General features: G+C 42.4%; 3 protein-coding genes across 10 annotated transcripts; 1 reads left to right on the forward strand and 2 right to left on the reverse strand.

Moving 5' to 3' along the window:
- Window positions 1–21,752: 21,752 nt before the first annotated feature.
- ankrd46b (ankyrin repeat domain 46b) lies at window positions 21,753–27,672 on the reverse strand. Its single transcript, XM_010905891.4, has 6 exons — window positions 27,552–27,672; window positions 26,976–27,061; window positions 26,232–26,488; window positions 25,346–25,504; window positions 24,543–24,654; window positions 21,753–24,166 (listed from the first exon to the last, which is right to left on the reverse strand). Exons 2-6 carry the CDS (start codon window positions 27,027–27,029, stop codon window positions 24,062–24,064), a joined length of 687 nt encoding a protein of 228 aa, XP_010904193.1. The 5' UTR covers window positions 27,030–27,061; window positions 27,552–27,672; the 3' UTR covers window positions 21,753–24,061.
- An 8,500-nt stretch (window positions 27,673–36,172) lies between these two features.
- On the reverse strand, window positions 36,173–184,240 carry col4a6 (collagen, type IV, alpha 6). Of its 7 annotated transcripts, XM_020044243.2 has the most exons (46): window positions 184,174–184,240; window positions 183,897–184,028; window positions 183,660–183,705; window positions 117,450–117,524; window positions 87,433–87,612; window positions 87,228–87,347; window positions 86,418–86,474; window positions 86,076–86,111; window positions 82,737–82,799; window positions 82,401–82,436; window positions 82,001–82,042; window positions 78,994–79,086; window positions 78,273–78,365; window positions 76,934–76,987; window positions 76,755–76,817; window positions 70,228–70,272; window positions 70,085–70,138; window positions 69,618–69,687; window positions 69,411–69,521; window positions 69,108–69,266; window positions 67,812–67,904; window positions 65,821–65,978; window positions 64,960–65,142; window positions 59,948–60,134; window positions 58,331–58,372; window positions 57,386–57,457; window positions 57,174–57,281; window positions 54,617–54,835; window positions 52,034–52,195; window positions 51,045–51,053; window positions 48,712–48,882; window positions 48,444–48,587; window positions 47,894–48,016; window positions 47,407–47,588; window positions 47,251–47,314; window positions 46,426–46,608; window positions 44,542–44,649; window positions 44,243–44,434; window positions 43,513–43,629; window positions 43,213–43,374; window positions 42,580–42,678; window positions 42,260–42,409; window positions 42,063–42,179; window positions 40,772–40,963; window positions 40,402–40,688; window positions 36,173–39,805 (listed from the first exon to the last, which is right to left on the reverse strand). In XM_020044243.2, the coding sequence occupies exons 2-46, from the start codon at window positions 183,905–183,907 to the stop codon at window positions 39,548–39,550; spliced, it is 5,190 nt and encodes a 1,729-aa protein (XP_019899802.2). In that variant the 5' UTR covers window positions 183,908–184,028; window positions 184,174–184,240; the 3' UTR covers window positions 36,173–39,547. The 7 variants fall into 7 exon arrangements, with proteins under 7 accessions (XP_019899802.2, XP_019899806.2, XP_019899805.2 ...); XM_020044247.2 differs by lacking the exon at window positions 78,994–79,086; XM_020044246.2 differs by lacking the exon at window positions 78,273–78,365.
- Window positions 184,241–185,045: 805 nt separating this feature from the next.
- Window positions 185,046–274,387, forward strand: col4a5 (collagen, type IV, alpha 5 (Alport syndrome)). 2 transcript variants are annotated; one of them, XM_020044242.3, is made up of 50 exons: window positions 185,046–185,311; window positions 220,076–220,135; window positions 220,721–220,810; window positions 220,937–220,981; window positions 221,201–221,245; window positions 222,295–222,357; window positions 225,422–225,475; window positions 228,922–228,948; window positions 229,046–229,126; window positions 230,405–230,467; window positions 230,738–230,773; window positions 230,937–230,978; window positions 231,279–231,371; window positions 233,261–233,314; window positions 233,812–233,913; window positions 234,132–234,185; window positions 234,919–234,960; window positions 236,784–236,880; window positions 237,388–237,672; window positions 244,369–244,458; window positions 244,656–244,726; window positions 245,033–245,224; window positions 247,057–247,225; window positions 249,283–249,375; window positions 250,756–250,860; window positions 253,159–253,256; window positions 253,466–253,616; window positions 256,317–256,430; window positions 257,386–257,553; window positions 257,849–257,938; window positions 258,110–258,256; window positions 258,586–258,684; window positions 262,222–262,311; window positions 262,650–262,789; window positions 263,103–263,229; window positions 264,280–264,459; window positions 264,642–264,692; window positions 264,800–264,985; window positions 267,862–267,870; window positions 269,111–269,119; window positions 269,562–269,695; window positions 269,853–269,925; window positions 270,056–270,127; window positions 270,242–270,370; window positions 270,531–270,629; window positions 270,958–271,170; window positions 271,913–272,090; window positions 272,178–272,292; window positions 272,405–272,577; window positions 272,783–274,387. In XM_020044242.3, exons 1-50 carry the CDS (start codon window positions 185,231–185,233, stop codon window positions 272,862–272,864), a joined length of 5,061 nt encoding a protein of 1,686 aa, XP_019899801.2. In that variant the 5' UTR covers window positions 185,046–185,230; the 3' UTR covers window positions 272,865–274,387. The 2 variants fall into 2 exon arrangements, with proteins under 2 accessions (XP_019899801.2, XP_012988004.2); XM_013132550.4 differs by lacking the exons at window positions 267,862–267,870; window positions 269,111–269,119.
- The last annotated feature ends 9,593 nt before the right edge of the window (window positions 274,388–283,980 follow it).

A 283,980-nucleotide genomic window follows, 5' to 3' on the forward strand; every position in this document is an offset into this window, starting at 1 on the left:
GGTGTTTATCCGAATATTACTTTAAAAACTAAAAAATGAATCATCTTTGCCCGTGGAACCATTCTGGAACCAACGCAACAGGTTATGTGCTTCAAGTCAAGATCTCTGCTCTCTCTGTTCTTCAATTTTTAGAAGCACACACACTTTGGGGAAATTATATTAACAAAACATAGCCTACTCATGTTATTTGGTGTTTATCCGAATATTATTTTAAAAACTAAAAAATGAATCATCTTTGCCCGTGGAACCATTCTGGAACCAACGCAACAGGTTATGTGCTTTGCTGAATGCCCACTGGACACTAGCGCTTCAACTACGAATGCCACAGTCACCTCCCACTACCACGGTTTATGCAATAGTGGCATCGGAATGCAAAATCAATTTCTTCATCTTGAACAATGAGTATTCACACACAGAGGGAAATTTGAGATCAAGCTAAAACGCAGGGAAGTTGGCTTCTTTTCAACGACAACCGACGGGTTCAGTTGTACTGCAGCAACGTGTTATACATATGAAAATGTTAGTCATTTGAAAATGGTGAAAACTGTGTGTACACAAATACATGAAAATAAAATTGGACAATCTATTGTTTGAACTCTTGTCTAATGTTTGATTTTTTGAAGCACACACACTTGGGGGAAATTGTATTAACAAAACATAGCGTACTCATGTTATTTGGTGTTTATCCGAATATTACTTTAAAAACTAAAAAATGAATCATCTTTGCCCGTGGAACCCTTCTGGAACCAACGCAACAAGTTATGTGCTTCAAGTCAAGATCTCTGCTCTCTCTCTGTTCTTCAATATTTAGAAGCACACACACTTTGGGGAAATTATATTAACAAAACATAGCCTACTCATGTTATTTGGTGTTTATCCGAATATTACTTTAAAACTAAAAAATGAATCATCTTTGCCCGTGGAACCCTTCTGGAACCAACGCAACAGGTTATGTGCTTCAAGTCAAGATCTCTGCTCTCTCTGTTCTTCAATCTCTGCTTGCCAGTCATGTCGCCTATAATCTACTTTGCGGGTTCCGTCTGCGTTTGTCACGCTGGTTCCAGCACACAGGTACGCCCCAAAAGTTTAACTGGAGCGTCCGAAACACTGGATAGGAGAGCACTTCACTCCGGATCGCATGAATCTTTCGGCCACTGTTCAACAAGCGACCAACTTTTGTTTTAATAATCTACGTCTAACTGCCGGAGCACAAAAAACAAAGGCCAAGTGGATTTATCGTTTCATTTTTTAAGTCATCTTTGGATATACACCAAAAAACGAGTGCATGTTTAAAAACATTATTTTCCCTATGTGTTACTTGGAATCAAACAATAGACAAGAGGCGAAACTACAGATTGTCCAATATTATTTGAAGTTATTTGTATGTACACAGCTTTCACTATACAGGGAAATGACATTCACTCAATATGTAAAATACACATATGGCTATATTGAAAACTTCAGCTCTCAGTTGGTCAGACCGATGTTAAGACGATTCGCTGACCGCTATCCTAGTTCTGAAATGATCACTCACTTGCAAATTCATACAACTGCCTCTCAGTGGCTCAGACTACGTATTACAATGTCTCTCACCAACCCGAAGTATAGAAAGCAGAAGTTTAAAATGAAACTACCGTTTAACTTTTCACGTTCTTTCGAAAACATCTTTAATGTCATGCTTTGAAACAATTATTTGAGGATTGGTATGAAGGACGCAGGTCAAAGAATTGTTAATGTTCAGTAAAACGGTAGTTCTATAAACATTCATAAATGTCTAAACTTCGGCTTGCTAAACATCGGGTTGGTGAGAGAGAGAAGAGAACGCCCCCTATGTTAAATCTTCGGCTTTCTAAACTTCGGGTTGGTGAGGGAGAGAAGGAAACGCCCCCTATGCTATCGAAACCTATAAAAGGCCGTGACCGGAGTGTTTATTCCAGAGCTAGGACAGCGGAGAGCGAATTGTTCACATCTCGTCGACATACTGGACTTCAAGAACACCATTCCCTAGCGCAAGTTGAAGCCCCCTGGAGAAGTCTGTAAACACGACAATTTATCGCGCACAGCAGACATCAAGAGGGAGGTTTTGATCCCAGCGCAAAAACCTGCATGATGAACAGGATTCTTATCATTGCGCTATTCCTTGGTCTATGTTTCTGCATTGCTGAATGCCCACTGGATAATAACGCTTCAACTACGAATGCCACAGTCACCTCCCACTACCCCGGTTTATGCAATAGTGGCATCGGAATGCAAACTCAATTTCTTCATCTTGAACAAGGAGTCTTCACACACAGAGGGAAATTTGAGATCAAGCTAAAACGCAGGTAAGTTGGCTTCTTTTCAACGACAACCGACGGGTTCAGTTGTACTGCAGCAATGTGTTATACATATGAAAATGTTAGTCATTTGAAAATGGTGAAAACTGTCCATCCATCCATCTTCTTCTGCTTCATCCAGGCCCGGGTCGCGGGGGCAGCAGTCTAAGCAGAGATGCCCAGACTTCCCTCTCCCCAGACACTTCCTCCAGCTATTCCGGGGGGACACCGAGGCGTTCCCAGGCCAGCCGGGAGACATAGTCCCTCCAGCGTGTCCTAGGTCTTCCCCCGGGGTCTCCTCCTGGTGGGACGGGACCGGAACACCTTCCCAGGATGGCGTTCCGGAGGCATCCGAAACAGTTGCCCAAGCCACTTCAGCTGACCCCTCTCGATGTGGAGGAGCAGCTGCTCTACTCTGAGCTCCTCCCGGGTGACCGAGCTTCTCACCCTATCTCTAAGGGATCGCCCTGCCACCCTGCGGTGAAAGCTCATTTCGGCCGCCTGTATCCGGGATCTTGTCCTTTCGGTCATGACCCAAAGCTCATGACCATAGGTGAGAGTAGGAACGTAGATTGACCGGTAAATCGAGAGCTTCGCCTTGCGGCTCAGCTCTTTCTTCACCACGACAGACCGATACATCGACCACATTACTGCAGAAGCTGCACCGATCCGTCTGTCAATCTCCCGTTCCATCCTTCCCTCACTCGTGAACAAGACCCCTAGATACTTGAACTCCTCCACTTGAGGCAGGCACTCTCCACCGACCTGAAGTGGGCAAGCCACCCTTTTCCGACTGAGGACCATGGCCTCGGATTTGGAGGGACTGATTCTCATCCCCACCGCTTCACACTCGGCTGCAAACGGTCCCAGCGCATGCTGAAGGTCCTGGTTTGAAGGGGCCAACACGACAACATCATCCGCAAAGAGCAAAGACGAAATCGTGTGGTCCCCAAACCTAAAAAATTATGAACAGAACCGCCGACAAAGGGCAGCCCTGCCGGAGTCCAACATGCACTGGGAACAAGTCTGACTTACTGCCGGCAATGCGGACCAAGCTCCTGCTTCGGTCGTACAGGGACCTGACAGCCCTTAGCAAAGGACCCGGGTGAAAACTGTGTGTACACAAATACATGAAAATAAAATTGGACAATCTATTGTTTGAACTCTTGTCAAATGTTTGATTTTTAGAAGCACACACACTTGGGGGAAATTATATTAACAAAACATAGCCTACTCATGTTATTTGGTGTTTATCCGAATATTACTTTAAAAACTAAAAAATGAATCATCTTTGCCCGTGGAACCCTTCTGGAACCAACGCAACAGGTTATGTGCTTCAAGTCAAGATCTCTGCTCTCTCTGTTCTTCAATTTTTAGAAGCACACACACTTTGGGGAAATTATATTAACAAAACATAGCCTACTCATGTTATTTGGTGTTTATCCGAATATTACTTTAAAAACTAAAAAATGATTCATCTTTGCCCGTGGAACCATTCTGGAACCAACGCAACAGGTTATGTGCTTCAAGTCAAGATCTCTGCTCTCTCTGTTCTTCAATTTTTAGAAGCACACACACTTTGGGGAAATTATATTAACAAAACATAGCCTACTCATGTTATTTGGTGTTTATCCGAATATTATTTCAAAAACTAAAAAATGAATCATCTTTGCCCGTGGAACCATTCTGGAACCAACGCAACAGGTTATGTGCTTCAAGTCAAGATCTCTGCTCTCTCTGTTCTTCAATTTTTAGAAGCACACACACTTTGGGGAAATTATATTAACAAAACGTAGCCTACTCATGTTATTTGGTGTTTATCCGAATATTACTTTAAAAACTAAAAAATGAATCATCTTTGCCCGTGGAACCATTCTGGAACCAACGCAACAGGTTATGTGCTTCAAGTCAAGATCTCTGCTCTCTCTGCTCTTCAATTTTTAGAAGCACACACACTTTGGGGAAATTATATTAACAAAACATAGCCTACTCATGTTATTTGGTGTTTATCCGAATATTACTTTAAAAACTAAAAAATGAATCATCTTTGCCCGTGGAACCATTCTGGAACCAACGCAACAGGTTATGTGCTTCAAGTCAAGATCTCTGCTCTCTCTGTTCTTCAATTTTTAGAAGCACACACACTTTGGGGAAATTATATTAACAAAACAGTAGCCTACTCATGTTATTTGGTGTTTATCCGAATATTACTTTAAAAACTAAAAAATGAATCATCTTTGCCCGTGGAACCATTCTGGAACCAACGCAACAGGTTATGTGCTTCAAGTCAAGATCTCTGCTCTCTCTGTTCTTCAATTTTTAGAAGCACACACACTTTGGGGAAATTATATTAACAAAACATAGCCTACTCATGTTATTTGGTGTTTATCCGAATATTACTTTAAAAACTAAAAAATGAATCATCTTTGCCCGTGGAACCATTCTGGAACCAACGCAACAGGTTATGTGCTTCAAGTCAAGATCTCTGCTCTCTCTGCTCTTCAATTTTTAGAAGCACACACACTTTGGGGAAATTATATTAACAAAACATAGCGTACTCATGTTATTTGGTGTTTATCCGAATATTACTTTAAAAACTAAAAAATTAATCATCTTTGCCCGTGGAACCATTCTGGAACCAACGCAACAGGTTATGTGCTTCAAGTCAAGATCTCTGCTCTCTCTGTTCTTCAATTTTTAGAAGCACACACACTTTGGGGAAATTATATTAACAAAACGTAGCCTACTCATGTTATTTGGTGTTTATCCGAATATTACTTTAAAAACTAAAAAATGAATCATCTTTGCCCGTGGAACCATTCTGGAACCAACGCAACAGGTTATGTGCTTCAAGTCAAGATCTCTGCTCTCTCTGCTCTTCAATTTTTAGAAGCACACACACTTTGGGGAAATTATATTAACAAAACATAGCCTACTCATGTTATTTGGTGTTTATCCGAATATTACTTTAAAAACTAAAAAATGAATCATCTTTGCCCGTGGAACCATTCTGGAACCAACGCAACAGGTTATGTGCTTCAAGTCAAGATCTCTGCTCTCTCTGTTCTTCAATTTTTAGAAGCACACACACTTTGGGGAAATTATATTAACAAAACATAGCCTACTCATGTTATTTGGTGTTTATCCGAATATTATTTTAAAAACTAAAAAATGAATCATCTTTGCCCGTGGAACCATTCTGGAACCAACGCAACAGGTTATGTGCTTCAAGTCAAGATCTCTGCTCTCTCTGTTCTTCAATTTTTAGAAGCACACACACTTTGGGGAAATTATATTAACAAAACAGTAGCCTACTCATGTTATTTGGTGTTTATCCGAATATTACTTTAAAAACTAAAAAATGAATCATCTTTGCCCGTGGAACCATTCTGGAACCAACGCAACAGGTTATGTGCTTCAAGTCAAGATCTCTGCTCTCTCTGCTCTTCAATTTTTAGAAGCACACACACTTTGGGGAAATTATATTAACAAAACATAGCCTACTCATGTTATTTGGTGTTTATCCGAATATTATTTTAAAAACTAAAAAATGAATCATCTTTGCCCGTGGAACCATTCTGGAACCAACGCAACAGGTTATGTGCTTTGCTGAATGCCCACTGGACACTAGGGCTTCAACTACGAATGCCACAGTCACCTCCCACTACCACGGTTTATGCAATAGTGGCATCGGAATGCAAAATCAATTTCTTCATCTTGAACAATGAGTATTCACACACAGAGGGAAATTTGAGATCAAGCTAAAACGCAGGGAAGTTGGCTTCTTTTCAACGACAACCGACGGGTTCAGTTGTACTGCAGCAACGTGTTATACATATGAAAATGTTAGTCATTTGAAAATGGTGAAAACTGTGTGTACACAAATACATGAAAATAAAATTGGACAATCTATTGTTTGAACTCTTGTCTAATGTTTGATTTTTTGAAGCACACACACTTGGGGGAAATTGTATTAACAAAACATAGCGTACTCATGTTATTTGGTGTTTATCCGAATATTACTTTAAAAACTAAAAAATGAATCATCTTTGCCCGTGGAACCCTTCTGGAACCAACGCAACAAGTTATGTGCTTCAAGTCAAGATCTCTGCTCTCTCTGTTCTTCAATATTTAGAAGCACACACACTTTGGGGAAATTATATTAACAAAACATAGCCTACTCATGTTATTTGGTGTTTATCCGAATATTACTTTAAAAACTAAAAAATGAATCATCTTTGCCCGTGGAACCCTTCTGGAACCAACGCAACAGGTTATGTGCTTCAAGTCAAGATCTCTGCTCTCTCTGTTCTTCAATCTCTGCTTGCCAGTCATGTCGCCTATAATCTACTTTGCGGGTTCCGTCTGCGTTTGTCACGCTGGTTCCAGCACACAGGTACGCCCCAAAAGTTTAACTGGAGCGTCCGAAACACTGGATAGGAGAGCACTTCACTCCGGATCGCATGAATCTTTCGGCCACTGTTCAACAAGCGACCAACTTTTGTTTTAATAATCTACGTCTAACTGCCGGAGCACAAAAAACAAAGGCCAAGTGGATTTATCGTTTCATTTTTTAAGTCATCTTTGGATATACACCAAAAAACGAGTGCATGTTTAAAAACATTATTTTCCCTATGTGTTACTTGGAATCAAACAATAGACAAGAGGCGAAACTACAGATTGTCCAATATTATTTGAAGTTATTTGTATGTACACAGCTTTCACTATACAGGGAAATGACATTCACTCAATATGTAAAATACACATATGGCTATATTGAAAACTTCAGCTCTCAGTTGGTCAGACCGATGTTAAGACGATTCGCTGACCGCTATCCTAGTTCTGAAATGATCACTCACTTGCAAATTCATACAACTGCCTCTCAGTGGCTCAGACTACGTATTACAATGTCTCTCACCAACCCGAAGTATAGAAAGCAGAAGTTTAAAATGAAACTACCGTTTAACTTTTCACGTTCTTTCGAAAACATCTTTAATGTCATGCTTTGAAACAATTATTTGAGGATTGGTATGAAGGACGCAGGTCAAAGAATTGTTAATGTTCAGTAAAACGGTAGTTCTATAAACATTCATAAATGTCTAAACTTCGGCTTGCTAAACATCGGGTTGGTGAGAGAGAGAAGAGAACGCCCCCTATGTTAAATCTTCGGCTTTCTAAACTTCGGGTTGGTGAGGGAGAGAAGGAAACGCCCCCTATGCTATCGAAACCTATAAAAGGCCGTGACCGGAGTGTTTATTCCAGAGCTAGGACAGCGGAGAGCGAATTGTTCACATCTCGTCGACATACTGGACTTCAAGAACACCATTCCCTAGCGCAAGTTGAAGCCCCCTGGAGAAGTCTGTAAACACGACAATTTATCGCGCACAGCAGACATCAAGAGGGAGGTTTTGATCCCAGCGCAAAAACCTGCATGATGAACAGGATTCTTATCATTGCGCTATTCCTTGGTCTATGTTTCTGCATTGCTGAATGCCCACTGGATAATAACGCTTCAACTACGAATGCCACAGTCACCTCCCACTACCCCGGTTTATGCAATAGTGGCATCGGAATGCAAACTCAATTTCTTCATCTTGAACAAGGAGTCTTCACACACAGAGGGAAATTTGAGATCAAGCTAAAACGCAGGTAAGTTGGCTTCTTTTCAACGACAACCGACGGGTTCAGTTGTACTGCAGCAATGTGTTATACATATGAAAATGTTAGTCATTTGAAAATGGTGAAAACTGTCCATCCATCCATCTTCTTCTGCTTCATCCAGGCCCGGGTCGCGGGGGCAGCAGTCTAAGCAGAGATGCCCAGACTTCCCTCTCCCCAGACACTTCCTCCAGCTATTCCGGGGGGACACCGAGGCGTTCCCAGGCCAGCCGGGAGACATAGTCCCTCCAGCGTGTCCTAGGTCTTCCCCCGGGGTCTCCTCCTGGTGGGACGGGACCGGAACACCTTCCCAGGATGGCGTTCCGGAGGCATCCGAAACAGTTGCCCAAGCCACTTCAGCTGACCCCTCTCGATGTGGAGGAGCAGCTGCTCTACTCTGAGCTCCTCCCGGGTGACCGAGCTTCTCACCCTATCTCTAAGGGATCGCCCTGCCACCCTGCGGTGAAAGCTCATTTCGGCCGCCTGTATCCGGGATCTTGTCCTTTCGGTCATGACCCAAAGCTCATGACCATAGGTGAGAGTAGGAACGTAGATTGACCGGTAAATCGAGAGCTTCGCCTTGCGGCTCAGCTCTTTCTTCACCACGACAGACCGATACATCGACCACATTACTGCAGAAGCTGCACCGATCCGTCTGTCAATCTCCCGTTCCATCCTTCCCTCACTCGTGAACAAGACCCCTAGATACTTGAACTCCTCCACTTGAGGCAGGCACTCTCCACCGACCTGAAGTGGGCAAGCCACCCTTTTCCGACTGAGGACCATGGCCTCGGATTTGGAGGGACTGATTCTCATCCCCACCGCTTCACACTCGGCTGCAAACGGTCCCAGCGCATGCTGAAGGTCCTGGTTTGAAGGGGCCAACACGACAACATCATCCGCAAAGAGCAAAGACGAAATCGTGTGGTCCCCAAACCTAAAAAATTATGAACAGAACCGCCGACAAAGGGCAGCCCTGCCGGAGTCCAACATGCACTGGGAACAAGTCTGACTTACTGCCGGCAATGCGGACCAAGCTCCTGCTTCGGTCGTACAGGGACCTGACAGCCCTTAGCAAAGGACCCGGGTGAAAACTGTGTGTACACAAATACATGAAAATAAAATTGGACAATCTATTGTTTGAACTCTTGTCAAATGTTTGATTTTTAGAAGCACACACACTTGGGGGAAATTATATTAACAAAACATAGCCTACTCATGTTATTTGGTGTTTATCCGAATATTACTTTAAAAACTAAAAAATTATTCATCTTTGCCCGTGGAACCATTCTGGAACCAACGCAACAGGTTATGTGCTTCAAGTCAAGATCTCTGCTCTCTATGTTCTTCAATTTTTAGAAGCACACACACTTTGGGGAAATTATATTAACAAAACATAGCCTACTCATGTTATTTGGTGTTTATCCGAATATTATTTTAAAAACTAAAAAATGAATCATCTTTGCCCGTGGAACCATTCTGGAACCAACGCAACAGGTTATGTGCTTCAAGTCAAGATCTCTGCTCTCTCTGTTCTTCAATTTTTAGAAGCACACACACTTTGGGGAAATTATATTAACAAAACATAGCCTACTCATGTTATTTGGTGTTTATCCGAATATTACTTTAAAAACTAAAAAATGAATTCATCTTTGCCCGTGGAACCATTCTGGAACCAACGCAACAGGTTATGTGCTTCAAGTCAAGATCTCTGCTCTCTCTGCTTCTTCAATTTTTAGAAGCACACACACTTTGGGGAAATTATATTAACAAAACATAGCCTACTCATGTTATTTGGTGTTTATCCGAATATTATTTTAAAAACTAAAAAATGAATCATCTTTGCCCGTGGAACCATTCTGGAACCAACGCAACAGGTTATGTGCTTTGCTGAATGCCCACTGGACACTAGGGCTTCAACTACGAATGCCACAGTCACCTCCCACTACCACGGTTTATGCAATAGTGGCATCGGAATGCAAAATCAATTTCTTCATCTTGAACAATGAGTATTCACACACAGAGGGAAATTTGAGATCAAGCTAAAACGCAGGGAAGTTGGCTTCTTTTCAACGACAACCGACGGGTTCAGTTGTACTGCAGCAACGTGTTATACATATGAAAATGTTAGTCATTTGAAAATGGTGAAAACTGTGTGTACACAAATACATGAAAATAAAATTGGACAATCTATTGTTTGAACTCTTGTCTAATGTTTGATTTTTTTGAAGCACACACACTTGGGGGAAATTGTATTAACAAAACATAGCCTACTCATGTTATTTGGTGTTTATCCGAATATTACTTTAAAAACTAAAAAATGAATCATCTTTGCCCGTGGAACCCTTCTGGAACCAACGCAACAGGTTATCTGCTTCAAGTCAAGATCTCTGCTCTCTCTGTTCTTCAATCTCTGCTTGCCAGTCATGTCGCCTATAATCTACTTTGCGGGTTCCGTCTGCGTTTGTCACGCTGGTTCCAGCACACAGGTACGCCCCAAAAGTTTAACTGGAGCGTCCGAAACACTGGATAGGAGAGCACTTCACTCCGGATCGCATGAATCTTTCGGCCACTGTTCAACAAGCGACCAACTTTTGTTTTAATAATCTACGTCTAACTGCCGGAGCACAAAAAACAAAGGCCAAGTGGATATATCGTTTCATTTTTTAAGTCATCTTTGGATATACACCAAAAAACGAGTGCATGTTTAAAAACATTATTTTCCCTATGTGTTACTTGGAATCAAGCTATAGACAAGAGGCGAAACTACAGATTGTCCAATATTATTTGAAGTTATTTGTATGTACACAGCTTTCACTATACAGGGAAATGACATTCACTCAATATGTAAAATACACATATGGCTATATTGAAAACTTCAGCTCTCAGTTGGTCAGACCGATGTTAAGACGATTCGCTGACCGCTATCCTAGTTCTGAAATGATCACTCACTTGCAAATTCATACAACTGCCTCTCAGTGGCTCAGACTACGTATTACAATGTCTCTCACCAACCCGAAGTATAGAAAGCAGAAGTTTAAAATGAAACTACCGTTTAACTTTTCACGTTCTTTCGAAAACATCTTTAATGTCATGCTTTGAAACAATTATTTGAGGATTGGTATGAAGGACGCAGGTCAAAGAATTGTTAATGTTCAGTAAAACGGTAGTTCTATAAACATTCATAAATGTCTAAACTTCGGCTTGCTAAACATCGGGTTGGTGAGAGAGAGAAGAGAACGCCCCCTATGTTAAATCTTCGGCTTTCTAAACTTCGGGTTGGTGAGGGAGAGAAGGAAACGCCCCCTATGCTATCGAAACCTATAAAAGGCCGTGACCGGAGTGTTAATTCCAGAGCTAGGACAGCGGAGAGCGAATTGTTCACATCTCGTCGACATACTGGACTTCAAGAACACCATTCCCTAGCGCAAGTTGAAGCCCCCTGGAGAAGTCTGTAAACACGACAATTTATCGCGCACAGCAGACATCAAGAGGGAGGTTTTGATCCCAGCGCAAAAACCTGCATGATGAACAGGATTCTTATCATTGCGCTATTCCTTGGTCTATGTTTCTGCATTGCTGAATGCCCACTGGATAATAACGCTTCAACTACGAATGCCACAGTCACCTCCCACTACCCCGGTTTATGCAATAGTGGCATCGGAATGCAAACTCAATTTCTTCATCTTGAACAAGGAGTCTTCACACACAGAGGGAAATTTGAGATCAAGCTAAAACGCAGGTAAGTTGGCTTCTTTTCAACGACAACCGACGGGTTCAGTTGTACTGCAGCAATGTGTTATACATATGAAAATGTTAGTCATTTGAAAATGGTGAAAACTGTCCATCCATCCATCTTCTTCTGCTTCATCCAGGCCCGGGTCGCGGGGGCAGCAGTCTAAGCAGAGATGCCCAGACTTCCCTCTCCCCAGACACTTCCTCCAGCTATTCCGGGGGGACACCGAGGCGTTCCCAGGCCAGCCGGGAGACATAGTCCCTCCAGCGTGTCCTAGGTCTTCCCCCGGGGTCTCCTCCTGGTGGGACGGGACCGGAACACCTTCCCAGGATGGCGTTCCGGAGGCATCCGAAACAGTTGCCCAAGCCACTTCAGCTGACCCCTCTCGATGTGGAGGAGCAGCTGCTCTACTCTGAGCTCCTCCCGGGTGACCGAGCTTCTCACCCTATCTCTAAGGGATCGCCCTGCCACCCTGCGGTGAAAGCTCATTTCGGCCGCCTGTATCCGGGATCTTGTCCTTTCGGTCATGACCCAAAGCTCATGACCATAGGTGAGAGTAGGAACGTAGATTGACCGGTAAATCGAGAGCTTCGCCTTGCGGCTCAGCTCTTTCTTCACCACGACAGACCGATACATCGACCACATTACTGCAGAAGCTGCACCGATCCGTCTGTCAATCTCCCGTTCCATCCTTCCCTCACTCGTGAACAAGACCCCTAGATACTTGAACTCCTCCACTTGAGGCAGGCACTCTCCACCGACCTGAAGTGGGCAAGCCACCCTTTTCCGACTGAGGACCATGGCCTCGGATTTGGAGGGACTGATTCTCATCCCCACCGCTTCACACTCGGCTGCAAACGGTCCCAGCGCATGCTGAAGGTCCTGGTTTGAAGGGGCCAACACGACAACATCATCCGCAAAGAGCAAAGACGAAATCGTGTGGTCCCCAAACCTAAAAAATTATGAACAGAACCGCCGACAAAGGGCAGCCCTGCCGGAGTCCAACATGCACTGGGAACAAGTCTGACTTACTGCCGGCAATGCGGACCAAGCTCCTGCTTCGGTCGTACAGGGACCTGACAGCCCTTAGCAAAGGACCCGGGTGAAAACTGTGTGTACACAAATACATGAAAATAAAATTGGACAATCTATTGTTTGAACTCTTGTCAAATGTTTGATTTTTAGAAGCACACACACTTGGGGGAAATTATATTAACAAAACATAGCCTACTCATGTTATTTGGTGTTTATCCGAATATTACTTTAAAAACTAAAAAATGATTCATCTTTGCCCGTGGAACCATTCTGGAACCAACGCAACAGGTTATGTGCTTCAAGTCAAGATCTCTGCTCTCTCTGTTCTTCAATTTTTAGAAGCACACACACTTTGGGGAAATTATATTAACAAAACATAGCCTACTCATGTTATTTGGTGTTTATCCGAATATTATTTTAAAAACTAAAAAATGAATCATCTTTGCCCGTGGAACCATTCTGGAACCAACGCAACAGGTTATGTGCTTCAAGTCAAGATCTCTGCTCTCTCTGTTCTTCAATTTTAGAAGCACACACACTTTGGGGAAATTATATTAACAAAACATAGCCTACTCATGTTATTTGGTGTTTATCCGAATATTATTTTAAAAACTAAAAAATGAATCATCTTTGCCCGTGGAACCATTCTGGAACCAACGCAACAGGTTATGTGCTTCAAGTCAAGATCTCTGCTCTCTCTGTTCTTCAATTTTTAGAAGCACACACACTTTGGGGAAATTATATTAACAAAACGTAGCCTACTCATGTTATTTGGTGTTTATCCGAATATTACTTTAAAAACTAAAAAATGAATCATCTTTGCCCGTGGAACCATTCTGGAACCAACGCAACAGGTTATGTGCTTCAAGTCAAGATCTCTGCTCTCTCTGCTCTTCAATTTTTAGAAGCACACACACTTTGGGGAAATTATATTAACAAAACATAGCGTACTCATGTTATTTGGTGTTTATCCGAATATTACTTTAAAAACTAAAAAATGAATCATCTTTGCCCGTGGAACCCTTCTGGAACCAACGCAACAAGTTATGTGCTTCAAGTCAAGATCTCTGCTCTCTCTGTTCTTCAATTTTTAGAAGCACACACACTTTGGGGAAATTATATTAACAAAACATAGCCTACTCATGTTATTTGGTGTTTATCCGAATATTACTTTAAAAACTAAAAAATGATTCATCTTTGCCCGTGGAACCATTCTGGAACCAACGCAACAGGTTATGTGCTTCAAGTCAAGATCTCTGCTCTCTCTGTTCTTCAATTTTTAGAAGCACACACACTTTGGGGAAATTATATTAACAAAACATAGCCTACTCATGTTATTTGGTGTTTATCCGAATATTATTTTAAAAACTAAAAAATGAATCATCTTTGCCCGTGGAACCATTCTGGAACCAACGCAACAGGTTATGTGCTTCAAGTCAAGATCTCTGCTCTCTCTGTTCTTCAATTTTTAGAAGCACACACACTTTGGGGAAATTATATTAACAAAACGTAGCCTACTCATGTTATTTGGTGTTTATCCGAATATTACTTTAAAAACTAAAAAATGAATCATCTTTGCCCGTGGAACCATTCTGGAACCAACGCAACAGGTTATGTGCTTCAAGTCAAGATCTCTGCTCTCTCTGTTCTTCAATTTTTAGAAGCACACACACTTTGGGGAAATTATATTAACAAAACGTAGCCTACTCATGTTATTTGGTGTTTATCCGAATATTACTTTAAAAACTAAAAAATGAATCATCTTTGCCCGTGGAACCATTCTGGAACCAACGCAACAGGTTATGTGCTTCAAGTCAAGATCTCTGCTCTCTCTGCTCTTCAATTTTTAGAAGCACACACACTTTGGGGAAATTATATTAACAAAACATAGCCTACTCATGTTATTTGGTGTTTATCCGAATATTATTTTAAAAACTAAAAAATGAATCATCTTTGCCCGTGGAACCATTCTGGAACCAACGCAACAGGTTATGTGCTTCAAGTCAAGATCTCTGCTCTCTCTGTTCTTCAATTTTTAGAAGCACACACACTTTGGGGAAATTATATTAACAAAACGTAGCCTACTCATGTTATTTGGTGTTTATCCGAATATTACTTTAAAAACTAAAAAATGAATCATCTTTGCCCGTGGAACCATTCTGGAACCAACGCAACAGGTTATGTGCTTCAAGTCAAGATCTCTGCTCTCTCTGTTCTTCAATTTTTAGAAGCACACACACTTTGGGGAAATTATATTAACAAAACGTAGCCTACTCATGTTATTTGGTGTTTATCCGAATATTACTTTAAAAACTAAAAAATGAATCATCTTTGCCCGTGGAACCATTCTGGAACCAACACAACAGGTTATGTGCTTCAAGTCAAGATCTCTGCTCTCTCTGCTCTTCAATTTTTAGAAGCACACACACTTTGGGGAAATTATATTAACAAAACATAGCCTACTCATGTTATTTGGTGTTTATCCGAATATTATTTTAAAAACTAAAAAATGAATCATCTTTGCCCGTGGAACCATTCTGGAACCAACGCAACAGGTTATGTGCTTTGCTGAATGCCCACTGGACACTAGCGCTTCAACTACGAATGCCACAGTCACCTCCCACTACCACGGTTTATGCAATAGTGGCATCGGAATGCAAAATCAATTTCTTCATCTTGAACAATGAGTATTCACACACAGAGGGAAATTTGAGATCAAGCTAAAACGCAGGGAAGTTGGCTTCTTTTCAACGACAACCGACGGGTTCAGTTGTACTGCAGCAACGTGTTATACATATGAAAATGTTAGTCATTTGAAAATGGTGAAAACTGTGTGTACACAAATACATGAAAATAAAATTCGACAATCTATTGTTTGAACTCTTGTCTAATGTTTGATTTTTTGAAGCACACACACTTGGGGGAAATTGTATTAACAAAACATAGCCTACTCATGTTATTTGGTGTTTATCCGAATATTACTTTAAAAACTAAAAAATGAATCATCTTTGCCCGTGGAACCCTTCTGGAACCAACGCAACAGGTTATCTGCTTCAAGTCAAGATCTCTGCTCTCTCTGTTCTTCAATCTCTGCTTGCCAGTCATGTCGCCTATAATCTACTTTGCGGGTTCCGTCTGCGTTTGTCACGCTGGTTCCAGCACACAGGTACGCCCCAAAAGTGTAACTGGAGCGTCCGAAACACTGGATATGAGAGCACTTCACTCCGGATCGCATGAATCTTTCGGCCACTGTTCAACAAGCGACCAACTTTTGTTTTAATAATCTACGTCTAACTGCCGGAGCACAAAAAACAAAGGCCAAGTGGATTTATCGTTTCATTTTTTAAGTCATCTTTGGATATACACCAAAAAACGAGTGCATGTTTAAAAACATTATTTTCCCTATGTGTTACTTGGAATCAAGCTATAGACAAGAGGCGAAACTACAGATTGTCCAATATTATTTGAAGTTATTTGTATGTACACAGCTTTCACTATACAGGGAAATGACATTCACTCAATATGTAAAATACACATATGGCTATATTGAAAACTTCAGCTCTCAGTTGGTCAGACCGATGTTAAGACGATTCGCTGACCGCTATCCTAGTTCTGAAATGATCACTCACTTGCAAATTCATACAACTGCCTCTCAGTGGCTCAGACTACGTATTACAATGTCTCTCACCAACCCGAAGTATAGAAAGCAGAAGTTTAAAATGAAACTACCGTTTAACTTTTCACGTTCTTTCGAAAACATCTTTAATGTCATGCTTTGAAACAATTATTTGAGGATTGGTATGAAGGACGCAGGTCAAAGAATTGTTAATGTTCAGTAAAACGGTAGTTCTATAAACATTCATAAATGTCTAAACTTCGGCTTGCTAAACATCGGGTTGGTGAGAGAGAGAAGAGAACGCCCCCTATGTTAAATCTTCGGCTTTCTAAACTTCGGGTTGGTGAGGGAGAGAAGGAAACGCCCCCTATGCTATCGAAACCTATAAAAGGCCGTGACCGGAGTGTTTATTCCAGAGCTAGGACAGCGGAGAGCGAATTGTTCACATCTCGTCGACATACTGGACTTCAAGAACACCATTCCCTAGCGCAAGTTGAAGCCCCCTGGAGAAGTCTGTAAACACGACAATTTATCGCGCACAGCAGACATCAAGAGGGAGGTTTTGATCCCAGCGCAAAAACCTGCATGATGAACAGGATTCTTATCATTGCGCTATTCCTTGGTCTATGTTTCTGCATTGCTGAATGCCCACTGGATAATAACGCTTCAACTACGAATGCCACAGTCACCTCCCACTACCCCGGTTTATGCAATAGTGGCATCGGAATGCAAACTCAATTTCTTCATCTTGAACAAGGAGTCTTCACACACAGAGGGAAATTTGAGATCAAGCTAAAACGCAGGTAAGTTGGCTTCTTTTCAACGACAACCGACGGGTTCAGTTGTACTGCAGCAATGTGTTATACATATGAAAATGTTAGTCATTTGAAAATGGTGAAAACTGTCCATCCATCCATCTTCTTCTGCTTCATCCAGGCCCGGGTCGCGGGGGCAGCAGTCTAAGCAGAGATGCCCAGACTTCCCTCTCCCCAGACACTTCCTCCAGCTATTCCGGGGGGACACCGAGGCGTTCCCAGGCCAGCCGGGAGACATAGTCCCTCCAGCGTGTCCTAGGTCTTCCCCCGGGGTCTCCTCCTGGTGGGACGGGACCGGAACACCTTCCCAGGATGGCGTTCCGGAGGCATCCGAAACAGTTGCCCAAGCCACTTCAGCTGACCCCTCTCGATGTGGAGGAGCAGCTGCTCTACTCTGAGCTCCTCCCGGGTGACCGAGCTTCTCACCCTATCTCTAAGGGATCGCCCTGCCACCCTGCGGTGAAAGCTCATTTCGGCCGCCTGTATCCGGGATCTTGTCCTTTCGGTCATGACCCAAAGCTCATGACCATAGGTGAGAGTAGGAACGTAGATTGACCGGTAAATCGAGAGCTTCGCCTTGCGGCTCAGCTCTTTCTTCACCACGACAGACCGATACATCGACCACATTACTGCAGAAGCTGCACCGATCCGTCTGTCAATCTCCCGTTCCATCCTTCCCTCACTCGTGAACAAGACCCCTAGATACTTGAACTCCTCCACTTGAGGCAGGCACTCTCCACCGACCTGAAGTGGGCAAGCCACCCTTTTCCGACTGAGGACCATGGCCTCGGATTTGGAGGGACTGATTCTCATCCCCACCGCTTCACACTCGGCTGCAAACGGTCCCAGCGCATGCTGAAGGTCCTGGTTTGAAGGGGCCAACACGACAACATCATCCGCAAAGAGCAAAGACGAAATCGTGTGGTCCCCAAACCTAAAAAATTATGAACAGAACCGCCGACAAAGGGCAGCCCTGCCGGAGTCCAACATGCACTGGGAACAAGTCTGACTTACTGCCGGCAATGCGGACCAAGCTCCTGCTTCGGTCATACAGGGACCTGACAGCCCTTAGCAAAGGACCCGGGTGAAAACTGTGTGTACACAAATACATGAAAATAAAATTGGACAATCTATTGTTTGAACTCTTTTCTAATGTTTGATTTTTTAGAAACACACACATTGGGGATATTATATTAACAAAACTTAGCCTACTCTTGTGTGGCATTTCAAGATGCTGATTAGACAGCATGATTATTGCACAGGTGTGCCTTAGGCTGGCCACAATAAAAGGCCACTCTATAATGTGCAGTTTCACTGTTTTGGGGGGGTCCGGCGGGGATCCAAAAACCAGTCAGTATCTGGTGTGACCACCATTTGCCTCACATAATTCAACACTTCTCCTTCGTATAGAGTTGATCAGGTTGTTGATTGTGGCCTGTGGAATGTTGGTCCACTCCTACTCAATGGCTGTGTGAAGTTGCTTAATATTGGCAGGACCTGGCATACGCTGTCGTATGCGGTTGTGAGGCCAGTTGGATGTACTGCCAAATTCTCTGAAACGCCTTTGGAGACGGCTTAAGGTAGAGAAATTAACATTCAATTCATGGGCAACAGCTCTGGTGGACATTCCTGCAGTCAGCATGCCAATTGCGCACTCCCTCAAAATTCACAACATCTGTGGAATTATGCTGTGTGATGGAACGGCACATTTAAGAGTGGCCTTTCATTGTGGCCAGCCTAAGGCATACATGTGCAATAATTATGCTGTCTAATCAGCATCTTGATATGCCACATCTGTGAGGTAGATGGATTATCTCGGCAAAGGAGAAATGCTCACTAGAACAGATTTAGACAGATTTGTGAACAATATTTGAGAAAAATAGGCCTTTTGTGTAAATAGACCAAGTCTTAAATCTTTGAGTTCAGCTCATGATAAACAGGGGCCAAAACAAAAGTTTGCGTTAATTATGTTTGGTGTACTTTTAGATTACATTCATATTAAGAGTCATTGGAAAACAAATAGAAATAGCCTATAACCAACTGAACACCTTTTGCGGGATGAATCAATGTCAGAGTTTACATAGTTGGCCAAAAACTTAATTTGCATTTTACCTTAAGGGTTGTGTAGGCTACAGTGCCTTTGGAAATGGGTTTCTAAACCATTGTTCTTTACTTCAATATGATTGGGCTACATCTCTACATTAGCTAAATGTCTGTCAGATAATCAGTCATTCTAATTAATCCAATAAACCTCAATCTTCCAGAATCTGACTTTTTATCTGAACATAACCCAAAATCTAATGATGCTTAAGCCTGATCTGTTATTTGTTTTTCATTCATGTTTTTAATTGCTTCAAAATATTGTCTAAAAATAAATAGTAATTACTCGAAAAGGGTATTGACGTTGTATATAAAAATGCAGATATCCATAGCTTTTCGTGCATAAACAAAATCTGCAGTAGTCTGATATGCAGTAGCTCCACAACCAACATTGTTAAAATGTTGCAGAAACCCCTGGCACACGAATGCACGTTTGCAATACACCCGCATAGAAATAAGATTTACCTGCACAAACGTAACCTGCTATTATTATGGCCACCAGTGATGGATTCTCAAAATGCAAATGAACGAAATTACTGTGATTATAAACCTGCACACTTAGCTTAAAGTAAATGACATCAGCAGCCAACGATAACCAGTGAACATAATTTTCAGAGACGCAAAGCATTCAGAATCACATGGCCTACCTCTATGGAGGGAGTAGATGTGGCTGTGTCAAATGCAAATAATCATCCTGTATAGCCCAATTGCACAAATGCGCAACAGAGACACAACAACAAGCCAGTGACTCTGCTCCCTAAAGGCATTGGAGGGAGGGCATCCCAGTGGCGACGAGAGCCCACCTGGCAAGACAGCAAGGGTGGACAGTATCAAGCCTACTGGTCACCTTCACGCCCCCGGGCCAGGCTACACCTAATTATAAACCGTGCTGTCGAGATTAGTTTTTAGTAGACACTTGAAAGTTTGCCCTGAATTTGCATTTCTAATCTTAATTGGCAGATCATTCCACAGTAGTGGAGCTCTATGAGAAAAGTCCCTGCCTCCGGCTGTTTGTTTAGAAATTCTAGGAACAATTAAAAGACATGCATCTTGCGATTGTAGGTTATGTGTAGGTATGTATGGCTGGATCATTTCAGCAAGGTAAGTAGGAGCAAATCCATGTATTGATTTATAGGTTAAGAGTAAAACCTTAAAATCAGCCCTAACCCTAACACGCAGCCAGTGTAAGGACGTTAGGACAGGAGTAATGTGTTACATTTTTTTTGTTCTAGTTAGGATTCTAGCAGCCGTGTGCAGCACTAATTGAAGTTTATTTATTGATTTGTCAGGGTAACCGGAAAGAAGAGCATTGCAGTAATCTAGTCTAGACGTAACGAAAGCATGGATAAATGTTTCAGCATCAGTTTTTGATAGAAAGTTTCAGATTTTTGCAATGTTTCGAAGATGATAATAAGCAACACTTGAGACATATTTTATATGTTCTTCAAAGGAGAGGTCAGGGTCAAGGGTAACGCCAAGGTTTCTTACAGTTTTTTGGGATATGACCATGCAGCCGTCGAGGTTCACAGTGAGATCTGCCAACAACGCTCTTTGTTTCTTGGGTCCTAAAACGAGCATTTCTGTTTTTGAGTTTAAGAGCAAGAAGTTCTCTGTCATCCACTTCCTAATATCTGAAATGCATGCTTCCAAAGTAGCTAATTTTGGGGCTTCTCCATGCTTCATTGAAATATATAACTGTGTGTCATCAGCATAACAGTGAAATTTTACATTGTGATTTCGGATTAAATTGCCCAGAAGCAGCATATATATAGTGAGAACAATAATGGGCCCAGAACCGAGCCTTGAGGAACACCAAAGCATACCTTTGACTTGTCAGAGGATATGCCATCCACACTAAGCTAGAACATGTCCACATAGCCCAATATGGGTTTCCAGTCTCTCTAAGAGAAGGGAGTGTTCAATAGTGTCAAAAGTAGCACTAAGATCAAGAAGCAACAAGACGGACAGGGAACCTTTGTCTGAGGCCATTAGAAGGTCATTTGTTACCTTCACGAGTGCAGTCTCAGTACTATGATGGGATCTGAAACCGGACTGGAGCATTTCATAAATGTTATTTGTCTTCAGGAAGGAATTCAGTTGTTGGGAAACACATTTTCTAAGATTTTTGAGAGGAACAGGAAGTTCGATATTGGCCTATAATTGTTTAATATGTCGTTTAATATTTTTTTTATAATACTTTTTTGTGTGTATTTATCAAAGTGCAGTGTTTCACTGTGTCCAAAATAAAGTTCAAAGAATGCATGAATGCAGATAAGGGTGCTGTTGTTACCTGAGATTACAATAACAGCCTGCCACTATTTCAAAGAAATGACTTCTTTGATTGGTACAAATGAACCACCAAATATGGCACATAAATGGTTGTGTTTGTAAGACATTAACATTTCATTTTGCATCAGTAGTCATAATAAGCATCCATGTATCTATTCTAAACCAAATCTGAACAACTTTGTAGATCATAGTTTTATACATGATTTATTTTCAACATCAAATGATGGATACATACTTCAAATGTTATTCTACAAGATAACAAAAAACAACTGAACAAAATGTTGAACTAGAATTTACAATGTGACAGAGCACAACAAAGCAAACATTTGTAATACATCTTCATAAAACTGTAGGCTATCTTAAAGCAACATTACCTTTTTCAGTGGACTTTGAATGCTGCCAACTAACTGAACTTGAAGGGAATTTCTGATAAAATGCAGCACTCATTTAATTTCTCTTTCAAAGGCACACAATCAAGGTGCTAATCTACAGTTAATATTGTACTTGACATGGTGATGGAAGGGGCACATCTCGAGTCCCTTTGATATCAATAACATTCACATGTAACTCAGTACTGGTCCAGAAGGGAATTCCAGAAAGATGGCTTAACAAATTCAGGGTTCCCTGAAGACATCCTACTCCTCTTAACCAGATGAGTGAGCCAGAGTTTTTGGTTGCAGAACAGCTGGTTCTTGTTCATCAGATTGGTTGATCTGACAAATAGCATTTTCACACAATATGGAAAAAGGTTGTCATGATGATTACAGAAACTTAATGGACATCATAGAGTTTAAAAAATGGAGCCTAAACGTAGTAGTTTGGAACAAGAAATTATAAAATTATATACAGTGTTCATGTACATGTTCTTTCCAAGATGATGTTCTTATATTTCGTTTGAACCTAAATTGGCTAATCAATGAGCCTAGCAGTGAAACTGTAAGCTAAAACAATTTAAGTTAAAGACCCATACATGTGTAAGCACAAATTCCCTCTGACATAATTTCTGCCAGAATTTAAATCAGGCTTTTGCAACAGCAGCGGAAGAATCTCAAAGCAATACACAAGTTGGTATGGTCACAGAGAAACCGCGCTGGTTGACGCTGGGCATGTAAGGGTTGATAAGTTGGCCAGATAAATGACTGTGGATTATTATAATTTTTTTATGAATTCAATGTCGAATAAAAAGGTCCCTTTGTAATGAAGGCAGCAGAATGCAGGCTTCCATGTAAATGGGATTTTCTGCCAAGGGACAGGTGACAGCGATATAACAGAATCTGATTGGTGTATAAGCTCCAGGTTTTATTCAGCATTTGTTGCAATGAGCCAAAATCTCAGAGTATATTGAAGTTGCGGTTTGACAGAGCTTGCAAAAACAACAAATACAGCTTTCTGGAATACCCCACAGATCTCTTGTCCTCTATATCCAACTCCACTGGTGTCACTGACAAACCACAGCACTCAGGCTAATTTTCCACACATTTTCTATTGTATCCCTAATTACTGAGGAGATCCTCAACTTTTAACTTGGGTTAAAATTGTATCATGTTTATCCCTGTAGTGTAAATCATCCAACAATGGAAATTATTTTAAACAATATTAGCAAAAGATGACGATAAAATAATAGGAAAAACACACCAAAAAATTGCTCTTAATGAAACATAAAAATATATTGCGACGACATAATGAAAAAGGTCCGCAAAGCAAACATTTCTCCTCACGTATAGTAGAATACTGTTTAACATAGTTGAATCTAAGTAAGTTTGACATGCAAACTTAATAAATGTTTTCCCATTTTTGAGGGTTATACTAAAAATAGGAAGATATCGCCAACACACCACTGTACGATACTTGTTTAGTCCTAGGGAACAGAACACAGAGGAAGTTATGCATTCTCATTCATGAATGGCCCCGGTTAGAAAAATGTTAACAACTAACATTCTAAATTGTACATAAGTGAAAGTCGTACAAGATGTAGAAAATGCCGACATCTGGGGAAAGGTGACTTTAATATCTACTTACTCCTTAAGTGTACACGTCTTCACTATTAGTGGGGGCTTGGCCCAGAGAGTATCCTACACAAAGTCATCCCCTTGAAAATCACTCAAGTGAACAAGTGCATCCTTCAAGGAAAGATTACAGGGACGGGGCTGAGCTACAAAAACGTCTTCACAGTTAAGAAAGACATGAAGCCCTGGCTAATCACGTCAAATATAGCTCATGAGAAGACACGTGACTCCATTGCAGAAAGACTGACAATTTGATTTTAAAGGTACGAGATATGGGGGAGTGGGAATTTCTCCTGGAATTTATATTAATTAATACTCTATTTATATTCAACTAAGTTATAAAATATAATTAAACAAATCCTCCCACTCCTTTCGATGTAACCAGTGATTTCCTGCATGTAGCCCAAGTTCACCAAACCCTCAGTTCTAATCTATCCCCTCCTGTCTCCACCTGTCCCCCAGTACCTCCACCCTCTCTCCCATCAACCCCCTTAGTGTACTAGCTCCAACTGGCTGGTAGAGAAGGGCAGCACTCCACTGACGTAGTAAGCAATTCCCAGGGAGAGGAGAGCGATGACCACCAGAAGGAGCAGAACCTGTGAACGTTTGAAATGAGTCCGTTATGGGGGATTCTGAGGAATTAACACACCGCATACGGTCATTTGGGGACACCTACTGGCCAAGTCTGTTAACTGAAAGTTTGTTTTTTTTCTTTTACGATGTTACTTCCTGACTCTGGCAAGGAGATGCTTTTCAGTACAGGAGATCTGCAGACTCCTAGGAGTCTAACTCCATAGTTCTAACCTCCACCTTGGGACCCCAGATGTTACACCACTTTGTTGAAACCCTCAAAAAAGCCTGAACTAATTAATTCAAAAACAGTCCTGTCAGTTTAACAAAGCAGTTATTTTCTGGTTACTTCAACTACTTCCGCCTCAAACCATCTGTGAAGATTTAATAAGTGTTACATACCCTCCAGAAGCCAAGATCTTCCACAAACTCCTGCCAGGTGGTCCTGAAGCTGGAGAGAACCCCCTCGCTGTTCTGGAGGTTGGGGTTGAGGAGAGAGTGGCTCTCCATTGCACTGACAGAAAAGAAAATAATAAACCCAGTGTTGGCTTATAGAGTCACTGACTGTGATTAAACATACATCCCCAATCTAGTAATGGATTCATTCCAACCATTGGACCAGCTCAAAAAAAATCTCATGTGATTGGTCAGGAGAGCAATTAGTAGATAAAGTAGAAATACATTTCAGAATTGGGCTGCCTCTGTAAAATGCCATATTGAGTGACCAGTTAAAATTGTCAAGTGTGGATGATTTTATCCAATAAATTGATAGGTAGTTTTGTATCATGCTGAGAAAGTGAGTAGTTGAAGAGAGACTGAAGCAAAATAAATAACAGTAAAACAACTCTTAAAAACAGGCCAGAAACGGAAGGTCCGAGGGCAGGAATAGAATTATAAAAAATGACCTGCAAACTGTCCACAACTAAGCGCAAAAAGAGATTAAGAAAAACATACTAAGTGATATTTGACATAATCTCACGGAAACTAAAATAAATATTTTGTCTCTCCTTCCAGCAGCGTCTAACCCCGACCAGGGCGACCCTACACTCAGAGGTAAAGCATTTAGCACGCTATTGAGATTAAAGTAGGGGAGATAATGAATATGAAAACTCATTCAAATTGTATATCCAATACTTTCTGTGTCTGTGAATATTTGTCCTTGTGGAGCTTTGCCTTAACCCCCCCCCTCCAGATCTCCTCCTCACCTCTCACTCTCCGCCATCTGCATGGTCTCCAGTTTGGAGTGGGCACCCCTGTTGAACCCTTTGACCTCTTGCTCCTCGAGCCCCTCCAGCAGCCGGATGGCGTCCTTGTTGACCCCGCGCCTCTTGGCCAGCACCAGAGGGGTCGACCCGTTGTGGTTACTGGGAGGCGAAATGGCAATGTGTGTCATCTAGCAGCTGCACCTACTCAGTGTAACTTTAAGCAGGGCTTACATCTTCAAGCACTTTCATACTGCCGGGGTCATTGAGCCCGTACCTCCAGTGATACAAACACCCTGCCAACCTGGGTCATTGAGCCCGTACCTCCAGTGATACAAACACACTGCCAACCGGAGTCATTGAGCCTGTACCTCCAGTGATACAAACACCCTGCCAACCGGGGTCATTGAGCCCGTACCTCCAGCGATATAAACACCCTGCCAACCTGGGTCATTGAGCCCGTACCTCCAGCGATACAAACACCCTGCCAACCGGGGTCATTGAGCCCGTACCTCCAGTGATACAAACACCCTGCCAACCGGGGTCATTGAGCCCGTACCTCCAGTGATACAAACACCCTGCCAACCGGGGTCATTGAGCCCGTACCTCCAGTGATACAAACACCCTGCCAACCGGGGTCATTGAGCCCGTACCTCCAGCGATACAGGCACCAACCGAGCCACCTTTGCTAGTTTATTGTTAGATTTGTGTCATAGACGCAAATCTAACAAAGCACCTGTTTGTCGTGTGTGGGCTCAAGGAGGTTCTGAGCTGTCCTAACCCTGGGTTATTCCCCTTCACTAATAACCAGACATTAATCATTAGCCACCGTTAGCCTCCAAGCCCAAACCTTTAGTCCAACTCTTCCCGACCCCAGCCCCTCTCTCACCAGATGTCGATCTTGAGCCCGTTGGACACTAGGAACTGGATGGTATCCACGTGTCCGCAGAGATGCAGGGCCGTGTTACCCTGGTAGTCAGTGGCCAACAGGTCCGCCCCAAATTTATGGAGGAATCGGCAGATGTCCACGTTCCCCCTGGCGGCTGCTAGGTGCAGGCCGGTGCGCCCCCTGTTGTCCCGAATGTTGGGGTCACAGCCCGTCTCCAGGAGGCGCTTGGCAAAAGGCAGGTCCCCGTCGATGCAGGCCTGCAGTTAGGGATTTGACTTTATTGAAGACAGTGAGAACACTGTCTTGTTTAAAATAACAACCGGGGATACTTTCGACACGTTGATTCACGGCGTGTCTGTATCGACTAACAGAATCTAGGGAATCAATTAAGCGACGCCAGCGACAATCAACTTCAATCAATTCTGAACATTGGGTGTATGTATGTCACATTGTAGGGAAAATGTTTTTGCTAAACGATTTAAAACAACAGTTCCTTCTTTCACAACAGCAGGCAGCTGCGTCATTCACTGTTTTGTCCCTTTCAACTCATACTGAATGCACTGTGGCCCAATCCCAAATTGGGCCCCTAGATATGACAGGATTTGAAAGATGCATTACAACTTTCCCTTCAGTAGTGAGCAAGTACAGCAATTAATACATTCCTTATGCCTCTCAGCACAACCCACCTATAGGGTCTAGGGGCAGAATTAGGATTGGGCCCACTTGAGTTAGACTAATCCCTACCTGCAGGAGGGGCACTGAGGTCTGCGACGAGTCGTTGATGAAGACATAGGACATGTCCGAGTGGGTGTCAGAAAATTCCAGCGTACCTGAAGAGGGACGATAGGGAGGGAAGGACAGAGGGTGTGAAAAGGAAAATCAAGGAGGGCATGACAACTGTAAACAGAAGAATTGTACACGCACTGCGTGTACAAGATTTGCTTGCCAACGACACTGTACAGACGCCCATGGCAAGAGAAAAGAAAACATCAGCAACTGTAACAAGTTATGTTACCTCACGTTAACAAGCTGCTTGTTCTGTTCATAACTACACTAGTTATGTAAAATCGCTATAACATAGTGAATACTGTGGTTAACGTTACTGACAATCGCATCGAATATACAGTACCCATCTGACGTTATCTCTCGACGCATTAACGACGCAAGACAATATAGCAAACAGATGCTAGCAAAAATTAACGCTAACATCAAGACATTCGTAATACGGGACAACGAGCATTTTGCCAAAGAAATCCTACATATAAAAACGTCAGACAGCATGTTATACCATTTTCGTTAAAGCTTATTTTTGTCATTTACCTGTTTATGTGACACAACTCAAACGAGAAAAAGAAAATCCGCTGTTCTGCAAAGCAGTATTGTTTACGATTCTAAACCAGTTGTGAATTTACGACAGCTTAGCGCAAATAGCTTTACGGCAGACACAGTCCTGCTCTATCTCGCTCTTTCCACCTCTCTCTCTCTCCCTCTCTCTTTCCATCTCTCTCTCTCTCTCCCCCCCATATGTTTCCAAAAATTCTTCATATGACAAGACATTCCCTTTTTCATCAATGATTTGAAATATCTGATTAATGCCTCTTGGGTGCGATTTTGGGATAAAAATAGACTTATTTCTAATATTTATATGATTTATTATTATATTTTCAATCACAATTATATGACAGTCATGTAAAGATAGTTAAATATCCAAATGTGAAATACTAACAAACCAGAGGGCCCTAGAAATGCTTAAATAAAAAGTTGAAAAATGTTGATAACATTCATCTTTCCAAATTTTTTCCAAAACTCGAATAAATAAAAAAGAAGAAAAAGGGCATCTCTGCTGAACCCCTCTGTTTCTGCAGAATCATGTAATAAAAATGTGTGTTCTATTGTTTCGAAAGCTTTATAAAAATCCCCAAAAAGAATGAGACCGTCATGTTCAATTCAATCTACATTGTCCAAAAGATCTAAAATAAGTCTGATATTATTGCTAATATGGCGTCCTTTCATGAAAACTGTCTGCGTTTCATCAATACTTTGATGTATCCCTAACTTTACCCTTGCTGTGTAAACAGAAGCAATAATTTTGTAGTCTGTAGTTAAGAGTTATTGGGTGCCATTTGTCTATTATCAATGGGTCCTTGTCAGGTTTAGGGATTAAAGTAATAATACCCTGTTTCATTGTGGTGATCACTTCTCTGTTGTCAATAAATTAATTAAACATTAAAAACAAGGGTTCTTGTATAATATCCCAAAAGTGTTGGTAAAATGCCCCAGGCAATTCATCTGTGCAAAGAGATTGACCTTTCTTCATAGATAAAATCTTTGATCTCATTGAGTCAGAGGGGCATCACATTTTGATTTTAAATAATAAATAATAGATGGTACAGTGGATATAAAAAGTCTACCCTGTACACCCCTGTTAAAATGCCAGGTTTTTGTGATGTTTTGTGAAATTCTGACATGATTTATCTTTGTTTCATTCTTTTACATCAAAAGAACCTGGCATTTTAACAGGTGTGTGTAGACTTTTTATATCCGCTGTATATCAGACAGCATTTTATTTAGGAAACTATCACAATTTGTTTTGTTAAATTTCAAGTCATTTACATTTTCATAAAAGCAGAAACAAAGGATGCTATTTCTGTTGGATTTTTGCAAAGAGAATCATTTATATGCAGGGCTGCTAAATATTTCATTTTATAATTCCCTTTCTCAAGAGCAAAGAAATAACTCACCTTTCTCAACCCATTTAGCTCGGGATCTGACAAAGGCGCCTTTTGCCAATTCTAAAGGCATTTGATCTAGTTCTGTTCGAATATGAGTAATTTCTAATACCTCTTCAGGAGAAAAGGTTTCTTCTTCATTAAGTGGTCAAGTCTGTTACTTAGATCAGCTTCCTTCCGAAGTCTAGATTCCTTCAACTCTTTACTTCGTTCGATGGCCAAATCTTTTACCATGAATTTAAAGAATTCCCATTTTCCTTAATACCCATTATCAAGAGTTTCAAACATTGCTTTAGCAACACTTTTAATACTATTATTTAAAGCATTATAATTTAGGAGCATGTTGTTGAACTTCGAGTATCCTTTAACACCAGAAAGAACACAAGTACACTCCAGTGATCTATTTGTTGTCAGACAAGAGTACATAATGATGTGGAACATCTTTGACATATTGTAGGGCTTCATTAGAAATTAAGAATACATCTATTCTAGATTTCAAAATTTGTCTCTTTTTGAACCATTTGAAGTATATCTTAATGGGATTAGAGGAAACACCACGTGTCAGTTAGAAAAGATCTGTGCAGAGAAAGGATATGAAATTATTGTTGTACCTTTGGGCATTTTGGGGTTGTCAAGCGGGAAAACGATCAATACAATCATCTGGGCATATATTGAAATCACCACATGTAATAGCATAAGATCCCTGATATTTAGATTGAAGGTTCTGCACTTCAGTGGAGATAAGATCAAATAAATCCTTACTCAACACAATAGAATTGTGCCCCTATAAATTACAAATGATAAAAGCACAGTTGCCTAATTTAACAGCCATTATAATCCACCTGCCATCAGTAGCTGAGGTATGCTCCAAGATATCCCCTATAAGTTTGTGAAATAAAATATAGCAACATGCAGTGTAGTTTGTTCCATGGCAAAAGAAAAAAAACGTTATTTCCACACTGAGATTTCCAGATTTTTTTTATCACAATCGCATGAATGAGTCTCTTGCAGTAGAATAAAACCTGCAACACTACTACGATTGCAATGAAGGAAAATCGCTTTTCTTTTTAGTTATGTCTCAAATACTGCTTACATTCAGAGAGCTAATATTCAATGTGTGAAATATATAAAAAACATAAAACCTATAGGCTATGCTATACTGGACAGTTTCCGGTTCGTTTCGCATTTTCCCGATACATTTTTGTCATAAGTGATTTTAGAATCGCTTCAAATAAGGTCTGTGTTTCGTGTAGACTTACGCAACCTCGCTGTTCTGATAACCGTTCAGATCGTCAGAACAAGGTGACAAATGTCCAAATGTTTGCTTAAATTACCCCTACAAATGTGTCCTCATTTTATGCTGGTCATTGCCATTACCGAGCTAGCAGTGCAGTAACAAATGTTTTGTTTTACTTATAGAAATATTACTAATAGTTAGCTTAATTTGTCAACGTTACCGTCAGACCACATGTAATTTTCATGGATGAGCATTAAAAGAAGACAAGTACAAGTGTGGACATTAACAGAAGTGCAGCAATATTGAAGATTAGAAGTTTATCCTGTAAAGGTGAATGTAGCTAACAAGATATAAGAAAAAAAAACACAGAAATGGTATATTATCAATAAAAATATTATTATCCAGGAGACTACCTTAGACACCATTATAATTTCTAATGCTGTCAATATTTACATTCTGAATATCATTTTCTGTTTACACATCTAGCTTGTATTGTATGACAGATCATGTTAGAGGTTTGGGATAATGTGTTATATTGCCAAGCTCATAAATCTGCCCATGCTGCTGCACTGACTATTTTTGAGCTGCTCAACATCAAATGTACATGTGTCAAAAGAACTGCCTTAGATGAACCTTGACTTCACCACACAACATCAAATGTACGTGTCAAAAGAATTGCCTTAGATGAACACATTGTGAACATGATTTTATTAGATTGTATTTTTCCCCCAATGCTGTTTGTATAGTAGGCCCTCATGCCAAGTTGAATCAAAAACTATTTTGAAATCAACATTTAATGATTGTTTGTTTGTCAGGTGTAAAAGGTGTTTACATTGTTTTTCTTGAGGTATTTAGGTAAGAAGTTAATTTGACTTTTGATCAGTATATTGTTTTCACCGAGGACATTTTGCTGATTATAATAAAACAGATTTTTCATAGTTATTGGGGTCACATTTGTCTCCAATTTTGTGCAAATCGTAGCAGGGCCTACTTTTCAAATCTTACCACAGGCCATCATGTAATTACTAGCATTTGGAAAACTGCCATTACTATCTTAAAAAGTAAACAGACTCATCTAAATAGGCCAATTTTTAAGCTGTGTTAAACATGTTGGAATCCCAATTATCCGTTGAATTCAAGTAGGTCTTGAATGTCAATTTAATTTTATCTAAAGTTTCAATCTAAAATGGCACTGTAACTTTGCTTGTAGGAGGCAGGACACAGGCACAGGGAGAATGGAGGACTTTAATAAAAACAACTAAGATGTAACAGAACTAAAACAAGACATGAAAGGAACAACTTTAAAAAAGCAACAGGATCCAAACAATGACTGACAAGGTACACCAGGGAAGGTGGAACTTAAATAGGGACTAGGAACACAGTTGAAGGCAATAAAGACAGCTGTCTGTGCTCCAAGTTAGGGGGAGTGGCCTTTGCCTGCCTTGCAAGGACATGACCTGCACTACACCTGAACCACTACGTTGTAAGGAAACAGCACTGTGGCTCTATCCATTGGTTAAAGTTGTTAGGAAACAGCACTGTGTCTCTATCCATTTGGTAAAGTTGTTAGGAAACAGCACTGTGTCTCTATCCATTGGTTAAAGTTGTTAGGAAACAGCACTGTGTCTCTATCCATTGGTTAAAGTTGTAAGGAAACAGCACTGTGTCTCTATCCATTGGTTAAAGTTGTTAGGAAACAGCACTGTGTCTCTATCCATTGGTTAAAGTTGTAAGGAAACAGCACTGTGTCTCTATCCATTGGTTAAAGTTGTTAGGAAACAGCACTGTGTCTCTATCCATTGGTTAAAGTTGTTAGGAAACAGCACTGTGTCTCTATCCATTGGTTAAAGTTATTAGGAAACAGCACTGTGTCTCTATCCATTGGTTAAAGTTATTAGGAAACAGCACTGTGTCTTTATCCATTTGGTTAAGTTGTTAGGAAACAGCACTGTGTCTCTATCCATTGGTTAAAGTTGTTAGGAAACAGCACTGTGTCTCTATCCATTGGTTAAAGTTGTTAGGAAACATCACTGTGTCTCTATCCATTTGGTAAAGTTGTTAGGAAACAGCACTGTGTCTCTATCCATTGGTTAAAGTTGTTAGGAAACAGCACTGTGTCTCTATCCATTGGTTAAAGTTGTTAGGAAACAGCACTGTGTCTCTATCCATTTGGTAAAGTTGTTAGGAAACAGCACTGTGTCTCTATCCATTGGTTAAAGTTGTTAGGAAACAGCACTGTGTCTCTATCCATTGGTTAAAGTTGTTAGGAAACAGCACTGTGTCTCTATCCATTTGGTAAAGTTGTTAGGAAACAGCACTGTGTCTCTATCCATTTGGTAAAGTTGTTAGGAAACAGCACTGTGTCTCTATCCATTTGGTAAAGTTGTTAGGAAACAGCACTGTGTCTCTATCCATTTGGTAAAGTTGTTAAGAAACAGCACTGTGTCTCTATCCATTGGTTAAAGTTGTTAGGAAACAGCACTGTGTCTCTATCCATTGGTTAAAGTTGTAAGGAAACAGCACTGTGTCTCTATCCATTGGTTAAAGTTGTTAGGAAACAGCACTGTGTCTCTATCCATTGGTTAAAGTTATTAGGAAACAGCACTGTGTCTCTATCCATTGGTTAAAGTTGTTAGGAAACAGCACTGTGTCTCTATCCATTGGTTAAAGTTGTTAGGAAACAGCACTGTGTCTCTATCCATTGGTTAAAGTTGTTAGGAAACATCACTGTGTCTCTATCCATTTGGTAAAGTTGTTAGGAAACAGCACTGTGTCTCTATCCATTGGTTAAAGTTGTTAGGAAACAGCACTGTGTCTCTATCCATTTGGTAAAGTTGTTAGGAAACAGCACTGTGTCTCTATCCATTTGGTAAAGTTATTAGGAAACAGCACTGTGTCTTTATCCATTTGGTTAAGTTATTAGGAAACAGCACTGTGTCTTTATCCATTTGGTAAAGTTGTTAGGAAACAGCACTGTGTCTCTATCCATTGGTTAAAGTTGTTAGGAAACAGCACTGTGTCTCTATCCATTTGGTAAAGTTGTTAGGAAACAGCACTGTGTCTCTATCCATTGGTTAAAGTTGTTAGGAAACAGCACTGTGTCTCTATCCATTTGGTAAAGTTGTTAGGAAACAGCACTGTGTCTCTATCCATTGGTTAAAGTTGTTAGGAAACAGCACTGTGTCTCTATCCATTGGTTAAAGTTGTTAGGAAACAGCACTGTGTCTCTATCCATTTGGTAAAGTTGTTAGGAAACAGCACTGTGTCTCTATCCATTGGTTAAAGTTGTTAGGAAACAGCACTGTGTCTCTATCCATTTGGTAAAGTTGTTAGGAAACAGCACTGTGTCTCTATCCATTTGGTAAAGTTGTTAGGAAACAGCACTGTGTCTCTATCCATTGGTTAAAGTTGTTAGGAAACAGCACTGTGTCTCTATCCATTGGTTAAAGTTGTTAGGAAACAGCACTGTGTCTCTATCCATTGGTTAAAGTTGTTAGGAAACAGCACTGTGTCTCTATCCATTGGTTAAAGTTGTTAGGAAACAGCACTGTGTCTCTATCCATTTGGTAAAGTTGTTAGGAAACAGCACTGTGGCTCTATCCATTTGGTAAAGTTATTAGGAAACAGCACTGTGTCTTTATCCATTTGGTTAAGTTGTTAGGAAACAGCACTGTGTCTCTATCCATTTGGTAAAGTTGTTAGGAAACAGCACTGTGTCTCTATCCATTGGTTAAAGTTGTTAGGAAACAGCACTGTGTCTCTATCCATTTGGTAAAGTTATTGGGAAACAGCACTGTGTCTCTATCCATTGGTTAAAGTTGTTAGGAAACAGCACTGTGTCTCTATCCATTGGTTAAAGTTGTTAGGAAACAGCACTGTGTCTCTATCCATTGGTTAAAGTTGTTAGGAAACAGCACTGTGTCTCTATCCATTGGTTAAAGTTGTAAGGAAACAGCACTGTGTCTCTATCCATTGGTTAAAGTTGTTAGGAAACAGCACTGTGTCTCTATCCATTGGTTAAAGTTGTTAGGAAACAGCACTGTGTCTCTATCCATTTGGTAAAGTTATTGGGAAACAGCACTGTGTCTCTATCCATTGGTTAAAGTTGTTAGGAAACAGCACTGTGTCTCTATCCATTGGTTAAAGTTGTTAGGAAACAGCACTGTGTCTCTATCCATTGGTTAAAGTTGTTAGGAAACAGCACTGTGTCTCTATCCATTGGTTAAAGTTGTAAGGAAACAGCACTGTGTCTCTATCCATTGGTTAAAGTTGTTAGGAAACAGCACTGTGTCTCTATCAATTGGTTAAAGTTGTTAGGAAACAGCACTGTGTCTCTATCCATTGGTTAAAGTTATTAGGAAACAGCACTGTGTCTTTATCCATTTGGTTAAGTTGTTAGGAAACAGCACTGTGTCTCTATCCATTGGTTAAAGTTGTTAGGAAACAGCACTGTGTCTCTATCCATTGGTTAAAGTTGTTAGGAAACAGCACTGTGTCTCTATCCATTGGTTAAAGTTGTTAGGAAACAGCACTGTGTCTCTATCAATTGGTTAAAGTTGTTAGGAAACAGCACTGTGGCTCTATCCATTTGGTAAAGTTATTAGGAAACAGCACTGTGTCTTTATCCATTTGGTAAAGTTGTAAGGAAATAGCACTGTGTCTCTATCCATTTGGTAAAGTTATTAGGAAACATCACTATGTCTCTATCCATTGGTTAAAGTTGTTAGGAAACAGCACTGTGGCTCTATCCATTGGTTAAAGTTGTTAGGAAACAGCACTGTGTCTCTATCCATTGGTTAAAGTTATTAGGAAACAGCACTGTGTCTCTATCCATTGGTTAAAGTTGTTAGGAAACAGCACTGTGTCTCTATCCATTTGGTAAAGTTGTTAGGAAACAGCACTGTGTCTCTATCCATTTGGTAAAGTTGTTAGGAAACAGCACTGTGTCTCTATCCATTTGGTAAAGTTGTTAGGAAACAGCACTGTGTCTCTATCCATTTGGTAAAGTTATTAGGAAACAGCACTGTGTCTCAATCCATTTGGTAAAGTTGTTAGGAAACAGCACTTCGTCTCAATCCATTTGTTAAAGTTGTTAGGAAACAGCACTGTGTCTCTATCAATTGGTTGCAGGCTTTTGACCTGTTGACCTGTTGAACACAAGATCATTTTGCAGTGATTTACAAAAATAGGTTTATCAAAACAGGCTGTCTCATGGTTCAACAGCTACCTGACAGATAGAATGTGTCCAGCCCGATGACAAAACAGCAGATATGTTAACTATCCAGAAGGGCAAGCCACAGGGCTCTGTTCTTGGTCCTCTGCTGTTCACCATCTATATCAACGATGTTGGTCAAAATGTATCAAATGCTTGTTTTAATTTTCATGTTGATGACAGTTCTAGTTGTGCAGCTCACTGCTTTTGATATTGGGCAGGCTTAGCTCTCTAAACCAAATTTACTTTTAAACCCTGACAAGATAATGGGACATTTTCATTTACAAGGCCATAATTAGGCAGCTTCTATTTAACTCATGCTAACATAGTCCAGCAGAGTTATTATCAATATATGTTGTGATCGTAGGTAACATTTGTGTTGCTACTTTATAGCCAGGTGCCTTTTGAGAAATCGATTTGTAATCTCAACAAGGCTCAACCTGGTTAAATACAAGTTAAATGAATAAAATTCTGCTTTGGCTGAATAAAAACAGCTTTGGCTTTCCACTGAAAAAAGACAACCAAATAACTGGGTTAGCAATTCATTGTTGAACGTATACTTTAATATCTTCTTCAAAAACACACAGCAATTTCTGGGTAACTAGGTTAGAAGTGTTGCACTCTTAAAATGTGGTAAATAAACTACATCAAACAACATAGAATTAATTTGGACCCTTTACATTTTTAACACAGTAGATTTGTATATCTTATTTGTAATTTAGTTGAATTTATCTCATATAATCTTCTTAATCCAATCTCAATCTGAGTTTTAATACTTTATTTCAGCGTTAACACAAAAATACACATTTCAGACCAATTCCGTCCATCCTCTTTGAGGAAAATGTAGCACAACTGCATAATCATTGTAAGCACTTACACTTAAGTTGCTGTTATATGTGTAAAATGTGTCAAAACAACAAAAATACAAAATGTCTTTATCCTTTCGTGTCTGTGAAAATAAACATAGAAATGTATTTCAACATAACACGTTTCCTAACCTTGTTATTTTTGTACTATCATTGAATATACAGATCAGCCTCCCCACATTATTTTTGTAAATAACCTCTGAACTAGGGTTTACATAGAGTGAAGTAAAAATAATATACAATCTAGATTAAAGACAAAACAACACAAATTGTGGGGAAAATGAGAAAAATGTACTCAGGGCTACCAAAGAGAGATGGTCCTGTGTTGCACATAGTGGTCATAGTGGTTACAAGTCACCCAGGACCTTAACCTTCAGTCCAACAACAATGGACGCATTCCGGGGGCACCTATATTGCAGGCTTCACAGGCAATGGTTGTGTGCCACTGCAATGGACCGTGTAGTCAGGCAACATATTCATTGATGCAGTACCGGCTCTATCCTTTTGGGGCCACCCCAAAGTAAAATTTCATTTGGGGCCACCCCTCCCCTATCGTTCAGGGGCTCCCTAGCAGTCGGAGGCCCCCTTGCGGTCAGGGGCCTTAAGCGAGCCCTTCTGTCGCTTATGCCTGGAGCCGGCCCTGACTTCACGGTACGGTGTGGTTAGATGACACGGTAATCGCCTATCTAACTAATTGATGTGGCAGGCGTCTGTTTGGTAGATGCTCTGGAGTGTGTTCATTGGTTTTACAGGACCTGAGGAAAGCCAATACAACAGTAACATCAGAAGGCCTTAAAATTTGCACTGATAAAATGTACAGTAAGCTACAAATATAACAGCAAATATTATACAAGAAGTTTGGTGTATGTTTGATGTTGTCATAGGCCGTTATTGTGGAGTTGTATTTTCTTTTAAATAAATCCCTATTTTGGTCACTAAACATAGAGGTGAGTATGTAGCGGGAGTGTGAGGGAAACAGGCGTTATATTACAGTAGACAGATATGTGGAACCTTTGACGTGAGGGTTCTAAATAACTACAAAACCACTTTAAAGTAACTGCCTGATGAAGTCTCACTTTTAAAAGTTCCTTTTCTTTTCATTCGTATCCAAATAATGTTGAGGAATTGTCCTTTATTACTATTTGTGGACAAAGCTAAAAATGTAGCAAAAAAATTAAGGAAATTGAAATGTCGGCTCAAACTTTACCCATTAGAAAAGTGTGAGATCTTTACCTGCATAGACACACAGTATTTTTTTCATTAGGCTCTAAGCTCCAACTAATTGAATTTTAAATTAATTTTTTTTATTAAAGATTAAAGATCGTTACAGATTCTCAGCTTTTATTTCAGAGTATGTGTACATGATTTAACCATTTAGAAAATGACAACCCGTTTTTTCCCATTATCACCCTATTTCATGGAGTACTATTTCAGGATTACGGGAGTTGTCACTAGTAACTATTTCATGGAGTACTATTTCAGCATTACGGGAGTTGTCACTAGTAACTATTTCATGGAGTACTATTTCAGGATTACAGGAGTTGTCACTAGTAACTATTTCAGGATTACGTGAGTTGTCACTAGTAAACTAGCTATGAAAATGATAACTTTAAAGTTAGCTGCATACAGCTAGTTGATGTGGGGTTAAAGTGGCACAGTGGATTATTTATTGTCTATGTTGATACTAAGGAAATTGCAGCAACAACAAGCGATTCATAACACTTACTCTATTACTGTATATCGTTTTGTTTTGTCTTGACTGAGGAATCATTTTCTTTCACAGGTGCAAGAGCTGCTTTAAACTGAAGTAAAAGGATACTTGCATAACCTGTCGGCTTGTCCCAATACTTGTTTTAGCCTGTTTGAATTAGTTTTGGTTAGAAAACAGAAATGATCAAATATGAAGCCAGGGGTCCCTGGCCCTGAAAAGAGAAGGAAAGCATTTTATGCAACTGTCCTGTTGGAAGGAAAATATAGGACTAAAATACAGGACTAAAATTACCTGAATAATAGTTGACTGAAAGTACACTAAAACTAAGAAGGCTCAAAATGACAAAAATATGACTGAAAGTAAAAAAGTAAAATGCATCTATGATTTAATCTAAAATAGCTGCCGAAACTAACAATGTCATCATGAGAACCAGATATTGTAATATGGAAATATAACCAAAACCTTAGACATACTAAAAACAACAGTTTGGAGAATTATTACTAAACAAAAGTGCTTCATTTGGACATTATATGAATCTGCCATGAAATGCCCCATGTATAAAATGTGTTATCATTTCTAAATGGCGAAACCAACACATACTCACATATGCAAGAAAAGCTGAAAACTATATTTTATCCTAATAGAAACTGTTAAACATATCAAGAATAGTAACTGTTAAAAGTAAAACGAAAAAATGCTTCACTGTCCCAATACTTACTGAGAGCAAGTATTGGGACAGTTATAGAAATGATCGAAATTCACATCAGTGCAATACATTCTCATACAGAGATGAACTCATAGGTCTATCGATCAAAAACATGCCTTGTTGTAAAACATGCCTTGTTGTAAAAACACGCCTTGTTGTAAAAACACGCCTTGTTGGGGGGATGTTACCGGCACTATCTGTGCAATTCACACTAATATTTTAGTGCTGAATTCACCTTTTTCCAAACTGTTGTGAAGTTGTGTCCCAGGGTAGGATAGCACCATAAAAGAACCTATCAGGTTCCAGATAAGCGGATATCTTAAAACACTGAGCATAGAAAGCGATTAGGGACCTCGGAACTTCACGCCAGTCTTGGCAACAGTGAGCGTAGGGGGTCAAAGCTGATGAGTGCATGAGGTCCAAATGGGTGATTTTGGGGAGTTGCACTCTCCTCGGTAGCCGTGACACATAACCATAGTAACAAGAGAAAAGACACTAAAATTAAGACAAAGAAAAGAAATACAGGATAGCACCACTTATCAGCAATATTCTAGTGAACGGGAAATCAAATCCAAGAGCCCCTCCCCCATCTCTCACTCTACATCTCTGTCTCGCAACAATATGAGGGGCCTCCCAAACTCACAGAATCGGCCCCCTCCAGGATCCCCCAACACCCCTAGTGAGACCTTGTCGAGGCAGGGAGGGGTCGGTCTGACCAGTCGGTCGGTCGAAGTCTTTGTTTTGTATTATTTCATTTCCTCCGTCTGTCTTATTTTCTTTCCTACGTTTTTTTACAGTCCCTCTGTTTTTCATGTACTCTTGCGTTTCCCGCCGTCGACTCAACTCCTCCCTCGGCTACAAGATCTTGCTGCATACTTGGCAGCGGCTGACCCGGCTGCGCTGGTTGACCCCCTTCAGCGTGTCCATGGGCGGGGGGTCAAACTCCCGGTTGGGTTCCACCGTGGTCAGCCAGAAGCTGTACTTGTTGGCAAAGTAGTGACACGTTCCCTTAGCCCCGTTACACTCGATGAAGGGCGTGGCACGGAAATCCTCCAGGCAGGACCCAGGCGAGACCAAGGACTGTCCGCCACCCTCAGCCCCGGCTGCGGTGTGCTGAACGCGGGGAAGGAGAGAGGAAGACCTGGGTGTTAGCTTCCTCATAGTGGTTAAGACAAGGGGTTCTGGAACTTTGTTCGCTTTGTGAATTGATATTGTTTTAGGTTGTGAGAAGAAGTAAAACAATTATTAATATTTAACATACGTTAGAGTATGGCCTCTTGTTACCAATGTTTGATGGCCTGTATTATTGAAATATTTGTGACAAGAAAATATCCTTTTTGCCCATTTAAACCTAAATTCCTGCAATTCTATAGATAACATAACAGACTATTATAGGGGTTGTATTTAAGCATATTCCATGAATTTCAATATGGTTAACATTGTGTTACGCATAAACAAAACAGACGTATTGCGAAGAGAAATACCTTTACATTGCTGTAAAAAAATTGTAGGGATTCAATCTGCAGCCAATGCAATAAAGTATATAGTATCGATTGAATGTGATGTCTGCAAATGTGGGAATAATGTATTTGACAGGCACATTTTGACTCTTACTTCCCTAATTAAAATGAGAGCCTTCTCCCCCTCCCCCTCCCCCTTCTCTCCTCTCTCCCCTCCCCCCTCCCCTTTCCCTCCTCTCTCCCTCTCACCATGAGGAAGGAGTAACCAATCCAGAGAGAGCGCCAGCCAGCTGGGCAGGTGGGGATGCTGAGGTCCTGGGAGTGGACAGCCACGGCCTGCGAGTAGGCCTCGCACACGGAGCACCTGCTGATGTACTGGCTGATGGCCTCCTCGCCCACCGGCATCATGGGAATGGGCGCCGTGGTGGACAGCCAATAGGACTTGTCGTTGCGGCTGGCGTAGTAGCAGATCTCGTTGGGCGTACAGTACAGGAAGGGGACAGTGTTGAAGCGGGGAAGACAGGAGCCTGCCAAGCCTTGAGGGAGTGTGGGGGTAGGGGGAGGTTAGGTTTCTGTAACATTGGCTTTACATAGCTTTGCATGTGTTTGTGAGACTCACCGAGGTCCTGGTTGTGAGCCTTCTCCTGCCCCTCTACGTAAAGCAGACTGTATCCGTCCCAGAGCCTGGTCATCCCCTGCGGGCACATGGGCACCTGGCTGCTCTGACTGTGCTTCACCAGGGTGTAGCCGATACTCCTGCTGCGGGGCGCAGAACCGGGGAGGCCCTGTGGCCCGGCTTTACCAGACCGACCTGGAGAGGTGAGGCAGAAGGAGGAAGAGGAGGAGATGTGTGATCAGATGGTGTCACACACAGATACTGCAAATAAACATACAAATACAGTCACGTGAAAAAGTCAGTATATCCCACGGAATCTTTGGACATATCTTTGGACATCTGCGCAGAACTCCAAACAAATTAATAAAGGTAACCCAATATAACAAATCATGCAAAACATTACACTTTAAAACCATTTATGCAAAAAAAGAAATCAACCAAAATCCAATTTCATGGTGCAAAAATTGTAAGTACAACCCTTGTCCTAGTGCAAGATCTATCAGCATTTTGACAGATGTCCTCACATTATTCTCAAGAATTCTCTGGTACAAATTAAACTAATAGTTGACTCAACGACAGCAAGTTGGCCTTAAGGCAGCAAACCAGCCCCAAACCATAATCCCACCGCCTGCCTGCTTTGCAATTGCTATGAAGTTCTTCTGTTCAAAGGCAGTGTTTTCTTTTCACCAAACACAGGCCATTGTGGGCAAACAACTCCACCACTGACTCATCCACACAGAGCACACTTCCAGTAGTTTTAGGTGTTGTTTGGCAAACATGAGTCATACCTGGATATTATTTTTTGAGAGCAGAGGCTTCTTCCTGCCTGAGCTCCCATGGAGGCCAAGTTTGTGCAGTCTATTTCAGTGACTCATGCACTTTGGTATTGATTGTGGCAAGAGAGACTTGATGTTACTCTGGAGTTCATAAAAACTTCCATGAGCATCTTAGAGACTTTTGGTCAGTTCTTTGGCTGAATTTGATGGATGTAGATTGGCATTGGTTGGGAATTTTCTCCATTTGTAGATGACCTGTTGGACAGTTGAATGATGTACTTCGAATTGCTTTGTAACCTCTTCTAGGCTTATGGGCATCGATAATCTTCCTTCTGAGGCCCTTGGATAAGTCTTTTGATCTTGGCTTACCACACACCCTATGGATAAGACCAGACCAAGTTTCTAATCTTTACGGAAAGGCTGGACCTTCCCAAGTTACTCTGTAATCATTTGCACCTGTTTTGTTGCATCTGATTCTGCACTGTAGCTGTGTCTTACATATTCTCTTACACACAAACCTTGTGATCCAGTAGGTCCGGGGAACCCGGGAGCACCAGGATCTCCATACGGCCCATCCAGACCGGATTCTCCATTCCTTCCCAGCTTCCCAACGGGGCCAGGACGTCCTTTAGGACCTAGGAAAGAGAATGAGGATCTGGTGTTACTTTGGCTTTGAGCTCCTAACAGGGATGTGTGGACCTGTTCATCTACTCACCAACTCTGCCAGTTCGGCCAGGACTACCTGGTCCTCCTATGGACCCTGAAAGTCCGTTGGACCCAGGCTCACCCTCGTCGCCAGTGCCCAAGTTCTCAGGACCTGGGAAGGGGTAGAGTGAACCAGGGAGTCCCTTCCTCCCAGGAAAACCTAGAGTGGGAGAGAGGAGGGTAGAGAGGAGGAGAAGATGTTTATAAAAGAGATGGGGTCGTGGGGGATGGGGCAACTGAAGAGAAATATTTTACAGCGTAAGTGATCAAACTGACTGAGACAAGAGTAGTGTTATCGAGTTCGGTGTGTGTTGAGAGCCCAGGTCTCACCTTTTGAGCCCTTGGGTCCTTTTCCTCCATAGTATCCCTTGTCTCCAGGGAAGCCCTTCTGTCCCGGGGATCCACTGTACCCAGGGGTACCTTTCTCACCTGGGCCACACAACAACAAAAAATATAGACAACATCATCAACAACAATAAAGACATCTTCATGAACAACAAACAGAAACAAAAACATTGACAATGACATCAACAAAGCCCATTGGGCATATGCTGTAGAGAATAAGCATGAAGGTCTCAGATTGATCCCCAGTATCACGGTTGATATGCAAATGAGCATTTCACTTAAAAATGAATCTCCTTTAACTCTATTTTTGAAGTGTATATGTACAAGGTCATGGATATCCAGAAAGTAATGGTAATCTATAATCTCATGGTGAAGTACAAGGTAATGGTCATCTGTATAAAGTCTTGGTAATCCTAAAAGTCATGGTAATGTATGAAGTTATGGTAATCTAAAATCTATAATGTTTTGGTAATCTGTAAAGTCATGGTAATCAATAAAGTCATGGTAATCCATAAAGTCATTCTAATCTTTCATCATAACTGTATCTTGCTGTCAATCCAGACTTTATTGTTGTTGAAATCACATTCACATGTCAACCAACAAACGTTCTCCATATACCTTGAAATCCAGGGCTGCCATCCCGCCCAGGGCTACCGGAAACTCCGGGATCTCCGCGATTACCAGGGGTTCCAGGGAAGCCAGACAGGCCGGAGTCACCTCTGTCTCCTTGGATTGTACCGGGCCCCGGTGGGCCTGCTGGGCCAGGAGGACCACGGTAACCTGGAGGAAACCACCACAGACAATTAGTACACAAGAAAACTAGAGACCGTATCGACAGTTACAATGTTGGATATATCGACGGTGGGAGAAGACGAGAGATGTCTTATGAAGTTCTAAATGGGTGGGGGGGTGAATTACCAGATTCTCCATCCAGCCCAGGCAGTCCAGGGTTTCCCAGAGCCCCAGGGATGTTCGAACTGGTTGTCTCCCCACGAGGACCAGGCGGACCGGGGAAGCCTGTTGTACCAGGAATCCCTGACAGCCACACCACCGGACAAGATTTAGGGTCAGCATCCTCACACTCAACAATAGATAACACGGTTGTGCTTGGTTGATTTTCCAACACATGCTGCAGCCATAGATAACGTGAAAGAAAAGACAGTGAAGCCTGTGTATAGCTGCAGTATAGAGTGGAGGAGCAGAACTATGGCTCCCCTTCTATCACAAACACATCTGCACCAGAGTTATAGCTCCATTAAACATTAGAACCCATCTTAATCTATGGTGCAGTTTAAACACATCGTTCTGAATGGTGTAAATGGATGAGACGAGATGATCAGAAGTGGTAACTATGAGAGGTTATTGTGTGAGTGAGTAGGAATAAACTTTTGGGTTACTCATTTCTATGTAATTTCTAAAAATTAGACATAGCAATTCCTGAGTGCAGGCAACTTCATTCAGAATAGGATTTGGGACTTTCATGATGAATTGTTGTTAAAGGCAAGTGATGATTCAGGAAAATGTGACAAAATGTAAAAAAATGTTTTGTGGACTATAAGCATGAAGAGTAAAATCAAGCCACAGGTAAACATTTAGAATATGTAAATCACTCTGCAGCAACTCTGTTGAACCAACTCTGTTTTTTTACCTGACTCTCCTTTAGTTCCCTTTACTCCGTTGTATCCAGGTACCCCTGGGATGAAAGAGCCTCTCTCTCCCTTTAGACCATCTGCTCCAGGGGCGCCAGTGCGACCCCCCTCACTGTAACCTGGGTTTCCTGGTAGACCCTTGGGCCCGGCCAGTCCATTGAGCCCATTAAGACCAGGAAATCCCGGCACACCTTGAGAAAGTTCACATTAATTGACTTAGTAGTCGTAGTCAGTGTCAGACAATTATATTTAGTGTATACAACTGTAAAGTTTGATGGCTCATTGTGTTTCTGACAACCTTTAACTCCAGGTAACCCAGTGGAGCCCGGACGGCCTGTTGATCCTTCTCGACCCCTTTCTCCTGGGTATCCATTCAGACCCTTAGGCCCAGTGAAACCAGGGGTGCCTGATGGTGGGAGTGGGACATCAAAAACACACCATTGCAAATAACAGAAAATAATCAGTCTAATGATGATACATAATAAGGAGGGTAACACTTTATAGTCCAAAAGTGTTAGATTATCTTATTACTGCCTGGCCCCAAAATAAGTCACAGTTTGGATTTAAATAAGCAAATACTTAAGAGCCTATGACTGAATAATTACTGCAGTGATTAATATGTTTCACTTGGCAACGATTCGTTCATCCCTAACTGATAAAGTTAGTAGCTTCTCATTTCTTAAACATGTTGGAAGATGTGTCCCGTGGTCGTGGAAAAGATGTAATTTTGTTTCAGAAGGGTGAAATAATTGACCTGCTTCAAGAAAAGCAAATAACTAAGAAGATTGCTGAAATGACTGGAATTGGGTTAAGAACTGTAAAAATGCATTATTAAAACCTGGAGGGATAGTGGTGAACCATCAAACTTTGCAGAATAAATTTAGTCTGAAAAAAATCTTGAATTACCATGATTGGAGATCACCTAAATGCTTGGTGAAGTCGAATAGTAAAGAAATCGACAGTAGAACTCATAGCCATGTTTAATAGAGAAAGAAAAAGCATTTCCACATGGACAGTGTGACGAGAAGTCACAGGATTGACAATAAACAATTGTGTGGCCACAATAAATTTTTTTTGTGGTGAGGCTAACTGAAAAAAAAGGCTTGCTAGGGAGCATAAAGATTTGACTCTGGAGCAATGGAAAAAGGTAATGTGGTCTGATGAGTCCAGATTTACCCTATTCCAGAGTGATGGGCGCGTCAGGTTAAGAAGGGAAGTGCATAAAGTAATATACCCATCATGCATAGTGCCCACTGTACAAGCCTCTGGAGGCAGTGTTTTGATCTGGGGTTGCTTCAAACAGTTCGTTCTAGGCTCAGCAACGTTATGTGGCAATACAATTCAGTCCCTGAATGACCAGGTTATCCCATCAATGTATTTTTTCTTCCTTGATGGCACCAGGATGACAATGCCAGCATTCATTGGGCTCAAATTATACAAAAGTTGTTCAGGGCGCATGTGGAATAACTTTCACACATGAATTGGCCACCACAGAGTCCTGAACTTCGCCACATTGAAAGTCTTTGGGATGTGCTGGAGAAGACTTTACGGAGTGGTTCAACTCTCCCATCGTTCAATACAACATCTTGGCCAAAAATGTATGCAACTCTGGATGGAAATAAATGTTGTGACATTGCATAAGGTTGTTGAAACAATGCCACGACGAATATGCGCTGTAATCAAAGCTAAAGGCGGACCAACAAAATATTTATTGTGCAACAATTTTTTGGCCTGGCAGTTTGCTATTAGTAGCAATTTAACCATCAATTTAATAACAATAAAGCTTAACCAAACCTTAAACCTTATACTAAACCTAACCATAAACATATAAAACAGTTACTTATCAACAGATGGTTTGTTGAAAGTTTGTTGATGGTATTACTGTCTATAGGACATCTCCAGATGAAAATTGGAAAATTCAAAATAAAGTGTTACCTACTGTGTATAGTGAAATTATCAACAAACTATCTGTCGATATGTAACAGGTTGCTAAGGTTAGGTTTAGGTTCAGAATAAGAGTTAGGGTAAGGGTCCAGGTTAGTGTATTTTACTAAAATACTGTAAATAGTTTGTAAAGCATCTACAGAGAGCATTTTGGGGCTCTCAAAATAAAATGTTACCCATGATAAATCAGTGTGGCCTTTAGGTCATCTCTTCCTGTGATATCATCGCCCCCACTCACCTGTGAGTCCGGGTCTTCCTGGATCTCCCTGTTCTCCCTTCTTTCCACTGAATCCACGGCTGCCTTGTTGCCCACTGTCGCCAGGATCACCTTTAACACCTGAGACACCTGGGTAACCGTGGCTTCCGGTCTCACCTTTATTTCCGGGACGCCCGGAAAAGCCAGTGGATTCACCTCTCACTCCTGACAACCATACAAGGTGCAGGTAAGAAATGAACCAATACTACAAAAAAAACTTACACTTACCACATTCTCACTCAGTTTTTGTGCAAGTAATGTAGTCCTGAAAACAATAAAACACAGGTATAACGGAAGGAGAAAGTGTCCTCGATAGATGTTTGTTTGACATGTTTTATGAAATTATGAGTGAAACTGCAGTGAAAATTCCTTTGTACACCAATTGAAACACAGAGTCAGAGTCTTTTGTCTTCGCCCTACAAAGCAGGAAAGCATGAGGTTTATTAAAGCTACAGAGGAGGTACAGACTAATACGTTATGAAGAATTTACAGGGTGTTAAGAGTGGACAGGGATGATCTTGAAGCTCCTTTCATTTCTGCTTGCTTGATGGAAACACACAACTAGTGTGAAAGTGTGCGTCGTTTCTTTAAGCTGATTTCAGGGTACTTGAAAATGTATCATCAATTGGATGGAAACCTAGGTACCAAGATGGAACCACTACAGGCAAGAACTTAACCAATACAAAACATTTACGCTGAAAAGGTAACAAGTATAATGACAGAACCTGGCAGTTAAAAGCGAATAGAGATTGGAGACCAACATATGTGTGAGGGGAGGTACATGACAAACAGAAAACAGCAACCCACCTTTAACTCCTGGCTGACCAGGGACTCCGAAGTTGCCAGGGAAACCAGGTTCGCCATCGTCACCCTACAAAATGTCAAATTCATTTAGAACAACAACTATCAATTCCTGACGACTGCCTGGATTGTTGCTATTAAATGTTGTGTATGGTGGTGTACCCTAGGTCCAGGCATTCCTGGGAAGCCGATGATACCGGGAGATCCGCTAGGCCCTGGTGAGCCTGGCCCGGCTGGGCGTCCCGTGATACCGGGACTTCCTGGCACTCCTTTAGCCCTGTCAGAATAACCAGGAAGCCCAGGCAATCCCTGACGGCCAGGCTGCCCCGGGAAACCCTTTTCACCTGGGGGAAGGGAGGCACAAACATTTCTGTTGGATGATGATGTCCAACTGTTCCAAAAGATTGCTGCCGAGGACACGTTTGCCCAAAAGTCATTGCCGGAGGAGCTTGACAATAAACAGATTCATAGGGATCTGTAGCTAGTTTACATTGGTTGAGTTATGAGGGATTATAATCCTGTCAACCTTTGTTAACATCAACCTAGTTGGTAGAACAAGTTTGGCACAAAATGGCAGATATAGGACCTTGTTTGGCAACAAGTTTGGCAAAAATTGGTTGTCAGTTTTGATTAGTAGTCTACCACCTACCTCTAGGTCCAGGGAAACCAGCAAGACTGTTCGGACCATTGTCACCCTTCTGTCCATTCACCAGGTTCAGAGGACTGGGGGGCGGGGAACGTTCCCCAGGGCGACCAGGGTAACCTCTGTCACCTTGAACACACCTCATAAAGTTAAACGTTTCCTCTATGCATTAGGGTTTGAATCACCCAGCTTATCAATCATTAATAATATGCCTAACCCAACCCCCCCCCCCATCCAGGTGAAAAGGCAGCTAGGCTGAATCCCTATAAACTGGAAGCTTCTGGTTCCTTCAATCAATCAATCAATCAATCAAATGTATTTATAAAGCCCTTTTTACAACAGCAGATGTCACAAAGTGCTTTACAGAGACACCCGGCCTTAAACCCCAAGGAGAAAACAACAGTAGTGTTGAATTTCTTCTGCTGCCACTTACTGTGCAAACGTACCTGTTATCACATCAAAATCAAATGATCTACCACTACTTCCCAATATTCCAGAGATAATTTTTATTAACAAAACCAACATTCTATTGGTTCTGTCATTCCCAGTCCCGTACCTTTAAGTCCTGTCACTCCAAGTTCTCCAGGTCGGCCATCTCTTCCTGAGAATCCCGGAGCCCCTTTTACTCCTTGACTACCAGGCCTTCCAGGGTTACCTGGCATTCCTGGGAAACCCACCAATCCGGGCGAACCACTTTCACCTGTGAAAGGAAAAAGAAAATACTGAAATTGGTCATGTAGAAACAGATTTGCTTGTAATTCAAGGTTGTACCTGCTTTAGCTAGAAAGTTAGCAACAGAGGTGTGTATGTTACCCCCACCCTACCTTTTCTTCCTGGTCCCCCAGGGAAACCTTCCCTTCCCCCAGGACCGGGTGGTCCTGGAACACCCCTAAGTCCTGGAGGGCCATTGGCTCCTGGTATCCCTGGTTTTCCCTTGAACCCAGCAAGGCCTGGAAAGCCTGGGTCGCCTCGGAATCCCTTTGTGCCAGGGTAGCCTATTTGGTGCAGGAGAGGACTGAGTCAAGCCAAACTCTTTCCTCTGGTAATCAATGGAAAACATTCATAATAAAATGGGGATGAATAATGCTGAGGAATTTTATATAACTACAACACACTGGAACATTATATAGATTGTGCGCATGGCTTATTACAGTTATAAACATAACTTACCTTTTCTTGTACCCTTAAAAACCCAACTCACATGGTGGTCCAAAAGAAGTACTTATATCACAATTACAACGAAGTGGATTTTGATGATTTAGAATGAAACAAAAGGAAGGTAGGTGAACTGGTTTATTTGTTTCATGTCCTGGTTAAGGCTGTAATTGCACTTAAATTTGGGTCTTAGTTTGGGATTTGGTCAATTAAATTGTATAAAAGGAAGAAGTATCATAGCTAACATTTTTACTGCTTCTATATCTTATAAGGGAGAAACCAATGTTTATGTTAAAAAACCTTTACACTCAAGTACAATTCCAGTGTAAAATTAGCGCACCTACATGATAAATATGAATTTAGAAAGCCTTCTCTACTTAGTGTCTATACTAGAAGTTTAAATATGAATTTAGAAAGCCTTCTCTACTTGCTGTCTATACTAGAAGTTTAAATATGAATTTAGAAAGCCTTCTATACTTACTGTCTATACTAGAAGTTTAGGTTAAAGCAAGTGCGTTGCATGGTTATATTGGGTGTATGGGTTCACACAAAGCTCAATTATGTTACAGAAACATGCACGCACACACGCGCACACACATGCACACAAACCTGCTGTTAGCAAACAGAGCTGAGCGATAAATTGACATTTAGGTTACTTTTAGATGATTAAATAATGGTTCAATTCGTTGTATTCCATTTACATTAAATGTCTGGCTACTAGTGGCTGGCTGATGGATTGACTGAGCAGGGATGCGCTAATGAATGTCAGACTTAAATAACAGAGTAATCTAATAAAACTAAGAACTACAAAGCTAAGAAACATTTAAGTAATATTTCAAGTGATGTGAACAAGTTATGGTGATAAGGACATCATTATTTTGTATTGTTGCAGAATTCACACTTAGTGTCCTGAACATTAAAGGTGACACAGTTGTTCAGGGAGGAGAGGATTACAGAGATAGAAGAGAGGGCCTGATCAGCATTATATGGGATTTCTTTGAAAATTGATTTTAAATGTTTGGCTCGGATGCATCTTAATCTTAAAAGGTATATATCAAAACAGTCATCAAAAAACACTTTCATACATTTTAACCGAAACATATAATCTAAACGGCGCTAATCGCTCATCACTACCAGCTAGTTTAGTGAGGGTTTCACAATTCCAGTAACTTTCCCAAATTTACCAGGTTTTACATATATCTTGGTTGGGTCCCAGGAATCAGATTAGATCAAGCAGGAAATACTCCAACCAATATTCCTGGAATACCTGAGAACTTTGGCTTAGTTACGGAAAATGTATGTCTCTAGGTTTAGTATAAGTCCAACACATAGATTGCATCTAAAATATTAGTTCTACTTGAAACAACACAATAGATAGAAGCATTGCACCCTGCCTCCCGCTGCTGGTTTGCCTTGGAAGCTAATCAGGGTCTTAATGGGAGAACAGATGCTGCAGGGAATGGTGTTGGAGGGGCAGTAAGGGGCATTGGCCGGCATAGGTTGACATCCTTTGAATGGAATGTCACATGGTTTTCCTGACTCTCTGTGGTAATTAAAGATCCCATGGAACTAATCATAACAGTGTCCTGGCTAAATGTCCAATCCGGTTCTTATGTCATCATGGCCACCAAATGATCCCAAGCTTCCAATGAGTTCATTCCCTCTCTTCACACTGCAGTATTTTTTTCAAATGCAATAACATCTTAATACATGTAATCAATAATTATGTAAGTCATTCTGGATAAGAGTGTCCACTAATGACTAAAACCCTAAAAATGAGAATGAAATGTTAAAATGTTAAGGTCTTTCTCTATTGTTTTGTCTGAACTTAAATGCTCTGAGTTCAGAACAGGCAATAGTGATAGAAGCCGTTTGCTCTAAAATGGGGAATTCCATGTCCCAAGGAGCCTTGAGTGGTGGCGAGCTGGCCGAAAGGGGCAAGAGGGGTTAGAGCAACTGGTCTAAGAGGGAGTGAGGGATGGAGGGATGAAAGGAAGCTCACCTTGACAGCCTAGGGATACCCACAACACCCAGAAGAAAGGGATGGAGGCATGATAGGATGGATGGAGATGATGGTGATGTGTCGGGAGAGAGTAAGAAGGAGTAGAAAAAGGAAATGGTAGAAGAGATGGATGAGGAGGTGGAAGAGAGAACAAGAGGTGAGGAGAGAGGCTTTGGTGAAATCACAAACAGCCTATCGGTGTATTTACAGCGGCAATAAAAACAGGGAGCATTCACAATCAACACAGTTGAGGACGTAAAAATCTCGATGTGTTCTCTCAAGACCTTTTCACACTGCATTGTTCTTAGCCCTGGGCTATCTTAGCCCCAGGCTAAAACTGGCCTTGGGCTAGCCTAGCCTGTGTTCACACAAGAGTATAAAATGTTAGATTTAACCAATAGGCTAAGGATTCACACTTGTATTCCTAAGCCCTATGCTAACAGACAAAAACTACAAAAAGACAGAAATCCGTAGATGTGCATATATGAACATGGGGTGGAGACTTACACTAGTTCGACATTTTGTCTTTTGACATATTTTCCTAGATTTACTTGGTAGCTTCTTCGCTCAGATAAAGCTGGTATATTCAAACAAGGACCGAAAGAGAGCTACGCTGTAGATATTGGTAATGGCGATTGGACAATAAACAATCAATTATTTTGTTCTTCACCCCATTTCGCACTGGTTTTTTTGTGACTGTGTTTCTAGGGCCAGAACCTGAAAAGCCTGCCCTGGAGCAGGGTCAGTTAAAATGTGCAAGTGTAAATACTAGCTTAGCCCTGGGCTAAGAGGTTGAGGAGGCTCTTAGCCCTGGGCTAATGTTGCAGTGTGAACACAATTTCTGTGGGCTAAGACTTAACTTAAAACACCATCAACTCTGTGATATATGTGATCTGGAATCAATGGATTAAATAGATTCAGGACAGCAATCCAGAACATTCAAGAAATACCATAAAACACTATGACAATCCCAGTGCTCCCACTTTTACCTAGAGGTCCAGATGGTCCTCTGCTTCCAGCTGGTCCAGGAGGACCGGGTAATCCACCCCCTATGTTGTCTCCAGGAAATCCAGGAGGACCTGATATTCCAGCGTAACCATCTGTGCCACGCTCGCCCTTGGCTCCGGGAATTCCGAAGCGGCCATCAATACCTTGAAGAATGCAGGACATATGGTAAGACATTTGAACAGTACTGAGCAACAGCACGATGCAGAAGTACAGAGCAACACAACGAAGCAACAGAACAAACTATCTTTACGGAACATCAGTATGGAACATCAGTATGGAACATCAGTATGGAACATCAGTATGGACCACCATAGAAACAATGTATAGCTCTTATAAAGGAAGTCCATTAAAGGCTTCATTAAACCTTTGGAATCAGAATCAGACAGAGTTTTATTGTCAAGTAAGTTTCACAACAAACTAGGAATTTGTTCTGGTCTGTTGGTGCAGCAAAAATGTACATAAAAAATAAAAACAAATAAGAATAGTGGACTGAGCTTAAAAACAATAGACTGAGCATTAATAAATTAATAAATAAAAATATGAAAGGCGCAAGAATTGTCCAGTTGAGGGTTGTGTGTGTATGTGGGGAGAGGTCATAGATGTGTCTAGTTGAGGGATGTGGGCTATAGTCAGTTTGGCTCTGGGGGCATGTTCATGAGGCCTACTGCTGTGGTGAGAGATTTTGGTTCTGATAGACCTCAACGCTGCAGCCTGCCCTTGTCCTTGGCAGTGGACGGTGATGGAGGAGGTCAGGATGGATTCTATGATGGCAGTGTAGAAGTGATTAAGTTTTTCAGCTGCCGCAGGAAGTACATCCTCTGCTGAGCTTTCTTTATAAGGGAGGTGATGTTCAGCTCCTACTTGGGTCCAAGGGCGATGGTGGTGCCTAGAAAGCGAAAGGACTCCACAGAGTTGACTGGGGAGCAACCCAGGGCGATGGGGGGACAGGTGCTTCCCCAGCCTCACATGCTGCCTCCTGTTGGACAAAAAGGCTGTGATCCACTTGTGGACTCGGGCACTCCCAGCTGGGATAGCTTGTCCTGGAGCAAAGCGGGAATTATTGTGTTGAATGCGTAACTGAAGTCCACAAACAGGATTCTGGCATAGGTTCCAGGAGAGTCCCGATGCTGGAGGATGAAATGAAGAGCCATGTTGACCGCAGACCTGTTGGGTCTGTAGGCAAACTGCAGTGGATCTAGTAAAGGGTCTGTGATGGTCTTGAGGTGGGACAGCAAAAGGTGTTCAAATGACTTCATAACCACAGAGGTCAGGACGATGGGTCTGTAGTCATTAAGTCCTCTAATCCTTGGCTTCTTGGGGACTGGGATTATGAGGCACCTCAAAACAGGCTGGGATGCAGCATGTCTCCAGTGAGGTGTTGAAGATGTCCGTAAACACAGCAGAAAGCTGATCTGCACAGTGCTTTAGGGTGAATGTGCTTTCTGGTGGTTCTGTCTCTTGAACAGACTGTTAATGCCCCCCTCCAGAACTGAAAGTAAAATTTTAGTGGCAGGGGTGGGTATGACTGGGATGGGTGAATATGAATGGGCCCCAATGGTGGGGGGTTGGTTTTGATGGCTGGACACACAGGGACAAGGTATCTGCAGTAGAATTCATTCAGGTCGTTGGCAAGTGGCAGGTCATTAATGCAATGGGAGGATTTAGGCTTGTAGTTGGTAATCTGTTGGAGGCCTCTCCAAACAGAAGCAGAGTCATTGGTCAAGAACTGTTGTTTTAATTTCTCTCCATGCAGGCACTTGTCTTCTTTCACTGCCTTACCAAAACTGTATTTAGCCTCTCTGAACCTGTCTCTCTCCCCACTACCGAACACCTCCTCCTTTTCCAAACGCAGCTGTCTGAGTTCGGCAGTGAACCAGGGTTTGTCATTGCTGTAGCTCATCCTGGTCCATGTTGGTACGCAGCTGTCCCTACAGAAGCTGATGTATTTGTAATTTTTTTTAATTTGATTTATTACGATCCCCATTAGCTGATGCAACAAATGCATCTGCTACTCTTCCTGGGGTCCACACATAACACGAATACAAATGACGTCTCAGCATCAGTGTTCTCATCCAGACCATTAGTGAACAAAACATTTCCCAATCTGTGCATTCCAGACACTCATTGTAGGTAGTTTAAAGCTGGGATCCTTGAAGGAGAATAACGTCGAACATCTGTAGTCTGTCGAACTTGAGCTAGTGCGAGAGCGGCGCCACCTATTTATTTTGCTCTCCCCCACTAATGTGATTTGAAATAACGACGGTCTACTTATTGTTCTGTCACAGCAAAAACATGAAATTGGGGAGCTATGATTGTGGTACACGCCATGTACATTTTATATTATGAATGTCAGTAGCAGGTTTTAAATTGTTAAAGCCTACAAGCTGTGTTTGGAGAAGAACATTTTTGGCGGGGTTTACCAATATATTTTTATTAAAGATCCCAACTTTAAAGTGGTACTCCTTTTTCCTAGAGAAACAGATCGATAAATCATTACATAGCTCAAAAGTACTATATTGAGGGTTTTTATTAGATTTTTGGTAATTGATCATGCTGAGACCCACCTTGTTCTCCAGACAGTCCTGTTGTTCCTGGCTGTCCCTTGGCCCCTGGTTCTGCTTGGAATCCAGGCAATCCAGGTGGCCCTGGTGAAGCACCCAGCACCTCTCCCCGCTTCCCCCTTTCCCCTGGCCGTCCTGGGAGCCCATTCTTTCCTGGGGCCCCTGGACGGCCCTCGCCTGAAATACCTGGGACCCCCGCGTCTCCTCTGGGGCCAGGAAAACCTGTGAGGGACGACAGTGTGGGTTTAATTCCATTCATGACTGCAGAATGGAGAACCAGGAAATAACATTCAAGCATCCCACAATGGGACCAGTGACCAATAGACAACGACTAAAACGGGGGGGGGGGGGGGGTTTGGGCAGTTCAATGCTGGAATGAGGAATCCATTACCACTCTCCAGGATTTCTTTGAAACAACAGATTGGCAGATGTTCTGTGTTACAGCTGATGAGCTGATGGGGACTTTGATGAATACACAGACTCCGTCTCAGCATATATCTCCAAGTGCATTGATGACGTCGTCCCGAGGGTAAATGTTTGGACTTTCCCCAACCAAAAGCCCTTGTTTAGTGGTAATGTCCATGCTAAGCTCAGAACACCATCCTCTGCCTATAGTTCCAGGGACCTGGATGTTTTGAGGAGGTCCAGATATGACCTACGAAGGCCATCAGTGATGCCAAAAGAGACTACGGGGACAAGTTGGAGCCACGGCTGACGCGAGTAAACCCTCAGAAGTCACCAGGGCAAGAGGGCATTCCAGGCCGTGTCCTCAGGGGGTACGCCAACCAGCTAGCGGAGCTTTTCACCTCTATATTCAACCTCCCCCCAAGCAGACCACCATTGTCCCTGTACTGAAGAAACCTTCAAACACCTGTCTAAATTACTACCTCCCTGTAGCACTGACCTCTATCATCATGAAGTGCTTCAAGCAGCTGGTCAGAACTCACATCTGCTCCACCCTTCCTGACACCTTGGACCCCATTCAATTTGTATACCGCCCCAATAGATCTACGGACGATGCCATGGCCCTTTTGACACACACCGCCCTCCCCACTTGGAAAAAGGCAACACATACATGAAGATGCTGTTCGTGGACTACAGCTCAACACTATTGTGCCTGCTAAGCGTGTTCCTAAACTCAGGACTCTGGGATTTAACACCTCCCTTTGCAATTGGATCCTGGACGTCCTGACGAGTAGACCCCAGGTGGTGACCTCACCTCCTCTGCACTGACCCTGAACACTGGAGCCCCCCAGGGCTGTGTTCTTAGTCCCCTCTTGTACTCCTTGTTCACTCATGACTGTGTGGCCACACACAACTCCAATGTCATCCTTAAGTTTGCAGACGACACAACCCTCCTGGGTCTCATCTCCAACAATGGTGTGACTGCTTACAGAGAGGAGGTAGGGGACCTGGCTACATGCTGCCAGGACAACAACCTCCCTCTCAACGTCTGCAAGACTAAGGAGATGATCGTGGACTTCAGGAAGCGGCAGAGGGGGGATCACCCAGGCCATAAGGGTCCTCAACACTGATCAATCATCATATTGATCACAGGAACATTTAAAATGCTCTGATGACTTTCAATGTACATTCAATGTACATTCGCATATTTTTTATGTACCATTCATCAGCATATTACACTCACATTTATAATATTAAATATTCATATTCATATTTTCCATATACCCCATTCTACACTCTTTGGGATTGCTGCTAGTTTACATAGTTATGTATATTTTTGCTAGATTTTCACTTTGCATATTTCTTTATGCTTACTGCATAGATGTCGTGTGGCTTATCACATGCATTTCATTGTTCAGAATGATGCTATGTTATTTGGTGCATTTGATAAATAAAATATTTTGACTTTCACCGGCATCCTGTGGCAGAATAGGAATACCCAGAGCCTCTTATAAAGGTGGTGGAAATAACCTAGCACTGAACCAGTGTCATCCAATACATCGCAAGGGAATCAAGGAGCTATTTCTCCCAGCAGCAGACCGGGCTATGGTAAAGCAAACCTTGGTCATTCAGCATATAGACACAAAAAGAAGGTACAAACTCAAACTGCCTGTTTCAGAAGGTGAGAAATGTATGCGAACCAAAAAATATTTGTTGGCTTGATCTTGATGGAGCTGCTCATTCCAGACAACAGAAGAATTAAGACAAAGTATAACCTCAAGTGTACAGTTAAACTGATGCTGAAAAACAAGTAGAGGAAGGAAGTTCTAGGATAAGATTCTTTTTTTCAATAAAAGCGTCATACCTTCAATTCAGTGTGATGAAGGTGATATTGAATTTTGTACTAGGTTGTGCTAGCATGAAGGCATGTTACCTCTGTGTCATACTGAGTGACTGACTGGAAGATACATTTCTTAATAACTGTTTACAGGTAACAGCTACAATAAAAGGAAAGCAAATAAGGGTAAAATGTTTACTGAAAGTGGGTTTCTGCATGGGGGGCCACTGGCATTGCATGTAGGTTTTCTTGCATGTGTACCAAGATGTTCAGCCTGAACCTAAATCACTGTGAATGGGCAAGAACACCAGTTGTTACCTTGTGGTCCGGGCAGACCTCCAAAGCCAGGGCCTCCTCTCTCTCCCTTCACTCCATCAAAGCCTCGCTGGCCGGGACTACCTGGGAAACCTGCCTGGCCCTTAGGCCCTAAACACACCCGCACCCAAAAATAACTTGTCAACCTCCATGAAAAACAGAATATGTGTGAAAAAAACAAAAGTTTTGCCATGGTGAGGATGTCTGTCTGTTACCTGGTCTCCCAGGTGTTCCTCGGCTGCCAGGATCTCCGTCCTCGCCGGGGAGACGACAAGGTAGTGTCAAGCCTGGTGTAACAACCAGTCAGATCATGGTTAATACAGACACACACAAACACACACACCAGGGAGTAAAACCTTCTTTCTATGCCTTGTTCAAACTGGTTCAGTCTAGAGTATGGACGCAATTTTACATTACACAATCGTATTAGCTCTTTAAGATACTTTTGTTGTTTTATTAGACGTTTACGTTTGTTTATGGATATGTATTCATGATATTATAACTGTGTTTGATTATGGTGTGGTTTGTAATTAGTAATTAAAGGAGTTAGTGATTAAACCAACATAATGGTTATGGACAGTTAAATGTTTTTTTTTTATAGCTAGTAAGTTAATGTTTCTGAGGTATTAATTCATTTGAGAGAAAAAACCCTCCCCAATGGTTAAGCACTTAGTAGAGACAGAGCTCAACACATGCGCCAGGGTTCAGCAGTTCTGTTTGTAGGGAAAAGCGTGAAATAAGGCAATGCAAACAGCCACTGCAAAGCTCCCAACCATATTCTGACAGAGGATGTAGCTTGGAACGGAGCTCTGGTCCGGGGCATTACATGCAGGTTTGATGTCGCTCAAAGCAGAAATCAGCATGTAACGCCCTGGACCAGAGCTTCTCTTCTTCTTTCTCTTCCATTAAAAGCTCTGAATGAGCACTTGGACTATTAACTCTAAATAGTGGCTAGTGGATTATCCAGTAGATGACCATCTGTCTGTCTGTCATTTTGGCACCAAAACATTCCATAGTGACCTTTAATCCTGGAAGGGGATCCTGTCGCCTTAGAACTGCTGGTGCCAAAACACCTGCCATTAGCAGTCTCAGACAGAGTTGGCCTTAAACACTGTATATAGGGCTCTGGGTTTCAAGGGCAGTTCTCTTAGGCATCTCACCTCCCTCCGCATCATTAACCCCCTCCTGCCCACAGCTGTCACCTGGTCAGAAAAACATGCAAAGGGGTGAGAGATGGAGGAGTGGAGGAGGTGGGATGAAGAGGACAAGAGAGACCAAAAGAGAGAAAAGAGAGGAGGATGGGAGACAAAAATGGGAAACAGTGGAGGGAAAGATATTGAATAGATGAAGAGAAAGAGGAGATGGAGAGTCAGGGACAGATGTGGAGAGAGAGAGAGAGGGAGAGAAAGACAGAAAGATGGGGATAGACAGTACAGGATAGACAGAACAGTAAAAGACAAGCCACGCAAGGTCATTCAAGTCATTTGCATACAGCTCGCCAGTCAATGCATAAGCCAATTTAAAACCATTCAAACAAACAATTAGCAAATCAGAGGTCAGAGTGTCAGGTCATTCAGTTAATGCATAAGCAAAATAGAGATATTTCTGAGATGTTTGGTCATCATTATGATCTTCAAGAAGAGGAGAAAAGGAAGAAAGATGTTGCTGTCTTTTGTGTGCTGTGTGCACTCTTTCCTCATTCTCTCACTCTCCAGAAGAGAACAGCATAATTGTATTAAAAAGGAGACTGAATCAGTTATAGCATTAGCATATTTGAATCAGAAAATCTAGACAACAGTCACACAATCATTTATTCATGAGCAGAAAAATGCTGATGGGTTGTGTGGCCTTCAGTCTCAGAGAAAAGTCAACTAAATCCTAAGATATTTGTTGTTTTCAATAAAATACAGTGTCCATATTAGGATATACTTAGTGTCATCGGGGGTAGCAATACTTCTGTACACTTAGTCTTAATTTTTTGTAAACATATCAGTTTTTCTCTCCTCTGAGACTGAAGAATAATTGTTTGGTAGAAGCCATTCCTGCGCAATCACAGCGTATCAGTTGTGGTTGATCTGTGTGTATCGATGAAGCAGCAGATGTTGTAGTAGGTTGGCTAGAAGAGAAATAAGCGGATTGTTGACAACCATTTATTAACCGATCAACCGCCGCCCAAGGAATTAATAAAAAGAGGAAACAAACTTGGATGTAACAAGCAGTGTGTGCCGCTTTAGAAAGAACCTTCATTATGCTAATAAAAATGTCGTACTGCATACCCACATTTTTCTCATGTCTATATAAGAACTGATGATGGGTGTGGTAATTACAGAGACTTTGTGTAGTTGACAAAATGTGAATCAATTGTGATTCTCAAACTCTAATATTTTAGATTGGATGGTCTATGCAGTTCTGCTGTGGAGAGAACCGGATTTATATTTGAGTACACACACAAACCCAAACAAATACATGCTTGAGAACAGGCCATCTCTCTGTTTCTCATTCTGTCACTCCAACCTCCAAACTCATGTCTCTTTTACTCTCCCTCAATGTCCCTCTCTCTCTCTCTCTGTCACTTTCTCTTGGATTCTTTCCTCCCTCTCTCTTTCTCACTGTCACACCACCCCCTCTGCCACTCCATCCTTTGTGTCTCTCTGTCTCTCTTTGTGTCTCTTTCACTCTCCCTTATTATCTCTCTTTCAGTTACTTTCTCTCAGTCTCTCCTCACACTCTCTTACTATGTCACTCCACTCTCTCCTTTGATGGGGGCTCAGCCATACCTTTAGGGCCACGTGACCCCGGTGCGCCCGGTAAACCAGAAGGCCCTGTATCGCCCGGAAACCCACGGGTACCGATGGTACCCTGGTAGCCAATCCCGTTCTCTCCAGGTTCACCGACACGACCTTTTGGCCCTGGGAATCCTGGGAATCCTTTGTCCCCGACAATTCCATAACCAAAATCATCAGCCTGGACAGAGAAGAGGATACGTATACAACACACAAGGGTTCAGAAGAGGGAAAGGGAGTCATCTGTAAACGATTTTTGTTTTTTAAACCATTTCATCCACAGCGCCATCATTTAAAAAGTGAACTCCAAAAGTATTTGAACAATGACACATTTTTTGTTTTTTTGGCTTTGTATTTCATTTCAACTTATACAATGAATATGTGGTTAAACTGTGTTAGCCTTTTTTTATGTATATATGTTATTTCATGCTGCATTTCATTCTTTATAAGAAGTAAAGGGGTGCAAGAGCAGCAGGTTGGATTTTGAGCTGGACCAATGGAGGTACATTTCTGTCTTTTTGTCGAGAGCAAAAAGTTTTTCATTTCAATCAAAACTAATTTTATTAAATGTTTTTTGTTAAAAACACTTATTTTCACTATCAACCACCCTCCATTTTGACTAAACTGGCCCATTTACTTGCAGTGCATCTTTTATTTTGCTTTTGAAACTTTTTTGATAAAAACACAAGTTCTTTGTTTGCTCTTTTGACCCCACAGCTGGGAGGGGGCTTTAGTGGGAGGTGTGGGTGATGCTTCTCCATTGGTAAGCCATTTTTAGAGGATCTGTTTGGCTACAACCAATACTGTTCAGCCTTTCCTTCCGAAGCAAAGGCAGTCATAGTGGACACCTACCTACGAACTTGTACCTACGAGCATCTCAGGTAAGCAGCACAACTTTCTTCCGTCCAATTTCTACATACAGTGGATAAAGTCTACACTCCCCTGTTCAAATGGCAGGTTTTTGTGATGTAAAAAATTTGACAAAGATTAATCATGTCAGAACTTTTTAATGTGACATATAATGTGAAAAAGTTAATTGAAAAACAAACTGAAATCTTCGAGGGGGAAAATAAAAACCTTACAATAACCTGGTACAATAACTGATGTTATAAGATGTGGCTCTGTTCAGAATTAACCAATCACATTCAAACTCATGTTAAATAAAAGTCATTAGAACACTGCCATCATTTAAAGTGACTGTGATTAATCACAAATAAAGTTCAGCTGTTCTAGTAGGATTTTCCTGACATTTTCTTAGTTGCATCTCAAGCAAAAGCCATGGTCCGCAGCAAGCTTCCAAAGGAATCTCATTGTTGAAATCAGTCAGGAGAAGGGTACAAAATTATTACAATGGAACACAGTGAAGACAGTAATCATCAAGTGGAGAAAATACGGCACAACAGAGACATTACCAAGGACTGGACGTCTCTCCAAAATTGATGAAAAGACGAGAAGAAAACTGGTCAGGGAGGCTTCCAGGAGGCCTACAGCAACATTAAAGGAACTGCAGGAATTTCTGGCAAGTACCGGCTGAGTGCTACATGTGATAACAATCTCCCGTATTGTTCATATGAATGGGCTATCGGGTAGGGTGGCAAGACGGAAGCCTTTTCTTACAAAGAAAAACATCCAAGTCCGGCTGAAGTTTGCAAAAACAAACATCAAGTCCCCCAAAAGCACATGGGAAAATGTGTTATGGTCTGATGAAACCAAGGTTGAACTTTTTGGCCATAATTCCAAAAGGTATGTTTGGTGCAAAAACAACACTGCACATCACATAAAGAACACCATACCCACAGTGAAGCATGGTGGTGGCAGCATCATGCTTTGGGGCTGTTTTTATTCAGCTGGAACCGGGGCCTTAGTCAGGGTAGGGGGAAATATGAACAGTTCCAAATACCAGGCAATTTTGGCACAAACCCTTCAGGCGTCCGTTAGAAAGCTGAAGATGAAGTTTACCTTTCAGCATGACAATGACCCAAAGCACACATCCAAATCCATAAAAGCATGGCTTTACCAGAAAATATTAATGTTTTGAAATGGCCCAGACCTGAATCCAATTGAACATCTGTGGGGTGATCTGAAGAGGGCTGATTTGGAGCACTTTTGCAAAGAAGAGTGGGCAAATATTGCCACATCAAGATGTGCCATGCTAATAGACTCCTACCCAAAAAGACTGAGTGCTGTAATAAAATCAAAAGGTGCTTCAACAAAATATTTATTTAAGGGTGTGCACATTTATGCAACCAGGTCATTGTTCATTTTTTTTTTTTTTTTACTGAAACAAAGATTTTAGTTTGTTTTTTAATATAATTGTTCATGTTATAGGTGACATTAAAGGTGGAAAAAGTTCTGACATGATTAATCTTTGTCTCATTCTTTTACATCACAAGAACCTGGCACAGGGGTGTGTAGACTTTTTATATCCACTGTAGCTAGTAGTTAAGCTCCTACAGTTCAGTGTTGGTTCATTACATTCTACTACATTACATACATTCTGTAGAAGACAATGACAAATAATGTGTGTATATATAAATAATATACGAGGTGTGTGTATATATACATATGACAACACTATGTGCAAGGGTGTGTTGTACAGTAGGGCTATGTATCATTAACTAATGGAAACAGTAATATTCTTCTGCCCTTTTTTAATATTTTCTTACACTGTCGTGATATATCATTATATATAGACAAAGAAACAAATAGGACATGGCCTGCTTATGAGTTGACATGAAAGAAAGTTTGATTAATTCAGCTAGAACAATTGTTCGTAGCTAAATGCTTTTGGTTAGCTTGAGAATAATAATTGCATGATCTATCATTCTACGGTATGTATGTATGTACAGTGGGGAGAACAAGTATTTGATACACTGCCGATTTTGCAGGTTTTCCCACTTACAAAGCATGTAGAAATCTGTAGTTTTATCATAGGTACTCTTCAACTGTGAGTGACGGAATCTAAAACAAAAATCCACAAAATCACATTGTATGATTTTTAACTAATTCATTTGCATTTTATTGCATGACATAACTATTTGATACATCAGAAAAGCAGAACTTCATATTTGGTACAGAAACCTTTGTTTGCAATTACAGAGATCATACGTTTCCTGTAGTTCTTGACCAGGTTTGCACACACTGCAGCAGGGATTTTGGCCCACTCCTCCATACAGACCTTCTCCAGATCCTTCAGGTTTCGGGGCTGTCGCTGGGCAATACGGACTTTCAGCTCTCTCCAAAGATTTTCTATTGGGTTCAGGTCTGCAGACTGGCTAGGCCACTCCAGGACCTTGAGATGCAACTTACGCAGCCACTCCTTAGTTGCCCTGGCTGTGTGTTTCGGGTCGTTGTCAGGCTGGAAGACCCAGCCACGACCCATCTTCAATGCTCTTACTGAGGGTTGTTGGCCAAGATCTCGCAAAACATGGCCCCATCCATTCTCCCCTCAATACGGTTCTGTTGTCCTGTTCCCTTTGCAGAAAAGCATCCCCAAAGAATGATGTTTCCACCTCCATGCTTCACAGTTGGGATGTTGTTCTTGGGGTTGTACTCATCCTTCTTCTTCCTCCAAACACGGCAAGTGGAGTTTAGACCAAAAAGCTCTATTTTTGTCTCATCAGACCACATGACCTTCTCCCATTCCTCCTCTGGATCATCCAGATGGTCATTGGCAAACTTCAGACAGGCCTGAACATGCGCTGTCTTGAGCAGGGGGACCATGCGTGCACTGCAGGATTTTAATCCATGATGGCATAGTGTGTTACTAATGGTTTTCTTTGAGACTGTGGTCCCAGCTCTCTTCAGGTCATTGACCAGGTCCTGCTGTGAGGTTCTGGGCTGATCCCTCACCTTCCTAATGATCATTGATGCCCCACGAGGTGAGATCTTGCATGGAGCCCCAGACCGTGGGAGATTGACCGTCATCTTGAACTTCTTCCATTTTCTAATAATTGCGCCAACAGTTGTTGCCTTCTCACCAAGCTGCTTGCCTATTGTCCTGTAGCCCATCCCAGCCTTGTACAGGTCTAGAATTTCATCCCTGATGTCCTTACACAGCTCTCTGGTCTTGGCCATTGTGGAGAGTTTGGAGTCTGTTTGATTGAGTGTGTGGACAGGTGTCTTTTATACAGGTAACAAGTTCAAACATGTGCAGTTAATACAGGTAATGAGTGGAGAACAGGAGGGCTAACTAACAAGTCTGTATGAACCGGAATTCTTATTGGTTGGTAGAAGATCAAATACTTATGTCATGCAATAAAATGCAAATGAATTACTTAAAAATCATACAATGTGATTTTCTGGATTTTTGTTTTAGATTTAGTCTCTCACAGTTGAAGTGTACCTATGATAAAAATGACAGACCTCTACATGCTGTGTAAGTAGGAAAACCTGCAAAATCGGCAGTGTATCAAATACTTGTTCTCCCCACTGTATGTATATATGTGTGTGTAATATAGTAGAATGTTATCAATAGACACTGAATCGTGGGACCTAACTACTAGCTATGTAGAAGTTGGACAGCAGAACGCCTAATGTTGCTTGTCTGAGATGCCACCATCACACAATCCTTCTTCGTAGGTGTCTGCTATGACTTTCTTCCTTTGTTTTGGAAATAAAGGCTGAACAGTACTGGTTGTTGACGAACACTAAAAAAATGGCTGACCAATGGCGAAGCATCATCCACACCTTCCACTAAAGGCCGCCCAAGCTGTGGGGTCAAAAGTACAAAGTGTTTTTGACAACTAGTGTTTCAAAAGCAAAGAAAAGCACTGTAAGGAAAGGGGGCAGTCTTGTCAAAATGATGGGTGGTTGATAGAAATTGTTTTTGATTAAAAAGAAAAATGTTTGTACCTCCAAATGGACCACCCTAGTCCACATCTTAAGGTAATTTTCATTCATATCAGATGAACCATTCAGAAATCGCAGCACATTTTGTACATATTACCGCATTTTCAAACTGTTTTTGACACTGTATGTGTCCACCGATGTTTGTGCAAACTCACAGGAGGCCCAGGTTGTCCTGGGAAACCAGGCAGTCCATCTCTCCCGGATCGGCCCATTTCTCCAGGGGGGCCTTGAGGGCCCCGGGACCCCATTTCACCCTTGATCGCCTGGCTGAATCTTGGGTAGTAAGGAGAACCCTTCTCGCCTTTACGCCCAAAGAAACCCCTCTCGCCTGGACGACCCTGGGGAGAAAACAAGATTTAATCGTCATTGTATGCCATCTTTTTCAAACGGAATGAACATTAGAATCTACATTACCCTCACCACCATCATCAATACTGTCTCCTTCATCATCATCTTCGTAATTGTGATAGAGTACAAACTATACTGGTCAGCAATTGTTAGAAGCAGTGGCATCGTTAGGCCTGGGCATCCAGGGCTATAGACCCCGATCTTTTATGAATATCCCCGGAAGTCAAATTGACCAAAATAAATGATAATTAAAAAATAATTGATCTATTATCTATCTATAATAATGATCTATTCACCTATAATTCCGATTGCGCATAATGACATGTAGGTCGCTAGCGTGTACATCTAAATGTTCTGCATGTACATTCAAAACCCTGTACTTTCTGTCCCAGACGGGTGGGAGGGTGGGCTAAGCCCCAAATGTATTGTGGTCCTAGCAATGCCTCTGGTTAGAAGTCATACTTTCTCATATGTCTTCAATATGCACCCTTAGACAGGTAATGCAGTAGGTTTGCACTAACACAATGCTGACTTCACGTTCTTCATTTTCTGTTTTTTGTTCCATTTTATATAAAACAATTTCCAGTGCATAAGTTGCAGATTGAGAATGCACCCAAAGAGCAACTTGTAGGGAGTTAACTGGACACAGGTCCATCCTGCTCACTTACAGGTGTTCCCTGCTGTCCTCCAAACCCAGATGAGCCACGGTCTCCGTTCTCGCCTTGCCTTCCTGACCCCCCAGGTCTTCCATCAGACCCGGGAGGACCCGGGGGTCCAATCTCACCCAAGGCGCCTCCTCCGAGGCATTGACAGTCACCCAGCTCCCCTGGATCATTGAGACAGGTGGAGGTAAAGACATTCAGATTAATATTCAGTGCAACTTTACTCTTCTGCAATTTTCTTGTCTGATTCACAACTGTATGAAACCACAGCAAGACCAGTTATTCTCCAAGTATACAGATGTGTGGGGACTGCAAGAACCTTGAGCTCACTTTTGCCGAATGTAAATACATAATGAATACATATAGTACCAGGGGTGTCTTTAGACCTGGGCCATTGTCTTGGATCTTTTATGAATAGCCCTGGATCTCAAATTGTTTATATACCTTTGAAAAGTATTCACAGGCCTTCACTTTCTCCATATTTTGTTGTTATGGACTTTGTAATTTGTAATTTATACTTGAAAAATAGGTTTTGCCAACAATACCTCATAATGACAAAGCGAAAATAAAAAAACTGAAATATCTCATTTGATAATTATTTAAACCCTTTATTTAGTACTTCTGTCTTTGGCAGAGCCACACCTGGATTTGGCCAGTTTCTCTCATTCTTCTTTGCAGATCATCTCAAGCTCTGTCAGATTAACTACAACCAAATCTCCCCACAGATTTACAAAGGGCTTCAAGTCTGGGCTTTGGCTACTCAAGGACATTCACAGACTTGTCCCATAGTCACTCCAGCATTGCAATGGATCTGTGCTTTGGTTTGTTGTCATACTGAAAGATGAATATTCACCCCCAGATCTATGCTGACACAATTCTATCTCAATGGACTACATGGAGTTCCTTGGACTTCAAGTGCTCTGACATGCACTTTGACTAAGTACAGGGGCTACGCAAAGCTTTGATAGGCTACCAACATTATAGCTTTAATTGGCTACCTATCAAAAATATCTTATCTATGTGATAGTTGAGAACCAAAAATGTGTGCTTCTTGACCAGTCATCGGCTGTGCAAATTAGAGAGCGCAGAATCAGCATAATAGCTAGAAACAATGTTTCCCGGTTTGGCTTACCAAAAAGCCATTGGTCAAAGTTACAGTTAAAGAAGGTTTAGCAATGTACTTCAGAAGTATCTTTGCCAGAACAATCAGAAAACAATTAATGAATCTAACTTTATCATCCTTGCTAAGGGATGAAGATGTTGTGTATTTTGGGAAATATCTAACGATATTCATGAGGAAGAGAGAAGGCCTGCCCATTTGGTAAGAAGCACTCCTTCCATAGTCATGTTGCGCAGTGTACAGAGCGTGAATGTCATTATTTCCATCCCATCCTACAACCTCTGATTCACAGAGCTATGATTTCCTAGTTCTCAGCTCACGATCAGATAAGTTACATGATATCCCTAGATAATATTAGTTGCCAAAATCATTAGAACTTCAGCTAAAATGCAGATGTAATATCTCACAGCTTCCTAAACTATGTTCTTTGTTCAAACAAAGAAAAAAGCGGTTTCACGAGAACTCCAGTGAATTTGGGCAGAGGTGTTTGGGAACGAGATAACTTTATGCAAAATAATCTGTGAAAGGTCATGTGTTCTATCTTATCTCTGGCATGTAATAATATGGCTCCTCACATCCTTGACACTTCAGTCTTTCAGTGTGATTCTAAAGCATCGGGCAAGCTCAGTGGATACTGTTGACTTTCCTAGATGTGCTGTTGTATGGGTACATACACATACCAAAATGTCAACCAATCGATTTTCTAAAGAAATTTACTCTCGGTCTACCAAGATTTATTTTTGTTGGTGTCAGCCCTAAATGAGTTACATATTCATAGTGGCCCTTCCTAGGAAATGAATCCAAGCACAATTATCTACCAACTGAGCTACACATGACTACAGTACAGGAAGGGGAAGATGTGTGATGTGTGTGCTACCTTTGCGTCCCTTATATCCTCGAGCTCCAGGTGGTCCTTGACCTCCTGGTGGTCCTGGCGGTCCTGATACTTCGTTGAAAAAATCTACGATAACTACAGCACACACACACACACACACACACACACACAAACAAACACAAACAAACACACAAAAAAACACACACACAGTTTGATGAATAGAGTAGTAATGGAAGTAGGCTTATCGTAGTCACGCACGGTTGCACACGCATACACACACACAAACACACACACACAAACACACACACAAATACTTGACCTCTCACTTGGAATCTCCTGTGGGCTGTTAGTATAGTATGATGATAAAAGCTTGGTCAGTGTGGACAAAACAACCTTTTTTTGTCTCGGTGCGTTGCGTTTCCGTCTGTTAAAATGTTATTTGCTGTTATTAGCATGGGAACATGATGAGGAAGTATGAAACCTTTGTCCATCGTTGTTTATCCTCGTTTGTAACAAAGATATATATATAGTCATAAAAACTGAAATTTTAGCTCTCCTACATAACAGCCACATATGTAGAATTCTACAAAGTTTAGACATATTCTCCTGCCCCTTGGATGGGAGAGGGAGACATCTAGTGGTGTCAGAAAGCATCTCCTATTTGAGCGACAACTCTTTCTTGCTACGCTTAAGCTGCATTCACACAGCAGCCCAATTTTGATCTTTGCCAGCAATAGGTCTTCTGACCAATCAAATCAGATCTTTTTCAGAGAAGATCTAATTGGTGAAAAAAATTGGTGGAGAAAATGAAATAATTGGCGTGTGTAAATGTAGCCTAACAGGTTCCAGTGAAGGGCGACCTGACAGTTAGTTTACATCAGACCCATGAGTATGCACAGAGATATTGCATACTGATGAAAAAACGAATGAAGCTGAGGTAATATTGCTTGTTTTGGTGGTCTGAATAATGCCATGGTAACAGCAATATCCCCGATGCGGAGGCAGGGACTACCTTCCGGGATGCTAACGTCCAGTGTTGGGCCCTTGGGGCCCATTGAAACGACCAGACTGGAGCAGCTGGACCCGTCGTCATCTCCAGGAGAACAGGACAGAGGTCAGTTACATCTCTCTCCCTGTCAGTCTCTCTCCATCTCTCTTTTGCTCTCTGTCTCTCTTAATTCAATTCAATTAAAATTGCTTCAATGGTCTGAGGTAACAAACTGCATAATGCCAATATTTTCTCTCTCACCCATAACCCTTTTATTTAAATGTATTTTTTAATGTCACATGATAGTGCAACGCATGATAAACGCGCTGACGTGCTGCGACTAAACGTACGAGGTGACCCGGAAGGTCCGGGAGGTCCGGGAGTTCCAGGTGGTCCAGGTAAGCCTGGTCTTCCTGGTTGACCCTCTATGCCGTAGGCCTGTCTCCCTGGGTTGCCCCTCTCTCCCTTTGGCCCTTGGGATCCCGGGAGCCCTAGGCTGCCTTCACGACCTGGGAGAGAAATGAGAGAGAGGACAGGGAAAGAAAGAAGACAGGGGGAGAGAGAGAGAGAGAGAGGAGATGGATTATTATTAATCAGTAATCTGCAGCGTGTCTTGCAGGTGGAGTGTGTTTCTGTGTGTGCCTTAGTGTTACCATCGCCATCACTACGTGGTCCTTGTGGTCCTGGGGATCCTGGAATCCCTGGGACACCCAGGTCACCTGGGGGGCCAGGTAAGCCATCTAAACCGTTGTCACCTGGTGGTCCTACAGCCAATCAGAGGACAGGTAGTCAACAGTTGTGCTGAGTGCTTTCATAATACAGGCCAGGCTTGGGCAGGATTTATACTATATGTGTGTTACCTTGAACAACCACCTCTTGTCCGCCAGTGTAGATGGGGGGACCAGGAGGCCCCCTATCACCCTGGTCGCCCTAAAAACAGAGATCATTTCATTTTTCACATTAGCCTCCCCCTACTGCCAGACTGGTGCCGAGCAACAAGATAATGCCTAGGGAAGATCCCGGTTTTGCACACCTCGCATCCTCCTCAGAACTCATTGGATGGGGAAGCCAGGTCCCTCTCCTTCAATGGGTTTTGAGAAGGCGACGAGGACTGCTAATACGATGAGTATGCATTCATAGAGGCTACCCATTTTTTATCACTCTTTTTAGTAATCAATCTTTTCAGTAATGAGAACTGCCCTTCCATCAATAATTAGGCAAAAGATCAGAATTGGGGTATAGGTGTAAATAGGGCCAACATTTACAATCCGTTTCTATTTACAGACATGCTTTCATTTCTATATAATGTTTTTCCCTCTAGGCTTACCTTAGGTCCCCTGTACCCTGGTTGCGCAGGTAATCCTGGACTTCCTGTAAATCCCTGTGCGGGAGAGATTAATTGGATAGTTGGTGAATTGGGTAATTCATCAAATAATAAATTGATGTACTGTATTCGTTTAATTGTTTTACCTGTCTTCCTGGAGGGCCGGGCGGTCCATTGAAACCAGGAGGACCCTAAAACAAAAAAACAATGTGACTGAATAGGAATGGAACATATTTTCTAATGATTATGTCCGTGATAGCATTGAGGGACATCTCTATTGGAAGTGAGTGCACAAATAGAAAAAAGGCCAATATATCTGCAGTAAAAGGGAATGATAGATATTCCCTACATTTATTCACTAGAAATGAATTATGGATGCATACAAATGTGTATGCAAAAATGCTGATTGTTATTAAGTCAGAATGGCCTATGTTGTCCAATGAAAAATTCCACCCTCTCTGTTCTCCACTAGCATCACTAAGAGACGCAATCATCTCTCCAGAAACGTATAGATTAATAGCTGAATGACTGAATGCTGATTGAAATCATCTTTGGCATTTCCAGGTTGCAAAAATTGTACACAGTCCTCTCAATTTCTGTTGAAGTTAGAAATAAGCTCTGAATAGTGTATGGAATCATTGTACTATCTAGACCATTTTTATATATGTTTTAAAATATCAGAAAATACAGTTTTTCTAACTTTTGTAAGCTGCTAGACCAGAATTGAAAGCAACAGTTTTTAGCCTGAGTGCTCAATAAGGGGAGAGTTTGTTTGAATGCAAACTGTTGTTGCTGTAATTAAACCTACTTGCACAGACTGGGATATACAAACAGGTGACAAATAAATAAAAAACCTACATAAAGTGTCTCTTTAAGGTGTTGGGCCACGAGCCACCAGAAAAGCTACAGTTTGTCTTGACATAGATTCTACATGTTATTGGAATTCTACTGGAGGGATGGAACTCCAGTCTTCCAAAAGATATTCCCTCATTGGATGTTTTGATGAGGGTGGTGGAGAGCTGCCATAGGCAGACACCTGCATAGATAAGACTCAAACTGTGCAGAGCACACGCCCCTTTGCTACTTCCAACTGACATGTGCCCTCCGTGTCTGTGACAACGCCGAAGGGCATGCGTTATCCGGCTTCTTTTACCCATGTCACTCCCTCCGACCATCTATTTTTACACGTGTCACTCCCTCCGACCATCTATTTTTACACGTGTCACTCCCTCCGACCATCTATTTTTACATACATCACTCCCTCCGACCATCTATTTTTACACGTGTCACTCCCTCTGACCATCTATTTTTGCACGCGTCACTCTCTCCAACCATCTTTTTTTACATACATCACTCCCTCAGACCGTCTATTTTTGCACGCGTCACTCTCTCCAACCATCTTTTTTTACATACATCACTCCCTCAGACCGTCTATTTTTACACCGGTCACTCTCTCCGACCGTCTATTTTTACATACATCACTCCCTCAGACCGTCCTTTTTTACACGAGTCACTCTCTCCGACCGTCTATTTTTACATTCATCACTCCCTCAGACCGTCCTTTTTTACACAAGTCACTCCCTTCGATTGTCTTTTTTTACACGCGTCATTCCCTCAGCATATAATTCACATCGTTTTCATACTCATCAAACCATTCAGTGACCCCTTGTGGCCAGTGGATGGGGGCATTGTCATCCTGGAAGATACCCTATAATGAACCCTCTTTCACATCTTTTCCTATCACCAACTTGAATCAAAATCAAGAACAACTTGCTCAGCCTTATAATGCTACAGAGCATGATAGGACGTTAACTGCTTATTTGTATCATGCAGTACACCTGTATGGAAGCAACTGCATTCGTTATGTTCCTCCACTCATTTATTTATAGGTTTGTCTTTCAATTTGTTAATATATGAGATTGAATGACCTGTCTTTATCATCACAAGAGAGACAAGAACAGTGGCTATTTTGGTGAGGATTAATGTTTTGTGCAAAAACCTAACTTAGAAAATCTACCATGTGTCTGATCTCTGGACAATTGGAATTATTTATAGAGTGCAAGGCTGTTTAATCAGTTAGGTATTGTCCCTTGGTACAATTTTGCACTATGCAGAAAAGTAAATGCATCTGCTAAAATACATTGTAAATGTGATAAAGATGGGGTCTAGACAGGCATTTTATCATTATCATCATCATCTTCTTCCGCTTATCCGGGTCCGGGTCGCAGGGGAAGCAGTCTAAGCAGACCAGACTTCCCTCTCCCTAGACACTTCCTCTAGCTCTTCCGGGGGGACACCGAGGCGTTCCCAGGCCAGCCGGGAGACATAGTCCCTCCAGCATGTCCTAGGTCTTCCCCGGGGTCTCCTCCCGGTGGGACAGGCCCGGAACACCTTCCCGGGAAGGTGTTGAGGAGGCATCCAAAACAGATGCCCAAGCCACCTCAGCTGACCCCTCTCGACGTGGAGGAGCAGCGGCTCTACTCTGAGCTCCTCCCGGGTGACCGAACTTCTCACCTTATCTTTAAGGGATCGCCCAGCCACCCTGCGGAGAAAGCTCATTTCGGCCGCCTGTATCCGGAATCTTGTCAAAGCTCATGACCATAGGTGAGAGTAGGAACGTAGATTGACTGGTAAATCGAGAGCTTCGCCTTGCGGCTCAGCTCTTTCTTCACCACGACAGACCGATACATCAACCGCATTACTGCAGAAGCTGCACCGATCCGTCTGTCAATCTCCCGTTCCATCCTTCCCTCACTCGTGAACAAGACCCCATGATACTTAAACTCCTCCACTTGAGGCAAGAACTCTCCACCAACCTGGGTGGGCAAGCCACCCTTTTCCGACTGAGGACCATGGCCTCGGATTTGGTGGTACTGATTTTCATCCCAACCGCTTCACACTAGGCTGCAAACCGTCCAAGTGCATGCTGAAGGTCCTGGCTTGAAGGGGCCAACACGACAAAATCATCCGCAAAGAGCAGAGACGAAATCGTGTGGTCCCCAAACCTGACACCCTCCGGCCCCTGGCTGCGCCTAGAAATTCTGTCCATAAAAATTACGAACAGAACCGGCGACAAAGGGCAGCCCTGCTGGAGTCCAACATGCACTGGGAACATGTCTGACTTACTGCCGGCAATGCGGACCAAGCTCCTGCTTCGGTCGTACAGGGACCTGACAGCCCTTAGCAAAGGACCCAGGACCCCATATTCCCGAAGCACCCTCCACAGGATGCCGCGAGGGACACAGTCGAATGCCTTCTCCAAATCCACAAAACACATGTGGATTGGTTGGGCAAACTCCCATGAACCCTCCATCACCCTTTAGAGGGTATAGAGCTGGTCCAGTGTTCCACGGCCCGGACGAAAACCACATTGTTCCTCCTGAATCCGAGGTTCTACTATCGGCAGTATTCTCCTCTCCAGTACCCTGGAGAGGAGTCACTGTCGTTGCCCACGTGGGTGTTGAAGTCCCCCAGTAAAACGATGGAGTCCCCAGTCGGAGCACTTTCCAGCACCCCTCCCAGAGACTCCAAGAAGGTCGGCTACTCTGCACTGCCATTCGGCCCGTAGGCACAAACAACAGTGAGAGACCTATCCCCGACCCATAGGCGCAGGGAAACGACCCTCTCGTTCACCGGGGTAAACTCCAACACATGGCGGCAGAGCTGGGGGGCTATAAGCAAACCCACACCAGCCCGCCGCCTCTCACCAGGGGCAACTCCAGAGTGGTGAAGAGTCCATCCTCTCTCAAGGAGCGTGGTTCCAGAGCCCAAGCCGTGCGAAGAGGTGATCCCGACTATCTCTAGTCGGAACCTCTCAACCTCACGCACAATCTCAGGCTCCTTCCCCGCCAGCGAGGTGACGTTCCACGTCCCTAGAACTAGTTTCCGTGTCCAGGGATCGGGTTGTCGAGGCCCCCGCCTTTGACTGCCGCCCGATCCTCTAGGCACCAACCCCTTATGGTCCCTCCTGCAGGTGGTGAGCCCACGGGAAGGTGGACCCACGTCGCTCTTTCGGGCTGAGCTCGGCCGGACCTCGTGGGGAAAGGCCCGGCCACCAAGCGCTCACCTTACGAGCCCCAACCCCGGGCCTGGCTCCAGGGTGGGGCCCTGGCTGTGCCATACCGGGCGACATCACGGCCCTCAAAATGGTTTCCATTTATGAATTCATTCAAAGTGAAAGTATTTTTATTTATCAGATGTACCGAATAACACAGCTTCATTCTGGACAATGAAATTCTTGTGACATGGCACACATCTACGCAGTAAGAATTAAGAAATATATAAAGCAAAATATAGCAAAAATATACATAACTATCTAAACTAGCAGCAATTTTAAAGAGGGTAGAGTGGGAATATAAACAATTTGGGTAGAAGTATTGAATATTATAAATATAAGTGTAATATGCCCATGAATGGTACATTAAAATATTCTAATGTACATTGAATGTACATAGAAAGACAGAGCATTTGAAATGTTCATGTGATCAATATGATGATTGATCAGTGTTGCACAGTTGGAGGGCCTTATGGCCTGAGGGAAAAAACTGTGAGTCTGGAAGTGTGTGCCCCAATGCTCCGGTAGCGTCTACCAGACAGCAGCAGTGAAAAAGACCATAGCCTGGGTGACTGTAGTCTTTGATGATGTTCTGTGCTTTTCTAAGGCATTTGTGTATGGTAGATGCCTTGCATGGAGGAGAGATGGCAGTTGATGACACGCTCTGCAGTCTTCACCACCCTCTGGAGGGCCTTGCAAGCAGCTACTGTACCAGGCAGTAATACAGACTGAGAGGATGCTCTCAATGGTGCACCTGCAGAAGTTGGTGAGAGTTTTTACAGACATGCCAAACTTGTATCTCCTCAGGAAGTATAGTCGCTTTTGGGTTTTCACTTTCGAGCCCCCCTCTGCCGCTTCCTGAAGTCCACGATCATCTCCTTAGTCTTGCAGACGTTGAGAGGGAGGTTGTTGTCCTGGCAGCATGTAGCCAGGTCCCCTACCTCCTCTCTGTAAGCGGTCACATCATTGTTGGAGATGAGACCCAGGAGGGTTGTGTCATCTGCAAACGAAACGGTGATTTTGTAGCTGTGTGTGGCCACACAGTCATGCTGAACAGGGAGTACAGGAGGGGATTGAGTATGCAGCCCTGTGGGGCTCCAGTGCTCATGGTCAGTGCAGAGGAGATGAGGTTACCCATTCTCACCACCTGCTGTCTGTTCATCAGGAAGTTCAGGATCCAATTGCAAAGTGAGGTGTTAAATCCCAGGGTCCTGAGCTTAGTAACAAGCTTGGCGGGCACAATAGTATTGAATGCAGAGCTGTAGTCCACGAACAGCTTCCTCATGTAGGTGTTGCCTTTTTCCAGGTGGGAGAGGGTGGTGGGTTCACTTTTCTAAAAGCTCTCCTCACATCAGCGGTGGTTAGGGACAGAGTGCAGTCGTCCTGGTCCTCAGCCACCCATCCAGAAGGAATGGTGTTGGTCACTGTGCATAGAAGGTGTTGAGCTCGTCGGGGAGAGAGGCAGCAGGCTCAGCATCATTGCTGTTTCTCCCTTTACAGTCTTCACACCAGATGCATCTCGGGTCAGAGCTATGGTAGTTAGACTCCAACTTATCCCTGTAGTCTCTTTTGACATCTCTGATGGCCTTCCGTAGGTCATATCTGGACCTCCTCAAAGCCTCCAGGTCCCTGGAACTATACGCAGAGGGCCATGCTCTGAGCTTAGCATGGACATTACCTTTAACCCAGGGCTTTTGGTTGGGGTAAGTCTGAACATTAACCATCGGGATGACATCGTTTATGCACTTGAAAATAAATGCTGAGACAGTCTGTGTACTCATCATTTCAAAGCAGTCGTGGAGAGTGATAATTGATTCCAAAAGTGCTAGTCGATCATACAGTATGAGCGACAGTGCAGCATGAACAAAAATAAAAACAATATAAACAGTAATCAGCAAAAAACAACGTAGTGAATGCGGAGCCACTGGCAGTGCGACCTTCCTTTACGGCGCACAGCTGGAAGCTGGATCCATGTGGTGAAATGGATCCATGTAGTGAAATGGATCCATGTAGTGAAATGGATCCATGAAGTGAAATGGATCCATGTAGTGAAATGGATCCATGAAGTGAAATGGATCCGGAGTAAATACTGTATATGTAAATGAATTCATAATACAATAATAAAAATAGGTGATCATCAAAAGGATTTAGATGTGAGTGCATGACTTCAGAACAGTTCAATTTGACCAAAAAATGAACACATTTTATGTGTTATAACTCAGTTGTCTGAAAGGACTAACTTCAGAAGTTAGGGACGTCCTATGACTTCACCCATGAATGGGCTGTATTCACAACACAAATGCTAATAACAGTTTATATACTTGACTGTGACAAGTTATTGTTGTCAATCTTTGGACTTTTGAATTGATTCCGACCCGGTGGGGTTATCTCCAGTAAAGTTTGTGCTTTGAGATTTACACTCAGTCATTTGGTGTTTTACATTATTCACTTAGAGAAGTGCAATTTCATCAGATGGATTTTCAAATGAAAAAAGCAAAGATACAATGTCCAACGAATTGTCCAACTGTTGCATTTATTAACTAAACTTTCTTTTGCTTTTAAAAATGTGTATTACCGCAGATTGAACAAAGCATAATCCAATGAGACCCTAAAACATACCCGTCCCCCTGGATACCCCAGAATGCCCTTTTCTCCATCTTCACCAGGAAAACCGGAAGGACCCTGGCGAAAGATGTGAGTGAAACAGTTTCAGAATTATTACTTGATCCTAAGCAACATCTTGTTTAATGTATGGTGCAATACTTTGGACCAGTGGAACATGGATGAGAAACACTTACAGGAGCTCCGGGAAAACCAGGGAATCCACGCAATCCTTTGTAACCTATCTCTCCCTGAGGGGTGAGAGCGGGAGAGGGACAGAGAGAAAGCGAGACAGAGGGACAGAGACAGTACGAGAGAAATGGAGAGAGAGGGAGAAAAGGAAATGTCAGCCAAACACAATAGAAAACCTGACCGTTTTCCTCACCGGAGGAAAGAATCCAAACGGCATCATTAAGGAAATTTCCAGAAACAAAACAAGTTTTGATGAACCGCAAACCAGGCAGCGTCTGAATGTTACCATTGACAGATGATACTCTAATCTTACGTACACCAAACTCCAAAGATTTGTCTACAGACCAGGGTATACTTAAATATATCATATTATTATCCTAAAAGGAGTTATGACAATTGGTATTTTAATAGTGATTCCCATATGATTTACTTTTTTATTAATCAACTGTGTTTCAAATGTGTTTCTCCATTTCATTTTGTATCTCTCATTTCTTTGTCACTCAGAGTTTTTTTTGCCTGGCTGTACACAAGGCCAGGCTGACCCAGATTGGAGGTTTGATATTGCCTTTGATACAATCTGACTGATCGGGACACTGGCCTTGGTTTAGCAGAAATGGGAATGGGATAAATACATCTGGCTGATACATGACTCAACAGATGTGACCTCATCTATAAGTATAAGCACAGAACATTCTGGCAAGAGATCCGCTATCTGATCAATTCAGTAATGGATACCTGTTCTGTGTGGCTACATGTCTTTTTAACTGAGAAACGATGACGCTGACTACAGTCACTGAGTGTAGGAGAGTGTTAATAGTTGAAGAACCCGGGGATGCAGTTTTCCCTGGAAACATCAAGTGGACTGCACTACAGGAGTCACATGAAATGGCCTGTATGTAAACCACCCAGAGAAGTCGTTATTCATCGTTTAACAGCACCGGCCACGCCAATATCATAACTGTTGAATTGTTGTTGAAATCTGCATGTTATTGTTTACTCTTTATTCTGTGCAGGAGAAGAGAGAGTGAGAACATGGACCACCTGATAATTGCTGCCGTCACATTAGAAGTGGGGTGTTGGTGTGGATGAGGGGGTTTCTAAGGTGGGATGAGTGGATGGTTGAAGGTAAACCAGGAAGCAGCTGCGGTAAGGGACAATAAGGGGCAACGGGTGGCAACACGCCGAGAAGCCAGACGGTCCAGAACAGCCGCGCACGGAATAGAATCACCCCCCACCACCTCACCACCTTACTGGGGGGTGGGGGTGGGGTTTCGGAGAGCCGGTTGACTGCACTCCTCGCAGGTGCTCTGGAGCTCCTGAACGTGCACTGTTCTTATCACAAACCTTGGGTCCTTTGTCTCCTTTGGGAAAGCCCACAAACTCCACCACTCCATTGACAAGGGGCGTGCCTGGGTCTCCTGGCGGGCCCACATCGCCCTGGGTAACGGCAACCAAGGAAGAGAGAGTTTTTTTTTTTTTTACATTGCAACACGCTTTGGGTGGCGGCAACGGCGGCTGGTTGTTTTTTTTTTCAGGTTGGTTTCGGAGGAGGAGAGGGGTTGTTCTAGAGCAAAGGGTGGGGGGGGGGGTGTTGGAGGGACGGACTGTGTGTGTGTGTGTGAGAGACCCGTAGGAGGGGGGGCGGGGCAGGGGGTTCGGGTCAAGGTGGAGTTCGGCAGGGAGGTGGAGATGAGGGGCCGGTCTTCAACACACTAGTCAGTCCTCTTTCCATCTTCTAGAAGTTTCTGCATCCCTCCCACTACATGAATCCCTGTCATGCATTATTCTAGTTCAGCTGTTGATTACGTCCCATCATATCCGCTTCAGAGCGGTACGTTCAAAAGCCCCCAAAAAAACTATGACCAGTTTGAGGCGGGCCGACAGGAGGCCAATAAAGGCCTCCCTGACACAAACCCCGCCCCACCCAACAGAAGACAGACGGCTGTCTGGGTGTCTCGGACCGGCCCCTTTTCCCCTCTCTCCTCCCCCCCTGCTTCGTTCTCCTCCTCCCCCCTGTCTCTCACCCCTCCGGCAGGCGGGGGACCACTGCTCCTGTCAGTGTTACCTTATCTCCTTTGTAGACAGCGGTTGTTATGCCGCCGCTTACGTACGACTCGCTGCCGGGCGGGCCTTGGGCTCCGGCCTGACCCGCGTCGCCCTGGTGATCCAGAGGACAACACATCGTCAGTAACTAGCCAATCAGACCGGGGAACGAGGAGGATGGAGGGGCGGGGTTGTAGGGGAGTGGGAAAGGTGGATAGGAAATGTAGAGGTAAGGGCTGAGGGTTGGGAAAAGGGATGGAGAGTGGGGAACGTGGAAGGGACAGGGAGAGTTGTAGGAGGAAGATGGGCTCAGAGAAAGAATAAGATGGGGAGAAGAAAGAGGGTCACAGTTTGAGGAAGGAGTTGATGGGATTGTAAGAGAGAAGAAATTAGGAAAGAAAGAAGGGGGGTAGGGAGAGAGAGAAAAGGGGAGAGGGCTCTGGACTACTTTTTCTTAAAATATATTACTGAAAAACAGGTTAATTTCGAGAGCAATTTCCTCAGGCCAAAACAGCAAAAATGGAATAGAAATATATATAACTGAATTTGTTTAGCATCTTTTTATTTCAACAGGCTTATCAGTGAATCTAGCCGTTCCAACCCAACTTCGAATTGTTGTTTGTTTGTTTGTTTGTTGTTGTTGTTGGGGGGTTGACCAACAAGATACATGCAGGGAGCAGAAGCCGGTAGGATGATGGATTGATCCATTGCTGGATCGATGGTGAATGTTAGTTAGTTTTCACTGATGGTGAATGTTCATTCTCACTGGCGGTCAAATGGAATGGGTATTGAATACTGAGCAAAAACCACAAGTCCCATGATGCTCCACCATCACCATGCCCAAATAAGGTCGAAGGGAAATAAAGCCACACAGGAAGTAGGAGCAAGTGATTCCAGCACCATCACAGACCACGACACGCCCACCCACATGACAGCTCAGAGATCAAACAGGTGGAAATATTTAATGCATATATTGCATTTTGTGGGCAGGATATAGTAGGAATAGTATATGTTAGGACTGTTATAGATATGATAAATGTTATCGTCCCAACCAAAGGTAGTTTTTGTAAACATAAAATATTTTTTCATATTTGGGATGATGGAAAGTTCTAGAATAATATCTGAGCTGCCATCCAACAGTCAGGAAACATGTTTTAGTAATGCCACAGGACAACTGTTACTACATGTTTTAAGTCTTCATCATCAGATTTGTTAAGATCTAGAATGGAAAATAAAATTGCTGCCTCTGTAAGGCTCTAGTTGTCCCGGTGGCAGTACTGTCATGCAATTATTAACATGCCAGCAATAAACTTTAACACCATTCAAGACAATTTCATATTTATATATAAGAGATGGAACACACCAGTGGAAGATGGTGAGGATTGGAAGGCATCGAATACGGTCTGAAATAGTGTGAATAGAATTATCAAAGCTAACTTCTACAGCCACAAACGGATATTCTATTGCCAAAAGGTCAAATTCCATATTTATCTTAACATAAAGTAAGGTATTAATAGTATGGTTAAGGTTAGGGCTGAAGGGCTGAAGGAAGCTTAAAATCTAAACTGAAAAAGACAAATTGTGGAAATAGGCACGATATATGTATTTGTGGCCATTGAAGATAGTGTCGACAGACGGGAATGGAAACAGTGTAATAATACCATTTAATAATTCAATTCCATCTATTCCAACGAGCCCTACCTCCTGTACCTGCCCACACCAGCCCCCACTGATGGAGTGTTCCTTACCAAGTGGCAAGTGGGATTCACCACATACGACTAGGTAAAATCCACTTGAGCGGTCCTCCAACCTGTAATGACTAGTTAGAAAACCCATCTATTATCCTGCAAACCCACATCTCCCACATGTTGACCTCTGACGTCACCTACTAAGGAACTGCTGTCTTTTTTCAAAGTTAAAGGCAATGAAAAAAAACATAATTTACCCAAAACATTTCTTGTGTTTTTCGAACACCAGAATTTGTTTACAAGCATGATACCTATATTTTTCGTTTGCATTTGAGGCAGCGCTCATGACGATCGTTCAAAGCACACGACCCATCCAACTGGTATTTAAGATTTCACTAAGGGTAATTTCCCACTTCCCACTTGGCCCCAAACGCAGCACAATACTGGTGACATGTTGAGGTAGATGTGTCGGAGAAGAAACCATAGGGAAGACCAGAAAGAAGGAGGTTAGGAGAGATGGAGGGAGGGTGCTGGATGGAGGGGGGGCCATGTACCGTCAGGGGTGTGGAGGGGGGGGTGGGAAGGGGGGGAATAAAGGGACAGAGGATTTGTCAAACCATCAAGTAAACGATGACATGCACTCAGAGGTCAAACAGACATCCATAATCATGCATTTCCACCATCCTCAACAGGCATTCATGCTCACACAATGGACCCAGCTAGAATAATCTATGTAAGCCTGCTGTTTTCAGTTTGAACCCGGATAAAGTTGCCAGTCTCCCTCTCATTGCGAAACACGTGGATACAGAAGTATGTCTTGTTGGCTCTGTTTACACAGGCATCCCAAATGCGATTTTCTTCAGATCAGATCTGAACAACTTGAAAAAAAGTTGGATGTTAAACGATCTGATAGAATTGGTCAAAAGGCTGACCAGTGGAAAACAGCTGCCTGTGTAAACATGGCCTTTATGGTTTTGTCTCAGATGGAAAATATTCTTAGGCCCTCTGGGTCAAAAATTGTGCACTTTACAGGATTAGGAATGGGGTTTCATTTCGGACTGCAACCAGGTCATAAGTAAGGTCATTCAACAGTCTATAGCTAGCTACACAAATTATTTATTCTCTGGTGTGTTCATGGCTAAAGTGTTAGCAAATAGCGGGCTAAAAACAAATACATATTAATAATTAATAAATGTTGAAAATAACATATAAATCAACCAATCAATTGATGTTTGGGTGGTTGCTTGTGGTAACGTCTAGTTTGTAACGTCACAGGTAATAAGAGGTATGCTAGGGGTATAGCTAGGACGGGGGCGTGTGTTATTTTGTAACGCTGCATACCTTGTCTCCTGGCTCTCCCTGGAACCCTAGGCTGTTGCTTCCCTAGAAAAACAAAAGTGGGTATTGCATTTGGGCAATAACACATCTGCCGGAAGGCTAGCATTGCAAATGTATGGCTGTACCAAGTATGTTATGAACATTAGCATTTGCTGGCAATGCTCCTAGAATAGGGAACTGGCAATCTCCATTATTGAAGCAACATGGAGCACACAGCTTTCATCTCTTTATCACACACACTGCCCCCATCTGTTAGAGGGTGTTATTACACTAGCCACCATATTTGAGTTACAGTAGCTTCTATGGAGCACTCAGGCTATCTCTGAGGTCTGCATGGTGTCCGTATTAGGACATCCTCGATCTGGGCAGGACTCTCAGGAGTCTAGTGTTGTCCAGTACTTACTACAGGGCCGGGGGGGCCGGGGAGGCCTGGAGGACCCTGGGAAATAACAACACAACACACAGACAGGAAGTCAGTCAGAAAACACAGGTAGAGGCTAACCTATTGTATCCATATGTTTGGGGGTATTGAATAACAACACACTGAATGGCAGATGTGGCACCAACTGACAATAATATGAATATATTATTATCTGTATATTTCGTCATTCAACAGCTTTATAGAGTAAACATGAAAAACATTTCTGATTCCACTGCTTGAGATAGGGTAGCTTCTTTTATCTATATTGCCTGTCCTGGTTTACAGAATATAAAGATCAACATGTACAGATATACGTACAGGGAATCCTTCCGGACCTCTGGGGCCAATGAGACCGGAACTTCCTCCTGGACCTCTAGGACCCTGAAGAGGTAAACAGAATGACCAGAACCACGACAGGAACACAGAACAAAGATTTAGAAGCTGGGTCATGACTGCGTGTATATAGTATACTGTTAGTATATCCCCTCAATCATTATATACATATAAAAAAGATATCTATAGAAATCCATGCCCTCTCTTTTTCATGCACACCTACAGTGTATGCAGGGTAAGGAAATGTAATGCAAGTGAATGACTAAATGACAGAAAACTGGCTTTTACAATAGAGGTGGTTAAGTCGGAATTTGAAGTGCATAAAAGGGTCAAGGTTAGATTTCTACTGTTCACACTGTTTATGAAACATTTATCTACTTGTCCAGCAAAAAATCTCAACAACACATAAATGAGTGCTAAGATGCAAAGATAAAATATACTGAATGCTGTTATCTAAGACCTGAGGTGTAAATTATACAAAGTACAAGTATTTCCCCAGTGTTCTCCAGTACTTGTATGTGTTCACCAGGGGAGGGAAATTAACTCACTTCACCCGTTCATTTGGGTGTTAATGATAAACCTCCCTCTACTGGTGAAAACCGGCCAAGAACTTTCACTTTGTACTTTTACACCACTGTTTTCAACTCCAATGTCTTTGAAATCACCACTCGGGTTTGAACAGAAAATGTAATGACTTCCTTGTTAGTGCCTTTGGAAGTATTTAGACCCATTCACTTTCTTAAAATGCTGGTGTGTTATATACTTAATGTAACATAGATCTTTTGCCATCAATCTACACCCAGTAACCAGTAATGACAAAGCAAAAAGAAGTTTATGTAGTACTTTGTAGAAGTGCTTTGGCAGCGATCTCAGCCTCATGTCTTCCTGTGTATGCCTTTACTAGCTTTGCACATCTGGATTTGAGCAGCTTCTCCCATTCTTCCTTTCAGACCCTCTCTAGTTCTTTCAGATTGGATGGGGTGTGTCGGAGAACTGCAATCTTCTGGTCTCCCCACAGACGCTCAATGAAGTTCAAGTCTGGGCTTTGACTGAGCCACTCAAAGACATTCATAGGTTTGTTCTGAAGCCACTCCAACATTTTCTTGATGAAAAGATGAATATTCACCTCAGTCTGATGTCCTGTGCACTTTGGATCAAGTTTTCTTAAAGGACCTCTCTGTAATTTGCTCTATTTCCATCCTTCAACCCTGACTGGTCTCCCAGTCCAGCTGCAGAGAAGCATTCCCATAGCATGGTGCTCCTACCACCATTTTTCACTGTATGGATGTCATTAGCTAGGTGACTATTGGTACCCTCATTTTGTGACATTGCGCTTGGTACTCTGGCTCAATATTTGAACTTAAAGACAGACTAAAGAATCTTTTTTCTCATGCACTCAGTGTCTTTCTGTCATATGCCTTTTAATAAGAAGTGGCTTCCATGTAGCCATGGTACCATAATGGCCATCAGAGATGATTGCTCTTCTGGCAAGTTCTCCCATCTCTGCTGAGAAACACCTAAGCTCTGTTAGACTGGCCACTGGATTCTTGGTCACCTCACTGACCAACACCCTTCTTGCCCATTAACCAGACAACCAGATCAAGGAAAAGTTATGGTGGTTCTGAACTTTGTTCCATTTCACAATGATCGAACCCACAGTGCTCCTGGGAACAATTCCATAGCAATTCTTTATGACCTTCCCCAGATCTATTCCTCATAAAAAATGTCAGCGGCCAAACACTTCTGTGGATGTCATGGCTTGATTTTTGCTCTAACATGCATGGTGAACCCTATACAGACAGCTGTATGCCTTTCTACACTCACCTAAAGGATTATTAGGAACACCATACTAATACTGTGTTTGACCCCCTTTCGCCTTCAGAACTGCCTTAATTCTATGTGGCATTGATTCAACAAGGTGCTGAAAGCATTCTTTAGAAATGTTGGCCCATATTGATAGGATAGCATCTTGCAGTTGATGGAGATTTGTGGGATGCACATCCAGGGCACGAAGCTCCCGTTCCCATTCAAAGATGCTCTATTGGGTTGAGATCTGGTGACTGTGGGGGCCATTTCAGTACAGTGAACTCATTGTCATGTTCAAGAAACCAATTTGAAATGATTCAAGCTTTGGGACATGGTGCATTATCCTGCTGGAAGTAGCCATCAGAGGATGGGAACATGGTGGTCATAAAGGGATGGACATGGTCAGAAATAATGCTCAGGTAGGCTGTGGCATTTAAACGATGCCCAATAGGCCCTAAGGGGTCTAAAGTATGCCAAGAAAACATCCCCCACACCATTACACCACCACCAGCAGCCTGCACAGTGGTAACAAGGCATGATGGATCCATGTTCTCATTCTGTTTACGCCAAATTCTGACTCTACCATCTGAATGTCTCAACAGAAATCGAGACTCATCAGACCAGGCAACATTCTTCCAGTCTTCAACTGTCCAATTTTGGTGAGCTTGTGCAAATTGTAGCCTATTTTTCCTATTTGTAGTGGAGATGAGTGGTACCCGGTGGGGTCTTCTGCTGTTGTAGCCCATCCGCCTCAAGGTTGTGCGTGTTGTGGCTTCACAAATGCTTTGCTGCATACCTTGGTTGTAACGAGTGGTTATTTCAGTCAAAGTTGCTCTTCTATCAGCTTGAATCAGTCGGCCCATTCTCCTCTGACCTCTAGCATCAACAAGACATTTTGGCCCACAGGACTGCCGCATACTGGATGTTTTTCCCTTTTCACACCATTCTTTGTAAACCCTAGAAATGGTTGTGCGTGAAAATCCCAGTAACTGAGCAGATTGTGAAATACTCAGACTGGCCCGTCTGGCACTAACAACCATGCCACGCTCAAAATTGCTTAAATCACCTTTCTTTCCCATTCTGACATTCAGTTTGGAGTTCAGGAGATTGTCTTGACCAGGACCACACCCCTAAATGCCATGTGATTGGTTGATTAGATAATTGCATTAATGAGAAATTGAACAGGTGTTCCCAATAATCCTTTAGGTGAGTGTATATCACGTGCAATAAATTGAATATGCCATAGGTGGACTTGTGTGTAGATTGAAAAAATATATTGAATAATTTTGACAAAGATGACATGAAATTTTTTGACATACTGTTGTGTGCTTGCTCAGTAATGTTTTTGTTTGTGTGGCATGGTGTGTGTGCTATTGTAAGAGATTATTTTTTGCAGAACATTTTGCATGTACAAGTGGAATGCATAGAGAACTTTGTCTTTGTGAAAGAGAAGTTTCAATTTGATTTCCTTAAATAAAAAAAGCTATATGATTGGTGTATAGGAATGTCATGTCTTACAGGTACACCGTCCAGCCCAGGCAAACCAGGACTTCCCTGTAAGGAAACCAGAAGAACTGTGAGTTCAACAACCAGCCCTGCATGATCACAAAACATAGAATTAAAAAGGACTAGGGTGATGGGGAGGGAGGGAGGGAGGGAAGACGAGAATGTTTTAGGTCAGACTGACATCACTGGATGAGACGGGATGATTCCTTAGCAAAAACATAATCTCCCTTTGTCCAAACATTCAGTGTAGTTGGAGGATAGGTAAAGTAATCAGGAGGTATGGGTAGAGGAAAAGAGGGGACAGGAATGTCAAACTCTTCTTGATAACATTCTTCTGTGTTTGTGTGTACTAACCCCATTGAATCCAATGTAAACAGGCTCTCCCTTCTGACCTTTAGGACCAAAAGGCCCCTGTGAGAAAGAGACAGGGAGAGAGAGACAGGGAGAGAGAGAGAGACAGGGAGAGAGACAGGAATAGATAGAGAGGGAGAGAGAGAGAGTGACAGGGAGAGAGAGAGAGTGACAGGGAGAGAGAGAGAGAGAGACAGAAAGATTGTATCATAAGGTTACACCTGTAGCCCACCTACTATGAGCTTACGTCACAACGTTTTAACCTTAAGTCTGTCACACAACCTGCCACTATACAACTTCAGTAACAACAGGGTAAATAAAACTCTTATTTTTATTTTCTATATAAATATGTGATTGCATAGATTTATTTTGCTATAACACTGCACAATATTAAGTGGTTATTAACATGGTCCCATGTTATTTCTGGCCTTTAAACAACCTGTAAGTGATTTAAGGTCCAACAAACCTTAAACTAGAATGAAATAATGACAATAATAATAATAAAAACATACACAATTTAGCATAAGCGACTTACGGACTTACATGTATGCAGACACGTAACTTAATGATAGTCAAGGGAATCAAACCCACTTGGAAGTGAATAGAAAACACGATGCACTTCCAATTAAGCTATATAAGACAAAATCCAACTACCAGTAATTGATATACATTTTTTGCATATATTGCTAGGCTTTCCTAAATTAGAAAATTTCCAAAAAATCCTGGTTGGAGCAAATTCCAGATCTCCACCTGATTCCCTGATTCCTCCAAAACTTGAGGAAAGTGTCTGGAGTTTTACTAGGTGTAACTCACATCCAGCCCAGGAGATCCAGGAATTCCTCCATCTAGCGATCTGGGGCCTGGGTCTCCCTGGGTCCCATTGCAACCATCAGGCCCTGCCAGACCCCTGCCTCCGCCGGCCCCAGGGTGACCCTGCAGACAGGTAAACAGGGTTAGGGTGTGTGTGACTGAGAGAGAGAGAGTGTGTGTGTGTGTATGTCTGTGCTATAATACTCACAGGGACTCCGTCATTTCCTGGGAACCCGGGTACACCCATGGGCCCCTTGTCTCCTTTCAGCCCAGAGGGGCCCTTTATTCCGATATTACCCCCCTCACCTTTGGGCCCTCTAGGTCCATAGCTGCCTGAGATACCCTCTGGTCCACTGGGTCCAACAGGTCCAAGGGCCCCTGGACGACCCTGTAAAGAGGGTAGAACATTAGTTAGAGAGGCCCTAACCAAAACACCACTAACAGAAGTGAGAAGGCCCTAACCAAAACACCACCAACAGAAGTGAGAAGGCCCTAACCAAAACACCACCCTCAGGAGGTAAGAAGGTCCTAACCAAAACACCATGGCCAGGAAATGAGAAGGCCCTAACCAAAACGGCACCCTCAGGAAGTCAGAGGAGCCCTAACTGGAGTGATAATTGTTAAGTGGTCAAGGGCGCATTAACCGATTTTCTGATTTCCAGTGCTTGAAAATGTGACTGTTTAAAATACTTGATTCCTGAAAAGTTGTTTTAGTTTGCTTCGAGTGTGCGTGCGGGCGTGCCTTTCTAGACTGAGCTAGATGTTCAGCCGATTGTGCTATTGTTTTCTTTATGCTAAAAAGATAAGGATATACCACTAAAGGCAGCTTGGCCCTTGTCGCTATATACACTGATATCACATTCACATGGTCATATTCTGGTTCTGACACAGAGACACAGAGATTTCATACAGAGACTTTGAAAGAGCAGAAAGAGTAAAGTGAGGCTGGCAAAGAATTAGAGAAACAGACAGAGAGACAGAGCCTTAAAGAGAGAGATACAGATCTGGATATTGTGTGCGAGAGAGCAAGATATCTGTTGAGTCGACAGCTCCGGAAAAAATGAAGAGACCACTGCACCTTTTTCTTTCCTTTCCAAAAAATTTGAAAGGGAAGGTTATGTATGAGGAACAGAAGGGTTAAAATTAAGAGACCACTGCAATCTGAACGCTTCTGTTCCTCACTCAAAACTTTCCTTTTCAATGTTTTTGGAAAGGAAAGAACAAGGTGCAGTGGTCTCTTATTTTTTCCAGAGCTGTAAGTGTGTGAGGCCATTTTCCCTTATTTGGTCCAAACTTTAGAATACGATATTTAGGCTTAGAATTAAGGTCGGGGGAATAAAGGGTTTGGTTTAGGAGTTAGAGTCAGGTTTAGATGTGGGAGGTTTCGGTGTTAAGGTTTACAGAAAAAATACATTTTGGAGTATAATAAAATAATTGTGTATGTTTATATGCGCGAGATAGAGAGGGAATAACAGAGTGTGTCTTTTTTTGTAAGGCATTGTCCTAAACAGAAATGTTACGTTCAAATGAGTCCAAGACAGTCCGGTCTAAATTTGTATTACTCAACCTTCACCACATGGTGGCAATAGAGATCATGCATTTGGCACACCCAAGGTGTAGGCCATTAAAACCATTGATGTCTATGGTAGTGAAACTCTCAGTGACAATCAGTCATAATCTAGGGGGTGTGTGATCATTAAGTTTTCTACAATGAGTTGCAAGGAGTACTCTGGGAAGGGGGGGGGGGTGGCATTCTTAAGACAGGTCAGAAAAGAGTCAGTGAGATGACGTCGACACACCCGTGAGGACACACTGCTTACACATACACACACACACTCAGACACACACACACACCCCTTCATTAGCAGAAGTCAGGGCAGGTTTAAACTTAAATAAGTAGACTTAAGGTCTGAATCTAACAAACCGCTTTCTTTTCTATGTAGTCTAGTGACCAGACACAAAGTGTCAACATGGACCAGACCAGCCAGAGCGGAGCTGACCAGAGACATTTGTGTCACGGCTCTTCTCTGTCCTGGCACCCAAACGTTGGAACAAGATTACACTCGAAACTACGACAGCAGAGTCCCTGCCCACCACCTGAAAACCTGTGCGACCTCACCTTTTCTGAGAGCATGTAAAATAACTATTGAGGGCACAAACTGAAAGTCGCTCTGCGGACAGAGCTATAAATGTCAAACGTAGAATTAATGATCATACAGACAGACCTAGCATTGCTCCAGCACAAAAGCTGATGCTGATGTAAAATGCAGCATTTGCATATTGATTTCATTTCTGAATAATAATAAGAAACTTTTTAAATAAATATTGAATTACTTAAAAACAAGGAGTGGCATTACAGTATCCTTCCACAAGGAGTCGCTAGAGTGCAACAACGCAAGGCAGCCCGGTCCAACATCCGACGCTGTGATGAGACAATTTGCACTACCTCTTATTGCCCGCCTCCCCTGTAGTGGTTAAGGATGGGCAGATTCCATGCCTGAGGGCTGCTTCTCCATCTCCAACCATCTCCACGAGACTTAATGACAGGGAGAGGCTCGCTCCCAGGGGTCCGCCACTGAAGGACTCACACCTGGTTCATAAGATGGAACTGTACTGAAGGGGGCTGACAGGCCACTATCTCAATGCCCTTCTTTTTCTGTCTGTCTGTTTCTGTCGGTCTGTCTTTCTGTGTATCTCTCTCTCTATCCTTCTTGTTCCCTCTGTCGCTCTCTCGTGAAAGGGATCAACTTTTATATTTTTTTGGTAAGAGGTTACGTTAATGGTGTTAAGTACTGTAACAACCTGTGACATAACCGCCTGGTTGTTCCTCACGTTTAGCTAAAGCCTTTACAGAAAAATATTACCAAACACAGAGGGAGGGTCTGGGACAGAGGTTCTCCCTAACCGGCCCGTACAGTCGCTATCAAGTGTTTTTAAGAACATTCAGGACAAATATTTATTGAATGCGTTTTGGGTTTTTATTTCAGCACTTTGATGAACAATATAACATGCTGTCGTTATTGTGAAAAGGACAAAATACCAGCATTTTGTTCAGCCAAAGAGAGCTTGGTCTTACTCTGACCAAACCAAGGTTGAAAATGAATAATGAAACATAACTGACGGGACACCGGGGGGGGGGGGGCTGTTTATCCTTCGCACGGTCTGACAGGAAGATAACCGGACTCTTACTGACCTTACCAGATCTACAGGGGAGGGAAAGAGTGTCAGGAGGTGAGAGAGGAGGCATAAAGGAAAAGAGAGGGAGTAGAAAGGGAGAAAGAGAGGGGGGAGAAAGGGAGAAAGAGAGGGGAACATGAGTTCTGGGTGCAATTCCCCATACAGATCGAAAACCTCAGTGAGAGAAAGACAGAAAGAGAGAAAGAGAGAGAGGGAGATGAAAAGAGAGAACAGAAACCTGAGGGAAGAGAAGATAGGGATTACACTGAAAAAACAAATAGCAGATAACAACAGGACCCAGACGGAAAACCCTGAACAACGGAGGCAGAGAAGAAAAGGAGAGACAAAAACAAGTGAAGAAAACGAATATCCCCCCTCGTATCCACCAATCCTTCACCCTCATTAAAATTAAGTTGTTCAAATGTCCATGCTTTCATGCTATACGTGCCGAAGGTAAACTCAAAGTTCTTCCCAATTCGTCGGACGACTACGGAATGCTCCGCTGCATCATCGTTTGCTACATGTTTCAGTCAGAGACTTCTCACATTTCAGTTAGACAACATCCAAATGAGTGTTCAATTTGCAAATGCTACTTTAGCCACGCGTGTACTGTTTCTGGCCTGGCCCATCGTTTAATGGAACTCATCAGAATGTTTGGATCTGTTCTTGAGATGGACATATCAGTGTGACGCCTTGAACTAGGTTACCTGAATCAAGCAGTTTTGAACTAGGTCACCTGAATCAAGCAGTTTTGAACTAGGTCACCTGGATCAAGCAGTTTTGAACTAGGTCACCTGGATCAAGCAGTTTTGAACTAGGTCACCTGAATCAAGCAGTTTTGAACTAGGTCACCTGGATCAAGCAGTTTTGAACTAGGTTACCTGAATCAAGCAGTTTTGAACTAGGTCACCTGAATCAAGCAGTTTTGAACTAGGTTACTTGAATCAAGCAGTTTATAACTAGGTTACCTGAATCAAGCAGTTTTGAACTAGGTCACCTGAATCAAGCAGTCAAGGGCTTGATAATTGTTTGACAAGTTGACTCATGTGTATTAGTTCTGGAACACATCTAGCCTTTGACTGAGACTTACGGCTTCTTAAAACGTTTTTGCCGGGTAAGAGAACTGAGCACACATTCTCATTTACAACAACGACCAGGGAGCAATTAGCAATCATTTACAGCTGCCTTATCAGGGTGAGAATCACAGTCACCACCTCTCAGTTTGACTGGCCACTGTGAGGCGCCACCATCCAGTATTCATCGAAGCACATCAGAGCAAGCTCTCTCTCTCTCTCTCTCTCACTCCATCCCCTTCCCTCTCTCTACTTCACCATCTCCTATACATTCTCTATGTCTGATTCATGCATTTTACTTTCTCTCAGAAGCACGTTTCCCCTTGATCCCAAACCTTGTCCTCTCCCCCTTTTTCCTCTCTCGTTCCTCCTTTCTTTCTCTCTTGTTCTCCTTCTCTCTAGGAACTAAACTGCCCCAGGTGAGAGACCGCCCCCTCCCGTTCCTCCTATCTACCATCTGGTTGCATACCTCACTGGTTACCATATCTAGCCCCGGAGCACAGTGAACTGCTGCCTGTGCTCAAGACTGAGGAAGCCCAGGTAGGAATGAACTGTATTTGTGAATATTTCTGATAACGACACTAGTCACTCGCTAAAATAGCGCTGAGTTTCTCCCTTCTCGTCTTCCGGGGGAATCACTGGAGGGTCGTTTGACAAGTAAGGTAAACCGGCTATGAAGACTCACACATGAGCGTGTGTGAGAGGCACATCGGCCTCCCTCCAGCCCAGGAGGTCTGGTTAGGGAGGCCCTGTTAGGGAGGACCCTCCCAAACTTCTAACGACTTTAAATGGTCATACATGCAGGGTGTACAGGAGGAAAACCACACAAAGAAATTCTTGGAGGTTCCAGCTCGACCGTGCTAGAGATAAACTGACTATATCTGATCAGTGATGAAATCATGGTGTGTTTTGGTGTGTGTGTGCATGACTGTGATAGGGTGTACAATGCTCTTAGTTGAAGACACAGCGCTCCGGAACAGTGCTCGTCTGACCGATGTTAGGCAAATTAATGGCGCTTGGCTGAGGCCAGGTCTGTCCAACTTACAATTGGGAAACGTGCTATCTGCTCTCCTGGACATACATGCATCGCGGTGTCGCGGAAGGGCCACAAAGATCGTGTCTGAGCCTTCTGAGCCAAAGTCGGTTCACTATGCTGCCATCTAGCGGACAGAGTGGGTTCAACCTCGACATCAACAGACCAAGCTAGCAACCATTCTGATCTGCACCTTACAGCCCTTTTGTAAACACACATAGAGCAAACGTGCAGCTAACATACATATATTACAAAGTGTGACTGGTTTTTATATATATACACATACTACCATACAAAAGTTTGGGGTCACTTAGAAATGTCCTCATTAACAAAAGAGAAGCAAATTTTGTCCATTGTCCATTAAAATAACAACAAATTGATCCGAAATACAGTGTAGACATTGTTAATGTTATAAATGACTATTGTAGCTGGAAACGACGGATTCTCTATGGAATATCTACATAGGCCTTTTTTTGTCAACAGCGTACAAAGGCCCATTATCAGCAACCATCACTCCTGTGTTCCAATGGCACATTGCTAATCCAAGTTGATCATTTTAAAAGTCTAAAGAAGGCCAGTTTTATTCATTCAATAATCAACACAACAGTTTACAGCTGTGCTAACATAATTGCAAAAGGGTTTTCTAATGTTCAATTAGCCTTTTAAAATGATGAACTTAGCTTAACAAACACAACATACCATAGGAACACAGGAGTGATGGTTGCTGATAATGCACCTCTGTAAGCCTGTGTAGATATTCCATTACAATAACCAGCTACAATAGTCATTTACAACATTAACAATGTCTGCACTGTATTTCTCATTCGTTTGATGTTACTGTACCGGACAAAAAACGTGTTTTTTTCTTTTGAAAACAAGGACAATTTCTAAGTGACCCCAAACTTTTGAACGGTAGTGTATATACTGTACACTTACTCTGCTTACTTCATTTAGTTATTATTAAGATGTTCCTATAATCATATGCTTTGTAAACAGAGTTGTTTCTGAAGGAGCGGAAGGTCAGATTTGAACCCAGTCTGCAGTAGTACATGTGTCCCGGAGGCAATGGCTCAGAGCGCTAACCACCCTAGACTACTTCTTTTACTGTATTTGTACATTTTCAATCGTAGTAGTGTGTCTGGTTTATATGGGACTCCCTTAACCGAGACAAGCAGAATGACACCAGTACGACCTTTGCTATAGATTGTGGCCAATAAAACCAGGTAACCTATGAATGTGAACTACCAACAGAAACATGAATGTTCACACACTCACACAGATGCTAGTAGCAGCCACCCATGTATGGGTGTGTTCAATCACCAGCCATGTCACCCCGCTTTGTGCATGCACACACACTTCTTATTGAAGCATCAGTCCTACAAGGACCAACAGCTAGATTCACCCCAAATCTGCCCATCGACCGCCTCTCACCCTGGCACACACATACCCCCTTTACCCTCACATGCCCTCACCTCCCTCTGTGCCCGCCGTCTCTCTTTCGTCCATCCATCCATCCATCCCTCCACCCAGAGAGGCTTCCAACCAGTCGCATCATCTTCCAGCAGACTGCGTCTACTGTGGCTCCAAATCCCCACGGTCACAAAAGACACAATGCGACCTATTCTTTACCCATAAGCCCTGTGGCATTACCGCTCCGAGCCCAGCCTACCTCACTTCCTGTTAGAACCCCTGTTAAGGTCGGTGCGGAACAGAAAAACAGAAGCCATGACCAGACAGAATCTCAGCTCCCCGCCTCTGCTATTCACCCCGCCCTAGGCCCCCGGGTTTAGCGGGATCCTTTGTCCGTGTCCGGCCAGGCCAGGGGGAAGACTTAGGCTGTCGCACCGCGTGCCCACTGGGGGGAAGTGATGGGCGTTGCACGAGGAAACAGACGAGCGAGGACAGGGGGCATGGGTGGATGTTAAATCGATCGGGAGGGGGGCGGGTGTTGATAACCTAATTCCAGACTGTGTGTGCAGACAAACACAGGCACACACATTGGACGTGTTATTCTGTCACACACACACATTCATATTGGACAGGCAGAGACATAAAGGACAAACAATGGCAGAGACTCTGGCTCTGCAAATTCGTCCCTTTCTTGTCTACTGTATGAGAGACAGAGACAGCAAGAGTAATAGAGACAGAGAGACGGGGAGAGAAATGGAGACATACAGGGACAGGGAGACAGAGACAAAGAGAGAGAGATACAGAGAGCGACAGAACAATAGAGGGACAGGGAGACAAAGAGAGAGATAGAGACTGTCCAAGCGATGAACATACAGTACAGGTTAGTGAGTAAGGGAACATTTTCCAAAAAGGCTTCCTATTTTGGATAGGACTATCCTATCTCCTCTTATCTTATACAGGATGGAAGATCTGAGTCTTCTCTACCAAAGCACCCTCATCCTCTCCTAGAGGTTAAACCTTCCATCCTAAAACATGGTTACATTGATTACACTAGAGATAGGAATAGTCCTTCGATAACATCCATTATATTCTTTGGTCTAAACTACATCCTTCAGCACAGAAGGGTTCATTGCATTTGAAATCATCAAAGTATTTTAATACAGCCATTCATTTTTTATTGGGATTTATGTGTTTACAGTATACATTTTATTTGTGTTTGTACTTTTACGTTTGAAAATGTTTATTAAATATTTCCTGCCAAAGAAGGTACACATTTTTTTTTGCTCTACTGGATTTGAGGGATTAGACATTTGCCAAAGGAATTTAATCCTTCCAGTTGTCTTCACGTTGTCTCTTTTCCTGCTCTCCCATGGCAAAACACGATCCAATAAAATCTTTGTTATTGTTGGTCTATCACGCATATTCCTTTCCACCCATTAATAAAGCAACATGCCCTATTAAAGGAACCTCAGGCAGTTTTGTTGTTAATGATCTACCTTGTTTATTTAAATGGACCACCTATGTATAGGTTGTTCTAATCAAATAAGAAGAATATGTACATCTGCCAGCGACTTTGATCCACTGAGCTCCAATGTGATCTTAACACAGCTGTCAGTTGGATGGATGAAATGGACTAGAAAGAAGAACAACTGGACATAACGTCTGTGTTTCAAATAGGGATACGGTCTTCACCTTAAGGTTAAAATTGGTGAACTTTGCACTTAAGGAAATTGGGAAAGCAACGCTTTACCAAATGATCAACACTGGACCCTCTACTCAGAAAACTGTCAAGGAAGAAGCCAAACAAGGTGAAAGAGGGATGGAGGAGGATGGGAGAGGTGCTACAGTCTGAGGAAGTGATAACAGTACAGGGTGTGGATAAAACCATGTTGTGTGTAAGCCAATTTGTTACCTATCGTGTACAGTGGATATACAGTAAAAAGTATTTTGTAATGTAAAAGGTTCTTGTAATGTAAAAGAATGAGACAAACATAAAGCATGTCTTTAATGTGACATATAACATGAACAATTCAATTGAAAAACAAACTGAAATCTTTGAGGGGGAAAAATAAAAAATAAAAAACTCACAATAACCTGGTTACATATGTGTGCACACCCTTAAACTAATACTTTGTTGAAGCACCTTTAGATTTTATTACAACGCTCAGTCTTGACGTGGCAATATTTGCCCACTCTTCTTTGCAAAAGCACTCCAAATTTGTCATCTCCTGTGCACAGCCCTCTTCAGATCACCCCACAGATGTATGTTTAATTGGATTCAGGTCTGGGCTGTGGCTGGGCCATTCCAAAACGTTAATCGTGAAGCCATGCTTTTGTGGATTTGGATGTGTGCTTTAGGTCGTTGTCATGCTGAAAGGTGAACGTCCTCTTCAGCTTTCTAATGGACGCATGAAGGTTTTGTGCCAAAATGGCCTGGTATTTGGAACTGTTCATAATTCCCTCCACCATGACTAAGGCCCTGGTTCCAGCTGAAGAAAAACAGCCCCAAAGCATGATGCTGCCACCACCATGCTTCACTGTGGGTATGGTGTTCTTTCGGTGATGTGCAGTGTTGTTGTTGCACCAAACATACCTTTTGGAATTATGGCCAAAAAGTTAAACATTGGTTTCATCAGTGCATAACACATTTTCCCACGTGCTTTTGGGGGACTTGGATGTTTTTCTTTGTAAGAAAAGGCGTCCGTCTTGCCAACCTACCCCATTGCCCATTCATATGAAGAATATGGGAGATTGTTGTCCCATGTAGCACACAGCCAGTACTTGCCAGAAATTCCAGCAGTTCCTTTAATGTTGCTTTTATGCAAAGGTTTTTATTTGACATTTTTCCCACTCGAAGATTTCAGATTGTTTTTCAATTGAATTGTTCACATTCTAGGTCACATTAAAAGTGGAAAAAGATCTTACATGATTTATCTTTGTCTCATTCTTTTACATGTAGACTTTTCTATCTACTATGTGTGGTTTTGCGTGTACGTGTGTGTGTTCTTGGTTTACCGTCTTAGTGAGGACAGAAGAACAAAACAAATAAATAAAATAAGGAAAATTACACATAGTCGGCCCTAACTTTGACAAGAAGATGAATCTGGGGTAAGGCATAGAATTATGCTTAGAATTAAGGTTAAATTGAGGCATTAAGGGTGAGGATTAGTCTGTCATTCCTTCTCCACTACCCTAGACACGTATCTAAACAAAAGGTGTTTGCTTGCTCGGCTATCATTATACCACAGGCAGGACAGGTTATAAAAAACAGTCATTTCAAACCAAACGTTGTAGCAATAGTTGTTATATAGTTCACTCTACAGTTGTCAATACAATGTTGCTGCCATACACCTTGCATAGGAACCTGCCAATTTTATCTTTAAGTTTAGGCTTAAAGTTCAGTTTATTGAGGTTAAGATTAGGGTTAGGTTGAGATTAGGTTCAGATTTAGGGGTAAGGTAAAATAGCCATTTTTAATAGTATTAAATGGCCGGGCCTCACCTTGATAGTAAAACCAACAGATTGTGTGTGTGACTGTATTTGTGTGTCTAGAGAGGAGGCGGTCAGTCCAGTCCAGCTGTGTTTAGGTTGGGATTGAGATTCCTGCATGTTTTGATAACGCTTCACTGTGTGTGTGTCGTGTCTGTGCAGGGCCCTGACTGTCCGTCTGTGCAGGGATCCAAAGCGTGGGATTCCTGTCTCCGCTGTTGCTGTGGGGGCATGTGAATCTTGGCTTCAAGTCCATGTTGGGCCCCCATCATCACGGGCCCCAGGGCCCTGCCGAAGCGTAGGCCCTCTGCGGACCTTCGGCCTGTTCAGAAGGCAGATAGGGTTCTGCTGACTGCAGGGTACCACTGGTGTCTACAAGTCTCCAGGATTATGTGGGACTCATTCTGCCCGATGCAAGCTGATATTTCGTCCGCTCATCTGCATTGTGAGCCGTTGGCTGAGTGGTACTAAGAGCACTATCGAATGCACATTTTGGCTAGAGGGCCTGGTGATGCTTCCCGCGAGCTTGTGTTTCTCTACTCTGACATTTAATGCAAAGATAAAGGGCCAACCTACTTCAATTGGGATTATTCTTTTGCAGGTCCTCTCCTGACGCGCCCCACAAACCCCACCAACAGCGACGAACACATTGCTCGCCTTAAATAGAACAAATATCTATTTCAGCCTTCGACAATGCCCGGTGCCGGTGGAACAACCAAACAGGCCTGGGTTCAGTTTGGCAACGCTTCCCTCCGTTTTAGAAAAGAGGACGTGTGCCAACATGTTGAACTGTAACCTCTCCCGTTCGCCAACCCCCGTCCCCCAATCTATCCTTTAGTCCCAATATAGGCGGAGACGTGAACTAGGTGACCTTGTTATGCACCAGAAAGGGCAGGGCTGCCTTTGCAAAAAGAGGATTGTGTTTGATTGAATGATTCTAAGGTACAGATTAGATTGATTACTGTGATTTCATGTTAACACTAGAGATCTGGGTAAAAGTCTGTTCCTGCATGAAGACAATCATTCATACACACACTTAGACACACACACACACACACACACATACAAACACCAATGCAGACAGGAGATAATCGGAATGCTTTAGCATGAACGTTTATGTGGTTTATCTATGAATTATGTCCCAGACATTCAAATCCCTGGCATTTTGTTATTTAAAGCAAACGGAAAATAACCTGTGAAAAAGAGAAAAGAAACATGTTAATGACTTCACTCTCTTAATTTAATTTGTTCTTTCCAGCTTTCACTATCATCAGATCATATTAGTTTTTTTTATTTTTTATTATTTATTTAATAAAATAGACATTCATGGTGGAGTTCTAACACAATTTCAGTTCCTATGAAGGAGTTTGTAGGTTGTAATTGAGTGTGATACATCTAATCCAGATTCCAGAGCGTTGTAAGGACGTACTCATAAGTTCTGAAACCAGAACAAAGTTAAAGAGAAAGTCAGACGGAAGCTGAGCTCCACAGCCTCATCTATCAAGAGTTCAACAGTAGCACGACTGATCTAAGATCAGAACGCACTAGTTCATATAATGTTATTCATTTGGATTGAAACTGATTCTCAATTGGCCCTTCTGACTCAGGGGAGACAATTTGAAAATTCAACAAAAGGGGGCAGTGTATTGCATTGAAAGTCCACATAACTTGACAAAATAAGACAATTATTTACTGTATCTTGACCATATCTAAGATACATGCTTTAAAAAACAGACACTATCTCACGAAAAGTTTATATATCCTCTGCTTTCCCTCTCTTTCTCCTTTGCTCAGCTTCTCTCTCCATGCTTCTCTCTATCTGTCTCTTTGAACTCGTACAACAAAAAGAAAGCGAGTGGAGGGGATTGTGAGTGAAAAGATGTCATGACGAAGGGAAGGAGGGAGGGATGGGGGATGGTTAATGACGGGATAGAGGGAGGCTGTCTGACAGCTAGGGTTTGTCTCTAGTTTAATGACCAGCGTCGTCGTGGAAACCACTCATCACTGGCCCATACACCTGCCAGACAGACCAGCAGTACTGGGGGGTCGAAGGTCAGAGAGAACCTGAAGGAAGGAGAGGCAGGGAGGGATGAGAAGAGAGAGAGAGTGGGGGGTGGAGTGGTCAAGAGGGTCATGGGGTAGAAAGGTCAGGAGGGAGAGGTCAGGGGCGCTGCTGTGATAAAAAGAGGAGATGGTGGAGGGCGTGCTTCGGTTCAAAGAAACAGTTAGTTCCTTAAAGTTAGGAAGCCTGACTGCACAGCTTAGTTTGCAGAGCATGGCCCTTGCGACGCCAGTGTTCCATTTCCTTTGGGAGTGGGGGGGGGGATTGGGCCTAGATAAGATTGTCTGCTAAATAACTAAATAACTAGAATGAAAATGTTGAGTTGATTCTGCTTGAGGAACTAGAATCGCACAGTACTGTATGCTTCTTATGCAAACATAGAATCTCAAGCAATTGTTGCCAACAGCTATGGGGCACAACAAAGCAGAAGAACTACGGTTTAGTTTTGAAGATGACCTGTTGATTAAAAGGAATATGGAATCCACCCAACAACATGTGAATATCACTGAATATCACTGATTCACGTGTTGTGATGTCTGGCTACTTGCTAGCTGGCCTTCCTGTCTGTCTGTCCACCTGCCTGTCTATCTGTATGTTTGGCTGTCTCTGCACAGATGGATGGTGTTCATGGCTTTGTTGGTACATTTCTCCAACTCTAAGGGAGGTAAAACTTTGCACAAACTCCATGCATCAATCAGTTATTTGTTTGAAAGTGTGTGTGTGTGTATGTGCCCGTTGCATGCGTACACCTCCTGTAATCCTAAACAAACCTCAAGTTTATGCATAGACTGAGAACCAAGATCCTTCATGAATAGGGGAATGTGGAATTGACCAAAACAGAAACCAAATAATCTGAAAGGTTTGCGGTAGCCGGGACTTCCCTGAGGCACCCCTGTAGTAGTCGGTTAAGAATGCAAATTAACAGGACATGGTACACCCTTTTACAGATGAGAAGGTACCGGTGTCTCTAAGAAGATTCTAGAGGATTCTTTGTTTTGGTCACTTTAGCCCGCATCAAGAACAGGGAAGTACCTAAATATGCATGTGACCCCATTAACACGCACACACATATATACATACGCACACACATGCATACATACATATGCACACACATACGCACACACATATGTACACACACACATACATATGCACACACATACATACATACATACGCACACATACACAGACACACACACACACACACACAAAGACAGATCCTCTCTTGGCCCTCCGTATGGGTACGGTAGACTAGAGGCCAGTCAGCAAAACCCAGACACCGCTAATAATCCCAAAAACAACTCTTTAGAAAACGCATGGATAGAGAGGGAGGGAGAGGAGGGAGAGGAGGGAGATGGAGGGAGATGGAGGGAGGCGCGACTGACAGACAGACAGACAGAGGGAGATATGGGGAAGATAGAGACACATGGAAAGAGGTAGACAGTAGAGCGGGATTAAAGCACCTCTTTAGAGTTCTCCCAGCGCCAGTCCCGATTATCTCTCCGTGTACAGTCACAGAGTCACAGAGTCACAGAGTCACAGAGTCACAGAGTCACAGAGTCACAGAGTCACAGAGTCACAGAGTCACAGAGTCACAGAGTCACAGAGTCACAGAGTCACAGAGTCACAGAGTCACAGAGTGAGAGGGAAGGAATGCTCCTGTTCAGATTACATCTTATTCCTAATTCTACGGAGTGCCTGTGTCCAACAAGTCTGCGACATCATCTCAATCCTTTCATTTATTCTCATCTTATCTTCTCTTCTATCTTTTACCTCCCCTCCTCTCTCTGTCAGACAGGATTAAGGAATTCGGTCAAAAGGGGGTGCCAAGATGTGCTCTTTCATCGAGGGGCTCGAGGAGGGCAGAGAAAGATAGAGAGAAAGATACCCTCCGATGCCTTTTCCTCCACAGGCTCAGCACTGAAGACAAACTAATCTCTTCATGTTTTTTTTTTCATCAAAAATAAAATAAAGATACAATGTACAATCTATTACACTGGTCCCCTTTATTTGTAAAAGATCCGAAATGTATTCCGACCAATTGATTCAGCAGCTGATTCTATCTTTGTATCTCTCTCCCCCTCTACACCTATCGGTCTTGGTCTCTCTTCCTCCCTCTCTCTAGCTCTTCCTCCTTTCCTTTTGAGGCTAATAAAGACACATGTTTCAGGGTCTTGGGTCTTCGTGTATACCCTGGTGGTCTAAGCAGATGAAAGCCGGGTGTTGATCTTAGCCGTGCTTAACAAAAACCATCCTGTCGTTCCCTTGCGACCTCTCACCTCTGGTGGAAACGGATGTTATTGGTCCAAATCATTCTAAGGACATTCCTGTTAGACATTTGAGGAGCGATTTTCTTTTCTTTCTCCCTCTCCCTCTCTCTCTCTCTCTGAAATACAGGACTCCGAAATTGTTATGCATTGCACATCCACATATTTAACTGGCTGTGTTTCTAATGGATAGCAGCTAAAGAGGCTTGTTGATAGGCCTGGTAAGTGGATAGACATTGGGCTGTGTACAGCCGGGCTGAAGCCTTAAGCCTTGAGAAGGGAATGCCTGTCAAAGCATTGGGTTACCACACTGATTTGAGATTCTTCCACCACTTTTAAATAGAGTGGATCTGTCACACACCCCTGTCTAGACAGGCAGGGACTACCACTGTTCACTGGTCCCGTCACTGGTACAGTCTCTCCCACTGACCCTCGGCCAAGACAATGAAAGCATGCATTTGAGAAGACTTGAAGGTATTGGTGAGGCGGTAAGGCCGTCTGTGTCTCTGTCTGTCAGTCACTCCGTCTCTCTCTCGCCGTATCTCATCGACAATAATATGCCAGAGTGTGTCTGTGTGTGTGTGTGTGTGTGTGTGTGTGTTTATAGAAAAAAGTTAAAAGACAAAGTTAAAATATATGAAGCCAACAAATAAAAACGACCTGAAGGCAGAGGTTTCTATGCAGAGATTTCATCTCATTAGCCTGCACCTCTGAAAACATCGTCCACTTTGCTGGCGAACCAGACTGTCTTCTTAGATGCACAGTTGTTCGTCTGTCTCTTACTCTGCCCTGATCCCTCAAACCTTTTGATCGGAATGGTGCCCATAGTTTCTACCCTCCGGTCCATGGGAACTGTCAAGTACGTTCACCGTAACCTCTGGATCATTTTTTGGATTGGCTCAAATCTTATCACTCTGTAAGGGATACTGCAACTCCACAGACATCATAGAGACACTGCAATGTAATCAGCGTTTAGCCCCAGAGGCATTCCATCTGCCCGCAGTGTCACACCCTGCTTTCTCCCTGCAGACAACATTGTTTACACCCTAACTCTGCTTCCATCCCGTCGATCAAGACGAGGCTAAAGCGCCGCAAAGAATGAGCCTGTGTTGCCCCCGTTAGCAGCCCCAAGAATCATTGAATATTGTGACATTGATGTTTTTGCGCTGTCAATTTGCTCCCTTTGCAGGACACCCTGCTGGCATCAGTGCAACGCATTGCTGAAAAAAAGCACTGTTCAGCACCTCCTAAAGGAAAGGTCTTCCTACAGGTATGTCAGCACCGCCTTGCAGTGACCTCGCTCAGTTCTGCCAGTTAAAAACATCCAGGCTGGAGGCCGACCATGTTGACCATGTAAACAGGATTAATTTCCGGCCTACTTTTGGAATGTTGCGATTGAACCGAGCAATAGTTTCTCCTACCTCGCAAAGACAAGTGAAGCTATTTAAAAAATGGCAACATTCCTGCCCCACCCTGAGGCAGCATTATATAAAAAAAAAAAAAAATGCCTTCAGACAGGTGGCATTTCAGACGCAAAAAACATTCTGTACTTTTATAGTAGAGCCTTTTCTTTCAAAGGCTATTGATGTTTCATGTTTTTAAAATGGTATTGTTACTATTTACAGTTACTTGTTAGCCCTGATCTGACTGTACTTGCTCTGGTTTGCATTACAGAGTGATATTGCGTTGTGTATTAGGCATGCATATTGTTATTCAGAAATATAACTTTTTCTATGGGGGATTACTGTGGGACTTGTGTTATTATTGTGGGGACACAACTTCTCATCATATTAGAAGTGGAAATCATGGTAAGAGTCTTGATGCCCATTATAATTTATAAAAGGGAAAAGAATGTTAAAAGGGAATGAATTGTCTTTGTTCTCCTACCTTATTTTTTAAGGGAAAGTATCTGCTGAAAAATGTAACTTTCATTTATTTTAATCTTAGAGTTAACCAGTCACCAAAACTACAAAGAGACATCACCTTAATGCCAACAAGCTAAATGGACATCTTATCAGAAGAATGACTCTGCTCTCATCAAGACATGAAATGTCAGCACTTGGAGTTGAATAAAATCTCCTTGAAGCTTTGAATTTTTCCAGGTTCTTTGGTCAGATGAGATGTGGCTTTTTGGCAACAAACACCAGAGGATGTGACATCAAAACGGGACCTTCATTTAGAGTAAAATCTGTTTCTGTCAGAACGTTAAAACTGGGTCTTCTTTGGATCTTCCAGGAGTAAAATTATCCAAAGCATCCTCCAGATCCACAGAAAAATTACTCAATGACTACAGAATCAAGATTTTTCAAAGGCCATCCCAGTACACAGACATAAATTCCATGCACAATCGAGGACCAAGGACTGTTTATGACCTGGAGATCAGGAGGGATTTTAAATGGATGGATAGGGTCAGAACCTTTTGTATGTTTCCCTTCCTCATCAAACATTGTCAGCCTGCTTGGATCAATGGTCTTCTCAACATTTTTGTGATGACATTTCAAGCATTGTCAGATTCATTTTTTTAGGTCAAAACCTGTGAGGTGCTTGTTAGCCGGGGGAATGGATTCACTCCAGCGTCTTCCTTTCTGTTAAAGATTTTCTTGTGGAGGGAGCAATGTGATAGGAAACCGAGCGGCTGCTGAGGTGTGACTTTTCTAACTTTAACTCTGCTGGTCCTGCTGTGCCTCGGGAAAGGGGAGATAAATGGGGTAACCTCTTTTAAGTTAATTATTCAACATTTAAAGCAATTATAGGGAAGTAAAACTCACACAAACGGCATCAGGTATTATACTATATTGTCTAAATTGCATCATGTTGCTTGCCACAGCAAATAAACCTGTTTCTGAGCCTTGGATTTTGTAGACATTATTTATACATTTTTCCCTGAAAGACAGATTTCAGATATTTTCACAGCATGATGGACAGAAATGTTTCGCTTGAACTTGGACTGATTTTCAATTTTTCCCTGGCGGTTTATCCTGATTTCTGGAATAAATTACACTTTCACCAAATTGCTTGCTGCGGCCAGACAAATACCTATGCTTGCCAGCAAAAGTGCCTTACGTTGTCAATTCCCTCATGTAGATGACATTTGTGATATACTTCATTGCATATTTGTTCAAGATATTTCCCTGGAGGATCGCTAGATTTTAGACACATTTCCAGGATAATGGCTTTGTTTTTCTGGACAAATTTCAGACACGTTTCCCTGCTATCTTAGCCTCTTCAAAGTTCTGGATTCTAAATGGATGTTTCAATACTAACAACATTTTGCAGAGCCAGTCTGGTTTAAAAACTCTCAGATTTTGGATACAGGTAAATGTTCCTTTAAAAAAAAAAAAACCTGGAACCACAAAAGGGTTCACTTATAGGAATATCTTAAGAATCTCTTAGGAATCTTTTTTTCAATGAGTAGGGAGTGTATGACTGAGGTAAGATGACACCAGCAAACAACCCCCATTTATTGTGATAGGGTGGTAAGCTAAAATAATACTACATCTGTGGTACACACTGCATAACTAAGCAACAGAGCTGTACCTGCACATTTAGTTGAAAATTAGTCTGTGACCTTTTTTATTTACCAACCTTTTCAATTATAGTTCAAGATCTGTGATTTAGAAGACCAAGCCTTCACTTCAAACATGCTTCCAATACAAGAGTGGCTTCCTTCACTATGTGGTGATGATTTGATTTATTAATTACAGTTCCGGCTCAAATGTGCTTCTAAATTCCTGCATGGTGGAACTGAACCACGACCATTTAAAAGAAGAAAACTCCCAAAGTCCCTCAATGGCTAAGGTCGTTGTGGTAGTCTCCACAGATCCCAGGTCTGTGGTTAGGACGAATGTCTTCCTCAACCATGTCTCCATTACAGTACAGGAGGAAAAACCCAACACCCTCCACTTAGGGTTAGGGCTAAACAATGGGAGTGTGTGTGTAGAGCATAATGTGGTCGCCACCGTGTCATTTATGGCAAATCCTCTGTGTGTGTAAATGTAACCTGCAGTCACAGTGTGTGTGTGTGTGTGTGTGTGTGTGTTTCGGCTGCCTCAGACAGCCCCTTGGTAATTGTTGTTTGGGTACGGACTGGGCATGACAGAGGCAGTAAGTATATATGTGGCCTTGTGCCGGTACGGTTTGTGTTGTCAGACAGACGAAAATTCTTGGAAGCTGATAGGCTACGGAAACCCAGACATGAACATGAGTGGGTAATGCACACACTAATATCCCATAGACCAGCCCAAAGCGTGCCAGCGCGTAATCCCTGGAGGCTGCGTCGCTACAGATGCAAAAACACACACACCGACAACCCGTTACGGTGCACCCTGGCAGATAGGGGCCTGAGCCAACCAGACCTCCCGAGAGAGAGAGAGAGTGTGAGAGTGTGACTTTAACGGCCTGCTGGTGAAGATAAAACCATTCACTTTGATATCAGTTAATCCGACAACACTAAAGTCAATTTTGTGGATTAGAAAAACAATGTGTGTGTGTGTGTTTGTGAGTGTGGTGACTAATAGCTTGCCAATCAATTTCTAACAGCACCTCGCCAAAACAATAATGACGCAGAAAAGAAAGGCCCGACAAGAGACTACTGGTCTGCAGGTGCCCTTATTCAAACCAGACTAAACAGACAGAAAGAAACTGGGATGAAGAGAGAGAGCGAGAAAGATTGAGACGGACAGATGGGCGTACAGACAGAACAATCACATTTCCTCTGTGCTCTGGGCTAAACTGCTTGCTCCAACTGGAGGCGGGTGTTCTGCCAGCTTCATTCATTGGCAATAACAACACAATAGATTGTGAAGCATGTGTGCGGGAGTGAAATCCCAAGATAATTACTTTCTGTTGTTCCTTTTAAACGTGAACAATAAATAATGCGTTTGGGCAAAAGGAGAACCTATCAATGGTTCTTGAGGCGTTAAGGAGTTTCTCAAGTGTTGCCGTGTAGTGGGATGGGAAGAGAATGGAGCCTGCACCTCCTGGGGTTATTGGTTTGATCTGAACTCACCTCTGTCAGTCCTGTCTGATAAATAACATAAACGTCACCGATCTAGTTGACATAAATGCATGCCCACCAATTCAGGGCAGGATCTGGGTTCACTTGGAAGGACATGCAGTCGGGAAAGAATACAAATAAAAATCTCTACTTTCCTTTCAGGGTTCTTTTTCCTTCTACTACTCTTTTCACTGTGTCACCGGTACCCTTGCACTCATGCCCTACTCACAGTTTGGGGTGAGTAGCCAAGCGCTAACGTGTCAGTAGGACACCTTCTCATTTCACACCTTCTACAGAACGACAGCTGAGCATGGACAGGATATTTCTCCTTGTAGCTATCAGTATGCCTACCATGTTAACCTCGTCCTCAGACACTTACACATAGGGGAAATAAGCCTGGTACAATGAAAAACATTTGAAGTTGGCTTTAGTGAGTGTGACTATATCATTTTATGGGAGTTATCTTACTGAGTATTTGTCACCTTTTGGTTTTAGCCAATCAAAATACTGAGTGGCGTGGTTCGTAATGGTGCATTATGTCTGACATTATATTGTTTAAAGAAATTCAATGTGAATTCCATCCAGTCAGTCAAATGACAAAGAATAATGTCTTTGCCTGGGCTTTCTCCGATGCTTGAAAGGCTTAGTACGATATTCTGGTTGAGAGAATGAGAGCGAGATAGAGAATGAGAGAGAGAATGAGAGCGAGATAGAGAATGAGAGAGAGAGAAAATGAAAGCGAGATAGAGAATGAGAGAGAGAGAATGAGAGCGAGATAGAGAATGAGAGAGAGAGAATGAGAGCGAGATAGTGAATGAGAGAGAGAGAGAATGAGAGAGAGCGAGAGTGAGATAGAGAATGAGAGAGAGAATGAGAGCGAGAGAGAGAATGAGAGCGAGATAGAGAATGAGAGAGAGAGAGAATGAGAGAGAGCGAGAGTGAGATAGAGAATGAGAGAGAGAATGAGAGCAAGAGAGAGAATGAGAGCGAACACCGGTTACAGGGCTTGTCATTGTTGGCATCTGGTGGTAGCTAATTCACTAAAACAAGACCTGAATTGAAGGGTGGCTATGGATATAAGAAGGCTTTTCAAAAAGAAAAGGTATCATGAAGGCAAGAAGGCGCAGGCGAGGCTAGAGGTGGAGGATGAGGAAGAGTTATCTCCTGTGGCTGGAGCTGTAGCAAAAGATGAGTCAGGATGTGAGAGTGCCTCATCTTACAAGCTCAGGTTGGTCAAGAAGGCTCTTTACAGCTAGCTAGTCTAGCTCAGTGGTTCTGTATGTTTTTGTCACAAAGCATACCATTTATGAAAACAAGTATTTCCAAGGAACCCCTTTACATATGATTATAGTTATGTATATCATCATAAATAAAACTCTTTGAATCCAAGGCACTGGCCAGCTCCCAATGCACACCAGTGTGCGACGGCACACAGTTCGAGAACCACTGGTCTACCCAGCATGCACTCACTGTGATACTGTGGATCATGGGCTATGCATAGAAGGAAAGTAGGATGACATTGCAATATTTAGTTTTTCTGCGATATATATTGCGATATGATAAAATACAGAATGTCTTTACCAGATGACTTGAAAATCTCTATTTGAGAATAATTAATTATTCTAGAATGATTGGGGTGATTTTGTAGAGAACTGCATCTTCATGGAAAAAAATATATAATAATAATAAAATATCTTTTTACCTTTTCACTTATTTTGGGTAGTTTAATTCACCATGGTTCTATTGTATTAATTTAATACTCTTCTATCAATTCAGGCTAAAGTCAGTGATCTAACATGATATGATATTAATAATGCATGTTGCTTACCCTAAAATAAAGGGGCTCATTTGTGAAGCGAAACGTAAATCTTTTTAATTTAAACCATTTGAAAAATGAAAAAGAGCAGCTATACACCAATCCTGAGTGGTTTACAAAAACAAAATACAGTGTTTATAAAACAAATAATGTGTAATAATAAAAGCAAAACCTATCTTGTAATAAATAACATGAATAACATAAAATTAATAACAAATATCAACACAGAACCATTGTATTTCATAAAACATTTTAACGTTTTTTAGCAACAGTGCCTAAGGAAAACCTTGTTGTTCATCATGGCTAGACAAATGCTGATTTAATGTAACTTTTCAATTGTATAAAATCTGGTTTCTTTCTAAACAGAGTACCTAGTAAAATAAATAAATGTATTTCTCACAACTGTAGAATAATATAGTAAATCTAATTATTCAAATACAATAACTTGACCTTAAGCATGTATACATTGCTCACATTAACTTGAAGGTATTTGGCCAAGAATACCAGTCTATTCACCATTACAGGCTTGAGACATGGCCGTTGGCAAGTGGCAATGTTGCCACTTGTATTGAAAATCCTCTCTGAGGGGGAACTTGTAATGGAATGGATAGATACTTGCGTACAAGCTTGGCGAGATGTGGAAAGCTTACTCTGTGTTTTCCACCATGCAAATGGATCTTCCCCTTTGTCTATGGAAGGATTTAGCAGGTAGTTGTTTAATTCTGCTTCACAGCATCCTTGTGGGTCAGAGAGGAATCTCCCTTTGCTGCAGCTCCGCTCTGTTTAAAGAAACTTCCCAAGGACTTATTGGCTTTCTTTGCCTGGGACGTATCAGCAACTTCAGGCTCCACTTCAGTGCTGCTGCTTGATGTCTCCTCCTGGCATTCCATCATTTCTGATGCCACTCTGGCCTTGACTTGGGGCTTGTTGTCTTCACTGATGAAGTCCATCTTGAACCTGGGGTCCAAACAAGAAGCCGCATCTAGCAGCTCCTGAGTAGCTTTGTCTTTATATTTCTCAGTGATGTAGTGCAACATCTCAGGTTTTCAAGGTCTTGGTCAAGTCTGTGTTTCCCTCTTATATTAGCAGCATTGAAGTGTTGAAGAGGTGAAGAACTGGCTTCACATATAATACACTGACATAGTCTTCTCCTGAGAGTGCATCTGTGAAGTCCAGCAGTGGGCCCAGTGACTTACTGACAGATTCCAGGACATCTATATCTTGCCAGTTTAGAATTAGATGCTGTGTCTTCCTGTCCTCAGACAGGATTTGAGTTAAAGCCTTCTGCTGCTATATTATCCTGCTGATCATCTTCTGTCTGGAACCCCATCTTGTTTGGCATTCTGATATGAGGGAATGTGAAGGTAGATTGAGTTCCTTCTGGGCTCTTTCAAGAGCACTTCTGGCCTTCCAGCTGTGAGAGAAGTGACCCACCAGCTTCTTGCAGACACCTGCATCATGGTTAATGCGTCCTTCCTTTTCACTGCATTTTCTAAGAAAAAAAGAAAAGACAAAACAAAGTATTTATTATTTACTTTAATAAATGATTTATAAAAATAAATTGCTCATAAAACTTTTTTGCGAATGATTACACAATTAGTTATTTACAGATACAATGTAGGACTTCTGCATGTATACACCAATAATAAAACACATTAAATCTTATATAACTTATATATCATGAGTTTAGCACTAACTATTTTACTTAAATGCCCCTAAATTTGGGTTATCTTCTTCTGCTTATCTGGGGCTGGGTATAAAATGATCTTTAATTCCATTGTATCTTATTGTAAACAAAAGCAACATTTAAACATTAAAAGATAGCAGAGATATATAGATATGAAAATGCAATAGGATATCAGCCCTGGCAGTCTGTATCCTTTATTCTTCCCCAGCCCCATCCTCTACAATAAAAATATATGAAACTTTTGAAAAAATTTATATTTCAGAACAGGTTGCTAGGTAATAATATGTAACAGTAATAGTATAACAATAGCAACAGTAGTAAAAAAGAATGCGCAATTGGGCATAACTTACCAACTGCAAGATGCAGTCTATGGCCAAAGCACTGCAATCTGGTCCACTTGTTCAGGGCGGCAGCCTTCACCATGTTTGCGGCATTGTCTGTTGTTATACAGACTAGAGGACTCTCATCTAGGCCTCAATCAGCTAAAGCTACTCTCATCCCTGTTGCGGTGTTCTCATTTGTATGATCTTCTGCAAGTCCTGATTAATAAAGTGTACGGTCAGACTTAGGTAGGGCTCCGTTGTACGGCTGGACCACAAGTCCGTTGTTGCTGTATAATACCTGTGACAGCTGTTTCAACTAGTGCCTTGCATTTCTCGTACAGCTCTGGGATGGCAACTTGAGAGAGACTTGTTTTGTGAGATGGCATTACATACCGTTTGTCAAGCGACCGGATCATGATTTTAAAACCCTCTTTAATTGGTAACTATGTTAATTGGTACCATGACTTGGCGACGTGAAATGTTATTGAATCTGTGATTTCTCTCTGCCGTTTGGAACCTTTCTCGTATGGTGTAATACTTTTGCTTTGGACGGCAAGGATTTGTGGTGCCACCTTTAAATGACTGAACAAATTGGTCGTGTTGTGGCAAGAATTGCAAGGCACTCTCGACAAAGTACCTGTTTTTGGTCAACATCATCCTGTCTGTAGCCCAAATATTTACATAAAATTGACGATGCATTCTTTTTGCAACCAAATTCTAAATGTCGGACTTGTAAGCCTGTTCCTCGCTCATCATTTCGTCACACAGAACCTGCATGTCAACCACGTGCAGCAACGAACTCCGTGTTTAAAATAATTATAATTAACTGGGTATCCAATAACCCATAAATCGAAGTAAATTAACTTATATCAGACTGATATAACGCTGGTTTTCCACTGATATATGTTTACCTTACTAAATCGCACGTTGTGTGTTGTGACAATTGTGGATGCGTACATCGCAATGTCGATGCTGAAACGGTATATTGTGCAGCCCTAATAGCACATGTTTAGATTTTTTATTTAATTAAATTCATTTGCACATGTTTATTTTGTAGGCTTGCTGTGTAATGCACATGTTTTTGTATGCATCTTGCACTATTTGAAATGAATTGTTTAGATTTAATTCAGTTCATTGTCTTTTGTGATCACCAAAATGTGATTATTATAAATAAAACCTAATATTGGGGCATGAGGCATCCCGCTGGGTTTAGTGCAAAAAAGCTGCTAGCTGTCGTCGAGCCGCGGGTGAGCCGCTGATCAAGGTTTGTTGGAAGGCATTGTAATGCAAGCGACCCACAGGTGGCCCGACTGTGACACACGCTATTAAAAGAAGCGTCCTGCCGCCAGAGGGCTGCTGGCATGTTGCTTGCTGGGTAGCTAGGTAGCTACCGTACCATAGTTCACTTTCAATAGCAAGCAGAAATATCAAGATAGCAACATGTCGGTACATGCTTCCATTGACACCAGCAAGGTAGGCTGCGTATAATCACTTATTATTATGATTATTACTATTGTTATGTTATTATATTACAATGATATATTATTGTTGTTTTGGATTCTCTCAATCAGCGGCATTGCTCTAAGTTTGCTTGCTGCTAGAAAACTCACACGGTCTGTTTACCCCAGTACTGCCGGTGATAGTGAGACTGCCTATGCCAGCTAACTACGTTGGATTTTATCACACAGTGTGAGTGCTTAGATATTTATGATTTAATGAAAATATTCCAAGAACAATATCAGAAATACAGTTAAAGACTGGATGTCTGATTGACAATGTATAAGTCTAGCAAGCCAGGTAGCTAACTAACGTTACTACTGGCTGGAGTTTTTTTTTCATTTTCCTTGCTTTTTCGTCCAAAATCTTAGTTCACCTTTTTTATAAATACTCATTAGAAAGTGCCACAGATTAATACATTTAGCTTAGAAACACCTCTGGGTCACAGTATAGGAAGAAGAGGAAAGATGTGGAAGAAAGATGACAGACATTTTAGTGCTATGTTTTCATTGACATTTTTAAAGGCATCTGTCTCTGCTTTTAGCTTTTTGAAATATAGTCAAATCAATCAATCAATCAAATTTATTTATAAAGTTATTTTTACAACAGCAGTACTTTACAGAGACACCCGGCCTTAAACCCCAAGGAGCAAACAACAGTAGTGTTGGATTTCAGTGGCTAGGAAAAACTCCCTAAGAAGGCCGAATTGTAGGAAGAAACCTAGAGAGGACCCAGGCTCAGAGGGGTGACCAGTCCTCTTCTGGCTGTGCCGGGTGAGATATTAAGAGTCCAATTGGAATCATAAATAAATGTCTCTGGGCTAAATCCAGAGTCTATTTGATTCTAGACTAGGTCAAAAGTATGACCAGATGGACAAGGATAGGGACAGCAACGGGCCCCCCAAACCAGGTACTCCGCAGATGTGGACCAGGACCTCATCTCCTCCTAAAATGTAAAACTGGAGGAGACTGAGAAAAGTTAGAAGTGCATTCCTCATGTCCCCCAGCACAATAATATAGCAGCGTAACACCTTGGAACTGAGACGAGGGGGGGTCCGGCGACACTGTGGCCCTACCCGGGGGAGGCCCCGGACAGGGCCCAACAGGCAGGAAAATCAATCCAACCACATTGCCAGGCATCAACCAAAGGGACACCCACCAACCGCAACCCCCCTGAATGAGGGCCGAGTATTGTCAGCAGCGTACAGCCCAATTGCACAAGTGCGCAACAGAGAGTCAACAACAAGCCAGTGACTCTTCCCCCGAAAGGCATTGGAGGGAGGGCATCCCAGTGGCGACGAGAGCCCACCTGGCAAGACAGCAAGGGTGGACAGTATCAAGCCTACTGGTCACCTTCACGCCCCCGGACCAGGCTACACCTAATTATAAACCGTGCTGTAGAGATGAGTTTTTAGTAGACACTTGAAAGTTTGCACTGAGTTTGCATTTCTAACCTTAATTGGCAGATCCTTCCACAGTAGTGGAGTTCTATGAGAAAAGGCCCAGCCGCCAGCTGTTTGTTTAGAAATTCTAGGTACAATTAAAAGGCCTGCATCTTGCGATCGTAGGTTACGTGTAGGTATGTATGGCTGGATCATTTCAGCAAGGTAAGTAGGAGCAAGTCCATGTATTGATTTATAGGTTACAGTAAAACCTTAAAATCAGCCCTAACCCTAACAGGCAGCCAATGTAAGGACGTTAGGACAGGAGTAATGTGTTCAGATTTTTTTGTTCTAGTTAGGATTCTAGCAGCCGTGTGCAGCACGAATTGAAGTTTATTTAGTAATTTGTCTGGATAACCAGAGAGAAGAGCTTTGCAGTAACCTAGTCTAGAAGTAACGAAAGCATGGATTAATTTCTCTGCATCAGTTTTTGATAGAAAGTTTCAAATTTTTGCAATGATGAAAATGAAAATAAGCAACTCTTGAGACATACTTTATATGTTCTTCAAAGGAGAGTTCACCACCCCTAGCTGGGAGGGGGCCAGAGACAATTACTCGATGCCGACACATCTTTCTAGCTAGTTTACACGCTGATGCTATGTTCTGCTTCGTAACCTGACTGTTTCATCCTAACATCGTTGGTGGCAACGTGAATAACAATATCTCTGTACTCTCTATACTTGCCAGTTTTAGACTTCGCTAGCACACTTGTATTTATTTTCTGTTTATAAAAGTAAAATTAAAGTGTTATTTCCCCTAGAGCTGGCATGTTCCTTTTGGGAGAGCGACATTTAGAGGTCTGAATAGCTCACATAAAAAGAAGGCGTTATCATACTGTATATAAAGAGATTTATCATATAGTGTATCAACACTGATATGTTAATTGAACTCTTTGTTTGCCTTACATTATTACAGAAACATTTTAAAGGTATTTTGTCAAATAATATGTCAAATAATATGTCTCAGCAGCTTAACAGAATGCTAGCAAAGGTACATGTATCACTTTTCTTTCACACATACCCAGATGACCTACATACCAAATTTCATGCCTTTAAGTCATTAAGATCTTCACACTGACCTAACAAAGTCAGTATTTTGTGATTGTGCCACCCTCTGGGAATCAGCGTAATTTGTTAAATGTTGGATCTCAACGACTAGGTGCAGCCTTTTCTCAAATATTTGGGGGACGGGACAGAGCAGGTAAAAGAGTTCTTTTAAGGTCTTTGAGAAAATCTCGGGAAATATTCTTGTTGGCCAGGGTCCAGGATTGCCTAGCTTGAATCCCAGGGGAAAATTCCTGTTGGCCAATGTCCAGACCAAGTCACTTAAACCTGTCCTCAGGGACCGGCAGACGTTTCACATTTTTGTTGGAACTCATCTGATTAACCAAATCAAGGGAGTGATAATTAGTTCACAAGTTGAATCAGGTTTGCCAGCTCTGGAATAGTTCAAAAACATGGAATACCTGCCTGTCCCTGAGGAGAGGTTTGAGAACCCCTTTACAAACCACACCTAGATAAAAGGCATGATAGGGATTGTGTGCTGTGCTGTGTGGGTGTGGGTGGGTGGGTATGTGTGGCTGTGGGTGTCTGTGTGTGTGCTTGTGCATGCATCCGCACACACTGATGTGTTTGTTCAGTGCGTGTCTGTGTTAGCCTGATTCTCTATTGCAAGCCATACACTCCAGGGCACAGCATAGCTAGACAGTAAGACAGACAGGAATTGTTCAGACCTGTTCAAGTAGTGCCCATCTAATATTGATAATGATCTAATTAACTTTCGACCGTCCTTTTTTTTATACTAAGAATAGGAGTCTGTGCCTGGCAGAGAAGCAGGAGAGATCTATCTTGGAGCACTGAAGTAATAAAACTTGTTTTTGCCGGACCGCGTAAGCAGAGTCAGCCAAGAAGAGCCTGAGTGAGCGACCGAGCGACTACCCCTTGTTAAACAGCGTAGTGGTTAGAGATGCGGTCTTCCAAACAAACGACCTGTGATCAAGTCTTGCTGCAGACATAACAAATTAGGCATTAGGGCTGTTCAGAATAGACAAAAAAGTTGCTGGCTACAACCTTCAGTAGCTACGTTATAGGAAGCCTAAAATAAAACAGTTTACGGTTATATTGTGACTATTTCTGGTGGATTTCCAAAGTACGCATCCATGCATGCTTTTAGGGTTATAGCATACAGATCACAACCCCTTGCACAGTAAAAAAGGGGTTTCCACGATTCTCACTTTTCACTTGACGAAAAAGTTACTTTCACCTACATTGATAGTTATTGTATCAATGTCATTCACAAATAAAAGAAAAATGAATGTTGTGCCATTTGAAATATAAATAGCTTTGACATTGTAAAGTTATTCTTCAGTCTCGCTAGCAATTGCAAAATTCTTATGACTATTCCATGTAATAAGTAGATACTAGTAGGCCTATTACTGGCTAATAAAAGCCATACAATTCATAGCTGCTATTTGTGGTGGAAGTAAACTTAATAAGAAACGTTAGTAATTTTAACACAATGCTTAATGGTGTACTGCTAAATATTCAAACTTGGCGTGACGTTAATGCGTGACAAAATTATTTAATTTCAAGACGAGGTAGTATGTCCCAATTGGATCCAATACTGGCATACTAACTTACTATTTTCAAAACAGTATGTACTTTACCATCATTTGCGAAGTACATACTTGTAGTGCGTAGTATGTGATTTGAGATTCAGGCAATGCCTTCGATTCATCGTAGTTCACATACTGTAGCGTAGTGGTTAGATATTCAACTGTTATTGTATGGACGACCATCTACAGTAATCATTGTACAAAAGTACACTTTAGTTCTGTTAATAAACGTTCTGTTGCCCACATTATTTCAGCAAAAATTTTATAACTGGGATAAAAGTAGCATTTGGAGACTATGGTGGACTGACTACCAGCCAGCCCTGTGTTCTTGTGGGATTATCCCCAACCTTCAGTGTTTTGACCCCGGTTAGTTTCTCCTCTCAGATGTTCCAATTTTTGTCTCTCAGAAAAATTATCCACTCTGTACTTTTCAGCCGTCACACAACAATATCCACTCTATAATAACATGAATCTCATATATTTAAGAGAATAATTGTATTACGTGACCCTTTTATACTGTTATTGTGTTCTAAAGAAACGAACCAGCCATGGAGTGATTGGAGTTATTGTTTTTGTTATAGGTACTGTATAGCTATTAGCTAGCCATCTGCAGTAATATTTGTACAAGATTAAACTTTAGTTACGTAAATAAACGTTCTGTTGCCCACACTATTTCAGCAAAAACATGAATAGCTGGGGTAAAAGTTGCATTTGGAGACTATGTGGAGGTGTACTGACTACTAACAGTACACTTTAGTTCTGTTAATAAACATTCTATTGTCCACGTTATTTCAGCAAAAATTTAACAGATGAGGTAAAATTTGCATTTCCTCAATTTAAATAGCTTAATGGTTAATGACACAGTCTGTCACACAGGATAACGTGGATCAAAACCAGCTGGGGACAACATTCATCCTTTTAATTTTAGGCCGGCTGAATTAGACTTGCCTGATTCCTCTTCTGGTTTATTATTTCAGAGTGTTTTGGAGAACGAAGAAAAAGAAAAAAGTTTGAATGTAAATGGTTAAGATGTTGGAGAGGGAAAACACGCAAATTGATGCAAATTAATCTCTAGTAATTAAAAGATCTAACTAATTTTGACTGAAGACAGCTGAGACCTTATATAAAACTGATGTGGGAGAACATGTCGGCTTTTGGCTTGACTGAACCATATTACACAGTCAATGTAGAGAGATGAGTTAAAAATGTGAGCAAATTGTGTACTGGGGCATGAGTGTCCATTTCATTCCACATCAATGAGACTGACAGTAAAGGTGAATGTGAGAGAGAGAGAGAAAATGGGTGAAGGTGGAGTGAAGATAAGTAATATATTCATGTCTTGCCCGGCTGCCTTTCTCTGGGTTACAGATGCATCCTCCACTGCAGTCCAGCCCATTACAAGCTTCTCCTGTGATCCCCTGGACAGAGAGAGAGACATTGTTAGAATTACATCCTCTAATGTGCCATTTAGCGCACATTTCTATCAGAAGCGATTCACAGTAGTGCACAGACACATTTTCATGTGGGAATCACAACAACGACGTTGCAAACCCCACACTCACCCAACCAAGCAACGCAGACACATCTTGCCACAGCTTCAACAGTTTTATTGGGTGTATCGGCCTCCGGCTAGCGGTTAGCCTTTGTCAATGGACATCGGTGTGAATACAGTTCAAACAGGTCGTTGGAGATACAACCCAACGACAATCACAGCCACAATGTCACTGAACAGACACATCTTTTGAGTGGGAAAGACAAGACAAGTAATCCACACGTGGAGGTGACATCATATTCTCTGACTCTCTCTCACAGACATACATACACTCTTAAGTATGCGAGTAGCGAATTGTCAGAGATTGCACTGCTTACTTGAAAGACAGTGATGAAATCCATAAAATACAAACGCACATACATGCTAATTAAATGTCCCCTTTCACCAGCTCACGTCTTCAGGAGAAAAGTGGTAGTGAAAAGATGGATGTCGAGGCCAACGTAGATGAGCGGGCAAAATGTGAAAGGGTCTATTCAATTCACGTGCAGTTTGGAAACCAACAGGTGTGGAGAGGGAGAAAAACTGGCAAAAGTTCTGCATATACACACAGCGATATACTGCTCTAAGACTATTTTACTGTGCGTTTATTGCATTTGTCACATGTCCTCCTGCTAATTTCATATTTATTTTCTCAGCTTCCTTTAGGATAAGAGGACTGGGTTATCCAAGAACAAGATATAGGGGGAGGGGTAAAATAAAGAGAGAGAGAGAAGGAGAGTGAGGGAATATTGGTCAGCTCCTCGCTGAGCTGACCAATCCCTTTCAGGGGTAGAGACCCTCTTCGATTGATGATCAAAACGAGAGAGAGGGAGAAAGAGAGAGACGGGGAGAGTGAGATAGAGAGAGAAAAAAATTTACAGATTGAGAAAGAGAGAGAGAGAGAACGTCACAGCAACACAGCGATTAAACCTAGGCCAGACCTACAGTACCACCAGACAAATACCTTTAAGTCTGCTGGTACCGTACCTTTCGACTGCTAAATGTAATTTGCTTTGCCTTGGGTCAACAGAACCAATGAAATGGGATGTTTGCATGTTAGCCAGATAATGCATCCATGTTCTTGGTTTTTGTTGCAGGTACGATGTCACTGAAACAAATACATATTTCACATATTTGAAATGTCCAGAAGTGAAGACAAACAGAGAGAGAGAGACTGGATGCTGGCTGCTCTGAAAAGTAGATTACAATTAAAATGGAGGTTTTAAAGTGCTCTTCTTAGCGTTCAAGACGTGAGTTTGATAGGGCCATTGAAAACGAATACACAAGACTGCAGCTAAATCATTTCCCTTAGTTGCAATGCTCAGACTTTATAATCCATTCTAACATTACTTAAAAAGCACATGGGCCATCTCACGCATACAAACTTCTATTCAAAGCACAAGCCCCTGGAGCATAAAACTTTGAAAAGATGTTGAAAAAACATCTTTCAAATGATTTGCTCACTATGAGGCGATTGGCCCTTTCTCTGAAACCAAATGCTGTCATTCTGGCATTAGAGAATGATATGAAACACAGCTGCAGACGCCTACGAACAATTAATGCTCACACATAAACACTCAGTAAATCTGTAGGTCAGTCGATATCGAGACCATCTGAGAAACAGAACAATGCATTAGGGTGGAATATAGTGGATACATACTGAGACTATTAACCAGAGATTTGTTCCAGGCAAGAAGCTATAGGGGCCACTAGAGGTCAAGGGTCATGAGTGGCGTTACAATGCAATTAGAGACTGCCCAGTTCCGGGGGGGCAGGATGCCGTTGATTTGGAAGGCCTGTATGGATGGTGGTTGTGAGAGAGTTGGTTGCAACAATCACGTGTGAGTCAGTGTTTGCGATGAGCAAAGGCCTTTCGTAAAACTCTCACATATTATTTTTATTACATTGATTTGAACTGGGACCACAATACATACATCTCAGTATCCTAGACAGATTTTTCTGTCTTTGTATTTCACAGGGGGTAAGGTGGTGAGTGAAAGTTATTGTTGTGTCTTGGTACGATGGTGAGTGTGAACATTATTGTTGATTCTCGGTAAACTGGTGGGTGTGAGCGTTATTGTTGTGTCTCGGTACAAGGCTGAGTGAACGTTATTATTGTGTCTGGTGGTACACTGGTGAGTGTGAACGTTATTGTTGTGTCTGGTGGTACACTGGTGAGTGTGAACGTTATTGTTGTGTCTGGTGGTACACTGGTGAGTGTGAATGTTATTGTTGTGTCTGGTGGTACACTGGTGAGTATGAACGTTATTGTTGTGTCTGGTGGTACACTGGTGAGTATGAACGGTATTGTTGTGTCTGGTGGTACACCGGTGAGTATGAACGTTATTGTTGTGTCTGGCCAAATTGACATAAGTGTGTGTCTGCAAAACAAGATGGCTAGCTAGCTACCTCCTCAAACTCTTGACCTCTCTGTCACCGGGAGGGGGCTCTCATAAAAAAATACAATTGGGCAGGGGGGTGGTTGCCTTCTCTTCCCTCTCGCTGTTGGCCCTGCCCTCTCTTTTCCTCCTCTCCTGTGATCTCCATACCCATCCAAATCACAGTGACAGAAGCAGGGCAAGATTACTCCACTGAAGGGATAGAGAATGAGAGAGAAAGGGACATGCAAAGGGATTTCACTAAACAACTTCAAGAGAATTCAACATTCTACGAAAGAGAGGCCACATGTACGACCAAAACATGCTCAGAGGAGCGCGTGTATACAAACTCACCCACTCACCTGCCAAACAAGGTATACAACCAGAAGAGAACTAGAACGCAGAGAAGGAATGAAAGAACAAACAAAAAGAGAAGCACTTCTCCTTCAACCAGCTTCAGATCAAGATAACCCGTGACCTGGTGGCATTACTTCAGTCATGGAGTCACCTTTAACCTCTCCCCATTCAGCTCTGAGTCCCGTCCAAATCCTCATGTGATAATGCACACTGCCTGCCTGGCTGTATTGGGATGCCATTCAATTGTGTGCATGTGTGTTATAAAGAATTTTCCATTAAAAGACACCACACCTCAAAATTCTTCAAACACTTTCTCTGCTTTCCCCAAATTACAATGAAAAGGCACTGGTTGAATGGACAATAGGGTTCACATTTAGATGTAATCTCCCCACACACAAACACAGACACTTCAGGGTGAGGGAAAAGGATTTACTTCACTCCCAGAAAAACAAGGTGACAGAGACAGAGAGCGAGAAGAGGTTTCGTTTTACGTGTTCAAGTAGAGCCTGCCAGGGACTGGGTGAGCTCTTGAAGTGGGTGAAATGTGTTTTTGTGTTTTGAATGTGGAGTTCATAAAAAACTACATACACACGCACAATTACCTTTAACCTGCCATCGTCAATATCGGTCCAACCTTTCATAGAAATGTTTGTTTGAACTTTTAAGTTATCACCGTTTACATTTTGTCTCAGAACCCATAGCTGATATGCATCAATGAATCCCGATGGCTTTATATTTCACAGATTAAATACTAGGGGCCCATCGGTCGGGACTTATCATGGTTTGTGGGTCACGGTAACTGTACTGTTTCGGTATGAATGACGTCATCATGTTAGAAGTGTATCCATTTGAGAAGCCGACCGTGGCAAAGCAATGCTTGCAGACTGTACATTGCTTATGGTCTTCTTACCCTAATCAACGTATTGAAAGCTGAATCCAAAATGTTTCCACCCAGTGAATTTGAAAGACGACGGTGCCTCTTCAAATTTGCTTCTCTCGGTCTCGCTAGCGCTCGCCATTGGCACGTTGGAGCTGAGAGAATATTTGTTTTCAGATTACCTTATCTTTATGGGGCCAGTATGTCGGCGGGTCCTTAAAGGGATAGTTCATCCAGAAATCATATCTATCCAAAAAATCACTTACCAAAAAAGAAAGATTCCAGTTAATTCCAGTTTCAAATGTAAAAAAAAGTATTCAGCAGTATGTCTTCATGTTACTTTAGACAAGTCTAAGTCAAGTCTGAAGTATTTTAAGCATTATAGAATATAGTTATAGTCTATTTGTCCAAAGCAAGTCCTTTCAACCTAAGGTGCACTTTTTGGGGATTACTATTATTTTATGGGCTATTCTAAATCAGAAGTTGATAATCTAGTACACTAATACCGAATCTAATATTCTATCTGCTGTTAGCCAAACTGTCTGACACTTTTTCATAGGTTAGCCATTAGCTAACAACTCTTTGTGCTCTGTATGGTTATATATGTTAGCTAGTTATTAGGTATTGTAACTAACCAGCTGGCAAAGATTAGAAACAGGGCCAATTCTTGACAGCAAGCTAACATTAGACTGAATGTAAAAACATCTTTGTAGCTAAATTCTATTACGAATGGAACAGATGCACTGTCGAAAAATATTAAAGCTGACTTTCAACTTTAATCGCTTGAGCTACCAGACCACAACAAGATGGTAAGGCAGTTTTTTCCCCCTTAGTTTTAGCTATTCTATATTTACCTTCCAAGGCACAAGTCCAATGACTACAAGTCCAAGTCAAGTCTCAAGTCTTTTGAACAGATTGCAAGTCAAGTCACAAGTCAATTTATTGGTGACTTATGTGTGACTTGAGTCCAAGTCTGTGACTTGATTCACCAACTCTGGTCTCCAGCACCCCAGGAGTTATGAGGGGGTGAAATCCGGATGATCAAGAACACATCTTGGAACGAGTCCAGCTTCAGGGACTGGGTCATTCATGGTTTACAGCTTTGGAATCAATAGTTCCCATTAGTTGCAACAAAAGCATTCCGTTTCGGTTGGCATTAGATTCCATGATCCAAAATTACACCACCATCCTCTGGACATTCTGGGCAAGGGTTGGTGATTAACTGGTTCACCATTGTCAGCAGCTCTTATAGCTGATGTCAATTCATCCTCTGTGTATTCTGGTTCGAACAAGTAAGGTTCTAACCCCAGAAAAAGCCTTCATATTTATGAATTTTCCTTTTTCTCTCAAGTAAGTATATCAATGACGAAATAGCTAACTTGCTTCCTAGCTAGTGAATACTACCTTTTATTTACTGTGACATATAAACCTCCTCTTCCTAAAAGAATGCACAGATTGATGCAGTTGTGAACAAATCTGACTGGTAAACACAGGAAGAACCTATTTTTTGAAATTACAAACATATCGCGAAACATACAACTTTTTCAGAGGAATACAAAATTGTCATGTTCGTTGAGTTAAACAACACCACTAGTCTTAGTGGAGAGTTTTGGAGTAGTTTTCTGCTTGCAATGCAGCTTGGCTGTAGTGGGACGCACAGTTTCCAATCATGAATTTGGACGATGCTAAGAATGTTAATTACAGCCTGGGACAGAGATGAATAATGGATGGTTGGAAAAAATGACTATGTCCATTCAAGACTAACTTTTGGTGATTCTTTTGGATAAATATGATTTTTAGAAAAACTATCCATTTCCATCCATCCATCCATCATCTTCCGCTTATCCGGGGCCGGGTCGCGGAGGCAGCAAAAACTATCCATTTAAAAAGTCAAATGAATTAATCAAAAACAAAAGGCCTTGAAAAGTCTTAAAGTGTCTGATTTTGTCATTTTAAAATAGGGTGACGAGATAACAGGTTTGCCTGGGATTGTCCCGGTTTCAATTTGGGTGTCCCGGGTCCCGACAAAAATCGGTAAAACACAAAAATCTCCCAGTTTTTGACATTCACTATTGTCCCGGCTTCCACCACAATTAAAATAATTATAATAATAGGTTTATAATTATACTGTTTCCACATACGAGTCAGAGATAAAAACAAATAACTGCCTAGAACAGCGTAGCAAAAGCAACAACTATTATCAAAGCTCAAAGCACACTCACCAACCACAAGCATGCATGATTACCAACAGGCATGCATAAGTGCATTCATGTGTGCCTGCATTAACATGCAGTTAAACAAGGGTCCCGGTTTGTGGGTCTGAAAATGTGGTCACCCTATTTTAAAGGTCATAAAGTTTTAAGTACGGTTAGCATTGTAAAGAGGTGTGGTTTGTGAGTGTGGTTTGTGAACACATTTTAGCTCTAGTCGCGCAGTGAGGAACCACGATTTCAGTCAGAATGTTAGATGTAAAATAGCTAGAACCAAGCTAGGTAATTTAACTAGCTATCTAGTGGACATTGGCTGATAAACTTCCCAAAGGTACCATGGGAAAGGGCAAATTCAATCAGACGTTGTTGGACAACAGCAACTTTGCTTAGTGGTTGAAATCTGTTGAAGGGAAACAAAACAAATCCCACTGTTTTTTGCAAGAAATCTTTCAAACTTGGCACATTTGTGGAAATTAAGTCTGTGGAATCCCATATGCGTGAGAAACACAAAAACAACAAAAACTCAGTGAAAAGCCTCCAACAAATGCCTGTAATTACACAGTTTTGTTTGGTCGTATCACCAACAACAGTCACGCGAAGTACAGCCAGTAACGCTATAGTTAGCAGTACTGCTCTAAAAACAGTGGGTACTTATGTATTTTTTGCATGGGGTGTTGTTGTGAAATTGGTCTTAAGTTGTATTTGTAGAGGCATTAAAAAAAGTCTTAATTTAACTTGGTGAAACCTGCAGATACTGTCTGGGCACATTTAGGGAGGTTTCATACTGAGATATCATTGAAAATCATCCATTTCTGGTTTAAGGGGGAGGGGTTTGTGGTCACAGCTGTTGCCACATTTTGAGACATTGTTGTGGAGTGCAGTTTGTCAGACCCCAGGAACATACTGGGTACCGTTGCATCCCTGATAAACACTAGCAAATACGTCCTCACAGACACCCACCACAATAACACAGCTTTCTCTACTTGCTGAAACGCATCAGTGGATTTTATTTACTAATTTAGCTCACACATTAAAATCTATTTTTTATTTCCAATCCCACTTTATATGATTCTCAGAACTGATTGGTGATTATTCGTTTTAGTAACACAATCATCCAGGGCAGTGATTTTCAAATCTCTCCAGGGGACTCCATTCCATGTTTTACATTCTAGAGCCAGCAGAACTGAATCAATATTTCAACTAATTATTAAGCCCTTGACTGCTTGATTCAGGGGAGCTAGTTCAGGGCTACAACAAAACAGTGAGATGGCTCCCAAGGAGAGGGTTAAAAACCACTGATGTAGGGAACCACAGCTACGGACCTTCTGAAAACATACTTTGGTCCTCTAGTCCTAGTATTGACTCCTCAGGTCCTAGTATTGACTCCTCGGGTCCTAGTATTGTTCTCGACCCGTTTAAACGATGTTGCTGGTTGGGTTTACTAGCACAGCCAATCGCATCAATGCCCTGGCGAAACACATTCAGACTCTAGAACTGACCCCTGCAGATCTCCTTCCAGAGTTCTCCCTGCTTTCTCTTCTAGCTAATTGGATCAATCCACTGCACGTCAATCAAACTGTGACAGAGAACCTTGACACAACTAGACGTGGACCTGTGTAGTATAAACAAAGACCGATTACAAACAATGGGAAGTAGAAAAATTGGGAAGTGGAACGGGAGAGATGGAACGGAGAGAGGAGAGAGGGGTCATGTCATTGTGCCCCTGACACCATAAAAGCTCCTTGTTGACAGACTGATTCCATAGCAACCTGCAAGTGGATATTGTACTGTACTTTGCCATGATGTCAGCAAACTGTCACGCTAAGAATTAAACTCTGCCTAAGGGGTCTTGGAAGGCATAGGGTGATAAGTGGATGGTGTAAGGGAAAGGTTAGAGAGTAAACACACCTGTCTTCCTACAGCTTGTGTGTGGGAGACAGAATGTTGGTTAGTGGAAAGTCTGGGGTTCCGGTTTAATCTAAATGTAGTATTCTGGGCTGTCTGCGTATGTGAGTCTTTTTGACAGGTAGTGTCCACCTGACCTCCTGTTTGACAGGTAGTGTCCACCTGACCTCCTGTTTGATAGGTAGCGTCCACCTGACCTGGAAACAACATGAAAGGGAAGGATGGAGATAATTCATAGAGAAAGGAAAACAAGGAGTAATGACAGTGAAAAAATTTATAACTGAAGAGGTTTCGGGTTCTGTTCTGGAGAGGGTGTACTGCAGTCTGGTGGAAAGCGTCCTTACATTTAACATAACTGTTAGGTATGGCAAGCTGGGCTAGAGGAGCTAAAACAAACTCACTAAGGTAGTTAACAGCCAGTAAAATAAAAACTGCCCAGAACAGTTAATGCAGCCAGTAAAATAATCGTCCGCCCGCAAGCACTGCAGAGTAGCCTTATTTTTTACAAGACAATCAAAAGAAGGAACCTTGGCTGTCATTAGTGACCCCTCCCACTCATTACACCACCAGTTTGCAAAGATTCCCTCTGGCCAAGTATAACATGCTTAAGAATGGCCAAGTATAACATGCTTAAGAATGGCCAAGAAGAACATACTTAAGAATGGCCAAGTATAACATGCTTAAGAATGGCCAAGTATAACATGCTTAAGAATGGCCAAGTATAACATTTTTAAGAATGGCCAAGTATAACATGCTTAAGAATGGCCAAGAAGAACATGCTTAAGAATGGCCAAGAAGAACATGCTTAAGAATGGCCAAGTATAACATGCTTAAGAATGGCCAAGAAGAACATGCTTAAGAATGGCCAAGAAGAACATGCTTAAGAATGGCCAAGTATAACATGCTTAAGAATGGCCAAGTATAACATGCTTAAGAATGGCCAAGAAGAACATGTTTAAACGTTAACTTAACATGGTGGAGTGGGTCTAATAAACTAAACGTAATAGTTCTATATAGGCATTCTTGCTTTTCTATTTACTTATTTTAACAAAGCAGTTTGGGCAGTGGTCGACTGTGAATGAATATGTTTTAACCGAATATTATCGCTGTCCTGTATTATAGTGTGTGAGCTGACAGCTGCAATTGTGTATTAGATATTGCATTCTTAAGAGGAGTCTTGAATGCAAATATATGTCTCAGTTCTTTACTAAGTAATACATGTTAAATACTTAGTAGGCAGGATCAAGTTGAATTAGACAGTAGGTCTGGGCAAGCCAGATTTAGGAGAGTATGCTCTGTAGTATCCCTCAATCAAGCATGTCACACAGCTGTGCTTGGGTTAATAGACAATTCACCAGAGGACTAGTTAACTCCACGCTTTACATTTTTATACAGTTTTGATTCTGGTTGACACACATTAATTCCTAAACTGGACCACACAACTTGGGAACCATCCATTAAATATGAAGGAAGTTGTAAAAGAACCGAATACAAACAGGAACCAAAACAGAGGAAGATGTAATAAAAGGTTTCTGATAAATATTGGTCTAAAACACATTTTAGTAAACAATAACGAAGGTTCTTTGTGTGTGTGTGTCTTGTGTGTATACATGTCTTTGTATTTGGGTCTGGTATATCTATAGGAATGTTCTAATTTGGGTATGTCACACGTACGCTATATACAGTTGTTCTTGTGAAATGCTAACAACCTGGGTCAAAGCCCTAGCTGGGGCAGCCATTCAGACTTACCATATCAGGCTAGTCTAACGTTGCTGTTGTGGATGTACCAGTGTTGCCAATGTGTGGTTAGGTTTCTGAAAAATGAATTGCCTTGAGGCCAAACATTTCTGAATCCTGAATTTTCAGATTGTTTTTTTAAAGCCTAGTCTTTAACAGTTTCTGACAATTCCAGAATTCTGAGCCACTGCTCAGACATTGAGCGACAATTCTCTCACCTACATCTTAATTACAAAAGGAAGGTTTTACAACAGTCAAATCTGTATTGTATCTGGCTAATGGCCAGATAAAGACCATTTCAAACACAATAAAATCCACCCATAGTGTATAATGCATTTCAAATAATAAGTGGACACAAAAAAGTTTCCCATTGGGGATATCCTATATATTATTTAAAACATGTACAAACTGAATTAACACTTTGCTACACCATTGATCTTGTGTGCATATGTTTTACATAACAAACAGCTCATCAACACTGTCACAGCCTAGAGTCTTCCTGTGGATTCTATGTTTTCCCAGCACCTAGGTTCAGATGGGATACGAACCGAAGAGAGAGAAAGAAAATGAAAGAGACAAAGAGAAAGAGAGAGACTAACCCTGGGAAAGACCCACCACTGGGCATAGTCAGGTAAGGACTCATTCGTTTGTCCATTGGCCAGTGTTGTTGATGGTGAAGCCAGACGATAGTCATTTATTTGTCTCAGATGTAATCCTCAGTCTCTCTGGACCCTGTGACACCAGGTTAAGGTGATGGAGTTGACCTGCTGACCCTGATGTTGTCCACACCAGCTCACATCCGCCCAGAGCAGTAGTCACCCCCATAGCGAGCCCTATCTATTATGTAGTCGGCCCTTATTGATGACAATGCATGTAATTCATTTCTAATTCACAACATGCAAGTGATCCACTAAATAAAGAGAATCCTCAAAAACTAAGTGTAAGATGTAACTGACCAATCACATACTTTCCACTTATGCTGCATAAAGTCAGTGCAGGTGTACAGACAGCTGCAGGACATTTTACACATTTGCATTTTAAATTTGACCCTACTAAAAACACACGATCCATGTATTTACAAACATCTCTACATTATAATTAATATCTGATGTTGGTGATTTCCTATTTCCACACATTATTTCATACAAACCGACTCTATAAACATAGATACACACACAAACAGTAATCTCCTATCATGCTTTATGACAGGGGCCTTCAGGCTCTTAGTGAAAAAGGATAAAGTCTGTCAGTGTGATATCATCAATACAAGATACTGTTTTATCCCTACAGGTATACCGGGAACTGTCACTACAAAATCACAAATAGCTACAGTACCATGGTGTATTTATCTCCCCTGAAGGCCTGTATTTCTCAAGTGAACAGAGAGATGAAAATCCAACACGACAGGCTGTGCTTTAAGCCAACGCTCAAACATGTAAGACAGGTAACGAATGTTACAGAATACTTTCACCTGAAAAAGATAACATGCACACACACACACACACATTCCTGAACACTGAACATATCCCTGAGGGTAACGCTCACTCAAAGCTTGATAATAATTTCATTGCTAGAATTAGCTTTGCAGATCTAGGGCAAAATTAATATTGTGCATTTCGGGGCCTCAAGCCAGGAATTGAAAAGCATTGCTCTAGGGAAAGATTAGGTCCTGGTGAGAAGGCACAGGACAGTTTTAGTTAGAAGATTAGAGTAGACAGGACACAACCAGTCCCCTCATCTTCCTTTATTAGCTAACCACTTTTCACTTTGTTCCCTACAGAAAGGGTTTATTCTCCTGATAGTGGAAGCTCAAGATCTATTTCTTAAAATGTTGTCTTGATGTGTGGATATGTTTCATTTAGTAGTTTGTTTCTGAGCTAAAAAAAAAGCATTGAAGCCAAACACAGGCCATGCCAGGTTGTCTGAGGGTTTATTGGTTGGTTCTTAGAGCCAAGTTACAGAAAACAAATCAATCAACAAGCAACCCCATTTGTTAGTTGCAGATATAGCGTTGCCATGGCGATCGCCAAGACACCTTTATGCAGCATCATATGATCACGTGATCTCCCCGTTCTCCTCTCTCTCTCTGGTTTGTTGACGTTCTATCTTTAGAACTCTGTTGGACGTCTCCCAATGTGGATTCCCGGAACTTGGATTCAACCATCTATCTGTCAGCCTGAATGTCGGAATATGAGCTTCCGATCAGTGTAGCATTTCTCTGGGCCACTGAGCCGATGTCCTTGTTGACCCAGACCTACATGGATCTAACAAGTACACGGCATCCTTTCATCAATTCACTAAATTCCCTTGGTTCAATGTACTCAATGTATTTGGTTTAATTCACTTGATAGATTTGGGTTATTTTTACTCAAAACACTTTTTTTCAGTTCACAAAATGATTTTGTTCAAACAACTTAGTTCAGTTCACTCCTATGACACTTTAAATAAACTCTGAGCTTTATCTTTCATAACTAGTCTTTGTCAAGGTTCTCCCGATGGCTTCTATAATCCACACCAAGGTGGAACCCACACCGTCTGTCACCTTGCCAACAAGAGTGTGGTAAAGTGTCTTCCTCATTATCTGTCTACTATATCTTTTCCTCCATATTAGTCTCCTATACCTTTTCATTGCTAAAGGGCACAGCTGGCATATTATCGCATTGCTGCCCTAAGAATGTTTTAGTGTTTTGAAATGATAAAAACAGACATTTACACCATATTGGCTCACATAGATACAAACTCAAGCTACTTCTCTAGAAGAGGAAGGGGATTGATGTTACCAATTCTCAGACATGTCATGTTCTGTTTGGACCTGTACTTTCCGCACTGAAGTGACAGCCAGAGGAAAATAAGAAATAGTCTATGATTATAAACATGTTCCTTTGTTGCTCAGTTAGTAGAGAATAGTGGTTGTAATGCCAAGACAAATGGTTCGATTTGGACCTCTATCTAAAATGTACTGTATATAAATACTGTAGTAGTAGAAATAGTCTAAATCAACTCTACCAAGAGCAACTCCAAAATATTACAAAATTGCAGGCCAAAAGTGATTTTAACTTAATCGATTTGGGAAATACAGTCTTTCGTTTCAGTGAATGAGCCATCTCTGAAAGCAAGAAGATAAATTGAATGAGAGCTGGGATTACTGTCGTGAATTAGTAAACACTTCTGACGTGTGTTTCAGTTCCATATCCTATTAACACCATTAATAACGCCATTGATTACAACAGAAATAAAATCATATAATTATCTAACCACACAAATGGTTTCTTCACACTTCCTGATGCAAGCCGTACAGAGGGTATGCATAGATCACATCGCTAACATTCACAATACACATTCAGACAGAGATTTGTAAATCTCAGTGAGCGTATCTTGAATGCTAACACTAATGTTTACAACAGACATTCGGTATAGATGCACACTTCTTAGCTTAGATGACACAGCAGGCTCACCGCACCTTGTTGTAACAATGAAAATGTGTCAGTCTTTCATGACCAGCTGAGACATACCAAGAAGATATTTGTCCTTAGTTACAAACCTAGGATCAGCTGAACTGCATTAATTCTAGTCTCAAAGCATAAGGAAGGGTAACACAACTGATCTTAGATAACTGTCTAGGGGAATAGTTTTTACTAGTCAGAGAAAGGGCTCAATCACAGCTGTTCAAACGTAGTTCTTACCAATTACACACAAACAATCATACAGACACAAACACACACACACAAAACCAGAAACACACCCTTCTCACTTCTCCCCAATATGCTAGATGAAAGAGATACTCTCTGGGCTATGATTTGGGGTTAGATGACTGATAAACAGGGTGATAATAACACCTTTGAAGAAAGCTAACCCTGGCCCTAAGGGAGGAATGTCAAAGGTCAGAGGGCTGGAGATGTGGGGTGCTAGACAAATGGATTTTCCAATGTGGTACATATAATAATATTCCATTTTTATAACCATAACATTTGAAGTCGCATTATATACTTACACATATATCATAACAACGATAAGTGTGATTTATACATACAATATATAGTGCGCATGCTGCATGTGGTAAAGGTATGCATTTTGGGTAATGTTCTACCTCAGGACATCCACGACAATGTAAGAACAGAGCTGTGGAACCTTTCTCAGGTTCTATGGTGGCTTTCTTGGATGTCCTCCCTAATACCAGGGGTGTGACTGGTGAGCCTTTGTGTAGAGTACAACAGGTTGTAAGATGAGAAGTCAGGGTGAGTGGGCTCTATGGGGGAGGTATTAGGAGATGCTAAAGACCACAGGGTTCACAATAGCTTTTTTAATGCCACTGCTTTGTTTGTGAGTATGTGTGTGTACATATATATATATATTTTTTTTTATATATGTATGTGTGTGTGTGTGTATATGTTTGTGTGTGAGTGTGTGTGTTTGTATGAGTGTTTGCATACAAGACAGAGTGCGTGTATGCCTGTGTGCATGTGGTTGTGTATGTGTGTTTGTGAGAGTGTGTGTGTTTGTGTTTGTATAACAGATAGTGTGTGTGTGTGTGTGTGTTAAAGGGCATTCAAATGCGAAGCGTCCGGGTCGCTGAGTTAAAAAAAGAACTTTAAAGTCCTACAGGAGACCTCCCAACGTGCAACCAATTGGCTTACAGTGGGTGGTCCAATTATTCGATTAACAAAATGGAGGAAAAAGGGATTTCTTGGTTGCTTATCATCTGAATACTGCTTTATGAGTTATTCAGAAATGTACAGGTAATATAACAGATGAGAACATATTAAAATGTATTCCTTGTCAGGTCATATGGTCAGGAAATATGATCAGAAACATGGTCAGGAAATATGATCAGAAATATGGTCAGGTAATATGGTCAGGAACATGGTCCGGTAATATGGTCAGAAACATGGTCAGGTAATATGATCAGGAACAAGGTCAGGCATTATGGTCAGAAATATGGTCAGGTAATATGGTCAGATACATGGTCAGGTAATATGTTCAGGAACATGGTCAAAAACATTGTCAGGTCAAATTGTCAGGAGCAGGATCAGGTCATATGGTCAGGTGACATGGTCAGGCTATATTGTCAGGTCACAGAGTCAGGTCACATATGGTCATGACATCTCTGCCCAGTTACTAGCTACCTAGACACACTGAATTACCTGATTGTATCCCTCTGCCCTGCCAGGGAACACCTTCTAATACTCCTGTCTCCCGTCCCTCTGCCAACCAAGATCTATTTATAACAAGCAGATGTTCCGACTGGAGAGTTGCGTGCTCTCATCTCTTTTATTACACAGAGGCCAGGGGAGAGGAGGTTAGTGAATGGGCAGCGTGTGTTTGTGTGAGTATTGAGGACGTACTGAAGAATTCCTCCGTTTCAAGACTGAAGAAAAACATGCTGGCCTGGCACTAGTAGGAGAACATGCACTGTCTCTCTCTCTTCCATATAAGGCCTACATTCACTCCATCCTCCTATCACTCCATCACCTACCTACTATATCTATCTCCTCCTTTCTCTCCACCCACCTATCCCTGTATCATCCACCCTCACTTTCTCTCTCTCGCAGGCACTCTCTTTCTCACACATACACACACACACATACCACACACACACACACACACATACACACACACACCAGTGCCCTGCTTTATTCAACAAAAAAAAATATATATATATCCAATACATTTGTAAAGCAACCTGCAATGTGAGTTTAGCTAAACGAAAATCCTATTCTCATACAGAACGTCTGTGCGTGTGTGGAACTTGTTGAGCAAACTCCCGGTCACACTAACATGAATCATCGATTTTGTGTACAGAGCCGCTTAGTCATTGTTCATATCACCATTAAATGTTCTTTCCTTTCAGCCGTCTGGTTTTCAGATTTATATTTAATTGCAGTTGTTAACACCCGACTCAGTCTGTTGAACAATCTTGTGTAGTCACCTGAGAAATGACTTGGTGTGTGTGTCGGTGTGTGTGTGGGTGTGTATGTCTTGTTACATTCTACATGTGCAGTGTCCATTACATTGTACGTTTATGTACAACGCGGGTATCCATCAATCCTGTCCCTTCCGTCTGTATCTTCTTCTGGCCACAGGGGGCAGCGCGTTGCTTTCTTTGTCGGTTCACAGAGTAGAAATCCCACTCATTTTAGTCAATGCACAAACACACCCACCAGCACCTGGGCTTCCAATTATTCTGTGGCAGTGGTAGACCTCAGCAGTACAGGTCAGATCAACATTGGTGGTTTCAGCACCTAAATCCTTAGAAATACAGTTCAGATGTATGCAAAGGAAACGTTGTTGAAGTATCTTTTACACATGTTTCAGTATGTTTACAGGTAGGTACATCTGATACAGTGTACGAAGGAAATTATGTTAATGGTGACTGTTAACCAGAAACCTACAGTAGAGACTTTCCAAAGCAAATGTCTCTGGAAGATACTATGCATTTACTGGCCAAACATAATTATCAAAAGGCTACGCCGAAAGAAAACAGCCTCACAAACGACTCAAACAATCGAAAGACAGAGGTGGCTAGGCCATGTCTGCCAAACGAAGGGCTCTTCTAATAATTTATTTTTCTTCCCACTACAAGGAGTTCCTCCATGGAGTTCCTCCTCATTTTCCATTGAACAGTTGGAATTCTCCCACAATGTTTCCAGTGAAGAACCTTTCCCATTGAGACTCCATCCTGTAGTTCTGCATGCACAGCCATGTAAGGAAAACTCTTTTTCTTGTATTACGTTGAAACAGCTGGATAAGGATATCTACATTGAAGGTGTGTGATGGAGAATTACTTGTATTACAAGACACTGTATGTACATGTGTGTGTCTGTGCATAATCAGGGGTTTTTCACCAACAACATATCTGCTGAGCCAGCCTTATTTTCCACAGTAATATCCCATCCGTCTTTAAAAACGTAAAGTTCAGCATGTGGCAAATCCTCAACGGAGCATCAGCCATCTCCCATTCAATTTGCCATTATCTTGGTCTGGTACAATTATTCCATAATGGTTATACATGTGGCTATAATCAAAAATATTAGTTTATATGGTTTATTATCATTATAAACAAACTGATGTGGTTGAATTACATGACACACGAAAGCATGAGCGTTCACAGTGGAAAAACAAATCAAAAATGTATGTTTCACATATATATAGTCAGACATATGTTCCATGTTCATTAGGTTACGTTTGACAAGCAGTTCCCTTATTTCACCACTTGGCACTCTGGTACACATGGTCATGTATGTGTGTTATAGACATTATCGCATGCATGGTTTAGGCACAGATTTCCAATACCCACGCATGGTCCCAAATGAGCCCCCTGAAATCAAGATTCTCTCATTGATTAACCATTCTATTAGTGGGAGAATGTCTGTCCCTCCTTCTAAAGCACACATACATAGAAGCACACACACTTCCACCCCCCCCCCGCCCCCCCCACCCACCCCTCTCTCTGTTTCATCCCCCCTAAACAATGTCCCTTTCACGCTCCGGTTAAAATATCTGCCTGACATCTCTTTTGTTCAGGCACTAACTTCTCCTCTCCTCTCCGTCTTTGGCGTCCCCGTCTCTTCTCTTTCTCTCTGGGGCCCGGGGTGAATGAGTAACCTACACACCGCTGAAGCACAGAGACTTTGATGGCATCCAGTTAAATGCACCCTGAACACTGAATAGAGGGAGGTGGGGAGAGGTTGTCTGAAAGGGTTGGAGGGGGGCTGAGAGGGGAGAGGGGGACGGGTAGAGAGAGGGGGGCTGAGAAGGGAGAGGGGGACGGGGAGAGAGAGGGGGGCTGAGAAGGGAGAGGGGGACGGGGAGAGAGAGGGGGGCTGAGAAGGGAGAGGGGGACGGGGAGAGAGAGGGGGACTGAGAAGGGAGAGGGGACGGGGAGAGAGTGGGGGGCTGAGAAGGGAGAGGGGGACGGAGAGAGAGGGGGGCTGAGAGGGGAGAGGGGGACGGGGAGAGAGAGGGGGGCTGAGAAGGGAGAGGGGGACGGGGAGAGAGAGGGGGGCTGAGAAGGGAGAGGGGGACGGGGAGAGAGAGGGGGGCTGAGAAGGGAGAGGGGGACGGGGAGAGAGAGGGGGGCTGAGAAGGGAGAGGGGGACGGGGAGAGAGAGGTACACTGTAGAGGAAACAGAGAGAGGGGACCTTATGTGTAAAAAAGGAGAAGGTATTTCTTTACATAGTGCTGACTTTGGTAATATATTTGCTCATAACTCTTTCAGGATGAATGTACAGCAATTACCGTGCCCGCAAAGTGGGATTAATTCGCTGGCTATATTACTAACTATTTTAGGTTATGGATAAATACCCTACATTTTAAATAAAATGTAATTTATTTGCTCCTAATTCTAACACACCATCATGCAAAAGTTGGGGGTCCCCAGGCTGTTTGGGGTGGGCTGTCAAAATTAGACAGATTGCATGGCGGAAAGCTGCAGTTCTTAATTATGAGAGTTCATACAACCTAGAACGCCCTTCACCACTCATCAACTTCCTTTTTCCTGACATGTGTAGAGAGGGCTTATACACGGGACGAGGGCCAAATGGCACCCCATTGAAAAGTAAGGAATAGAGTCGAGAAAGAAAGGGAAGGAATCTAACTTCAAACAAGCTAAGAGTGAACATGCCAGTTCCCAGGTATAATGATTCACGGCCACCTTGGCCAATCAGTGGAACTGTAAATTGTGGATCTCATTGGCAAGGGGCATTCTTCACCTGAGTTTGTTTCTAATGGGTTGTGTCTGAGATGTGACGTGATGTAGTCACACTGCACATACGGTTGGACAAAGATCGTCTCTTGTCCCCTTCACAATTTCAAAGTGGGAGACAGAAAACAATGGCCACAATAAAATAAAATCACCACATCGAAGAGGGATAAAACTGCATGACACACTAGGCACAGCTAAGTGTTTTGTAATAAACCTCTAATACTAACCAATCTTGAGAGAGCACTTGAAACATTAGCTGCAGATTTTTCAATTCCATTTTGCATTAGTATGGAAGTTTTTGCATTAAAGCCGTACATACAGACATAGAAAAATGTCTGGCCCTTCTGGAAGCCAGAGAGTCCCTGACAATTCAAGGGTATAAAAGAGAATGATATATGTGAAAGTTCGTACTAGTATGATAGACTGCATCCAAAGGGTTAAGTACTGAGGCTGAGGTATGCCTATATAGCACATCACAATAACCTGGGATGGCCATGAGGGGGGCTTGTACAATAAGGGTGGTTTGCAGAAGCCAGACACAATTTGTTTCTATGAAAGAAACCACTTCTAATCCTTTGCTTCAAGACCAACTCCGTAATGTGTTTTCAAAGGGAGTTTTTCATCTTACCAAGTTCCAAGGAATTTCTAGGAGAGGCTGTATAACAGAATCGTCAAGGGTAATGTTGAAATCCTCTAAATGTTGATTTTGAGATCAAGTATATATTTTGTTTGAATTGCTTTTAGCAAGTGTTATCATGTGAGTCAACGAGATCATGAGAAACCAATGTATTCATATAACACCACTGGGTGGTTGACGTGAGTGTTCCTCCACATTCTTCATAGTTCACACCATAGTGATGTTGGTACAATACCAACAACCCTGAATGATTTTACATACTCATGTACAATCAGTCCCTTTCATTTTACATACTCATGTACAATCAGTCCCTTTCATTTTACATACTCATGTACAATCAGTCCCTTTCATTTTACATACTCATGTACAATCAGTCCCTTTCATTTTACATACTTATCTGAAAAAGATTACCTTTGTCCATAAAAGTTATGTAGCACCGTGCAAAATTATTGAGACCCATGAGCAATTCTGTCATATTACTGACTTAGAATACATTCAAATTGGTCAGCTAATATGAATGCTGTGTCTTTTTCCTAGGAAAAGACACAACATTCTTTCAAGTCCATACATTCAAATTTTGTTCTGAAAAGAAATTAACCAATTCTGCCGAAAACACGCTGAGACTTAATATCAGCGGATTGAATACATATGCAAGCAAACATATTATAAAAAACTCTTACAAATATTTCAGAACATGAAACCAGTGTCACCTTACAGCAACTTATTTTGAGTCACAGTGCTAAGTGAGAGATCACAGTGCTAAGTGAGAGATCACAGTGCTAAGTGAGAGATTTCATTGCACTTTGTAGATCCATAATACAAGAGATTTGGTCAAGGGTCGAGCTGTCAGGATATCAGAAGTCGAGAGAATCAGTAACCATCCCTGTACAAATGAAAAAATAAAAGCATACAAAAAGAACAATTACCCTCAATGGATAGTGAAAAGGCAACCAGATGATGTGATAAACAAAAGATCCACAAGGCCTAACACCGCGAGAGGTTTTTGGAAAAATACATTTTGCAAAAAGGCGTTAATTCAAACACTAGTGTACAGGTGCAGTGTATAGGTCCAGACTTGTAGTTTAAGCAAAGGCATCGTTTGTACATGAATACGCTAAGGAAAAACCGAGAGGGTTTTTTGGAAAACTACAACCCTTAGTCAGGGGTCTGAATACTTTTGCTAGACACTGAATATCAACTTCTGCAGATCAGTCATTTGAGGCCAGAGGTTCAGTATTATTTTCAATCAATCAATGCAAACCTTAAGACTCCATGAAGTATATTGGCTTGTGAGGAAAGGGACCTATGTACCAAATGTCTTCACTGTAGATCAGACAGGATAATGAATGTGCCATGGCAAAGTTTGTATTTTAAATTGCTTTTTATAGTGCCACTATCTTGCTAATCAGTCTAATTTTGTAAATGTCGGACCTGCAATGTGCATCTGTCAGCCAACTTTCATCAACATCAGGAAATGTGTGTATGAAATATGGTGTGCGTGGAGCAGACAATATTAGACAAATGTTGCTTTTGCACCATCTACAGTTTAAATGCAAGAAGACTGCCCATTCAGGAGCTGGGAAACAGGGGACACAAAGTCGTGGTACACATCAATTGCCTAAATACTGTGACCTATAACCCTCTTGATCTACATGTCACAATGTACTCTGTCGTAACAGAAGACGTACGGTACAAGCACTAACTGAGAAAACATGCTGGAAGGGGTACATACAGCTCCAGAAAAAATTAAGAGACCACTGCAATTTGAACGCTTCTGTTCCTCACTGTAAACTTTCCTTTTCAACTTTTTTGGGAAGGAAAGTAAAAGGTTCAGTGGTCTCTTAATTTTTTCCAGAGCTGAACTGTAATGTTGTGAGCATTAACAGAAACATCTATTTTAAGAAATTCTTTAAGAACTCTGGGTCAACGCATTAAGAAGCTGTAAAAAGTGCAATGGCTAAATGTATCTGACTCAATTTGTATCCATGTGTCTTTGACCATTCTAATGTGAAGGGTTGCCCATCCTGGCTCCACATTAATCAGCTTGCTTGTTTAAAATACTTATTTTAGTCCTGGATTAAGCACACATTCAAACAAACACACACAAGCATACAGGCTCAAGTAAAGAAGCGACAAATCGTCTGGCTCAGAATAGCATGGTATAAGTAGTAGCAGTGTCATCAGCAGTAAGCCAGAAGAGACATTCAAGTCCCTAGATCTATGCTTATTAGGAATACATTATGTCATCCTCTGGAATGATCTAGAATGGCACTGTGTGTGTGTTTGTGTGTGTGTGAGTGTGTGTGTGCTTATCTTGGTGTCATGTCTGTCGCCCAAGCCTTTTACAGTGACATAGAAAAACAGATCAGAACTTGATACACTTTTCATAAAATTGAGAACTTCAGCAGCTTCTAATAACCCCTTTTGAACACATCCACCTGTCAGGAAATGGCAGCAGTAAGTGGAGTCCATAAGAAGAAGCAATTCGAGGAAGCCATATTTGACAAGTTTCCTCCTCCTTTCAAGGACGGTAAATCCACTATGTGAGTCCACCTATAACTCAAGATATTATGACATCCAGAGTAAAGTAAGGAAGGATGATTCCTTTAACTGTATATTTATGTGTTCTTATCCAGAGTGGCTCAGAGCGGCAAGCGCGTTGTACTGTTATAGAAAAGACACAGCACTCCAGGATCTCTTGCGTTCCAGGTGAGCATGAGGTAAATGACGGACTTCCACACAGGAGGTCGGTGTGCACATGTGCGTGCCGGCAACCCCAGACCACCCCCCATCGGGCTCCACACCTCCGTCTTAAAGGCGTCGCATCCATCTTTTTATCTCCTCTTTCTGCTGTCTTTTCTCACAGCCCGATCCAGGTGTGCCCTGGGTCAAAGGTCATAAATCAAAGCCACCCATAAAGCCCAGGGGGTTGGGAGGTCTCCGAAACCAATGGGTGATGGGACCTCAAACCAAACCAGGTGTGTGTGTGTGTGTGTCACTCATGAAGAGTGGGTACCTGTGCGACCCAGGACACGCTCACACACACACACGCCTGGTTACAGTGACTACCGGTAATGTGAAAGGTTAACCCCTCTGAAATGCAGACACATTCATCTCAATCCCCTATATGCTCTTCCTCAGATTTATCTCTGTACATTCTCACCACCTACTTCCTCTACCTGCGTACCACATCAAAGCCATTGGTCGAGCCATCGGCTGACAAGTGAGGGTGTTGTGCATCTCTGAGAGGGTTTGACAGGTATAATCAATCTGATAGGAGCTTCCGTTTGCCCTCGGATTGGCTTGTTTCACAACATTATTTACACCAATCAAATCCCCTCCTATCTCCAATAGTTCATAGTGCGTAGGGATTAAGGGTTGTTTTGGGATTGGATTTATATTTGACCGCATAGTCTCACTTATGACAACAAGGTCTAAAAAAAATGCCTGTCTAACAATCAAGCCTAATTTGATCATCGTTCTGGCATGGGATTTTCATTTATTGTTCTATTAAAAGGTGGAGGTTGTATTTATCTCTACCTTCCAGACAAAAACTGTGTTTAAAATAGTAAAATATTAACACGACTACAAGATATTAGACATTGTTGGTGTGTGTGTGTTTGTGTGTGTGTGTGTGCAGTAGAAGGTAGCAGCTGCTCAATATGAAACAGTTTATCATGATTCAGACCAGATGAAGCCTCTTCCTAATAATTTCCCCAGTGCAGGTGTCAACACCAGAGAATGAAAGAAAGCCTTACTCCCAGGTCCTCTCCGGATCAGAGACAGGTCGTAAAGAAGACCCCTCCTTGTCCAGAGGTATTTGACTGTGCATCTGTAATCTGTCACTGAGCTGTCATCAGCAGGCAGACAGTTCGATAGAAAGACATGGTCTTGGTAATGAACAGAAGGGAGTGAGACAAGACCACTTAAGTGAAGAAAGTATCTTTCCCTCCAAAATGTTTCCTGAAAAATGTCCGCCACATGTGAGCATTTAATCATTGTGTCAGTGTAGATCCCATTACATAGTTTCATTCCAGACAATAAAGCTAACCAGGGCTTGACACTGGCACCCACCCACCCGCCAAATGCGGGTAGAATTTGGGTGTGGCGTGTAACGCAGTCACAATTACTAGCACCTTTGGCGGGTGGCATTCTGTATATCTATACACAGGGTTTTTTCTGCATTCAAAGCTCATAGGCAACAGCCTTCCCAAAATCTTGCACCGCCTCTGTGTGTTGGCATGGTAAAACATGATTTTGCGCTCATATATAAAATACAAACGAAACACTGCAGCAAAAATGACAGTAGGACAAACCTTGAGTGTTGCCAGGTGGAGTGTGTTTCCTACATTGGGCTATTTTTAATGAGCTTGGGTGAGTCGATTTGTTTTCTAGAGACAGCTGCAGAATACAGTTCATGGTCAATGAAATCTGGCAACTTTGCGTACAGGACCACATGGGTCCAGATTACGCTGGGATGAGTAATGTCGGAAAAACAAGTGGATCCTAGTTTTCTTTCACACCCAAGCATGTCAAAATATTCCATTAAAACGTAATAACCTCAAACTACATCTAATCCCCAAAACATTCTTTAAACTTTACAGGTGACTTCTAGTAGGTGAAAAGACCATCAGATTAGGGTATGTACTATCACCAAAAACATTAGGCTATATATGCAACATATAGACTAAAAAAACAGAATTAACATATTTAAGTTACTAACAATATAAATATATGAACGTGAAGACTCTGGATCAGCGACAGCAGCAGAGCCAAGTAGAGCTGAAGGAAGTCGAGGAAGATTAATGATGTGGTGTCAAGGCAAGGTTGGGGGCAGATTTAACACTACAATAGTTGTCTTTTTCAAGTATGTAGCCACATTATATAAAGTATTTCACAGAGGGGTGTCTGGTAGAGTGGGGTACCACCTTTGCCTAATAGTGACTGAACCAGTGAACAAGGCAGGCTAAGATGTAGCACACCACAGTCAGATTTGATCAAATAAAACGTAATTCCCAAACAACAAAATGGTGGCTAGTAAAAATGTTGAGTGGCTGTGACTTTGGAAAACCACTAGCCACAATGGCTGTTGAGCAATAAAGTTAATGTCAAGTGAAGTTTTCAAGTTTACAAAATAAAAAAGCAATCTCTTTTTTCCCTCCAAGGCTTGGCTACCATTGGAACAGAAAGACAGAGGTTAGGTATGTGTAGGGAGCTCATGTCACACAGAGAGACAGGCAGCAGCAAATCCCAAGGAAGACGTGTTGGTGCACCGCCCATCTGTACACATACAGGCAGGTATGAATAAAACCACACACACACACACACACACACACACACACAGAGGGACACGCACATCTCTTTCACCAATGTGCGCAGAAATTGTCAAGCTGACAAACCGAGAGAATGTCCACAATATCTGTTGCATGTCGGAGGTTCTGCCATCATACCATCCCCCAAGCCTCTCTCCCTCTCTTTATCAACATCCCTTCCAATCACTTGAGCATGTCTCAGCCCCTCGCTTTCTCTCTCTCTCTCGTCTCCCTTTCCCTCACGTTCTGCCTGTCTCGCTGGAGTGTGTGCCGTAAAAACCGATTAGTTGGAGGTGAAAGGAAGGACAGTGTTTGTGTCTATGTGTGTGTGTGTGTGTGTTTTAATACAGTTCTATAATGCAGATTTGGTTTCATTTGACTGTGTAATGCTGTAGTCCCTAACCCCCAGGTGCTGACGCTCCTCTATGGCTCCAGTTCTGGAAGTCTACTAGGCACTAATCACCCCCACCCGGACTGTCCCTGTTCATCACACACACCGTTTCCCATTCCCACTGTTCATCACACACACCGTTTCCCATTCCCACTGATCATCACACACACCGTTTCCCATTCCCACTGATCATCACACACACCGTTTCCCATTCCCACTGTTCATCACACACACCGTTTCCCATTCCCACTGATCATCACACACACCGTTTCCCATTCCCACTGATCATCACACACACCGTTTCCCATTCCCACTGTTCATCACACACACCGTTTCCCATTCCCACTGTTCATCACACACACCGTTTCCCATTCCCACTGATTCATCACACACACCGTTTCCCATTCCCACTAGTTCATCACACACACCGTTTCCCATTCCCACTGATCATCACACACAACCGTTTCCCATTCCCACTGTTCATCACACACACCGTTTCCCATTCCCACTGATCATCACACACACCGTTTCCATTCCCACTGATCATCACACACACCGTTTCCCATTCCCACTGTTCATCACACACCACGTTTCCCATTCCCACTGTTCATCACACACACCGTTTCCCATTCCCACTGATCATCACACACACCGTTTCCCATTCCCACTGATCATCACACACACCGTTTCCCATTCCCACTGTTCATCACACACACCGTTTCCCATTCCCACTGTTCATCACACACACCGTTTCCCATTCCCACTGTTCATCACACACACCGTTTCCCATTCCCACTGATCATCACACACACCGTTTCCCATTCCCACTGATCATCACACACACCGTTTCCCATTCCCACTGATCATCACACACACCGTTTCCCATTCCCACTGATCATCACACACACCGTTTCCCATTCCCACTGATCATCACACACACCGTTTCCCATTCCCACTGTTCATCACACACACCGTTTCCCATTCCCACTGATTCATCACACACACCGTTTCCCATTCCCACTGTTCATCACACACACCGTTTCCCATTCCCACTGATCATCACACACACCGTTTCCCATTCCCACTGTTCATCACACACACCGTTTCCCATTCCCACTGATCATCACACACACCGTTTCCCATTCCCACTGATTCATCACACACACCGTTTCCCATTCCCACTGATCATCACACACACCGTTTCCCATTCCCACTGTTCATCACACACACCGTTTCCCATTCCCACTGATCATCACACACACCGTTTCCCATTCCCACTGATCATCACACACACCGTTTCCCATTCCCACTGTTCATCACACACACCGTTTCCCATTCCCACTGTTCATCACACACACCGTTTCCCATTCCCACTGATCATCACACACACCGTTTCCCATTCCCACTGTTCATCACACACACCGTTTCCCATTCCCACTGATCATCACACACACCGTTTCCCATTCCCACTGATCATCACACACACCGTTTCCCATTCCCACTGTTCATCACACACACCGTTTCCCATTCCCACTGTTCATCACACACACCGTTTCCCATTCCCACTGATCATCACACACACCGTTTCCCATTCCCACTGATCATCACACACACCGTTTCCCATTCCCACTGTTCATCACACACACCGTTTCCCATTCCCACTGATCATCACACACATATAATGCCCTCTGTTTCCGGCTTCGTCTGTGTATAGTGTTTGGAGGCTTTACGCCTCACTTTCTTTTGGGCTTCCCCCGTCATTTTCTTTACATGTTTTTTTTGATGGGAAAATAAAACCCCTTATTGTATTTCCTGCATCTGTCTCCAGTCACTACAACCCTGTGACAGCTATCAGTTTATTGGTCTAAGAGTTTGTTGGTGCGTGCGTGTGTGTGTGTGCATGTGTGTGTAATGACTTTGGCCCAGAAACAGAGGCCACACACGCACACAAACTCTTAAACCAACAAACTCATTTAGTTTTACTAACGAGTTTTAGACAGTCAAATGAAACAAACAACTACATCATTACAGAACTGTACAAACATTTGTTGCATTAGTCATTCCTAAGATACATAGATAAATGGCTGAGGGTGGTCAAGTGGTCCCTACATTTTATCAGTAAAGCATGAAATGCTCACATAAAAAATTTATAGCCAGACAATCACCTATCATAGATAAAGATACTCTACATTCCATAAAACATTTCTGGTAAAATAGAAATATATTTATGAACAAAAAATATTCCACCAATACAGCATTTCCTGAAAGGTTGTCTTGTCATTAAATATTGACAGACTGTATCTTTAGTCTGCACGTTTTTAAATGTTCTGTATATGCTTGCGACTGATATCTATCACTGTCTGGAGTGGGTATACTTAGGTATCTGAGCTTATCTTTCTATCATTCACTCATGATTTATGCCTCTCTCTCTTCCCCTGTTACTCTCCCTGTATATCTCCCTCTTTCTGCTGGTTGCCTCATCAGACTCTCCACTTGTCTTTGTTCTTTCACCATCAGTTTCCCTCCCCCCTACTCTCCCTCTCCTTAAATACTATCCAATTACGTCGTTTTTGTCTCTCCTCTCTCTCTCCTTCCCGCCCTCTCAGAATTCCTCTGTAATTGCACCTCTTTCTCTTAGTTCCGAGAACAGCTGTCGAAATTAGCCAAATTCCCATTGTATTTCATATACATTTAGTATTTCATGTACAAACACACCAACGAAAACGCACCAACAAAAACCCAGTTCCTTCCTCTCCATCTTAATGGAGAGCTCATCAGACTGAGGTGAAGAAGATGAGGATGAATGGATAAAAGGTGTTCGACACCTTCTACATCTGAGGTTTCTGATCCTGAAGGGAGATAATGGGGGGGGGGGGGGGGTCAGTTGAAGAGGCTACAAGACTGAAGAGACTCCGACATGCAGGAGATCAGAAAATTACAGGGTTGCAATGCCCTTTAGAAACTGGTAGGTTAAAACCCCGAACACTGATGGGCTGAAAGGTGCGGGATATGTATCATTTTCCTCTTCTAAATGTGTTGGCAACCTGCAATGAGGCATTTCAGAGGTCTAAGAACAGCCTTCAGCAGTGGTTCGGTCATACGCGACACCCCTTTGGGCCGTCAGGCTTGAAGTTCCCTCACATTCCCTTCAACCCAATGAGAAAAAAGGGAAGTGACAAAGCACCCCTTTGATTTACGGGTTCTCCTAGGGAGGCTTTCAGGATCAGTAAATTGTGTTGACTGGACGCCCTCTGCATGCATTTTGACTGCTAATAAAATCCTATTGGTTCACTCAGACAAAATGTGACAGCTATACGTCTTTACATCTGCCCTTGTCTTTCTCCCTCCACCCCACTCTCAAACTGAAACAAAAAGACGGTCCGGAGCAACGGACCAACGGGGGTCAGCCCCTCTGCCTCGGAATGACAAAGACATTATTGAGACAGAGGAGCTTCTTTTTTTTACGGCATCACAGGGCCTGGACACTCTGGATGACCTTTGATCCCTGCGGGCAGCTGCTCTCTGGAGAACTCTGAGGGGACAGGCTCAGTCACAAAACACACACACACTTCCTACTCAGCTGACATGAAAAAGGCTTCTAATAATACAGGGTGCAAATCCCCACCCACCCCTTCCCATCTCAGGTCAATAGGAATGATAATTGGGCCTTTAACTTGGCTAAAGAGAAACATTACATTACAATGTCTGCTATTTCTCCACCCAGCCAAACCCCTCTGTGGGTGGGTCATTTAGACAGCAACTAAAAGGTCCTAACCAGAAACTGAAAGCACAAATGAGCAGTGAAACAAGGAGCAGCCAACAGGCCGCTAAACTCGGGAAGCTAATTCGAGACAACGCTGCGTAGCTCCGTCCATGTCAGGTGTGTGGCGGCTTTAAAGTAACCTGTTGGAACACAAGTTGCCTTGCTTCTTACTGAGAAATGCAGAGAGACACACACACACACTCCATTAGCTTTTTAAGTCAGTCCCATGGTACGAAAGGCTCCATGTGAGCTCCTTAAGAGGCCCCGGAGGGCCTCCGTTTTCAGACGGGTGACTTTCTAAGTCTGGCGGGAGGAGGACGGGAGGTGGACTGTAGTTACAGATTGTTAGGCCACAAGTGAACCGCAATAAAGACGTTGGACTTTGGAAAACGGTTTTGTCAAAATAAGACTGGTAAAAAAAAACACACAAAGAAACTGCTGAAACCCATTCTTTGAATTACAGAGTACAACGAGGATTGGAGAACGAGGACAACATTGGACACCACGGGTTAAATCCTGAATGAGAATCTTGGAATGTCCGCCGTGCTTTTAATTACGACCTGTCAACTAATCCCCATTTTCCATGCGAATGCACATAAACCAAGAGCGACAATATCCAGGAATGGCTCGAATTCCTGCCCCTTTCTGCCGTCTGTCTTTACCATTCCAGCCTTGAAGCTCCTCTCCTTAGCTTCATGGTTTGGGTTTCAAAGGAGCGTTAGCTTAGCTTCACGACGCTTACCTGCTGAATGCACCTATTGTAGGTGAGGTTACAGAGTCCAGCCCTGGTTATGCAAAGAGATTTACCTCAGCAGTGGGGATCCCAACAGGGTTAACTGTTATTCGCTTAAACACAGAGATGTCATTTGACCTTGTTTGGTGTCCCATTTCTTTAAATCCTATATCGTCTTAAATCTATACCTCATGCTATGGTTGTTATAGGACTCCTACGCATATATTTAAACCCATCATATAGGGGATAATGTATTCCACCTCTCACTGTACTGCACCACTATAAAGCCAAACTAGTTTACTAACTGTCAATATGTAATGCATTTAACCCTGGACTGATCAACCCCATTTAACCCTGGACTGATCAACCCCATTTAACCCTGGACCAATCAACCCCATTTAACCCTGGATTGATCAACCCCATTTTAACCCTGGACCGCATCAACCCCATTTAACCTTGGACCGATCAACCCCATTTAACCCTGGATTGATCAACCCCATTTTAACCCTGGACTGATCAACCCCATTTATCCTTGGACCGATCAACCCCATTTAACCCTGGACCGCATCAACCCCATTTAACCTTGTACCGATCAACGTCATTTAACCCTGGACCGATCAACCCCATTTAACCTTGTACTGATCAACCCCATTTAACCCTGGACCAATCAACCCCATTTAACCCTGGATTGATCAACCCCATTTTAACCCTGGACTGATCAACCCCATTTATCCTTGGACCGATCAACCCCATTTAACCCTGGACCGCATCAACCCCATTTAACCCTGGACCGATCAACCCCATTTAACCCTGGACCAATCAACCCCATTTAACCCTGAACTGATTAAACACAAATAACACATGGAACAAAACAACAGAAACTGTCCGATAATTCGCAGACTGAGAATGCGGTGAGAATGAGTGACAGACCACCACAGACCAGATAAGACAAATAACCAAAGTGCTAGATTTATGACTGAAGAGAGCTGGGTTAGAGTCCAGAATGGGGCCCTATTCCCCAAAGAGTACACTACTTTTACTGGCAGGGAGTGTGTGTTTGAGTTAGCTTGTGCATGTGTGACCTTATTACATAAAAAGTAGAGTACACAAGCACACTTCACCTCCAGCTACGTCTTCCTATGATCCAGCAGGTTGCTCCCTCCACACAACCGCTCCGGAGAACAGCCAGCTGACACCCACCTCAGAGTCAGCACATCCCAGGGAGGTGCACTTGAGCCTGGTCAATCAGGCACAGCCTGGCCCCCTCTCTGGTTCCTCTGACCCCGTCTTAAATGCCCAGGCCCGCTGTGAGCCTGTGAACTCCGGAGCTTGACACCGCATGTTTCTAGCTTACCGCAGCTGTAGATGCACGTGTGAACAGAGTTTTGGGTTTAAGGGCCAGGCATGTGTTTGGCGCGCACGCTCCCACACTGCCGCTCGGCTCAGGGTAATGGGGTCGCCCACAGGATCTAGAGGTCTAGGGTCAACTGAAACACACAGACAGGGTTCTCCACGTGGTAACAGGACATGTGTTCTAGCTCCCAGCAGCGGTGGAACCTGCTGAGAAACCCACGCGTTTTAGTTCTCTGGCGGTCTTCTTTCAGATCCGTCACATACCATGAAAAAAGCATTCAGTTGTGCTCAAAGGCTTGCATAACCTTGGACAATTGGTAACATACAGTGGATATAACAAGTCTACCCCTGTTAAAATGCCAGGTTCTTGTGGTGTACCAGGTTTTTATTTTTCATTTTCCCCCCGTCGAAGATTTCAGTTTGTTTTTCAATTGAATTGTTCACATTATAGGTCACATTAAAAGTGAAAAAGTTCTGACATGATTTATCTTTGTCTCATTGTTTTACATCATAAAAACCTGGCATTTTAACAGGGGTGTGTAGACTTTTTATATCCACTGTAAGTACCATTTGTAAAGAAACCATGAGTGAACATGTCTTTTATTTCTTATGGGAATCACATTCAACTATAAGTCATATCATAAAACAAAACATGACAAAAAAATTAATAAAAGACCCCTGTTCATAAGTCTGCATACCCTTTGTTCTTAATACTGTGTATTGCTCCCTTTAGCATCAAAGACAGCATGCAATCTTTTGTAATAGTTTTGAAGCCCCAAATTCTAGCGGGTGGTATAGCTGCCTACTCATCTTGGCAAAATGCCTCCAGGTCATGAAAAGACCTGCTGTAACCACTGGAGGCTCAATTTGGACTTGTGGTTAGGGTCATAGTCATGTTGGAAAGTCCAAGAGTGTCCCATGCGCAGCGTTCTTGCAGAAGAGTGCAAATTGTCTGCCAGTGTTTTCTGATAACAAGCTGCATTCATCTTGCCATCGGAAATGTAATAAAATGAATTCATGAAATGTAATATAGATCCTATAGGAGGAATCATGATCGATAACCTTTAATGACACACACACCTGCCTGATAAAATCTGTGTGATATTTCCTAAAATGGATACTACTGTGGTAACAAGGTTAAGCCTTAATGAGGAGATGTTATCATGAATTCCTCTTAAGGCTAAGAACAACAAAAATACCAGTCAGGGTTGCCAGATTGTTTTACAGTATTCCAAATGACTGTCATTAAAATATTCTAATTGTGTGGGAAACCACAGCATCTGGCAACACTGGTTCCAGTAGAATTCTGTTATCTATGAATCCTGGTGAAAAGCCAGAGACTATAAATCAACCAGACTTAATCAGACAAATACAAGTCCGGCACGATCTGCCAAGTAAACTGTTTCGCACATTTTTTTCTCTGTTATTTTTTACACATTTGTGGCAGGGGGTTATCAAATTAACAGTTGGGTAAACACACATACACTCATTCTCACACACACACTTTTTGCTTTTCCCACTCTCTAAGTTGTATGTTAAAAGTTGCACCCATACGCCCACTGCTTAGGACCCATTCAAATGGCCAATATTAACCTGAACAACAGCTCTCAGATCAGCACTAACTATCCCTATCCAAATTATAACCAGAGGGAAATGAAAAGCCCAACTGACCTACTAACCATCTCTGTTAGGTCAGAAGTAATGCACTATAACTATATAGGTTTCTATTAGGAACAATATAGTAACTATATAGGAACAAACAGGTTGGCAATCATTGACTCAAGGTTGAGGTAAAGATAGAAGTATGTTCTTTGAAACGGATACACCTATTCTAATCAATTGTACATCTATGGAGGGAAAAAAGGTGCAGAAGTCTTCTGTTGTAAACGCCCCTGTAACTATGACCACAGGTAACGCATTCTGTCACCCTCCGCAGGGGTTCTCTCTCTAATAGTAACGGAGAACTAATGACGTCCACACTAACGGTTAGGGGCTCACGCATGTGCACGGCCACAGCAGACTCTCAGCACGGGGGTGTGAAAAGCTGGTTGAAATATGGCCACCCACGACTGTCACCCCCTTCTAACTTGGCTGCCAGCACTAAGGCCAAGCTCCCGTTGAGACTTAAAAATAGCATACAATTGGAATACACAAATCTGTCTAATCACACGCGTTCGATACAAACAACTTGCGCACATCGTTTTTGAAAAGGATGTTGGAACTTAATGTGAGTTAGCTACAACAGGAAAATAATTGTCACAGCAATGGGGAACCTGAATTATTATGTGGATTGTACTATTGGACATTTCTGCATGGGCTATGATTGAAGGGAGAACCAAATCTGACATTTCGGATATAAACCGTTTTTGGATGCCTTATAAACACAGTGTACATCAAGTCCTGTTTCCTGGGAAGGTTATTCTGTAATGGGGCAAAGAAATTATATTAGATACAGCATACTGTATACAGTGCATGTCTTTCTTTTGACTACATACATTGTGTTTCCCGCTAGAATGTCCCATTGAGGTTTATGTATACTGGTGAAAATAAGAGCAGCCTTAGTGAAGAGTGATTAGTTTAAGATTCTCTACTGTTCATCAGGGCGGATTAACCATAGCCTGAGGAATTCAACAACACAAGGATTCAGACTTGTCACAACTTGACTACGTGCTTTGGCTAATACACCTACACACACATATACACACATATACACACATACACACACACACGTACAAACAAACCAACACAAAAAATGTTAACTAATACATACGTGATCTCTATCAAATTAGATCAAACTAGATCATAATACATGAATGAAAACAGAACTTTTTATGTTTAGGAACAAGACATGAAATGTCAGAGAGCCCTCTCTTCGATCCACCTGCTGATGTGACTTGCACAAACTTGCAGTGATGTCTATAATTCACCATAAAGGGCCTGGTAACTTTAAATATCAGCACTGAACATGTTGCTATGTATAAGGTCTATAGCTACATTTACCACAGTTGAAACAGAGGAGATAAAGAAAGAGATAGAGAAATAACCACAGATACTTTTGTATAACATTTTATAAAGATTTCAGATTATTTTACTTCAGTAAAGTATTAAACAATTCTTATTTTCCAATCATTTTGGCATTGAAAGCAAGTAGGGAAAAAGCCCTTTGAAATGAATTGAGAGACAGAAGTCGGACACATTTAAAAAAAACACTCAGCTAGTACATCATCTTTTAAACAATAAGTGTCGTGGCAACCTCTTGCTACAAGGTCATTTTTGTGTCACATGTGGAACAACTATCACATCCCTGACTGAGGCAAGATAGGGCCCTCTCTAACTGGTTCAGAAGAACACAAACATTCACACACACGCATACACACACACACATATATCCATACCCCCACACACACTCACATAGATAAACACAGCAAATACATGCATCAAACATGTTCCAACAGGGATATACATTGTTTGTAACTACCTGACAGGGGATAACCAGACCCTTCTGGAGCCCACCATATACTCCAGGAAGGGGAGACCTTACAGGTAAGGCAAACATCACATAATTCAGGAAGGAGGGGGAGATAAGAGGGTGTGTGTGCGGGTGTGGTTGGGTGGGGGTCTTTGTTTGCCGTCTTTAGTTGTCACGGCAGCTGGTCCTCACTTCCGAGACTAAACTGGTCCCTGATTGGTTAAGCCCGGGCGAATGGGAATGCAGAAAGGGGTCAGTGGATTCCTCAGTTGAAACTGCTCAAAACAACATCTGAATGATTGGTTAACTGAAGAGAGATTTTTCAGACCAGTTTGTTGGCCTTCGCTATGTGCCCTACTGTAGGTAAGAGAACAACTTTTCCAAGTTCATACACTTTTTCACCTAACATGGCTGTGACTTTATATTCACATACACTAGCTGCTTAATTATTAACTGTAGGATAAACCGTAGGACTCATAAGTCAAAAGAAATGCACTACGTAACCATTAGAATGGCCAAAATAAATGCACTATGCAACCATTAGAATGGCCAAAAGAAGTGTACTACGTAACCATTAGAATGGCCAAAAGAAGTGTACTACGTAACCATTAGAATGGCCAAAAGAAGTGTACTATGTAACCATTAGAATGGCCAAAAGAAGTGTACTACGTAACCATTAGAATGGCCAAAAGAAATGCACTACGTAACCATTAGAATGGCCATAAGAAGTGTACTACATAGGGAACAGGGTGCCATTTGTGCCTGTTTGTGTCTTAGCTTGTCCTTGCTAGGAGACCAACTAGGAAGATTTAGTTTCATGTGTTTTGTAAAGCGGAAATGGGTGGTCAGTTGGATCTCTTACTTAATTCAGATTTACAAGGATCGTAAAGTTAAAAGTCCCTCCATAAATACATACAGTGGGTATAGAAACTTACCACCCCCTTTCAAAATGTTAACCCTTTGTTGCCTAAAACCAGAAATGAAAACATAAAATATGATTTATTTACACACAGTAAACCAAAATATGAAAAATGAATTCTGAAATTTGTCTAAAACGTGGTTTCCCTTAAAACAGATTTAAGACCATTATTAAGAAGTGGAAGGCGTATGGCACCACCAAGACCATGTATAGATCAGGCCTTCCCTCCCAACTGGATGACCTGACAAGGAGGAGACTGATCAGAGGGGCTACCGAGAAGCCAAAGGTAACTTTCAAGGAGCTTCATGCCTTTATGGCAAAGACTAGTCAATGTGACCACAATATCTCAAGCATTCCACAAATCTGGTCTCGGTGGGAAGGTGAAAAGAAAAACCCAAAAGGCAACATCAAGTCTTGTTCAAGCTTTGCCAAAAAGCTTATGCATCCCAAATGGCACCATATTCCCAACAGACTGTTATAAAGCTCCAGTCAGAAAGGCCCCACAACGTAGGGGAAAAGGTTGGGACACATGGCATCACCTCTGACAGCATTAGCATGATGATGAACGTGTAGCTACTTGGTTGTTTTGGGTAGTTCTTTTGGGGGCCTGATGGACTGTTAACTACGAGGAATTTGTCGATGGACACAAAACGTGTAAGAGATACCGTGGAAAAACTAATATGTGAGCGCCTGCACACATAAACACTCTAACCCTGGTCTCGTCAGTCAACATTCTGTCACCCAGAGTCTACTTTCACTGTGCTCAAATAGAGTCATTCCTAAAGTCGTCCGTGTAATACACTACCGGTCTAAAGTTTGGGGTCACTTAGAAATGTTATTGTTTCTGAAAGAAAAGCCCTATTCAAATCCATTAAAATAACATGAAATTGATCAGGAATACAGAGTAGACGTTGTTAAAGTTGTAAATGACTATGGTAGCTGGAAACAGCAGTGCCGATGCAGGAGGGGGTACTGGGGAGGTCTAAAGCTGTGATGTAGAATGTACACTCAGGTAAAAATATCTTACATTCCCAAAGCCAGTGTTAGTGTTTGTGAGTGTCGAGTGCCCTGGAAGGCCTACCGTAAAGATGTGTTGATGCCGTGGTCTAAAAAGAGAAAGGGCTGGTGGTCTGTGGACTACTTTTGCATTCTGCACCATTTTTGTTACAGTTTGTGGGTGCGAGGTAATGATAAGACAGCGTGCGAATCCCAAATCAGCCCCTAGCCACGCCCGCGTGCTCAGAGTGCCCTCCGTTGACATGAATCGCAGACGAAACTCCAAGGGTGGCATTCAGAGAGGGGCGAGGGGACCGACCAATGCATTGACTTTGAGACAGACTTGCTACTCCATCGTTGCGAATCATGGTCCGCCTTTAGCAAATAAAGCCAGCTTTACCTAAGGAATGTACAAAACGTTAAAGAAGAAATAAATCCAAGCAACAATTAAACATTAAGAGGTATTTCAAATTGTGATAGAATTATGTCCTCTAATCCACTCGTGTGAAACTGCCTCAAAAACAATTTTCTGACTGAGGCTGCGTGAGGGCAGCACACTTGCTGGAAGGGGTCACTAGCTCTTCGTTCATTATTCGCACGAACAGAGAGTTAAGGGCAGAGGGGAAATGCTCATTTGGGACAGGAAAAAAATCCTAAAAAACGACTCACAGTACTACACTGTACTGTCATTGATCAGAGGAATGCAAAATAATTGACTTTCAGTAAAGACATTGAATACACAGCACATAGTTACAGTCAATATTTTCTTTGTTGAAACATATCAGCCTTTTTTGGTGTTATTTCAAAGTAAAGTAAGTTGCATGTAACCTGCCAAAAGAGTACTAGTTTTATCTTGCCAAATGTTGTTTCTTCTTCAACTCTTATCTCCATCCATGCTATTCCTCTTGTGGAATTTTGTCTTGGGTTACATGCGACCCCAAACTGTAACAAGTTAGTGCAGGAACACACTTTCTCTGGAAATTCATTAACCACTTTTGTTTACCGAAGAGATGCTTGAGGGGCGATCCTAATTTACAAATGTCAAGACTATGATGGGTGGAATACAACGGGTGGGGGGGGGGTGTAAATAAGCTGCCAAGCATGTCAACCTACAGCCGATTCCAATGGAAAAGGGGGGATGCAGGGACGAGGTAAGATAAGAGAAATACTAGAACAACGCCTTTCAAGTCCGAGAGGTTTCCAAGCCCTCTTTACCTACGTCCCCCGGCACTCGTTTGCTTTGCTCCGTCATCTTTTTGTCCTCCTCACACCCCCCCCACCCCAAGACGAGTAGCGCTGTCAACCCAACACCCCCTTTCCCTCTTCCGCTATTCCCCTGACCATTCCTGTCTCCGCACCCCTCTCTGTACCCACCATACCCCTCTCAGGCTTCAGTTTTTGGCAGGGCTGCAGATCAACTGCTCAGATTGAACTGGGCTGCTGTGCTCTGTAATAGGAGAAGGGTGGCCCGCAGACACGACCACTATGGCCCGAGGACCAGTATTACGTGCCAGTTCTGCAGCATTCATCATCCTGAGGCCGCAATAAAATATCAATAAACATCAGTGAACAAACAAAAACAGCCAATGACCTTAACGTGATTTTAAAGATGTTGCGTTAAATTAGTGTGTTTGGGTGTTTAAGAATGGTCCCGCGGTCTAAGCTACTGCCTCCAGTACACATGTACCCTGCATTACTGCATCATGGGGTCTAATCGGACCTACTTCTCTTTCAGACCTTCCTGTTAAAAAAAAACTGGAATAAAATGCAAAACACTACTCTCATCACTGCTTGTTAACTTTGTGGTGTAAGCCGCTGTCCCTGGCACAGGTGTGCTAGTCCACATTGGTTTCAATCCAGCACGCTGTCATTTGATCTCATCTTGCCCTACTTTCCATTGCTGTTCTGTCTCTACAATAAAACAAAAGCATATAAAACAATGAAAGCAATAGGGTCTGCCCAATTCCTTAAAAAAACTGAACTTGCAGAATATATAAAAAAGAGAACCAAACTATATTGAGGTTAACTAGCATTACATAAACCTCCCTGAAGTATCATTAAAACATCCTCCCTACTCCAAACAGATCTAAACAGTACTAAAGGTTGTAGCCAGCAAGGTTTTTGTCAATTCTGACCCAAAAAGCATGCACAGATGCATACTTCTTAAATCCACCAGAAAAAGTCGCAATGTAACCGTATTTTAGGCTTACTATAACGCAGCTACTGAGGTTTGTAGCCAGCAAAGTTTTTGTCTATCCAGAACAAATCCTAATTTATAATTTGATTTAACTGTTACAAGATTTAAACACAGGACCTATAGTTTGCAGGTCCGCGTCTCCAACCAGTACACTATTTAACAAAGGGTAGCCAGCCAGCCGCTCAGTCACCCACTCAGTCAGTAAGAGACATTCGCTATTCTTGGCCGGCTCTACTTACGTGGTCTGGCAATGAAATAGACTTTGACATATGCACTATTGCTTGTGTAAATTATTAGAAAATGGCCTTGAATGTAAAACAGACACCCGCTCCTATTTTGCATTAGCTAGCATTTTCAGAGCTAGTATGTTCACCCCCTCTCAAGCAGATCACCCCTGGGCCCTTCAAACATGTTAAATGCATTGATGAGTAAAGTAGCCAGCTAAGTGACTTCACCTTTGTGTAGACATGTAAACATATTCATATTCACAACAGCTGATTTTTGGTTAGTCTAGATGCTTGAAATAAACTCTGATAAACCCAAGCTTAAGAGATTTTCACGTTTTGTTCTACAACACACACACACAGGCCGTTACTTATCATAAATTGCTCGTTCTCGCTAAGGGATGCAATACAGTATTATGTCCCAATTCTTCTCTCCGTAGGTTTCGCTGTTTGATATTCCCATAAGAAAAAATAACAGTTTATCTCTGTTTGATATTCCCATAAGAAAAAATAACAGAGATAAACTGTAAAAATATGGTCATTCATGATTTTGTTTTTACAGACTTTATTTGTTATTCCATCCAAAAATCCAATCTATTTAAGCGGTATTGACCGTAAAGGAAAGTGAATCGTCCTGTTAAAACACAGACGAAACTCATTAACAGATAAATCATCGATAAAATAAAGAAATTAATGTACTTAAACTGTCAAATAACAGAAAAATATTGTAGGACAACACCGGGAAACTGTATTCCTTTTATTTAGGATTGTATTGTTACAGACTTTAACTGTTATACTATCAAACACTCCTATCTATTTAAGTGGTATTGAATGGCAAAAACAGTGAATTGTCCTGTTAAAACATGGATGAAACAACTTAGTACACTGTAAAAAAAAAAATTCTGGCAGCTGGGGTGCCGGAAAAATACTCTGAAAAACAGATTTATGTTGTAAAACTACATAGCATAAAATTACATTATTAATCTGTAGAAATACAGAAATGTACTTTACTTCAAATAAAGTATATTGATGTGATTTCACAGCAAGTATACATTTTCTCCCCCAAATTCTCCCTTTTTGTTGCTGTCATCAATTGCTTTTAAATGGCAATGTGCAGGTTGAATTCATAATTGAATTAATACTTAATGTTGTCTGAAGAGGTCTTTTAAAAACACATAGAAATTGCTATGTTACACAAATCCTAAAGCAGAAATTTTTATGAAAGAGTGCCCATTTTAAGCTAGGCTCTAAAATACGCCTTTCAACGCATCATATGACGTAGGCAGAGGCAAACAATAGGTTGTGCTCCCGCTCCGCTTCTCACAATACAGAGAACGAGATATAGAGAAAGCTTTAGAGAAGTCAAGTCATAATGGTAAATTATTGTGTTTGTGCTGGTTGCACAAATTCCAACCTGTCTGGAAATCGTGTACATAATTTTCCTTCCAGGAAAAGCAAGGGCATTTGTTTTTGGGTACGTTTTGTGCAGGTGAAGAGAGCAGACTTCACTGCCGCGTCCTTCACCACACACTCGGTCGTTTGTGGCGCTCATTTCACTCCGGAGAGTTATAGACCTGGAGATTTGTTGGAGTCTCGGATGGGATTTCGGAGTAAGGACCATGTGAGGCTGATTACCGATGCTGTTCCCTCGGTGCACTCGATGGAATCAAGTCCACCACCATCAAAGCTTTCACCTGAACCTGGCGGGACAGGAATGGAGGACCAAGTGCTAGCACTTGCAGAAATTCCATGCACCGAAAAAGAGCTCTTAGCAGAGTAAGTCATACGTTTAATTATTTTAACTCTTAATTTGGCTGATTTCGCACTTCAGTATACAGAGAGAGAGAGAGGGAGAGACTGAGCTTTAGAACAGGTTTTCGCAATTGTCTGCCTTGACATCAATGCAGTTTGCACAGAGTTATAGCTATGAGCTGTTGGCAGGCAGCTAACCCATCACACCCGTTTCCCCCGCATTTTATTAAGCTAGCTATGAGCTGTTGGCAGCTAGCTAGCCCAAACACCCCCGTTTCCCCCGCATTTTATTAAGCTAGCTATGAGCTGTTGGCAGCTAGCTAGCCCAAACACCCTGTTTCCCCCGTTGCTGGCTTAAATTAAGACAATCTACATGTATGTTTAATATAAAACAAGGTTGAAAGAATGTTTGCTGAAGCAGATGTATTGTATAACACCAATGTACTAGCCTAGACGAACCAGCCTTAGCCACCGTGCTACACAGTAACTCACCAAGTCACTTGCCCTATTCGCCACTGGTTTTGTTGACACCACAACTCTACTTCTCTCCTCTGCCCGTTGTTTCTCCCCCTGACCTCTATCTCGCCTAGGAGGCTCATAATTATAGGCCTGTGGGCCATAATAGGCATGCTCGCCGAAGTTGGAGAGCTCGGTTTCTTCATCCACGTCCATTGTAATTTGAGCATGAACTTGACTCCCTCGCATTACGTCACTTCTGGTCAGTGATATATAGATGCGGAAGTTATTTTATCACAATTGTATCTCAAAACATTGTTTATGGCGGTTATATATTCCTCCCATTTTTGAACATCTAGTTTTTTATCATTAATATACACTATGCTGTACAGGGGTGTCCAACCTGCAAGTTGCTCTTTAAGAATGTTTGTTCTTCCAGTTAAATGCATGTATATGTCAGCTATTTGTATTTTGATGACTCATACCTTACCAACTTCTAGCAGTCACAATGTTGGCAGAAATATGCAAGAGTCAGAGTTCCCAAAGCAAGTCATATAAAGCAGAAAATCACACCAAATATAATCGTCTTCTTTTCTATGGTTGGTACACAAACACAACCATAATCCCCCCAGAACATTCCAAAGGGTAACACTGTATATAAAGAACAAGATGGCAAAAAGTAATAGTTGCTCTGTCACCTTCATATTAATTACAACAAATATAAAAATTTACAGAATGAACTGCCACAAAGCATGCTGGGAAATCTTTAATAAAACAAAAACCTTTTTTGTAAACTGCAAATCAAAGTCTGTTGTTCTTGTGTCTGATAATTCTTGTGTCTCCTGATAATAGACTTTTCCAGTTATTTTACAAGACAAATGTTAAATGAAGGGTTTAATGTGTAATAAAAAAAATTTTTTTACTGTCATTCTGAAATACAGAGAATTACATGTGAAATGTATATTTTTTTACAGTGCAGCCCTTGCTTATTTAGTATTTTACTATGCTTATTTTTTACTTTCTGACATTCAAATACTGTGATTTTTCTATAACTGTTGCTGGACAGGTGAATATTGCACATGTCTTTTTTTGCATGCATCTTGCACTGTTAGATTTTTTTATTTAATTAAATTCATTTGCACATGTATATTTTGTATGCTTGCTGTATAATGCACATGCTTTTTGTATGCATCTTGCACTATTTGAAATGAATTGTTTAGATTTAATTCAATTTATTGTCATTTGTGATCACCAAAATCAGATTATTATAAATAAAACCCAATATTGTGGCAAGGCAAGCTGCTGGTGAGCCGCTGATCAGGGTTTGTTGGAAGGCATTTTTAAGCAAACTTCCCACAGATGGCCTGACCGCGATGTGCTGTAAAAAAAAGTATCCCACCGCTGGCGTGTTGCTTGCTGGGTAATAGGAGGTTCTACTGACGGCGCACTGCACTTGCATGGCTTGGTTTGTATTAAATATTTTTCATTGTTTAATGTATGTGTAATGTTAGAACAATTAGAAATATTATGTCATGCTGTAACTTTAGGGATAATACTGTATTCTGTCCATTTGCTCCCACAGTTTTCTGACACAATGCGCGCACAACTCCAGTGATGTAACCGTGACTTCCAATTCGGGGGAATTCCAGACCATATGACGACATTGATTCATTAATACCTTTTAATTACAGTCATTTCAATTTCTCTCACCAATCTTCAATGGGTATTCAGTAGTATAATTGCATTTTATGCTATTGCGTGGAATATGCAATGCAGCGTTGCAGGAATTACGTACATATGAAATTTGGGAAAACGCAATTATGTTCACTATGAACACATCAGCAATGCTATTATGTTCAATATGAACATATCCTAGTGCTATTGGTCCTTAAAGGCACTGGGGATATGCTGATACCGAAATTAATTGCACCGATTTATGTTCACACTGCTGTTGACAAAATAATTGCGTACCAACATTATTATTGGGATGTACGGTTTGGAATATGGGAACAAACTTTCTGTAGTACGGCAACTAATAAGGCCTTGATTATCACTGAGAATCATTGATTGAAAATTATCACTGAGAATCATTGATTGAAAATTATCACTGAGTATCCTGGGAGGGTCCAGCCATCTATACAATTAGAAACTTGGTCTGGTTTGGTTTTAACCATGATGCCTGTGACCCAGGGAGTGGTTGGAAAGCCAGTTCTAGGCAATTAAAAGTATGTCTGACAGATCAATGGAGAAAAGTCCAGATTACTGGCAATCTACATGGGGTAGGTTGTCCCTCCAAATTCTTCCAAAGAGCTGACTATAAGATGCTCATGAAAGTATGAAGACACTATATAACCAAACGTATCAGTCACTGATGTTGGATGAGAAGTTCTGGCTCAAAATTGTCGTTCCAATTCATCCCAAAGGTGTTCAATTGGGTTGAGGTCAGGGCTCTGTGCAGGCCACTCGAGTTCCTCCACACCAATCTTCTCGAACCATGTCTTTATGGACCCCGCATTGTGCACAGGGACACAGGCATGCTGGAACAGGAAAGGGCCTCACCCAACTGTTGCTACTAAGTTTAAAACACCCAGTTGTCTAAAATGTCTTTGTATCCTGTAGCATTATGATGAGCCTTCACTGGAACTAAGGGGCCTAGCCCAAACCCTGAAACCCAGCCCCAGACCATTATCCCTCCTCCAAACGTTACACTAGGCAATATGCATTCTGGTAGTTTGCGTTCTCCTGGCATCTGCCACACCCAGATTCGTCCATCAGACAGTCAGATGGTGAAGTGTGATTCATCACTCCAAAGAACACGTTTCCACTGCTGCAGTACGCTTTACACCACTCCAGCCGACGCTTGGCATTGCGCATGTTGATGTGAAGCTTGTATACAGATGCTTGGCCATGGAAACCTATTTTGTGAAGCTCCTAATGCACAGTTCTTGCGCTGATGTTGTTTTGAGAGGCAGTTTGGAATGCTGAGGGATGCAGATGATTGGCAATTTTTACACACTATGCGCTTCAGCACTCAGCGTCCCCGTTTCAAAAAGCTGAAGATGAACTGAACATAAAGCTAAAACTGAATGGTGTTACACACTGTGCCTTTTCCAGTGAATTTTCACTACCACCAGGTGCTCCTCGTTCCCTATATTATCCTTTACATATTTAACCTGTGCGTTCTGTTTGTCCTGTGCCAAGCGTCCTCCAGTGTTTTTCTCTAGAATTCCCGTGTATTGTACCCCTGATTGTATCCAACTACCGCCTGTCACCTGCTTGTGCTGGCCTGCCAACCATACGTATTCCGAGTCCCTGCCTGTTTTTGACCAAGATCCTGCCTGTCTTCTGCCTGTTCTTACTATCATCACTTTTTGTACTGAACCTCTGCCTGTCCCTGATCTAGTCCAGCCTTTTCCCTTGGTTAAATAAATTTTTGGAACTACAGATCTACTTGAGTCCAAGTCTACATTTGGGTCTAACCCCTAAGCAGTCACAAATGGCCATAAAATTGAATGTAACGGAATGAACGAGTCAAAGCGCAGATCGAAATGCTATCGAAATGCTGTGGAGGGACTTGTATGGAAGAAGGACCTCCATCATGACAGTTGAAACAGTACTGTAAATAACAGTAAGCAGAAATGACCTACCAGTTGAAGTAAGACCCTGATAGACAGTTATGAGAAACAAAAGTTACTTTAAGCAAATGGAGCAACAACAGTTATTGAAGCTGGGGATGTACTTATTTTATCCCCACTGAAAATACATTTTTCTTGATTTTTGATGAATGAATGATTGCAAAGTACAACAATTTTGTGTCATTTATTAAATTAGGTTACTTTTATCTGTGAAAATGTGTTTAAGTGAAGATAACATAAAAAAAGGTTTTGTATATATGTATTCTTATATATGTATTTCATATATATATTGTATATTTTAATATAATATAATAAGTATATCTTTTAATATTTAAAATATGATGGACAAAGGTGCATCTGGTGTATGTGGCTATAACAGGACTACTTCTAAAGAAAGATGAGAGGGAAAAGATAGAAGACAAAAGAAAATGAAAAAGAAAGACAGAAAGGAGAAGAAAATGAAAGGTGTGACCAGTTCATCATGGTGAGTCAAGAGAATCACAGTGATGAGTTCATCCCAGACTAATTAACTGACTTTGAAAATAGATTGTAGCGAGAAAGACAAAGACAATCTGTATCCAGGTAGGTGATGAGTCAAGTGAACCACAGTGTGGCATTAACCACAAACTCCCCACCCATTGAGATTGTGAACAGGTAAATAGCTATGTTCCGTTCTGCAGCACTCTGCACCGTCCGCCCTCCCATAGAAACACATACAAACAGGTCCGTAATCTACTGTGTCGTAACAACAAATCAAACCTTCACAAGGACTCAAAAGAATAGACTGAAGGATAAACTGTCCTCTAGGAACAGAGCGTGCCGGGGTGTAGGCAGGAAGAGTCGGGTTGTTCACAGAGTAAAAGCCCGGTCGCTGCAGAAGTGGAAATGCGTAGCGTTCGTAAGGAGGTGACATAATAGCTATTTTTTAGCCCTGGTTAGCCTCATTCAAAATGGGAAAGCACCACCACTCTATATTTAGGCTTTCACACAGCCATACTTTGTGTCAACCTAATACTTCCAGTCAGTGTTGCTAAAGGGGCGAGAAGGGGAGAAGGAATATAGAGTGCCTTCTTCCTTCCTCCCGCAGAGACCGGCTGGTAAGAGCACTCCTGCTACTGTTGCCTGAAATATGCGCTAAAGAACTTGGCTAGGTTGTGTGAAGGCCAGGACTTGAAAGCTGAAGCAATATCACAGAGTCATGCCAGGGAAGAGGAGGGTTGAGTGGACACTGACAGAGAGGAAGAGAAAGAGGGATGGGGGTGGAGGATGTAGAGAAAAAGGCCCATGGTTCAGAAGCACAGGGGATGATCTCTGGGCTATGGTACAGTAATTAGGAATAAGCTGAACTAACGGGGGTGGGGGGGTGGGGTAAAAGGCGAAAGCAGAGCGAAGTGAAGGACGAGAGAGCTGAAAACTGGACCTCTGGTATTGAGGGTTCGTCAAAACGTCAGCATATTTCTGTTTACACGTCGATATTACAGGAGCTTGGCACAAGACCAATCTACTTAGAGAACCCTGTTTTCACCCTCTTGCAAACGACTTGTGTACAGACCACTCCTGAAAAGAAACAACTGGGGTTGCATGTCAAAATGGATACCAATTCTGGTTGGTGCACAGAGGGGAAAAAAGGGAATAAGTCATAATGTAGAAGGGAACTATGCTCTGGGTAAAAACATCATTAAGATATTTTTGTTGATATATTTTCAGCATATTTACTGCTTTATTAGATAGAGACAGTTAAGTAAGTAAATGGGCTCCCAGGTCTTAGATTCTTTATCGTAGTGCCTAGCTGTCCATAACAGTCTTGGTTAGAGCCTTGCCTGTGCCATTGGCTGACTTGTGGCTGTGAGCTCCATGGGGCGATGCATATTGGCTAAGCATTGTCGGAGATGGGGGGTGGCATTGTCAGCAGGTTTGTCTTGGTCTTCTTGCAGTATAAAGACTCCCTCAGGTACTGTAGGGTCGGGCGTACCCAAAAATGGGGGTGTCAAGGGTACTGAGAAGAGTACTGAGAGAAATGAATATGAGTGTTGAGGAGAGTGTTGAGGGGAATAATGAGGGGGATGTTGACTGGAGTGTTTAAATGAGTGCTGAGAAGAGTGTTGAGAAGAGTGCTCAGAAAAGAGCTCAGAGGAGTGTTGAGAGGAGTGTTGAGAGGAGTGCTGAGAGGGCTGTTGAGGGGAATGATAAGAAGAGTCTTGAGGGGTATTGAGGGGAGTGTTGTCATTCCAACATGACACCAGGTAAGACATTGCCAACCATGTCCCTCAGTCCTCCAACAATCCATAAATTATAACAAAAACTGCTGTAAACAATAAATGCAGAAACTGATGCAGCAAGTACTGTATGCAGTAAGTACTATATCTAGTTTCCTATTATTCATGCCTTAAAGTACTTAATGCTAGGGGTTTTCTTTCACTGTAGGTGTGAGGCAAGTGGCAGCATGTGGATGTGGGCAGCTAGCCACGAATGTGGTTTTGTGATTGGTCCTTGGATTGATGTGTGGTCTTTGGCAGACATACTCCAAAGACTGTCTTTGCAGTGGGCTAGCCTAGCGTGACCTAGCGTAACCTAGCATAGAATAACAAAACATAGCCCAGAATTAGCATTGAACCAACTTCGAGTAGCGTAGTGGAGCTGCGGTTTCACAAAACCCTGGAAGCTGATCTCAACAAGCTGGCTGCTGTAAGTTCTAAGAGCCCTCTGCTCCCTTTTTTCGCCACAGGAAACCACCAGTTATAGGTAGAGCTGTGGCAAACTGCTCCATCAGGGACTCCATTGGGCTCAATCAGCATTAGAGTAGCCAGAAGAAAACTAAGGGGAAAGGGACCCTGCAGTACTCCATTTTGACTAGTTAAATGGAAATAAGGTAGAGCAAGACTTGGATCCCATGACCAAATATTTTCCAACTTACTTTGAACTGGGAGTAGATGGAATGAAATTAATGGCATGAAGACTCCCGTGGAGAAGCCATTCTGGCTCGCAGCAGAGCAGGAGTGAAGGAAGGTTTGGACTCAGCGGGAAGGCCTATTGACCCCAGTTTCCAAAAAGTGAAAGCCATGAAGAGGATAGGAAACCAAAGAAATCTGACCTTTAAAAACCCAAGACCTTTAATCTGAAAATAAATTTCTCAGCTTTAACACTACATTTAACACATTTAACCAGTAACACACACGTTTATCTTTAATCGCCAGAGGCAGAGGCAATGAGTAACTGGCTTGAAATCATAGGTCAATTACCCATAAAGCCCTGTGTGACAGCGAATACAGAAACATCAGAGAAAGACAAACAGGTCCCACCTCGCTCCAGACAAGGAATGTTCCAATGAATAAATGTTGCTTTTGGGTAGACAAGGCTAGCAATATAGCAGCCACCCCACCCTAGCGCCATCTCTAACCTCCGTCCTCTAACTCAGTGATTGACCTCTGACCTCATTGGCGGAGAGGTTGAATGGACGGATGGAATGCTGATGGGAGCCAACCAACAGCAGCTCAAAGGATTGAGACAGGGAATATAATGTAAAACTCAAGTTGATCTTTTAGAGCGCTCTTTTGTCAAACATGTAGAAGACAGCCCAAGCAAAGCAAATTGTGTAGTTCAAAATATTGGCTTGGAAATGTACTCCGTACAGGTATGAATGACATGATCCCATTTTATTTTTTGAGTTATCGGGCAAACATTAAACTTAGATAGTGTAAGGCATTGTTAACCTTTTTTGGCAACTTGACCCTGTCGTGAAGCCCATGTTTGTTTAGTCTACAAACTTTATAGTGAATATAAACTAGTATACACTACCGAAGAGCATTCCAAAACTGGCCATATGCAGTTCTTTACAAACATGGGACCCCCTCATCCAAACACTCTGAATCTCAGCTCATTGATTTTCAGAATAACAGGAAGTGGGGGCGGCCATCTTGGATGGTGGAAATATACATGGAGGCTGCGTTAGGACATAAACAGTGACCTCACAAAGGGGACATCATGGTAGCGGATAAGAAGATGACAGTAGATGTTGCAGATTGTTTGGAGTTGCTTTTAAAGACAGACCGTAAAAAGAGAGACAGCGTAATGGGGAATGCTCTCAGTCTTGTTTTCCCTCCACAGGCCAATGGTCATAAGTTACATCAAAGACTAACAAAGATCTCTCTACTACAAGGCAGATGTTCAGATGTCCGTCTTTTCATACAGTTTTCCAGACTGCACCTTAAACAACCTCTGTGGCCAGATGTGTTTGGACACTGTCACTGACTGTTTAGAAACAGAATCATCACCAAACAGGAAACATTAAATCTAATCAGATAATCCCACATTGACTGCCTTCCTCCCGAAGATGAGAGAGTTCACAGAGAGGACACAACGAAAGGATGATGAAAAGCAGCCAGGAGGAAGGAGAGGAGATGGAGATAGGTGTTGCTGGTTGAGGGAGGGACATGCAATTTTTTTGTACTCTCTGCTGGTCCTGTGTTTGCATGATGGGATCCTTCAGACTAAAGGAGATTTGTCAGATGGAAGACTGGGTGACTGTTGTTTGCCTTTAAAGTAATGGCTAACTAATACGGTGGTGATAACTTTACAAGTAGTATTATGAAGCTTTCTCAGAATTTTTTGTTAACAGCATTTCTTCTAAGTCACTCTACTACACACCTACAAACAGCTTGTCATCCTATTATTCAATCAACAGGCTACAGTTTAATAGTGAAGTTAAGACAGAGTGCCAAAGTTCTAATCAGCACCCTTTTACATTTTTAGTGCACTTACTGTGATGAGGACCTGTAGCCAAGCGTGCATGGAGCAGTCTATCATTTGGCACGCATGCTTCTCTTGCTGCAGACAGAGTGGTTAACGGCTGTGTAAATCAACTCAAGTGTTATCAGTCTGTTGACCTTCTTAAAATTCATCAAACATCCCAACCTCTAACCTCTGACTCCCCAACCAGAGGCATTTTGCCTTAATGAAGATTTCTCTTTGCATGGTAGACATATTGGGATGATTTACGTGATATAGAGAGGAAATGTCTAAATCGTGACACACCACATAGGCTCCTCACCTCAAGTTGGCTACCCCTGAACTACAATGACCCCGGCCCGCTGTTTCCAATGAACCAGCAAGCAGGGATTGATGGGCATTGCAGCTATTTGTTCATTCCAAGGTGTTACTTTCTCATGCTGCAGGGTGGAAAGAGAGGGAGAGGCGGGAGTGGAGGGATCACCTGTGACAGGGAGGAGGCCAGCTGCTCAGAAAAAGGGGAGGCGGAGCAGAAGGAGGAGGGGGGAGTAAAGAGAGATGCGTGAAGGAAAAGTGAGGTTACGTCAGATACAGTGAAAAGGAGACATGGGGGGGAGTAGGAGAACTGGTAGGCAGGTGGGTGACCCTGGGGGGGGCAGTAAATAGAGGGAGGTTGTTAACGTGGGTGGAGGTAATTTGGGATTTAAGGAATGCTGCCGAGTTGTCGCCACTAGCAACAGTTTGTTAGCCCCTTAGCCTGCTGTCTGGGCCTGGACCTGCCCCTGTCATCGGCAGAGTATGTGACAGGAATGGCAGTGCTTCGAGGAGGCTTTCCTCCAGCAGCAAACATCGGACAGACAGCGAGAAAAACGTACACTTAGCTTCCTGTTGACCTACTAATAAAGTGCACCATTTACTTTTAACCACTGACACAGTATCATATTGTATGTTATGTAATCCAGGGAGAACACTTGTCAGGAATGTACAGAATTATGTATAGAATGCATCAGATGGAATGTCCAGCCAATTATGTTATAAATCAATCCTGGCATTATCCTACCTCTGCACTACATTAAACACATTTTCAAGTTAACATACAATGCATTGTATTTTCCATAACCGTAACTCTTGCAGACCGCCCTTTCTCACATACATTTATACAATAAATAAGCAAAAACTCCCTATATTTTCTATCTATTTATCAAACATTTGCTCTTTATATATAAATGAAGTATAAATAAAAATATTGGCATGGGAAATATTTGTTTACATTGCCAGGCTTTATTGGCACAAAAAACATTAGTTTACATTGCCAAAAAACAAGTCGAAATTAATACAGAAAAAAACATGAAAATTAAAATTGCTCTCCAGCCACACACACAGGGACTTAACCAATGCATTAGCTAGCGGAGGCTATTTTAGGAAGAACTAAATAAATATGTGGAGCAACTGGTGGCTTTGTTGACAAACACACTGTTGCTGACTGGTGTGAGTGTGTGTGTGTGTGGGTGGCAGGGCCAGGGCCAGGACTGCAACAATAGTCAACTGTTTTCCTCATTAGTGAGCTAGCTGCCATTTGGGACACAGGAGAGACACAGTTCCAGGAACAGGATCAGGGCCAGAAAGATAGCAAGAACTACCATTTACCAGCAACCTAGCGAGCAAGCAACAGTAGGAATTCCATTCACAACTGGGGAATCTCTAGGTTTTTTTCATTCATGGAGAATACCAGCAAACCTTGATGCTAAGCTAAGTCAGTTAGCTAACAAAGCTTTTGCTAACAGTGGCTAGCTGTAAAACTTTACACAAGCATGGCGCTATGCACATTCTTTGGAAGCAGGGTAGGTCTAGAGTAGCACAGCGCAAGCTAGCTCATGATAAGTTCTCATAGTTAGGCCAGGGAAGCTAGCCAACGCTATAGCTGGGTTAGCAGGGCATGCCCCTGCAGTGTTGTGGGACCTGAGCCAACTGGTTGTTACCGAGTGACCTACTACTGAGTCCTAATATCCCCTCAGAGTGTGTTGAAAACCAGAAAACGTGTAGTCATCCATCTTTATCTCAGTTCATCGTCTAACTAAAACAAAGATAGATTCTAGATAAAACAAGAGTTCCAAAACTCAGATTGACAGAACTAATGGGAACAATTATCGCATCATCATTAGAGCAGAACCTTTTAACATTTTAGGTCACCTGGAGTGCTACAAGATGGTCCAAGATGGCTGACAAGGTATTTTCTCAAATGACAGCTGTTGACAAATTGTTTAAACTGAGATTTAGACTGAGATTTACGATGACCAATCTTTCAAGGCAATAAATTTCATCTGCAGCAGATTTGAAAGACAGAACAATATGACCTTGTCTTACTGCACATGGGCTGGCACTAAGCAAGAATGCATTATTATCTTCAATCTTCTATATTGAATAAATATTTCAGAATATGCTCTAAATACTTCCAGGTATTACCACCTGCAATCACGCACGGACACATTGGACAAGTTTACTGATATTTAGCCAGAGGGTGCAATACCATGTAAGGTGATTGGCTGACATCATCGTACCGGCATAGTCCAAATTAGCTATGCCCCATCTCAATATGTTTACAAAAAAGAACCAGTGACAAAAACCCAACTCAAATCACATCACTGGAATTTGATTTGGAACACTTGAATGAGTCCCAAATTAAACTCTGGTGTAAAAGTAGTGCACTACAGTGTGCCATTTTGGACCCGCATGTGTGAAGCCTGTAAAAGTCTATCCATAAGTGGCGGGGCCAAGCTCTGACAAGAAGGCGGGAGGGAAGGCTTGAACAGAGTAGATTACCTGGCCTGGCACGAGCTGGGAAACAAGGTGTGAGGTGAGACAAAGGGAGGGACGGAAAACTAAATTACAGGCTAGGAAAATGTGAACATGGCGAGGAAGGCTTTAAATGCCTGGTAACAGTGACACGGGTCTGCGTTTGTGAGCGCAAGGGCACAGCGACATGGATCTTTGTTTGTGTGTGCTCGACCAAAATGATGGGTTGGGTTGCAGCTGGGTCCACCTGTGACATACTGTTAGAACGGACCATGGCTGACTGCTATGCTTCATTAAAACCTACTAACCCATTACTTCTTCTTAAAATGTTGTTATAAGGCTATGTGGCTACTATAGTACGTAGCTAACTTTAGATTATATTTCTGTGGTCACAGCATCAAAAAAAAGTGAACCACTCATCAAGAGATCAGAGACATATTTAGGCGGACCTGACAATATATACCTTTGTGGCAATGGTGAAATTACTGAAATTGTGATGAATGGCAAAGAAACATATTGTAAGGATCAGAAGACACAAAAGACAAGATGGTGTGGATCTATCAGTTAAGCTTTCATGTAAGCCTACAGGTGGATCTATTGAGGCTAGTAAAACAAATAGACTGAGAGTAAGTGAGATAGAGAGGAAGAACATGAATTGGTTGTTCAGAGAGTTAAGGGATAGAAGGATGTCAAAGTAAAAAGTAAATACAAAGATGTGTATGGAACAAGATGAAGAAAGGAAACAAGAAACAGGCAAAACAGAGAAAAAGAGGAGGATGGGGGAACGGGGAGAGGAGAGATAGAGTTAATCCCTTAGAAGTGTTATAAGGAAAATAGCCTGAGGGACAGAGAAAGAAAAGACTGGGCACCTTCCAACAAGCTAAGACAACGCTTCCACCTCAAACCAAAATGGTGCCCCACCTCGCTGGCTGACAAGGCTCAAGACCTTTCCAAACATCCCTCAAGGGCATAGATAGATACAGACGACAAAAACAAGAATTCCCCCTTACTCTCCTTCTGACATGTCTTCCTTTTTTCCTTTTTCTAAAGAAGACAAAGTGCGATAAACATACCTTAAGAGAAAGGAATGTTAAGCCATGGTGGTGGCTGTGGCCCATACCAATCACGAGCCAGCCCTCGGCTTTTGTGTTCTGCTGACCCTGGACCTTTCATTTACCTCCACCAGTAAGAGGGCTAACTGACCACTCTCTGGTGAGGGGTTTGATATCTGAAACGATACCAATGTGGGACATTCACCACAGAGCTCCTAGAACTACAACTGCAAGATTCTAAACAGGCTCTAGACAGGTTCTAAAGATGCAAACATAGAAACGTTCTATAAACTCAGATGTTAGCTGAGAGAGTGAGCTGTGACATTTGAGACCGTAAACCACAGATATGACATCAAAATTACTTTCAATGTTTTAATTGTGTAGGTTGCTGGTTTATTATTGCAATAAGGCATCTCAGTGGTTCAGGATAAAATGCCAGTATACCATGGGTCAGGGCTTTATCCAGTAACTCCACAATGCATCATGTATAAAAACAGCTCTAAGACATGGCATATTGTCTATATTTCACACATCCCTGTGCCATACTGCTAATTATAAACAAGCCCTGAATACTGTGGTATATCAGCATTGTACCACTGGTACCAACATTTTACTTTGTATTTTCTCACTAGGTTGGTAACCAGTTTCTAAATGCAAGAAAGTGCGTCAATGGCTCTGTCCTGACAAAGTGCTTGTGGAGTCAGATTATGATACAGAGTGACATTATGATACAGAGTGACATTATGATACAGAGTGACATTAAGATACAGAGTGACATTATGATACAGAGTGACATTATGATATATAGTGACATTATGATACAGAGAGACATTATGATACAGAGTGGCAGATTTTGAACATGAATCTAGGGGCTTGCATACATCCTGACAAATGAAACACTGACTGACATGTTTACCAGAGTCAGAATGTCAGTGTCCCTCCAAGCAACGACATTGGCAGTTTGTGGGATAGGGTAGAGGCTCTTCCAAAGGCAACATCCAATCAAATCACATGTTTGATGGACAATGGTGACAGAATATTTATAAGAACATTTTAATGGAGCCTTACATGTCCTAATGTTTGAATATAATATATACAGCTCTGGAAACAATAAAATTATCGGTTTCTCTGGTTTTACTATACATAAGTATGTGTTTGAGTAAAATGATCAGTTTTGTTTTATTCTATAAACTACTGACAACATTACTCCCAAATTCCAAATATGAATATTGTTATTTAGTGTATATATTTGTAGAAAAAAACTGCTGGTCAAAATAACCAAAAAAGGATGCATTGTTTCAGACCTCAAATCATTAAAAGAAAACAAATTAATATACATTTTTCAACAACAAAATAGTATTGTTTTAACTTAGGAAGAGTTAAGAAATCTATATTTGGTGGAATAACCCAGATTTTTTATCACAGCACAAAAATTCAAGTAGATCTGGTGGTCCTCCATCTACACCTTGATTGACCTGGCAGTGTGGCATGGAGCATTGTCCTGCAGGAAAAACCTATTCTCAGAGTTGGGGAACATTGTCAGAGCACAAAGAAGCAGGTGTTCTTCCAGGATAACCTTGTACTTGGCTTGATTCATGCGTCTTTCACAAAGACAAATCTGCCCACAGTGGGTGTGAGACACTGTGGCTTGTCGGCCTCTCCAGGTCTCCGTCTAACCATTAGACGACCAGGTGTTGGGAAAAGCTGAAAATCTGACTTGTCAGAGAAGATGACTTTACTCCATTCCTCTACGGTCCAGTCCTTATGGTCTTTTGCAAACTTCAGCCTGCCTCTTTGCTTCTCATTAATGAAGGGCTTTTTTCTAGCTTTGCATGACTTCAGCCCTGCCCCAAGGAGCCTGTTTCGAACTGTCCTCGCTGTGCACTTCACACCAGCTGCTGTTTGCCATTCTTTTTGTAGGTCACTTGATGTCATCCTATGGTAGTTGAGTGACATTTGAATGAGTTGACGGTCAGTGGACAGTTGTTTTTGCCCTCTGCCAGTCTGTAGCTTTGTTGTCCCCAATGTCTGTTGTTTAACCTTGTTCTTATGGACCGCCGTCTTTGAAATTTTTTAGGATGGAAGCAACCTGACACTCACTGTATCCCTCTGCCAGTAAAACCAGAATTGAACCCTTCTTTTCCTCACTCAAAGCTTTTCTTTACAACTCTTTTGTTGTGCTGAATAGTTATTTTATCATTCAAATTACCTTTGTGGTACTACTTGCACTGTTTTTGCCATCCAGCTGGTCCTATTGCAAGAGGATAGTGATGACCACAGCAGTGGTTTTTATACTCTTCCTTGTTAAATTAGTTTTGGTTCAGGTAATCATCTTATCAGTACCTCATTAAGTAAAATGAGGTGTGCCTGTGTTGGGATTTAACAGACATGGAATGGAATGGCTGCCATACATGTAGAGATTCTGATTTATGAAAAATTAGTAGTGGTTTCTTAATTTTTTTCAGAGCTATATAAGGCTTGCTGCAAACAAAGTTAATGACAAATACACTGAAGTGCCAGAAAAAATTGTACAGAAGAGGCCAGACAAAATACAGTATCTCACAAAAGTGAGTACACCCTCACATTTTTCTAAATATTTGATTATATCTTGTCATGTGACAACACTGAAGAAATTACACTTTGCTACAAAGTAATGTAGTGAGTGTACAGCTTGTATAACAGTGTACATTTGCTGTCCCCTCAAAATAACTAAACTCGCAGCCATTAATGTCTAAACCGCTGGCAATAAAAGTGAGTACACCCCTAAGTGAAAATTTACAAATTGGGTCCAATTAGCTATTTTCCCTCCCCGGTGTCATGTGACTCGTTAGTGTTAAAAGGTCTCAGGTGTGAATGGGGAGCAGGTGTGTTAAATTTGGTGTTATCGCTCTCACTCTCCCTCATACTGGTCACTGGAAGTTCAACATGGCACCTCATGGCAAAGAACTCTCTGAAAATCTGAAAAAAATTATTGTTGCCCTACATAAAGATGGCCTAGGCTATAAGAAGATTGTCAATACCCTGAAACTGAGCTTCAGCACGGTGGCCAAGACCATACAGCGGTTTAACAGGACAGGTTCCACTCAGAACAGGCCTCGCCATGGTCGACCAAAGAAGTTGAGTCAAATGCTCAGCGTCATATCCAGAGGATGTCTTTGAGAAATAGACGTATGAGTGCTGCCAGCATTGCTGTAGAGGTTGAAGGGATGGGACGTCAGCCTGTCAGTGCTCAGACCATACACCACACACTGCATCAAATTGTTCTGCATGGCTGTCGTCCCAGAAGGAAACCTCTTCTAAAGATGATGCAAGAAAGCTCGTAAACAGTTTGCTGAAGACAAGCAGACTAAGGACATGGATTACTGGAACCATGTCCTGTGGTCTGATGAGACCAAGATAAACTTATTTGGTTCAGATGGTGTCAAGCGTGTGGGGGCAACCAGGTGTGGATTTTAAAGACAAGTGTGTCTTGCCTACAGTCAAGCATGGTGGTGGGAGTGTCATGGTCTGGGGCTACATGAGTGCTGCCGGCACTGGGGAGCTACAGTTCATTGAGGGAACCATGAATGCCAACATGTACTATGACATACTGAAGCAGAGCATGATCCCCTCCCTTTGGAGACTGGGCCGCAGGGCAGTATTCCAACATGATAACGACCCCAAACACACCTACAAGACGACCACTGCCTTGCTATTGAAACTGAGGGTAAAGGTGATGGACTGGCCTAGCATGTCTCCAGGCCTAAATCCTATTTAGCATTTGTGGGGCATCCTCATACAGAAGGTGGAGGAACGCAAGGTCTCTAACCAGCTCCGTGATGTCGTCATGGAGGAGTGGAAGAGGACTCCAGTGGCAACCTGTGAGGCTTTGGTGAACTTCATGCCCAAGAGGGTTAAGGCAGTGCTGGAAAATAATGGTGGCCACACAAAATATTGTCACTTAGGGGTGTACTCACTTTTGTTGCCAGCGGTTTAGACATTAATGGCTGTGTGTTGTGTTATTTTGAGGGGACAACAAATTTACAGTAATATACAAGCTGTACACTAACTACTTTACATTGTAGCAAAGTGTCATTTCTTCAGTATTGTCACATGAAAAGATATAATCAAATATTTAGAAAAATGGAGTGTACTCACTTTTGTGAGATACTGTACATAGCAACGCCACCTAAGCACGTCATTGGTTGCGTCTGCCGGTGCATATATAAAGCGATAGACATCTGTAGAAGCATCTAGAGCCGTTTCCGCCATGAGAATGGAAGTTATCACAATTTAAGCGATTTTCAACACGGTTTCATAGTTGGAGGTTGTGAGATGGGTCATAGCTTTTTGGAGGCTAAGACCCATTTCAAGGGTGTACCGTGAATACAAGAATTCTGGCACAACGTTTAACTTACGACAACAGCGTGGCCGTAAAAAGACTGTGAGAGTACGTGACCGGCGTCTGCTGGCAAGAATCGTTTCACGCGATAGGCGTGCAACACTGCCTCAAATAACATCTGCATTCAATGCTGGGACCTCAACAAACAGCAGCGTGAGGACTGTGCAACGTTCCCTCCGGGATGTGGGCTTTAGGAGCCAACACCCAATTCGAGTACCCCTGATGAATACTCGACCCACAGCTATGCACCTCGTCTGGGCTCGGGAACACCGCCACTGGACACTTGATGTCTGGAAACAAGTAGCCTGGTCTGACGAGTTGCGTATCCACCTGTTTCGGGCAGATGGACGGATCCGTGTGTAGAAAACCCCACAAAGCTATGGATCCTGCATGTCAACAGGGCAATGTACATGCTCCGTTATAGAATGGGGGTTGTTTAGCATTGAATGGGACCCCTGGTACGTGTACAAATGTCTCTGAAAAGTGAACGCTACGTCTTCATCGAATTCTGACGAGTTACACCCATTCATGTCCTGCTTTCATTCTGACGGGTTTGGCCTCTTCCAACAGGACAATGCGCCGCCACACAAGTCTAGACACGCCCAATTATGGCTAGAGGAAAACTTTGTATTTCTGCAGTTCTGCGCTCCCATGGAAGGCCTACCAAGTGGACTGGTGTACCAGTTTTACTGGCACTTCAGCGTACAGCTCCGGAAAAAATGGAGACCACTGCACCTTTTTCTTTCCTTTCCAAACATTTTTTTTTCCGGAGATGTAGATGCTCGTTCTGTAACTCTGACAGTCTCGGTTATATGGTGATTTACTGTTTCACTGTTTTATAGGGAGGTTAAAGTTATATATTCATAATAATACATTGGCAACTGCTGTAAAATGTTTTGCAACAAACACTTCATGTGAATGGAATGAATAAACCCCAGGCTATTAGCCATTTGCTGAAATAGGGTGCTGAAAGGACTTTCGTAAAGTAGCTTCATTGCTATAAATGGATCATTTGCTTTCATAAAATTTTTGGCCCATTTACACTGCGGGCACAATTATTAGGCACATCGTATTCTCAAGATTTATTGTTGAACAAACACAATGCTCTCAGTCAATCCAAACCATAATTGAACCTCAAACCTGAATGTTTAACCCTTTCTCAGGGTAATACATAAGTGTGCACAATTATTATGCAACAATTAGTGAGCAGAATTATTAGGCAACTCAATTACAAAAATTATTTCTCCAACTCAATTTTTGAAGGGCCCCAATTGGCCCTTCAAAAATATTCAATGACCAATATAGCCACCATTATTTTCAATAATTGCCATGAGCCTTCCATCCATGCAGTCTGTCAGTTTCTTAATCTGTTCAAGATCAACTTTCGCTAAAGCAGCAACCACAGCCTGTTCAAAGAGGTGTATTGTCTTCCCTGACTGTAAATCTCACGTTTGAGAAGGGTCCACAAGTTCTCAATAGGATTTAAGTCATGTAAGGAAAGGGGCCAGGTCATTATTCTGGCATCTTTGAGGCCCTTGCTTGCTAGCCAAGCAGTAGAGTGCTTGGATGCACGTGATGGAGCAATGTCCTGCATAAAGAACATGGCTTCCTGTACCACTGCTTGAAGAAAGTATCTTCCAGAAACTGGCAGTAGGTATGGGAGTTGAGTTTCAGTCCCTCTTCAACCCGAAAAGGTCCAACTACGTCATACCAGTACCCCTCCTCCACCTTGCTGGCGCCTGACTCCACGTGGTGCCCTGTGTATATTAGTGATCCAGCCACAGGCCCATCTATCTGGTCCATCAAGAGTCATTCTCATTTCATCTGTCCTTAAAACCTTTGAAAAATCTGTCTTCAGGAATGTCTTTGCCCAATCTATGTGCTTCAACATGTGAATCTTATTCAGTGGTGATTTTGTTTCAGCCTTCTTGACCTTGGCCATGTCTCTGAGCACTTGACACCTAGTACTTCTGGACACTCCATGTAGGTTGCAGTTCTCCATGTAGGTTGCAGTTCATTTGTGTCTTTTCTTCTCCGTGCATTTGTTGCACACCAGTTGTCTATTTGCAACAAAACGTTTGAGTTTCCAGTGGTCATGCCTCAATAGTTTAGCTATTTCAAGAGTGTTGCATCCGTCAGTTTCAGTGTCAGTGAAATATAAAATAATTAAATCCAGTGAGCATTCAAGTTTATATGGTTTGGAGTTGGAAAATGTGCATAGATAATAATAGTACGATCAGAATATTTGCCTAATAATTGTGCACGCAGTGTAGAATCAGTAAAAATTAGGGGCAAAGTTTCTGTCTTGCTCTGGTGGTTGGTGTTTAGTAGTAGTGACAAAGCCTACTATCAATGTTTTATACCCAACATCTGCACAGGCAAAAAGAGAGACATTGTTGACAACAACACATCAAATCTTAGCTAGGGTTTGTTAATATAGGCACCCCATCTATCTTCAGTCTCCATTCTGACACATAAAGCTGTGGAAACAATGAAGTCTGCTGCAAAAAAGTTGGAAAGGAAGGTTTTGATTGAGGAACAGAAGGGTTAAAATTAAGAAACCACTGCAAATTGAACGCTTCTGTTCCTTATTCAAAACTTTCCTGTTCAACTTTTTTGGAAAGGAAAGAAAAAGGTGCAGTGCAGTTCCAGAGCTGTTTGTTAGATGTGTCAAAGAAGCAAAAAGGCTTTGCAAGAATTACACGTTCGCTGTGCTAAAATGTTTGCTTTCAGTAGTGTTTTCCCCAGTACGCTCATTTCAGATTTGTCCAGGTAAATCATGTTTTTAGAGGAATTGTCCTTTTTGCCAACCATGTAAACATCCACATTTTATTTTGATTTGACTACACACCACAATAGTTTTAGTGTTTGTGTATCATCATACACAACTGACTGTTTTATTACAGACGCAGGTCCTGAGGGGGGCAGATATAGGTGACTGTATTATTACAGACGCAGGTCCTGAGGGGGGCAGATATAGGTGACTGTATTATTACAGACGCAGGTCCTGAGGGGGGCAGATATAGGTGACTGTATTATTACAGACGCAGGTCCTGAGGGGGGCAGATATAGGTGACTGTATTATTACAGACACAGGTCCTGAGGGGGGCAGATATAGGTGACTGTATTATTACAGACGCAGGTCCTGAGGGGGGCAGATTTAGGTGACTGTTTTTTTACAGACGCATGTCCTGAGGAGGGCAGATCCGGGTGGCAACTGGGGAAAAGGGGCAAAACCGGAGTAGAATATATAGAAGATTAGGATGGGAGGCTCCGGTGTAGAATATATAGAAGATTAGGATGGGAGGCTCCGGTGTAGAATATATAGAAGATTAGGATGGGAGTCTCCGGTGTAGAATATATAGAAGATTAGGATGGGAGGCTCCGGTGTAGAATATATAGAAGATTAGGATGGGAGGCTCCGGTGTAGAATATATAGAAGATTAGGATGGGAGGCTCCGGTGTAGAATATATAGAAGATTAGGATGGGAGTCTCCGGTGTAGAATATATAGAAGATTAGGATGGGAGGCTCCAGTGTAGAATATATAGAAGATTAGGATGGGAGGCTCCGGTGTAGAATATATAGAAGATTAGGATGGGAGGCTCTGTCGGCAACTAGGGATGGGATTAAAACTCTGATTCATATCTATAAGATGTCCTGTATACAGTAGACAAGGATTAATCAGTCTGCTCTTAAACAAGAACAAGGTCAGACTATCTTGTCAGAGCCCAAGACTTCAACTGAATTGTTTTTCAGTTTCAGTACTTCCTCTAACCCTAACGCCAGTACTGTGATGACTAACCTCAACCCTAAGTTAACCTAACCTTAACTGTCATTCACTTTGAGTGGGTTTTCATTTTGGACAGATTACGTTTATGACCAATATAATAGCAATATAATATAATAGAGAGGGGTTATGGAGCAATGGACCTGGGTATATCTTGTATAATAAACATAATTGCATTTACACAAACATAATCACATACACAAACCTGTATATGAAAGTAATTCCTGATATGCAGGACTGTTTCTCTGAGAGGTTTGGATTTTAATCAATATGGTGTGAGTTTTGAGAAGGGAGTTTATAGCTTTGAAAAAATGTAATAGAAATGTAAGAAATATGTGTGTGTTAGCAGTTGTGAAAAACTGTAAATTGGTCATCAATGCTGTACAATGCTGTACAGGTCTTTTAACACTCTCAATGTTAGGGACAGTATTTATATTACCTGTGAAGATACACAAGGAGAGGGAAGAGAGAGAGAGACAGAGAGAGACAGAGAGAGACAGAAAGAGAGAGAGAGACAGAGAGCGATGGAGGGAGGATGGAGAGAGTAAAGAGGAGATAGAGGAGAGACAGAGAACAGAGAAATATAGACAGACAGAGGAGAGATATAGTTACAATGAGAAAGCGAAAAAGAGGAAAAGAAGGAGATAGCGAGAGAATGAGAGAGGGAATATAAACACGTGCTTCAAGCCCCACTGACTAGCAGATAGCAGCGCAACAAATAGAGATCAAAGACTGAATCACACAAGCACACGCGATAAACAGGATAACTCCTGCTGGCACTTTGGCAATTGCATATCAGAACAGATAGTTTGTCAAAACATTTTTTCCATGTTTTCAGGAAGAACTTTCCTTAAAGGCAAAGTGAAGTAAATTATTATAAATACAGTAATCTGTTAGACAGGTTTGTACTATACAATAATATACAAATACAATTAGCAGACGTTAGGACATAAATCCACACTGAACATAAATCCACCTGAGACTATCTTAACCATCTAAAGTAATTTAGACTACAGTCTGTCAGTTTGACCTCAGGATCTTTTTACCCTGAGAGGGGATGGTGGGGGGTTTGTGGAGAGGGTGAGGAGGGGTGAGTGGTGTGTGGGGGCAGGAACCACAAATCAAACAGTGATCAGTTGCCTCACCTAGCGAAGGAATGTTCTAGAGGTGACACCTGCCGAGAGAAAGAGATCCTGACATGTTCTGCCAAGCAGTTCTGGAATTTAACTCAGAGGGGAGGGAGGCCGGGAAGGACGGGATTAGAGATATGACTTTAAATTTAAATGATTGGAAAAAAGCAGAGGTGGTCTTCACACACACTGGCTCTCTCAGAATAATATACACTATAGAAAATGGCTGCCTTCTATATCTGCCAGAACATCCCATCCCCAGGACCAACTCTGTCATCTGAGTCACTCCTTTTCCAAACACCACTGCCCTAAATGTGCACTGCACTATTGTTGTATACTAATTACTGAAAATGTATACCTGTTCTTCAAAATGTCAAAATGTTTCTCACCTGTAACAATCATTATATATTAAACAAAAAAAAGTGTGCATTCTACTTTTTGAAGTACATCTCAGTGACAAGGAACTACTATTGTGGCCTTCAATGGCTTCTTGTTTCACTGGGGTATAAAAATGAGCTACTATACATCTAATATCTATTTGGAAATGCAAAGAACTCACAAATGAAACAACTGAGACAAAATCAAGCAATAGGTATTAAAAAGGCTAATAACCTATGTACTACTTACCACCATTAAAGTAGAAATAAAGTTAAAAACCAGCGGAACAGTAATAAAAATGCATGTTATAGGAGGCAATCACTTTAAAGAGCTGCAAAATTGTTAATTTTCTGAAAGAGCAGCAGACATGGCAATGGAGGCAGCGTTTAGACCACCCGTTAGACCACCCGTTAGACCACCCGTTAGACCAACCGTTAGACCAACCGTTAGACCACCCGTTAGACCAACCGTTAGACCACCCGTTAGACCACCCGTTAGACCAACCGTTAGACCACCCGTTAGACCAACCGTTAGACCAACCGTTAGACCAACCGTTAGACCACCCGTTAGACCAACCGTTAGACCACCCGTTAGACCACCCGTTAGACCACCCGTTAGACCAACCGTTAGACCACCCGTTAGACCAACCGTTAGACCACCCGTTAGACCAACCGTTAGACCAACCGTTAGACCACCCGTTAGACCAACCGTTAGACCACCCGTTAGACCACCCGTTAGACCAACCGTTAGACCACCCGTTAGACCAACCGTTAGACCAACCGTTAGACCACCCGTTAGACCAACCGTTAGACCAACCGTTAGACCACCCGTTAGACCACCCGTTAGACCACCTAGGCCACAGTGTTCTGAAATATTCAAAAATTCTATGGAAGTGTAACCACAGTAATTAAAAACATCTGTTTAAAGCACTACAACTTCATAGACCTTGTGGAACCTTTATAAACCTTCAAAGATCCTTCAAGTCATTCATAAGCAAATGTCACACTAAAAGGTTGTAAAAAGAAGCACAGCATGTACTTGGAAACATGAAAAGGTCAAATGGGAATTCCACAGAAAGATGATATGACATTATATGCTCTGTCAATGACAATGTGACAAGATGTCTGAGCTACAGTATCTCCAATCTATTTGAAGAATCCTTGGAAGAAAGACACGACAGAAGCCGTCTGATCAAATCTAAAATCTTAAAACATCATCCATCATCTTTTTTTTCCTCCTTTTTCTGTACCCATGTAGGCCTGTTCTCTCTATCTTCCACCTCTTCTCATTTCACCGGGAAGTTTGAGAAATAAGTCTTTGACCAACATTTCTGTCGGGCATTAGTGCAGTACTGCCTCTGTGGTTTTCTGAGGTGTTTTAGACTGAGAAATGCCCATCTATCATAATTCTAATTTCGACCTGTATGGTTCAATAGGTTGAACTAACGGATGTGGTTTAAAACCTTCTGTGTACTTGTTGATGTGTTGCATAAAGGGAGAATTTCGTCATAGAATTGAATGTATAACTATGCCACAGGCCTCTTGTAAAGCTTTGTGGACCGTTCATAGGGTTGAATGGACGTGGGTGTGTGGAGGTTGGACACTGTAACCCTGTGTGCGAAAGTGTCAGTGTTATCTGTTATAAGAAGTTTTATCTGTTGTACAAACATGTTATCTGTCTACAGTAGTAAGGAGAAAGATGGATGGCAGGGAGGGAAAAGGGACAGGATGGAGAGGAGAGCAGGGGAGAGGAGAGAAGAGAGGAGGAGCGGGGAGAGGTGAGGTGAAAGAATGAGGAAGGAGAGAGAGAGAGAAACAGAGGGGAGAGATGATGAAAGTCCCTTCATGCTCAATGTAATGTAACTGCTTGCTTTCTTCTGGTTAAACACAGATACCACCTGACCACACAGACACACACACACACACACAAAATCTGGATCACCAGCCAGTACAGTCAACCACAGATAACACAATCACACACACACAAAATCTGGACTACCAGCCAGACCACAAGTACCACAACTGTAACCACGGAGACACCCACTCTTCCGTAATCTACAGGAATATTTACAGAGGCCATCTGTCATTCACTCCGGGCTCATTCCTCAGTACAACCTGGAAGCAGGAGGCTGGATTGATGAGCAGACGGCCACTGGACGATCCAATCCCCATTCAGGGGGGAGATACAACCTGCCCCGTCATAGTATGACATCACATGACTGAACCACCCCTAACTAAGATGACTCTCAGTGGACAGGAAAGGTTATGGGGAGCACCCATGTTAACAATCATGAACTAACCGCAGCGGTAAAACAATTAGGGACATAATCCATTTTCAGACAGTGTCATTGAGATGACCTCACCAGAGACTGACCTTTGGCACCTGCCGACAGGAAGGAGAAATGAAAAATATAACCAATGAACCTTTCAGTCGCTTGTAGAGGGGCTTGCAGACAATCACTCACACACACACACACACACACAACCAAAGAAAGCCTTCAACAGTTTCTTGGAATGTGTGTTTCTGACAGGCCAAAGGACAAAACCAGGGCCACAGGATGTCAGTTTGTAATCCAACAATTCATAAAAAGTGGCTTGTCAATATCTTCTGATACAGCAGTGGAACTCAAACCTCTCCTGGGGCCGCCCCGGCCATTCCATGTATTAGATCTAGACCTGATCTGGCTCACCTGAATCAAGCAGCCAAGGGCTTGATAAGTAGTTAACAAGGTAAGTCAGGTGTGCAGGCTCTGAGAAACATCTAATACATGGAACCGTCAGGGAGGCCCCAGGAGAGGGTTGAGAAACACTGGGCTACAGGTAGGCTAAATCCCATTCATTTGTTTGTGGTTTTAAGAAAGTGTGAACAAAAAACGATCATGTAAACAAAATGAAAATCCGATAACAGAACTGCCGGAACATGCATGCGTGAATTCAAAACGTTGCACATTTAAGTTACACATAGCAGGCCATACACCGTTGCTCGTAGCAGCAGTCACTCGCAACCTTAATAAGTAGTTGAATATTCAGAAGGGGCGGGGTTTGAGTCGCTAAAATCTGAGCGGGCCTACTCAGTTTTACAGAAAGTGTTCAATACATTCAACGAAGCAAAACGAAATAAAAATATTACGTTTGTTACTCATGTGGATGAGTCATGTATCTTTTAACAATGCAAATCCTAATTAAAAAGAAAATTATAATAGTTAATATTTTCTCTTGTAAAGGCTAATTAGATACATTTTATTCAAAATACGTGATTACAAATAACGCCCAAGTTGGAAATTCCACTAAACTATTAAAACCAGCGTAAAATGGCATGCAGTGTTCAATATAGGTAAGACAATGATTTATATTCCTCAAAAAGAGGAAGGGTCATTCTCTGACTAGACCCTACAAGAGACAACTACAGAACTTGAATGTTGCGTTCACTTTGTTTTACAATAACCACATATAATTAAACATAGGCCTACGTGTAGCCCTTGCAGATGCAATTGCATTATATAGTTAAGCATTTGTAATATAAAGCCATGGTAAGGCCTTACGGCTACATTTGTACTCATTGAGGTCTCTGCTTTGCGTAGTAGCCAGATACATTGCCATTATCATGCACCGCTACCTATTGTTTGCAACAATATTGCAATAAGTTGTACATATTGGGCATGCAATGCAACCAGAGAAAACAAATAATGCAAGGCTGTAACCTTATTTGTTTAAACATTATACTGCGCATACTTGTGTCTAGAGACGCACTGAGTAAACAAATCGCACTTACCCCGTGTGTTGCTTCTAATGCCGTGATGACAACGAGTGCAAAAATCCTATCAAATAAGAACAGAAACTATGATATATGCGCGGCATTTCAAATAATCAAACTGTAAATAATTACATAGTTATAACAAAACTTTTCGCTCAATATAGCAGCATACAAAACAGTGTTAAGTTGCTAAGCATCATTAAACTATACTGATAGCCTACTGCTACAGATCATTTTGAACAAACATAAACGCACCAGAATTTCATTTTCAGTCCCGACTGGAAGAGAAAACTCAAGTAGTTTTCCCGGTAGCGCTCAGATCAATCTTCTCCCCAAGCCGCTACAAGTGACTAGACGACCTCATTGAAGAATCCAGACTCGGACAGACTGGAAGACGAAAGGTAGAGATAAAGCAGTACCATTTAAACGGGGAAGAATCACGCATAACATATTTTTTTAGGGGGGGGGGGGGGGGTTGAAATAATAGGGTATTTTCGTGGCGTTATAAAGAATAGATAAAGTTCAAACTCACCGAAAATCAGTTGTGAAAACGATCGTCCCCTGCCCGACTTGTTTCACGCACCGCAACTACTTCGCAGTGCAGAAGCAGAGATTGGGGGTGGGGCTAAGCCATGTCACTCATGGGCTACCTATTTTTATCCAATTGTTACAAATTTTAATTTAGAAAGCCCGATTTACACCATTCCAAGAAGTGATAAAAACTAAAATCATTGTTGTGTTGGTGTTTAAATTCAATCGAATAAGAGAACAAATACACATTTAATCTGGCAATATGAAACTAAGACTGACTTATTTAAAACACTTGCAGCCTAAACTTTAAGAAATACATATGTATGGTAATATATATATAGGGTAATATATTGGGTGATTGCTTTCAGAAAGAAGACTTATTAAACTGCAAAACGAGCACACATGAATGAACTGAACTGGTCGCTCATCAAGGGTGATCTTTAAGGGATTTTCAACTTTTCAACCCTATCTTTATTTAACCCGCTGTTCTCGGACCTTTACAAAAACGTGACGAGTATTACGGCTTATCAACATGGTATTGGAATGCTACACGTTGGGACGACAATGAAACGTAAAATAAAGGTTTTATGTCAAAACGTTTTCTTGTAACCTGAGGCAACAAATAAATTGCTCTACATCGATAGGTGTATCCATCCGCCTCAGAAATGCATGTGGCTTATAAAAGGTAATTTGCCAATGAAAAAATTACATACGATTTACAACTAGTTACCTTATTAGGTATAGATGTTAACAGAAGATGAAAAACATATGTTTTTGTTTATTTTGAAGTTCTGCGTTATTGCACAAAAGACCTGTCAGGGGCATGCGCAGTAGAAGTAGATCCGGCAGGAGCAGGTTCGCAAGTCGATAGAGAAAAAGTTAGGGGTTTGCAGAAAGGAACGGTCCCACGACTGGACGCAAAGGAGTTGGGGCAAGCCTACTCTGTTCTGAAAACGATTCTGTTTCATAGCCGTGAAAGCAGGAGAATATGACAATTCTCTCATGTGTTTTTTAGTAGAATTTATCAATGTTAAGTTGTGGCGGATTTTTTTCTGAAAATGAATAAAAACTTGAAAAGGCTCGCGGCAGGGTTGGTGCTCGTAACCCTGTGTATCGCAGTCCAAGAGGCAGAATCAGCGGTGAGTAGTCAGCCTACAATTACTTTACACACTCAAAGATGTGTTTCTGACGACATAGAACCTGATAACACAGTTAAAGCACTTCGCTTTACGTGCACCATAGTATCCTACTCCCAAACTCTCTCTCGTCTTGCTGGCGAACTTATAAATAGAATGGATATTTTTTCACAAGTGTTCCTTTTCTACTTTGGTTTAATAAGTCTAACGTTTTAACCTTCTGTTTCCAAATAGTGTTTTACCGTTTATTGCCTGAGTTATTATACTTATTTAATATTACGCAGATGTTACGTGCGTTATTATAGCCTACGTTATTATAGGCTTGCGCTATGTTGCATAGTTGCGAACACGGTCCATCGTAGGAAGGAAGCATTTGCCCAAGTTCGCTTTGTAGTTGTTCACAGTTCTGTATAATACTTGCCCGGCACCCGGGCCCGGCTTTAGGTCGTGCGCATCAAATCTTTTTTAGATGTCTGTTCTGCGCGGCTTGACTTTTCGAACCATGCCGACTTTTCGAACCATGGCTTTTCCTAATTCTGTTCAATTATTTACAAAGAAAACATCTAACAAAACAATGTAATGTCACAAGGCGCGTATTGAGATTATGAAGCCATGTAGCCTGTTTTTTTGACAACTTTTATGTGCCATTTTAATGGTTAATTGGCATAGCTGCACTTGAAGTTGAGAGATAGTATTTTACATTGCTTGTTGAAAAGTGAGAGTGAATATAATCCGCTGTCACTGCCAATTGAGCCGGCCGCATCAGTAAACATGGTGTCTAAACGTTAAACTAAATGTAAAGGTTTTGCCCCAAACATTACTGAGAAGCAATGAATGCATTTAGTATTTATTAAACAAACATGTTTTGCAAAAGTGAAAAATGAGGAGTAAATGTTTCTACAATTGATTAGTAATTAATCAGGGGTGAATCCAAACCCATTTTTGTGTAGTCACCAATCATTAATATTTATGCGTGTATTGTTAAGTTCTTACATAATTAACAGACATTATGCACTATTATTTCCCTGTTATTAGGCTATGCACTGACCTTTGTTTACTTTTTACTTTAGGCCTTTATGTGATTTATAATTGTACTTAACAGAGGCACACAGAGAATCAAAGTCTTGATGTCAAAATTCCTGTCTGGAGTTGGCCGTTTGTTATTGTCACACCGATTGGCCAGTGTAAGATGTTGTACTAGTTTACATTTTTGTTCCATTCAGCTGGTTCTCTCTCTCAGAGTCAGACACAACAAGCGCTGTACTCTTGCAGAGAATGAACCAGTCTTTTCAGGATGCCAAGATACCAAGGTGTGGCTTGCTATCAGAGCCGGAGGCAGAACGAAGGCAGCAACCTGTAAGGCTGTAGCACTGACTCGAGTAATAATAACCAGTGCAAAAAATGTGACATCACCTAATTACAGCAGGGTCTGTACCAAGGTTAGGTTGATCTAGGTCAAATCTGACCTGAAAGGGATTGCGTGATGTCCGGGGGCCCTTCCATTTCCCCAGGGTTTTTGTTGTCAGGGAGTTCCAAACAGAGGTGGATGGAATGATGGACTCTTTCCCGCCCTCCAATTGGTTAATAGGAGAGTTAAACTGTCCCCCTGGAATGTGGGTGTGTGTGTGTGTGTGTGTGTGGGGGGGGGGGGTGATGATGAAAGGGAAGACATGGAATGAGGAGATGCAAAAAGGGATATTCCTCTGTTTGCACACAAGGTCCAAGAGAGATTTGACTTCTGCAATGGGAGTGGGGGGGGGGTGAACCGCTTTGCTTTGGACTGAATGATGCATTTATGTTAACCTTGGTTAAGACTGGTAAAGTGGCCTGGGACTGGAAAAGGGAGGGACAGTTTTGGTCACCTTGTGCGATAAAGAGTTCCAGGAGTACAGTCTGTGATTGTTGTGTCTTTGGGTGAGTATGCAGAATCACGTGTCTCATGGAAGTGCATGAGAGAGACGTGGTGGAGAGAGAGACTCCTTATCTCCTCGCTATCAGAACTGAACAGGTCTCACAGCAACCAGCCCACTCTGCCCAAATAAAAACATTGTTCATCTTGTGTTCTCTCTTCTATGACCCACATTAACATGGTAGTCAATAAGCAGACACGCTTATCCATAGCGACTTCTGGGTAGATTAAGGCTAAATGCCTTGCTCAAGTGTTGAGAGGAGATGGTTTTGGTCAGCTTCAACCAACAGAGTTGCAACGGTCCCTTGTTTTTAGGGGATTCGATCTCTTTGTCTCTCTCAATCTTGCTTTTCAAAGTCATTCCCGCTGGCTTTTCTGTGTTCCTATTCCTGCTCATCCTTCTCAGATCCCATCTGGGAATCTGTCTCAGTGGGGCCCTCTGGTGGTTGCTTGTACTGCTTATCTGACCTGGAATGTATTCTCCGCATGGTGACTGAATCTGCTATGGAATTCTGGAAATTGGATTAGTACAGCTACACTCCACCCTCCCTCTTTTTCGCTCGTTCTCTTACTCTCTTGCATTCTGTCTCGCTCACTTGCTCCCTGTCTCTCTTTTAATGGCGGCAACATGACCTTTTCCTCTTAAATATGTTTTAACAATGCATATAACTTCTGTTGTAAGGCGTTGTAGTTAGTTATCATTTATTATATTCTCCAGTATTAACAGATTTCTTTACATGCTGCGGTTTTGTTCTTATATGTGTGTGTCGATGGCCATCTGTGGTTTTCTGTTGTAATGTACACCGTGTCAAACTCGAGCGCACTTCCATCCCTCCATTCCTTCAACAGGGTTGTGACAGGGTTGTGACAGGGTTGTGACAGGGTTGTGACAGGGTTGTGAATACAGAGGCGGAATTACACACAAACCTTTAAGGTGACCCGGGTCGCAGCATCACAGGTGGAGTTATGGTAGCAGGCTGGAGTGTGGAGATCCTCCCTCTCTCTCTCTCTCTCTCCTCCCTCTGCTCTCCCTCTCTCTCTCTCCTCCCTCTGTGCTCTCCCTCTCTCTCTCTCCTCCCTCTGTGCTCTCCCTCTCTCTCTCTCCTCCCTCTGTGCTCTCCCTCTCTCTCCTCCCTCTGTGCTCTCCCTCTCTCTCCTCCCTCTGCTCTCCCTCTCCCCTCTCTCTGCTCTCTGTCTGTCTCTCAGCTCTCCCTCTCCATTTTCTCTCCTCCCTCCCTCCCTCCCTCCCTCCCTGTCTGTCTGTCTCTCTCTCTCTCTCTCTCTCTCTCCCCTCCCTTTGCTCTCTCTGTCTTTTTTCTGTCTGTTACAGTTTCATCATGGTTACAATCTCCACGGGTGAGTGTGTTTAGCCATAACATCCCCCTAAGGGAGGCATGCACTCACCCCAAACAGTGTTCGTACGGCAGAGAGGTGAAACAAGTCTTATTTCTCAATCCCTCTCTCCCTTCCTGTCTTTTCTTCTCCCTCCTTCATTCCTTTCACCACCGCTCATTCTTTTCCAAACCATGTTCCTTCCCACTTTTGCATCTTTGTCTCACCTGCTTGGAGGTCGGGGGAAGGGAGTGGCTCCATACCATCCCTTTCACGAGCAGCCACACAGGGAAGCGACCTCGGAATGCACACACCTCCACGGCGCTCTCTTTCAAATGCCGTTTCAATGGATGGACAAAGAGCAGTTTAAAGAAAGATGGTGACAGGAACAATACAGATATAAAAAATCTTTGGCCTGGGAAGGGTTATAGTATATACTCATTTAGTGTAAGGAAGACAGGTGAGGGTAGGAGGTCGTGTGTAAGATGCTTCAGACTCCAACCACAGTGTGTCGGAGACTGATTGTGCCAGTTGCCCAATCAGGAAGCTCCACAGCAGGTCAAGCCTAATCATTTTTATGGCAACAAACTTGTTGTGAACATTATATATATATTTTACATAAGATTTTTCTTATGTTGATTTAGCTATTATAATACTTTTTAGTATATAACTTGTGTTCTTCCACATGACCAATAAAGTTTAGTGATTGGAAGTGCAACTCTTTTTACTGACTTTACAGATCTTTCAGTGATTCAGTCAAAAGCACAGTTCTTTAAACATATATTTCATTCATTTGAATCATTAACAACCAGAGCACCTTATTACCTGCTGCCAGGGTCGCTGCCAACGAGGGGAAAGGTGGAGGTGATTCACAGGGCCCGTGGCGTGGCCGGATTCCTGGCCGCCGCCCTGCTTACAGCCATTGGTCAATAAACTTAAACTAGAAGTCTCTCCTTGAGAATTGGGAATTGGGTGAGCTATTGCTGACATGTTTTAGGTACATTTATATAACTAGGCATACCATTTTTTGTATTTATTAATGCATTTAAACTACATTAGGTATATTTGCAGCTTTAACAGAATGAGATTGAAGTTTTTTTTTTGTTTAATGGCTGCGAGGTTGATGGCTACACGTAATTTAAAAATAAATTATTCAATAACTGCGTATCACTAATAGGGTCATTGACAAGTTTGAAAGGCCATTGACTAATTCTTAACTTAGGATCTGGATTCTTAATGGATGGTTCTTATGAGCTGTGGGTCATTTGTTTGGGATAGATGTCTGTGACGATGTATGGTGATGAAACAACTTGATCTGCCGTGTGTTTTGGATATTGGGGGTTATTTCAGAGAGCAGGGTTAACATACTGAGGTGAAACCTCAACTCTGGGTTGACTCACTCTGACCTGTCAAACGAGGAGTTGACGGTTTCTGAACAGGTGGTAACAATTAGTTCAGTCAACTCTGAGTTAAGTTAACCCTGAGTAAAGTACGTGCACGAGGAGATAAAAAGCCCTCATCAATGGAACGCAGAGAACGTGATGCATCATGGCAACATGAAAAAAGGTCTCGGACCCCGTACTTCCCCCAAGTGGAGTTAGATATATTAATGAATGCACTTGTAGAATATGAAAAGATATTCAAGAAAAAAGCAAAACAGTAGCAACAGCAAAATAACATGAGCTAGCAAGGCAGAAACTTGCTACCCGAGACAATGTGTGAGTATTAACTGAAAGAAAGTTACATCTCGAATGTTCCACTCATTCAACATTTATATAATGTGTTTGTGGGTGTAATAGCAAACATATAGCAATATAAATAACTATTTAAACTAGTAACAATTTTAAAGAGAGTAGGATGGGAAATATGAACAATATGGGTAGAGGTATTGAATATTATAAATATAATATGAGTGTAATATGCCTATGAATACAAAATAATATTCTAATGTACATTAAATGTACATTGAAAGACATCAGAGCATTTGGAATGTTCATGTGTGGTCAATATGATCATAGATCAGTGTTGCTGGTTGAGGAGTCTTATGGCCTGAGGGAAAAAACTGTGAGTCTGGAAGTGCATGCCCCGATGCTCCAGTAGTGTCTTCCAGACAGCAGCAGCGGTATGAACAGACCATAGCCTGGGTGGCTGCAGTCTTTGATGTTCAATGCTTTCTTAAGGCATTGTGTATAGTAGATGCCTTGCACGGAGGTGAGATGGCAGCCGATGACGCGTTCTGCACACTTCACCACAGGGACTTGCGATCCACAGCTGAGCAGCTGCTGTACCAGGCAGTAATGCAGCCTGAGAGGATGCTCTCAATGGTGCACCTGTAGAAGTTGGTGAGAGTTTACAGAAATGCCAGATTTCTTGAGATGCCCTCCCTCCAATGCCTCTCGGGGGCGGAGTCACTGGCTTGTTCTTGTCTGTCTGTTTCGCACATGGGCAATTGGGCTGTACTCTGCTGGCAATACTTGGCCCTCATTCAGGGGGGTTGCGGTTGGTGGGTGTCTCTTTGGCTGATGCTTGGCAATGTGGGTGGATTGATTTCCTGCTTGTTGGGGCCTGTCCGAGGCCTCCCCCAGGTAGGGCCACAGTGTCGCCGGACCCCCCATCTCAGTCCCAAGGTCTTACGCTGCTATACTATTGTGCTGGGGGAGTAGGGTCAGTTCTCCTTCTCCACTATAAATCCTTGTTGATTTGAGAAATGCATTTTCTGAATTTTCCTAGTCTCCTCCCGTTTTGAACTGGTCCTGGCCCACATCTGCAGAGTACCTGGCTTGGGGGACCCATTGCTTTCCCTGTCCAGAGTCCTCCTGGTTGTGTTGCACATCAAGACGATACCTGATGATTTCAGTTGACACTGTGCTGACACCTCCTCCCTCCCCTGTGTTGTCCCTGTCCTTGTCCATATGGTCATGCTTCTGACCTGGACTAAGTTTAGATAGACTCTAGACTCAGCCCACACACATTTATTAATTATTGCAATTGTAATCTTAATATGTTCATCTGGCACACCCAGAAGAGGACTGGTCACTCCTCTGGGCCTGGGTCCTCTCTAGGTTTCTTCCTAAATGTTGGCATTCTTAGGGAGTTTTTCCTTGCCACTGAAATTCAACACTACTGTTGTTTGATCCTTGGGCTTTAAGGCCAGGTGTTTTGTAAAAGCACTTTGTGACATCTGCTGATGTAAAAAGGGCTTTATAAATACATTTGATTGATTGATTGATTCTTGAGTAAGTATAGTTGCTTTTGGGCAGTTTTCACTGCCGAGTTCACTTGCCTGGACCAAGTGAAGTCATCTGTTTATGCAGGTGCAACCCAACAAGCACAAAACATACTTGGCAGCAACTAAAGATTAAATATATTTTTTTACTTCAAACATGAAACGTATAATATCAGTACAAGCAATTGTGATGTTGTTTAGTCTCCCCTACCTAATTAAACACTGTTCTGTCCTCCTTTGGTTGTATCTTATCTGAAATTAGACAGCCAGCCAAACTCCCATCACTGATGACACTAGAGTCAGGATTTAGCCTTCTAGCTCCAAGTTTATTGAAGACTCATAAAATGTAAAAATTATGAAGGAGTGAAACTGTAAAATAAACAATACCGAATGCAGTCAAAATACATCTGTCCTTAACATACAAATCAGAATTTGAATTATCATGGCAATAGTAATCATACCCAAATGTATTGTTTTTACGGCAAGTAAATACACCACCATCAAAATATGATGTTAAATGCTAAACAACAGCTTCAGATGGGCTGGTATCTACATAACACAGAATAATTATGCTTAACTAAAACAAGATCTACACACAATATTACTTTTTATTGTAAGATGAACTTAAGATGCATCTAAATACTCACAGGCAGTGCTACGCTAGGCACAAGAACAATGGATGGCTTTAGATATGAAGTGAGTATTTTACGTGAGGCAAAATTGTGACTAAAACTAACACTTCCTGGTTTGGTGTGTTGAAGTGCACGAAGAACCAAAATATTATCGGCCAGCAGAGGCCGCTAGGACAAAAAACAGTGGACTGCATTAAATGCAAGACAGAACAAACACCTTTCAGTGGCAAAAATTCACCATATATTTAAATAGTAAGTAAAAAAAGTAGAATTATCAAAAAAAGTAAAATTATTTGTTGGCCTATCTGCACATTAATGCTGTGAAAAGACTTCCTGTTCACATAATCTCCTTAATTTACTAAAAGAGCTGTGATAGGAGAGTATGAGTGCCATCTATGCAGCCAATCACCCCTGGAACCCCTAAAATATTACTGATTAGTGCTTAGATTGATACCTGCAAATCTGTGGAATTCTTGTGGGTCTGTGACTTGGGAACACTGCAAGTGTACCGAAAACGTTTCAGTGCCAGAGTCACATCTCTGACAGCCCGACAGAGACAGTTGCCTTGGACATATGCTCAGTGTCACTGATGTTATACAGAAAACTGCAACACATAGAATTTGTTCTGAAATAATGTCAATGATGTCAATGATGTGTAGGAACGATATGAGGGCTGAGAATATTGTTCAGATGAATATGCAGAAAAACGGTAATGCTCAAACAGATAATCATTAGGGAATGATAAAACATCCAGGGTCTGATAACTCTCTCCCGACTGAGATTTCTGCTGAGTATTTGTGTTTTAATATCAATTGGCTGTTCGAGAAAAGGACACTCCCTGTCTGACACATTCAGATGACAGGTTTCAGTTAAAGAGTAGGACAAACTCAGGGTTAGTTGAATAAAACCTGCTGGCCAGCAGGTTAGCTTCATGGAGTATGTTGCCATAGTAACTGATTCAAAGAAACGCTGAACTGGCTCTTTGAAACCGTAAACCCAGAGTTTCCATCAACTCTGAGTCAACTAACTCTTAAGTTTTCACTAAACCCGCTGACGCCATTAAACCGAGCTCATTTTGGGACTTGAGCATAAGTTGGATTGAAAGGAAGCATATTGAATTTTGCGCAGTAACCACTGTTGTCATAGTTACTCCCCATCCGAAGGAGGTGTGATTGGGAGGGAGTGGCTCATTCGCAGCCACACTGTTTGATATCAGGACAAGGATGACTCTCGTTACTATCTTTAATTTGTTCTCTTTGCCCCTCAGTCACTCACTTTCTCTCCGTCTCTCTCATGTCTCTCCTTGTAATGGATGGTCACGGCCTGTGCCATGTCGGTCATTATATTTCTATGTTCTGTGTATTTCTGTTCTGGTACATCTGTTCCCATGTTCTGTTTGGCGTCCCTTTGTTCATTGGTTTCACCTGTGTTTTCCACTCACCTGTGTCCTGTTCCCTCATTAGGCATTATATTTAGTTTGTTCTCCATGCTGTTCCGTGACACTCATATATTTTTCTCAGGAATATGGGAACCAGCATTACCCTAACAGAATCGAAACATTGAGGTTGCTGTTGGATGAACTGGGCATTTTCACCCTAAAGCTAGGCGAACAAGATATCAGTTATGACTTTGAGAGCAAACCTTCCAATTATAGGTAATTGACGAAGGTCGACAAGACTTGTGGAGCAGCACAACCATCCAGTAGACCAATACATACTTGTCTGTGATCACCTCACCCTGGAGAATTCACAAAGTAAAGTTGCCAAAACACTTTCACCTCTACGACAAACATGAACGTTTTCCTTTTTTAATACTATCATACACTCCAGTTCTACTACACTGTGTTGCCATCCTCATCCAGTCAATGTGACATTCTACTAAAATGGTGGGTAAACTATGAACTTCTCCGGGTGATTAGAGAGAAGTTGTTAGGTCGATTCTCCGGGTGTTAAGATGAAATATCCTTTTTAACTGTATCATTTGATTGTAAATCTATTAATAGGGAAGGCCTGGTGTCATTTCATATTGAAATACGTGATCTCTTTAATCACATTCATGTTCATCTCATATGAGCTGCACTGGAAATGTGTATTGTAAACTGCTAAAGTGGACTAGTGCAGATATACAGTAGATATAAAGTGAAAATAAAATTTTTTATATTGGCATTAGAACTATTGTTTTGTATTTCACTGAATAGATAACATACACTCCAAAGAATTAAGGCAGCACTTAAATCACACATCGGGTTTCGATGACAGTAATACACTCACCTAAAGGATTATTAGGAACACCTGTTAAATTTCTCATTAATGCAATTATCTAATCAACCAATCACATGGCAGTTGCTTCAATGCATTTAGGGGTGTGGTCCTGGTCAAGACAATGTCCTGAACTCCCAACTGAATGTCAGAATGGGAAAGAAAGGTGATTTAAGCAATTTTGAGCGTGGCATGGTTGTTGGTGCCAGACGGGCCGGTCTGAGTATTTCACAATCTGCTCAGTTACTGGGATTTTCACGCACAACCATTTCTAGGGTTTACAAAGAATGGTGTGAAAAGGGAAAAACATCCAGTATGCGGCAGTCCTGTGGGCGACAATGCCTTGTTGATGCTAGAGGTCAGAGGAGAATGGGCCGACTGATTCAAGCTGATAGAAGAGCAACTTTGACTGAAATAACCACTCATTACAACCGAGGTATGCAGCAAAGCATTTGTGAAGCCACAACACGCACAACCTTGAGGCGGATGGGCTACAACAGCAGAAGACCCCACCGGGTACCACTCATCTCCACTACAAATAGGAAAAAGAGGCTACAATTTGCACAAGCTCACCAAAATTGGACAGTTGAAGACTGGGAGAATGTTGCCTGGACTGATGAGTCTTGATTTCTGTTGAGACATTCAGATGGTAGAGTCAGAATTTGGCGTAAACAGAATGAGAACATGGATCCATCATGCCTTGTTACCACTGTGTAGGCTGGTGGTGGTGGTGTAATGGTGTGGGGGATGTTTTCTTGGCACACTTTAGGCCCCTTAGTGCCAATTGGGCATCGTTTAAATGCCACAGCCTACCTGAGCATTGTTTCTGACTATGTCCATCACTTTATGACCACCATGTACCCATCCTCTGATGGCTACTTCCAGCAGGATAATGCACCATGTCACAAAGCTCGAATCATTTCAAATTGGTGACAATGAGTTCACTGTACTGAAATGGCACCCACAGTCACCAGATCTCAACCCAATAGAGCATCTTTGGGATGTGGTGCAACGGGAGCTTCGTGCCCTGGATGTGCATCCCACAAATCTCCATCAACTGCAAGATGCTATCCTATCAATATGGGCCAACATTTCTAAAGAATGCTTTCAGCACCTTGTTGAATCAATGCCACGTAGAATTAAGGCAGTTCTGAAGGCGAAAGGGGGTCAAACACAGTATTAGTATGGTGTTCCTAATAATCCTTTAGGTGAGTGTATATTAAAGATCAAAGTCTTCACTGTACAATGTGTAATTTGTTGAGAACATTACGACGTAACAACGGTCAAAGGAAACCAAAATCACCAACCTATAGAGTGCTGGATTCAAATTCACACCGAAAATCAAAGTAAACAATCAACATCACAGCTAGTTCCGACTTACCTGTGAATTTCATGTGAATTTCATCATGGCAACTCATAATGTGACTCTATAGTGTGTATGGCCCCTGGATGCCTGTAATGCACTCCCGACAACATCTGGGCATGCTCCTGATGAGATGGAGGATGGGTGTCCTGGGGGATCTCCTCCCAGTACCAATGAGCTCCTGGACAGTCTGTTTGGCGGTGTCGGATGCACTGATACATAACATCCCAAAGGTTCTCAGTTGGATTCAGGTCTGGGGAACGTGAGGGCCAGTCAATGGCACCAATGCCTTTGTCATCCAGGAACTGCCTGCACACTCTGGCCAGAAGGCCTCTTTGTCTTGCACCAGCTGGAACCCAGGGCCCACTGCATCAGCATAAGGTCTGACGATGGGTCTGAGGATTTCATCCCGATATCTAACTGCAGTCAGGGTACCGTTGGCTAGTACATGGAGGTCTGTGCAACCCTCCAAGGTTATGCCTCCTCAGACCATCACTGACCCACTGCCAAACTGGTCATGCTGGATGATTTTGCAGGCAGCCTAACATTCACCACAGTGTCTCCAGACTCGTTCACGTCTGTCACATGTGCACAGTGTGAACTTGCACTCATCTCTGAGGACCTCAAATAATGCAAGAAAACAAATTTATATTCATTTTTCAACAATAAAATACTAATGTTTTAACTTAGGAAGAGTTCAGAAATCAATATTTGGTGGAATAACCCTGATTTTTAATCATAGCTTTCATGCGTCTTGACATACTCTCCACCAGTCTGTCACGTTGCTGTTGGGTGACTTTATGCCGCTCCTGGCACAAAAATTCAAGTAGCTCTGCTTTGTTTGATGGTTTGTGACCATCCATCTTCCTTTTGTTCAAATTCCAGAGGTTTTCAATGGGGTTCAGGTCTGGAGATTGGGCTGGCCATGACGTCTTGATCTGGTGGTCTTCCATCCACACCTTGATTGACCTGGCTGTGTGGCATGGAACATTGTCCTGCTGGGAAAAACAATTCTCAGAGTTGGGGAACAGAGCAGAAGGAAGCAGGTGTTCTTCCAGGATAACCTTGTACTTGGCTTGATTTATGTGTCCTTCACAAAGAAAATTCTGCCAGATTCTAGCCTTGCTGAAGCATCCCCAGATCATCACCGATTCTCCACCAAATTTCACAGTGGGTGTGAGACACTGTGGCTTGTAGGCTTTCCAGGTCTCCCGCTAAACCATTAGATGACCAGGTGTTGGGCAAAGCTGAAAATCTGACTCGTCAGAGAAGATGAACTTACTCCATTCCTCTACGGTCCAATCCTTATGGTCTTTTGTAAACTTCAGCCTGGCTCTTCTTTCATTCTCTCTAATGAAGGGCTTTTTTCTATATTTGCACAACTTCAGCCCTGCCCCTTTCCGTGCACTTCACCACAGCTGCTGTTTGCCATTATTTTTGTAGGGTGACTTGATGTCATCCCACAACTGTTGAGTGACATTCGAATGAGATGACGTTCATCTCGGTCAGTGGACAGTCGTTTTCGCCAACTGCCAGTCTGGAGCTTTGTTGTCCCCAATGTCTTTTGCTTGACCTTGTTCTGATGAATCACCGTCTTTGAAATTTTCAGGATGGAAGCAACCTGACGCTCACTGTATTCCTCTGCCAGTAAAGCCAGAATTGAACCATTCTTTTCCTCACTCAAAGCTTTTCTTTTCAACTCTTTTGTCATGCTGAATTTTTTAATGTTTTATTCAAATTACCTTTGAGGTATGACTTGTGCTGTTTTTGACATCCAGCTGGTCCTATTGCAAGAGGATAGTGATGACCACCGCAGTGGTTTTTATACTTTTCCTCATTAAATTATTTTTGGTTCAGGTAATCACCTAATCAGTACCTCATTAAGTAAAATTTGGTGTGCCTGTGTTGGGATTTAACAGACACTGGAATGGAATGGCTGCCATACAAGTAGAATTGCTTATTTAAGAAAAACTAGGAGTGGTCTCTTAATTTTTTCCAGAGCTGTATATACAAGTGGAATGTATAGGAGTGCTATTAATGCAAGTGCATTACATATGGCAATTCTAAAATGCAGGGATAGCAGTCTGTTTCTGACAGTTTGGTCAGAAACATGTACACCAGTAGCCCATTGGAGGTCATTTTGTAGGGCTCTTGCAATAGGGCTCTTGCAATGCTCCTGTTGCACAAAGGAGAAGATACCGGTCCTGCTGCTGGGTTGATGCCCTTCTACAGCCCTGTCCAGCTCTCCTTGTCATTTTTTTGAGCAGTGTTTTATTAGCAACTACTAACGGCTCAGAGCATTTAAAGTCTTTTAGCTATCTAGACTACAATTAGGAGAATTAATAGTGGCCTAGAAATCTTTTAGGATTATGTATTATGCAGTTAGGTCCGGGAATAATTGGACACTGACACTAGTTTTGTTATTTTGGCTGTTTACTAAAATATATTCAAGTTACAGTTAAATAATGAACATGGGCTTAAAGTGCAGTTTCAGTGCAGGCTATTCCTTCATTATGTCTTCATCAATTAAGCAGGTAAAAGGTCTGGAGTTGATTCCAGGTGTGGCATTCGCATTTGGAAGCAGTTGCTGTGAACCCACAACATGAGGTCAAAGGAGCTCTCAATGCAAGTGAAACGGGTCATCCTTAAGCTGGAAAAAAAACATAAATCAGAGAGATAGCAGGAACATTAGGAGTGGCCAAATCAACAGTTTGGTACATTCTGAGAAAAAAGAACGCACTGGTGAGCTCTACAACACAAAAAGGCCTGGACATCCATGGAAGACAGCAGTGGTGAATGATCTTAGGATCCTTTCCATGTTAAAGAATAACCACTTTCACAACATCCAGCCAAGTGAAGAACACTCTCCAGGAGGTAGGCATATCATTATCCAAGTCTACCATAAAGAGAAGACTTCACAAGAGCAAATACAGAGGGTTCACCACAAGGTGCAAACCATTCATAAGCCTCAAGAATAGAAAGGCCAGATTAGACATTGTCAAAAAACATCTATAAAACTAAAAACGCCAGCCCAGTTCTGGATCAGCATTCTTTGGACAGAGGAAACTAAGATCAAACTGTACCAGAATGATGGGAAGAAAAATGATGTAGAAGGCTTGGAACGGCTCATTATCCGATACATACCACATCATCTGTAAAACATGGTGGAGGCAGTGTGATGGCTTGTCCATACATGGCTTCCAATGGCACTGGGTCACTAGTGTTTATTGATGATGTGACAGAAGCAACTGGATGAATTCTGAAGTGTATAGGGATATATTGTCTGTTCAGATTCAGCAAAACTGATTGGATGGCGCTTCACTTTACAGATGGACAATGACCCAAAACATACTGTTAAAGCAACCCAGGATTTTTTTTAAGGCCAAGTAGTGGAATAATCTTTAATGGCCAAGTCAATCACCTGAACTCAACCCGAGCGAGCATGCATTCCACTTGCTGAAGACAAAACTTAAGGCAGAAAGACCCACGAACAAACAACAATTGAAGACATCTGCAGTAAAGGCCTGGCAAAGCATCAGAAAGGATTTCACCGGTATTTGGTGACATTCATGCGTTCCAGACTACAAGTAGTCAGTGCCTGCAAAGGATTGTTGACAAAGTATTAAAAATGAACATTTTATTTATTATGTTTTTTTTAATCTACTCTATTAAAAAATGAACATTTTATTTATTATAGTTTTTTTAATCTACTCTATTAAATAGTTAAATGGGACAGCTGCATTTCAGTTTTGGGCAAGAAGCCAAAAACCTGCCTACTGCGACCAATCAATTTTTACCTGCAACATTGTTTTAAAAGTAGACTATTTTATCTGCGGACATGGCAACACTGGTTTGGGCTATGTAGTTTGATTAACGTCAGTTTGTTGTGTGCACGCAGTTGGATTTTGCTGTTGGATACTGCTTACAAGGCAACTGCAAGTGTGCGCAGTCGAACAGGACCAGCAAAATGTACCCATGATTCCAAACTTTCGCAAAGAGGCTGTCAAGATTAATAATTAGGTAAATTATATTAGCATTCTTAGCATTGAACAAGGCTGGGAACACGACAAAAATGTGGGAAAACAAAATGAAAATGTGGGTAAATGCGTAAAAGGCATTCACATACATTTTCCCTGCACTACATCCATCAACTTTCTCATTATTTCAATTCAAGTAAAATTGGGTCAAACTGTGGTGATTCTTAAGTTTGGTAGCGGCCACTGAATGCATAACAGGAGGTCTAGCGGCCTTCGTTGATTTCAAGAGAATTGTTTTCTCAATGACTGATGCTGATGGCTGTAGTGTAGCGGTAATGGAGCCATTAATCTGTTTGAACCCAGGTCATTGGTGTGTCTTCTGACCTGCATTTAAATACCCTTTTGTTTAGGATTAAGAGCTGTCCTTTTCTGGATTAAAATAAGGCCAGAGACTAGTTTAAGTGAATAAAAAAAATAATAATAATTGTACCACCCACAACATGTGTGCTCATACACACAAGAACACAATAACATGAGCTCCATGGTATCTCTGGGCTCTGGTCAATGCCTTTCCCAAATCAAAGTCGTAGTCTTTCTCCTTTGAGCTTAAAAAGAATGGCTGGTTTATCTTAAAACGTCATGAGAAGATTGATAGCCATTTTACATCATTGTCTGAAAAGAAAAAAAAAAACAATATTATTTCAGTTAGGCAACATTTGTACTGTCAGTGTAGATTTGACTGGTACCTTTTGGGGGTTGGCTGTAAATCAAAAAAATCTAATATGGACACATTATCTTCTGTTTACTCAATGTGTCAGAAAACATGTTTGAAAGCTTTAGTTGGCTCCCTTGTCAGCAAAGAAGGAAGATACCGCTGCCAAACACACACCAGCTGGGTGCCAGCCTTACCTGGCTTGACTATCTCCCACAGACACAGTGGAATGTAGCAGCTTGTGCAATCAAGGTCTGGAAAAGTGAAGGGACAGAGAGACAGACAGACAGAGAGAGAGAGAGAGAAACAGAAATTGGCTGGGGCAATGCAGTCAGTTCCAACCAAATTAGGAGGAAAACAAATAAATCTATTTGACAATACAGAAGGAATCAACAAAAAAATGTGAATGCTACCTTGTCCTAAACAGAGAGTAAACAGAATACCTGATTACTATATCAGAACCCAAATAAAAATAAAAAATGTGACTATGTACGAAAGTCAGCATGGCCATGCTATTGAGAGAGGCCGCCACAGGCAGACCTGGCTTGAGAGGACCGACTATGTCTGTGTTTCTCAACGGGGGCAGTACCACCGCCCAGGAGGGGTTCAGAGGAGAACGGGGGCCGCTGAAAGCAACATTTTGGAAAGAGGGGCCGTTGAGGTGCCCTTGGGGGTCATTTGAAAGCAACTTAGCGTCCAGCATCCAGACGCACATTAAAACACTATTCAGTACAAGTGGCTTTGTTGACATGACTGCAATACAATCAGGCACAGGGCTCTCACTAACTTTCAAAGGTTTTTAACTTATTTCCATTTAAAGTTAATCCTTCTGCTTTTACCCCTTGATTAGTGGCAGCTTGTTTTCCGTTGGAACAGTTAATGAGAATGATTGTTTGGCATTTCTGATTGGCTGTTGTTTAATTAAGATTTGAACATTAAATTGCTAGCTGTTTCTGAATGGCTGCTGTTTTGTTTCCCTGGGAAATTAGGATAGCGGAGGCAGATAGCGGAGGCAGATAGCGGAGGCAGATAGCGGAGGCAGAAAGAGAGTGAGACCACATGTTCCACCTTCGCTCATGTGGACAGAGGACTTTTATTGCTTTGTATTCCTTCTTCTGGATGTGTGTGGTGGTGGTGGTGGGGGGGTGACCTTGATCTGAATGTCTGCCCCTCCCTCCCTTCCTACCTCCGCTATCTGTAATCTCACATGGGAGACACTGTGACCGCAGACCTGTCTGGGACAGTCCCAAGTGGTATCACTAGGAAGAGCCCTTCTTTTGATTAGAGCGCAACTCACCCTACCCTACAGTACATAGCAAATGCTGTGGAGTTTGTGACTCTGCCTGATACAGACCAGTATAAGACAGAGATACACTGGCTAAATCCTTGATATACACACAGGTGTGTAAATAAACACATACAAGTGTATTTTATAATCGTTTCAATAAAATATATCATAATAAAGTTTGCGCCATTTGTTAAATGGTGAATTCTTATCGCAAGCTCTTCACATGCGCACACACACACACACACACACCTGAATGCACACGCACACACAGACACACATTTCTGGACAGTTTTGCACTAGAGGAGCTAAGTTATTCAAGTCCTGTATGATGTTTGATTAGTCTGACCACGTTTTTGTCAGCACACACCAAAAGTTCTGTCAGTTGTTTTCACGGGTGCAGGTATTGTGACGTAGCCAGCCAGACGTAAACAAGAACAGCAGCCAGACAAACAGAGGTGAGTGTGCTGTGCTATCACTGAGCCCAACACAGATTGCATACGAAGACAGTGTCTAGTGTCACCTCCCCACCTCGCCACTGGTTTACATGGTCATAGAAAGTCGACAGTCTGAAATGTAATAATATACACGGCTCAAAATAAATGAAGGGAACACTTAAATCACAGATCGGGTCTCAATTAACTAAATACATTAAAGATCAAAATCTTGACTGTACATTGTGTAATTCGTTGAGAATAAAATGACGTAACAATGGTCAATGGAAACCAAAATCACCAAACAATTGAGGGCTGGTTTCAAACTCACACCGAAAATCAAAGGAAACAATTGAAATCACAGGCTGTTCCAACTTATGTGAATTTAATCATGGCAACTGAGAATGTGACTCAGTAGTGTGTACGGCCTCCATGTGCCTGTATGCATTCCAGACAACGTCTGGGCATGCTCCTGATGAGACGGAGGATGGTGTCCTGGGTGATCTCCTCCCAGACCTGGATCAGGGCATCAGTGAGCTCCTGGACAGTCTGTGACGCTACTTGGCTGCGTCAGATGCACTGATACATAACGTCCCAGAGGTTCTCATTTGGATTCAGGCCTGGGGAACGTCAGGGCCAGTCAATGGCATCAATGCCTTCATCATCCAGGAACTGCCTAAACACTCTGGCCACATGAGGCCAGGGCCCACTGGGTCTGAGGATTTCATCCCGGTACCTAACAGCAGTCAGGGTACCGTTGGCACGTGGAGGTCTGTACGACTCCAAGGATATGCCTCCCCAGACCATCACTGACCCACCTCCAAAGCGGTCATGCTGGATGATGTTGCAGGCATAATGTTCACGCCAATGGAGCTGCACGGTTCAGGGCTGCGAGCACAGGTCCTACTACAGGACCTCCGGCCCTCATGACGTACGGTCACTTTCATTGAAGTAGCACCCAAACAGGTGACACTGATTCACAACCGCTTATGCTTCCTAACTGGACAGATTGATATCCCCCAAGTTTAAGTGACTGGGGATATACTGTGATGGTTATGTGTTCCCTACATTCTTTGAGAAGTGTATATACATTTTAAATGTAAGGAGAAATAAACTCTACACCCATAAAGGATTCCTAAGCATAATTGCAATTCAGTTGTTAAAATAGTACAAATAGTAAGAAAAAACTAATTATGATTTGAATATTGTTAATTCTATCAATGTTGTTTATTGTAAATGTTTTACTGTGTTGTCGCTCCACTGGCTTCGCTATTCTAATGGCAATGCATCACAAATCTAGCTGCATGTTTGTTTTCATGTGTGTCTCTAATGTGTTACAATGTGTTGTATACATTTGACAGGTTAGTAAGTGCAGCTCTGCTTCCACCTATTTTGTGGGTACCTGATACACTATCTTAATTTCTTCATGTTGGGTCAATAACAGTAGTCAGATATTCTGCCACTGTGTCCTCTTGGTTCAGGACAAGGTAGCATTCTAATTTGTTGTTTTCTGTTGACTCTTTCCAGTGTGGTTGAGTCTAACAGTGTTACTCTCCTCAGGCTCAGTAAAGTCTCTTTGGATTTTTGAGCAGAGACCAAAAACCAGCCTGCTTTGAAGGCTTTTTCTTTAACTTTTTTCTGTATATTTGACAGCACTTTTCTGGCTGTTTGGAAAATCTGAGGGTGAAGTCCTAATTTGGTTTTCCATGTGCATTACTTGGGGTTTTGCATGTTTTGTCCCTCCCTCCATCCCTCTCTCTATCCCTCCATCTGTTTCTACAATCACAGTCAGGAAACAGGCTTTCCCCGATGTGCTCATGGGAAAGTAAAAGGTGGGCTGATGTTGGCTCTTTCAAAAAAGTGTGTGGACAGAAAGGCATGGGTAGGAAATGTGTCATCTCATCACCAACATTAGCCAGATTAAGTTAATCTGTGACCAACCGCTGGCGTTACGCTGGAGTTCCTGCTGATTGTCAAGTCAGATGTTTTTATGCAGTTATGCGATTAAGAAACAGTATGGCAGAAATACTTACTAAGACCGAGATGTGGTGTGTGTGTGTGTTTTTAGGGTTCACTGTGGATACCTGTGCGTTGTAAATATGGTGCATCTGTTTGTGTCTTTATGTGGGCGAGTACATGTGTTAGTGTTTGTGTGTGTACTGTGTATGTGTCTGTATGTATGTTTGTATGTATGTATATCTGTAGGTTTCTGTTAGGTCTTTGAGGTGTTTCTCGATGTAGCTTAATTGCCAGACCGCTTAAGTGGAGCTGGCCAAAAAGAGCAAATATCTCTGACCCAGTACCCCATGTTACATAGAGAAGCAGACTGCCACCCAGTAGACTGGGTATCGGATCAGTCTCAGTTCGCATACTAAGAACCGCATACTGCAAGTATGCAGGTGATGGTGAAGTACGTACTGTTTAGTATATAGTAAGCCTGTATGCAGGTATTGGAATATAGTACCGCGCCATTATATTGTGTCTCAACACTAGATCATTTTGTCACGCATTAAAATCTTGCCAAGTTTGAATATTTTGCAGGAGCACCATTAAGCAATGTGTTAAATTGACTTACGTTTTATGTATTCATATTTTTTATGAAAGGTTTACTTCCCCCCAGTGGCCCATTGAATAGCTTACATATAAGCCAGTAGTGCTACTATCGTATTACCTTGGAATGGTCATAAGAGTTGGGCCCATTCTAGCGAAACTGAAGACGAACTTTACATTGCCAAAGCTGACCTTGCTTGATTAAAGGTAGCTGCTACAGCTAGCTAGATACCGTTGACATCTGCACCTAATGGATTGCACCTAAAATTGCAAATCATGTTAACCTAGCTAGCGCGCTACATTTCATGGCACAACAACGTTCATCTTTCTTTCATACTTGAATGACATTCATGGCATAACTATCAATATAGGTGACAATAAATGAGATCTTTGTCAAGTAAAAAGACGACAGAATCATTGCAAACACGTCCTCTTATAATGTTCAAGGGGCTGTGGTCTATATTACCCCCAAAAAGCATGCACAGATGCATACTTTAAAAATCCACCAGAAATAGTAGACCATCCAGGCACTTTGGACATACTATTCTCAACTTACTATGGTTTGGGACATATTAACCTTCATCAGACATACAATACTGTATGGATAGTATTCAATTTGAGATTGAGCCATGCTGATATCACACACATCATCTACAGGAACCAATTTGACAACTTCCCACTTCAATCATGGTTTTGGCCCATAAATAGCTTTCACCTCCCTGGCTCACTGCTACACATGGGCCAGCAGAACTAGGTTTGCCTAGTTTTTTCCATGTTTGTTCATTGGATTAAATGATTACGTTCTTGTTTGTGTCTGATCTCTGAAGTATCCCTTAATATCTCTTTTTATATAGTGAATTAAATAATTTGGTGTGTGTGTGTGTGAGTGTCATTTTACAATGACTTCTGTTGAGTGTCTCTCTGTGAGCTCCGCAGGGCCTCTTTCAAATACTGCTACAGTGGTGAGGTGGGTGTGTGTGGGGGTGTGCCTCAATGCCACCGAATGGCATTCCTTTTCAGTGCTTCCTCTTTTTTATGCAACCATGCCTCCTTTAGATATCAAAACAAAATATCTCTACATGAGAGAGAGCAATAGTGTGAGAGAGAGAGAGCAGTAGAAAGTGATAGATACAAATAAAGATAGATAGATAGATAGGTAGATAGACAGGTAGATAGGTAGATAGATAGATAGATAGATAGATAGATAGATAGATAGATAGATAGGTAGATTTGTAGATAGATAGGTAGATAGGTAGGTAGATAGATAGATAGATAGATAGATAGATAGATAGATAGATAGATAGATAGATAGATAGAGAAAAAGACTCAGAACTCACCTTATTTTTCCATTGAAGAAAGTGACTCAAACTTTTTGTCCACTATGCTTTGCCAATCCCTATGTAGTCTCTCCGAATTTTCTTTTCTTAGAGATTTAGAGAGGTGCCTTTGTGTTTGTGTTGAGCCTATATCAATTTACAGAGGGGGCTGTATGTGTTTAGCATATATCAGTTTACAAAGGATGTCTGTAAGTTTGTGTTTAGCCTATATTTAACCAATATCAGTTTACAGAGGTACCTGTATGTTTGTGTTTAGCCTGGAAGGCATCTCAGCTGCAAGTAACAACATGTCATAATACAGAATGATTCAACCACAGAGCACCAGAGATATTGACCTAGGTAGAGAGACAGAGAAAGTGTGAAAGGTAGTGGTAGAGAGAGGTATGGAAAGAAAGGAGAGGTAATGAGAGAATGAAGGCAAGGGAGAGAGCAAAAGAAAATCAGATGTATAGAGACTATAGCATAAAAAGAGGAAGAGAAAATGAGAGAAGGCAGGTCTGCCCCCTTCACAGAAGCGCACACACATAACCCTGTACAGAGGAGTGTTGCTCTTGACCGCCCTCCTGTGACAAGGATGTGGGACTGCATTTCAGCTCAGCCCCATCTCTACTTCCAAGTACAAGGTAGGCCTAGAACAGAACTGGGAAATCTCAGGCCAGCACAAGCTGATTTAAACGGCAGGTTTGAGTTTAAGATATTTGTTTTGAGTGGGGGTGGGGAAAAAAATCTCCAATCCACTCCTAAACGTGGAAATTATGTGGAGATTATTATGATCCTGTAAATCCTGTTCTAATAACTGACCTTTTCTTGCCCACAAATTGACTGTGATAAATAATAGGTTTGTCCACCACTGGCCTAGAAGGTCCTAATGTATACATTTCACATGACTCAGAATACAAACATATAGATAAGAAATATTTCAGAGGTCTTCCATTTCAGCTCATGAAACATAGGGAGAACACTACATGTTGTATTCATATAGTTCAGTGTAGTTTATTTGAAGCGTTTACACTGAAAAAAATTATGAACGCAACACTTTTGTTTTTGCCCCCATTTATCATGGGCTGAACTCAAAGATCTAAGACTTTCTCTATGTACACAAAAGGCCTATTTCTCTCAAATATTGTTCACAAATCTGTCTAAATCTGTGTTAGTGAGCACTTCTCCTTTGCAGAGATAATCCATCCTCCTCACAGGTGTGGCATATCAAGATGCTGATTAGACAGCATGATTATTGCACAGGTGTGCCTTAGTCTGGCCACAATAAAAGGCCACTTTAAAATGTGCAGTTTCACTGTATTGGGGGGTCCAAAAACCAGTCAGTATCTGGTGTGACCACCATTTGCCTAACGCAGTGCAACACATCTCCTTCGCATAGAGTTGATCAGGTTGTTGATTGTGGCCTGTGGAATGTTTGTCCACTCCTCTTCAATGGCTGTGCGAGGTTGCTGTATATTGGCCCACTCAAGTCGGTTACGACGACGAACTGCAGTGATGGACGACTAGCATTTAGATGAGCTTCCCTGAGACGGTTTCTGACAGATTGTGCAGAAATTATTTGGTTATGCAAACCTATTGTATCAGCAGCTGTCCGGGTGAAGATGCTGGATGTGTAGGTCCTGGGCTGGTGTGGTTACACATGGTCTGCAGTTGTGAGACCAGTTGGATGTACTGCCAAATTCTCTGAAACGCCTTTGGAGACAGCTTAGGGAAGAAAAATTAACATTAAATTAATGGGCAACAGCTCTGGTGGACATTCCTGCAGTCAGCATGCCAATTGCACGCTCCCTCAAAACCTCTGTAGCATTGTGCTGTGTAATGGAACTGCACATTTTAGAGTGGCCTTTTATTGTAGCCAACCTAAGGCACGTCTGTGCAATAATCATGCTGTTTAATCAGCATCTTGAAATGCCAAACCTGTGAGGTGGATCTCAGCAAAGGAAAAAATGCTCACTAACACAGATTTATACAGATTTGTGAACAATATTTGAGAGAAATAGGCCTTTTGTGAGAAAGGCCTATAATTTTGTTCAATGTAAAAGCTTCAAATAAACTACACTGAACAACTATATGAATACAACATGTAGTGTTCTCCCTATGTTGAAATGAGTTGAAATGGAAGAACTCTGACATTTTTCATATCTATATTTTTGTATTCCGAGTCATCTGAAATGTATACATTAGGACCAGCTCATGAGGGACAAAAACAAAAGTGTTGCGTTTATAATTTGGTTCAGTGTAAATAGAATCCCTCCTCATTTGTATGATTGCCAGTAGAAATGTGGGTGGAAGTGGCAACTATTTTCAAACCACTGATCAAAGATCTGATTAGGTTTTATCGACCCAGTCAAAAAACGATGGTTGTTCTTACTCATCTGATTTGAGATACGTGGTTAGGATGAGGAAACCTATAGAATCAGCAGCAAGGTTTCTTCTCAGCTGTCCAGATTTGGTTTGTTTGTTGTGTCTAGTGTAAAATCACAGGGGTAAATATTTAGCAGCAGTTTAGTATATTTGTATTATACTCCTTGATGTTAATGTTTCACGCCATAATTGGACCGCCTTTTATTTACCTTATAGCTGTTATGTTTGGTTTTCGGTCCAAACATGTTGACGTGGGGAATTTCTGACGCACCTCCGCAGCTTGGATTGAACAGTCGTAAATTAGCCAAAAATGTCACGTTTTCTGTGTTGTTTTTTGGCTGACTTTGGGGTTTGTTGGTTTAGCTTGAGACGGTATTCACGCAGAGATTATCATCACCGCTAACAGCACCACTATGCCACGTGCAGTTCTGAACATGTGTCAAGGTGCATAGCGATTAAAGGCTAAATTCTAACGTCACCCGAATGTCAGAGAATGGACCTTGTGGTTCGACGTATTCAGTTGACAGAGCCGCCTCACTTTCCTCGCTTTACCCCTCGTGGTATAGTACGCATTGTAGGATAACATCCCAAATGCCACCTGTCCCGTTAGAGGGCACTGCCTTTGCATCTTGACAAAAGTAGTGCACTATGAAAGGCATAGGGTCCCATTTGGAATTGGAATTCCAGATTCAGCAGCCGTGATTGCACCTTTTCGTTTTTGGTTGCCTGGGGCCCACCGTGTCGAGCTGTGACGTGTCTGACAGAGGACGGAGGTGGGAGGCGTGTTGAAACGTGTTTGGTTATAGTCTCATGGTTGACAATGGCATTGGAGAATACTCTTTTGTAGTGGCTCTCCTTACTTCAGAAATTCTACGTTGGAAAGATCCAGAACGCACTTAGAGGATTTCTAACTCACCAAAGTGTGTTGGACAGAAGTGCATGTGTACGCATTGGTTCTTGTGTAATTCAGGTGGGTTGAATCCCAGCTATGGGAAACTGATGTTTCCAAACGAAGATACCACCCACTGTTTTTGGAAGGGGATGATTCACATTCAATATTTCATATTAAGCCATTAAGACCTAGCACCCCTCCAACCAGCTCAGTGTACAGTGTTTGCCTGGTGTGTTTGTGTGTTGAGTGCTTCCACATGCTAGCCCTGGCTAAAGTCAGTAGTTTTACAGATGTGCAGGCAATAGAACAGCAGGACCAGCTGCCACTGCTTGACATGGGATTATACCACTTACACACACACACGTTTGTCTTACTGCGTGGGGACCTAAGACCTAACCTTTACCAAGAAATACATTTAAACTTAAGCCTAACCTCAATAACCAAACGTTTATGCCTAAGAACAATCACTTTATACTCAGGAAACACTGTGTGAACATTTGCTAAGGAGGTTTGCTGAGGACTTCTGCCACTGGAGTCGTGAAAACCTGCGAAGAAGATATGGAGAAGGCAATTTAACTGTTTTATTTTGTGTTCCGCTGACTGAAGACACACACGCACACACACACACACACACACCACGACAGAGCAGTACATGTTTACTTCAACCCCGGAGTGTATTTACATTGGAACCCAGCTTGAACACTCTAATTTAGAACATTCAAACATTCTAGAACATTGTGTGATCTCCGCTCAGCCAACAACTTTTTTATTGCGGAGGACAGTGAAGTTAAACCTGATTCTTAACTTTGACAATGTGATAATAATATGGTTGGATAAAGGTTTGATGTAGGTGGTGGGTATGTTTGGAAAGAAAAGATAGATTTTGAGTTGTTCAGTGTTGCAACCTTTTGTTAACTTGGCCAAGATGCCCTGTTTTTCTAAAGTCCTGGTTGGAGGATTCCCATTTTTCCTCGTTTCACTCTTGACTCGGGGTTATATTCCACATGGGGTGTTCACAAAACCCAAGGATTTTGGGAACGTTATGTACTTTTAGCATCTCAAGCTGAAGGGTGAATAATGACAGTGTTGTCCAGAATCCCATGTTGTGGGATGGGAATGATTTATTTCCTTTCTTGTGTCCCTCCAGAACTACCTTCTTTTGGTAGTTTTTCAATGGCTGCCTTTTGAATCTTTTCCATGTGTTCCCTTGAACTGCTTTACTATCTGACTTAAAAACAAAACACAGTTCACAAGGAAAGTCTGGACTTATTCATATTCCTAGCTCTCCATTGACCCAGTTGAAGTTCTAGGCCAGGCCCATAAACGGAATACCATCTTAACTGAGTTTATTTGTAAAGGCTGGATGTTTTTTGAAATGATACAGCACAGATCACAGCCTTCATCCTTACCACCATTACAGATAAAACTAAACACATCCTAGACTCTGATGGACAGTTTTGCCGACATATATAAAGCCTAGATCTGGACAGGATCCACATTGAAATCCCCCGATCTTTTCATCTGTAATTCCGATCATGGATTAAAGCCCTCAAAAAATATGATATCATTGATTAAAACACGCAAATGTTTTGTGTCCTCTGTGTGTCATTCAAGTGTTATCTACCTCTCGCTATTTGGAACGTGTACATTTTGTGTGAGCCTGGGGAGAGTGTACGGGCACCGGTTACTAGGCTGATCGTAGTTGGCATCAGATTCTAGCAGCTATGGATATACAATATTTTTGTTGAATCATTATTCGAAGGGCAGTATAAGAATTGCAGCTGAAGAGTAGGGCTGCACGATTAATCGAGATTACAATTGGAACATGTGCGATTGCTAAACGGTTATTTTTTACGCTCAATCAAATTAATTATTTCTACTGGTGTGTCACCTCCAATATAATCATATTCATATTTGTATACAATTCATAAGGAGTCAAATTAATCATCCGTTTGCCTACTTAAAAATAATCATTCAGATTATTGTTATCAGAGGCGTCGCTATGATCACAATTCGTGGCAAGCGAACAGCAGGATTGTGTCAGTCAACACAGCTATAAAGCGCTCTTACAACACATCTTCCCCTACCTTTTGCTATTTTTAGACAACAAACGTTACAATTCAAATGTCCAGCTGCATGTATCTCAAATCGATCAATCAAACTATACACATTGTTCTGGTCACTCCTTTCACTCGGTCACTCCTTTCACCCAATTTATTAAAAGTGAGTTAAATGAGTATTCTTAACATATCCCAATTCCTTGGTGGCTCTATAACTAACGAAATATCCACAACCCAATTACGTAACAACATCCGGTCGGGGAAAGATACTATCTGTGCTGGTACTCTGAACATCAAATTAACCAGTCAGAAACGTGAAGATGCCGCGTAGAGCCCACTGCAAAAGAATAGTGCGGTGTGCTTGCTGTTAATGAGAGGAAGAGGATTGATTAAGAAAATGAACTCAGAGGGCAATGAGATATATCTCGAGACTAGGGATGATTTGGTAACGAAAATAAATAATCTTCTGTTTATATATTTCGGGTTCCAGAGAGATGTCACAAATGTAGGCCTAATATTAAAAACCAGTAAGAGGGTGGTTAGAACACGCAGCATCACAACAAACTTATTTCAACACATGAGACAGCGCCACAGGAACTCCCATGAAAAATGTGTGGCAAAGAAGTCTCACTTTGGGATGGGGAGGTGCTAAGCCCCGAATGTATTGTGATCCTAGCAAAGCCTCTGCTGCATGATATTTAAAACTTTGTTTCTCAAAGAACCATTTAAACTAAAGAAATATCTTCTAAAGGTTCTACAAGGAACCATTGAAAAGTTTTCTGTATAGTCCACTGTTCCAGGCTGTAATTGGATGAACAAGAGTTCATAATCTGCATCTTTCATCTTATTAGTTAAGGGTATAGGTTGTTTTTGGTCAGAGTAGGATGTCACAACCCCTGAAACTGTGTAACAGCATCTTGTTGTTGCTGCTCTTTGGGGTTTCAGGCTGGGTATCTGTAAAAGCACTTTGTGAAAACTGCAGATGTAAAAAGATGATTTGAGTCCTCAATGGCTCTTTATTCACTTTGTAGTGAACTAATTTTGACAGATGGCCATAGGGGTCTAGGGAATAAGGAGAAATCTTAGACACATTTGGAACATGGACAATTGCATCCATTTCAGTCATTTAGCAGATGCTCTTACCCAGAGTGACATACAGTAGTTACTATGTAGTAATATTCATAATAATACTAATAATGTAAGATACAGTTGTAATATTAGATTGAGTTCTATGACCCCCCCCCCCCCCACCACCACCACCGGCTCTAGCAACTGAGTCACCCAGGACAGCAGTTTAGATTAGATTTGTAAAGGAAAAAGGAACATGTTATGTTAGGACTCGCCTCTTATTGCACAACGCTGCGATGAAAGCATTGTGATTTAGGAAATGTCAGACCCCTGTTGTTGTACCATATTATACACACATGAACACATGTGCTCGCTCCTGTTAGGTGGATCATATTCCAGGTTAGTGCTCATTCCGTGGTTGGTGTACGGCTGGAGACATTGAATGAATAGCTCAGTCATCCCCTGAAAACAGCGGTGGATGTGTTACCTTTGTCAGCAGTATTAGGCTATTCACAATCTGGGTCCTAATTTCTATGTAGTTTTTTTTCCTTTGGGGGGTGGGCTGCGAATGAAGAGGGGTATGGTCGGATGTCTGTGGGGTCTGAACGGCATAGAAAATCATTGTGCAGGGATGCAGTTATCTGTGTGTGTGTGTCAGGGCAGGGTGTAGATATCTGTGTGTGTGTGTGTGTGTGTGTGTGTGTGTGTGTGTCAGGACAGGGTGTAGATATCTGTGTGTGTGTGTGTGTGTGTCAGGACAGGGTGTAGATATCTGTGTGTGTGTGTGTGTGTGTCAGGACAGGGTGTAGATATGTGTGTGTGTGTGTGTCAGGGCAGAGTGTAGATATCTGTGTGTGTGTGTGTGTGTGTTAGGACAGGTTGTAGATATTTGTGTGTGTGTGTGTGTGACAGGGCAGGGTGTAGATATCTGTGTGTGTGTGTGTGACAGGGCAGGGTGTAGATATCTGTGTGTGTGTGTGTGTGTGTCAGGGCAGGGTGTAGATATCTGTGTGTGTGTGTGTGTGTCAGGGCAGGGTGTAGATATCTGTGTGTGTGTGTGTGTGTGACAGGGCAGGGTGTAGATATCTGTGTGTGTGTGTGTGTGTCAGGGCAGGGTGTAGATATCTGTGTGTGTGTGTGTGTGTCTGGGCAGGGTGTAGATATCTGTGTGTGTGTGTGTCTGGGCAGGGTGTAGATGTGTAATCATCATCAATCAGTCAGTCTTTGATGGGGGAATTCCAGTCTTTTCAGCTCTCTTATCCCACGGTTACACACCTTCCGCTCCTCCACCCTCCTCTCCAACGTCATCCTACCTCCTCTCCCGCTCCTCCCTCACCCGTACGCCTTCTGTGTGGCCTCTGACTTCAGGGTTTGTGTTCGAGTTATGCTCGCTCCGTGGAACTAGAGGGTTTTATTATTAAGATATTATTTCAGGCATTTAGAGAGGGGGCCAAATCGAACCCGGGCTGCAGCTCTACGTCCAGTAGTGGTGTAGAATGCTGGACCAACCTGGGTCATGAACTAGCCTTTCTTACAGTGTAAATAGTCAAGTGCTCCCATCTCCATCATACTCTGGTGATACTGTTGCACTTTATTTTTGCAAGCATGGAATGTTCTATCTAGTTTCCAAAAAGTGAGATGAATGGGTCAAACTTTATCTGGATAGTCCCATAAAGACGTTAGTAGAGTAAGGGTTAGAATCAGGGTTAGTGTAGAATCAGGGTTAGTGTAGAATCAGGGTTAGTGTAGAATCAGGGTTAGTGTAGAATCAGGGTTAGTGTAGAATCAGGGTTAGGGTAGAATCAGGGTTAGTGTAGAATCAGGGTTAGGGTAGAATCAGGGTTAGTGTAGAATCAGGGTTGAGGTAGAATCAGGGTTGAGGTAGAATCAGGGTTGAGGTAGAATCAGGGTTTAGGTAGAATCAGGGTTTAGGTAGAAACAGGGTTGAGGTAGAATCAGGGTTTAGGTTGAATCAGGGTTGAGGTAGAATCAGGGTTGAGGTAGAAACAGGGTTAGGGTTTAGGAGAAAGCTATTTGGATGTTTGCTAGTCATAGTGCTGCTGGGGGAGAGAGAGGGTTTGTTAAGAGAGAAAAAGAGAGATGGGAGAAAAGAGACAGTGACATGGAGACATGGAGAGGGAGCGACGTGCAGAGAGGGAGTGTGGAAGGGAGTGAGGGAGTCTAGAAGGGAGTGAGGGAGTGTAGAAGGGAGTGAGGGAGTGTGGATGGGAGTGAGGGAGTGTGGAAGGGAGTGAGGGAGTGTAGAAGGGAGTGAGGGAGTGTAGAAGGGACTGAGGGAGTGTAGAAGAGAGTAAGGGAGTGTAGAAGGGAGTGAGCGAGTGTACAAGGGAGTGAGGGAGTGTGGAAGGGAGTGAGGGAGTGTGGAAGGGAGTGAGGGAGTGTGGATGGGGGTGAGGGAGTGTAGAAGAGAGTGAGGGAGTGTAGAAGGGAGTGAGGAAGTGTGGATGGGAGTGAGGGAGTGTGGAAGGGAGTGAGGGAGTCTAGAAGGGAGTGAGGGAGTGTGAAAGGGAGTGAGGGAGTGAGGAAGGGAGTGAGGGAGTGAGGGAGTGAGGAAGAGAGTGAGGGAGTGTAGAAGGGAGTGAGAAAGGGAGTGAGGGAGTGTAGAAGGGAGTGAGGCAGTGTGGAAGGGAGTGAGGAAGGGAGTGAGGGAGTGTAGAAGGGAGTGAGGAAGGGAGTGAGGGAATGTGGAAGGGAGTGAGGGCATGTAGAAGGGAGTGAGGGAGTGAGGAAGGGTGTGAGGGAGTGTAGAAGGGAGTGAGGAAGGGAGTGAGGGAGTGTAGAAGGGAGTGAGGGAGTGTAGAAGGGAGTGAGGAATGGAGTGAGGGAGTGTAGAAGGGAGTGAGGGAGTGTGGAAGGGAGTGAGGAAGGGAGTGAGGGAGTGAGGAAGGGAGTGAGGAAGGGAGTGAGGGAGTGTAGAAGGCAGTGAGGGAGTGTGGAAGGGAGTGAGGAAGGGAGTGAGGAAGGAGTGAGGGAGTGAGGAAGGGAGTGAGGGAGTGTAGAAGGCAGTGAGGGAGTGTGGAAGGGAGTGAGGAAGGGAGTGAGGAAGGAGTGAGGGAGTGAGGAAGGGAGTGAGGAAGGAGTGAGGGTGTGAGGAAGGGTGTGAGGGTGTGAGGAAGGGAGTGTGGAAGGGAGTGAGGAAGGGAGTGAGGGATATAGAGAGGAGAGAAACACATGGGTGAAAAGAGAGTGGGAGGAAGAGATAGAGAATACATTTTGCCTCCCTCACTGGAATGTATGCCCCTTTGGTGCTGGGTTAATGGCCTCAGGGCCAGGCGGGATTGAGACAGACCGCATTGAACTGAAGCAGACCAGACACTAATCAGATATCTACTGCTTGTAAAAACAGCCCTCTGAACAACACACACATGCAAACTCTGTCTCCCTCTCCCTCTTTAATCCAGGGAGGAACTGAGGGGTTGTGTATCTGGGAGTGTTTTTTCTCACACCACCAATTCTGCCAATTCATGAATGGAAACCTCTTATTATATGAATCCCAAAAGGGCAGGGGTCAGAGGGCATCAGTCAGGGGAACGTTGACACAGTAGCACAGGTTTTCCTGGTCAAGTCAAACTGTTGGTCAGTTCATCTGAGTCAATCTTTCCCAACCCGTATGTTAATATCTTCATTGGCGTGGGTTATGACTGGAAAACCATTTCGGACCAAAAGAGGGAGAAGTAACTTTGGGAGCGAGAGTGAAAGTGCAGAGGGGAAGAGAAGCAGGGATGGACGAAGGAATGACCAGGTAGTCAGGGGGAAAAAGAGCGTGAGGTGTTAGTAAAAAGAGGAATGATTTGTGGTTATAAAAAGAAGTGGTCTTTACATACTGTTACTCTACTCACAGTTCAGTTCTGTTTGTGTGGGAGCTGTAGTTCCCTGTGTAATCCCAGAAGGGTTATTTTATAGCTTGCACAAGTTCACATCAAAATAATGGATACGCCTGCCTAATGTAATGACACGTACATTTCGAGAAACTTTTTTTTTCAGACAAGACACATACAGAAAACAATATGCCCTAAATGAAATGTTCAGTTGTTGATGTTTGTTCAATTATTGATGTTTACTTCAAGGGATTTGAAAATTAGGATTCCATGTTTGTTTTCTTCATTAAAAGCGGACTGCAAATTGCGCCAGTCAAGTTGATGCTTTCACTAAACCCCTAACCACTCTCCATGGAAGTCACCCTCTAAGTTTCTTCAGCAGCACGTGACCACGGAGGGCACTCCAAACAAGTGCATAGTGGATGGGGGTCCATTTGGGATTCACTGATAGACACGGCATTAAGTAAGGGTGTCTAGTCATTCTACATACACAGTAGAGCCCCAAACTCTACTCTCAACCTTGGGGTCTGTTCAATTAAATTTGCTCATTGCAACCATCTAATTAGGGACTTATGTAACCTGGGACACTAGGTGGACACCAGGTGGACATCAGGTGGACACTAGGTGGACATCAGGTGGACACTAGGTGGACATCAGGTGGACACTAGGTGGACATCAGGTGGACACTAGGTGGACATCAGGTGGATATCAGGTGGACACTAGGTGGACACCAGGTGGACATCAGGTGGACATCAGGTGGGTGTAATGGATGAATAATAATGCACTGGAGGGGGACATGGAAACAGGAATGTTTCTGTTTTAGGAGGACATGTGGTCATGACACCCTCTATATCCAAACAGCCCAAAATGGAGCTGTTTCTATGGAAACACGCAAGCCAAGTGCTTTTAGACAGAGATGCGCAGCAAACCTAGGGTTACATTTCAGACTTAGCATGGACCGGACAGGAAGGAGTTTTATTGGGACAGAAACATTGGCTTATCAAAATGGTGCAGGATCAGGACAGTACAGGACAACAAACTGAAGCCATTTCCATTTTTAAGTCAATATTCTCCATGATTGGCAGATGCCTTTAGATGACTGTATAATAGGTGAAGTTCAGTGTGTGAAACAGACTTTTGACCACTAGAGGCCTCTATTAATCTCTGTAGTTGGCCCGTAACTGAATATCCTCTCCTGTTGAAAATCAATACGAATGACATTTACTCCAAAGACTTTGTATGACACACACAGCACACTCTCTCAGGGCAGAGGAAGGAACATTGTGTGGGATGCCGAAGTGTTTCAGCTGTTAACACACACACTAGCTTGGGTTACAGTCAGCACGACTGTTGACCTATCTCTCTCTCTCTGTCTCTCTCTCACACACTCTATCTCCATCTTTCTCCCTCTCTCTCTTTGTCTCTCTGTCTCTCCCCCCTTTCTGTCTCTCTCTCACTGTCAATCACCTGGTCAGTGCCATCACCAAAATGAATAACCAGGACCCTTGGTTAAATGAGAGTCAGACAGAGAGAGATGGAACCAAGAGAAGGATGAGAGGGAGACAGATTGATACATACAGACTGATAGGGAGGGAGTGGACATTGAGGAGGTTGATTAAGTGTTCCTGTGTGAGTTGACAGAGTGAGGGCCACAGGTCATGCATGCCAGGCAGGAGATCACACAGGCATAGACAGATATATAGGTAGATAGATACATAGACAGATAGATATATAGGTAGATAGATACATAGACAGATAGATATATAGGTAGATAGATACATAGACAGATAGATATATAGGTAGATAGATACATAGACAGATAGATATATAGGTAGATAGATACATAGACAGATAGATATATAGGTAGATAGATACATAGACAGATAGATATATAGGTAGATATGCCACTGTTTGACCACAGCCCAAACCAAAGTGTTTGAACCCAGACCCAAGCCAAAGCACGAGGCCAGAGAAAGGGGCCTCAAAAGGGGAGTCAACCTCAATCAATCAATCAAATGTATTTATAAAGCCCTTTTTACAACAGCAGTTGTCACAAAATGCTTTTACAAAACACCCGGCCTTAAACCCCAAGGAGCAAACAACAGTAGTGTTGAATTTCAATGGCTAGGAAAAACTTGCTAAGAAGGCCGACATTTTGGAAGAAACCTAGAGAGGACCCAGGCTCAGAGGGGTGACCAGTCCTCTTCTGGCTGCGCCGAGTGAACATATTAAGAGTACAAATTGTAATGATTAATAAATACATGTGGGCTGAGTCTAGAGTCTATTTAAACTTAGTCCAGGTCAGAAGCATGACCAGATGGACAAGGACAGGGACAACACGGGGGAGGGGGGGGTGTCAGCACAGTGGCAGCTGAAATCATCAGGCATCGTCTCGATGTGCAACACAACCAGGAGGACTCTGGACAGGGACAGCAACGGGTCTTTCAAGCCAGGTACTCTGCAGGTGTGGGCCAGGACCTCATGCCCTCCTAAGTTTAAAACGGCAGGAGAAAGGAAACATTTTGAAAATGCATTCCTCATATCTACAAGGATTTATAGTGGAGAAGGAGAACTGACCCTACTCCCCCAGCACAATAATATAGCAGCGTAAGACCTTGGGGCTGAGACAGGGGGGTCCGGTGACACTGTGGCCCTATTTGGGGGAGGCCCCGGACAGGGCCCAACAGGCAGGAAATCAATCCACCCACATTGTCAAACATCAACCAAAGGGACACCCACCAACCGCAACCACCCTGAATGAGGGCTGAGTATTGCCAGCAGAGTACAGCCCAATTGCCCATGTGCGCAACAGAGAGACAACAACAAGCCAGTGACTCCGCCCCCGAATGGCATTGATGTTTACTGCTGGTTGTTGGTTAGGTCTCAGCATTTACATTACAGTAACAGCAGCATTCGGTACAGAATCACCATCCTAATCACATAGATAAACACCTGACTTCAGTGGGATTCAATCCCACAACCTTGGTGTTGTTAGTGTTCAATTGGGTTCGTAATAATGATAGGAAAGCTGTTCGGTGCCTTTGGAAAGAATTCAGATCCCTTCACTTCCTCTACATTTTGACGTGTAAAAGACTCTTTATTTGGTACTTTCATGGTTCCCTCAATCCTGACCTGTCTCCCAGTCCCTGCCGCAGAGAGGCATCCCCACAGCATGATGCTAACCCCTTCATTTGTTCAGTTGACTTACAGACTGAGAGGTGATGAACGTCGTACATTTTTCAAGTGAAATCCTGATTGTAATCAAGTTAACGATGCCGTTATGGGTGTTTTCTGCTCATAAAATGGACTTGCTGAATACACAGTCAAAGCGAGAGTGGAAGGAATAGGAACACTCTTCATTTGTTATTCATTTCTCTGCTGTTATCATCTGTGAGAAGTCACTGTCTCTTCCCCCGATCCTCAGGTTGTTGATCCACTTCGCAGCTGTGAGTTATCAGCTAGTTAATGTGTGTTTGTGTGTGTGTGACGCAGACATGCCTAAAAAACATTCTCTGTGTCTGACCTACAGGCGTGTCACGGCTGTGCTTCGGGATCGAAGTGTGACTGCAGCGGAGTGAAAGGGGTCAAGGTGAGTGTGAAGCACATACACACACACAGACACACACACACAGACACACACATAGACACACACACAGACACACACACAGACACACACACAGACACACACACACAGACACACACACACAGACACACACACAGACACACACACAGACACACACATAGACACACACACAGACACACATAGACACACACACAGACACACACACACAGACACGCACACACGCCGTCATTTGTTGGGTCGCTCTCTGCAAGGACTCTTTGGGGTGCACATACCACTTCCTCCACCCTGCGAGGCTGCCCATGACCTCTGCCCTTGACCCCCCCCCCCCCCACAGGATTTAGAATGTACATGAGGAAAATGTCGTTGTACATGCTAGCGACCTTCACGTCTACAATTTCATAATGCGCGATCAGAATTATATATGAATAGATGTATGTATTTATAAATCTTTTGGTAAATTTGAGATAAAAGATCCGGGGCTATAGCCCTGGACGCCCAGGACTAACGACGCCACTGGCTACTGGGAACACTGAAGAACAGAACATCAGCACGTGTTCACGTCAATGACTGGGTGTTCTCTGGGTTCTGCAGGGAGAGAGGGGGTTCCCGGGACTGCAGGGTCAGCCTGGCGTGCCTGGTTTCCCCGGACCTGAGGGCCCAATCGGACCCCGGGGCGAGAAGGTAGGGGGAGATCCCTGGGTCTGTTTGGAGGAGTTACAGATTCAAAACGGTGGCCCATCTGACCATTCCTGTGAATGTTGACGCTTTCCTGTTGTTCTTCCCTCTCTCTCTCTTTTTCTCCCTAAGGGCGATGACGGACCTCAAGGGCCATCAGGTCCAAAAGGAATCAGGGTGAGTGGCCAGTAATACATCTACTTCCACTGTCGAAACCTTTCACTACTCTGGACTGTAGTGCATACCTCTGTCCACCAGAGGTCCCTGTTTCACTCCAAGACAAACTGCAGCTCCACGCAGTATTGCCACAAGGTTTTCTAAACTGATTTCAATGCTTCATTACCATAACTCCTAGGAACATGTGATGTTTGTTTGACTTTCTTTTTATTCCTGCAGGGACCTCCGGGACTGCCCGGATTCCCAGGAACGCCAGGAATTCCAGTATGTTTCCCACCATTTCCAGTTATCACGTATTGTAGCCAGTCAGAATCTCTTCTGGTATTGAGATAGACAACCTCCTGCATTGTGCATTTGGGCACTTTCTAGCATGGGTTTTAGGTTTTGGACCATTCAGGATGATAAATGCTATCTAGATCATATATACATTTTTTGACACATTGAGTAAGAAATCATATTGGCTCTGTTCATGGCATTTGTAATCTGCAACATTCAACAACCATGGATTCATATATAGTCCCCTCTTGATTTGAAATGAAACAATCACTAAGACATTAAAGTTTCGATTCTCAGCTTTCATTTAAGGGAATTTGGGTACGTATTGGTGTCACCATTTAGAAATGACAACGCTTTTCTTACAGTACATGCAATTTGAGGGCACCAAAAGTATTGAGACAGTTGGCTTGACTTGTGTTTCTGGTTAGTCATGTGTTCCATCACATCTTTTGTGTAGGCTTTAGGGAGATTTGTTGAAACCTTAAAGACCTGCAGGATTCTGGAGAATAGGTATATATTGAGTATGTGTGGAGTGGCCATCTATATGCACTGCAGGTATTGAGGACTTCTGACGCCATTTAAAATTGTGTGGGAAGGCCTACTTCATTGGCTGAAACCTCCTTATCACCTGGTTGTTCATGTTTAAACAGATCATCAGCCAATGAAGAAGAAAATGGCAGTGTTCTCACAGACGTCTTAATGGGAACTATAATGTTTAGTGATGTGTTCTCTGTCTGTATCTATGGACACCACTGAGTCACTGTTCATTTCGGCAGTTTTTTTGTCATTTCAATGGTTTTCATTTTTTGCAGTCTACTATAACTCTGGGTATCAGCTCTACTGTAGTTGGACAAGGCTGATTGTGCACATGAAAATGTCATTAAAATGTTTCTACCTCTTACTTCCCATTATGTGCAGAATCAAGTTTTGGAACACAGATAAAAATTATAAGACTAAATGTAGGTAACAAAATGAACACTGAGTCAAGTCACCTCTCTGAGTGATGCTGACTTCCTGTTTCCTGTGTTCTCCCCAAGGGTCTCCCTGGACAGGACGGACCTCCGGGCCCCAGGGGACTCGCAGGATGCAACGGGACAAAGGTAGGTTCCTATGGTTGCTACTGATAGACAGGCATACAACTCTGTTGAGTCCTGAGAAAACATACGTTGGGCTGAATTGGGACTGAAACAGGCGTGTTGTATCACATCTGACCACTAGGTGGTGGCATTCTGCTGTTTCCTATGGGTATTACAGTTTTTTTCAATTGTTTACACGCAATTTTGAAAACAGAGTTCTTTTTGTCAAAATATAATCACAATTATCCAAACACCACAATCAATTAGCAAAATTCCTAGATTGTTTGCAAAATGACACACTTCAGTCAAAACATACACACTTCAGTCAAAACATATACACATATTTGTGAAAATGCTATTTGTTTTCATTTAACCAACACAGTCATTAATGATCATACAATATTGCAGCCAGTTTCACACTGCTGTGATAAATAAAAAACACATTTGTAAAAAAGAAAAAAATGGAATCTTGGCCCGACATTCTTAAGAGATAATTTAGGTGACAAAAAATAGTGAGAAACTCACAACATTATTCATGATTTGTTTTGAGATATAAGGAGAATGTAGACAAATACTGTAGGCCTACTATAACCTTACCAAGCACTGCACAACACTTGATGCTGCAGACTGAATATTTCAAGTATTTATTTCAATACTTACAGTATTTCTTACCATAATCAGTTACAGTAATCAACCAACAATGATATCAATTACTGTAAACAAATAAAATCCGTAGACAAATAAAAATTACTGCATGAATTACAATACATACACTTTGACTCTGAAGAAAAGTAAAGTAAAAGTAAACAGAAATGAAAGAAAACTACTGTAAAAGCAACAAGAATACTTTAACTATCCGTCTCTCCGTCTGGCTGGATCAGGCCATAAGATTTCATCCACATCACAGGCTATGTCTTCATTGGCAAGGCACCGTTGGAAGAATCGCCTTGTGTGACGAATCCACCCCTGCACTGAAGCTGTTTCAATAAGATCACATGCCTGTTCCATGGCCTGAATGAGGGGCAAACGGTCATAAGGCCGCAGGTCATATACCTTCCACCTCCACGCTGAAAAAATCTTTTCAATAGGATTCAGGAAGGGGGAGTATGGGGGAAGGTATAAAACTTCATAATCAGGGTGATCATGGAACCAGTTCTGGACCAGAGCAGCCCGATGAAATGAGACATTGTCCCAAACGACAATGTACCGCATCTGGTCCACATGGTGTAATGCTGTGACAATCTCATGCAATCGGTCAAGAAATGCAAGTATCAGATTTGCATTATAGGGTCCCAGATTTGCATGGTGGTGGAGGACCCCATTTTGTGTGATAGCAGCGCAAAGGGTGATGTTACCCCCTCGCTGCCCTGGCACATTGGTGATTGCCCTGTGCCCAATGACATTTCTCCCTCTTCTTCTTGTTTTTGCAAGGTTAAATCCAGCCTCATCCACATATATGAATTCATGTGAATTTCAGCAGCATCCATTTGCAAGACTCTCTGAAACACATTAAAGAAAATAGGATGCTATTCAATATCTATAGCACAGTATTTTTTTGTGACAGAACATTATGAGCAGTGCATGATACCACACCATAGTCAGATGAACAATGCATACCTCCACATACTCATTGCGCAGATGTTTCACTCTCTCTGAATTTCTGTCAAATGGTACCCGATACAGTTGCTTCATGTATATTTGATTTTTCTTGAGGATTCGACCTAATGTTGACAGAGAGACTCGTTGGATGTTATTGAAAATATTGTCATCATTGATGATATTGGCTTGGATTTCTCGTAGCCTGATACAATTATTGGCCAAAACCATGTTCACAATGGCGCCCTCTTGTGCACGACTAAACATAGGGCCCCTTCCACCTTGGTGTCCTCGACCCTCAATCCTATGTAAAAACAAAATAAGATAAAAACATTTAAAAAAATAATTAAAAATAAATAAATAATGCACAGCCTACTGTCAAATGTCACAGTAAACAATATTGATTATACAAGCTTCAGTTTCAATGTATACTGTGTGGTTAGCTTACCTGTTTTCTCGATGAAATGTCCGAATTACTGACGCAACAGTATTTCTGCTGAGATTTGGTTGAACTCTTTGTCCAGCTTCCATCAGTGTCAGTCCATGGTTGATAACATGGTCAATAAGTGTTGCACGGATTTCTCGAGTCAAATTTGGTCCTCGTCTTCTTTGTTGAGGTTCTATCAACTCTTCAAGTCCTTCTCTACTTCTTCCTCTACCTAGGTGTCTTCCTCTACCTCCTTCTCTTCCTCTACCTTCTTCTCCTCTACCTATGCCTCTTCCTCTACCTCCTTCTCCTCTTCCTCTACCGCCTTCATCTCCTCTTTGAGCTCCCCCTCTCATTCTCACTCTTCTTCTTCTTCTAACTCCTTCCATTTTTGTTGAAGACAGGTGAACTCACCTGCTGCCTTTTATAGCACACCTGAGTGCTGCGTTTTCAAATTAGCACATGTGTGCTTCCACACCTGGTAGATGTGTTTATCCAGTTCGTTCATTAGTGTGGTAATTGGCAATCCGGTGCTTTGTAATTACAAGGAAGTAACCTCACGATCCTTATCTGTGTCTAAGGTGTGAAAATGTGTGTAGAGTTTTACAAATCACTGTGTGTAATGTTTTGCAAAAAGGGTGATGCGGACATTGTGTGTACTGTTGTGCAAATCTGTGGAGGTGTTTTGCTCATTGGAGTACAATTTTGCTAATTGTGTGGAAATTTTAATTTTAGTGTGTAAACAATCGTAAAAAACTGTAATCAAATGTATTTTATAAAGCCCTTTTTACATCAGCAGTTGGCACAGTTTATTCAGATATCCGGCCCTGAAAACTCAAAGAGCAAGCAACAACAAGCCACAACTCACTAGTAGGGTCAAAACCTAGGAAAAAACCTAGAGAGGTTTCTGGCTACGCCATGTAAGATTATGAAAGTACATGACATTTTGGGCCACATGCAAGTTTATATGAACAAGAGGTCTGTTATTGCAGGTAAGCTGTGTCCAGTCTTTAGGCAGAATACAGGCTTGAGTTTGATTAAATAATTGCTTGTGTCTCTCCTCAGGGTGAGAGAGGTTTCCCAGGATTACCAGGGTACCCTGGACTGGAGGGCCGGCCGGTGAGTCACACACACACACACACACACACAGCTCTTCCTATGCTCTTATTTAGTTAAATTACTTTGAATGTGCTTTGTCAATAAGTTCAAAAACCCCTTAATGAAGAAGAAAATTGTGTGTCCTGTGACGTCGCCCGGCATGGCGCAGCCCGGGCCCCACCCTGGAGCCAGGCCCGGGGTTGGGGCTCGTTCGCGAGCGCCTGGTGGCCGGGCCTTTCCCCATGGGGCCCGGCCGGGCCAAGCCCGAACGAGCGACATGGGGCCGCCCTCCCGTGGGCTCACCACCCACAGGAGGGACCATAAGGGGCCGGTGCAGAGAGGATCGGGCGGCAGTCGAAGGCGGGGGCCTAGACAACCCGATCCCTGGACACGGAAACTAGCTCTAGGGACGTGGAATGTCACCTCGCTGGCGGGGAAGGAGCCTGAGATGGTGCGTGAGGTTGAGAGGTTCCGACTAGAGGTAGTCGGGATCACCTCTACGCACGGCTTGGGCTCTGGAACCACACTCCTTGAGAGAGGATGGACTCTTCACCACTCTGGAGTTGCCCATGGTGAGAGGCGGCGGGCTGGTGTGGGTTTGCTTATAGCTCCCCAGCTCTGCCGCCATGTGTTGGAGTTTATCCCGGTGAATGAGAGGGTCGTTTCCCTGCGCCTACGGGTCGGGGATAGGTCTCTCACTGTTGTTTGTGCCTACGGGCCGAACGGCAGTGCAGAGTACCCGACCTTCTTGGAGTCTCTGGGAGGGGTGCTGGAAAGTGCTCCGACTGGGGACTCTATCGTTCTACTGGGGGACTTCAACGCCCACGTGGGCAACGACAGTGACACCTGGAGGGGCGTGATTGGGAGGAACGGCCCCCCTGATCTGAACCCGAGCGGTGTTCAGTTATTGGACTTCTGTGCTAGTCACAGTTTGTCCATAACGAACACCATGTTCAAGCATAAGGGTGTCCATCAGTGCACGTGGCACCAGGACACCCTAGGCCGCAGGTCGATGATCGACTTTGTTGTCGTTTCATCTGACCTGCGGCCATATGTCTTGGACACTCGGGTGAAGAGAGGGGCGGAGCTGTCAACTGATCACCACCTGGTTGTGAGTTGGATCCGATGGCGGGGGAGGAAGCTGGACAGACTCGGCAGGCCCAAGCGTACTGTAAGGGTCTGCTGGGAACGTCTGGCCGAGTCTCCTGTCAGAGAGATCTTTAACTCCCACCTCCGGCAGAGCTTTGACTGGATCCCGAGGGAGGTTGGAGATATTGAGTCCGAGTGGACCATGTTCTCCACCGCCATTGTCGAAGCGGCCGCTCGGAGCTGTGGCCGTAAGGTCTCCGGTGCCTGTCGAGGCGGCAATCCCCGAACCCGGTGGTGGACACCGGAAGTAAGGGATGCTGTCAAGCTGAAGAAGGAGTCCTATCAGGCCTGGTTGGCTTGTGGGACTCCAGAGGCAGCTGACGGGTACCGACAGGCCAAGCGGGCTGCAGCCCGGGTGGTTGTGGAGGCAAAAACTCGGGCCTGGGAGGAGTTCGGTGAGGCCATGGAGAAGGACTATCGGCTGGCCTCGAAGAGATTCTGGCAAACCATCCGGCGCCTCAGGAGAGGGAAACAGTGCCCTACCAACGCTGTTTACAGTAGAGGTGGGCAGCTGTTGACCTCAACTGGGGATGTTGTCGGGCGGTGGAAGGAGTACTTCGAGGATCTCCTCAATCCCGCCGTCACGTCTTCCATTGAGGAAGCAGAGGATGAAGGCTCAGAGGTGGACTCGTCCATCACCCGGGCTGAAGTCACCGAGGTGGTTAAGAAACTCCTCGGTGGCAAGGCACCGGGGGTGGATGAGATCCGCCCTGAGTACCTCAAGTCTCTGGATGTTGTGGGGCTGTCTTGGCTGACACGCCTGTGCAACATCGCGTGGCAGTCGGGGACAGTGCCTCTGGGATGGCAGACCGGGGTGGTGGTCCCTCTTTATAAGAAGGGGGACCGGAGGGTGTGTTCCAACTATAGGGGGATCACACTTCTCAGCCTCCCCGGGAAAGTCTATGCCAGGGTTCTGGAGAGGAGAATACGGCCGATAGTAGAACCTCGGATTCAGGAGGAACAGTGTGGTTTTCATCCAGGCCGTGGAACACTGGACCAGCTCTATACCCTCTACAGGGTGATGGAGGGTTCATGGGAGTTTGCCCAACCAGTCCACATGTGTTTTGTGGATTTGGAGAAGGCATTCGACTGTGTCCCTCGCGGCATCCTGTGGAGAGTGCTTCGGGAATATGGGGTCCTGGGTCCTTTGCTAAGGGCTGTCAGGTCCCTGTACGACCGAAGCAGGAGCTTGGTCCGCATTGCCGGCAGTAAGTCAGACTTGTTCCCTGTGCATGTTGGACTCCGGCAGGGCTGCCCTTTGTCACCGGTTCTGTTCGTAATTTTTATGGACATAATTTCTAGGCGCAGCCAGGGGCCGGAGGGTGTCAGGTTTGGGGACCACATGATTTCGTCTCTGCTCTTTGCGGATGATGTTGTCGTGTTGGCCCCTTCAAGCCAGGACCTTCAGCATGCACTTGGACGGTTTGCAGCCGAGTGTGAAGCGGTGGGGATGAAAATCAGTACCTCCAAATCCGAGGCCATGGTCCTCAGTCGGAAAAGGGTGGCTTGCCCACTTCAGGTTGGTGGAGAGTGCCTGCCTCAAGTGGAGGAGTTTAAGTATCTAGGGGTCCTGTTCACGAGTGAGGGAAGGATGGAACGGGAGATTGACAGACGGATCGGTGCAGCTTCTGCAGTAATGCGGTCGATGTATCGGTCTGTCGTGGTGAAGAAAGAGCTGAGCCGCAAGGCGAAGCTCTCGATTTACCGGTCAATCTACGTTCCTACTCTCACCTATGGTCATGAGCTTTGGGTCATGACCGAAAGGACAAGATCCCGGATACAGGCGGCCGAAATGAGCTTTCTCCGCAGGGTGGCTGGGTGATCCCTTAGAGATAGGGTGAGAAGCTCGGTCACCCGGGAGGAGCTCAGAGTAGAGCCGCTGCTCCTCCACATCGAGAGGGGTCAGCTGAGGTGGCTTGGGCATCTGTTTCGGATGCCTCCGGAACGCCTTCCTGGGAAGGTGTTCCGGTCCCGTCCCACCGGGAAGAGACCCCGGGGAAGACGTAGGACACGCTGGAGGGACTATGTCTCCCGGCTGGCCTGGGAACGCCTCGGTGTCCCCCCGGAAGAGCTGGAGGAAGTGTCTGGGGAGAGGGAAGTCTGGGCGTCCCTGCTTAGACTGCTGCCCCCGCGACCCGTCCCCGGATAAGCGGAAGATGATGCTATGCTATGCTATGCTATGCTACTTTGAATGTTTTTAAAACTAATTTAACTAAATAAGGAGATGAATTCACCCGCCCACCCACACATCAAATGTTTATATTTGCGAAACCATTAAATAGGAATCTAATGCAACCCTCATCTCTGCTCCTTTGCAGGGTCAACCTGGCGCTCCAGGCCCAAAGGTAACTGTCTCCTCCGTCTACTGTCATCACACTGTTAATCCAAATCCAAGTAATTTCATTTGATGTTTTTTCTAACCCTAATGTTGTTGGTCCACAGGGTGACCCAGGTGAAATCATCTCCAGTTCCCAGTTTGGAGCAAAAGGAGGTGTCGGTCTTCCTGGGCCACCTGGAGCTCCTGTGAGTCATAGATCAACCTGCTGGGTTTTTCATTTAAAGTAACAGGCGTCCACTGAAGTTTGAATTCCGTTTATCTCCTAAGCAAATCATATTTTTTCATGATCATATGCATGGACAAAGCATAAGAAAGAAAAAAAACACTCACAAAACCCTATCTTAAACTTAACAAAAAAGTATATAATATTCTTCAGGCAGCTGGCTAATCAAACATTTGCAACAACCCCTACACCCATAGCATTATGTTATTGGATTCTGCCTACATTATTCTGTTATTGGATTATGCCTACATAATTCTGATTTTTGGATTCTTCCTACATTATTCTGTTATTGGATTATGCCTACACCCTTCTGTTAATGGATTATGCCTACATCATTCTGTTATTGGATAATGCCTACATTATTCTGTTATTGGATTATGCCTACACCATTCTGTTAATGGATTATGCCTACATCATTCTGTTATTGGATTATGCCTACATTATTCTGTTATTGGATTATGCCTACATCATTCTGTTATTGTATTATGCCTAAATTATTCTGTTATTGGATTATGCCTACACAATTCTGTTATTGGATTATGCCTACACAATTCTGTTATTGGATTATGCCTACATCATTCTGTTATTGAATTATGCCTACATCATTCTGTTATTGAATTATGCCTACATCATTCTGTTATTGAATTATGCCTACATTATTCTAACACAGACAAGCTGCCTTTAACACACTTAGGTTTCGCAGACAGAGATTAAGCCTAGTCTAGGCAAAAAATAATCAAGTTCACTTGAAAACTCCACTGAGCTTCTTGTTTTAGTCCTAGACTAGGCTTAATCCGTGTCTACAAATGTTTGGAAAGAAACAATGTTTGGAAAGAAAACCATTGCACTCATATTTTAATGAATGATAGGCTGTCCATATTTAATTTGAACACTGGAAAATTACTTTAATTGAGTGTAGCTATTGTAATACTTTGCCTATAATTGGATTATCAGACCCAGTCAAATAAATGATCTACAATTACTGGTCAATAGTTATAAGAGAAATATTCTAAAACCGGCTGTTCTCAGACCTCTTCCCACAGACCGACAAATCTTTCATGTATGTGAACTAATCCAGAACTACCACACCATCTAACTTGTCAACCTATTATATCCCACTTGCTTGGGTGAATCGGATAACCTAGTTCAGGGATCAAACAGAAACAATGAAAAGTCTGGCAGTTGGAGAGGTCTGAACAATTAGTGATCTAAAAGGTATCTTCTTTTTTCTTGTTTCCAGGGCAACCCAGGCCCCCCAGGACTGTCAGGTCCTGTCGGGCCCCCCGGCCCCAGAGGTTATGAGGTACGGTGCAGTGACAGGGGTTGCAACTTCCCTGTGTCCAGTCCATTATGTTCTGACTGACCTTCCACAAGCAGGTCCTAGACATTTGACACAGCTGGTCTTTGTTAGAGCACGATATAGTTACAGGGTTGGGAACCTGTTCTTCAATTGTGAATATGAATCCAGTCTCAGAAATCACCATTAGTAAAAAATATCCCTATACATATTGTTAACAATAGTGTGTTTGTCATTGTTAATAGATATATTCATATATGTTGTGTTTTTTCCCAGGGACGTCCCGGACCTCCTGGTCCTCCCGGACCTAAGGTCAGTTGTTCTACTGTCTAGTGCAAGCACTCGCAAACACACACAGAACTGTTCTGTCGACTACATCTACTATGTACTACATTCAGTTCAGCTGTGCGTCCACATACTCTTTGAGACACGTATACACCGCTAATGCCTTATACTGGCACGTGTTTTTCCACAGGGAAATATGGGGTTGAACTTCCAAGGACCCAAAGGAGACAAGGTGAGTATTGCATGCCAGCTTCATTACTGTGATTTATATGTTGTAACAGGTGTAACACTTGTTACACAAGTCTTGATTTGCATGTATTTGTCTGTTTTTGCTGCTCAACATTTATAAATAATTTTCAGGTTGAGAACTGACTAAGCTCTATTCCTACAAGCTGGTAGCATGGCTACCATGAAGAGAATGGTGTCTGAATAATGCAGCTGATCGATGACATTACGTAAGGACATCAGGGTTGACATCCATGGAAGTATCACACTGATGTGTGTGTGTGTTTGTGTGTGTGTGTGTGTGTAGGGTGATTCTGGTGTGCAGGGTCCTCCTGGGCCACCAGGACAGGTGGGGGAACAGAAGAAACCCCCCGAGTCAGAGATTCAGAGAGGAGAGAAGGTAAAGTGTTCATCCTGAATAATTAGTAATGGTAATACTTTGAAAGGTATGGGAATCATAAATTGTTGTTAATTACAACAAAATATCAGATATAAATTTCTAACAATTTATGATATAATCTAAGGGCCTGCTAGCCACATTTGTGGCCGTATATATGGTTTACCCGTAAGGTTCAATTCTTTTATTATCTTTCTATATTTTTCACCCACCTTTATGTTAATTACACTTTCCTGTATACAACTGGCACAGAAAACAGCAAACAGCTGTCCATCCAATAACATACATTTAAAAACATCTATCATGCCTTTTCTGACCTCCCTCTACTTCTCAATAGAGGGATCATTAAACTCAATAGATGATCATTAGTCGAAGCCTACCCAAACCCAAATCCCCCCAAACTAAATGGGACAGAGGTGGAGTTTGACAGCTCACTATCATAAAAACCCACATCAGACACCACTAGTATTGATATCTTGTTCCGCAATAGGGCATCCTGCACAGATGCTGCTCAGAATAGACTTGTAAAAATGACCATCATGACAATCCTTTACACATTACCGTCATCTTTAGGCTTGCAACTAAAAAGCCCCTCAAAGATTTACCACTCTGCCATCCACTCAACACTCTGCTTCCTTCATCATTGTGGCCTTTACACAATGGCCTTCCCTACACAGAAAGATGCTAGGCTAATATCTACCATCATTGTCCCTTTTAGCTAAATGCCCACTCCTTCTTAGCTCACTTCTTAACACCAGTTACTCTAATAGACACCTGGGCTCCGGTAGATATAGCATTGGTTACTCCTGTAGCCTTTGGTCGATGCTCATTTCAGTTTGCTGCTGCCAATGACTGGAATGTGTTGCAAAAGACACTTAAGCTTGATGTTTTCAACTTAGCTTGTTCCTTAAAAGAAAATAGTTCCAAGCTGATAATATCCCCTGTTGAAGCACACATACCTATCTGTCCTACTTTATTTAGTGCAATTCAATGTTAATTTGTCCATTCACATATTTTTAGTTGCAAAGGAAAATCCATATCTCAGACTGGGTCAATAAAAAGAAAAAGTTTAAGATGGGCAAAAGAACACAGACACTGGTTAGAGGAAGAACTCTGCCTAGAAGGCCAACATCTCAGAGTCACCTCTTCACTGTTGACATTGAGACTGGTGTTTTGTGGGTACTATTTAATGAAGCTGCCAGTTGAGGACCTGTGAGGCGTCTGTTTCTCTAACTAGACACTTTAATGTATTTTGTCCTCTTGCTCAGTTGTGCACCGGGGCCTCCCACTCCTCTTTCTATTCTGGTTAGAGACAGTTCCCACTCCTCTTTCTATTCTGGTTAGAGACAGTTCCCACTCCTCTTTCTATTCTGGTTAGAGACAGTTCCCACTCCTCTTTCTATTCTGGTTAGAGACAGTTCCCACTGCTCTGTGAAGGAAGTATTGCACATTGTTATACATGATCTTCCCTTTCTTGGCAATTTCTTGCATGGAATAGCCTTCATTGCTCAGAACAAGAACAGACAGACGGGTTTCAGAAGAAAGTTCTCTGTTTTTGAACCCACAAACGCTGATGCTGAAGATACTGGACTAGTCTAAAGGGCCAGTTTAATTGCTTCTTTACTCAGCACAACAGTTTACAGCTGTGCTAACATAATTGCAAAAGGTTTTTCTAATGTTCAATTAGCCTTTTATGTGATAAACCTGTATTAGCAAACAAAACATACCATAGGAACACAGGAGTGCTGGTTGCTGATAATGGGCCTCTGTACACCCATGTAGATATTCCATTGAAAATCATCTGTTCCCAGCTACATGAGTCAATTACAACAACAACATCTTGTTAACAAGACACTTTTATTACATTTTCATTTTTCTTTATTCGTTGTCAGGGCGATCAAGGTTTACCTGGTGCAGTTGGTGATCGTGGTTTCCCAGGACCCCCTGTGAGTATAACGTTTTAAGATTTATGTTACATAGTCTGTTCAACCAAGGGCTTACATGCCTGTCCCCCCAAGACAAATCAACATCAATACAATTAACAGAGTAAATACAGTAAATTCATAAATGTGGACACAAAACTAATAAAGATGCTAATGCAAAAAATTATCAAAGTGAGTAAAGAGGTGAGTACGGTATTTACAGTATTGACAGGTATCTGTCAGGTGTGGAAGCGGGGATTATTAATGGTGCATAATGGTTCTGAAGTGCTATCATACATTAGCACCAGTTGTAATTTTTCTACATTTCTCTATCAATAATTAATTCATTAATTGTTGCTATATATCTGGGTATTGCGACACATTTTCCATAATGTCCTCTTATGTATTGATAACTGTATGGGGCCTGGGTAGATGAATAATATACATCATACTTATATATACAGTATAAAACAGAAAATCTATCAAGTGGGTTCGTTAAATATCTGATGTCGGGTCGGCAGGGTCCAGCTGGCGGGAACAAGGGAGACAAAGGCGAGCCCGGAGAACCAGGAAAACGGGGCAAGCCCGGGAAAGATGGCGATCCGGGCCCTCCCGGGTTTCCTGTGAGTCTCAACGCCATAACTTGAAAGATACTCTACATGTTCTGTTGATTCACTGTCTACCGTTCCTCTCTGCATCGGCTTCAGGACGGCGCTGTGTCCGTCCCTGCAACTGTCTGTCTGAGTGGCCTGTAAACACTTACAGCTGCATGCCTTCTCCCCTGATCTCCCTCTGTTTCAATCCGTCCCCCTCTCTCTCTCTCTGCCTCGGTCTCTGACAGGGTGTTAAAGGAGATCCAGGCAGCCCCGGTCTTCCGGGCCGGGACGGTGACAGGGTGAGTTTGGCCTCTGATGCAGTTTGGGACAGTGTACACACTAAGTGATATCTAAACCTGAACCATACATTTTCTGCTTCTCCTGGTACAGAAACTGTTACCACATCAGTAACGACATGGATTGATAATACTGTAGAAATATATGATCGCGATGTAGTACAACAGCTCAAACCATTATAAAACAAGGACAACAAATGATTGGACAGAGTTGTGTTGTGGTTCTGGTTGGTTGTTCACTGGCTGTCTCTATAGATGTGGCAGGATAAAACACATTTTGAGGCTCAGAGATTCTTGAAAACTGTATAATTTTTAGCTGAAATGGAAACCAAATTTTTCTTTTGCACAAAAAAAAAAAAAAGAATTTGGTCTTTAAATGTAATGTTATAAAGGTTAATGTTATAAGCAATAGGACTTTTTCCTGGGATTTCATAGTTTGGTATATTTCCATATGGTTCATATTACAAATAATATTTGTAAAAACAATAATACTGTCACAATTTGGTCTGTGAGCTAATGTAGCTCACATTTTGGGTTTCCCATTGAAGTAACTAAGTAACGCCCTGTGAAGGCAGAGTAAGCGCAGCCTGTCTTCTCAGAGTGAGTGACAACCGGTCTCTATGGCTCGCTGGTTTTCTATTAGTCATGGTTGTCAGATATTTAAGGCCCAAATAGCATTTAAGTTTCCTTTAGGGTTTTTCAAATCTATTTTCTAACTCTCTGTTTTTTCTTCCAGGGTGACAAGGGAGAGCGTGGGTTCCCTGGTCCTCCAGGCGAGGTGAGAAAAGTCACTATTTATGTTTGCCTCCTGAAAGTATTTAACAAAGACTGTTGTTGTATTAGGAAATGGTATTAGAATGGATTTCATTGTCAATTTCCAGTCAGAAATCTTCACAAAATTCCCTGAATGTATGTAAAATATTTTGAAATACAGCTCGGGGAAACCACTGCACCTTTTTCTTCACTTTCCAAAAAAGTCGAAAAGGAAGATTTTGTGTGAGGAACAGAAGGGTTAAGATTAAGACACCACTGCAAATTGAATGCTTCTGTTCCTCACTCAAAACTTTCCTTTTCAACTTTTTAGGAAAGGAAAGTAAAAGGTGCAATGGTCTCTTAATTTTCTCTGGAACTGTAAAACTTGTATATCTTGATTATCTAAGTACTTAACCCCTTGAATCAATACAAAAATCTGTGGCTGCAATTATACCTCAGTCTTTCGGGGTCTTTAAGAGGTTTGAACACCCTGGACTGCACAATATTTGCCCAGCATTTTGTATACATCTACTTTATATCTTTACACCCTATTACATTGGTTGTATGTCATTGTGAGACAGCCATTTTCTAGTCTTGTTGTAGATTTGTCAAAACTGTCACAAGGCCACATTCAAAGCATCACCAAGTAGTAACTTTCTGCAGACTGTTTTAGAATAATTTTTCTTAAAGACTGGTTATAAAGTGGCACTGATGAACTACAAGGGTCCCTGAAAGCTGTGTAATATGTATTACACAGCTACATGTAATATGTGTATGTGTATATGTATGTATGTGCCGATTTGTGCCCAATGTCACCAGAACCATTCAATTTCCGACAACATGTTACACATCCAGTCTAAAATGGGAAGTTAAGTCCGAAAATGCATCTCTCAGTATTCCAATGGGTATTGTAGTTTCAGACCTTGGCCACTAGATGGCAGTGTAAACCTGGCATTGGCAATAAGTACATTTACAGTAATATTCTGATATTGAGTTCGTAAGTAGGCAGAGTATTAGTCAAACACCTTGCCTGCTTATCTTAACAAAATGCCCTTGTCTTTGGACCAGTTACAGTAAGGCCATACTAGCTGTGGAGAACGACCAAATAAGGACATATTTATTTCATTTTATAACTCAGATTAAGCTGTTGATTCTGAGACTAGGTGTTTTAACAGCATGTGATTATAACTTCATACTGATTCAAATGTATCCTCCCCCATCCTCACTCCTTCATGACCTGAAATCCAAAAGACATTGAGCGGTCAAAGAGACATCAATTCGTTACAGGCCAATGGAACGTTGTCCTCGCTGATGGCTGACATTGATCAAGGACACGCTACTCATTTGTATCCAATCAACCAGATGAGGAGGAAAGGGTCCCAGTAACTATTTTGAGAAAAGCCCAATGACAGACATGGCATCTTTGTATCTTTGTCATTATGGCGCCTGTGAGTCCAGTACTCTCTTTATTTGGAAGGAGTCGGTTTTCTTTGTGAGAAGAAACAGACGTTGCAGTTAAATGTGTTGGCTGTTAAAAGCGTTACTTTAACGTACAAATACACTGCAACAGTCTAAGTATTATCGTGCATAAATACAAAAAAATCAAGTAAACAGAATATAAATGAATTCAGTGGAGCGGCAGTGAAACCAATACCAGTGTGTTCACAATGAACAAAGGACAGCAGAGTTGAGGCAATCTGGGTATATGCCTGTTGGTAAATGTGTGTGTGCACATTGAGAGGGTGACAGTGCATAATTAAGTGTGTGTTAGCGCCGTCTGTCCTGGTGGTTATAAATCTGTGGCCACTACATGATGACGCTTACCTAACTGTTCTTTTACTATTCCAGGTGTATGACCAGCCTCTGGGCCCACCGCGTGTGGGACCCAAAGGAGAGCCAGGTTTTAGCGGGGCCCCGGGAAGGAAAGGAGAACGAGGAGGACCGGGTATGTTCTTAACATACACAATAAGAGATACGGTCCAGTACATTGATTTGTATTTGACACAAAGGCCTATTGTGAAGACTGCAATTTGGGCATGTGTTCATAAAGTCTCAGACTTTAACCAGCAACAGTTTTTGAGAAGTAGAATCCCATAAGGTACTGAATTATTTTTGAGCTTGCTCAATTTCCCATAAAAAATAGGTTGGGGTGTCTCAAGACAAATATTAATTAAATGTTTAATTGTTGAGGATATTTATTTATTCTTAAATGATAGGAGGGATTTGTAAATTAGAAGTAAACGATGGGCCATTTATTGCATAATTCATGGGTGTGTGCCAATGTTTATGCAATTATTAATCACTCTGTGGAAGTCTCAGAAACACTTGACAATGTAAGGCACTCCAAGCAGGTGTGTAGGGGATAGAGGTCGGTTTGAGATTAACCTATAGTTTTGCTGAATATGCACCCTTACACGTTTTTTACTCTGAACATTGACCCTATCCCCGACAGGTCTCCCGGGTCCTGAAGGTCGACCGGGACCCCCGGGTTTTGGAGGTCCAGGTCTGCCTGGTCCCCCTGGCTATCCAGGAGAAAGGGGTCAGAAGGGAGACGAGGGCCAGCCAGGTGTCTCTCTCGCCGGGCCCCCAGGACAAAGTGGCGCTCCAGGGTTCCCAGGGCCTCCAGGACCTCCCGGTCCCCCGGGTACCTCTTCAGGGAATGGAGAATGTCCAGGGGTCCCTGGGTTACCAGGAAAACAAGGGGAAGCAGGTTACCAGGGAGAAACTGGACAGAAAGGTGCGAAATAATTTGAATGACTATGCTCTCAGCCCCAACAGCCTATTTCTGTAAACCCCCCAAACAACCACCCTAACCCCCCAAACAACACCCTCATCCCCCAAACAACCACCCTCAACCCCCCAAACAACACCCTCAACCCCCCAAACAACACCCTCATCCCCCAAACAACACCCTCAACCCCCCAAACAACACCCTCATCCCCCAAACAACCCCCTCAACCCCCCAAACAACACCCTCATCCCCCAAACAACACCCTCAACCCCCCAAACAACACCCTCATCCCCCAAACAACCCCCTCAACCCCCCAAACAACACCCTCAACCCCCCCAAACAACACCCTCATCCCCCAAACAACACCCTCAACCCCCCCAAACAACACCCTCATCCCCCAAACAACACCCTCAACCCCCCAAACAACACCCTCAACCCCCCCAAACAACACCCTCATCCCCCAAACAACACCCTCAACCCCCCCAAACAACACCCTCATCCCCCAAACAACACCCTCATCCCCCAAACAACACCCTCAACCCCCCAAACCAGAAAATCCAGAAAATCACATTGTATGATTTTTAAGTAATTCATTAGCATTTTATTGTATGACATAAGTATTTGATACATCAGAAAAGCATATTTGGTACAGAAATGTTTGCAATAACAGAGATCATACGTTTCCTGTAGTTCTTGACCAGGTTTGCACACACTGCAGCAGGGATTTTGGCCCACTCCTCCATACAGACCTTCTCCAGATCCTTCAGGTTTCGGGCCTGTCGCTGGGCAATACGGACTTTCAGCTCCCTCCAAAGATTTTCTATAGGGTTCAGGTCTGGAGACTGGCTAGGCCACTCCAGGACCTTGAGATGCTTCTTACGGAGCCACTCCTTAGTTGCCCTGGCTGTGTGTTTCGGGTCGTTGAGGGAAGGAGGTTGTTGACCAAGATCTCGCGATACATGGTCCCATCCATCCTCCCCTCAATACGGTGCAGTTGTCCTGTCCCCTTTGCAGAAAAGCATCCCCAAAGAATGATGTTTCCACCTCCATGCTTCACGGTTGGGATGGTGTTCTTGGGGTTGTACTCATCCTTCTTCTTCCTCCAAACACGACAGGTTTAGACCAAAAAGCTTTATTTTTGTCTCATCAGACCACATGACCTTCTCCCATTCCTCCTCTGGATCATTCAGATGGTCATTGGCAAACTTCTGACGGGCCTGGACATGCGCTGGCTTGAGCAGGGGGACCTTGCAAGCGCTGCAGGATTTTAATCCATGACGGCGTAGTGTGTTACTAATGGCGTAGTGTGTTTTCTTTGAGACTGTGGTCCCAGCTCTCTTAAGGTCATTGACCAGGTCCTGCCGTGTAGTTCTGGGCTGATCCCTCACCTTCCTCATGATCATTGATGCCCCACAGGGTGAGATCTTAAATGGAGCCCCAGACCGAGGGAGATTGACAATCATCTTGAACTTCTTCCATTTACTAATAATTGCACCAACAGTTGTTGCCTTCTCACCAAGCTACTTGCTTATTGTCCTGTAGCCCATCCCAGCCTTGTGCATGTCTACAATTTTATCACTGATGTCCTTACACAGTTCTCTGGTCTTGGCCATTGTGGAGAGGTTGGAGTCTGTTTGATTGAGTGTGTGGACTGGTATCTTTTATACAGGTAAAGAGTTCAAACATGTGCAGTTAATACAGGTAATGAGTGGAGAACAGGAGGGCTTCTTAAAGAAAAACTAACAGGTCGGTGATCAAATACTTATGTCATGCAATAAAATGTAAATTAATTATTTAAAAATCATAAAATGGGATTTTCTGGATTTTTGTTTTAGTTTTCATCTCTCACAGTTGAAGTGTACCAATGATAAAAATTACATGCTTTGTAAGTAGGAAAACCTGCTAAATCGGCAGTGTATCAAATACTTGTTCTCCCCACTATATCTATTGTCTATAGACCATGCTACCAGCAATCTATTATTCCTGCTCTTCCAAATGGTTAACTTAGTGCGGCCTAAGAAATCATCTAACAGACAAGACCACCTCCTACTCGGAAGTGTTCATGGGCCCCGTTACAAACAAGTTCATCCAGAACAGGCTCCCGAGGCTTGCGTAACCCCCTGCTAACACTCCAAACAACTCCCATAACCTGACACGGCTAAAAAAACTAAACAAATGCTGAACCGTTTCCTCTTGACCACCATAAAGACATTCTGTTGGTTCGAGGTAAGCCACCTGTCAGTTTGTGGCCTGTGAATATTCCAGCATCCTTTCAGAGAAGTCAGGCCCCAAACTCCCCGACCACCTCTGAGCCTTTTCAGCACTAAAACCTGCTAATGAAAAACTGTGACGACAGGAACATAGTGTTTTTTTCCTGACCGATTACCGTTACCGGTCAGGGAAGTTAACAGAGTCCTCAGATGGCTCCTCCTCTCTGGCAACGATGACAGTTGTTTGATTCCAGACGTTCGCTGGTCATGTTGGGTCAAAAGGTGTAGTGCTGCTCAGTAGGAGCCTGGACCAGTGTCACAGTTTTTTATAGGCCGGTTTTAGTGCTGTAAAGGCTCCGAGGTGGTCGGGAGTTTGGGGCCTGACTTCTCTGAAAGGATGCTGGGGAATTCTGTATAAACATCTTTACCTTTACCAACGGGTTGTGAAAGATTGGCTCGCAGAGAATCCAGGCTCTTTGATCAGACAAATCTCTACAGAAGAACTCTTGTGGGGTTCCCTTCCATGCCCTCAGCATACACTAAAGACATGGAGTGAGTTCTGTACTGTCCACCTTGTAGTAGTTGGTACTTAGATGATACACCGGTAATAATGTAATAATAATGTAATAATAATGTAATAATAATGTAATAATGGCAGCATTAGTAAGGGTAATACGGTAATAGTATAAGGGCTCTGGGGCTTCACTTGTGTGGAGAAATAGAGATGACAGTAAGTTTAGCATGTGTCTCTGTGTCTCAGTGTGTAATCATTAAAGCACATATATTACACTCCTTTTTCAGCATATAATAATATGCAACATATTAAAACATATATATATATATATTTCCCAACATAAAACCAGTCACCTTACAATGGTTTTTCAGTTTAAATTGTCAATGTACTATTTGCAATTTAGCAATATGAGAGTTGGTCAGGGGCTTGAATGATCTTGCGAGGTACTGTATTTTAAGCGCTATTTTAAGTGCTATTAAGGATTATTTGTAAAATAAAATACCTACACTACTGTTCAAAAGTTTGGGGTCACATAGAAATGTCCTTATTTTCTAAAGAAAAACAAGTTATTTGTCCATTAAAATAATATCAAATTGATCAGAAATACAGTGTGGACATTGTTAATGTTGTAAATGACTAATGTAGCTGGAAACAGCAGATTTTCAATGGAATATCTACACAGGTGTATAAAGGCCCATTATCAACAACCATCACTCCTGTGTTCCAGTGGCACGTCGTGTTTGCTAATCCAAGATTATCATATTTAAAGGCTATGTGATCATTAGAAAATTGTTGGCACAGCTGAAAACGGCTGTGCTGATTAAAGAAGCCCAAAAAAAAAGCCTTTTTTAGACGAGTTGACTATTTAGGGTGTTTTTTTTGCTAAGGGCTGTCAGGTCCCTGTATGACCGAAGCAGGAGCTTGGTCCGCATTGCCGGCAGTAAGTCAGACTTGTTCCCAGTGCATGTTGGACTTCGGCAGGGCTGCCCTTTGTCGCCGGTTCTGTTCATAATTTTTATGGACAGAATTTCTAGGCGCAGCCAGGGGCCGGAGGGTGTCAGGTTTGGGGACCACACGATTTCGTCTCTGCTCTTTGCGGATGATGTTGTCGTGTTGGCCCCTTCTAACCAGGACCTTCAGCATGCACTGGGACGGTTTGCAGCCGAGTGTGAAGCGGTGGGGATGAGAATCAGTACCTCCAAATCCGAGGCCATGGTCCTCAGTCGGAAAAGGGTGGCTTGCCCACTTCAGGTCGGTGGAGAGTGCCTGCCTCAAGTGGAGGAGTTTAAGTATCTAGGGGTCTTGTTCACGAGTGAGGGAAGGATGGAACGGGAGATTGACAGACGGATCGGTGCAGCTTCTGCAGTAATGCGGTCGATGTATCGGTCTGTCGTGGTGAAGAAAGAGCTGAGCCGCAAGGCGAAGCTCTCGATTTACCGGTCAATCTACGTTCCTACTCTCACCTATGGTCATGAGCTTTGGGTCATGACCGAAAGGACAAGATCCCGGATACAGGCGGCCGAAATGAGCTTTCTCCGCAGGGTGGCAGGGCGATCCCTTAGAGATAGGGTGAGAAGCTCGGTCACCAGGGAGGAGCTCAGAGTAGAGCCACTGCTCCTCCACATCGAGAGGGGTCAGCTGAGGTGCCTTGGGCATCTGTTTCGGATGCCTCCGGAACGCCTTCCTGGGAAGGTGTTCCGGTCCCGTCCCACCGGGAGGAGACCCCGGGGAAGACCTAGGACACGCTGGAGGGACTATGTCTCCCGGCTGGCCTGGGAATGCCTCTGTGTCCCCCCGGAAGAGCTGGAGGAAGTGTCTGGGGAGAGGGAAGTCTGGGCATCTCTGCTTAGACTGCTGCCCCCGCGACCCGGCCCCGGATGAAGCGGAAGAAGAAGAAGAAAGAAAGACTATTTAGGGCATCAGCAAATGTGCTTTTGATTGCAGGCCCAAAATGGCAAGAAACAAACTTTCTTCTGAAACTCGTCAGTGTATTCTTGTTCTGAGAAATGAAGGCTATTCAATGTGAGAATTTGCCAAAAAACTGAAGATCTCATACAAGGTTGTGTAAAACCCCCGTCAAAGAACAACGCAAAAAATAATAAATATTTGGTTGTAATACATTTTCTGTTATTCAACACTAATTTGAAAACAATTAAAAAATAAAACCAACCACAATAAATGATTTCCTATGTACAGACTCAGTGAGAATGGACTTGCTGTCAAGAGAGGCTAACAGAAGTAGACTTAATTCCAGAGAAAGACAAGACCATGTGCAGTCTATAAAATTATGTGGAAAAGGAGCTGCACTTCCTAACTTCCTACCAAATATACACTGCTCAAGAAAATGTAAGGATCACTTAAATCACACAATAGTTCTCGATTAACAAAATGTATTAAAGATTAAAATACTTACTATACATTGTGTAATTCGTTGAGAACAAAATGACATAAGAACAGTTAATGAAAACCAATATCATCAACTGATTGAGGGCTGGATTCAAAGTTACACCGAAATCAAAGTCATTTTTTATCACAGGCTGTTCCATCTAGCGTGAATTTCATCACAGCAACTCATAATATGACTCAGTAGTGTTTATGGCCCCCACATGACTGTATGTACTGCCAACAACATCTGGGCATGCTCCTGATGACACATCGAAAGGTGTCCAGGGGGATCTCCTCCAAGACTTGATTCAGGTCATCAGTGAGCTCCCGGACAGTTTGTGGTGCTACTTGGCAGTGTCGAATGTACCAATGCATAAAGTCCCAGAGGTTCTCAATTGGATTCAGGTCCGGGGAACGTGAGGGCCAGTCAGTGGCATTAATGCCTTCGTCATCCAGGAACTGCCTACACACTCTGGCCACATAAGGCTGGGCATTGTCCTGCACCAGGAGGAACCCAGGGTCCACTGCACCAGCATAAGGTCTCTGCGATGGGTCTGAACATTTCTTCCTCATATCTAACAGCAGTCAGGGTACCGTTAGCTAGCACGTGGAGGACTGTGCGACCCTCCAAGGATATGCCTCCCCAGACCATCAATGACCCACTGCCAAAATGATCAGGCTGGATGATGTTGCAGGCAGCATAACGTTCACCATGGCATCTCCAGACTCTTTCATGTCTGTCACATACTCAGTGTGAATCTGCTCTCATCTGTGAAGATTGGACCTGGCGGACCTGCTAATTCTGGTGTTCTCTGGTAAATGCCAATCTAGCTGCAGAGTTCTGAGCTGTGAGCACAGGTTCCACTAGAGGATGTCAGGCCCTCATGCCACCCTCATGGAGTCTGTTTCTGAACGTTTGGTCAGAAACATGCGCAACAGTAGCCCGCTGGAGGTCATTTTGTAGGGCTTTGCCAGTGCTCCTCCTGTTCCTCCTCACACAAAGGAGCAGATCCCGGTCCTGCTGCTGGGTTGATGCCCTTCTTGGCCCAGTCCAGCTCTCCTCGTGTAATGACCCGTCTCCAGGTATCTCCTCCATGCTCTTGAGAATGTACTGGGAGACACAGCAAACTTTCTTGTGACGGCACGTATGGATGTGCCATCCTGGATGAGCTTTACTACTTGTGAAACCTGAATGGAGAGAGCAATTGTCTATGGCCACCACCTGCAAAACCATTCCCTTTCTGGGGGTTGTCTTACTGTTGCCTCTCCAGTGCTTGATGTTATACTGTGATGATTACATGTTCCCTTAATTTCTTTGAGCAGTGTATATACAATCAGTGGAGCACAAACAACACTGTGAATACAACCATTCATAGGCACTGTTATGCTATTTATAATATTTGATTTTCCTATTGTCCATTGTCCATATAATAATCATATTGTCCAGTTTATTGGTGTGTGCAGTTCTTCACTTCCAAAGAATTGCTACCCTATATCCTATACCCATACAAATCTATAGTTGATGTGAATCACAACCAATTTCTACATCTGTGTTTTCTTTAGCTACCTACTTATGTGTCTTGCCTTTCTCAGGTGAAAAGGGAGAGAAGTGCGTGAACTGTTTCTCCAACGGCCTTGCCGTCCCTGGACCACCCGGCCCACCCGGACCTCCTGGGTTCCCAGGTAAGGGGGTGTGTGGTGCTAATCAGAATGAGATTTATGCTATCCAGGCTCAGACATATCTGGCTGATTTGTTTAGCCTTTTTCCCAAACAATTATATCGGGATCATTCTGATCCAGACATCACAATATCAAGATCAAAGAATCCATTTTCAGCTCTTTAAACAGGCCTCTCTCTCCCCCCTCTCCCATTTCCTCAGGTGGATCAGGATTCCAAGGGGCTAAAGGTGACAGAGGATATCCTGGTGATCCTGGCCCTGCAGGTCCTTCTGTAAGTACTTCCTGTTTTTCACTTCCTATTTTAAAGCCACTACGTCCTTTTTCTTCGACCCTCAAAACTGTATTTCTTGACAATTGAGTGAACCCAATAGGAACTCCATTCAGATCCAGGTTTAAGCTTAGTCTGGGTTTGGTAAAGAGGCTCTAAATTAGTCACTAAGTTGCATATTGCAAAGTAGAGTAGAGTGAACTTTATAGGTCACTGAAACTCCCATCCTCTCTCTTCTCCATCTCTCTCTTCTCCATCTCTCTCTTCTCCATCTCTCTCTTCTCCATCTCTCCCTTTCTCTCTCTACAGGGTTTGCCCGGCACCCCCGGTGTTCCCGGGCCTCCTGGAGAGAAGGGTGACCCAGGAGATGCTATCCCTGTCGACGGGGTGAAAGGCGATAAAGGAGACACTGGGTTCCCCGGACCCCCGGGCCTGCCTGGCCTGGATGGGAGACCCGGTCGCGATGGAGTTCCTGGACCTCCTGGTCCCAAAGGAACATCTGTAAGTGGTGACGTGCCCATCGATCAGCATCATCCTGGCTATTCCTCCATCCATCTATCCCATTGTCACTCCATCTGTTTCTCTCCATCCATCCATCCATATATACATTCCTCTGTCCATCCATCCCATCCAAACGAGACACAGGTGGCAAGACTAAACAAAGTTTAGTGAAATCCATGAACACGGGATTCAAACAGAACAAAGAAACAGACCACCTAGAACATAAAGACACTGAACATAGAAGTGCAACAGCCGGCATGGCACATGCCACGCCCGGCTTTTACACATGCACGCACACACACACTCCATCAATCCGATCTATTCACTCCATCCATCCAACATTCCTCTGTTCACCCATCCATCCAACATTCCTCTATTCATTCATCCATCCATCCAACATTCCTCTGTTCACCCATCCATCCATCCAACATTCCTCTATTCACCCATCCATCCAACATTCCTCTATTCACTCATCCATCCATCCAACATTCCTCTATTCACCCATCCGTTCATCCAACATTCCTCTATTCACTCATCCAACATTCCTCTGTTCACCCATCCAACATTCCTCTATTCACCCATCCATCCATCCAACATTCCTCTATTCACCCATCCATCCATCCATCCAACATTCCTCTATTCACCCATCCATCCATCCAACATTCCTCTATTCACCCATCCATCCATCCATCCAACATTCCTCTATTCAGTCCATGCCCTCCTCACACCTTCAGGATTAATGAGATTAATCACAAAAGTGCAACTGTTAATTTAGATACTCAACAACGTATAGGTCGGCATTTTAAATAATTTCTACACTGTCAGATGAAATGGCGATTACTTTAAAAAGGCTCATATTTATTTCTTTAATCAGTGACGTACAATTGTATAATACCAACTACCTGAATACTTGGTCCCCTTGTGCAATTATGGAAGATTGAAATCAGAACCAACCTTTTCTATCTGACATAAGAAGTTTATAGTTATCAATTCCATATCTTGGCTTAGAGGAAATCATGAATGTAGTGGAAAAACTACATTTAATAGCAATTAAAATAAGTGAACCCCAAGTACATTGGTTCAATTAAGTAGGGGAAGTAGTATCAGGTGGGTAAATAATTAGGCACCCAATTCATCAATCAAAGGAGGGATCATCAGGAAAGAGTAAGGGCAGGACTCTGTTGAATAGAGACAGGAAACCTGGTCAGTTTGGAATTTCCCATAAAGGTGAATGCAAAACACACCAGAAATTAGATCTCAGACACCAGGAAGTATGTAGTGAGAGACAATCAATCAGGGGAAGTCTATACAACCATCTGTAAAAGATCTAAGCTTCACCATTTCACTTTGAGGCAAATACAGTAAGTTATAAATGGAGGGCATTTCACCTGAGGCCACTCAGCCTAGACGTGGATGCCCTTCCTTAATAAGAGCCACAAGAAGATTAATACATTTGGCAAATGCCAACCCAAACATCTATCAATCGTGAGATTTGCAGACCTTGCTTGCTCCATCTCAGGTTACTGTGCATGCTGTACAATAAGAACTCTGAATCGAAATGGCATTCATGGGAGGTTTGCGAGGAAGAAGAATTAAAAAGTCCAAAATTGAGCAAATTGTCACCAAAAGGGAAGTTTATCATCAATATATATTTTTTAAACATGTTAAAGTGTATAGTTTTATGAACCAGCCCTACACGCAACCATTCCTTTCTTTATCTATCCCTCCATATATCCCTCCCAAATTCCTCTCTTCCTCCATGTACTCAAGTCTTCTTTCTTCTCTTCCACAACCTAGCATTTATGTTAACTGCTTTTCTCTTCTCTCCACAGGGTTCTCTGTCAGTGAAGGGGGAGCGAGGGCCTCCAGGTGAGCCTGGTCTGCAGGGTCTCCCTGGTGATAGGGGTGTCCCCGGTGCCCCAGGATTCGGCCCGCAGGGTCCCCCTGGAGAGAAGGGTGTCCAGGGTGTCTCAGGCAGAAGTGGAGTACCTGGACCACCAGGTATGATTATCATTTAAAGTTCACCATGTAACAGAAAGGTCTGGAAAAGTGAGATGTGTCAGGGCGGTCCAAAATGGTCTAAGCCTCCAGTACACATGTACTACTGCAGCATGTGTTCAAATGCAGTCCACTCCTCTGTTAGCAAAAACCGCTGCTATCTTTAAACCTTCATTAAATGACTTAATATTGGGAGTTCATGCCCCCCACCCCCACCTTCTATTGTCCAATTTCAATGTCTTAGGAGACAGGAGTGGCGCTTGGTGTGGTCTTATGCTGCTGTAGCCCATCTGCTTCAAGGTTCGATGTGTTGTGCATTCAGAGATGCTCTTCTGCATTCCTTGGTTGTAACTAGTAGTTATTTCTGTTACTGTTGCCTTTCAATCAGCTCAAACCAGCCTAGCCATTCTCCTATGATCTCTGCCATCAACAAGGCATTTTCACCCAGGGAACTGCCACTCAAAGGACATTTTCTATTTTGCAGACCATTCTCTGTAAACCCTACAGATGGTTGTGTGGGAAGAACCCAGTAGATCAGCACTTTCTGAAACACTAAAATCAGCCTGCCTGGCAACAACAACCATGCCACGTTCAAATTCACTTAAATCATCTTCCCCATTCTGATGCTTGGATTGAACTTCATCAGATTTTCTTGATCATGTCTACATACCTAAATGCATTGAGTTGCTGCCATGTGATTGGCTGATTAGATATTTGCGTTAACGAGCAGTTGAAAAGGTGTACATAATGAAGTGGCAGGTAAGTGTATACCTGATTAGTATGGTCTAGTACAATACCAGCAAACTAGCATTTACTAAAATAACTACTATAGCAAATAACCAATACGTTAATTTAGTCACAAATGAACACTAACCCTATGTAGCTCATTTATTGGTTTGATTAATTTATTGGTTTGATTCCCACAGAAAGATAGCACCACAATGTATGTAGTTGTATGCAATCTCTACCTTAAGTTTATCTATATAAGAACCTCTGTTAAATGACAATAATGTCAAATCTAGGACATAGTTAGAGGACGATGAAACATTAGACAGTAAACACACAGTAGACTTAATGCATCTTCATATCAACACTGCAAGAGTCCCTGCTTTTTAACCAAAATGGGCAGGAACTCAGCTCCAACCTCAATTACCAGTTCATTACTTGGGCAACACAATGACATAGGCATGAAGTCCTCATACATATCAATGCAACACCATGTTGGACATAGACAACAGGTCCAACTGATGTCATTAATAAGAACAGCAAACCATAAAGCACATTTAAGGATGCAGCCAAAAATAGGAAATCAAAATATAAATCAAAAAATTAGCCTTTAATACACACAATCAATTCAGTATTTTTTTACTCAACCTGAAAGTGAATTTGGTTGAAATTGGAGCATAATTATGAGCATATTCTGAACCTGTTGTATTTTTAATGGTCAGATCACTTTTAAGTAACATTTAACAAAATATATAAAGACTTTCAAGTGTTTTTGAGAGTTCTAAGACATGTTCACACTACCAGATTACTTACATTCATTTTTAGCTAGTGGCTAAAACAAGGTGATGTTTGCAACTGTGGTCTGAGCAAACTGGAGCGTATATTACAGTTTCTCTTAGCCCACAGACAGTGCTTAGCCCACAGACAGGGCTTTGCCCACAGACAGTGCTTAGCCCATAGACAGTGCTTAGCCCACAGACAGTGCTTAACCCACAGACAGTGCTTAGCCCACAGACAGTGCTTAGCCCACAGACAGTGCTTAGCCCATAGACAGTGCTTAGCCCACAGACAGTGCTTAGCCCACAGACAGTGCTTAGCCCACAGACAGTGCTTAAGTTGTACATTGGGAGTTTATAAGTGACCTTGAGTTAATGTCACAAAACATTTTACTGTTATAATTGCGTTGTTAACTGGTTTATAATAGCAATGTTGGGGGTTTGTGGGATATTGCTGATATTCCACGACTTCTATCCAGCGACATAGACAAAGGCATGCTGAGAGCATCTGCCAGTCATATCTTTTCTTTCAATCATGGTTCACCCTTTTCTTAACAGGACCAAAAGGTGAGCCGGGGCAAACGGTCGCAGAAAAGGGTCAGTCAGGACCACGAGGACAAGATGGAGACCCCGGTCTACCTGGAAATCCAGGTAAATATTATTTTGCCTAACATTTTATGCCTATGGCATGAGCCACACATGTTAAGTCTGGTGAGCCACACTGGCTGCAGGATGTTGACTTTGGCTGACCTAGATGACCAGGTGTTTTGAATCTAGTCAATCATTGAACTGATAAAATAGCTGAGTTGATCAGTTAATTGACTAACAAAAAAACATCTTAAAAGGCAACTGAACTAAGATTCTATCTTGTTTACAAGGTTGCTTATTAAGAAAGGCCCCTGCCATGTCTGAAGACAAACAAAGTTGTCTTGGGGGTGTGGTTTACTGTATTTGTAAAGGGAAGATCTCAAATGTACTGTATATTCCATGCATCTCATTGAGGGGCATCTCCTTTCATATTCCCCTCCAATGGGTATTGAAAAGGAGACAAGCAGTGAGAAGGGGACGTGAGGAGTAGGCAGTTGAGATTTCCTGTGTGTGCGTTCTTACTTGATTACCATCTATGGACACGTTCCCGAACACCATCTGTGACTCAGTTTTGGACAAGACTTTATAACATTGTATGTATACAATTTATTTTCTATCAATCAATCTAATATATTATAAAGCCCTTTTTACATCAGCAATTGTCACAAAGTGCTTTTACAAAACACCCAGCCTGAAACCCCAAGGAGCAAGCAACAACAGTGTTGATATAATAAATTTTGACACTAGAATAAATGTTTGAGTCAGTGATGCCACAGACTTCTTAATTAAGCAAGTATGTTGGTTTTCAGGTTGCTTTTTAAGGTCTAATTCCATTGTTACTGATATTGCACTTGAAAACATTCTTTATTCAGCTACTGTCTCAGACCACTCAAGGAACTTTTCCAAATGTCTCCTTTAAAAGTGTTACACATGATTGAAATAAAATCCTAGATAACTGTATTAAAAGATCTATAGGGAACTATAGGATATATGAGCTGAATTATATTAATATCAATTAAAACATTAATTTAATTATATTTTGACAATAGGCTACTGTTTGTATTACAAAAAATACAAACAGTCTTATAGTCTTATTTCAGTATGCGTAACAAGTGCCCATTTTGATTCACTATTTGGAAACCACAATATTGTTTTTTTTAAAATATTTTTGGCCATTATAGCTCTGTTTACAAAGGAAGCCCAATACTGATCTTTTTGTTTTTCCAAAAATGCAAAGTGGAAACTGCTGATCTTATAATTTGGCCGATTTGAGGACAAAATTAGAGGGCAAAATTAGAATTTTGCTGCCTGTGTAAACATGTCCTCTATGATGTTAATCATAACAGGATATACACAGTTTATTTGTAACCAGCAGTACAGGATAGATACTGTTAGGCGATGTTTAAGCATGCAAAGACTGAGCATTCCCTTATATGTCTACAGGAAATCCTGGTGCAACAGGACAGCCTGGTCTCAATGGATTGCCAGGTTCCAAGGGGGACCCCGGACTCCCAGGCATAGGACTGCCAGGACCCCCCGGACCTAAAGGTAAACACCTAATACCTGGATAGGTATACATTCAACCTGACCTGTGGGAGTATACTACAAATTCCAGGGGCCAATTTCCAGGAAGCAGGTTAAAATTTGTCTTGAACATGCTTTTTTCCGTTGGACTAAGCTTCAAGGGATGGTGTTACATTTTGACAACAAAGCCCATTTCTTACTCACATGCTACTTCAACTGTTGACCGGGTATGGTATTAACACTAGTAAGCATTTTCTTAAGTGCCTGCAACTGTTTTCTTTATTGTGTATTTTTAACGAATCATCATTGGGCAAAGACTGGAGACTTAAAAGTCTAAGCACAACTGAACTGTACTGAACAAAGTAATGGAATGGACACCGTTAAGACTGGAAATAGCTTTGTAAAAATAATCTTCACAAACTTCCATTTAAAGTTTGTTTTTATGTTTGCCAACTGACAAAGAAATGACCAGTCTATCATTTTAATGGTAGGTTTATTTGAACAGTGAGAGACAGAATAACAACAAAGAAATCCAACAAAACACAGGTGAAAAATGTTATAAATTGATTTGCATTTTAATAAGTGAAATAAGTATTCAATCCCCTCTCAATCAGAAAGATTTCTGGCACCCAGGTGTCTTATATACAGGAAACAAGCTGAGATTAGGAGCACACTCTTAAAGGGAGTGCTACTAATCTCAGTTTGTTACCTGTATAAAAGACACCACCTGTCCACAGAAGCAATCAATCAATCAGATTCCAGAACTGTCAATCTCCCTTGTTCTGGGGCTCCATGCAAGATCTCACCTTTTGGAGTTGCAATGATCATGAGAACGGTGAGGAATCAGCCCAGAACTACACTGGAGGATCTTGTCAATGATCTCAAGGCAGCTGGGACCATAGTCACCAAGAAAACAATTGGTATCACACTACAAATCCCTGCTCAAGGACTGAAATCCCTGCTCAAGAAAGCACATGTACAGGCCCGTCTGAAGTTTGCCAATGAACATCTGAATGATTGAGCTCTTTGGCATCAACTCAACTCTGCCTATGACCCCAAGAACACCATCCCCATCGTAAGACATGGAGGTGGAAACATTATGATTTGGGGGTGTTTTTCTGCCAAGGGGACAGGACCACTTCAGTCTCCAGACCTTTATCCCATAGGAAATCTGTGGAGGGAGCTGAAGGTTCGAGTTGCCAAACATCAGCCTTGAAACCTTAATGACTTGGATAAGATCTGCAAAGAGGAGTGGGACAAAATCCCTCCAGAGATGTGTGCAAACCTGGTGGCCAACTATCAATCAATCAATCAAAATTTATTTATAAAGCGCTTTTTACAACAGCAGTTGTCACAAAGTGCTTTACAGAGACACCCGGCCTTAAACCCCAAGGAGCAAACAACAGTAGTGTTGAATTTCCGTGGCTAGGAAAAACTACAAGAAACATCTGAAGGGTTGAATACTTACTTCACTCATTAAAATGCAAATCAATTTGTAAAATTTTTGACATGCGTTTTTCTGTATTTTTTGTTGTTGTTCTGTCTCTCACTGTTCAAATAAACCTGCCATTAAAATTATAGACTGATCATTTCTTTGTCAGTTGGCACACGTAAAAAAATCAGCAGGGGATCAAATACTTTTTTCCTTCACTGTATGGCAGTGACAGAACATTCCTCTTCACATACTGTAGATAATCCTGAGTTCAATCAGGGGCTTTTGGATGAAGGAGAGCAATACAACCCTCTGAAACTGCTCTTGCATGATCTTGCACTCCCTGAGGGAGACAAGTTGCATGAATAAAAAAAAAATTGGACGGCACTCTCCTTTACAGATGGACATGGCGATTTTCTTTTTTTAAGGCAAATAAGTGGAATATTCTGTAATGGTTGTGTCAATCACCTGATCTCAACCCAATTGAGCATGCATTTCACTTGCTGAAGACAAAACTTAAGGAAGAAAGACACACGAACAAACAACAACTGAAGACAACTGCAGTAGAGGATGGCAAAGCATCACGCCCATGCATTCCAGACTTCAAGCAGTCATTGCCTGCAAATTCTCAACAAAGTATTAAAAATGAACATTTTAATAAAAATGTCATAAAACTGTATTTATCCAATTACATTTGAGCCCCTAAAATAAGGGGACAATGTATGAAAATGGTTGCAATTCCAAAATGTTTCATGTGGTCGGGTGGAGAAAAACATGAATGTTTGATTAGGAAGTGAGTTATGTGGACAGATAGCATCCAGTTGTCCTCATAGATTAGTAAACTACAGTCAACAAAATTCACCTGTCATCTTGCTTGCCCGCACTTGTAGGATTCCCTGGTACACCTGGTGTACCAGGTATTCCCGGAGGTCCAGGACGACCAGGAGTGGACGGTCTCCCAGGTCAGCCTGGTTTACCTGGACCCAAAGTACGTACCACAGTCACACTAATTCAGCTGCACTTTAAAACTGTGTTGCAAACAGACTAACATATCTAATTTATAGTACATGTAAAGCAACAGTAATCGGAACTGGATGATACTAGTTCAAACTAATGTAGACCTAGGAAACTGACAGACGTGTCTTTCTTTCTCTGTATTTGTTTATTCATTTCTATTTTTCTTTGTGTGTGTGATAGGGAGAACCAGGGTTTGGGTTGCCAGGTCCTCAGGGCCCTCCCGGAATACCCGGAAATAAAGGAATATCTGGACCCAAAGGAGACCCTGGTTTTCCTGGCAACCCCGGCCCGCCTGGTCGATCCGGCTTTGATGGCACACCAGGACCCAAAGGTATGGTTTGTGATGATATAGTCAGTGCAGTTCTGTTAGGAACACCAATGTTGTGGGTTTGATTCCAACATCAGTCCACTTCTGTTTTAAAGGGGTTGGGCATCTTATTGTCAAGTTATAGAACAGCATTAAACCAGACACAGAGTACATGTAGGTCTAGGTTTAGTAGTTGATCATCTTTAATAAATGTTTTACTTAATTTTGATGTATTATTCTGTTAGCTAATATATAGCTAGTTGGGATTTGTTTGTAAACTAATATTTTAGTAACAGGTCCCCTTAGTTCAGATAGGGTATTCTGTTGTTAGTAACTAACTAATTGATATACAGTGGATATAAAAAGTCTACACACCCCTCTTAAAATGCCAGGTTTTTGTGATGTAAAAGAATGAGACAAAGATTAATCATGTCAAAACTTTTTCCACTTTTAATGTGATCTATAATGAGCACAATTTAATTGAAAAACAAAATCAAATCTTCGAGGGAGAAAAATGAAAAATAAAAACCTTACAACCTTCCAGTCTCAAAATTATTCAACCCCTTCATGGCAAGCATCTTTAGTACTTAGTGGAGCACCCTTTTGCTGTTATGACCTGCTGCAAATGTGATGCATAGCCAGACACCAGCTTCTAGCAGCGTTTCTGAGGAATCTTAGCCCATTTCTCATGAGCAATGGACTCCATTTCAGTAATATTCTTGTGTTTGCGTGCTGCAAGCACCTTCTTCAAATCCCATCAGAAATTTTCTATGGGGTTCAGGTGACTCTGTGAAGGCCAAGGCAGAATCTTCCAGGACGTCTTCTACAACCAAGCCTTGGTGGAATTTGAGGCACGCTTGGGATCATTGTCCTGTTGGAAGGTCCAATGATGCCCAAACTTCAGCTTTCTCACAGACGGCCTGATATTTTCTCCTAGGATTTACTTCAATGAATCCATCTTGCCTTCCACACGCTGCAGGTTTCCAGTGCCAGAGGCTGCAAAGCATCACCAAGCCACCACCATGCTTAACTGTGGGCAGAGTGTTCTTTTCAATGTATGCCTCATTTTTCTTCCACCAGATTTACCACTGATCCATCATGCCGTGATCCAAGTTCCAGTTTTGTTTCATCGCTGCACAGAACAGAATCCCAACATTTCTGTGGCTTATTTATATGATTTTGAGGACATTGGAGCTTTTCTTGTTTTGCATATACCAATCAGCCATAACATTATGACCACTGACAGGTGAAGTGAATAACACTGATACACCGATCAGCCATAACATTATGAGCACTGACAGGTGAAGTGAATAACATTGATAATCTCGTTGTCATGGCACCTGTCAGTGGGTGGGATATATTAGGCAGCAAATGGGCCGACTGATTCAAGCTGATAGAAGAGCAACTTTGACTGAAATAACCACTCGTTACCACCGAGGTATGCAGCAAAGCATTTGTGAAGCCACAACACGCACAACCTTGAGACGGATGGGCTACAACAGCAGAAGACCCCACCAGGTACCACTCATCTCCACTACAAATAGGAAAAAGAGGCCACAATTTGCACAAGCTCACCAAAATTGGACAGTTGAAGACTGGAAGAATGTTGCCTGGTCTGATGAGTCTCGATTTCTGTTGAGACATTCAGATGGTACAGTCAGAATTTGGCGTAAACAGAATGAGAACATGGATCCATCATGCCTTGTTACCACTGTGCAGGCTGGTGGTGGTGGTGTAATGGTGTGGGGGATGTTTTCTTGGCACACTTTAGGCCCCTTAGTGCCAATTGGGCATTGTTTAAATGCCATGGCCTACCTGAGCATTGTTTCTGACCATGTCCATCCCTTTATGACCACCATGTACCCATCCTCTGATGGCTACTTCCAGCAGGATAATGCACCATGTCACAAAGCTTGAATCATTTCAAAATGGTTTCTTGAACATGACAATGAGTTCACTGTACTGAAATGGCCCCCACAGTCACCAGATCTCAACCCAGTAGAGCATCTTTGGGATGTGGTGGAATGGGAACTTTGTGCCCTGGATGTGCATCCCACAAATCTCCATCAACTGCAAGATGCTATCCTATAAAAATGGGCCAACATTTCTAAAGAATGCTTTCAGCACCTTGTTGAATCAATGCCACGTAGAATTAAGGCAGTTCTGAAGGCGAAAGGGGGTCAAACACAGTATTAGTATGGCTTTTGTAATAATCCTTTAGGTGAGTGTATGTTGCGTATGTATGCGTTTTTAGTTTAATTTGGGGGAACCACTTGAAGCATTCATTGTTATGAACAGTTTCAGTTGCTTATATTTGATTTGTTCATTGCAAACAGCTGACAGTCTGTACATTTTGACAATAAACCTGATTTGCAGTGGGGGTTGAATCATTTTGATTACCACTAACTTGTTGATATGTTAACTTCCTATTATAAAATATTCCCCTTAGTTCAAATAAAAAGTACTCTGTTGCCTAGTGAGTGTTGCTAGCTAGTTAGTTAGTTGGTATTGCTATGTTATCTACCTTTTAATTAACTTTCCCCCTAGTTTAGATGAAGTGTTTTCTTGGCACGTTGCTATCTAGTTAGTTTATATTCCTATGTTAACTTCCTCTTAAGAATTCTTCCCCTTAATTCAGATATATTGATATCTGTTGGCTAGCTAGCAAGTTGGTTGATATTGCTGTTAACGGATGTGTGTTCTGAACCTGTCTGCCTGCCTCAGGTGACCCTGGACTTCCAGGTCCACCCGGGGCCCGCGGCCCTCCCGGACCACCTTCATTTGGCCCTCCGGGCAACCCCGGCCCGCCTGGACCTCCTGGGCCTATGGGTTCTCCAGGTAATAATTTCATCAACAAACAGAACATGGTTGACTGTTTGCAGACCAATCGATTAGAGAGTGAATCAGATTTAGATTAATACATGAAAGTACTGTATGTTTAATTTCTGTGAACTATGTCTGTTGAGATGACTGAACGTCTATATCTAGAATAACTAAATCACTCAGTTGTATGTGCATGGTCACCCTACACACTCATAAAGATGTGGTTCAGGCTATGGTGGTCACACTGCAAGGCTTTTGGAAAGAGTTTGTGAATGTTGTACTTGTAAAGGGTTAGTCCATGAAATAAGCATGTACAATGTTCTACGGGTAATCAGGGTGACATGGGTTGTCAGTTGTTGACACGACCACAACCGTCCTCCGATCTTGAGGGTTAACTTTTTCCCGTCCTCTCGTCTATCGTTATGTCCTTTCACTGTTTCACAAAAGCCCACCTCTGAAAGCTGTTAGCAGATTTCACTTCACCATTCACTTCACATTCTTCTCTCCTGCCTGCTCACGAAAAAACTAACCAAGCCCAGTGTCATCCAGGGCATTCACAGTTCACAAGCCTTTTTCTTCATATATGTCATGTTAATTTGGAGCGTTATAACCGCTAAACCCCACTTCACCACCTCTTTTTCTTATTATTCGATGCTCTACATCCGCTCCGTTTTGAAATACGCCCTCCTTACCTGCCGCCCGCTACACTTTGACCTCAAGGCAAGAAAGGTATTGTACCACAGCCTGTCTGGACTGTAGGGTTATTTACCTATTCTGGAATAACATATTGGACCTTAAGAATATTCACTCGACATTCCACAAAAAAAAGCTTTAATTTCCCAATTGAGCTGTGCCTTGAAACATAGTCGTTGGCATTTGTCATTGGTGAGAGGTAGCTGCATACCAGGAAGTGAATATCTGTTCAGTGATAATCTGTCCTGACTATTTTTATTAAATCTTGGTATTCCAGGGTATGCAGGCACCCCCGGATTGAAAGGAGATCCCGGTCCTCCTGGCCAGGGCATTCCAGGGTTGCCTGGTGAAAGAGGAAATCCCGGTTTCCCCGGCGGCCCTGGTGGACCTGGACCTCAGGGTAACCCTGGCAATCCCGGTCGCGACGGACTTCCTGGCCTTCCTGGTAAGTTGACAGTGATGGACCTGGTCATCAGCCCTGTTTGACCTGTATGTATATATAATTATTTTTTTTTAGATCCCTCTTCAGTTAGAATTGTATTCATTTGATGAATGAGATTACATTTGGGCTGCCTGTGTAAACACAGCCATAGTCCTAGACAATTCTCAATTGTTGTATCTTATAAACTGGTTACTGAGTGTATAGGCTGTGGTCAAATGTAGTGCATTATATATGGAATAGGATGCCACTGGGGACATTCACTTCTTTCTTCATGCTCTCTCTCTCTGTGTATCAACAGGGTCTAAAGGAGACATGGGAGTGATGGGAGCTCCTGGACCCCTAGGAACTCCTGGAGTTCCTGGAGTGCCTGGCTTCCCTGGACCTAAAGGTGCTCATACTATGCTTGTACAGATGATAGGTCTCTCAGTACATAAAACAAGCCCAAAACACTGGCTCAGTTATAAAGAACCTGCACACAAACCTAGTAGGAATGTACATATATAGGCACCAAATGCTTCTTGGACTAAAGGCTCTCTGAATGTGTGTCACCATCCTCCAGGTGAAGACGGTTTCCCAGGGCGACCTGGTGGGCCTGGTGGTTCAGGTTCAAAGGGAGACAGAGGAGATCCCGGTCTTCCTGGACCCCCAGGACCAAGCTACCCCGCAGAACAACTGAAAGGAAATAAAGGAGAGCCCGGAGCACCAGGTAGGTCTGTCGGCCTGTTTCTGTCTGCCTGTCAGTCCCAAGGTCCCAGAAGACAAGAAACAATTGATTGGCTTGTAAATCCAATTTCCACTCATACTCAGTGAACAGTTTACACTTCGCAACAACCATTATACATTTCTAATAGTTCTAGAGTGTAATAATGCAGTTTTGTCATATGGTAGAGCATGGCACTTATAATGGCATGATTTTGGGTTTGATTGAAGCTAGAATGAAAAAAGTATATTAGCAAGCTTTAAGTCGTTCTGAAGTAGTGTCTGCTAACTGACGTCTGCGAACTGTTCTGACTGTTGCCTGGGTTCTCTGTTTAGGTTTGGGTGGTCTCCCGGGTCAGAAGGGTATTCCGGGTCTGCCTGGAGACCCGGGCCAACCAGGAGAGGACGGAAGACCTGGGATACCTGGACCACAAGGTACAGTGTACTAAAAATTTATCCTAAACTACGCTCATCCTCTCAAAATGTCACCTACTGAACACCATTATACGCAGTCTCCCAGAAAGTCCTCCACTAAACCACAATACATATACATGTACACCGATCAGCCATAACATTATGACCACTGACAGGTGAAGTGAATAACACTGATACACCGATCAGCCATAACATTATGACCACTGACAGGTGAAGTGAATAACACTGATACACCGATCAGCCATAACATTATGACCACTGACTGGTGAAGTGAATAACACTGATACACCGATCAGCCATAACATTATGACCACAGACTGGTGAAGTGAATAACACTCATACAACGATCAGCCATAACATTATGACCACTGACAGGTGAAGTGAATAACACTCATACACTGATCAGCCATAACATTATGACCACTGACAGGTGAAGTGAATAACACTCATACAACGATCAGCCATAACATTATGACCACTGACAGGTGACGTGAATAACACTGATACACCCATCAGCCATAACATTATGACCACTGACAGGTGACGTGAATAACACTGATACACCGATCAGCCATAACATTACGACCACTGACAGGTGAAGTGAATAACACTGATAATCTCGTTGTCATGGCACATGTCAGTGGGTGGGATATATTAGGCAGCAAGTGAACATTCTGTCCTCAAAATGTATGTGTTAGAAGCAGGAAAAATTGGCAATCGTAAGGATCTGAGCGACTTTCACAAGGGCCAAATTGTGATGGCTAGACGACTGGGTCTAAAAATCTGCAGCCCTTGTGGGGTGTTCATGGTCTGCAGTGGTCAGTACCGTTCAAAAGTGGTCCAAGGAAGGAAAAGCAATAGGGTCATGGACTCATTGATGCATGTAGGGAGCGAAGGCTGGCCCGTGTGGTCCGATACAACAGACGAGCTATTGAAGCTCAAATTGCTAAAAACGTTGATGGTGGTACTGATAGAAAGGTGTCAGAACACACAGTGCATCGCAGTTTATGTATGGGGCTGCGTAGCTGCAGACCAGTCAGGGTGCCCATGGTGACCCATGTCCGCTGCTAAATGCATCTACAATGGACATGTGTGCATCAGAACTGGACAAAGGAGCAATGGAAGAAGGTGGCCTAGTCTGATGAATCATACTTCCTTTTATATCACATGGATGGCCGGGTGCGTGTGCGTCGCTTACCTGGAGAACAGATGGCACCAGGATGCACTATGGGAAGGAGGCAAGTGTGATGCATTGGGCAATGTTCTGCTGGGAAACCTTGAGTCCTGCCATTCAAGTGGATGTTACTTTGACACGTACCACCTACCTAAGCAGAAAGGAAGAATGCTTCAGGAATGGTTTGAGGAAAACAACGAGTTCAAGGTGTTGACTTGGCCTCCAAATTCCCCAGATCTCAATCCAATCCAGCATCTGTGGGATCTGCTGGATTAACAGGTCCGATCCATGGAGGCCCCACCTCGCAACTTACAGGACTTAAAAGATATGCTGCTTATGTCTTGGTGCCAGATACCACAGCACACCTCCAGAGGTCTAGTGGAATCCATACCTCGACGGGTCAGGGCTGTTTTGGTGGCAAAAGGGGGACATACACAATATTAGACAGGTGGTCATAATGTTATGGTTGATCAGTATATATCGATCAATCATGTTTATTTTTCTTTACATCACCAGTTATTAAAAAGTGCTTATACAGATACCCAGCCTAAAACAGCAAGCAATAAGATGTTGAAGCACAGTGACTAGGAAAAACTCCAGATAGGCAGGAACCTAGGAAGAAACCTAGAGAGGAGCTTTTAAGAGTAAATGAATGTTTCAGACCAGGGTTAATCAAGATATTCATACATTCAGATTAACAGCATTTGAAAACATACCTAACCCACAAGAGTACTTATGTCAGTTGGATTTCATATTTAAGCATTTAAAATAATAAAGGTTTATAGTGGATGCAAAAGGTCAGATCCGCTAAATCAGGAGTATTAAAATCTTGCCCGTTAAGCCAGTTGCACTTTTCATTGCAATCCCCTAATCAAGGGACTTTAAACCTGGGGCACCAGATCAGTGCAGTTAATGATGAGGTAGAACAGAAAACCAGCAGGCTCTGGCTCTCGTAGGGTCAGATTTGAAAACCCTTGCTCTAAACCTTGATTATGTCATTGATGCGTTGTGCCTAGGTCCCTGTGTAATAATATCTAGATTCTTTACCGCTTTTAATGTAATATTACATAGAGTCGTTTTTATGTTAACTGTAATATTACACTGGTCAAAAACAATTAAGGGAACACATTGTCACAGTATAACACCAAGTCAATTCAACTTCAGGGATATCAATCTGTCCAGTTAGGAAGCATAAGCAATTGTGAATCCGTGTCACCTGTTTTGGTGAAAATGAAAGTGACAACAAGTGCACTGGAGAGGGAACAGTAAGTTAACCCCCAAAAAGGGAATGGTTTTGCAGGTGGTGGCCACAGGCAATACAAGGAGATGGGCCGTTACATAAGGAGAGCTGGACAGGGCCATAGAAGGGCATCAACCTTGCAGCAGGACTGCTATCTGCTATTTTGTGTGAGGAGGAACAGAAGGAGCACTGCCAAAGCCCTACAAAATTACCTCCAGCAGGCTACTGGTGTGCATGTTTCTGACCCAAATGTCAGTAACAGACTCCATGTGGGTGTTATCAGGGCCCAACGTCATCTAGTGGGACCTGTGCTCATAGGCCAGCACCATGCAGCTCGATTGGCATTCACCAGAGAACACCAGAATTGTCAGGTCCGCCATTGGTGTCCCGTTCTTTTCACAGATGAGAGCAGGTCATTGATGGTCTGGGAAAGCATATTCTTGGAGGGTTGCACAGACCTTCATATGCTAGCGAACGGTACCCTGACTGCTGTTAGGTACTGAGATGAAGTCCTCAGACCCATCGTCAGACCTTATGCTGGTGTATTGTGCCCTGGGTTCCTCCTGGTGCAGGACAATGCCGGCCTCATGTGAGCAGAGTGTGTAGGCAGTTCCTGGATGATGAAGGCATTGATTCCATTCAATGGCCCTCATGTTCCCCAGATCTTAATCCAATTGAGAACCTCTGGGACATTATGTATCGGTGCATCTGACGCCGCCAAGTAGTGCCACAGACTGTCCAGGAGCTCACTGATGCCCTGATCCAGGTCTGGGAGGAGATCCCCCAGGACACCATCCGCCGTCTCATCAGGAGCACGCCCAGGCGTTGTCTGGAGTGAATACAGGCACATGGGGGCTGTACACACTACTGAGTCACATTATGAGTTGACATGATAAAATTCACTCAAGTTGGAACAGCCTCTGATTTTAATTGTTTCCTTTGATTTTCTTCTCAATGAATTACACAATGTACAGAAACGATTTTGTTCTATAATATATTTTCTTCATCGAGACCCGATGTGTGATTTAAGTGCCCCCTTAATTTTTTTAAGCAGTGAATATGGACTTACTACTTTAAATGTAGTTTGTATAGTTATTTACCTCTTAGAACTTCATATTTTCAGGTCCCAAAGGAGACCCCGGTTTCCCCGGAAGTCCTGGTGTACCAGGACCCCCTGGATCTAAAGGCAACATGGGAGAAATGGGTTTCCCAGGTTGGTGTCAGACTCCCTAAAGCCTTACATCTCCACTACCAATGCTGTGTTTTATTGTACTCTTAATTTTCAGTTCGTGCAATTAGTCTTATTTAGGGGACTCCTATAAACCCTTAAAATTGGTTCCTATCCACCGTTTCTGAACACATTCTTAGTATTAAAATTAACCCTGAGCATCATGTCTTGATATGCTTAGATCATTTTACTTCAGTTATAGAAAGGGTTCTGTAACAGTTTGCTGTTGAAAGGGGAGCATACAAATACAGGACAGTCCACTGACTGATTGATTAATCTGTATTCGGCCAAATACCCTAATCCTATTTATGATGTTGTCACAGGACCCTCTGGAGCTAAAGGAACACCAGGTCTTCCTGGTCGGTCGGGCACCCCGGGCAACCCAGGAGTACCGGGGCCCCCTGGAGCAAAAGGAGACCCTGGTACCCCCGGCTTTGGTATCCCAGGACCTCCAGGGCCCAAGGTAAATAACACTCTAGAAACATTCACAAATGCCTGAATGAGATTTTGTTTGAATATAAATATTTATATTTCAAGGTGAGAAGATCATAGTAAACATTCTGGCCATTACACATGAGATTTGTAATATACAGAAAAGTGCAATCGCAATGAAGTAATTGTTTTTTATTTGTTCCAATTTGAAAATGTAAATCTAGCACTGTCCATTGTGGTCTATGGAATAATAAGAAAAAATATTGATCATGATCTTCAACTCTGCTCCTCTATGTCTCTGCTTTTCTATTTCGTTCTTATGATTTTTCTTCTATCACATTCAGGGTGATCCTGGTCAGCAAGGTTTTCCCGGAGAAAGCGGAACAAGAGGACTGCCTGGATCACCAGGTCTTCCAGGCTTTCCTGGAGCTCCAGGATCCAAGGGTGAATCAGGCCTCCCAGGATTCCAAGGTGACTAACAGTTGCAGTGCCACCATCTAACAATGAAGTTTGGTAATGGCCAATGTCCTCACTGTATAATGTTATGATGATACAGTGCCATTCTCACAATACACAATATGTATTTTAACTGGATACTGTGATCTTGAGATATTATATTCCAAACATATCACACAGTACCTAGAATGTAAAAATAGATTGTTGATCATGGAACTTAAAGTGCTGAAAACATGTTTACTCACTAAAACGAATATGGATAATAAGCTATAGAATTAAGAATAGTATCTTCTTGGAGCACATACAGCTAACACTGACTAGCAATAGTTAATGTTACTAAGCTAACACAAAGTGAAATATTAATATACTGTAGTATGGTAAAACAATATATAGTCAAAGCTATTGTAACTGGGTAGGACATAGGGAACAGACACCGGACAAGAGTTTAGGGCCCTGGAGAGCGTTGGGTGTGTTCTGCATCATCCATGTCCTGGTGGTCTTCCTCCACGTCCAACATGCAGCCATGCCTGGTGCATTGGCTTTGTCCCAAGCTACTCTTTGGGAGCTCTTAAATATCTCCTTTGTCGAGATCCCAATTGGAGGCAGCTGTGCAGCAGCGGGGCTGGCATTGCTGGCTAGCATCGGAATATTCCGCAAGCTGACAGATTTCTTTGGAGCCATTGGTGATTAGTCACGTTTTTGTAGCGTTGGTCACAAGTTTCTAGGACGACATGGAGCCTTTGTAAAACAAAACCTCACACAACCTCAAACGCCCTTTAATACACATTCTGATATACTTGGGTGTGTCAGGTAGCATGATCCTTCTAGTCAAGTTATAGCCAATAACTATAATTATAAACTTTGATTATAATTGAAATATGTCCTCGAAGTGCATCATACAGAATTCTAACCACACAAAGGTTCCTCCCAGGTGAAATTCCCATTTAAATGAAAATGTTTAGAAGAGCATTTATTTCATTGAAATTGTAACTAATTACTGAGCATTTTTATTAGAAATCTGGAAACACTGGCCATTTACTGAAGTCTTTCCGGTAATTCTTCTAGGATCTCCTGGTATTCCCGGACCTAAGGGTCAGGATGGTATCCCTGGTAATCCCGGTCCCAGTGGCCCCCCAGGCCGACCGGGAGAGAATGGCCGCCCAGGACAATCTGGATTGCCAGGCGACAAAGGGCAGGCAGGACGCGATGGAATCCCAGGACCAGCAGGAGTCAAAGGAGACCCAGGTAGATGGTTGTCACTTAAAAGGGTTTGTGGTGTATGGCCAATGTACCACGGCTAAGGATTATATTCAGGAATTTAGCATTTCCTGAAGCCTACAAACTGCTCTTCACCTAGGTATATTGGCAATATTCCACAACATATACTTAAATAACTATTTTAAGACAAAATGTTCCTTCTCCTACAGGTCCTCCTGGTTTTGGTGTTCCTGGCCCTCCTGGTCTCCCAGGGTTACCGGGTGAGAGTCCACCCACCTAACTGTCTGTCGCCACCACCAATAATATGATGTTGGTTATGAGTCAATAAGAGGAATGCTGACCCTGTGGTGTTGCCGTCCATCCATAGGTGCTAAGGGGGATTTCGGTCCCCCTGGTCCTTCCGGTAGCCCAGGCCTCCCTGGTCAGAAAGGGGAAGTGGGTTTCCCTGGAATTCCTGGGTCCCCTGGCAGCATTGGGCCCCCTGGTCCACCAGGTTTAGCCCTCCAGGGTCCCAAAGGTAACCCTGGACCTCCTGGCCCACCTGGAAGAGCAGGTATGTTATGAATCAGCAACTATATCACCTTTTAGCCAACACTGTTGCCTGATTTTAAGGACATTGTTTAAATTTAGAGCCGTCTCATGGATTGAGAATAAACTGATCGAGACCAAGTGTAAGACAGGCAGCAATGGTGGTCATCCCACAACACATATGAATGCTTCATGTTCATTGCATTGATTTGCATGAGTAGGGATCCTTTTTGCCAATCACTGTTGATCATGGAGCACAAACTGTCACTGAAACCACCATCTCCGTTCTGTTCATCCTGAGCACTGAAACAAACCAGTCGATCGTGTCACCACTGCATGGCAACCAAACATCCCCCACCCTCCACTGCCCCCAGTTACGAAATGTTTGGGGTGCGCCACACATTGTTGTCCACGTCGTCCATCCATTCATCGTTCCATCTGTCCGTGTTCAACCATCCCCTCATCCCTGTGTCTCCTCACTATCAGCCCCCCCCCGCCCCCTTCTTGGTTGCAGGGTAATATGGTTCCGGATTTGTCCATCTCTCCACAGGGTTGACATGTGTGTCCTGTCAATGTGTGTGTCCTGTTAATGTGTGTGTCCTGTACATTGCTTGGTTCTTCATATCCTTACTGTGTGACATTTGTCTGAAGCAGACAAGCCAGAGTTCAACCTGCTATTGTTCTAAGTATGCATTGTAGAATGGGGTTTTAAAAGCATTCAGTGCCTTGCAAGTGTTCGTACCCCTCTCATAATTCTCTCATATTACTGAATAACAAATAGTACATTGACATTTTGTTCTGTTTGATATTTTATTTTAAAACACATTTATTGTAAAGTGACATTAGTGTTGGGAAATATTGCTAAAAACATGAAACTGAAATATGTTTATTACAGATGAAATAAATTGCGGTTACGAGGAAATTATTACCTGAAAATTAGGACCAAAGAACATTCTATAGAAGTTAGAGAAAAAGTAATAACAATACATAAAAGGAAAATGGTACAAAATAGGTGTTCCTAAATTTAGGAGTTTTTCTCAAAGCATTTTAGCACTAAAACCAGCTCCTAAATCTGGGAAAAGTTAAGAGTAGTCAAGAGGACACCTAAGTCGCTTAGACCAAATCACAAATAATCCTAAAGGCTGCTGCCATCAACCCGCCTTGTAATCTGGTCAACATTTTAGAAACACTTATTTATACTAAGCTTTTAAAAAGGTATCGGCTTAATCACAAGGGTATTATGATCATAGTAGAGCTAATCAGGGATTCTGTCACTTCACCAACAAACAGAAACAACCCAAACAATAACGCCAGACATCAAGGTTGTGACAACTCTACGCTACTTGGCCACAAGGTGAAGGCAGCTTTGCAGCGCAGATGAACTACGTGTATCTCAGTCATCTGGCATTTGAATATTACATCAAACAATAAATGCTCTCACCAGACCCCATATTGTCCGAAAAGCCATACAGTTTCCTCATTCGCCAACTACAGAGAAACAAAGCCTACTTCATGGCCATAGCTCGACCACCCAGTGTAGTTGGTGCTATGGATGGGACACATAAATGCACTCATTATTGTTCATCAAAAGATGAACGTGCATTTCTTTAGCCAGTGGCTGACAATTAGCTGAACATATCTTGACTAGTCAGTATGTCATTCTTGGTTTCATGTTTAATCAGTGACAATTACCCTACATTTGTATTTTTAATATCAATATTATTTCAATATTGCAACACGACACATTGTTCTACATGAATTCATGCTATGATGAATTCACTGACAGAGACCCTTTTCAGCCAATCACTGTGAGTAGGCTCGTTCGTGGAACACAGTATCATCCATAGCAACGGGGTCAACCCCGCCCTTTCTAATAGCTTAAGACCTCTCCACATTCCTTAGTAAAAGTTGGTCTTAGCAGTTTTGTGAAAAGGTTTTAAGAGGAAACTCTTCGATAGGAACTTAGATTCTTTGGGGAAATTGCAGTCAATAAGCATCATCAAAACAACATGAACAACCTGGAGCAAATCTGCCAAGAAAAGTAGGCCAAAATCACTTTGACACTGTGAGCAAAGCTGGTAAATACCCTAAAAGATATAAAGATGTTATTGCAAAAAAAGGTGGCTCTAGCAAATATTACTGTGTGGGAGTTAAAATGAACATGAAACCAATATCACCTTTAAATAATTGATTTAGATTCAGTATTTTTAAGTAAAACATGAAACAGTACACATTGTCAATGTCCATTTTGAATTGATTAATATGACAGAATTGGTCAGGGGTCTGAATACCTTTGACAACGATGAATATCATCAACAAAACTAAAAATTTCTTACATGACATCGGCATAGTCGGTCAAAGAGAAATCACTGACCACAGCATTAAACCAGTCGACATAGACAGAGAATTTGTCTGTGGCTCGCCTGTGTGTCGCTCACTGTGGTCTGCCTGTCAGTCACCTGTCTGTCCTGCATGAGCCTTGTAAATTCAACTGTCACAACGTAAACCTGTAGCACAGAGCTGGACCAGCTGGGCTCAGTATTGACACTAAGACCACCATTCGACATCATTACATTTCCAAGTTTCATTGGTTTAAAAAGAGGGTCGCTGTTGGCCTATATTACTGCGCCAACTTGCACAAAACACTCGGTCTGCCACCTTGAGTTGTATTCTTAGGGTGCAGTGCCCTCTCTAAGAATCATGTGTAGTATAATATGAACCTGTGTTGAGTCCAGTACTATTTTCCAGCTCTGTGCCAGGATAGGCGTCATCCCGAGTTAAAGGCATGGGGAGTGGGGTGAGGGCAACGGTATGACATGTACTTCCTGTTTCCCGTGGCTTGGCTCCACCACTCTTTGGTGTGGCCCCGCCTTCTCTGATGACAAGCGCGTCCGTGAACAGGTCCCGAAGGTCAGAGTTCCAGTACCCAGGCATTTTGTTTTACTGCATGTTCTCCTGGTCTAGAACCGCTTAATCTCACTGTGACTTCTGTTTTCAAACCCATAACCCCACAGTGATGCCCAATCACCTTGGATTTTACATTTTCAATAAGTCTGTGGCTGTGGATCCGACCTATTTTGGAATCTCAGCTTGTGAAAACCAAGCTCCAGGGCATGTCTAGATTACACTCATTAAATGAGTTGCATGGTGCCAAGTGAACAGGCCACTTCTGTCGCGTCAGAAAACAATGTCTGCAAGTTTAGTTATACAAAACTTTTATCATTGTCATCTCATAGAAACAATCATTGCCCGTAGCCAGAGTAGCCTGAAAAGTGTTCAAAACCAATACATGCACAGAAACATTTGGGTGGGTCGGATCCAGCCACACAGTTAAATGGATTGATTCTTTTCCATTCTTTTACTCCTACTAATAACACTTTTTCTCTGAATGGTAACGCTACAAAGAACCTTTACTATTTGAATGTAACTTTTGCTTGAAATACATTTATACGGCAGAGAATGAATCACTGAGATTTAAAACCGGTCAACAGAATAAACAAGACCTATTTTTTAACATGCACAATTTCTGATGATAATTTGTATGAATGCCTGGTTACTTAATTACACACACATTTCTAACAAAATAAAGTTCAGTGATTTAAATCCTTTTAACTTGAGTGCTTGTGTTCAACAAAAATCTTATTTGAAATAGTGGGTGAATGTGAATCTAGAATTATTTAGTGTAAGACCAAACAAAATTGTTAGCATTTTCCTTAAATGTAATAAATCAACCAAACCTATTTAACTTTTCCTTTTCAAACAATTACAAACTTATTTGCTGTATTGTATATGTTCATAGCCAAAAGCACTTTTGTTTTAGAATGAAATAAATGTATCGAAACATAGACATCTTAGACTTCCAGGCTTGATATTCCTACAGGCTTCTTGTCTTTCTCCATAACTTCAGTATCTTGCTTCAATCCGCATGCAGATACATCCACATTTCATCCACAAGTTGATCTGTCTTTCAGAACTACCTAATAGCCAAAAATGACAAACTATCCCTTTAAACAGTAATTTGGTTAGCCATGTGTCTGACATTAGGCTATATTATATTCATGGTGTCTCAATGCTAACTTTTGCTTCTTGTTTAAACCCTTCACATTCTTCTGCCCCGGCTCTGCTATACCGGCTATTCTGGGATCCCTAGGTCTTCCAGGTTAGCCTCCATGGTTTGATGACAATGATACCCACTGTTGTTCTGTTCCAATAATACTGCCTGTACCTTTTGGTGTTCCGTTAGGGGTGGGGCCAAGGTATAACTGAACCGTTTCTATTTGTTAACTGCTACTTACATTTCAGGTCTGGTAGTGGGCGAAGCAAAAGCATGTAGACTACAGAGAAACTGTACCCAAACAAGAATACACCCCAGAACAAAAACACACTCACTGCGTCATTTAATTATGGTTTCATGCATGTGTGACTTTTTTGCCTTGAAAATGGTTGAAGATGTTGACATATCTACGATGGAATAGCTACATTTTTGAAACATTGTCTTTACTCTACCGCGATATTGGACATAGGTAGTGTAATAGCTTTTGCTGCAGTGTCAGGTAGAGATGTGTTATCCGTGTCCTCTGAACGTTGACCCGTGTGTGAAGGTCCTCCCGGTCCTGAGGGTGTACGTGGGCCTGCCGGCAGTGGCGGAACTAAAGGCGAGAAGGGAATCTCCGGAGCTCCCGGATTGCCTGGTTTCCCCGGAGCGAAGGGAGACACAGGACTTGCTGGATATCCGGTAAGGAATCAGTCAACTTGGTTGTAGGACATTTAATACATTTAGAAATTCCTTTTTCCTGAAATACTGTGGTGACTTACACATGGGACTAAGCCTGTCTGTTAGTTGAGGACTGTGTGTGGTAACCCCTATGTTCTCCACTCTGGCATGTAACCAGGGTACTCCTGGCCTTCCGGGACCCAGTGGGCAAAAGGGAGACAGTGGACTTCCCGGCGTTCCCGGATTCCCAGGTTAGTCTGGGATAGCAGAACGGCACTTCCATTCCAAATTTGCGTTAGGATGTTATCTCATCATGGCAGTATCTGTTGAACGTATACCCCCTACCCTGCTCCTCCCACTTTATTTTCCTCTCACTCCAAGGACAAAAGGGAGATTCTGGATTTCCCGGATCATCAGGTACTCCTGGTGAACCTGGTGACCAGGGACCACCGGGTGAGTCGACACCATTCCAAGCACACATGCATGCACGTACACACTATAATCCATGACTGCCATTTATGGTGTACCAACTTCTAATTCACACATCCCTGTCCCCTTTGACCTCAGGACCCCCTGGTGAATCAATGGTTGCTCCGGCCCCCATAGTTACGAAAGGAGAGCGGGGGCCCCCCGGAATCACAGGTCTACCAGGTGTCCGGGGTCCTCCGGGGCCCGGTGGACAAGATGGACTCCCAGGTCAGTATGATGGGAGGTGAAGTTTACAAAACTAGTTACAGGTAGTTTCATGTACTCAGTTTAAGTTTGAAGGGAAAGTTAATATCAGTTCCCTGTCATTAGATATCACCCATTTTGTAGTATACTATAGCATGTCTCTGAGTCGTCCTCTCTGTTTTAGGTCAGCCCGGCCAGCCTGGACCCCCCGGCCCCGACGGCCCCCCAGGATTCAGCGGAGCCCCCGGCCGCAAGGGAGATTCAGGACCAGCCGGTCAGCCGGGTAAGACGACCATGCTTCAGATCTCCTCAAGTACATATTTTCTATGTTATACAATTCTATACTGGGGCCGCACAATAAAATACATTTCGCATTGAAATCGCGAAGCTGTTTTATGTTTGTTGTTTTGTTAAAACAAATGACAGCGCACATTAAACTATTTTGTGTTCTCCTTTAAAAAGAGGGTCGCTGACAGGTGACTGGAAGCGGCTGCTTCCCGCATACACCAAGAATCCCCTGGGGTGGGCTTAGGGGAAAGGAGTTGTCAGAGATGTGCTTTAATGCTTTACCATAAATTGAGTTGTCAATGTTCTGAATGCTTTGTCGTTAGGTGAGCGTGGGTACCCAGGGCCCCCTGGGTCAGATGGTCCCCAGGGACCTCCGGGTCCTTCCGGGACAGCTTTGGTGGCCCACGGCTTCCTGATTTCCAGACACAGCCAAGCCGACGAGGTCCCAATATGCCCAGAAGGAACCAGCCTGATTTACGATGGTTACTCTCTACTCTACGTACAGGGCAACGAGAGGGCCCACGGGCAGGACCTGGGTAAGAAACACACACATGCCAAACAAAAAGAGGCACACGGGCAGGACCTGGGTAAGAAACACACACATGCCAAACAAAAAGAGGCCCACGGGCAGGACCTGGGTAAGAAACACACACATGCCAAACATAAAGAGGCACACAGGCAGGACCTGGGTAAGAAACACACACATGCCAAACAAAAAGAGGCCCACGGGCAGGACCTGGGTAAGAAACACACACATGCCAAACAAAAAGAGGCACACGGGCAGGACCTGGGTAAGAAACACACACATGCCAAACAAAAAGAGGCACACGGGCAGGACCTGGGTAAGAAACACACACATGCCAAACAAAAAGAGGCACACGGGCAGGACCTGGGTAAGAAACACACACATGCCAAACAAAAAGAGGCACACGGGCAGGACCTGGGTAAGAAACACACACATGCCAAACAAAAAGAGGCCCACGGGCAGGACCTGGGTAAGAAACACACACATGCCAAACAAAAAGAGGCACACGGGCAGGACCTGGGTAAGAAACACACACATGCCAAACCAAAAAGAGGCACACGGGCAGGACCCGGGTAAGAGACACACACATGCCAAACCAAAAAGAGGCGTCTGAATCTAATATCTTTAGAGCGTCTGAATCTAATATCTTGTCCTGCCCCTTTAGCCAAACAGTTAACTATTATTGCTCCACACCAATGCTAAAAATAACATGAAAACCCCAATGGTTCAACACCCCGCTCCTTCTCATCTAGGTACTGCTGGCAGTTGTCTGCGTCGGTTCAGCACCATGCCATTCATGTTCTGCAACATAAACAATGTATGTAACTTCGCCTCCCGCAACGACTACTCCTACTGGTTGTCCACGCCCACGCCCATGCCCATGAACATGGCCCCCATCACCGGAGACGCCATAAAACCTTACATCAGCAGGTGAGGGGGAAAGGGTGGGACAGAGGGGGGTGGGATGGAGGTGTGGAAAGCGTGCATTTATAACCATTCGTGGTGCGTGTATTTTAGGTGCGCGGTGTGTGAGGCCCCTGCCATGGTGATTGCCATACACAGTCAGACTATTCAGATCCCCAACTGCCCACAACAGTGGGAAACTCTGTGGATCGGATACTCCTTCATGATGGTACACACACACACACACACACCTATTTCAAAGTAGTCTTTTTAACTCACACTACACAATTCATCTATATTGCTCTACCTCGCCCTCTTCTCCCTCCGTCTCTCACCAACAGCACACCAGTGCCGGCGCTGAGGGTTCGGGTCAGGCCCTAGCCTCGCCCGGCTCCTGTCTAGAAGAGTTCCGGAGCGCTCCATTCATCGAGTGTCACGGACGGGGCACCTGCAACTACTACGGCAACTCTTACAGTTTCTGGTTGGCCACCGTCGACCAATCCGAAATGTTCAGGTATGACAGAACATCCGTAACTGGCTGATTGGTAATTTGAACATTGATTGACTGGTCATTGGGTTAATTGCTTGATCCATATTAATAAGAAACAACGTGGGAAGCAACAACACTGGAATTGAACTTGACAGCTCATCATATTAGATGTACTCTGTGCCCATTCAGTGATGCTAAACCCTGACCTTTAACCCCTGACTACTTACAGGAAGCCACAGTCAGAAACACTGAAGGCGGGCAACCTGCGGACACGTGTTAGCCGCTGCGTGGTGTGCATGAAGAGGACGTAACAGCGCGGCGCAAACCCGTTGCCGTGGACCACCGGGAACAACCATAACCACCGGCCACGGCGATGATGAGAACGTCTACGTGACGATACTGTGGGTGTTCCAACGCCACAGTGTCTTCTGGAAACGACAACATAACTGGTGCTACTGTGCAACACAGCAACAAAAGAAAAAAAACTTTTAAAAAATGAATCTATTTAGTATTTTCTTCCTTCTTACCTCAAGTATGTCAAACAGAAAAATCCGAAAAAGTGCCATTGCGGACGAGTGACGAAGTGCATTTTGTTTTCATTTTATTTTCTCTCATTTGAAGAGATGTCTTTATAATTTTATTTTTATCAAGTTAGAATTTTGGTACAGTACAGATGGATCAAACATTTTGTTTTTAAACAGATGTGCTCTTTTTCTTCCTTTTTTTCTTTTTTCTTTCTATGGAGTGGAGTTGTTTCCACATTACCAAATCGGCACTTTGACCTCGGAACATCAAAGAGAAGAGACGCACTGATGAGCTTTCTAGGCTTTTATTTTCAAACCAATCTTTCCATCATTCTTTTATTTTGTTTTGTTCTTCTTGGTGGTACTAACACTCTTGTGTTTCTCCCAGCCTGTTAACGCTAGGCCTCTTTCAACTTTTTTGTAAGAAATTCAATGTGTATATTATGTGAAACACCTTTTTAGTGACATAAAACAGGTACTTCGTTATATTATCAATTTCTGGGTTATTTTTGTTTGTTCACTTGGCTTCACTTATTTCATTGATTCTTGCATTCGTTCATTCACAGACACTCTCATTCACTTGCTCACAGATATTGTACAAAGTATGGCATCTATAAATGAAACAGTATTTTATATATATAAATATATATATATTAAAAAAGAAAGAAAAAATATATAAACTTTATTTGGCAGTGGACAGGAGGTTTTTTCATAATTCATAATTTTTCTCTGCAAAAGGTAATCTTTTTTCACATTTCACAAAATGACAGACCTTTGTCGTGACAACAAATCAGTTTCCCTGTCAACCAGGAAAAAAAACTTATTCCATTATGAGGTACTTAATGTGTATGATAATGCCAATTAGTCAAGTTTTTGTAATTGATTTTTACTAGTAATCTATTATTGAATGGTTGAATGGAGGATTAGAAAAATACCCAATTTAATGCCACAATAGGTTGATAATGAAATCCACTCCTGAAAATGTATATTGTTGTAATGATTTCACATCTTTACACTGGTCTAGGTTGTCCCACTATGAACTAGTGTTTGTTAGGTACATAATGTTAAGTACCTAATGTCATGTTCTCTGAGAATAGGATACTATTTTGCTATACTCTTCTACGGTCAAAGAGGAGAGTTGTGGGGGAATGATTTATCCTGTGATGTTATTGTTTTTCCAAGCTACATTTTTTAATTGTACTGTCATCACGCGAAAAATGTTTATTATTTTGTTTTTTTTTGTTTTCGTGTTATGTTATCCAGAAGTTGTTATAAACTTTTAAGACTGAAAATAAATCCAATGTCCATCATTTTGTGTGGAAACGTTTCCCCCCAAGCTTTCCCAAATGCACCCTTTCAGTTCACACTCCAGCGCCCTGTTGCAGCACTTTCACTGTTGTGTTTCTCTGCATTGTCCGCAACATGCATGCAGTTAACACAATAAACTTGAATCATACACAACCAAGCTTCCATGACTAAAACATATGTCACGAATTTGCTAAACCGTGTGATATGTTATGAATTACATTTAACGTACACTACCATTCAAAACTTTTGCGGACACTTAAAAGTTTTCTAAAGAAAATGTGCTTTTCTTTTGAAAACTTTGAAGTGTCCGCAAAATTGTGTCCATTTAAATAACATCAAATTGATCAGATAGACATTGTAGACATTGTTAATGTTGTTGAGGACTATTGTAACTGGAAATAGCTGATTTTTTATGGAATATCTAGATAGGCGTACATAGGCCCATTATCAGCAACCATCAGTCCTGTGTTCCAATGGCACGTTGTGTTTCCTAATCCAAGTTTATTTTTTAAAAGGCTGTGTGATCATTAGAAAACCCTTCTGCAATTATGTTAGCACATCTGAAAACTGCTGTGGTGATTAAAGAAGAAATAAAACTGTCCTTCTTTAGACTAGTTGAGCACTAGTTGTAGCATCAGCAATTGTGGGTTCGATTACAGGCTCAAAATAGCCAGAAACAAATAACTTTCTTCTTAAACTCATCAGTCTATTCTTTCTCTGAGAAAAGAAGGCTATTCCATGGGAGAAACTGCCAGGAAACATTTCAAACCCCACTGACTACTACTCCCTTCTGAGAATATTCTGACCAGAACAGAAAGAGGACTGGGAGGCCAAAGTGCACAACTAAAAAGACAAATTAAACAGACACCTCACCTGAACAGGCAGTTTCATTAAATAATATACGGAAAACACCAGTTTCAACATCAAGAGTGAAGAGGCAACTCCAGGATGCTGGCCTTCCAGGCAGAGTGGCAAAGAAAAAGCCAAATCTCTGACTGGCCAAGCTGGTCAAATGAACATTGACACTGGACAGAGTAAGATTGGAAAAAAGTGTTATGAACAGAAAAATCTAACTTTTATGTGTTTGGATCACAAACAAGACCATTTGTGAGACCCAGATGCTGAAGGAGTGCTTGATGCCATCTGTCAGGCATAGTGGAGGCAGTGTGATGGTCTGGGAGTACTTAGGTGGTGGTGATTTGTACAGGGTAAAAAGGATCTTTAGAAAGGAAGCTATCACTGCGCTTGATTTGGGTCATTGTTCCTCCTACAACAGAACAATGACCCAAAGCACAGCTCCAAACTATGTAAGAACTATTTAGGGAAGAAGCAGTCAGCTGGTATTCTGTCTATAATGGAGTGGCTAGTACAGTCAGAGGATTGCAACCCTATTGAGCTGTTGTGGGAGAAGCTTACGTATGCTACGTAAGAAGTGCCAATCAAGCCAATTCAACTTTTGGGAGGTAATTCAGGAAGCATGGGGTGAAATCTCTTCAGGTTACCTCAACAAATTGACAACTAGAATGCCAAAAATCTGTTTGGCTGTAATTGCTGCAAATTGAGATTTCTTTGACCAAAGCAAAGATGGAAGGACACAATAATTAATTAAATTCAAATATAAAATGTCTAACCTTGTGAATTACTATATTACCGATTCATTTTGCTATATATCCTATTCAAACTCACTTCATGTATGTTTTCATGGAAAACAAGGAAATTCTAAGTGACCCCAAACTTTTGAACGGTAATGTATAAGACCACAATGCTCTTTCAAAAATCCACTCTAACTATAAATGTGCTCATCACTGCCCCTAGCGGCCGGCCTGTACCCTAATATTACATCTTAATGAGTATTCTGTCAAACATTTATATGTACTCTCTTGTATGAGACCAGCCTGAATTCGATTAACTTTGTAGGCAGTAACATGGGGATATGCCACTTTTCTATGGGGAAAACTAAAGATTAATTTCTCGAAGTAACCACTAGAGGGAGTAATGACTCAGGAACTCCATACATACCACAGTGGTCAATCGGCAGTCACTTGTTCTCAACTGGTGGGTTGAGAGTTTGGAATAGGTTTCTGTATTTATTTGTTGAACATATTCTCCAGTCAAAATGTAAACAACTAATACTAAGTAGAAAGTGAGCATAAAGGATAATGAGCATATCACTTAACAGCTTTTTATACTGCTTCAATAACTGTTCTTTATATACAGCTCCGGAAACAATTAAGAGACCACTGCACCTTTTTCTTTCCTTTCCAAAAAAGTTGAAACGGAAGGTTTTGAGTGAGGAACAGAAGGGTTCAAATGTGTGGACTAGGGGGCGCTGCCGTTTTTTGGTACTGCCCCAATATTGTAAAAAATTTATATTTTCAAAACTACAGTGGGGAGAACAAGTATTTGATACACTTCGCAGGTTTTACTACTTACAAAGCATGTAGAGGTCTGTCATTTTTATCATAGGTACACTTTAACTGTGAGAGACGGAATCTAAAACAAAAATCCAGAAAATCACATTGTATGATTTTTAAATAATTAATTAGCATTTTATTGCATGACATAAGTATTTGATCACCTACCAACCAGTAAGAATTCCGGCTCTCACAGACATGTTAGCTTTTCTTTAAGAAGCCCTCCTATTCTCCACTCATTACCTGTATTAACTGCACATGTTTGAACTTGTTACCTGTATAAAAGACACCTGTCCACACACTCAATCAAACAGACTCCAACCTCTCCAAAATGGCCAAGACCAGAGAGCTGTGTAAGGACATCAGGGATAAAATTGTAGACCTGCACAAGACTGGGATGAGCTACAGGACAATAGGCAAGCAGCTTGGTGAGAAGGCAACAACTGTTGGCGCAATTATTAGAAAATGGAAGAAGTTCAAGATGATTGTCAATCTCCCTCGGTCTGGGGCTCCATGCAAGATCTCACCCCGTGGGGCATCAATGATCTTGAGGAAGGTGAGGGATCAGCACAGAACTATGGTTGTTTTTGCTTTGATCATAGAGACATAATTGTGGTTTGCCAACAAGGCCAACATTAATAGTAATACTAGTTATTCATAATAGACTATGTAACAGAATTTAGTTTTGAACTTTCAACAGTCAAATTCTTGATCTTACAGGCTACCAAGGTAATGGAGGATGTTTTTAGTTGAATTAACCTTCACATGAAGCCAAAAGGCACACAAAACACACAGACTTTGGTTTTACTATGTGAGCACCAGTAATTGAGTTTTGAGTAACCTCTCTAAAACCCATCCTAACCTTAATCTCTGAACAACAATCCAGAATCTAAACTCTAACCCCTGACCCTGTAAGTCACACACATTCACACAGGGGGAATCAGTGTTGAGAGGGACACATCAAGGAAACACACACACACACTTATGTATTCACAGAAACATGGATGCAAGCACAAGAGGAAGAGTCAGCTTCTCTCGGGTGAGCCCTTACTCACACACAGGCCGAGGGTCTCCCACTTCACAGGCTCTGGGGACTGTCCGAAGATATGACTGAAAATGACAGAGATATCGACTGGAAATGACCAGAGACAGGCTGAGAGGTAAATGTCCACTCCGTGAACTGACCTTACAATCCTCATGGCAGAAGAAGCATAAACACACATTCAGGAAAGGGATGATTGCTGGAGAGCATTTGTGTGTGAATTCCAGTGCCGAATGCTCATTACACCAGTGGTAATGAAACACTACCGATCAAATGCTAGCGTTGAAATTCCCTCTGCCACTCATACTACCCTTTTACACACACACAGAGACACCCGAACACACTTCACTCTTCAATTCATGCAGAGCCCCTGTGGAGGTCGGTCTGTCAACAGACCAGAGGGAGCCTCGTCTCCCTGTCACAGAGAACATTTTCCAGGAAGAGACACTCCCGCCCCCTCTCCCCTCATGACACACGCGCTTTCACACTGGGACTATCATCTTCAGCTTGCTCTACGGATGATACCATGGGTTGATGAAGTGAGTAAGAGGTCACTGGTTCCCCAATGACATAGTAAGGAAGGGAGATCCCATCATCTCAGATGTCACCCTCTTATTATAGAATCTGATCGCTCCATTTCTAGGGATTCTAGGTGTAGTAAAAGAAATACACAAAAACATAAACACATTTGAACTCCATCCTTTCGGTCCCTGTGGAGATCAATCTTTCAGCACGGCAGAGGAAGACCCATCTCCCAACAGCATGCCAATGAGGTACACATACACACTAGAACAGCCTAAAGCTTTACACAAGGATGCTCTTTGTGGACTTTTGCTCCCACTCCGGACAGCCACTCTTCCAAGAAAGAACCTTAAGCTGGAGGTTGGCAGCACAGATTTAGAATTTATTTTAAAAAGTACCACCTGAACAGTTTCTTTTGCTGTGGCCCTCAAGTAACTGGCCATCAAGACAATGCTAGTCACATCAAGACAAATAGAAACTGTCAACCGTGAATTAAAGAGCTACGGAGTCCCACTCCAAAACTCTGTGCTTCTTTCAATGAGTTAGAGGTCAGTGGTTCCCAGATGACATAGAAAATAAAGGAGATCCCATCTTTTTACATGTCACAACCTAATCTGAGGTCTTATTTGTTGCGAATTCTTAAATCAGAATCAAGTGTTTGAATTTGCGCTTACATGCTTACCAATACACGTTGGAATCACAGTGCTCGTGAGGAGAGGTAAAAGCAGTGTCTACACATTGGACATCTGAGACATGCTCTTATAAAACACCTCCACAGGTTAGTTAGTGTGTGTCCCGTGGATGGGTAGTTGCAGGTTGTGACAAGCAAATTGTGTGATGTTATAGTTCCAGACAAACTAAACCAGACAATAAGACTTGGTAAAGCACTTGAGAAGTATAATTGATCATGAACCAACAGATCTCTCATGTTGTCAATATCTGTATATTCAGGGCCTGTTTTTCAAATGTTATCTATGTAGATATCACCAATTGGATGTGAATGAAGGCATAACAAAGAAGGAATTGAACAGGAATCCCCAAAAAAGAACAGAAAAGATGTCAAGGTCTGGGTAGATTAGATGGTAAGTGAACAATCGGTTCCTGTTGTCAACGTGTTGGATGCAGGAGAAATGGGCATTATTAAAGACCTGAGCGACTTTGACAAGGGACAAATTGTTATGACCAGATGACAGGGTCAGAGCATCTCTGAAACAAGGCTCCCGGTCAGCAGTGAGGACTAGGGGGTGGACCAATATGGTTAATTCAGGGCCGATTCTGATACTGACTATGAGTGATCAAGGAGACCAATGACCGATATTTGGGACCGATATACATTAGCCTCAAAAATGAAAATGTTACTGTCAAAATTTAAAGTAGCACAAACACCAACACGAAACATTCTTTAAAGGCGTTTGAAAGAAATTTCATTTAAATACTAGAAAACAGAACATTTAAACATTACATTTAAGAATAAAGTGCAGGGAGCACCTATCAACATTCCTTGTGAACTGTAATTTAATATAGAGACAAATGATTAACTAAATAACTCCCCAAAATAGGTACATTTTACTGTTTACCAACAATCTTTATCAGTATTCTGTCATGTAAAAATTAACAAAATAAAGTAAAACTTTACTGTAACTTAAACTTTTCTGTGGTGTAATGAAAGGTGGTTTCACAAGAGAAAATTAAGATTTCCAAAAACTAAACTAGGCTTAAAATATTTTAACACAAAAGCATTTGAAAGCCTTGTGGTGTAAGTTAGTTCCAACTCTATGAATGTCATGCATTAACGTGATGACAGGTAACCTGTCATTCCAAACAACATTATTATTGCCAGGGTAATTCTGCTATTGCGTAATGCAATAGCAGAAATACATGCAATTAACGATTGAATTGTCTACATTGTTCATTTTATGCCACTATTATAATGTAAGCCTAATAATATTATAATAATACATGCAGAGGTGCCATATTTGGGGCGAAATATGGACATCATAATTAATGTTGTTCCAGGACCATCATTACAACTGACCTGTAGTTAGTTGGTTACCCCAGTCCAAAGACAGAATATTCTCCTGCCCCCCACCCTAACCCTGACTTCAGAAAAACCTGTGCCTAAACCTAACCTCAGTCGTGCCAAAATTAATTATAACAACAACAACATAAACACGACAACATAATATCAGTCGTGAATATTTGCTGCTTTTCTCACTCACCTCCATGTCACCTGTTCTTCCTGCCCTGTTGGCATCCTCATGCTCTCTCTCCCTCTCTTTACTCTGAACACACCAGAGTGAACATGAAATAAATATGAAAGCAGACTGAAATAAAACTGCTAGTACATTAATCAAACAAACACTAATAATGCTATTTATCATAAGCAAGTAAATCTATACAGTATACTATACGAATATACAATAAAAAAAAAAATACTAATGTCTACACAAATTACACATGAAAACATATACGCTACATAAATGATTGACACTTTACACAGATTTCACGTGGGCTTTCTGGCAAATACAACGTTATAAAAACATGAATGTTAATGTTAACACCCGTGGGCACCATGGGTGAATGTGTGGCTATAATTAACTTTCAAGGTAAGTTAGCCATGACAGCTAACGTTAGTGACGGCTGATTGATCAGCACTCGCAAATCGGCCCGTTTTCACCAAAAACGTTTATTTCCGCATTCAATTACTGACACTTTTTAGCAAAATGTTATTAAATTCCACAATACAGCGCAAAACGACGTATTGACGTTGTCTTTAAAACTATAACAATCCACAGCGACATAGCCTACGTAACACTCATATTACATTCTATTTCCCACTTTTTTATACAACTGAAAAAAATGAAATAACGAGCCAGTACAGTGCTTGACATTGATTGTAGGCTACCTACCCACATCAGTCTGCTGGTGTGTGGGAACACCACTTCGACAAACACCACGCAGAAATGCAGTAAACAATAATACTAGAACCGGTAGTAATAATAATGGCATTTTGTTGAGTTGAGTTATGATTATGATTACATTAGCTAATTATTATTTGGGGGGGGGGGGGGGGGGGGGGGGTGAATCGAATAGTGAATTCCACTGTACGCATCGCTCCGGAATATTCACGAAATATTATCAATATTATTGATTAATTGTTTGTAACTTAACTTTCGCATGGTTAAAAAAACATATTTAAAATGAGTCATCAAAAATTATTTGAAATTGTAATAAATGCCCTTTTGCCGTTGGATACTGGAATGTGCGATATCATGGTTAAAACTGGTTTTGTTAACTCACTTATCAAATACTGTGATCAAGATTTTATTATTTTGCCCCGATATTGGGGTGAAACGACCCATTTAAATAATTTGGCATTTGATTAAGAATCATTCTGCCCAATATATTTTTTCTACATTTATTTCTCTGACTATAAACAATGTGTTCATATACAAATCTCACGAAATGTTGCTTTTTTGTGATTTCCGTTAGGGGGGGGGGGGTCACCCAAGTCACCCTACATTTTCCTGCGCATCGTGACGTTTCACTTCGCTCTGTTGCACATAAAATTATAGCCTCGTTATTTTAAATAGTTTATTCTAAAACTATTATGTAGGCCTCGGTGGATGAATTCAGTTAAAAATGTACAAGGATTATTCATTTTATTTTCAAACATTAATATACAATAGGACAGATATTTTTGTACATGCATTCTAATGTGCATTATGTAATTAAAATATATGGATGGAAATAACAAAACTCGACATACAAAAATAACTACACACTTCAGTTTTTTTTTCTTTTGTCGATCAAAGTTGATGCGACAGATTTGCGAGTTTGTCAAATGAGTTGTCTATTAAATAATAATGTTGCAATGCGAAACAATTTTAAACTGTATTTAAACATATTGAAATTAAAAAGCAGACTTTTAGAAAATAACTTTCCGCAGAGCTGTCAAACGCTCTTCTGCACCCCTGGACTAGACATCCTAACTGATGGAGACGAACATAATTCGCATAGGATTTGTTGAGACAATTATAACATGAGCGTAAATTCACTTGCCAGTTTTGGAATCAAAATATTGCGCAAAACAACTGCTGTCATAAAAATAATAACGATCTGGCTCAAATAATCACGATCAGATTATTACGATTTATGTAATAATTGCGACAGCACTAACAGCCCATCACAGCCTGCTGCCTGCCTAGCCGCAGACCGGTCAGTGTCCATGATGACCCATTTCCATAGATGAAAGCACTTACAATGGGTACGCATGCATTGGAACTGGACCTTGGAGCAGTAAAAGGTTGCCTGGTCCGATGAGTCCCGTTTTCTTTTACATCACGTGGACCGCACAATATGTGTGCGCCGTTTACCTGGAGAAGTGAAGGCATCAGGATGTACACTGCGAAGACAAGCTGGTGGAGGAAGTTTGATGCCCTGCGCAATATCCTGCTGGGAAACCCTGGGTCAGGGCATTCATTTTGTCTTCAATTTGTCACGTGCCACATACCTACTGCAAACATTGTTGCAGACCAGGTGCACTCCTTTATAGCAATATTCCGATGGCATAACCTCGTTCAGCAGGATAATGCACCCTGTCTCACATTGTTCTGGAATGCTTTGAGGAACATGATGAAGGGTTCAAGATGTTGCCCTGGCCTCCAAATTCCCCAGATCTCAATCCGATTGAGTGTCTGTGGGATGTACTGGACCAACAAGTCAGATCCACGACGGCTCCACCTAGCAATTTACAGGACTTGAAGGATCTGCTGCTAACGTCTTGGTGCCAGATACCACAGCACATCATCAGGGGTATTTTTTTGCGGCACGTGGAGGACCAACAGCATATTAGGTGGTCATAATGTTTTGGTTTATCAGTGTATGTAATTACCTAAATTAAACTGTAAATCTAATGACCATTCACAAAAGAGTTAGGCTACCAACATTTATAAATGCTGAACGGGTACCATTACGGAAAATGAAATCATATTCCTTATTCATTAGGAAATTACAAACATTTACCACATGCAATCCCCTTGAACATGCAATACACGATAAAGATATATGTTTGCCCATGTCCTGCTTTACTGACATTGGCGATTGAAAGTGCAAGAGTGTGCTGAATTTGCAGTATGCCCGGAAACAAACCCATGCTGATGCTCTATATTTGCAACGGAATCAGCAAAACAAACAACTTCACCAGCTATTTCACTTTTAGTTGGCAATTACAATAGAGTAACTGCTTACTTATATATGCTAACCCCGTAGTGTGTTTGGAGTTAATTACTTAAACCTTACAATCTCTACTGTTCGTCATTCAACAAGAATATTGAAAACATCTTTGTTTTGTTTCTGGTTTTAATTAGCAGTATGCCGGAAACAACCCCATGCGGACAATACTACCAGCCAGTATAAGCTAGTTGTATTGGTCCCTACATTATTTTGCATCCAAGGTGCGTGCATCCCTGCCTGATGTCCATGTGAGATTGACTGTAGACTTCAATGTGAAAACTACACGAACGCAGATTTCCCATAGCACGCTCTGATCAGATCGGACAGGGAACCAAAAAAAGCTAATGCTCCTTTCAATATTGCAACTCGTCTACTATAGAGT

This window comes from Esox lucius, chromosome 24 (genome assembly GCF_011004845.1).
Source record: "Esox lucius isolate fEsoLuc1 chromosome 24, fEsoLuc1.pri, whole genome shotgun sequence".
NCBI classification, from domain to species: Eukaryota; Metazoa; Chordata; class Actinopteri; order Esociformes; family Esocidae; genus Esox; species Esox lucius.

Excerpts from the sequence above, each read along its gene's own strand:
- ankrd46b (XM_010905891.4), bottom strand. The coding sequence starts at position 27,029 with ATGTCCTATGTCTTCATCAACGACTCGTCGCAGACCTCAGTGCCCCTC. Across the intron at positions 26,489-26,975 it reads CCTCAGTGCCCCTCCTGCAG|GCCTGCATCGACGGGGACCT; the intron begins GTAGGGATTAGT and ends CCCTAACTGCAG. Across the intron at positions 25,505-26,231 it reads GGGCTCAAGATCGACATCTG|TAACCACAACGGGTCGACCC; the intron begins GTGAGAGAGGGG and ends TTCGCCTCCCAG.
- col4a6 (XM_020044243.2), bottom strand. Across the intron at positions 82,043-82,400 it reads CCGGCCCCCCCGGCCCTGTA|GGAAGCAACAGCCTAGGGTT; the intron begins GTAAGTACTGGA and ends TTGTTTTTCTAG. Across the intron at positions 69,688-70,084 it reads CAGGGTACAGGGGACCTAAG|GGCGACCAGGGTGATAGGGG; the intron begins GTAAGCCTAGAG and ends CTCTGTTTTTAG.
- col4a5 (XM_020044242.3), top strand. The coding sequence starts at position 185,231 with ATGAATAAAAACTTGAAAAGGCTCGCGGCAGGGTTGGTGCTCGTAACC. Across the intron at positions 220,811-220,936 it reads TCGGACCCCGGGGCGAGAAG|GGCGATGACGGACCTCAAGG; the intron begins GTAGGGGGAGAT and ends TTTCTCCCTAAG. Across the intron at positions 264,460-264,641 it reads AGGAGTCAAAGGAGACCCAG|GTCCTCCTGGTTTTGGTGTT; the intron begins GTAGATGGTTGT and ends CTTCTCCTACAG.